Source organism: Puntigrus tetrazona, chromosome 1 (assembly GCF_018831695.1).
Source record: "Puntigrus tetrazona isolate hp1 chromosome 1, ASM1883169v1, whole genome shotgun sequence".
In the NCBI taxonomy this organism is placed as follows: Eukaryota; Metazoa; Chordata; class Actinopteri; order Cypriniformes; family Cyprinidae; genus Puntigrus; species Puntigrus tetrazona.
In genome coordinates, this window is record NC_056699.1 from 18,364,753 (window position 1) to 18,653,110 (window position 288,358).

The window sequence follows — 288,358 nt, forward strand, 5'->3', positions numbered from 1 at the left end:
AATTTCATCCCAAACCTGTATAAAGAAGAGAAATGTGTGCGTTTCTTTTTCTTCCCTTGTTTTTTCTTTTTTTGTCTTTACAAAGGAAATCAATGGAAACTTGAAGTTGATCATGCAGGTTTGGAATAAAAAGAGGGTTAGTAAATGATGACAGAATTTTCATTTTTGGATGAACTATCCCTTGGACAGTTTTTAAGCTTTTTATCTGCTCTTTTGGCTGAGTGACTGACATTCAAAGTGTAATTATTTTTCAACCTAGCTTTTTGTATTACTTAGAACATTTTCATAACTGTACTTGACAGTCCTTGAGATGCTTAAAAGGATAGGTCACCAAAAAATTCTGCATGACTTACTCTCTTCTGTTCATAACGCACAAAAATTCACACTGCTTTTCCTTTCAGTCACAGCATGGCGAAAACGCACAATAAAAGTAGAAAATACAACTTATGCATTATAAAGAACGTCTTCTAAAAACTTACAGTAGCTTTGTGAGCAAAATAGTTAAGCTGTTTTTGTAAGTTTGAATATGGAGATTGTGTGGATTTTCAGCCAGTAATGACATTTTGATCAAAGTGCATTATACTTTTTTTCAGCATGTTTTGTCTTTGAAGGAAAAAAACTATGTTTGCAAATGTTGACAGTGGAGTTGGTAATTTAGATGTAGAAATGACGAGACAAGAGTATAAAATACTGAGCTGGGCACTAAAAAAACCCAAAGCAAAGTTATTTATTGTAGTCATATTCACTTCTATACCCATAATTTTGTTATGTGAAGGTGACATCACCCCATTGTTCCTGCATTGACGTTCTTTCTCTTCATTTTGTCATCCTCTGTCTCCATCTCACCCCCTCTCTCAGTGTCAGTGTAATAGAGCATTTGATTTGAGAGTCTTGGAAAGACTGTGCTGTTATTGATAAGATCGGCCACCTGCCGCAACTGCGGTGATGAACAGACCCAGACTTTCATTACTGAACACCAACACATTTATAAATCTTTCATATGACCAGCGTGGCCACACCAAGCTGTCTTCTCTGAATGTGCTCAGTGCACATCACTCTTTGATTAAGACCAGCCAAGTCCAACGTGAATATGCGGTAAAATAATATTTATGCGAATTAGTCATTTGATCAAAAAGCCAATGGACCTTAAAGAGACACATTGTCTCTGATACATGTCGTTCCTCCAAGAATAAATGTCAGCAGCAAGAGTACAGCTAAAGCAGAGCCCTGTTGAGGCCTTATTCAAAATCAGTCATCTGAAACGCATTTTTCTCCTTTCTGTTGAACATAATGGATTTAAAATGGCATGTTTTAAACTATAGGGCAAACATGATAATGTTTCTTAAATGCTCACTCAAAGCTATTGAAAAATTTTGAATTGTGCACATTATGAAATTACTGTTAATGATGGAGTACTATAGTTATTTATGATTGCATCCGATAATTTCCATACCCCATGATTCCATCTTTCAGGCTATGTTTTTTTGCTCATGCTTTTCAGAACCTTTACAACGATAATTTTCCTCCTCCTGCAGGAGAAGCGCTCTGTAATGACAACTTTCATAACCTCTCTCGGTCTCGCTTCGCATGCCGGTCTGTGATATTGGCTCAGAATAAGTGACAGTGCGATACAATCTGCTTTTTACCCAGCTTTAGATTTTGACAAGTGAAATTAAAGCTCCTTTAGCTGTCGTCTGCTAGGACAATGCACATTCACCTTCTCTTAATGTGCAACATCTCTGTTTCTCGTTTCCCTTTGCCATTCATTTTGTCTGATTTTCTCTTCTTCACTGTCTCAGTCTCACTTTAGTTCAAATGCATATTTCAGCTCAGAAAACTGAGCTGTTGTCAGATGTGTGGCTTTTTGGCCCTTTTTTGTTCAATGATGTGTGATTTTGTTTCTCGCCGTCAGTGAGGTCTGTTGACATTTCATTTTTAGCTTTAACAGATCTTAGTAATATTCTCTGTGATGACAAAAGAAGCAATTCTGGCAAAAACATAGAAAAGCGTTTGTTTATTTTTAGGGCTACAAAATTAGTTTCTTGTAATATACATTTTTTAAATGTCAAAATCGTGCATATTTTTTCGTGCTATATGCAAAAAATATTTAGAATTCACCGCACAAACACAGCTACAAATGATCAAGTGCATCTTGCTAACTTATTAAAGAAATGGTTCACCAAAATATTTAAATTAGCTGAGCATTTACTCACCCTCAGGCCATCCAAAATGTAGATGAGTTTGCTTCTTCATCAGAACAGATTTGGAGAAATTTAGCAATACATCACTTGCTCACCAATGGATCCTCTACAATGAATGGGTGCTGTGAGAATGAGAGTTAAAACCACTTATGAAAAACAACACAATAATCCACAAATCCATATCACTGCAGTCCATTGTTATCTTATGAAGCAAAAAGTTGAGATCTTCGTGAGAAACAAATTCATCAAGGTATTTTAAAGGGGTGGTTGATTGGCTTAATTGTGTTTGTGAGGTGCAGTCTGACATTTTTATGCTTTGTTTTTTTAAAAAATATATATTTACCTTAATTCTACACCTCTCTTTCCCTTCCCCAATAAATGCTCTGATGATTACCAGTTTTTCATAAAGCCCCTCCTTCAGAAATATGCGATATGTTGAGATTGGGTTGCTGTCCCAATGTATTGCGATTCACTAAACTGCCTCATGCAGTTCAGAAACATCAGTGTTGTATATAGCTCCGTAGGTTGACGTTACACAATCTAAACCCAGCCATCAGGAGAATGCTATTAGAGGAGGAGACCGTAGCATTGGTATAACAGTTGTAGAACAATTATTTCAAACCAGACTATTTAGACCTTTCAAACTTTACACCATTGTAACATGGTGTACAGCTGCTGTGTGCCAGGATGCCAGAACAGGCGGTGGAAAGCTAGGGTTACCAGCCGTCCTATATTAGCATTTTATTGTGTTCCTAAGGATCCCGATACATGACTAAAATGGTTCACAGGTAGAACCTGCTAACAAACAGTTGGGATTAAACAGGTAAGATTTCATGACATTTATGATGTCTACTGTACTCACAATGACAAAGCTATGCTCGTTACCTACAAGGACCGCTAGGGTCAATTACGTTCAATAAAGGAGCATTCACACTGTTTTCCCATAATTACGAGATTCCAACTGATTCACGTCCTTGTAGAACTCCTAATTACAACTTGTGAACTGGGAGTTTTCTGAGAGCTACGACTTGTACCATGTGACCACTGTACCACCTGATCACCGCAGACTATGTTTAAGTATTGATATTGTTGCCATAGAAATAACAGAGATAACAGTAGTATGCGAACCCAGCATAACAACACAGTTGACGTAACCTTCTAGTCTATGGTACCCTTACACAGTGTATGGTATTGGCTGGCAGACTCCTGAATATTCATCAAAAAATTAGATTGTGTCCATTTGTACCCCTCCAGGCTTTTGTAGGCTTTTAAAGAGTCTCCGGAGTAACATTAGGAGGGAAGGTTGATGAGGATACTGCAGGTCAGGAAATCCATCCGTTTCTTTATTGATACACGTTAAAAGCACCCCTGGGTATAGAGATCTGTAATGTTTAATCTGTTTTGCTATGTAAAGGTCTATGTCTTTTGAATTAAAGTGCGCAGTGAACTCTGTTGGCTTGAAACTCATGCTGGCACCATTCGTTTCATATTCGCTCCCGGCTGTTCTCGTCTGCCAGCATGGAGGTGTAAACAGAATGGGTCACGTGATGTCCAGAGCTCCATTGTAAACAATGACGTGGTCAATACCGCTTATCAGTTTGTGCCTGAGTGAGACCCAGAGAATATTAGTGAAGTATTGCTCACAACTAATCAAATAATAATAATAATAATAATTCATATATAAAATAATTTCTTTTGTGTATCCCCTAGTTTTGACAGCATGGCAACAACTCTTCCTCTTCTCTAAAGCAGCAAAACATGGCATTGCCAAATTTCAGGGTTTGTTATGTCACCAACCTGGAAAGAATCTATGTATCCCTACCAGCCATAACTGTATAACTGCCACAATCTTAAAAAGTTCAACTTTCAACTCAAATTATTGCTCTGAACATAGCATTACATTCTGAAATGAAACTCAAGCATTTTCATTATTTTATCATGTCATTTAAGTTCAAGACAGTAAATTACACTACAAATACAGCATGATTTTCATCACTCAAAAAGCATTTCATTTTATGGTGCAATTTATAATTATTTGACCATGACCATATTACCCTTTAGATAAATAAATATTTTATGAATGTATAACAGACCAGTGTGAGAAATCATAGACAGTGGAGCTCACCAATGTAACTTTATCAGCCTCAGTGTGATTTGTTTGTAGTTGTGATGTATCACTCAGACCTGAAGGCCAAATGTGCTTTTGTCATCGATCACCTTTTTCTCCTCTTTCCAGACAGTACTTTCTGTATTTTCTGCCTGCATGTACAGAACAATGCAGACACATAGAGATAAGTGACAAACAAGCAAACGAAAAAAAATGTTTTTCAGACAGAGAAAAAGTTATATCGCAGAACTGAATTACTGCTATTGATCTGGAAAAAAAAAGACTTAATCAATTTATTTACTCTACATTTACAACCCCCTCCCCCAGGGTTAAGCAAGAACTGTTCTAAACAACATCCTGAACATACTAATAATTGCGAAGTGGATTCCATAGTTTTTTTGTGTGTGAGCAACTCACCAGGCCAAATTGATTTGTGGTTGCACTCTTTCTAGCTTGCATTGGCTTGTCATGTTCTTTCCCAGAATTTCTTGGTCGCATTGCAATACTGTAGCTTTCACACTTGCAGGTCTGAGAACACAGCACTTGGGAGAAAGATCGTGTGTTACCAGCTCTGAAGAGATCCCCATTTACACATAATTACTCTTAGAAAATTAGCAACCTGAACATGAATGATAATGAATTTCATGTCCATTAAACACGGAGGCTTTTTTTACACTAAAGACAATGAGAGGGTTTATTAATGAAGATATGTGTTTGTGTAAAATAAAATTCGATTTCAGATGGGAGTCTTTGTGGTGGTTTTTGAAGCTGATGCGAAATGAAGTTTCCCATTGTGAGGCTGTGTTCAGTGAATCTGTGCTTGTCTGGATGTCTTCTTAGTCTTTATAGTCAGTAGTATATTCAAAAATATGCAGTGTGCTTTGAAAAATAAATTAGCCTGAGCTCTAAGAACAAAGTATTTTAGTATCAATGAAACGCATTTTTAATATTAGTACAATCCTATTTTTACTCTGCATGCAGTATTTGAGAGTTGTTTCTCTGTGCTTTGTGTGGCTATGAATGTGCAGCCAAGTTTTATGTGCTTGGGCACATGTGCATTTTCTATGTGCCTGCATCCTTTTATGCTGCCATGATGCATCACCAAGCAGTCGTGTTTGTGACAGCAAAGAAGAAAGACATGAAGAAAAATAGGATGAGTTTGATAAAGAGATGTCAGAAAACATCCATCACGTGCTGCAGTTGAGAGATACCGTTTCTGTGAGATATAACAAATGGATATGAACACAGAAATGAAAGGGGCGTTTGTGTGTGTGGAATGCAACAAAGTGACTAAATGGACCTTGTAATTTTAAAATGCTCCCAAAACACTAAATGTCAATAAACACAATTTTGTTAATATGAATTTGCCATTTTTTTTCCTGACGACATGATGTTTTATTTAACCACATTTTTTAGGAACATTTAATTAATAGAAATGAACAAAAGCCCAGATTTAGTTGGAATGTTTTTCTTAATCTCTTCAACTGTAACTTTTGACCAGTTTATCCTAGTTTTTTCAAATTGAAATAAAACATTTTGAATGTGCTGTAATAATTCTGAGCACAACGGGCACGCTGTAAGTCATTAATCAACATTACAGTGTTTTATCTTACAGAGGTATTTTTGGAAACGGCATAATTGCTCCACCAGCTACACTAACTATACTGCTATCGACTGAATTAACAAGGTTTCATGTTTTTAGAGAGTTGAGGACCTTTGTGTCAAAGAAAACTAAAGCTCTTATAATGCAGAGCTGTTCAACGTGTGCTTTTATAGCGAGAAGATGTGCCCTCAAAAGGGGAAATGAAAAAGATCAATGTTAGAGAGTTTAATGAGGATATAAGATGTCTCTGGAGGCAGTTTTTCTCCCTATGAATTTTAAGACCGTTTCAGGCCCAGTCCAATGTCAGGCAGATTTGCATTTGATTTATAGTCACTGTCACTAAGATTTTGACAGATGAGTAAAACCAAAATATTCCCATCTTTTGCTCTATTCACCCGGGAACATAAACACAACCATAAATTTTTAGCTTGTCCTTGCTTTTATTAATACGTTTCAGAGGATAAACCACAGGACAGTATTACATTTGAAAGAAGCATTATTGCACAGCTGATGATGAATCTTCCCTTATGGCGCACTTTGAGACAGGAATAAATTACATGCTTGAGGATTAAACAAGAAGGAAAAAATAAAATAAAATCTGCCCAAATTGCTCTTTATGTTAAATGACCTGTACTACATGCTGACAGAACGAACTTAGTTTTGAACCAATGTGAACCTTTCTTTTTTTTCTTTTCCCGTGGACATATAAATAAGAATGAAGAAATCACTCTCCACATCCAGTGCTCTCCAAGAACAGCTTGAGAAAGCAATAAACTTCAACATCAATACATCAGAGGGAAAGTCATACCTTCATCTCCTCTGAAATGAGCCCAGTGGTCCCCTCCCACACTTCAGGCTCTCATTTCACTGCAGTTCATTCGCCTGAAGGGCTAAATTGTCCCCACTGGAATATTGGCTCCAAATATTCTATTACAAAGCAATTTTGTTGGTAAAATAAGCATGATGTGAGTGCTGTTTTTGAGGCAGCCGTCTTTTTTCATTATTAAGAGAAACGTCAACTCCCCTGAGATGTGCAGTAGTATCACATTTAACACAGTTCACCAATATATACTATTCGTTATATGGATCTGCTCTGGTTGAGAGATATGTAGGCTGCGCTGCTCGAAAATTATTATCCGTGGAACAGTTTTGCTGTTATCAATGTGTACTTCTTCCAAACGGCCTCCTTAGACGTATACAAACATAATACCACAAAACATATTTAAGCCGAACAGTTTTAATTTCCCTTGGATCATATTAAAAAAAGTTAACAAACACCAATTTCTTTGAGCGCTGCTTTTGTTGAATCCGTTCTTAAGCGAGTGGTTAACCCAAAGAAAACAATGCTCGGGGAGTGCGTGTCCACAGGGACTCAATTAAACCTTCTGACTTTCTGTAGCAAAAGCGTTTAATTGTGTCCATGCGTTTTATCTTCCTAAAAGTTTGGGGTGTTTGGTGACTAAATCCCAGCTTAAGTCTTCACATAAGATTTTATTTGCTCCAAAGGAGTTTTGTTGGAGTTGTTTGCCTTTAGAGTGTATACAGATGAGGCTGTATCCTGAGACATGCTGCCTTTTTTGCATTGTAAACATACCAAAAAAAAACTAAAAAAACTTTTTAGCCTGAAATTAACTATATGTGAACATATACCACAAGAACAGTTTTAAGTAGCACTGGTATATTTGTAGCAATAGCCAAATATGCATTGTATGGGTAACATTTATCATTTATCTTTACGGATACCATTTATCTTTTATGCCAAAGATGATTGTGTTATTAAGTAAAGATTATGTTCCTTGAAAATATTTTGTAATTTTCCTAATCGTTTTATTAGTAAATTGTTTGGATAGCTCTGAAGGCAATTTTGTCAATACTTCATTATTAAGACATCATAATAATTAGGCAGTTTTTTAATATAAAACATAAGTGGACCTCAGAAAACGGTAAGAAATAAAAACAGAGATGGCTCATGCAAAAATTTGCAATGCACATTGTGCAGCACAAATAGTTTATTCTGTGCAAAAATACCGTAAACTGTCTAAAAATAAACACACATTATTTAAATTATACACATTTAAATATTTAAATTGACACATATAAATCAAATGTAATTTTGAAAACTGCATTATTTTGAACAAAACAGCATCATGCATGTGCGTAGCTTTATACAAATACAGTAGATGAAGTAGCGATCACACAGAGCACGTTTAAAAACATATGAGATGCAGTGAAATAAACCAACACTTTTGCAGTCTTGACAATCTCCTCCTCACAGGCACATTGTCTGCTTGTCACTGCTTGTCATAACCAGAGTGAAATTATCTAATATATATATATATATATATATATATATATATATATATATATATATATATGTTTATATAAGTGTACCATCAATAAATACTGATAATGTTTTACTTCCCAGGTCTACGCATATAATTTAAAATATAATTTTGCTGTGAAAGGAATTAGTTCAGGTTCGGGAAATAATGTGAGCTGCCCCCTTAATGACAGCATGTTTAGTACTATTAATCTAATGTGCATGCACACGTCCATTTCAACTCAGCTGTTACCTTCACTTTAGACATAACCAACTGTGTTTATATGTAATCCTTTTGTGTTTTTTGATGGTAATTGACCTGTTGCAAAAAACCCGCCCTCCTTGGTTACTGTTGCTATCTCCAACAAACAATGCCACTCTCACAGTACACATCATGTTTTCACGCAGTAAAAAATACATCATTAAGCAAAGAGGAAACTCACAATATGCCATCAGAAAAAACAGAGCAGGTTATGAAACAAGTATGAAACAAGGTCTTAGCTTTCAAATTTTGTCAAGTAAACAAATTCATACTATAAATACCATTTTCGCTCTAAACCTCCTGGTGTTGATGGTGTTAGTGATGACAAAAGCGAAAATTTGTTTTTATCATAAATATAAAAGTAATAGATAATTTAGATCTGTAAAGGGTCTACTTTTATTTGTGCACACACACTGTAAGAAAACAAAACATGCTTTTGTAAAATAAAGAAAATATTACGGGATGTGCTTTCAGTCTCAGGCTTCTCTTTGAAATGCGGCACTAAAATGAACTGAAACTCAATGAATGCTTGACAAAGAGACATGAGTGATATATCTGTAGAAAGCTTGACATGTCTATTTTAAATGAAGTCAAACTCAAAACAAATATTCTCTGATAAAGTAGTCCATATGAAAAGCGATGTCCAGCCTTCATGATTTCTAATTAGATCACGCCCACGATCTGCTTTTGCTTTTGATATTATAATAGTCCACTTGAGGTACATGCACATGTAAACGCCCACATCGTGTCGTGACAGATCACTGTAGCACCTGTCAAGAGAACCGATTGTCTTTAAATGTTTACTTGAATCACAGAATAAACATGAACATGAGAACTTATTTTATTTCAACCACGGAAAGATGTGAATACAAACAATTTAAGTCTACCAAATGTAATCTGCTCTCCCGTCTGATTTGTCCGCTGAACGAGATGATAGATTCAGCATTATGATTTTCAGATCGCCTGTCAGTCAAGCTCTTTGCGAGATGTCAATTGCACATTAGTTTTACGCACAAAGATAACTTAGTCCAGTAATCAGGCACTGTTTGATGGGATTTTTGTTGTACATATGCTACATGTCAGAACAGTGGGCAAATGAAACGATTAACCGACGAGGCTTTAAAACAAAAATAAAAATAATATACATTTATGATTGAGAAGTGCAGCCTCCCATGAGTGTATCTCTACCTCTGAGTTTACATTTGACGTGGATGTATGTTTGTTATACGATCAAAAATATAGACACCCTTTCCAATTTAAAACATCTATCACACAAAAACATGTATTAACATAGATGTTTGCATATATTTTATGTAAAAAAAAGTAGCATGTTGTTGACATATATGGTTGCTAGGTATAACGGCAAATTTTACTATGAGGATTTTATTCGTTACAAACCTAATCTACTTACCTAAAATGATATGGCATATACCGTATGCAGTATTACTCTTGATACGTTTTTGTATGGGTGCTAACAGGGGCTAACAATTTTATGCTAAACATCCAAGCTTTAACCTGGGTGGCAGCCAACAAAATAAAGGGAATTAGAATATTTTGGAGTGTTTGAATAAAATTTACCTCAGATATGTGGCATCTCTCTTCAGGCAATGTTAACAAATTAAAGTTGAGTGCCTAGTAAAGGAGCTAATTTGTGAAAGCTCATTAATTTACAGCTAACATAAATATCCCATTAAATGGCCAAGCTGAATTTAATTTCACACATTTCATAAAAACTTTGCTTTCACCTCCAAAAGGACTTACTGTTGCCCTCTGTTTTGACAGAATAGGCAACAGTTCACATCAGAATTTAGCACATGCATTTCTTAGACCTGAAAGTAATAAATTGTCATCCTATATATCACATTCTTGTCACTAGTAATGGTTTTTTATTTCACCTTCTTCACATCCACCATCGCTGGTCGCCTGATGGATTGTTATTGCACTCTGGAAGTCTGGATTCTATTCTAACTTATTTGCTAAGGGCATAACTCAACCTGATCCAATCTACTCAACACCAGACCTCACAGAAAATAAAAATGGGGAAACGCTAGTCAGCAGTCAGCTTGGGCTATTTTGCATTGCTTAAAAAGAAAACATCCTTCCCGGATCCATATTAAGTATGCTAATCATTCCCTGACTGTAAATGTTTGCTATAATTAGCTGTTTTTGTCTTTCGGTGCATTGAAGAACATGTTTATACCCTACAATGGTGAGAACAAGCCTCTGCGCATCTGAAGCCCAGTGGCTTCACCCCATGAGAGACAATTAGGCATGGCTTTTCATGGCTTCTGTAATGACTGCGTGTACATTGTTCCTCAGCACTCTGCAGATGAGCTAGCCAATCATTTTTCAGCTGTCAAACTGCGCTCTGGGTCAACAAAGCACTGAATGCATGCTAAATGCCAGCGCATTTAAATATAAATGATTTGTCCGACTCAATCAGCATTTTGATGGCAGAAACTCAATTAGCAGTAATTACTATATTCTCTGAATACTTTTCAGCATCAGACCTGAAACTATTATTATACTGTAAGGTATTTTTATTTGAATTGTTGATTGGATCTTAGATAAAAACGATTATAACGTATGTTTTGATCTTAGATTGTCTCTAAGTAATGGATTCAAAATCTTGTGTTTGCAATATAGTTCATATCCTACAGAGCTGATACTGGGTGAAAGGTTTACATGGCAACTATTCCAAAACCTTTTGCCAAAGTGCTTTTTAAAGTTAGTCTGTTTACGTTCAGCTGTACCTGATTAAACTGGACTGAGATTTCATTTAGAGAAAATGATAAATTACCTTGCTTTGCAACCTTGAACTCAAGGGGTTTCTCAATTCAGTTGAGTCCGTGCCACAGGCAGGCCTTGGTAACCATTTGGACACACAATATTTTTTATTTATTTATTTCTCATTTTCAATATTTTTGTCCTCCAGTGATGTTCTCCACTAAATTATTTCAGAATATAAATACAAAGTATGACGATTCACAGTATCAGTACCTACACAGGTTATGAGTCGATGTTCAATCAACAAGTTAGCATATTAGCATATATATTACTAGCATACTGGCTGTTAATGTATTATTAAAGTTCATATGCTCAAATGTTTTATGTTTAAGCTCAAATCTTCATAATGTTATGTTGGATTGCCTAGATGCATTTCTGCCATTTAAAACAAATTACTTTTGCTGCAAAAAAACCAACAAAAAAAACTGACTACTTTCACTTGGATAATAGTCAGAGGTCATGCAGTATCTTCAGTTAGAATTAGTTTTTTCTATAAAGGATAAAGCGTATAAGTTCTAGGACACTTGGGGATGTGTTAGATTATTTTGAAAGTGAAAAGGTGTTGTTTCCACTTTTGTTTTGCTTTTTTAAGAAACTGGGAAGGTTACTCAAATTTTATTTTGTTACGGAAGGTGTGATATGTGAAGTAAATGTAAAAAAAAAAACAATACCCAAGTCTTTTATTTGTATTTATTTAGATAAAATATAGTTTAAATAATAACTTGTGTTGTTTATCAGCCAATAAAATGTATGAAATAATCTTAAACTAAAATGCCTAATTTATGTGAAAGACACTCATGAATTCTTCTAATGATTGTGCTCATTGTGCCATATTTATATTTGTATTATGGGTATGAGCTAATACAAATTTGCTTGCATTTTAAATGTTTTAACATGAGATGTTATATAACATCTTTTTTAAATTAGCCTTAAATTACTCAGCATATATCATAATCATTTTACTTTTGAGTGTGCTATAATGTGCATCAGCGGTCATTGGAAGGTTTCACATGCAAGTGGCCAAACATGAGAGCCAAAAGCCCCCTGTGTGCGAGATGCATGTGAGAGCCAAATATAGTGTCAAAGATCCTCCCATGCTGTTTAAGCCAGAGCCAGAGTTTGTAAGCGCTGCCTGTATTAAAAGCAATAATGTATCGTTCCTGTCTTCAAATAAAAAAGGAGATTACCTTAAAACATTTTTTAAAATGTCTGTGACTTGTGGAATATTTTATGTGAAGCTTGAACTTATTTGGGTTTGGTTGGATTCGTGATCAGTATCAATGAACCCTCATTATACATTCACAGAAAACATACACTGTAAGTATCGACGTTCTTTAATAATTGCATCTGAAAGTCCACACAGTTGCAATGCAGCAGCTGTAGAGGTGAATGACTGGCCGCAGAAGCGAAGAGAAGCCAATAAAGCGCTGCCCTTGAGTGTGCGCCAAGCGCCCTGTGACACACTCAACCCTCCACAGAACAAGGTCTGCCAATACAATTCATTAGGCAGCCAATTACTCACTGCCGAGGCTTTTTTTACAGTAACACTCCCTGACCCACAAAGAGCTCGCTACTGGAAGGGAAGGGAGCTGTTATCTTGCTTGTGCTCTACCTGCTTGGCTTTCCAGACATGGAAATTACTTGACTTTGCCCCTCATTGAGGGCGGGATATTTTGAGATAGGAGGCCTGCTCTTTCTTGGGTTCTTTATTGGTGTCCTTTCAGCCTGAAGCGTGTCGGCCAAATCAATACCATACTGTGAGGGAGATAGATGAAGCAGACAGTGGTTATAGGAGCACTTTTTATGTGTTTGCTGCATTATTAACCAAGAGATTTCATTTTCGAATGCTCCTCTCTTCCCGAAAGGCCTGAGAGCTTAATTACGGAAGAACAGCCTTGACACAGCCTTTGCTAACACTGCACCATTTTGATTGAAAATATGGTTCTGTACACAATAAGAGATGAAATAGATTTTCAAAGAAATAGAGAGCAGCAAATTATTATTATTATTATTTTATTTTTAAGTAGCATTTTTTTTGTAAACATGTACAGTTTATGCTAATGCGGACGTTTTCGATTGTCCTTTTTTTCATTATGCCACAGTTAAGGAGTAGATTTTACAAAATATTTTTTTTTAGATAAATATTACACTTTGTACTGCATTTTTCATCAGAAATCATATGATTAAAAGTTATCTTATTCTATTGATTGTCTTATTTTTAGCTATAAAAATAAATTTGTGTGTAGGGCATAAATGTATAGTATATACTTGAGGAATACTTGACTGCAAAATAAAGTGCTACCACTAACATAACGCAAGATTTTTTTTCCTTTTTTTCTGCAAGTATCTTACCACTGAGGAAAGATCTGTCACTAACTATTTGAAGTTTATTACATTTATTTAAAAAGTACTAGAAAGATTGTATTGAAAAAAAATGATTTCTGATTCTTTTGCCCAATAAAATTTTTTTTAACTGATTTTGTCCCTAATAACACCTTAACTGACTGAAAAAGAAACAGAACATGGCTTTGATATAATTAGCGTTAATTTGGCTTCAAAGGAGATGATACCATTCAAATGTCACTTACTCTTCCTTTTGCGATATTGAAAATACAGAGAGGTGAGAAAATGGCACTTTCCAAACCATTTCATGGGGTCTTTAAAATACCCAATATTTTGTGTTTTTGCCAAAACAACATATTCTACAGTTTTTGTTATTCGAAGAACAGCTGGGCCACCATGCAGGTTTGCATGTAATAAAATAAAATTAAGATTATTTGTGCTGTGATCATGGAAATGATTTAATATTTAATATCCTGTAACAGTTGAAGTGGCTGCTCCCATCTCCCCACGCCGTTGCTATTCTCCATGTGACATTAATCATGTAATTACCGCTATTTTCATGGTGACATCCATTCAGCGTTTTGGTGGCTTTTACATCAGCTTCATTATTCAACACTGAAAAGGTTACATTGATTTGGATTTTCTCTGAGGGGGGGGGGCATTTTGCAGTCTTAGGAAGGAATTTTAATATATCATATCATTTTTGACAGTAGTGGCGAGGGGCTTCAGGAAACGTGGGTATTGGTTTTTTTGGTGTCAGGAGATTGTGTTTGCAATGCAGAGCGGCCGTTGGTATTAAGAGTAATGACCGAGTGACACAGATAATGTCAGGGTGGAATTTTCTGCATGCACGGTGGCAGGTGAAATGACAAGCCTTTATTTATGACACGACAATCTTTGCGCTTTCAATTTGCCCGAGTTGCTGCCTAATGACCTTTTTCAGAATGATATTTCTGTGCAGTGTTGGACAGCATTTCATATACCCCCCTTCTCCCAGGGTCTTGATTAATCTTGTTCTCTATTTTCTATGTGTCGCCTTCCCTTGTTTTGTTTTTGCAAAATTTTCACACGGCTCCAAAATATTTTATGATGTTTATGCAATGTTTTTTCCTGTCTCTGCATTCATTGTGTCCATTACGGTCAATACTGAATAGGCCTGTGTTATTATGTTTCATATAACAGCTTTCGTCGTCGCTTTAAAACAGATGTGAAAGAAGTAATTCTTTTTTTTGAAGGATCGCTGTGGTCCTGAGCTGCAAATGTTGAGACTTAAATGCAAGAGACATTACATCATCTTCTCTCTGATCTGATGAACTGAAACATTGGATCAAAATGTTGCGTGGGGTGGGCACAATGTTATAGCAGATAAAATAACCACTGACTCAGAAGAAAGGTGCATTTCAACATGATCTTATTAGTATTCTTTTTGGTTGGTTTGGTTGGTTCTTTCCCATATTTGCACAGGCACTAAAACATACATTAAATTGTTGAAATCATGTAAAAGGTAGAATGTTATGCATTATCAACATTACTCTTAAAAAGGATGTGTTAAAAATAAACACAACCTGTGTGTAATGATCTGGTTCCTGAGGATCAGCCCATAACCACTAGAGGTCACACTACACCTTGGACTACATTTCCCATGAGCCATTTCACTGTCACACCTGCACCTCATTATCAGTCACACCTGCACCTCATTCACACACATACACATAAAAGCCACACATTTTCACCTTTAGTTGTCTGTGAAGTATTGATTTGCCCTGGCTATCATTTTCGAGTTATTCCCTGCCTAGTTTCCTGTTGACCTTGGATTGTTTTGCATTTAGTGATTGTTATCTTCCTGCCCACTGGATTTTGACTGTGCCTCTGCCTTGTTCCTTGTGTTTTGTATGCTGTTGTTCCAGACTTGTGGCAAGGACATTTATCTATTGAGGATTGTGAACGTTCATTTTGGGTATCCTTTGATGAAATTGTGTTAAAAGACCTCCTTTCATTTTGGATTGAATGAACTGATAAATTCTTGGTTACCCGAATGCAAGTTAATTGTACTCTGCAAGACTTCATGGACTATGATTTAATGAGTGCTTGCTCTTCTTTTATTGTGGCTATCGCAGAGGTAGATTGGGACACTGCAATCGTTACTGAAATGGCCAATGCATCCAAGTAAACACACAAGATGGTGGCGACAGCCTGATCACAAAATGGTGGACATCACCACGCCCCGTTATTTCACAGATGCCAATCATGAGCCAAGCCAAGTCAGAGCTGGTCTGCATGAGTCAAGTCACTGTTGATTTCACCAGTCAGGCCCAGCCATTATTGATTTGTCATATCATCGCTGATCAGCCAGAGTCACATCACATCACCACTGCTCTGCCAGAATCACGTCAGATCATTACTGATCTGCCAGAGTCACGTCAAATCAACCCAGCTGATCTGCTGGAGTTATGTCACGTTGCAGCTGATCAGCCAGAGTCTCGTCACGTCACAGCTGATCTACCAGAGTCTCGTCATGTTGCAGCTGATTATTCACAGTCTCGGCACGACACAGCTGATCATCCAGAGTCTTGTCACACTGTTTGTTGCACCCATATTTTCAAGGTCAGACTTCCAGACTGCCATCCAACGTGGAGGATCCACCGCTGGTGTCAGTAAGAGCAGCTGGTATCCCTAAACCAGCACCTGTCCCTTTGAGTCTCTCTGTTTCTGATTCTTCACATAATGTGGATAGCTTTTTGCTGTGTTTGGGTTCCATTTATCACCACAGAATCTCCTGAGGTGGTGGCTGATGCTGCACAACTTCCAGAGGTAGTGATGCTCATTGTTGTGCTCCCCGAAACGATGGTGCTCACTGCAGTTTCTCCAGAGGTGGTGGCTGATATTGCAGAACCTCCTGAAGATGCACCTTGTAAGTCCCTGTCTGTGTCAGGATTTCCTGATCAGTCTGTTCCGTCATGGTGATTCTCTGCTCAGGTCTGTGGTCTTCTGCTCTGCCGTGGTGGTCCTTTGTTATAGTCTGGCGATCATGTGCTTCACCTTCTCTGCTCAGGAGGTCTACTGTTCTCCCCCTTCTGTCTTCTCCTTGGACACGTATGCTCTGCCGTAGTGGTCCTCTGCTTTTCCTTGGTGGGCTCCTGTTTTGTCTGCTCCACCCCAGTGGGCTCCAATACCATCTGCTCCCCCATGGTGGGCTCCTGCCCTGTCGTCTCCACCCTTGAAGGTTCCTGCTCCGTCCCTTATTCCACCCTGTGACATGCCTAGTTCTGGGGTCTACATCATTGGACCTGGCCCTCCATCCCTCCCACTGTTCTGCCTCTGCTCCACCACCCCACTGAATTGTGTCAAAGCGTCTGAAAGCCTGCCTAGTTTCCTGTTGGCCTTGGATTGTTTTACGTTTAGTGATTGTTCTCTGCCCGCCCCAACCTTTGCTTGGAATTCCCCTCTGCCTTGTTCCTTGTGTTTTGTTTGCTGATGTTCCAGCCTGCCTGCATTACTTTTAATAATAAAAAGCTGCAAATGGATCCACTTGCCTATGACTCACTTGTTAACACTCTGTTGTTTCTTAACACACCTCTGTGTCTAGTTAAGGACAACACATTTTGTGTGTTTAACCAGTGTGTTATTCCTGGTAACACAGTACTATGTGTTATAAATACATGATTTGTGTCAAGTAAGTAAATCAATATGCAATAAAAACACAACAAACTCATAGTTTATACAGCATTAATTAAACCTGCTGCATTTACATTAAAACTCAAAAAAAGAAAACAATCAATCAAAATACAGTAATTTACGTATTTTCATCAGCATGCAAGTGATGGTGAGGGTCGGTGACATTAAGTTTCATTTCACGTGAATAAGTGCCACAGGCGCTTAAGGGGTTACTTCTATTCAAAGCTGCAAATAAAGATATTTTTGTTATTTATAGGATACACATAACCAGGGTAACACAGGTCCCTAAAAATTCTTAGATATTTTTGGTCACGTTACCTCTAAAATATCTTCAGTCTGATGGTCTTAATGACTGTTTATTGGAATCGGACCAATTTTTTTCTCCCCCGCGGTTGTTCATCATCAGACGGAAATGCATGATTTTTTTTTACTTGCCCGACCACTATGGTACACTATGGTAAACATACTCCAATGTTTCCGCTACATTCATTTTAACGTGGCGGGCCGCCACACCAAACACCTTCCCCGCCACGGATGCTGCTTCTTACTGACAACATAGTGATGCCGCTCGCATCATTCACAGTCAGGTTATTAGCAGAGCACTCATTTGAATTTCAGCAGGGGATTGCGGCTATTAATGATAATTCTACTCATTCCTGCACTGTATCATTTGCACGTGTTTGAGTCTTGCTTATTTAAAGAGAAAAAGAACGTACTTTGCGTCCACAGCTCACGATGAACTAAGGAGGGTGAGAGCTTTTAAGGAGAGCTTTAAAAAATTGCTTAGCTAGTTTGCGAATGTAATATTGATTTAATAGACAGCTCAATTTAATAATAGTTCAATAAACAAGTTAGCCTGTTATAATAGCCTATTAAGTGACTTATATTGTCTGACTATAACACTGCTGCATGATTCATCAACGAAAATTGTCCCGTATAAAGAAAGAGCTCAGCCACTGTGCATCTTTAAAGGCAAACACTGCAGCGTTTCATTAATGAAAGAAATTGTGTGTTTAAATGAATGACTCATGATTACCTATTCATAAAAACAGTCACTACATTCAATCATAATTGAATCAGCTGTTCGAACAAATCATTTGAATGAATGATTCAAAGATAAAATCAGCCTTGCCGCCACCTACTGGTGGATTACATTATATCTTTACCCTATAATTTCATATTTCTGTATTCAAAATGTTATATTTAAAACATTAATCTTAGCAATATTTATAACTTTAACTGCACTCATGCCACCTCTGAGCCCTTTAAGCCATTTTTGTGTTCTTCTGTTCCACCATTGCAGTGCAAACAGTTGTTTTATTAATACTAATTTCCTGTGATAATAATTTATTTGTCTGATTCTACTGCTGATTACATTGTTTTAATTAGAATTGGCAAAAATATACATTTTTGAATTTGACTTAAAATTAGAAAATACTATTACAGTGGTAAAAAAATATATTGTTTATGTTTGTGTTATTGATTGTCATTAATTTATTTGTTCTTACTTTATTATTTACTTGTCTTTTTTTCATAATCCTAAAGAAAACTCTGTACTCAGTAACATACCTGCATAAATCACCATAGACATATTCTAAGAGAAGTAGCTCCTCTTAGAGTGTTCTTCCGCGGAATGCATACAGTTATGTTTATTACTATTGTCTTTATCTTACATTTGATTTCATCAGACGATAAATTGAAGTAATGGGAATCTAGTATTTCTATGCTCTTTTTTTATTTGTGTAATAGACATGAAGAAGTTCTCTGAAAAACACTGAAATGTGTCCAGTCATTGTGCTATGTTAACTAAGGTTAAAACATAAATAATAAACATATATTGCATAAAGTATCCATATATGTGCATGCCTATGTCAATTATTAAAAGTATTAAAAACTTAAGCGTTATTTTAAGGTACAGTTAGATATATATAATGTCCAAATAATTGCGAGTTAACTCATGACAGTCATGCTATTAATCGCAATTAATTATTTTAACCGATTAATAAGTAAATAAATAAATTAGAGGAGGTTTCATTAGCAGGGTAGTTTTGCTTAAAATATATTGCAATCCACACACATTATGGGTGACATATCAGAGTTCAAATGAGGACAAATTGTTGGTGCACATCTTGCTGGGGCATCTGTGACCCAGACAGCAAGTCTTTGTGATGTATCAAGAGCCACGGTATCTAGGGAAATGTCAGCATACCACCAAGAAGGACGAACCACATCCAACAGGAGTAACTGTGAATGCAGGAGGAAGCTTTCTGAAAGGGATGTCCAGGTGCTAACCCTAATTGTATCCAAAAAACATAAAACCACAGCTGCCCAACTCACTGCGGAATTAAATGTGAACCTCAACTCTCCTGTTTCCGTCAGGAACACCACAGGGTCAATATACATGGCTGGGCTTCTAAAGCCAAAACTTTGGTCACTCGTGCCAATGCCAAACGTTGGTTTCAAAGGTGCCAGCAGTGAAAATCTTGGGCTGTGGACAATGTGAAACATGTATTGTCCTCTGATGAATCCATCTTCACTGTCTTTCCCACATCAGGGAGAAGCCCGGAGAAGCCTACCACCCAGACTGCTGCATGGGGGTGGATCAGTGATGGTCTGGGCTGCAATATCATGCCATTCTCTAGGCCCAATTCTTCTGCTAGATGGGTGCGTCACTGCCAAGAACCACCGAACCATTCTGGAGGACCATGTGCACCCAGTTCAAACATTGTATTAAGTTATTAATTTTTTCAGATTTGAGCAAAACAATTGCGATTATCAATTGAACCATTATTCAATATGATTCAAATATGACCAAATTGTCAATGACTAAAACCAAATATGTAATATAGCCAAATATGCAAATGGCACATATGAAAATGCCTACAAATTCATTAGACTTCAGGCTTTGTATTAAGAGAGAATTTGATCTTGAGCTATTTATTGTTTTGTTGGTAAATCAAAACTCTAAATCAGAACAGAGAGATAAGTGCATTAAGAATTCTTCTTAAAGTGTTTTAATTTATACGAAGTACAAATATGCGTGTTTAATGAGCAACCTCCATAAAAAAAACTCATCCACCCACACAATATCTCAGACCAGCTACGATACGGTGAGATTATTAGGTAACCGCTGAATAATAGAATAGACTTTTTGAGTAGTATTCTCTACGACTGCCTTCAAGGTATCTCTTCTTTTATAAAAGTGGAATATAGCAATTTCATGCCACTATATTGCCTTTGTGACTATAGCAAATGGATATATGAAATACCTTGGATATTTGTTTGTTATAAACTTCATGAAAGACATTTGGCGAAACTTTATAATAACGTTTGCTTAGATTGTCACATACGGTCTCATATAGACAAATTCTAGGTTCTTATTTGGCGTGTGAAATGATGTTCTCAAAATGTCAGGATGTTCAATTTCATGCAGAAGCAGTTTCATCTTATGTGAAACTTTATAGAAAATAAAGACATACGTTTGTCGGTTCGTGTGTGCGTGTGTGTTTAGGAGACTCAGAAAGGCTGTTAAATTTGGCCATGAAATGGGTTTACAGCCAGTCTCTCAACCATTTCATGAGGGCTGGAGCTGGTTGCCCAAGAACAGGCATTTGGGTCACATCAACCACTCTGCTTTTCCATGCTACATTAATCTAACTATCCACCTCAAATCTGCTGTGAAATTAGCCCTACTAAATACAGATGACTTAGGAGATGTTTGTGCAGAAAAGGACAAGAAATATCAAACAAAGATGCTTGCATGTAAGGGACAAAAGCCTTTTTTATATTCATGGTATTCAGGTATACGTTTTATGACTTATGAATGGTTTCTATTTTTGATTATTTACATAAAAAAAAAAAAAGTGAAAAGTGCATTTAATAGTCATGTTCTAACCTCTTGTTCTTTGTGTTCACATTTATTCATTCAGCAGACACTTTCATCCAAAGTGACTTGCAAATGAGAAACATCCAAAGCAAGTTTAATTTTTGCAGTATTGAGCTGTTTCTGAACTGGATTACCTAACAGTTTGAAAGGTGCCATGAATTTAATCTTACGCGAGTATTGAACGAACAATTCCATATATTTGATTTGATTTATTAGTGTTTTAGTTTAATTAATGTTATTTTTCTGCTTGAGAGGACTGTAGAGAGTTGAGAGGAAACAGTTAGTAGAACGTTCGCTATACTTGCCAGACCATGTCTAAGACCGTTTTACACATTGACAGCATTTGGTGCTCCAGATGAAGGGTTATAAAGCCGAGAAGGACATTTACGGGAGTAAATGGGGCAGTTAGGTTTGTGTCGCGATTGAAGAAGATTGATTATTTCAGAAAAGGATGCTGCAGAATGAGTAAATCTTGGTTCTTTTACTGGTTGAGTGATCACAGTCTAGGTGGAGGTTTACTGCTTTTTTTTTTTTTAAACTAAGCAACAGTCTTTTTTTGTGACCCTGCATTCATCAAAAAGGAAACTGGATGTCTCCAAACACTGGTTGCTAGGCATCAGGACAGAATCTTCCAGAGGGCCACCGCATCTGTCACACCATTTCATAAAACATTTTTGTGTTTTTGTTATTCCAGTTTGCCCTGGTGACATTTAGAGAAGAAAGCATTCTTCTTGGAAAGTAGACAAACCATTTCTAACAATCAAATTCTGTGAATCATGTTGTATCCTATATTTACAAGTATTTATTTTACTTTGCAAAATAATCATTAGATGCATGCAGTTTTTGCTTTAAGCAGCTCTCCTCCTTGCCAGTTGTTTGCCTGCATGAAAATAAGCGAAGGTGGTGACCTTCTGCTGTTATACTAACTGAAAGAGAACTTTTCAGATATCTCTGGGTTTGCTGTACGACTGGTGTTAGATATTCTCTTTGTACAGTGCACAGTAGATGCATTAGTAATGGATAATTCTGGTTTTCTCTCCTGTTTTGCAGAAATATTCATCACAAACTTGTAAGAGCGTTTAAATAGAAGAGTCATTGCTTCAGTACGCTTACTGCTGCCTCATTAATATTCACTGTTTAACAGGTACTTTACCGACTGCAATCAGATGTCACTTTAACTTTTCCTCAAACAACATCCAAGCATCTCTACCGCATAAAAGATATACAAACCACCTGTCTACAAGCAAAGAAATTTTGTATTGAGAAATGGGTTCCGACAGAAGCGCTTGTGCTGAGCAGCATAGCCATGCAAAATGAGGTCATGCTAGTTAAAATGTTAAGCAAGTATCATAAATGGTTTTATTTTCCGCTTTCCGTGCTTTAAAGGAAAAAGTCCAATGTAGAGCTTGTTCATTATCCGCCCAAATGCAGGAAACAGTATCTGATAAAAGCTCAACATGCATTGTTTAATTGGTCGAAATGTAATGCACATGGAGCTGGAGGAGTAAACCAGTGCTTCATTAAGGTTTGACAGCACATTTGGCAAAATTGAACTAAATCCAATCCGTTCAGTGCCTGCACGTCTTTAACTACAGCCTACTGATAAAAATAACCCCACACCTCCACATGGAAAGTTAACACTGAGTAAAATTGATAGGCAATCTGGAGCAATGATTGGGCAGCCTTGCCTGATCTTTAACTGCTCGCTACAGGGGATGATAGAAATTGTCTCTCTCACTAAACCAGCCCAGAAACAATTTTACGACCATGGCCATTGCTTCGTTCAGTGATGCAGTGTTCAACAATCAGGGGCCTTCTGTTCTGTGATATATATTAGCTAACACGAATGACTCGATCACTGTTTAACAGATAAAAATGAGTTCTGTTCTCTCATTTGGGCACATACCAAAATGTGGTCAGTTTTGCAGGTATTTTGTCAATACGAACCTGTTATCAGATAACTTAGCCAGTGAAAACCGTTTATTTCTGGCTTGTACAAAAGTAGATATGACATCTTGTGTCCAAGTCAATGTGAAAGAGTTTTAGGGCAGTTGTGGAAGTGTCAATGCATGCACACACACACACACACACACACACACACACATACATATATAAGCAATATCAGCACCATTGTGATTCGGATGTACTTAATCAAAGAATACTGATATATAGTTACATTGCACAGCTACGGATGGGATATTGCATTTATACAACAGTTTGTTGGCATAAGCGTGTGAATAAAAAAAACAGTTGAGTTTCTTAAAAACTAGACTTCTTAAGAACTATTTCTTTCCACCATAGATTCAAATCTTAGCTAGATAGTTATAAAAGCTGAGCCCAATCCTCTGTTACTAATTTGAAAATGTCACTTCAGTTGTAACGAAGCAATGTTGAGTTGCCTTATTAAAAACTTATTTTATTACTGCATTAAAAACTCACTGTATTATGTAGAGTAGAGTATTATGAGACTAATGTTTTGTGCTGAAGATAAGATTAATGTGCAGAATGAATCTGATACAGAATTCATTCTTCACATTAAACTTATCTTCAGCATAAAACATTAGTTTAAATATAAAACTACATTATGTGATACTAAAACAATATTATTTTTTAAATTATAGTGGATAATGACACAAATACAGCAAGTAGAGTGATAAAAAGGGTAAAACGCTTAGACTTCTGTTATCAATAGAATATTATATAAAGGCTCTCAACCAGTCAATGATTCAAGAACCATACTGCAAGAAATGTTCTAAAAACACAATATAGTTAGAAGTTTACAATTTTAATTTAGATTTTTTTGCAAAAACTCTCTAAATGGAATTGTTTACCGACAAATGAAAATTCTCTCATCATTTACTCATACTGAAGTAGTTCCAAACTTGTATGAATTTCTTTGTTCTGCCGAACTCAAATTAAGATACTTTTTGAAAAACATTTGTAACCAGGTTGTTTTCTATTTCTTTAAGCTTCTCACGAAGGCTGCATTTTGTATGATAAAAAAACTTTACATTTTTTTGTTGTTAAATTGAAAATAATTATTGTAGCATTTGGACCAGAAACTATTTGTTGCACTCAACAAGTGATATCTAACGTCCCTTTACCCAACCAGAGGGCTATAATGAAAGCACAACTATTGGACTGTGGACCCCTTCCCCCAAAGGCAGATCAGGCCTCTGGCTTCCCCGGCAACCAACTGATAACACTAGTTTGTTACCTAAAGGAATGTGCAGAACAGCTCTAACTTCATTCCCCTTTTAAGAAGACATATAATGTCCTCAACCATGGACTTTTCTCTAATTAATTCACACAAAAATCTTTAGTATTGCATATACTGGTTTATGCTTGTTTTTGATAGATCACTAGTTAATAACACCTCACATATCTTTGGACGACACCAGCTGCTGTTCTGTTGGACACTGAGAAGATGAGACTTTGAGCACGTATGCAACCCTTACGTTTTTGTGCTATAGCATTGCGGTCTTAAATTTTCATTCAACTAAAGATCCTTGGACCTCAACAGATCTTTCTCTTAGCTCTTTTTACCTTCTACCTGGGACAAAACTCCCAATCATGATTGTTTACCTTCAAGCCTTTGCACTTTCCCCATGTATGAGTGTATTTAGGCTAGTGTTTTCAGTTATGTGAGTTAGCATTTAGTTAAAAATGACAAATTACATTAGTTTCTGCTTTCTGCTTTTGCCGTGCAAATTAATGTCCCTTTACAATTTTACTACATGCTCTAATGCATTGACACTTTTTGTATTTTCTGTGGCCACAAAAATATCCCTTCTTAGAGTATCCCTTCAAATATGAACTTACACGGGAATGTTCACTGAATGGACAGATTAGTTGATGGCAGTGTAATTTTGCTACATTTGTTACTGGCAGATGATATAAATGATTGTAATTAATCACAATTTGCTGTAATTATTTATTTCGCTTAATGAGCTATTTTGCTTCATTATGTATTCATAATAAATGAGTACCAATAATAAAAGTGAAACTATGTCAGCAGCAAATAAATTATTAAATGGTAAAATATATTTTTAAATGTTTGAATTAAAAAAAAAAAGTTCACATTTTCAAGCAAACAAGCAAAAAAATTGGCTGTGACCTAAAAAATATAATATTACACCTATGTCATGTCTGTGTCCTGGAATAGACACATGGTCTTATTAGCAGGCCCATACTGAATCTGCGCCCACAGAATTCTTCAGAAAGCCCTACAGATTTCCACAGAAGCAGAACGTCTGTCACTCCCTCTTGTGCTGATTTATTAAACGTTTTTGGCTGATTCAATTATGCTTTCAGCTACCAATTAGAGTGTAGTTCTCAGCTCCATTTAAAATATTTCACAATATTTAAAAGCATTATGCTATTTTATTCCCTCAGTCTGTGCAAAAAAATAAAACCATGCTCCGTGCAGGTTTGCTTATTAGTATGCATCCTTCATTGGCATTCAGTATTGGTTAGAACTGAGATGGATCCCCTTAATTCTCTGTAAACATTCAATTAGGGACTCATAGATGGATTTAAGTAGACAAATAGGCTAAATATTAGTAAATTATACTTGGCATATTTGCTCAAGCAAGATGGCTTTTTCATCCATATATCCTCCTTCGCAAATATGTCTTGAGGTCTGCAATCTAGCCTAGTTTGCGACTGCCCTCAGCACATGACTGCAATAGGTCCCTGGTGCAATGCAGTAATAATTAGGTTTGAATCCTCTGTGCTGTTGTGCTCCTTCGAGGCTGAACCCCATCAGAGCCTGGACAGAAGCACAGAGGACACGTCGACTCCTTGTGTCCCTGAGAACCAGAGGCTCAAATGCTGCTTTACAGGAAATCAATACAAGCAGGGACCCTGCCGGCTGTCCTAGGATCTGTGAGAGAGCAGACTGACAAGCTTTTTTGACTGTTCACTCGTTGGAAGCTCGAAGAAGAGGAGGAACTAGCAGAAAATGTTGTATGCTTTTCCACAGAGGTTGGCGTACATTCTGCGGTAATTGACTTAAGAATGTGCAATATAAAGTCGCTACAGAGAATTGACTTGGCAAAGGAGGGAAGTACAAATTATGTATTTAAGGAATGAGCGCAAATGAGTTCTGATTGCTTATTCAGGAGAGAAAAAATTGTGCATAATTCTTGAGTCTTTTGAGGCGTTTAAATAAAAAATTATATTATAATTTACTGACAGTTTTACGTTCAACAACTGGATGGAGACGCTGGAATACCGCCTTCTCTATTTGATGCTTCCCTTTAAAACCCAGCAGCAAAACCTAATATGCACAGATAATTGCCCTTTGCAAAGCCTTGCGTAAAATGTTACTGACCGGCTGCACCTTAGCAACACTGTTGCCATCCAGCTTTTAAATACGGTGTAGTAGGGGGCTCTGTCTATGGAGGCTCTGTGGTTTTAAATACAATTTTATAGAAAATACTGAAAAACCTTGTTGTAGGATTACAGGGTATCTAGAATGGGGATTTTTTTTTATTTTTATTTATTTTTTTAAGATAATATTGTAAGAAATGCATGCCGTTGCCTGCTCATTGATGTGACATCACCAGAAAGCTTTAGGTAAATGAATGGTTCTAACGTAATATCATTGTTCTGTCGATAGAAATAAAAGAGATCATAGTGCCAAGTGAATGCATTGTAGAAGTGTAGGAACAGTTCTGTTAACTTTGTGACTACTAATTTTCACTAATTAAAGTTCCTTTTATTGGGATTTTCTTCAAAACAGAGCTTTGTAAAGGATTTATTGTATTGCAGCAATGGAAATGGAGTAGCAATGGATGCTTTTTGTTCTGTACTGTGACCAGTGTTGGGGAGTGAGATATATATAATATGTAACGTAATTGTGTGATGTAATTACAAAAAATTAATGCAACTGTAATCTGTTACAGTTAATAAGAAAAAAAAATCATGCTGACCTAAAAGGGGGTATAAGTGTTTTCTTGTATTCATGGCTGTAAGAATATTTTTTATTAATATTTTGCAAATGTATGAACAGCTTGCAATGAAACTTCGACTCTCTGGATGTTTTTGCTGGGAAAATCAAAAGGATGTGACATTTACACGTCCCCGAAAGCCTCTTTTCCTTTCTGTGACACCATTTGCACTATGTTCAGGTTAACGCTGAAAGTGATGTGAGTATGTCATGCAAAGAAAAGGTATGCATTCACACTACAGTCTGACATATATAGCCCATAGATATACTTTTATAATTAACCTCTCATTTCAGTCATTTGTCAGCCTGATGACGGTGAATTGTGTCTTTACATCTTCATATAAAAGTCTCTTTCAGCGACGTGGGCGGCGACTGAATGTTCTTTAACATTATATTGCTGCAAAGGTTTTTCTAACTTACTTTCTCTTGCAAACAAAAAATAAAAGAAGTAGTTCAATGCACTGAATCATCAGGTTCAGACTTTTGTGCATTGCGTGTGAATGCAACGCAAACAAATACAGAAATATGCTATCAAATATAAATCCAAAAAAAGGGGGAAGCAAGAAAAAGAAGAATAATTGTTGAATATAAGGCTTCAAGATAAGCCCACACTGTCAGTTACACAAAATAGCTCTCATCATGCAGAGTCTGTGTGCGATCAATAGCTCTTTTCTGCTTCTCTCTCAGTCATTCACATATACAGATTTTTTTTTCTCTGTGAAGATGGGTGGACACCGTCTGTCTGCTTGCATCCAGCATGGATCCATTTTTAATTTGATGTGCTAGGAGCTGCTGACAGTCCCCATATCTTCAGATAAAGTAGGAGGATTATTAATGTATGACTTCAATATAATGATTTTCTCATCTGCCAATCAAGCAGCCTCCTTTTGTGGCAGCCCAACACAAATGGCTGCACTGATGGCATTTACAGAATCCCATTATGTCAGTCTGGAAAATAACGAACATTAGAAAAGACTTTTGAATCAATGGCTGGTAATTATTTTTATCTCGCCAAATAAGTCCATAGAAGTCACCTAGCTGAAGATAACACTGTGGGGGGGTTATTGTAGAAAACATCAAAGAGTGAAAAACTACAATATTGCCTTGATCAGCTACAATCTAGGATGAGCTTTACAGTAATATCAGATTAATTGGCCAAGCTATTTACTTTCATCTTTAACACATGACAAGAAGCTATATTATTTTTTTGATGCAATATGGGACTTTGCTATTTGGAACTATATTTAATTATACTCTTTCCATATCTTCTATAATAATGTGGGAGTAGCACTTCTAGAAGTGTGAGAATTTTTCATTCGTTTAATCCCCTGGTGACTGAAAATGAAATTTATAAAGATGCAATACAATTTCTCTTCACTAACTGAAAGGTTCTCATATATTTCATTGATGAAAGTAATATCCTATTCAACCTACAACTTTAGGTCCTGCATACACAATGTGTCGATGCGGAGTCCGGGCCTCAAAGGCTAGAAGTGGAGTCGAAGGATACTTCATCCCCGGGGATGCTAGAGGAAGGACCGGAGGGACTAACGAATGACATAATCAACATGTGAGGGTGAGGGTCATAGGGAGCACACGGAGAGGACAAACAACAGAAATGCGGGAAAACAGGTGCATAATCATCATTTGAGAAACTGTTTATTTATTTTTACTTCTGTTGTTTTGATGTAATGTGTTCCAGATAAATTCCTCCTTAAACTGCTCATAAAAACAAAACTAACATTGTGGTTAGTTGCTTTATATTTCAGGGGAGAATAAATTGTAAAAAGTCTTGCAGGACACATTTATCAACCCTTTTTTGATGCTTATATTGTGGAAACCTATTTTATTTCTCAGAAAATGTACTAATTTCAGTTTTTTTCTCTTGTTATTGATCATTTTCCTCAATTTCCGCATCCTATGGATCTCACGGTGTATGTCTGATATCTGTATATCCCTCAATAGCAAATTCTTCTATAGTTGTAAGTTGTGACTATTAATGGGCTTCTCACACAAATTACTTTATTTCTCAAAATTGCTATTTTCTTTCAGTTTTCACTTCATACTGTATTTCACAGAGCAAATAACAAAATCATGGCTTTGTTTTGCATAATTGCTATTTTATTCTCAATGTCATCTGACAGTCCATCTTCATATACATCTCTCTATGTCTCATAAAGTCTTTCAGTTGCGAATGACAAATTCCGTAATTGTTTTTGGTAATTGCATCATATTATACTCTCACAGTTGAACTTTTTTTATTTTTAACTTTATCTTAATATCTTACAGAATTACCTGTCTACAGAAGCCTGTAGGAAATCTTTCGGAGGCACCTTTGTGTGCAACCTTTGACATAGTGATATTTACTGGGTTATTTCAATTCATTAAATGCAGTTCTTTTCTTTCTTTGTCCGTTCCACTCAGTGATGTGCGTCACATTCTCATGTCAAGAAGACAAACATGTTATTCACAAAACGCAACTCATCCTTTTAAGACTTCATTCAGCTGACAAAATAAAATTTTGCGATGAAGGCGCACACCTTGTTCTAACAAGACAGAATGGCTCAACATGAAACTCAGCTTTAGATGTGTCAGATATGTAGCTTTATATAGCAATATGTCAAGACGGGAACGTTTTTTTTTTTTTTTTTGTGGAATCATCTACAGCATAGCAATCCTTGAAGAGATGAGCGTTCTTTAAAAGCAGCTAAATTGCATAACTGAATTAGCGTTGTGCGTTTTAGGTCAAGGTGTGTATTACGAGGTTCTTTAATTAGCTAAATTTGCAGCGTTAGCCTCCGGGCTGAGAACAGGTAGCCATATTAATGGTAAATAGAGGTACTCATTAACCCGGGCAGTGACACTGACGCTAACATCATCTAATTACAGCTGCTGCGCGTCCCGTTGGGGCAACCATGTGCGGAGTGCTGAGGAAAAGGTCTAAGTCATTATTAGCTTTTTCATGCTTCTCGCTCAGTGTTCTAGTTTAGTGACGGCTGCAACAAATTGTTTATTGAAAAACCTGGTGTCTTTTTATTTCAGCCGGTTTACATTTAGCACTTCCATTTATAGTGCTAAATAACCGCTAGTTGAAAGTATGCTTTTTGTTGATACTTAGCCATGCTAATAAAATGAGTCAGCTGTGGATGTTGAGAGCCAATCGCATTGCTCAAAGACGACATAAACATCAACAGTGCTATCACGTTGGAGCCCTTATAGATCAATGGGAAAGAGACCTCTGTTCTACAATTGACTGTCTTCTGAGTCCATAGATTAAATCACCCTCTTGTCTTGCAATTGGGCCTTTCTATTACAAAAGACAGTGGGAGGCGGCTTCTTTTACACTGACATGCCAGACTTGTGCTGCACGCTAACATATCAATTTGTTTTGGCTCTGACTGCCATGGAATACTAATGAACCCGCAGTTATCTAAACTCTGGTTATATATAGCCATGCCAGGGAGTGTGAAGCTTTAAAAAAGGTTTGGTCCTGCTTTATATTAGACGGCCTTAACTTCTATGTACCTACATCAAAAAATAAGAGCTTATTGTGTTCGTATTGTAGTTTAAAACTATTTCGCTGCTATTGCGGTGGGATACAGGTAATCTTAGCAACAGGTTTGGGTTTAAGGGTCGGTTGAAGTGTAAGGAGTATAAATTAATGTAATGATGTAATTACATTCAAATTGTAATATTTCTTATCCACCTACCCATCCATCCATCCATTCATTTAATCCACTTAATCCATTTATTCATCCATCTCTGCATCTCTCCACTCATCCATCCATCCATCCATCCATCCATCCATCCATCCATCCATCCATCCATCCCTTTTTCAATCTTTCCAGTCAGGCTTTCACAAGCCAACTTAAAGTTTGTCTTGATTAACATTTTATCAAGTTATTAATTGAGCCTAGTATGGAATCAGTTAACTCAGGATAAATCTTTAAAATAATAACATTAGAGTAGAGTTATAACACCAAGTAGTTCTTGTAATTCACTCTTTTTGTAAAAAATATGACACACATGGCACAATGTTAACTCTTGTCCATGCAAGGCAATTATTTGAAAACTAAATTGTATGAACATCATTTATTCAAATAAAAAGATTCATAATGATTCAAAATGTATACTTGTCTCCATGCAAAACAACTGATTGAACTGATTAGTTGCCTTGCAAGACATTCTTTTGAAAACTGTATCTAAATATTGTTGAAAATTGATTAAAATTACTCAGGGTAATATAATAACTGAAACTATCAACAACAGTTTAATTCTGCCCATTTTTTAAAAAACTTTATTCATTTTGTGAACCTAAAATAAGAAGATTCATAATGCCCAAATATAATCTGGTCTCCATTCATAACAATTGTGGAAAAAGTTTGTTAGGGGCACCTCTATAAACAACATAGTAGACTCAAGACTGCATTAAGTTTACTTCAAACACTGAAGTTTTATATTTCTCTGCATGAGATGCATTTTACAAGCCTTCAGAAATGCCATGCAGAGAACCACATTAAACCATTTTTAACAGAAAGGCTCCCATGAGAGAACGATTTCCCACTAGGCTTTGAAATTTCACAAGCAACTCACTTGTTGAATAGCATCTCACTTGCTTAACCTGTCTCCAAAAATATGTTTGTACAGTACATTGCCTAAAGCCTTTCTCCTCCTCCTTATTCACTTAGTTCAAAGTTAGGTATTCCTACATGATTCTTTTCAGAGCTAGTTTCACACACGCTTTTATGACTTTGAGCTATGGTCCTTCATTTGTAAGCGAATCTATCTAGTCCATTGCACTCTATGACAAAAAAATATCCTGAGAGGCGTGCGTTTTGAATTTTCTGTAGATTGTGTTGTGCTGTTTAAATTCCCCTATTTCTAGCTCTCAGGAGGAGATGGCAATGCTCAGTGTACCATACTACAGCATTTCATTTGTCTTAAGCTAACGAGAGTTTAAGCGAAAATGTAAGCTCAATCGGCAGCAATAAAATTGCTAGTACTTTTTACATAATAATACAAAAAAAATCTGCAAGTAATGTATGACTGAATGTATGAATGTATAGAAAGACTGAAGTTGTATTGTTTTGTAAAACATTCTCCAAAAAATCTTTCTTTTATTTACAACTATTTATTTTGACAAAATCATTTTTAGTCTATTGATCCCAGAAAAACAAAAATTCAACATCACCATTCTCTCACAGATCTCCATCGTATACGCTTACTATGCTTTCCTTGATGTATTGGCGTTAGTGCCCAGGCAATAAGAAGAGACCCTCATAGACCTACATGATTTATTGAGAAAGAAAAACACATCACCTGCAGCTTCAAGTGAAATGATGGCCGCTCACTCTGCCTGCTAAATAGGGCCCCTGGTATTCTGCGGAAATAAGGGAATTCCTCACTTCTAAACAGCTGGCAGGTAATAACACACATTGTATTCTGTGACCACCGCAAGTTATGAGTTTGGCCGCTGTTACAAGAGCAGATGAAGGGTGACTGTGGACTGCACTCTGGCCCTTCTGCTGGAACATGTGAAAGTTAGAGGAAAGTCACATATTCAGTGGACAAGGGTTGTCATCTGGACCCGCCGATTGTCTATTCTACCAGCGTTCTGCATTAACATTCAGAGGCTTGTTCATTTTTAAATGGGTACGTTTTTAGGAGACGCAGAGTTTCACGGATTCCTGGCAAGCAGTGCTTGAACTGCAGTGCCGTCATTGAAGCAGAACACAGAAACAGACAATAACAACATAACACTGCGGTTTCCTTGAGAAGAGCTGCTGGATGTTCTCTGTGCCACTTTTTCGCTTTTATAAAAATGGTTTCTATATATACGGTAACATTTCTCACTGTTATCCAGTTGTTGTTCATTAGAATGCATGTTATTAACATATTGGCTGTTACCTAAACTACCTTACTAAAGTGATCAGCAGCAATTTAGGAGTTTGAGGCAAAAGTTAATAGCGAATTGGGCTTAAAAAAAAACTGTGACCAAACATATAATATAATATATTATAATTTAAATATAATCTCTGTTATGAAGTAATCGTCTTTCTTCATGTGGACCTTTGTATGTTCACTTTATGAAAGTTTCATAAGTGTTTTGTGGAATGGACTTTCAGTGGAGAAACCGAAATCTCTCAGGTTTCATTAAAATATCTCTGCATTTCAAAGATTAACGAATGCCTTATTGATTTGGAACGACATGATGGTGAATTAATGATGACAGAATTTTCATTTTTGGGTTAACTATGCCTTTAAAGACACAAATTATCATCAGTACATTAAGTATTTAAGTCATTAAAGGGATAGTTCACCCGGAAAATGAAAATTTCTCATCATTTGCTCTCCCTCAGTCCTTCTAAGTGTGCATGACTTTCTCTTATTCTGTGGGAAACAAAGGAAACTACTGCATTTTGAGGATTTTTTAGCTCATACAATGAAAGTCAGTCTAAAGCAATACTGGACCACACTGGCTGTCATTGTATGGACCTAAAAACAAAAAAAGACATTGTTCAGAAATCTTCTTTTGTGTTCCATGCAGGTTCTTCATAATCCATTATCAATTGGTAATTAAAATAACTTAATTGAAATCTTCCTCAATTAATTAGCACTTGCTAAATATAATAGTCGTTCTTTTTATTTGTTGGTTTGTGTCTTGCTGAGACGCTCTCACTCTTTGTTTGAGGCTTCATTCTCTCTCATTCTCTCCCCACAGATGCTTGTTTAAAGAGACATGCTGAGTCTCCCACATCAGCATTTTACCTCCTGGAATCAGAGCCAATTTGTTGATTTAAGTCACATAGTGAGTGGAGATTGATGGCTCTGGAACTGCAGGACTCCTTATCGATTGATCACACAGCCTGTGGATATGTGCTCCACCGAATCGTTCGTCATTGTAAAGTGCATCCATAAACACCCAATGAAAGTGTTTTAGCCCATGTAAGAATGCACCGAACGATCTGAGAATTCAGTAGGATACACAAAATGAACGAATCGCTATGCTAATGGGCCATGCAGATATTTGGAGCGATATTTCAGTGATTTGTCACAATAGCTCAAAACTCTTTCTGGAAAAAAAAGGGTTGTTTCTGAAATGTCAGTATTTCATAAGAACAGCATGGAAATCTAAGAGAGCATGACATAACCTTAATTTTTGAATACTATCAGCATGTGTTGGTGTAAATAGATCAGTTGTGTCCATGTGCTGTGTTCCCGTGTATTGGAGGGAGCTGGGTCTGTCACTGAGCCTCTGCGCTTTGCATATGTGTCGTGTGATTACAGTGGTGGAAGCAGCCAGTCATCCATGAAGACAGCAGCGGCTCACAGATTTGCTGCACAGCTCTGGGGCAATGGCATTACACAACACGTTGGCAGGAAAAGCTTTGTGCACACGAGAGACTGTGGCCATGGAAGCTCTTGGATGAGACCAGAAAAACTGTCATACAGCTGGCTCTAGGTAGGAGGCCTGTGGGTGTCTTTTTGTGAGTTTATTTTCGATTTTTGAATTGCCAGCCAAAAATCGTACTGTAAAACCGTGGCAAGCACGAACAAGTGCGTTAGTGACTGCTCACGTTTTCAATGACCCAGGTGAATTTCTCACAAAGAGTTTAAAGCCTTAAATAGAAAAATACCAGCTTCAAGATGAATTTTAGCAAAAAAAGAATAGAAGCAAAATTACAGTTTATGTAATAAAAAAGGTTAAAAAAATATTCTAAAACTAATTGAAGAGGACCTGCAATCAAAAATAAAACAAATTTTCAAAATCTCTAGAGTAAGAGAGTTCACCTTTTCTCCAATTCGGTGTATATATAATTTTACAATTTTAACAGAATGAATGAACGGCTGCATCATTAACAAAGTAATATAGTGTAGGCCTACATGATATATAGTGTAGGCATTCAAATATATGCATAAAGTATTTTATTTTTCAAATATGCACAAATTGGACAGCTCTAAGATTCATAACAATACCATATTATCAAAAAGTAATTTTAAAAGTTGCATATGAATAATTTTGGATGTCATCAGAAGTGATGATGCAAGATATGCAAAACTGTTGGCTCTATAAACAGTTTAAAGTATAAACTACACATACATTTATTACTGAAAAAAGAAAGGAGATAAAAGGAAAAGCAACGGGAGTAAAATAAACAGTGTTTTAAATATTTTAGTTCACCCAAACAAAAAAAAGTAGGCTTTGTTTTACTCACCTTCGAAACATCTTCTTTTAGTCGAATCCAATCGGAGTTATATAAAAAAATTGTAAAATAAAATCGTTAAATAAAGCAAGCAACAAATATAATAAAAAGTGCCTCACATGGCACCGGGGGGTGAATCCATGTGTTCTAAAAGACACATATCCATATTTCAAATGTAAAAAACACTTTTTCTCTCACTTCTGCTGACTGTGGTAAGAGCAAGATGCTCAGATAGATAATGTATGACATATGCGTCCCGTGCATGCCTCTGGGAAATGTAGGAGCAAAGGAAAACCAGTTTTCTCTTGGCTTATATCGAAAACCACCAACATTTTTCTTTACAAATCCTCGTTTTGTGCTTCTAATTTTTGGCTGCAACACAATGCATCTTACGTAATCTGTAGGGACTGCTTCTGAAAAAAGTGTTTATCACGTCTGAAATATGGATATTTATCTTGCAAAAACACATGGATTCACTAGAGGAGGCCTTTATTCACCCTCCCTCCTGAGCCATGTGAGGGACATTTTATTACGGCTGTGCTTTATTTAACTTTATTTACCGTCTTCAAACACCCACTTGGTCCCATGAAAAGGCTTGGAGGGGTCTGGACAGTTTTTAATATAACTCCGAATGGATTGGTCTGAAAGAAGAAAGTCACATACACCTAGGATGCTTTGAAGGCACAGTAAGCATAACCTTATTTCATTTTTGGGTGAACTAACCCTTTAGGTTTTGAAAGTTCAGTGGTTATGGTCTAATGCCTTTTTTAAAAAAGTTTTAAAAAGTTAGATTTTGTTACATTTAACATTGTAAAAATTAGTTAAATTGTATAAAATTTCAGTTTGTTAATTTGGCAAAAAATATATTATTACTTTTAAGCATGAATTAAATAATTGTAACTGTCTATGCGTGTCAGTTCTGGAAAAAAAAGTATCTATTTACTTAAAAATTTCAATCATTAATTAATTAAACAGTTTTAACAGTTTATTTGTGTCAATTAAAATAACGCATCTGCTTCCTTTTTAAATAAATACATGAAGACAATTAATTTGTTACCCCTTTTCTCCGTATAAAGGAGAGATGCATTCAGTTATATTTTTCACAATGATCTTTTGCAAATGGGGTGTTCAGAATAATTTGAGACCAAATCATTTGTGGTTGGGACTAACATTTACTTCTTGGCATCTCATTTTTGCATGTATATATAAATATGTGACTGTATGAATAATTTCAGAATGCATTATCACAACACACGAGCCAGCGCTGTCGGTAATTGAAACGACTCTATCGGATAGCGAGGAGAGTTTATTTTGGTTGCGCTCTAAACCCTCCCTTGTCATAAAAGTCACTTGAGAAATTGTGAGGAGCCATAAATATGCAATTACATGTGCCTTGCTGCATAAGAAGAGCCAGAGTTGCAGATGCTGCGTTTGTGACCATATTAATATGCACCTGTCTGGCTTTCTCAATAGGCAAGCATTGTTTAAGCACAGCGGGGAGACGTCGAAAGAAAACAGCTCCTCATTCATATTCATATCTCTCTCTCTCTCTCTCTCTCTCTCTCTCTCTCTCTCGCGCTCTCCCTGAAACACATTTAGCAGCAGTGACTTGCAGGCAGAGTTGTACTCGTATATTCTGGACAGCTGGCTGCGTTTATTCTCTCTGTCCTCATAAGCAAACAAATCTTCACTCTTCATTTTATTTTCATCAAGCTCCTTTTTTCATCAAGCTACAAAAGTTGTATATATATATATATATAGTTGTATGTATATAATATATAAAAATTATTAACTTATATATATATATATATATATATATATATATATATATATATATATATATATATATATGAGTGAATTTTCTTAATTATACTCAAAATAAATGACACTGACAGGGTCATGTAAAAAGCTATACTTTGTTTATTGTTGTGATATTTCCAAATGAAAATAAGGGAGATATGTTTATTCTAATTACCTTGTTTTCGTTCCGTTTCAAATTAAACAGGCCTACTTGTATTCAACACAGTCATGAAGAATAGAACGTTGCATCAGAGAAGCTGAAAGAAGCTGTCGTCCAAACAAAATGTCATTGTGACTGGCACAAGCTTTCTTTTTTTATTGTTGCTATCTCAAGAATCACACACACACACAGAGAAATGTTCCTAATTAAGTCCTGCTTCATCAGCTTGTTTGCATGACTGTTAGATTGTGTTTTGATGGAGCAGTCGGCAGTGAAAGCTTCTTGAGTGGAGGAGAAAAAAAACAGTTTTGAAAGCTGTGTGAATATTGTCTTTTCCCAGTATAGTCAGAATACTGAATTTGCATCAGCACTGAAGTAAGACATGCCAATTTGAGACAAATTATTTTGTGATTTTTGGCTGAGGAATTTTTGTGCCGTTCTCCGATGTGTTAACACAAAGAAATTCTCTGGTTTGCTCAGACTAATGAGGCTGATTCTCGACCCCAAACTATTTCTTTCTCATCATTTTGTCTTACTGATCTAACTTGAAAGGCTGAAAATTTCACATAAAACTCTCTCAATTGTATCTCTCACAATTTTGCGGTTTGTCTTCCTTCTCATTGTGCTTTGTTTTTTGCCTGGGATTTTATGAAGAGCCTCAAAAAGACAGTGACCTCATTTTTCAGTAGAGCTTGCAGTTTGTAGAAAGTCCTGCCTTAGGGTAAAGGCGGATATACTGTATAGTAAAGCTTTCAGTGACCGTAGAAGCTAAACTGTTTGTCGGGCAATGAAGTTGGCCAAAAAAGTTCACTCTGTTTACTTTCTAAATGCTTATTCAATGTGAACAATCTGTGAATGTACGTTTCACATTTATGTCTCCATTTCTGTGTGCAGCATCATGTGGTGGAACTACAAAAGTAATTTTGCAAATGCCCTTTTTGCATGGCAGGTCTTCTCCAACACAAACACACCAAGCACAACTCTTACAGGTCTGTAAAAGTGAAGACAACAGGTAAGTCTCAACAGGTAAAAATAGACTACTTTCAGTAAAAGGTTCATCGTTGTAGGAATACTTACCTTAGATTTCCTTTCAAGAAATTTGTGGTATGGAATGAAACCCAAGTGTTTTATCAAATTCCTCCGTCATGTAAAAACACTGCTTCTTGATTAAATTTGATGGCTTTCTGACGTTACATAGACAGCAACACAACTGACATATTCAAGGCCCAAAAAGGTAGTAAAGGCATAGTTAAACAGTAATCATATCATTACGGTTGAACATGGACTATTTTAACAATGTCCTTACTACTGTTCTAGGCCTTCAACATGGTAGTTGCTGTTTATGCAGGGCCAGAAAGCTCTCAGGTCAAAAAAAAAAATTAATTCATGTTCTTAAGATGAAGAAGGTTTTCATGGTTTGGAACAACATGAGTAATAAGAGCGAGTATCTATCTATCTATCAATGCATCGTCACACCAGGTGTACAAGTCTTGTGGTTCACTCAGTATATTAATTTATTGTTATTACACCAGAGCTTTGTGAATTGTATGCATACATAATAAATAATGAAAACACTTAGTGTCACTACCATTATCAGGCAAATGTAAGTGTGTGACAGGAAGACGAGTTAAACACATCAGTTTGCTCTCTTCAGCATCCTGTCTGGTGATTAAGCTTAAACAAAGAGCCGTTTCCCCGTCACCTCTGTCATGTGCCGGCCAATCAGAGGCCAGTAAAGAGCAGTGTTTTATTAGCCTGCATCTGCTGTGCAGCTGCTCTCTTCCCATCAGGAGATTCTCTTTTTGGCAGGTGTCAGCGGCCGCCAGATGCATCCGCCACCTCCCAGAGACCTGTCGCATCATTAAGCCATCAGCACATCACTGCGGACAGAGAGAAAACAGGCCATGGCAGGGACTAATCCAGCTGCAAACCCGTCCAGATGAATAATACATCGGCGCGCCAGACAAATGTTCAGCTAAGCAGGATTGGACCACCGTGCCCTGCTTGAGAAGGTCCAGAGATTGACTTCCTCCCATCAGGGTTAGTAAGCAGAAAACACTCTTCTTTTGTGCTGAGCTTCAGCATGTTTGTACAGAGAGGGAGATTCTCATGGGTGACTCCCCCTGTCTGTTTGAGCTGCGCAGATTTTTATCCTCCTCGCTGGGCTGTTTTTCTCTTCTTTTGGTTAGTTGCAGGTTATGTCCTGCAACATCTGATAAGAAATTGCCTTGGGATTGTTGAGACCATAACAGGTTATTATAAAGAAAATTAGACCATTTAAACATCAGGCTTTGTGCACTTTTCTCCCCCTTTTCTCTCGCTGTCTACCTGTCAAACCTGAGAAAAATCTAAGCAGGCAGCTGACAGTGCTGTGAGCGCCGCAGACGGCTCTTCTTCCCTCATTACTGAGAGCTACAGCGGGATTGCTGTCTCAACCGTTTGTCCACCACTAGGGTGAGGTGATCATTTTTACAAACACAAATTCACCGGCAGTACAGGAATGGAAGATCAGCATTTGAGTAAGTATTTGACTCTGTCAGGTTGAGGTCATGCTAAACAAGACATTAGACACACAGTGAGATGATATTAGCCTCTGTGGAGGTTGAGCTGGATTTATATCTTCTTGTTTTTCCCCTCGTCGGCGTATTTGTTTTAAATTGTAAAAAAAAATTGGTTTTTAAAATAATTTTTGCTTTTTTTTTACAATGTGACACTGTCTGGAGACTTTTTCTCCTTTGATGGCCTTTCAAAAATTGCTAGAGAGTGATTAATTACATGACATTTAAAGCTTAATTAATTGGCTTGAAAGAACCTGGATGTGGGACTGGCTGCCGATGAGCACAGCTTGCAGGTTTCAAATCGTTTATCTCTATAAATGCGGTAATAATGTCACATTTTCCCTAAATACAGCATCTGTAATTAAGTCAGTACATAATCAACCAAATTAATGCTAAATATGCCATTGATGACAAACTAACTTGGCAACATTAAGCTTGAGATGATGTTACAAGTGAAGTGATTTTAAATGGGTGTCAGCAGTGTGGGCACTAGATGGTTTAGCCTGTATGTCTGTTATACGTCTGTTTTTCCTTTATTTTATGGAATATTCAAACAGGCTTTGTAATGAAGACCTGGAACCCTTTGCAACAACTGTTTCCAAAAAAGGGAAATGCTGAATTAATAACAGCTTGCAGGTTAAACGACAGAAGGGTAAGTAAATAATTACAGAATTTCAAATTTTGGTTGGTTAGCATGATCCAGTTAGCACTGGTTGATAGATGCCATGAATTCATCAATGTGAAACTTAGTTTCACGAAACGAAGTATTCCTACCCTTTCGTTTTTTCCTATTTTATCCTGCCTAATGTTAAACTGCTTTAAATTACTTTTTTCCCCACATCAGTCTACACTCCATACACCATAATGGTAAAGCAAATTTATTTTGCAAAATGTTATTGCACAAGTATTCATATCTGGGACAGTTGAAATTTAGATTAATGTAGAATAAGGTCATGTAAAATAGGACATTAATATATGCTTAATTAGCACTGATAAATAGATAATATCCTAGTAATATGCATGCTAATAAGCAACTAGTTCAAATAAAGTTTTACCAAAAAAGAAGCATGCAGTCTTTGTTACCCTTACTGGTTAGTGTGACCCAGAAGGCAGTGTGGCAAGACTCTTGTCTTCAGTGAAGACACTTGCAAATGCAATATTCTGTGGTCTTATGAACCTCTATTACAAGCATAATGTTTGAAGGAACACAAAAACATCACCAAAATACCATATCAAAATATGTTGGTAGCAGCCTCATACTGTGGAGCAGATTTGTGGAGCCAAATGGAAACCCAGTCCAGAGCATTCATCTTACAACAGGACAATGACCCTGAGCACGCAGCAAGAGTGGCTATTATATCTGGAAATTTCTGGAGAAACCTGACCATGTGCATCTGCCCCCATCCAACCTGACAGAGCTTGAGACATGAATAGTTGAGGAGAAGAATGGCAGATAATTGTAAAATGTGGATGAGCAAAGCTTGTCGCATCAAAAAAAAAAAAAAAAGACTTAACTGTGTGTGTTGTGACAATTCTGTGTAGGTATGGTGTATTTGTGGTATGATGAGGGGAAAAAAGTAGTGTAAAGAAGCTTAACATAAAAATAAATAAATAAATAAATATATATATATATATATATATATATATATATATATATATATATATATATATATATATATATATATAAAATTGTATAATAATGGACAGAGAAACAATAAAGGCATTAAACTATACATTCTATACTACACTATACCATATACCAAAGAAAATCTAATAATAAATACAAATAAAACAAGTTTGTAATATAGATAAGTGCAATATAAATAAAATTCACTAGATACATATTATGGGAATCTTATATATGTTACAAACTTTCACATTTATCTACCCAGCAATATAAATATCTATAAATTACAAATCTCTTTATAGATAACATACTATGACAATATTACTCTTAATAAAGGACAATATATGCCATACGTCATATCTCTGTGTAGCCTTCTACAAATAAGTGAAAAATGATAAACTTGGTCATTTGTTGTCTTCCTATTTTGCATTTGGTAATACCCTATACTCTTAAATCTTACTGGTTATGCACTGTATTTGTTTTCCATTTTTAGTCCGGCTTATTATTGTCTTCCGCATGAGCAAACCACCTCACTCCGTCAGTTTCCTCATTAGTAATCAGCTGCATGCCGGTGATGTTTAATTGCTGGAATATGTCAGGATGTAATTATTGCAATCATCTCCATTAAAAACGGCTGCCTTTCTGAGTGAAAACGGGCCCAGTGACACAGTGATGATTCCACAGCTGTCAAAGCAGGTTTTAGTTGCCAGATCTCCGATTCCGCTCATCCTCTTTCATTATGTAAGGAATTACGCAGAGGCCACGAGGTTAACCAGATCGGATTTAGCACACTGCCGTAAGTTTCTACAAAACACGCACGCCGCATATTGACCAGCTTTAGACACGGGGCCGCAAGCAATTAATGCTGTTGTCTCGCACAAGCGGGGAAGTTTGAGCTTTTGAGTTATTATCGGGGGATTGGTGGAACAGCGGTGGGACGCTGTATTGAATTCTCCTTTTTTCATCGAGGTCATTTTTAACCAGCACAATCACTGTTATACAGAGTACTCAAAACCGTAGTGGAGGCGGTAGTGACATGGGAAATGCTGTGAGCTGTTGCAATCCATCTCATCCAAGTTGAGCGATGGTTCACCTTTCTCACCCTCATCCATCAGCCAGGCTTTTTGCAAAGGACATAAACAGCGGCAGGACAAGGATTATGCCGCGAAGACACGTAGGAGAATGTTTGCAAATGCGCGAGAGACTCTGTTTTGTAGCGGTCAATATGTCCCAGCTTATGTTTTTTTTTCTCATCGTATGGTTGATAAGTCACTCGAATAATTCTTGCTTTCAGAGTTTTCAGTATCTTGAGGGATGTTTTAATCCTTTTTTTTTAATTCATCCAAAGTCCTCAAAACCTTCACAACAGCCGATAATAGAGATTATTATAATATATCATTATCTTAGAAGCGTTAAAGGCCTTTGGAAGTGTTTAAAGGGACTCCGCTTATATACTGACCTGCTTAATCACAATATTTCACAGAATAACACTGAAAGCTGAGACTTCACTACAGGTTTGAGGCATTTTAGTGGATGCTGAAGAAATGAGATTAATCAGGTTTCTGAAGCACGCCTTTATAAGCCTCCTCAATAAGACCTTTTATTAGTACCTTACTACTGCTTTTATGTGCACGGTTTCACAAAAAAGTAAGAAGCGCAGAGCAGTGTCCTTAAAAATGGAAGTATTAATGTTCCAGACAAAAGTGTTACTTTTGAATGTCTGATCTGAACTTTTCAAAGAAGAAAATTTTAAAGTAGGCTACTTGGAAATGCTGCAAAACAAAAATCTTTTATCAAGTTTAAAATGTGAAAGGTCCTTTGAAATGCAAATATTGTCTTAATCAAAACTGCTGGGTAATAAATTGAAACTTTGTTTTAAATGTCATTTCTAATATAGGAAAAAAAGCAAATGCGGTTCTTTAATTAAAATGCTTCATTAAAAAAAGCCGAATGTCTGTAATCGTCAGATGCATTGCAGGATCTATATAATGTACAAACTGCAGCCAGAGCAGAAGCTCGCAAAACACAGATTTCCTCACTTATTTGAAAATATTCAAAGCTGATTTAAAGATTTCAGCAATCAGTAAGATTGTGTAACTTGCTGTTTAACACATTTTAGGCTGTTTAAATCTGTTCCGTCGTATCCTTCCCCCTAAAGACTCATCATATTCCATCTGGCCCTGCCTATAAGTCAGTCTTAAAGAAGATTCTCAAGTTGGTATTTCCAGAGAGTTGTTTCAAAGCACCATTTACATTTGAGGCATGCTTTAAGAAAATTTGAAACCGTTTTTTTTGTTCAATTATTCAAAACACAGACTTATCCAAGCACTAAATCAAGGCATAGGTGCCCCATGACAACATTTTCAAATACTTTTAAAGTGTTTTTAAACCACAAACCAAATATCCATCCCATGTGCAAGCCTCAAATGATCATAGCTTTTTTTGCTTGCTTTAAAGTTCGTGTGCTATAAATATAGCGTGGAACTATTTTTTTTATATTAAATGATATTTGTATATTTAAATAAGTTTGTGGATGCAAAAAGAGGAGTTGATAAGTAAGAGTTTATTCAGGTTCATCTTGCGTGAAATGTCAGTGTGGCAGTGTTAATCACGGGCCTGTGCTTATAGAGTTAAATGAATCCTATACAGTTTAGCAAATTTGAGAAGCGCTCACAGCCTCTAACAGCGATAGTTTACACACAAGTGTCAGCAATCTAAAAGGCTTGAATAACATGGGAGGATCGTGCACAAGATGAATGATATGAGCGTGCGAGTCGCACGCTGAGCCAGAAATCACAGGGTTTTAGATCTGCCGACAAGCATTCCTGACTCCGTAATGCAGGGTGAGGAGCCAACTTACTTCTGCTTTTAGAACAATATTATACATTAATATTTAAGTATTCACCCCTAAATTTAACGTTTTCGTTCTTAGAGCATGCAAGCTGTAGATGAGTTGAGAACTCATTTTATTTTATTTTTTATATTTGGCATTTTTATCATTTGCTCACCAGTGTGAGTGAATGGGTGCCAGAAGCAGCAGTTTGAAGTTGAAATATTCTAATGATGGGTTTATTTTTATAAAAATGCAGCCGTTCACTTGACAAGATGTTCATTGACAGACTGGAGATGCGCGGTATGGATTAATTGTGAATTATTGTGATGTTTTTATCAGCTGTTGGGACTCTAATTTTGACGGCACCCATACACTGCAGAGGAATCACTGGCAAGCAAGAGATGTAACCCAAATTTTATACTGAAATTTTCTGTAAATTTTCCTTTTTGGTTAAATTATTCCTTTATATATTTTAGATTGTATTTAAAACTCACTTGTATACAAAAAAATGTATTATGGTTCATTTTTTAACGTCATTTTAAATATTTTTGTGCTTGTTTGATCATTATAGCAATAGCATGGAAAAATTAGCATGCTGCCTTGATAGCACCTTTTTAGAGGGTGGTGTAATAAAAGCCTACTTTAATCTAACAGAAAAAAGACATTAAATAGCTTTTATGCATGTATTGTGGACCACAGAAAAGCTAAATAGCACCAGTCTGTGGGAATCATTCTGCCTGACTAGCTCATTAAAATGGCATAAATAGTGCTAACTGGTCAATTTAAAATGTTTACCTTCAAACTTTCAAATAATTGAATTTAATTCCCTAATGCATATTGATTGCTCACTCAACTGTGATAATGTGCATCCAACATGTAACTACCAAACATGAATAATACACAGCAATTCATTTCCATGTTTAGCTGATCTAGAGGTTGTTGTTTGCTACACAGAATAACTTTTCACCTCTCATATATTATTGCTAGGATATATTATTGCTTCTACCTTGTAAAAGTTTCTCCGTCCTGAACTTTTTCAAAATAATTTTCTTGCATGGCACAGATAATATTGTTTTGGACTTCGCATGTTTGCACACCTATTGACGCTTCAGTTCCAATATTTTTTAACTTGAAATATCAATATGTGTTTCAAGTTTAAGTGAGCTTTACTGTCATTCTCCTATTTGTGGAGACATATGAGGAAACAAAATGTCATGCCTCACAGGACCTATAAGCCTTGTTAACGCATTTATTAATACAGATGAATCTCAGTTTCTACATATTTATTTCGAATGTATATGAAAATATGTAAATAGTTGACATTAGCTATATATAGTATGATTCGATATGTATTACTGTAACAATGGACAATAATCATTTCCTATAAGCTTCCTATAAGATATTTTGCCTGAGGAACATTTTATTCTACAGTGTCTACACACACTGCTTATTAAACGATTAGAGTATGACTAATGAAGTGTAAGCTGCTCAAAAATGTGAACTTGCATGGCTTTCATTAAAATTGCTGGTAACACTTTCTATGAAGCCTGTATTTAGAAAACATTATACGGGTATTTCTAAGGCATTATAGTAAATGCATAATGCCTTATAAATCGTGTAATGTGTTATAACATCTCATGAATAATTATTAAAACTATTATAATACATTATAATATTTATGTATTTGTGAGAAATAAAATCCATTGTAACTTTAGTGGATGAATTGTGTTCATGAATGATCATACCATAAGCTATAACCACAAATAAGTAAACATTATAGCACATCAAAACTGTTCTTATGAATATTCATGAGATGATACAACATCGTAAAGGTATTTATATTGCATTATGCATAGAAATGCCCTTGTAATGTATTATAAATGCTGGCTTCGTAGAAAGTGTTACCAAATAGCTCACTAAATACTCATGTAATTCATCATTATTTTGTTCAGATTTCATTTGATAAACCTGTTCAAGTGCACATGCTTTTATTTGTGACGTTTGGTCCAACTTCTTCGTATTTCAAATTTCATTACACTTGAAAATTAATAGACATTAATAAGCAGTTTTATAGAAAGTGTGCAGTTGTGCAGTTTTATTTTTTGCATTAATTTTGTTTTAGTTCTGTATCCATCTGTTTACTTTTTTCTATAGAAAGATAACTGAGCCTTTGAATCTCCTTTGTATTATATATGCTTATAAATCAAGAACATGGCATTTATAACTATTTACAAACTGCTTACTAATGATTATTAATGTTGGGACAAAGCTTTATAAAAGATAGAACCGACAATTTACTAATGCTTACCTAATGATTCATATTGTGGATTTATAATGTGTTACCAAATTTAGTTTTACTCCAATAATCTTTGCGTAGTTTACAACTTTTTTGTGTGTACCGAATACGAAGCTACCCCCAAATTAAAACGATTTATTGAATTTTGCTATTTAAAATGTTCCCATCAGTTTTTTAACATAGTGTCTAAATTCGCCATCTCAAGGCAGATAAGGTTTGAAATAAAAGGTGTAGAGTGAAAGGTAAAAGAGAGTCTTTTCACATACGGCTGGATTTTCATCTTCCCATGATTGATTTCCGGTGGAAATAAAAACAACAAAGCTTCAGGGTGTCATAAGGGCACATCTCTTTCACAAGATAACCGTAATAGATGTGACCATGAACATAGAATTAGAGAGAGTGTGTGTGTGTGTGTGTGTGTGTGTGTGTGGCTGTTCCCTGTCCTCAGAGGCCCTGTCTTTCTCGCTGATTGAGAGGAGCTTTAATTAAGATAAATAGGCTGTGCTTAGTCATCTGTTTAATGCCAGGCCTGGAGAGTGAGCGCTTTATCCTCTTACAGGTTTACAGAGGTAATGGGGAATTATTGTTTTGGAGATGAAAAAGAAAATCCCATCAGCGGCTAACTTTTTGCATTTCATCTAAACTTCATTAAGACAATGGCACCACTGCAATACTTAAATAGATTATAATGATTTGATGAGCACACCTCTAGGTAGGCAGAAGTTTTATTAAAAGGTTTCTTTATTTTCCCCTGGTGTTTCTAAAGCTCTTATTATTGTTCACATTAGAAGTTAATGAGCTTAACGTGATGTAGACAAGAAGGACATGTTGCAGAATTAACATCTTTGTTGGTCCTGGAAGAACGTTTTCATAAACGAATCAGATTCTAGGGTTAGGTTTACGTTTAGGCAGGTTGTGATATAATATCTGCGTCGGATGAGTGTGTCATTGTGTCTCAAAACCTGATTGATTCTTTACCAATCAGTGCAGTGTTTCAGCTCAAGAACACAGACACATCTTTGAAATGCTGAGATTTAATGAACACTATTGTTCAAAATGTCAAAAAAGTTATGTTGTTGTTTTTAATATTTAAAATTAGAATACTAATATATATATATATATATATATATATATATATATATATATATATATATATATATATATTTTTTTTTTTTTTTTTTTTCTTGAGCAACAGCAAAAATCAGGAAATTTGTACTGATTTTTAAAGGATTAAGTGACTGCCCTTATATTAGAAATAAAATTATAAAAATACTAGTGACCATTATTTTAAATTGGGTTGATGATGTTTCTGGTATATCGTTCAAATCCTATTTAGGTTTCAGCATATGTGTGCTGTATGTGTTGCGTTCAATGCGAAATTATTTTGTATGCCGACTGAATTTCTGCATAATGATGTAGCATTAGGGTCATTTATTTTACTATTGCTTTTAAGTTCAACATTTTGTTAATGAATATTCCAAGATAATGTGCTGGTTTAATGCTTTGAGTGTAGGCAGCCTCGAGCTGTTTTGGTGTGACGCTTGATGCTGGATGTTTTCAGTGTGGGTACGGTAATGGATTCCTCTGCTTTGTTAAATCAAACTGTGTGAGTTAATAACACAACTAAAATATGTTGTAATAATGGAGGTCGGATGATTAGCATAGTCCCTTTAGCGATTTAATATTTTTATTTAACCTATAAACTGCCTTTCAAAAGTTTGAGGACATTACTTCAGATTTCAGTGTCACATGATTCTGAATATATTGTATAGATCATATATATAAATATGCAGATTTGCTGCACACATGATATATATATATATATATATATATATATATATATATATATATATATATATATATATATAGTGATGCTTTATGTTGATACATTATTTTCCTGGTCTCACTTGGCACTTTTATGGCACTGGGTGCACTTTTAGCGAGAAACAAAATATGTACCAAGAAGTACATATTACTGCAGTTTCCAAAAGAAATTAACACTAGAAGCTGTAAAATTATGACACAAAGTACAGAGTTGTCCATAAGAGGCGAAGAGCTCCGGGTTCGAATCCCGTGTAACTATTGCTCGACAAAACAGATCAAATCTGTGGAAAAAGAAGTTAAAATGGTACAGTTGTATAAACAAATGTGTTTTTATATCAGTTTTACATTTCTTAACACTATCGGGTAAGTTAAGGGTTGGATTTGGTGTAGGTCATATTTCTAATATGATGATTCTTAATGCATCCTTGATAGATATTTAATTTCCATACTTTTTTTTAAACAATGTTTTGATTGTTTGAAGGTCTTAACCTTTAGTTTTTGTCCTCCACTTTCTGCTGTGTTTCAGCGTTACAGCTTTTTTATGGTCCCCTCGACATTTTCTATGGCTCCAAAATAAGTCACTCGTCACGCAAGGCATCGCTGACTGTGTAACAAAAACATTCTTGGTTACGTACGTTTACCTTTTAACCTGTGAATTTATCAGAGCCAACCATACTCTAAGTGTGAGTGCACAAGTCAGCCGTCCTCTGACCCCTGTATGAAAATGCCCATGGATGTGGATAGAAATCTCACTGGAGCATAAGACAGACACTGAAGATGTCACTTCTGGTATTGAGCACTGCTGTGAACATCATGCGTGCGTCTCTCTCTCCTCAACCTGTCACTGAATCACAGCCGTGGCCTTCACGCACACACACACTGTCTCACCTTGCTGCAGGCTGCTCTTATCCTCACCCTTTTCCATCCTCTCCTGACACGTGGAGAGAGTTCGAGAGGTGTGTGTGCGCGAGTGCGAGTATCCAAGCGTACGTACTCCGTGTACACAAGTCCCCAGGCTCTGCTCTTGTTCTCACCTTACAGTCTGTTGGACTGCAGAGGAGAAATGAATCACACTGTCAGATGCTCTGAAAATAAGTAGCATCAAGCTCAAGCCCTGCTGACTTACAGCCACACCAGCGCAGCGGACGAGACCTCTCCTCTGAATTGCGCTCTTCTCCTCTTACTTCACCTTCACTGGTGGCAGGTGTGAACTGGCCCAGTTTGCTTGCCATTGTGAAGCATGCTGGCAGTGTGACCCGAAAACAAACGGGCGAAATAATTGAATTAGGAAGCAACTGGAGTGTTAGACAGCATCTGTTGCTCAACTGATGTGCTGCTGTGTAGGTGATCAGCGTGGCGGACAGACTCAAATGTGAGAGGCCTTTAATAAGAAAACACACACACACACTCAGGGTTGTACGAAGGAGTTCTTTTTTGGGTACGCATAGAAACTAGGGGTGAAATACATACATAACTTGGTTCTTTTAACCATGCTTTTCTGTTTGGTTCTGAGGGCCTGGCACTTCAGTGTTTTTTTGCTACACATCAACAACAAAAAACTTCTGCACACTGAAAAACTATGGATTGTTATATATCTACTTAAAAAAATCTTTTTTTAGAATTTTTGGCCATTATTGAGTGCTATAAATACATGTGATGTGTGTTTCATTCATACTGGTAGCCAGGGGGTGCCCTCATGCAGCAACTCCATATATGCATCACAGAAATAATACAGAGATCCCTGATATAAATAAAGGCATCTCTATTGCTGTAACGGATTAAAAAGATGGAAACATTTTGAATGATGAAGCATAAAAACAATATATGGTTTATTTGTGTTCTTCAAGCCATTATTTTCCATAATGTTTAAGTATATTTTTAAGCCAGCTATACAAAATGTTAGAAACAGTGTTCTTTTGTGCTGTAGGTGTTTTGGGTGGTTACTTGGCCATTAGTATTGTTTGCTAGGGTGCTTAGGGTGGTTGTTAAGCCATCAGCACTGTAAACAGTTGCAGGTGTTTGTGGTTTTTAGCAGTTGCTTGTGTGTTCTGGGAGGTTACTTGGCCATTGGTATTGGTTGCTAGGGTGGCTGTCGGGGTGCTTTGGTTGGTTGTTAAGCCATTGGCACTGAAAACGGTTGGTAATTTGTTCTAGGTGGTTGCTTGGCCAGTGGTTGTTTGTTGCTAGGGTGTTCTGGGGTTGGCAGGTTATGGATTTTTGTTTGCTAGAAGGACTAGAAGTTAGAAGATTAGAAGTTTACATTGTTGATTGTGGTGTGTTCTGGATGGTTGGTTGATGGTTGCAATGGTGATTTAGGGTTGCTAGGCCATTAGTAGTTGGTTGCTAGGGGCATCTGGTTTGCAATTTAGCTAGGTTATGTGATAATGTCATTACTGTTTGTTAGATTGAGTTAGACCTATCAAACCGCACCATCTAGAGTTTCATGAAAGGATTTCTATTTTTTTAGTTTCTAAGGAGTTCCATGTGGCTTTTAGACCATTGGTATCATTAGGAATAGGTTACAAAGGTTATCTGCTTTTGCGGGTGACTTGGGAGGAAGTTGTTTGTCATCTGGTTGAGTAATTTATTAGGTTTTGCACGCCATTGACTGCTGCTGTATGGACAAAGTTTAGAGTGTAATGTACTGGTTCTACTGTAGTACTTTCGGTGAATGTCTAAGATTTTTCTGCCATATGCAAAACCATAAGTTGGCATTCTAAGAAAAGTCTGTGATTCATGCCTTTGCAGATGACTTATTCACCATTGTTTATTTTCAGGAAAATATAATAAGCACCACTCAGCAAGGATCAACAATAAGAAAATGCTTGTATGCATGCTGCAAGCGTTTCTGGTGCAATAAAACAAATACTCTCTGATAAACACATGTACATCTCATTCTTTTTGTGGTGCAGAAACAAGCACACAAACCACCTGTAGGATTCAAATGCATCGTTGAGGTAAAATGCGTTTTATTGAGGGATGAGTCCTCAGTCATTGCACACTGGCAGGAGAACTCGAGAGATGGGAGATGTTGCCATGTGTGACGGAGCCTGGATGTGCCCAGACATGATGCCAGGGGAAATGAGGTGATGACTGAATGTGAAAATGGTGCCAAAAGAAGAGGAGTGAAAAAACAAAAGGCAGAATAGGAAAGAGGGGAACATGGGGAGTCGAGCTAAAAGGGAAGTGTTGAGAAGACAGATGAGCCACGGGAGAAGAAGCAAAAGCTCTCTGCAGTTCAGCACAGGAATATGAGGTCAAAGTTGAGCATGGAATGGAAAGATGCAGACATGAGAGGGTACAGGAAGAACAGAAGCTGCTAGAGGAGAAAAGGCGAGGAACCTTGTCCGGCCCTCTCGGTCTTGATGAATGTGCCCTGTGTGGGAAAAGCTGTGCCCTGTTCAAGATAACAAGCTTTCCACCTGTGTCTTTGCTTGCAAGGCACACCTCCACAAACAACTGCGCTACATCAGGGTGCCTTGAGAGCACAGAGATACTAAGTAAACAAATAAATAACCTCTGCCAGTCTTAGAAAGTTCACAAAGAGTTCACTTCACTTTTGTTGGGGCTCAGCTTCCTACTTCAGGGTGCAATCAGGGGCTCTATGGACGTGCAGTTGTAAAATACATATTTTCAGATCACTTTTCCATTATGTATGAAGGTGCTTGTGGCTGAGGCACAGAGCGATAAACTCCACTTTCGGGTATTTGTCGGGCATGTGATTTTCAGATGTACGCAGGCTCGTGTGACGGAACACTACGGGTAACGGTAGAGCAGCATTGATTTAATTTCTTCTCCAGCGCAGGTTGCATCTTAATGGGTGAGTGATTTTATGGCTCTGTAGAATGGTAACTTTCTCACAGTCATAATCGTTAAAATTATTGAGCATCAGGGTTGGTCAGCGTTCAGAATTGAACAACTGGTTCAGTTCCCGAGTTTGGATTCGAAAAGAATTATTTGTGCTCAACATGATTTCGAAATGCAATTTGTGTGAGAACGACAGGAAGTGGAACTGCTTTTCACTCAAAAAAAACAAACAAAAAAAAACAATAACAACATGGGTAAGAACAGATGTTCTCTTAGGCTTGCTGTTTAGCTTCATATTGTTTGGCACCATTTAAAAGATTTCTGAGTATATTCAAGTGTTCAGGGAAAAGAATTGGTGTCCTTCTATGGTCCATCATTTTTAATTGTTTTTGAAGGAACTCTTTCACCAAAGCTATACTTATGTAATTAAAAATGACAGTAAAATTGGTCTAATGTTAAAAATGATAGCAATTTATTAATAACTGGTTTCTATTTGAATATATTTTAAATGTATTCCTGTGATGGAAAAGCTGAATTTTCAGCAGCCATTACTTCGGTCTAGCAGGTATAGTGTGTGCTCTAAGATAGAATACATTTCTATGAAATTCAAAGGTATTCTTTAATTGTGTATGCGTTTCATCAGGAATTCAAAAGGCATTCTTGCTTCACTTCTGAAAGGTGCACAGCCCCGCTTATATAATATGTAAACAGAAAAATTGTAAATGCATACAGTAAAAGAACTAAAATTCACCTTAAAATCAGCGTGCTTTCCTTGAAGCATGTTGTACTACGATTTAAACGAATATACACATTTTCATATTTTTCTTTTGAAGCAAAGGAAAACACACAAAACAGACTGACAACAAATGCAAGAAAAATACCGGTTCCATATGACATAAATCTCTTTTATGAGAACATTTGATGTGAACTGAGCAGTGATCCTAAGAGCTCAACATTCTGACTCTTCAGAATCCTTTGCTGAAGAGACAAATTGATGGATTTTCAAAGCGCGAGATATTAGCTGCTTCCCAGAAGCTCTGTTTGATCAGCTGTTATAACCTGCATTTCACAAAACCATCACTACCATCTGTTGTCATTTTGTGGTAAAATAAATATTTGCAGCTCTTAATGTACCTCATTACAAAACCCAATAAACAAAACATGATACCAAGTGTAAAAATGATAGTATATATTTATATTGCTCCATATATACCATGAATCAGTATAACTACAAAAATGGCCCGAATGCCGGAAAGCGAAGGGCAAAGTGAGAGAGGGGAAGGTGGTACATCACAGAGACAGTCTGATGGAACGTGAACGTCCTAGATGCTGACAACCCGAGGGGAGTGTTAATCAGGCTTGTCAAGACCCAACGATGGATAAAGAATAGATTACAATTGCGGTGTCACTTTTTCAAAGGCAATATCACATAAACATTCTGACATGCAAAACAAAGAAGAGAGCAGCTATGAAAACTAGCAGAAAACTAGTGGGGGTGATCACACTCCTGATTTGTTCTGGCGAAAAAAAGTTATTGCTGGATTTTATTTGTGAGTCACATGCACGATTGCATCACTTAAAATAAGTTGGTCATGAGTTGTTGTAAATGACGCTTTGTATTAACCCTCTGTTGCATGATGTTGCCTCAGGGTTACACACATTTTCTTTACTCTGCGAACACATGATGCATACTGGATTGTTAATAATGAAGGGGTGGCTTTGAATAAACCAATAGAATTGTTTTTCTTGGTCACACATCTTGGCAGTCATTTCAAATTATTTTTCTGGCATGGTACACTGCGGAGATGCACATTGGTGCTCTGGTGAACTGCCCTCATACTGCCCTTTTTCAATTTTTCAGCATTTTTTAGGGAGTGAATGCCATTTTATAACATAGAATTCGTAGAAGTTTCTTGTATGTAATGCCAGCTTTCTAAAAGAAATGTTTAGATAATTGTATACATCGCCATCATAATGTATGCAAAAGAGGGTTAAAGCTTTGTTCGCTCCGGTGGTTTCTCATCCTGCAGTTATGCTGTGCACACGACTTCATTCGAAAACGCTAGCTGATGTTTTACATTGATCGTGACTTATGAAGGCGATTCAGCATGACAGTTAACAGGGCAGTGAGTTACAGGAGGGTTGATGTCCAATTAGCGCCGTCTCCTCTGCTTTAATGAGTGGTGGTAAATTTCAGCTCCATCTCCCTGGCACAGTTTAATTAGCTGTAATTACATGTGGCCTGACCTTTGCAGAGCCCTGTCCTGTTGATTTACAGGGCTGCAGGTCTCTTGATTTATTCCTCTGGGAGGCCGAAAGAAGGCCAGATAACGTGAGGGACAAGAGTTCAGTCGAGCCTGAAAGAGTTCTTCAGGTAGCTTTGCTTTCTGTTGATACTGGGTGAGCTTGCTTTTTTGATACTTGGGTGCATTTTTGATGTAATTTGTGATTTTGTAATGTATTACTGTTCTGAATATTCACCCTTTACAGATTAGCACTAAAGGTTTTATATCCACAGTAATGTACAGTATGACTGTCTCATTGACTGCCAAACAATTACTATTGTCAAGGTGCAGAAAAGTATGAAAGCTGAATGCTCCGTCTGCCATCAGTGGTTCAATCATAATATCACAAAGCTGAGAGAATCCTTTTTGTACGGAAAGAAAACACAAATAATTGCTTTATTCATGCTTTATTCAGCATTTTGGATTGCATCCTGTAAATGCATTTCTGTGTTATACGCAATGGAAAGATACGTTGTTCGTACAAATCAAAACGTAAATGCACGTACAAGACGTGCTTTTCAGAAGAACCATTCAGCTTCCTACAATATCATTACAAAACACCACCACCCCTTTCTTTATTTTGCTTATTTTCTCTGTCACATAAAATCAGTTCTGCAATATTATTATCTATTGGCACTGATGATAAAGGTGTAATGTACAGTCAGTCGGTCACTGTCTCAAAATAAATCCTGACAGAGCTATCAGATGGTGCCAATGAGCTATTCAATACAAGTTAAAGGAATAGTTCATCCAAAAATAAACATTTGTTTTATGAAACACAAATGAACATATTTTAAAAATTGTTGATAGACAGATAGGTTTGGTTACTTTTGACTTCCATTGCTTGGACAAAACTATTGAGACATCTCTTAAAACCTTACCTTAGAAGAAGGTAAACATACAGATTTGAAACATGTGAGATGCATTTTCATTTTTGAGTGAAATATCCCTTTAACAAGTTTCCCATGCATCCAGAAAAAAAAAAAACATTGACAGCTTAAAAGAGAAAAAGAAATTAACTAATTTTCCAATCTTAATAAAAAAAAGAAAAAATGTGCAAAAATCTTGTTGATCTGGAATTTTTCATTACATTACATTAGTGTTTACCACTGCCCCAAAACTATTAACATGTTTAGTCTTGTGGTGTTGCTTGCAGCAGCACAGAAATATTAATAACTGTTCCACTATTTTCAGCTAATGTTAACAAGGAAGCAGCTACCTAACTTTTTCAACATTAATTCAATGCTGAGGTAAGGAATACATTACTTCACTGTTCATATTCATTTATTTCTGCCATAATGGATTTCAGAATGTCCTGGAAAATGATCTCTGAAAAAGAGTAGGAACCCTACTTTAAGGTCATTTGACCCCTAATGTTGATGAGCACTAAAATAATTTAATTCATCCCTCATTAGAAAAAAAAGAGGCATTTACAGTGAAAGTGGACTAAGTTCTGGAGGATATTGAAGTCGCGATGGCTTTTAAAAGTTGTGAAATTTTGTGAATTTAAATTATACCAAAATTATGTTAGCATGCATGTTGTTTTATTAGAGCCCATTCACTTGTAAGTGCCTCCCTGCCTCACCTTTGAGACATTTTAAGAAAAGTGAAAATATTTTTTGGTGTGGTAATCAACATTTTCATACAAATGTTGCTGATTGAGCTTAGCTTGTACTGAACCGGCGATAATCCATAATTACCATTAAAGTAATAGTCCTCGAAAGCACCACTGAACAATTGGGTACAGTCCCAGACATCTGAATTGACAAACCACTACTATTATTGGCTAATTAGCATAATTACAGTTTCCTAGGTAGATCAGTGCTCTAGTGCGATTGACTTCTGATTGCACTGAATTTATGTACGTGCTTGATCCCATGACTAAGTGTTGCATTATGTATCTTTGCCAATTTTGCTTGTAACATCTGCTTGCAATCAGCTCTCTCTCCTGTCTCCTCAGGTTCCCCGGCACTAATTTAAAGTCAAAGTGCAGAACTCCTGAGCGGGAGGTGAATGATTATGTCTCATTGGCTCGACTTAGACAAACGACTCCGGCGCGCTAGGCGCCATGAGACGTAAAGAGAAGCTTCGCAGGCAGGAATGTCAAATAGCCGCTGAGACTTAAAGGGCCTCGGGGCTGGAGGAAAGAATGGACAGCACGCGGCGGAGCACAGAGGGACGCCGAGGGAAACAACGTCTGTGACCCCTGAACACAGAGTCTGTGATGGGCTCATTATCACGCAGAGAGCGGCAACGAATAAAATGCAGCCGTTCCCCTGATCACTTCAAAAAGTCCCACCGAGGGATGAAGTCCAGACTAATGAAGAGTAATGAGCGAGGCCAAGCACCTCACCTGGACCGGCGCTCTGTCCCGTGAGTATTGGGGTTGCAGGATAAAGCCGACTCCACAAGTAGACAATATTACACCTGCTCAAAGGGTGTAATTTATTCTACTAATGGGTCAGTGGTTAAATACCACAAATTTTAATTTCTCACATAAAGGAAAGCAAGAGCATACGAAGTATTCGTGTGTGTGTGTCTTCCTTTTTGTACCTCCACCACGTGCCAATTGGCTGATTCCTAATGGCCTTTCCTCTGAATACTCTGTAAGCAAAAGGAAGTTGCTCTCGCTCTTACGTGGCCTCCCTGAGCCTGATATAGATATCATTTTATTCTGGTGATGTGCCTGTGTCAAATATTCTACCTCAGGGGTATTCTTTCCCACAGAAGAAGAAATTGAAATTCAATAGATTTCCCACCTCCAAAAGGTTGAACAGAGCATGTAAGAGAGAGCGAGAAAGAGAGAGAGAGAGAGGGAGATGCCCAGCGGGAGAACTGTCATGCGGAGAAAGATGGTGCCCGACATTTAGTTATTCATTCCTATCTATTTTCACCCACAAAATTAGAGCTATTTGCCAGCCACCGTCCGTCTCATGTTACTGCAAGGGACATTTTTTCCCCACCTTTAGCTTCTGCCCCTTAAATTCAGCCCATATTATCTGCATGCGGTGTTGGTGAAATGAAAAGTATCTTTATGGAAAATACCATCTCACGCAATCTAGTTTATGTTTATTATGCTGAGCCAATAGTACTTTGGGTTCAGCAGAAGTCATAGCTCTGTTGTTTTTACGCTTTGATTGTGTTTCCACAAACAGAGACGGGGAAATACGGAAAGGAAAGTCTAGTTAATGTGCATTTTGATGTACACAATTGAGCATTTAGTTTGATGGATTTAATGTTCGACATTTTTCATGCTATGAAGATGTTTCAGAATCCAATATGTGACAATGCTAACAGCTCATTTACATCTGAGTTCCATAATGTTGCACACTGGACAGTCTAATTTGTCATTTCAGGCATGTTGGGGATAATATAATAGAGTGTATTTCCCTTGGGACAAACTTCACTAATTCAAAACACAAATGAGCAGAGTTAAATCTCTTTCTCGTGAAGCCGTAATGAATCACATTGTATTGCAGCCCTATGTATTAACAGTATTTATAAAGCCGTTTTGTTTTGAAGGACCAGGCATTGTCACATTTTAGCGGCTCTTTAGCACTCTGCCTTTTATGGAGTCATTAAAATAAAACTGCATAAACTAGCTTCTCTCATAATGGTGCCAATCCCAGTTCTAGAAGCACCTACTGTGCAGTAAGAGATGCGTAGTTGTTGGTTAAAAACATTCAGCAACATTAATCGAAACCACATTAATAAGTAAACTGAAGGATTTAAAGTGCCCCTTTTATGGATTTTTGAAAATTACCTTTCATGCAGTGAATAATACGGCTCTAAGTGAAAGAAAACCTCATGCAAAGATTTATATGATGTTATAAAGTGTTTATGTGATGTTGCTAAAAAGAACATTATTTTGTGTATTTTGTGTAATGCAAGGTGTGTATGTGGTTTAAGTTTAAAGAAACACATTAATTTACGCATCATGTACATTATTGTTCCAACAGCATTATTTAATAACTCTGTCCATGCAGAGTTATTAAAATAAACCCACTAAGTGATTTAGAAAAGTGGGGGAATGTTTAAATGTGCCATGTTAGGGGGGGTGTGGACAAGTTATAATTTTTATAAAGAATATCTCTTTGTTTTTGAGACTTTTAGCAAATTCTTATCTTATCTATGTACTAACAGCTTGTAACACTCCAAAGAGAAAGGAAGACTTGAAATCACATAATACGACCCCTTTTAATCTGTTAAAAATGATAAAATCTCAGTAGATTCTGAATCATTGTAACAAGTTTGTTTTTAGAACGAGTCCCAATTCTTTGCCACTCGATGCTGCATTTGGAGTTTTAAAAGCTCACAAAACCACTTTAAATGAAATAAACCAATCACCAGAGGGGTTTGGAAAAATTAATTGTTGAGTAAGTCGTTTTGGAGTCGTTGAACAAAAGAGATTAAAAAAATAATGCATATTATAAGACAGTGAAAGTGTTATTTGACCTTTCATGCATGCGCCCTGTTGATTGGGACTCCCAAAACCAAGCTAAGAACTTTCACAACCCATAAAAGAGACCTTTCAAGTGTAATATAATTGACTGAAACTTATGAAATGCACAGTACTCACAATTAATAGGCAGCCAACAATGCAATTACTTTCCATGTTTCATTTGCACAGGGATTTTCACAATTAGGGTGACATGGCTAACATGCATTTTTCAATTGCATATTCCCATTTACTCACTAGAGACCCACAGAAACCTAACCTCTTGATTTCAGCAGACTGGATCAGAAGGTTGCCAGTGTCCTCAGGCTAAGCCTGAAGCCAGACACTCGCCTAAATGGTAGCACACTCTCCTTGTTTAAAAAAAAAACTTTCATCAGCTAAATGAATGCTAATACAGCACTTCAAAGCATGTTTGGGAACAATGTTCAAGTTTCTGTGTGTTATGTGCTGTTCATGTGCAGAATCAAGTTGTTTGGTCATCCTAGTGTGTAGCATTATTGTATGTTTTTGCTTGAAAAAGTTTGTCTTTAAAAAAAGAATCAATAAAAAATTGGGGTGATTTAATGTAGGACGGTTCCATGGTGTTACCTTATTCTTCACCATTCTATAATTCTAGAACAAGAGCCCATGTCTTGCAAAATCAGCGCATAACAGTGCAACCAATATGGCTGATCTGACCTTCAGAAAAAGCGTTACCTGAATTGTTTCCTACAGAGATAAAAGAGAAAAGTCTGCATTTTTGATGTTATCAATACCCGACCCTGTGTTTTGTCTTTGATTGGGCGGCAGTGTTAAAGTCCCACTAGACATTTCCGATTGTACTCAAGTCCGCTCTTTGACAGCCAAGGACGTATGATCTCTTTTGAAGCCGTCTAATGTATCTTTTTCCTGTGTAGTTTCCTTGCTGAGTGGTGGATGTTTATCGCAGTTATAAATCTTTTGTGAACTGAAGTGGACTTTGGCTGAATTAGACCATCTTTTCCCTCCTCCATTTTCAGGATTGACGTTTCTGGCTGGTTGAATTCATTGTTCCTCCATGTAATTTATAGACCCGGTGTTAAATCGACTCTCCGCTATAGGGGTAATAAGTCTGAAACACCAAAAGTTTCGCTGTTAATTTCAGGCACAACGATTTTGGTGAAAGAATCAAATATATATATTACAATATACACGCTAAACCAGTGAAACTGCCCATCTTTCTGTTATATTCCGCTGATTGGAATAGAGAAACATTTATTTCATTACTTCTCTTATTTGTATTCGATGAGACATTTTAATCAGACCAACATGCGCATGAAAACCTTGATGAATATTTCAATCCATTTTATAGATTTTCTGACTACAGAATACTAAATAAACCAATTATAGAATCCAAAGTTACCCAGAGAAGTATTTTGCAGAGATTGTGATCTGCGGTCACGTGATGTGCACTGTCACTCCGCTCTCCCGCGTCTGAGGACCATTGCTATGCTGTCTAAAACTCAGTCGGGAGATTTATTTTCGATTGAAGCTGAACCTGGGTGTTCTTTTCCAGCGGGCTCTGGAGGGCTCTCACGCTGTCCTTTTCCTTATCGCTGCACATGCAGGCGGCTGCAGCATCCATTTGAACGGCAACTGTCTGGTTTATCCACCGCTTTCATCTCTCGTGGTAGACCTGTGCTCAAAGAACTGCAGCAGCAGCACCGATTCAGCCCACTCGCCTCATCTCGGAGGCACAGACGCTGTGCTGTCAGGAAAATCAAATCTCTGTCATATATTGTTAATGGCGTGTGCACTTAATCTCATGTTGTTGATTGACGCTTTTTTTAATCCGCTTGCCTCAGTGTTCTCCAGCTCCTAAATATCGCCGAAATCTAGATCTGTGGTTTTCGTGATTGAAGAGAAAGCACGAACTAGGCCCAGAAAGCTTTAGAGTTGCGCCTGCAGTATATTTGGTAGATGGGAATTTTAGATATGTTCCGTAAAGCATTGTGTCGAGCGGTGTCCGGTTAACAAGCGTAAGAGGAAATCCTTGTTCCCAGTCAAGAGGGATTAAGTAGGGCTCCATTCTCTCCGCTCTCAGCAGTCATTTTCTCTGTTCGTCGTGGAGAACATGGGGATGTGAATATACTTCAGCCATGTACACTGGAACCGTTACACCTCCTAGAAAAGGTTAAGGAATGAACGGCTGTGCAGAACAGTGATGGAATCGCTCAGCCCTCCAGATTTTGTACGTTTGTGTGAGGTCTTGCATCTATTAACATTTCTTTTTTATTGATGTTAACACTTTAGTAACTACACTGGCTCACTCCCTATTAAATATGACCTTCTTCTATCCAGGCAAATGAATGTTATGAAATCGTTCAGCCCTTTGTAAAATGATTTATGAATTCGTACAGTCTGTCAAGGCCTATTTCCACTTCAAAGGGCCGTCTAATGAACAAAGTTTGTGTCTCGCCTTGGGTCCCCTTGATGATTTTCTGATATATGAATCAAAGTGTTACTGAAATTTGCCATAGTTTAATGCATTGTTTATATTTAAGCCCATTTCTTCGTTTTAGATGTCTATTCTTGCTTAAACTATATTTATTTCTCTGCATTCATTTTATACTGCTTCTGACAGTATTAAATGCGATATTTGGTTACTGTTTTGGTGAAAATGACTTTATTCCTCTTGTTGCACTGCAAAAATATAATATGCGTATGTTAAAGCTTCCATTAAAAACAAATATTGCAACACAAGTAGTGTTCTTATTGTAATATCATTAAGTTATTTATTACAATTGATAAGTGGTGGATGCGGTCACTGCGGTGTGATTTTTCTTTTGCATTATTTTAGACATTTTTAGCATGCATTTGTAATCATATTATTTTATTTTCATAATCGTCGTTTCTTAGCATAACTACTTTTGGAGTTATTTACCTATGGCTCTCACACTCTAAAATAATTAAACTACTGCTAAAAATAATTGAAAAATAAAGTGGATGGAAAGTGCTTTGACACCACGTTGGAATTAACATAATTACAAGATTATAGCTTGTAAAAAATGTGCGCATTCTTGTAAAGCTTAGAATTACAACTTGCAAAGTTGAACCTACCGCAACGGTGTGGCGGATAATAAAGTGGATGGAGTTGACTCCATGTCAGGATTACTGTGATTATGAGAGTCTGACTTGTGAAAAATGTTAACATCCTTGTAAAGCTCATAATGTAACTTGTAAAGTTGTACCATCTGACCACGGAAAATGTCTGTTGGATAGTAAATTAGATGGAAAGTACATTGACATTATGCTGGAATTATCACAGTTATGATATTCTGACTTGTAAAAAGACATTGACATTTTTGTAAAGCTCATAATTGCAATTTGACAGCTGCAACAGTGTGGTTGAAGTGTGGAAAGTATATTGACACCATGTCATAATTACTGTAATTACGAGATTCTTACTTGTAAAAACTGTTCGTGTATTTGTAAAACTAACTTGTACAACCTAGCAATGAAACATCATTTGGAAGCAGTGAAATGTAGATAAAAACACAATTCAAAAAGTGAAAATTCTGTAATTCACCTTCATGTGATTCTAAACCTATAAGACCTATAAGTAATTTTTTTATGAAATCTAAGAGCTTTCTGCCCATACTTAGACAACAATTGAACTGACTCTTTCAAGGACAAGAGAGGCAGGAAGAACATTGTTAAAATAGTCTGTGTGATAACAGTAGTCCAAACTTAATGTATAACATTCAACCTTGCTATTTTTTTTCTTTGCCTTATGTCACATGGATTATTTTAACCCTGTCTTTACTACTTTTCTGGGCCTTGACTGTGCTGTGCTGCTCTCTATGCAGAGTCCAAAAGCTCTTGGATTTAATCTGAAATATCCTAATTAGTCTTCCAAAGGGTTTTGAACAACATTATAGGGTGAGTAATTAATGACAGAACTTTCATATTTGGGTAAACTATCCCTTCAAGCATTTATTTTGTAATGTTTCTGTTCATCAGTTCCTTTAATTTAATATTATTACCTGTTGTCTTAAGGCAAGATTAAGCAAAAACGAAAAGAAAAAACGTGAAATACAATTTAATGTATCAAGCACAAGTTGAATTGCTAGAGTTGTACGTGTAGTATAGATAATTAATAAGGCAATTGGGTAATTACTGCTGCTCGATGTGTTGTGGTATTGTCTATTGATGACTTGAAATTACACAAATTAATTTTGCTGTTAACATTGTTGCCATAGAAACACATTCTTAGTCGGAGGATGTGGACAACTGCAAGTAGAACATCCGGGTTGCCATGTACTGTAGTAATTACAGTAATTACAAATTGCAGTGAACACAGTAAGAGAGATTAAGTAGACAGGGTCCCTATGCAATATGTCAAAGTAGCACCAGTTTTCAGTGATGTTTCAACATGCCCTTATTCCCTACGCAGTGCCAGTGAAACTCCCTGTAGTGTACACTTCTCACCTAGGTTGAAGTTTAATTTGCAGGAAATGCACCTATACTGTACAGTAGTTATTGCACCCTTTATTATTAGACAGATTTCAGTGTGTGTGTGTGTTTATGCACAAAAAACTGTCCTTGTTTTTACTTTTCTTTCCACTAAAATCCTTCAAACGTAGTCTTCCTGAGGCAAACAATTCATCTGTTTCTCCTCAGATGAACACTCATTTGTCACATTTCACAATTAGCTGCAGGCATGGCATTTAGCTCATTGCGTTGTGATTAGAATAACTCATTGTGCTTGTCCTCCACAGCATCTGCACACATGACTGCGGAATATTAGCATGCCCATTATTTGTCACTTCGTCTGTTTAAACTGATGCTGAACGCATTTGATGGAAACTATATTCGTGCGGTGATTTGTGTGTGGCTATCGTGCAGTATTCATCCCAGCCATTTATTTATGTCACTTTCTTTATGGTGCATTAATTTTGTGTGCAAGACAGTTCACTTGGGGATCTTGGGTAGGCTGGTTGATGGGTTGGACTAATTAATACATTTTTGAAGGGACGCACAGCAGACAGCCAAACTCTAGACTTATAGAGTAGAATAAAAACAAAAGCTCATTCCCAAAGGGCTATAAAGTCAAATCCTGTAACATGACAGTTACAGCCTTAACTGAATGTAAGACCTTGGCATTTGACCCCCAATTTTCTCTGGGGGTAATGTGGTAGCGGACCCTTTGGTTTGACCTTAGAGCTAACAGCGCTCCCTGTGAACATGTATTTGAGAGGCTGACTAAACTGGCTTTGAGTTGTCACACATCCAATGTTAATAATTACTCATGAGTAAATGATCGAGTCCAGCTGACGCATATTTCACAGTGTCATATGTTGATCTCTTAGCACCTTTCACTTCAGTTTTAGTTCAGTCTTGCATGAGTCACTGCCTAGAGATTTTTCATTTTTTTTGAACCTGTGAGAGCTGTAATAAGCAAAGCAGGCCCCTGTGCTCTAAGTTAGGACATTTTTATTCATTTCGATATTTGTATCAGTCATTGGTGTCGGCACTCAGAGCAGAGGGATTATTTCTATAATAGTTCATACCAAATACATTGTTTATTGCTGAAATGATATGAAACAGGTAATTGCATTCTTGTTTCTATCAGAATAACAGTATGGTGTTGATATTACATTTCTCACCTTGTGTCATAAAACCTGCTTTCTTTTTCTCTCTTTCAAAGCCATTGGCAGAATTTAATCTATGTGGAAGACTGAGATGGCTCATTCTTCTCTGTCACAGCCAATATGCTGCATCAAATGATTTGACTGATGTGCTGCACCGTAATAATTAAGACAAAGAGCAGACATAGTGCATTTTTGCCTTAAACGGATGATTTTCTTCAGTGTGAGTGCAGTCTGATGCTTTGGCAAGATATGTGGCGTGGTGTGTGTTTTTTGTAAGGTAGATTTGTCATCGCATATACATTTACAATTTGCTTTACGTGTTCAAAGCTAGATTAAGTTTAAGGTTTTAAGTAAGGAAGCAGAAGTGGATATTTTCACATTGTCCCCAGATACCTGCGTTACTGAGCTTGCCATTCGCTGTCCATGGTGCTGAAACAAATAGGCTCTGAATGTAGTGATGCAAATCATGGAAATCGTGGTTTTGTTACAGCAGCATTCATTCATATATATATATATATATATATATATATATATATATATATATATATATATATATATATATAGAGAGAGAGAGAGAGAGAGAGAGAGAGAGAGAGAGAGAGAGAGAGAGAAAGAGATAATAATACACAGCACTATGCAAACAATAATAGAGTAGGCTATGCCTAATGGCCCCCTCTGTTGGTGGTTGGAAATTCAAACCATACCAACACAAAGTTCCTTCTTTTTGTATATTTTATTTACAACAGCAAGGGAAAACATCTTAGTAAGATTGTGTATCAGTGCTTTTAAATATTCAGGAACAGATCCAATCTAGTATTGACAAAATTCATGAAGATCTGCAATTCACTTAGAAACATCAGGTGATCCCTTGTGTATGCTGTCTCCATATGCTGTGCTGCAGTTGCCTTTGGCGTAAGCGTACCCCTACCCCACCCCATCTGTCTCCCTTTCGTTCCCATCAAGTATAGCAGCATTCAATAATAAATAAACAGCTTCAAAGAAATGTGTGCTTCTTCAATGGAGACTCCAATCCAAGTAACAAAGAAAGAAATGATCGTGAGTCGCTCTTGATTGACTTATTCATTCTGAGGAATTGTTGGAGTACAGCCGCAGAATTAATGATGCACACTGAACAAAAGATTCTTATTTAAGCTTTCAAAGCACTGAAATAATGCTAATATGCTAATTTTGAATTATAAAACAAATTGTAAAGGCCAAAATATACCTTAGATTCCAGAGAATTTTGAAGTTAAAAAGCAAAAAGCAAGACAAAATTCTAAGTAAAAAAACTAAACAAAACCATGAACTCATAAGTACAGTATCACAAGCAAAAACCAATAAAAAATATTCAAGCTAAATAAATATAAATAAACAAAAGAAACTTTATTAAACTTATCCCACAATGAAAAATAAAAGATGATGCTGTGCATATTTAATAAATATTATATAAATATATTTTGCTGCATGCCACATGTGATCATATACTTTGATATAATCTATACTGATGTGGGTCATGTACAGAATTTATATATATATTTCTCTAAACGTATTGTACAATATTACCTCGTTATATGTGTCTTATTAAATACTAAAATCATTATTTTAAAAAAATACTCAGATTTATTAACTACTATAACTATAAATTTCCAAAATAACAAACAGAAGTAGCCAAATTAGGTATAAACAAGGTTATTGACTTACGCATGAACACATTTTCGTGTAAAGATCAAGCAAAGCTACGGTTCAGCAGCTCAAAGCAAAGCTAAGAATCGCTCACCTCTTTACTCTGTGAGCTCGTGCTGGTGTAAAGACTGCTGCTTCGCTGTGCTGTCCCACACATCGGAGAGCATCGCCCGACCGCGAGGATGTTTTCATATTAATGCGCAGCACACGTGGTTTATAACCGCAATATCTAAAGCTGAGGGCAATGAGAAGTCGCCCAAGGAGGAAAGAGAAAGAATCCTTAAACCTTCAGTAGGTGGGACGCGCGCTAGGGGTTTAATGAAGAGCACGAGACGGTTTCAAATTGTAGCTCGAGCTCATTGCCACAGATAAAAACGTAGCGCTCGTCGTTGTTCTGCAATTATCGTACTCGGAAACGTTCCCCTTGCGCGTCTTCAACAAAGGAGAGGGGATTACCGAGCAACATATATGTCTCAACATGCAAATAACCCTCTACTGTAAGTCTTTTCACAGTATTGCTTGCGCGCGTTGCGTCTCGCGTGACCGATACAAAACGAGCTCATCCGCTATGTTTTGTCTTAGCCGTACTGGCTGTTACGGAATTGTCTTAATTATTGATAATATATGATTATTCTATAGAGTGTTCGGTTAATGTTTTCTTAATTGCGCATGTCAGTTAAGAGAGCTAGCGTTGCTCTCGAGCCCGAGATTAATGCGCGTAATAAGTCCGCTTCGTTTTTGGACTGTTTGTTTATTGTGTGACGCGGCGACTCTGTCTTCCTTGCAGGTGAAAGTTTGTCGTCTTCTACGAGGGGAGATACGGAGCTCGAGTGCACACACGGCAGACACGCGTCTATCTAGCGCTGGATTGTGTGTTATCCGCGTCTTCAAAATGAAGAGAAGGCAAAAGCGCGTTCTGCAGATGGCATTTCTGTTTATGGTGGCTTTAATTTTTCTGCCAAACGTCGGCCTTTGGTCAATGTACAGAGAGAAGAGCCTTATGAAGTCGCATGAGCCGGGAGAGCAGGTGAGTGCAAACATTTGACAGCTATGTGACTCCAGCATTTATAGGTTAAGTTACTGTCGATCAGATCCGGTGCATGCAGCCTAATCTTAGTAAATAACAAGCTTGGATGAGCTTCAGCACACCTGGACTTGACTACTGCACAGAAAGATATGCATATGTTTTGCATGTATTCTTTTAGAAATCTTTTTTTAAGTCTAGGTCAGGCTTAAAGTGCTGCAAGTCATACTAGTGCTTTCCTCTATTGTACTGTATGGGTGGCAGGCGATGTTGGTCTTTGAAGAAAAGTTGCAAACTGTTGTAAAGAAGAATTTCTGTATTCCACACGGCATCGATGTCTTAAAACGGTTTTCAGAATTGATTCTATCCCGCATTAGTAATTTATTCTACTCATTATTTAAATTGTTAGAAAAAGGTCAGCATTGTTATCTTGCTTATCACCCATCTGTTGTGCCCAGCAAAATGTGGCTTTTGACATCCCATATTCTCTAACTAACCCAACAGTACTCTGATTAAACTTTTAGAAAAGAAAAATGCATCTTTATGCGCCTTCAGTTGTTAATGAATAGTTAACATAACATTATTGTGTGTTTGCCTCCCACAAGATTATGCATTTAGGAGCACTTAGGAAGTCAGCGGTTTTGCCTTGAGGGAAACATAAATCACCAGTCAAAAATGAAAGAACATTTTCTTGCAAGGCGTGCAGAAATGAAAAGCATGAAGCTCTATCTCATGCTAATATTCAATATTTATTGTTGATCTTACGCTAATGCTCTCTGAGAGAAGGAGAGAACAATTCAGCCTCCTGAATGTTTGATCTTCAAGAGATTCGGGATTATAGCATCATTTTCATAGGTTGAATTCCTTAATCACGTTTAGCTCTGAGAGAACAACATGGGTAAGCTCATTTACTTTGCAACTGGCTGCTGCTTGTGATGAGAGTGCAATCAGTGATTCTCTCAGCCAGATGTCATTGTGGCATATTTAGTCCCCTGAAAACATCTTGCATGTGGAAAATCACTTGGGCTGGGTTGACTGCACTCACTTACGTACATCGCTACTAGTTGATGCTTCCTTCTTCTCAACATTACAGAGCTAGCATTCCCATCTTCTAAATTCCCTCTCTTCACGTCCATATGTCTGCACCCCTCACCAGCTGCCGAGGGGTGCTGTTGGTTCATTTGATTCCGCCCTTGGGTACCTGCTTGCTTTTGGTTTCTGCAACTGTGATGTAGTTCTAGCGCTCAAGGGGAAAATGCTGAGTCTGTTTATTGCGTCTCGTAATTGCTCCTCTCTCATTTGTTTTGCCGGAGTTGCATGACTTTAGCCTTGGGCGAGCACAACTGCACAAATCCAGTCTCTTCATTAAAGTCAAATCAGTGAGCAGGCACCACGTTGTTGACAGGACCAAAAATACCAGAGCACCTCATGCAGGGTCCTGTCCTTTTGCTCTCTGCTGACCTCCCTATTTACGATTTCCTCAAAGAGGCGCTGTCCAGGCAAAACAACCTCAGAAATTATGTAGTTAAACCAATGTGACAGGTAGGCCTTCACCTGGAAAAATTCGGCAATGCTTGAGTGGACTGACTCAATATGTAGACTCTGTCGTCTGCATATTTAATGTCATCTAACAAAGTAAATCAGGCTGCTTATTGATTCTCCAGCAGTTTTTAAGAGAATATGATTAGTGGATTGAGGAAAGAAGGATGAGAGCAGTCTGGAATCAGGCTCAATCCCCTCATGTCACACACTTTCCGGACTCAAAAGGAGCTTGAGTTTACCAGCTCAATAGAAAGATCCCAGTGCCTGTTATTGTGCACCTGTCAGAGCGGGAGAGATAATTGACAGCAGAGATATTGTGTCAATAAGCCCCCAAGAATCCTGGTGAATAAGCCCGCCTTGTGTGTCCTCTTTTATTATCCGATAGCAATTACCCATGATTGAATCAGCCCTCGGATCCCAAAAATCCTCCCTCAGCGATGTTAAGCGAGGTTTAACAAAATAGCGACGGGAAGCGTAGACTCCTCGCACTGGGTCCCTTTCTTCTGGGAAGACGTGTGTTGAGTTCTGTCCCTCCTTCCCCGTCAAAATCTCGGCTTTCTGTCCTTTGGGAGACAATCATGTTGAATTAGCTGTGGCGGCCCACTCCTGGCGCGAGTAAACAGCATCTGTGTACTTCGGTGGGTGGTTCGCGCAGCGCCAGTGCTACGAGATGGACGTGTGCTGATAAGCGTGTGTCAGGACTGATAACCTTCCCTCAGCTCCTAACAAGAGCCCACCATTGAGCATGACATTGCCCAGGAGCATTATGAAGAGGCTGTCTATGCAATCCTATCTCGCAGCGACACTGCTCTTCAGTGTGTTGACAACAACGGGGCGTGCAACTCTGTTACCGATAGCACGGTGGATAACGAGAGCTCCGTCGTTGTTAACCACCTGGGGTGGAAGCACGGCAGAGGTCAAGGTGACCTCAGACTCTTTAAGCTCCCCTTTAAGTTTTTCAGCTGACCATGTTTATGTCATTCCAGAGGAAGGAATATTATTGTCGCTTTCCATTTGCCAGCAAACTGACAAGGGAAAGGGAGATGTAGTAATTGCAATTACCCTCAGTGTCATACTAGAGAGATACATTATGGTAATGCACATGTCAAACTGACGGTGAGAGCATGGGTGAAGAGTGCACCAGATGATTTGAACTGAATTGTGGTCCGGATATGCTGAAAGATCGCATAAATGGTATTGTAGAGATGCTTGAATCACCAGAGGATGAACACTGTATAGATCTTGTCAGGAAGCATTGTAAGCATTTCTTGATGAGCAGCACCATTCGGTGTGACACAAGGGCAAGGTTCAATTTGGAATTGGAAGGGGGTTGATGACATACAAGTAAATGGCCACCATTTTGGCTAGAGCAGGAACAAGCGTTTTTCTTCTCATTTCAGTTTTTGCCTGAATATAAATTAAATTGTACTGTCATGAGGAAGGGGGGGTCTTAGTCAGCCAAGTGATCAGTACCAGGAGAGATGATGTAATTGAATATTTCACCTTGCAATGATAGTGTCCAGGTCTTCAAATCGCATAGACTATATATCCTTTCGCCACAATCCCATGGCATTCTGTTATCGAAAGTCATCAGCGCCACATTGTTTCCCTATAATTGCGTTCTTCCCTGAAAAAGGGTAAAGATAATTGGATTTCTTTGTGTACGAAAAAATATATCTTTGATGTCTGGCTATTTTTAACTTTGGTTCATGTGGACTAGCATGCACAACACCGTTGTAGTATTTCAAGTCCAAGTTCATATTTTTCTGAGGATTTAGACTTGGCCTAGACTCGGACTTGAATGACCAGGGCTACTTTTCCCAAATGTAGCGTAAGCCAAAGATCATAGACCCATTGCCACCAGTGGTTTCTACAATCAATTTATCTCATGATGCTTTTGAGAAATTTTGACAAGGTCTCTGCTACTCTTGAAAAAATAGGATTTGAGAAGGACATGTCCGGAATTAAATTCTACAACACCTATGCACAAACCCACCTTCCTTCATACACACACTTTGCTTTCATGTTAAACTTTCTGTTCTCTGCCATTACCCCCTGCAGATGCACTTGATGGCCGTGCCCCTAATATGAACAGCGGCATGACCCTCTCGAGAAAGAGACAATTTTAACTTGATTAGTCTGATGTGCCTCATGAGGTGAGGATGGAGCAATGTCTCGGGCTGTTCACCGTGGCTCCCAAGAGTAATGCGCATTTCATATTGAGCGGTAGCCATATAGCAGAGCAGGGTAATATAAAACCACTTACTCTCAGGCTCACAAAACAAAGGGACATGGACCTTCCCAGTCTTGTGTGTTTGGCACCTCCATTAAGATAATAACACTATTACAAGAGATCGAAAGCCTCTGAAGAGCTCTTATTTTCTCTCTTGGTCTTTAGCCATGAGAGTGACGTGCACACAGACATGCAAGCGGGCACACACACACAAACACACACGCTCATGTTTATAGTAGAAATTGGCCATGTTCATGACTGCTAGGTGTGTGCTGATTAAAATGAATTGAACTAATGTACTAATGCACATACTTGTTTATATTTAATAATTTTGCATTATCTAGTTGACACCATGTTCATGATTACTGCACAAATCTATTGTATTCAGACCTTTTTAATTGTAATATTTTAAAACTATGAAGATCAAAATTCTGTGTCTGTCTTTCAACCAGTATGGGAGTATGGGAGATTCTATGCATAATTACAATATGTAACACACAAATCTGTTTTGCTCACATTATTATTAGTACTGCACGTGTAATCTTCAAAAACCAATTTAATTTATAATTTTCAAATATAAATATAATTTTAAATTCTACCTTTTCACACGGACTTAAATAATTCACAAAAGTAAGCATGCATATTAAACAGTCATCTGGTTGATACTAAGTGAGATTACAGGTAAACATAATAGCTATAAAAGTATTTTATATATCATTATGTATGTCAGTGCTGTTGTACATTATGTAAGCATCTGTATGCAGCAGTGTGTTAATCTTCTCTTTATTTGTCCCGGGGTGATCTAAGAGCTCTTTGTGTTGAATTATGGCCGTATGAATTGGCAGGTTTCACTGACTCCTCCACCCGAGTGATTGTTATCTAAGGAAAGTGAGGTCTGTTATATTTTATGGCTCTTCTCTGAGCGTGTGGAGATTTATGGCATTAAAATCTGTCGTGTAAGGTGATATTTGTCATTGGCAAAAAAATACAGTAAAATTGGGCAGCCAGTTTAATGGTGTAGCCCAGTAAAGGACGTTATCATCAGACCTGGGGGACAGTGGGTGTTTATGCAAAATGTGTGGCTAATGCACAATTTAGAATCCGCTTTTGATGATTTTTCCACCATCAGATGGTTTATTTGAGCCATATTTTGGCTGACCAGAAAATAAATGTTTAGGACTTGCTGGCATGCATTGTAATTTACAATGGTTATGGGAAGCTATGGAGAACTATAGAGACTTTGGAGAAGTTTTGATGAGTTACAGAAATTCAGAGCATAGTTATTCATTAATGCTTTGGCAGGAAAAAGTGGCATTTGGCTGCAGATCTTGTTTAAAACAGGAAACAGTCAGTTACATTTACAGACAGAAAATTAAAGAAGCTTTTCATATCCTTAGCAACTCAAGGTTATGTCATGTTTTAAATGATTTGTGTTTTTGCTGTTTATTCATCATCCATACCCGGCCCTCTCTCAAGGTTAAGGTGGAAAAGGTCATGTGAAGCAATGCAGTTCTTCTATTGTTAGAAGCGATGATTTACAATCAATCTCATCTCTGTGCATTTAATCGACTTACATGCTCTCTTGAGCTTTCATTTTTGTGGAGTAATAATATCACTCCTATGTTTTCTCACCTCATAATCACATTGAGTTCACCTGATTCTCAACTGCAGTGTCTCACACTGTCTCAGTGCTATTATTTTGTGATTCACTAAATAAAATTACAATTAGAATTGCTTGTTATTGTCTATCTGACAGTAAGATTAGAATAGAATAAATAAAATAGAAACCTGTAGAAACCGTTTTTTTTTCTAAGAGTATTTGATGTTTCCTCATCGTATTTTAATAGAGACTATTTTAAAGTCATTTCATGAACTCCAGCTAATGTTTTACCTTCTTACCATTTCAAATGAACTTTATTAGTATCTTTTAATACTGCGAGAAATCCTCCAGGCTTGTTAGAGGGTCTCAAAAATACATTTTCAAATTCATTTATTCTTCTTTAAAAATGAACCGTTTCTCCCCTCTCCCTTTGTCTCTCTCTTTTCCCCCCTTAATTTATTGCGCACGGACCGAAAAAAGTCAGCTGGGCTCACTAACAAGAAAGACCTTGATGCTTATTAGGATATTTTTGAGTCATTTTGAAACATTATCCAATTTAATTAATGCCCCAAAGAACATCTTTGATCTCTTAATGGGGAAAATAGGCACTGACTATGATGAATGTTTGGTAGGTGTTGTCAGTGAATCTTTATTAGAGGCTGGAGGTGTCTTCTATTATGCTAGTCGCTGAATTCATCAAGGATGAACCTATGTTCAACAGCAATACTGCACAGCCAGACAGATGATAGAACTAGCAAGGGAACAGCTTGAGACCAATCACACCACTGTAGGGAAAACTGAGACAGATATTAGTCTGTAAAGTTGGGAGCAACTTGCTGCCCACAGCGCCAATTTATCTTGAGGTAAGGCCAATGTATGTGCAGCAGAGGAATGGATAGGGGGTGCTGAGGGAGGAGAGGTATACAGCATGATGTGTCACAGAAGAGGAAAGAGCAAACAGCTATTAGTGGCATCAGCACCCTCAGAGAGTTCCACTGACCTGAGGTCTTGTACATGTGTGCTTGCTTTTTCGATGTAGTCTGTTTTGTTTTGTTTTCTAATCCAGATATCTAAAGGTCAAAGATGAGATGTCTTTTTTTGGATGTTGTATCAATAGCGATAATTCACTGTAAAATTTCAATTCTGTCATTAATTACTTTACCTCATATCGTTCCAAACCTGTAAGACCTTCGTTCATCTTCGTAACACAAATTAATACACTTTTGATGAAATCCAAGAGCTTTCTGACCCTACGTAGACAACAATGCAACTACCATGTACAAGGCCCAGAAGAATAGTAAGCACATCATTAAGAGTGTCCATGTGACATCAGCGGTTCAACTGTAATGTTATGAAGCTATAAGAATACTGTGCCAAAAGAAAACAAAAATAACAACTTCATCCGGCACTTTCTTTTCTTCCATGTCAATCTTTGGCACACATTCACAAGAGTGCCGTGTGTGGTGCTGATGACAGAGGAGACGACATTCGGATGTAGAACATCCATCTCTCTCAGTCCATCATCTGTTTATTTTGTTTCAAATAAGTAAGGCGAGGCAAAAAATTGCAAGTCATCCTTTCTGTCAAAGTCTTCAGACATGTTTTCTGTGTTATGTTAAGGCAGTGTTATGTACAGCATGCATCCTCTTCTGCTTGTAAACAGAATGTTGGCTCCTGTATCACCAGCACCAAATTGTTGAGTAATGTTATTTGGACTATTATAATAATGTCTTAACTGCCTTACTGGGCCGTAAAATGTTTCAGTTGCATTGCTGTGTATGCAGGGACAGAAAGATCTCAAATTTGATCAATCTTATCAAAACAAAAAGACAGAATTTACATCTTGTGAGGAATTATCCCTTTGAATTTTCCTTTCTTGGTCTTTTAAAAAGTCCTACTTTTGTAAAACCTGCAGAAATACTGTTTCTTAATATTATGATCATCATTGATTTAAATAACCTCCAGATGAAATCCCCTCAACCCCCTCCAAAACAAGTTCATATTTCAACTTTGAATTGTGAATAATAGTGAATAATAGTTGAAATTTTAGTCATATCATATGGCCTTGGAATAGAGGTCATATAAATATCCAAATCCATTTTATCGATTGCTTTAATTTATAATTTATTGATTTATTTATTTATTTTATGAAAGAAACAGCATATGGGTTTAGAATTTTCTGTTCAAACTAGTGAAATTCTAATATTTACTATTCAGTTAAATCTTGAAGGATGAAGTCTAGCCTCACATTATTTCCTGGGGGATATTCCATTTCACTCCAAAGTACACCACAATACCTTGAATGCATTGCTGAGGTTACTTTACCGTAAGTCACACTTGTTTTATCTTAGTTTGCTGTTAACATTCGGAGTGTCTGGTATCAGTGTTGGGTGTGCTGCTGCGTCTTGAAGCCGCATACAGCACCAGCAATTGATCCTTTTGAAAACGTGGCTTTGTGTTACTCAAATTACACTTCAGCTCTCTATCGATCGGAATGCTGGCTGCAGCCTTCGAGTCGCGTAGTGTTGTTATTAAGCTAATTTATCCTTGGAATCACAGAGTAGAAAGTTGAATTAAGTGCGCAGTACAGTTAAATTACCTTTCTCGTACTCAATAGCTTATACATAAATATTTAGCCACAGAATCCCCGTGCAGGTCTACATCTGCCGTGTTGTCAACTGTTCATTATGTAGAAATAAAGCGCAGCAGACACATGCATCAAAGCCCTAGTTGACACCTGGCTGTTCTCACAAGCTCTCCGGGTCATTAGAAGACAAGCTCCTCTCACCTCAGGCTGCTGCTCACTTGCTTTCCTTTTATTTATGACATCACGCCGACTCATAAAGTCCATCCTAATTACACTTCACTCTCAAGATTAATAGCCGATCTCATCCAGTCGCATCTGCCAAGCTTACCTTTTTCCCACACGACTGATGGATGTTTCGGTGGCTCCTCGAGATTCCCTGTAGCCACTGGACGGAGGTTTATTAGTCAAGGAATTGGAACGGGCGCAGACACCCTCATTCGGCCTTCACAACACGTCTGGACCTACTTGAAAACAATTTCTTGGCTGACGCTGAAGTGATTTGTCTCACCTTTTTGTCTCGAATTAATTTCCCTTCACTCTGTTCTCCTGCGATGGTCATTGTCTGTTTCGGTGTTGGTTCAAAGTACTAGTAGTTGCCTTTCTTTTAACTCTGCACTCAGAGGACATTTCTCCTGCCTTTCATGCCACTGCTAATGTAGGATCATTACTTTAAAGAGAGATTTCAATGGCCTTCACCTTAAAGGTTACATCTAAAGGGGGTTGTTATACTCTGCATGGGTGAAAAACTTGATGATGCTTTGAGTGAGTCCCATCTCTCAATCTTAGAAGGCCTCTTATAGCGCTAATGGTGACATGAGCTGATAATTACTTGATAAAAGTCTTTAATGTTCTCCTGACGTAACCTCTCAGTCCATGTATTGCTTTAGAAATGTTGTAGATGTCTTCTTTCCCCCCTCACTTCCAGTCCTTGTACATTGCGCTCAATGCTTTGATGTTGGAGCTTTATTGATATAAATTTTTGTTGTTGCTTTCAGTTCAGCTCCAAGCTAATACAGAATACACTTTTTTGGGCCCTATTTTTTATCCTTGTCTGTAAAATCATTGGATTGTGACCTAACGAATAGTGACTATATGAATAATAAATAAAAGATGATAAAAAACACATTTACAAGGCTGTACACTACTCTTGAGTGGAGAAGAAAAATGTTAAATGTTTATCGAGTTTGTAGTTGTTTTACACGGAGGTAGTGGTTGGCTGGCGCAGGATCCCCCTGAAGTTTGATATTTTATATGTACTATTGTTTCTTGTAACTCTTGGTCACAGTTGAGTCAGTAGGTTAAGCTATAAATGCTATCTGATGCAGATGTTGGCATAAATCCTAACAGTGTTTGCATAAATCCTGAAATTTACATTATAAATGTATATAAGTAATGACATCTACTGTAAAATGTAGGCCTAATGTACAAGTGTCTATCTGTTTTTTTTAGGTTAATCAAATGTTAAATTTATGCAATTAATATGCTTATTTGACTGCATTTAATTATGAGATGATTATTACTACTACTGCTAGTGATTTAGTTTAGGGAAAAATCACATTTTCACTATTAGCTAGTTGCTTATTAGCATGCGTACTAAGGATGCTCCGATCCTCATTTTTTGCTTTCGATACTGATTCTTCGATACTTCAGACTCAGTATTGACCGATAACTTATACAGATCCAATACTTAAAATTTTAAAAAGTGCTGAGTTAGCTAATAAACCTTATGCATCTCTGTGACTAACCATGTTCCACACACAACGATGTTCCGTACAGATGAAGTCTTCAGCGTTGATATGGGAATTTTTAAACACTTTTGACAAAGGGTCAAGTAATTTGAAAATTTTAAATTGTCATTCTTTAACAAATGAAACATGATCTATAACTCAATTAATTGTGTTATTAAAAATAAACCTTTCATTTAAAAGGGAATGTTACATTGTCTGCCCTCGTAAAAACACATTATATACACCCACACACAATGAAAATAGTACACACAGAAAATGAATATGTTATTTCTAGTTATGGTATTTTGTAATCAGTTTAGTGTCAAATGTAAATAGGCTTATCGTAAATGTGTCCTGCCCTTTGTTATGAAGCTGGTTTGAGCCACCACAATCATTTAAATATACAAAATGACACAATTAAAATAACACAATATTTTTGTTTCATGGAAACAGTTATGGTGAATTGAATACAATACTAACACGAACTGTTAATGAAACATGGAAACTGCTCCAGAGTCATCATACCTTCGTGGAAATATTTTCCCAGCTAACAACGCAGTACCATTTAGGTGATTTATTGGTAGGCCCACTGTACTTTTATTTCATTGTATGTGTGCCTTTTTCAAACAATAGTACAACGGGTGCAGTCAGCAGAGGCTTGCACTGCGGAGCCAGGCAAAAAGTACAGTTAAAAGTTAGGTAATAGTGAAAACTGGTCCCCAAACTCAAGTATGATTATAGTATGATATGTGAACAGTTCTGAGCAAATAAACAAGCTAACATGCAGTACATCTATATCTTCCATTCCATATGTAGAAAACTTCGTTCACTATGATTGAATAAAAAATGGAAATAAAGCATAAAAACTGAAAACAACTTATTCCTCAGATGCCATATTCATTATTTACAGCAGTGTCACAAAGAAATTACATTGTGAAGAAAGCTGCATATTAACCAAACTTCAAGCATGCGAGAGTAAAATGCACACCAATTACATACAAATATGCTAAAAATAAAAGCGAACAGATTTGTTTTTCATGTAAACAAGTCATAATAATTTCATTAATTTAGTCTTGAATGAAGAATTAAGCAATTTTGATTCTAGTAATGTATTTCTTTTGTGTGTGTGTATGTATGTGTATATATATATATATATATATATATATATATATATATATATATATATATATATATATTGGTGTGTGTAATTTTTTTTTCTCTTTGATTGGTGTACTGTAGTTATATCGTGTATCTGTAAGGGCTAGTGGGAACAGCCAAGCTTTGCCCAATGTGTTTTTTACCCCAGAAATCCTCCTTAAAGATTTGTTGTTCTTGTCAGATTTATTCAGATGAACATTTGCCCTATAGAAATAAACAGGTTAGCCTATACGCATTTTGCTCATGTTTGCACAATATCAGCTTACTGTGCATCGTGGGAGTTGACAGCAGGGTGCAGGGAGTGCAGTTTGCCCATGATGGGCACTGACGGAGGTGGACAACGTCCTCTCAGAGCATTTCATGTTGTTCTGTAACAACACTGTTTCTACCTACACTGATCAAACCGTATCATTGCTGAAAAGCTTTTGATGCTTGGTGGTTTCTCGTTTAATCTCACGAACGCTCCTGTCCACGAGATCTTGAATCTAAAACCATAATAAAGTCAAACCATGACAGCCTTCTCATCATCCTTCCAAAAAACAAATCAGGACAAATACAGCAGTGATGCGTTCCTGTCATCCTTTCCTCAAATCAGCATGACACCACCAGCACTTGATGCAATCCTCTCTGCCGAGTCTGACAGCCACTTTGCGACTGATTTGTTTACATGTGTTATTATTTTTCTCTTCTCTGTGATGTTATTTGCGTTGCATTGTCTTCTCCAAATTTTCAGGCAGTCTCTGTAAGAGACACCACGGCAAAACACAGGCGAGTCTCCAGTACATTGAACGCCTCGTTCAAGACCGCTGTCGTCTCCCTGATGTCTTGTGTCAGATGACAGATGATCAGTTACAGCAAGCTCGCGTGGGCTTAAACGCAGGAATGTTTGTGGTTGGTTAAGAGTCGACGGACCCCTAATGAGTACCACTGCTGTGTGTGTTTGTTTCGCTTGACTAACCAGTACAGCACATCTCAAGCATACAGTTGGCTTGATGTTACACCGAGCGTGAACGGCTTTATCGAATCCTCGCATGAATAAGATGTTTTAGGTAAGACACTTTTCTTATTTTCGTCTTTGAGAAGTTTTGCGCCCTGAATAAGGCATTTACAGGAGAAGTTGTTCATAACTTCTGCCGCCTCTCGTCACATATCTCTTGTTCTTTCGCCCAGATTCACAAAGCAAGAAACTGAAATTGTGTGGCTGACAATCAGAGACCCAGAGCAGAGCACCTCCTTAGAAGCGCACATCACTGGGAATGACAATCGAGGTAGATTTTGCAGAAAAAGCCTCATTTGGCTGCTCCTTTGTGAGCCTCGAGATTCCAATCACTGACATTCAAAGATGAGATTGGCACAGCTGTCTCTTTGTGGTGACACGGCTCTCTGTGTGTCGCAGGATGATTGACAGCTCCCCAGCTCTGTTGTCTCCAGGTCTGCAGAGAATCGTCCAACACCAGAAGTCAAACTAGAAACTGTACCCACTTTTTAGGGTGTTGAATAATACAACAAGCTTATACTAAACATCAAGGCAATGTTGTGTTTTTAAAAATTTATAATTTTTCTCAGGAAAGCTAAACAAAATGAACGCTCTATTTGTTTAATAATTCTACCAGCTCTCGCTGGCATTTCAAAGCAACAGGACTGTGCCTGGAGTATATCACAGGGTCAATCAGTTAATTAATTTTCCAGAGAAATTTCAGACTTCTCTATATCATAGAATATCATTAAAAAGTTGAACACACATTATAATTTAATTTATATAACAATAATAGGAACAATGTATGGTAAGGCTCTGTTGCTAATGCTAGTTTATATTTTATGCTAATTTATAATATTTCAAATTGTATAATTCAGACCCTCTGCATTTCACTGATGGCAGACCATTCCACCAAGTGTGCAAATGTTCCCAAATTAAGGGTCCCAAAATGCCAGAAGGATTGAAAAAGAATAATAAATATAGCAGGGATAATGGGCCCAGGCCCTGGAGACATTGCCAACCCAGGAGCATCAGAAAAACGGTGCACAGCAAGCACATGCATTTAACTCTCTGGCAGCCGGAGCATATGCGCTGAGCTTAAAGGTGGGATGTTTAGACACACACACTGGACCACCTGACCAGTCACACATTTATAAGGGAGGGGCTTCATAAACCAGGAAATAATGGGAATGTTAATCAGACAATAAAGGTAAAGTATGTGAAAAATAATGATTTTTAAAAAGAAACAAAGCATAAACACATGTTAGACAGCAACCACCCCTTTAAGAAATGTGTTGTGGTACGTATTTGAATGACATTGGACGCAAACCAGCAAAAAAACTGGAATTTAAAGTCACAAGTTTCGTTTTCTTTGCACACAAAAACTATTCCTGTGTCACACTGGCAACCCTAATGATGACCTTTCTAGGCTTTGAATGTTTTAGTTGCATTGCTGTCAGGGTCAGAAAGATCTCGGATTTCACCAAACATATCTGAAATATTTGTGTTCTGAAGATGTCTTACAGAATTGAAACAATATGAGGTTGAGTAATATATGCCACATTTGCACTGCAAGGTCTAATGCAAGTATCTGATGTTTCAGACGATTCACCCAAAAAGGAAACTTTTGTCATCTTTTACTCATCATCTGTATTTTTTCTGTGGAATGTAAGTGTAACAATTCAATGCAACACTTCAAAAGGAATTCATATTTTGAATAACATGAGGTTGAGTAAATACTCCCAATTTTGGGTGTACTATCCATTAAAGACAAACAGATAGTGATACTAAGAAATGCATTCAATTATTCATGTGTGCTGTCACATATTCTTAGAGCTGAATTGGTTGGGAAAATGCCAATACTTTTAACATCTTACTCTGTGATAAGATGCCTCTTACCCAAGAAGCTATAATGCAAAGCAGACTCTCAAATGATGCGCATTTGTTGATGTCACCAAATTACCTTATATTTGCATGTTTGTGTTGTGCTCTTATGGATGACTCCCCCAGTAGCTATATTAATATAGACACAGCACCCGTGTTTATCTTTCCTGCACAGGGTTTAGAAATGTAATTATGGCTCAGGCGGTGACATTTTTGTCATTTCGCCTTTGAGTGGCTGATAGCATAATGAACAAGCTAAGATTATCTTGAGGCTTTTCACCAAATCTGCGGGCCCAGTGTAAACAATGTACATTTTCATATTATATAAACTCGAATATGTTGAGCAAGTGCGCTAGAGTTCTAAAATGTGGAGTTTCTTGTTATATAATATAATGAACAGTAACCCGGATCTCTCGATAGAACAGCATATGACAGTATTAACCTTTCCTTGAACATCATAAAAGGATTTAAACCTTATATAACGTTGTGGAGATTATCTGGCTATGGTTTATTATGGAACAAATGCACATTTCCAGCACCAAAATTACATGCTTGGACAATATTATAATGTGAATCCTTTGAATTACAGTATATAGTAAAGTTGGCCACATTACATGTAGAAAGTAATTAGAAGAAAAACATTTGAAATGTGATTCAGGCGATCAGAACTGTTAACTGAAAAAAAGACCAGTATACCCAAACATGAAAATGCTCATAATTTTCTCACAGACATGTTGAAACCTGTATGACTTTCTTTCTTCCGTGGTTCTTTTGAGGAACTCCTGTATGCCTTTTTGTATTTACTAAAAATGTATTCAGTCATTTATATGTTGATGCATTCATGTGCGTTACTGGAAAGAGGAAGAGCTCTTTAAGGAGACGTATACGCATGAATGTCTGAAAGCAACCAGTTGTCAGTAAGATAGCCTGATGTCAAATTGAATTGGTACCTAATACTGCCGATATTGTACTTTTTTTCTTAATTCCGACATAAGAAACAAGTGATAGTTCTCCCCCCAAAAATTACATTCTCATTGTTTACTCACACTCACAACATTTAAAACCATTGCAAATATTTTTTTTAAGGTTTGGTTCTTTTGTGTTCATTGTTTGACAGCACTCAAAAGAACATATATAAAACTACATAATCAAATTAGCCACATTACATTTGAAGAGTAATTGACAACAAAATTCCTGAAACGATTTTTAGATGAACAGAAATGACATCTCTGTTGTTTTACAGGGGGGATAAAGGCTTTTACACTCGACCCATTCCAGGTTGTACAGCAGAACCTCTTGTTCACTTTGAAAGTATTTAGGTTATGATGAAAGTGTATCCCAAGGAATCGGCTTCCACTTTGACCACCGCTAAAGCTTTTCCCACACAATCCCCTCGAACTTTCTTCCATGCACGTTCGGTTCCAATGTCATTTGAAGAAACATCAAGCCACCCCCTCCGATCCCCTCTTTGAACTAGAGCCCCGTTTCCTGAAAGTGTATGACCTAGATTCATCCCTCTCATTTCCATTTCTCTGATGTTTTTGTAGCGTGCCGAGCCCATGTACAGGCAGTTGTTGTTTCTAATGTTTCAAGGCAACAGAGGAGTCCCTTGAGCATAGAGTCATTTACTTTAAAAATGTATCCTCTAAGCAGAGAGGAACTCAAAGGCAGGGTAATAAATGCGGCGTGCCTCCCTCGCCATGCACCGATATTTAATCAGCATCAACAGGCTGCTGAGAGCACTCCACCGAAGTAAGTGCCCTCGGAATTTATTTGTTTCTTAAATTGGATGAGTCCTAAGTGTCTGTGGTTTAACATCATAACTAATTGGCCCTGGTGGTTTATCGCATGTGCGTGCGTTTCTGATTTAAACGAAGACCCAGATTAGCTACTCTTACGGAGTGGCTGCAGCCCCATTAGAAAACATTGCTTTGTATGATTAGGGTTGAAAATATATGGATGTTAGAACACGTTTGTAAACCCCAGTGCTGTATTTGTATTTGTATTTGTCTGCACTAGCAATTTGCCAGCTTCTCACAAGGCATCAGGGGACATGTAATCTCAGAAGTGGGCATTACTGTCCTTAGGTGTCGACCCTTTTAACCCGCTCTCCTCCACATCTCCGCTGGAAGCTCGCCAACCATTAATTAAAGGCCCTCATTAAAGCTCCGCAAGTCCTCGAACTGGTTGTGTGAGTGATCACCCTCAGCCTTGGGTCACTTTTTTGCCTCTGTGTGGGGGAATATATTTAGAATTGTGCTGAGTCAAGGCCGTCGAGAGGAAGTGGTATAATATGATCAGGAAATGAGCCCTAGAGCGGCTAGAAGCGACTCGGCTCTCCTTATTAACAGAGAAGCGGTTCGGCTCAGGGCTGCGGAACGCCCAACGGCCTCACTCGTGAATGGACATTAGTATGCGTGCGGGATTCAGCACAGACTTTCCTGAAAGCACTCTTCTTCTGTTAATATCGGTAAGACCACAGAAAGCATGGATAATCCAACCTCAAAGAATCCTCTTCTCATATATTTAAACGAAAAACTTCTTAGAATCATTCCTGAGGCGAGGCACAAAAGGATCGTGATTGCTGTAAACTATTTGCAGCTGGAAAGTTGGCGAGAAGTCTTCAGTTTTGTGAACGTAGATCACAAACCACATGGAATGTACTTTGTATTCAATTTCTGCTTCGGAGAAGAAGATTTGTGGTTTATAGTCATTGTAAAGCTTTAGGGGAAATTGAATTACATGGAATAACAACAGTAAAACTGCATGGGTTTTTATCTTCAGCATGATTTTTATCTTTCTACAGAAGATCTGCCACACTTACAAAGCTGCCATTGGCTGTAATTGTTTGCAGACGTATGCTCCTGCATTACTGCAGAAATTCAATCAATTATAACAAGAGCCTTTTAAATGTTCATGCTTTTTTTCATAGAAAAATGTGTTTGAATCTGAACCCATAAATCTGTACACATGACCTCTTTTTTTCAATATGAAATTGTAAGGCAGGTATCTGAAAAAGGCACTGTTCTATAACAAGCGTTATTCGGAATAGGAACAATAACCTTGGAAAAGACTTTAAGGCCTGAAGATGAGATGTCGTTATAGTAAGGCCAAGCATGGTGTCATTAATCACAGGGTCTCAGGCCCTGTGAGCATTGTGCGTTTCTCAGGTTGAGTTATTAAAGAAGATAACAGGGGTGAGTGCTTTCTCTACCTCAGGGTTTTGTCCTATTTCTGGATTTTAAATTCCCACTTTCAGTTTGATACTGTAATATGGATGACTTACATTAAATATTAGAGTATGAATAGGGCAAGTGTCTAGGATTGTGAAATTGTCTTAATCGTACAGTGGTGGTGGTAGCAGTTAAACCAATTACTTCACCTTAAATTTTATTGTTAGTGTATTGGGTTTTTTTTTTTTTTAAATAACTTTTAACTTTTTTAACTTTACGTAAATTTATTCATATAAAATATACCAGCTATTTAGAATAAAATAATGTACTTTTTCAGTGTAAGAATCATTTTATGGTTGGTGTTGATTAACTGAGAAATGTAGTAAATTCTGTTTCACAAAGATGTATTGTTTTAGAATGTATGCCTGTGGCATGAACTGCATAATTATTATGTGACATGATTGAATTGGCATCATTTCTTATACAGTAGGTCTTTGGCCTTCAACCTTCAACAAATTTAGTTTTTTTTTTGTGTAAACGTTAAACGTTAATGCTGCCACCCATGAAAAAGGAATCAATTAGTTTTAAGATGGAGCTTTTGTTTAGAAACTGCAGAGGACCTTTTTTGATTTGTTCAGTATAAATATTCAAGTAATAAGGTACAATATGTGTGATATTGTGAATATAGTCATAGGGGTATGCAACATTGACAAAATATAATATATTCTATTTCTTATTTTTTTTTTTACTGAGTGTGCTGCTACCCTAAGGACTGCTGTGGAAAGCTGACTCCTAAAGTTTTTGATAGTCTTCATATTCTGTGTGGTGGTCAGTTCAAATTAATAGAAATTAGGCTTTTCTGATTTCTACAGATTTTTACATTTTATGGGCATTTTACCTTTATAAAGCCATTTTTTTCTAAAACTGTCCATTGTCTTTTTAATACAGATAGTTTTTTTAATTATTTAAAAATACAAGATACTTTGAATGTGAATTTTAAACCGCTAGTAGGTGGCAGTAAGTCGTTATAAATAAGTGAGTCTTCATGACTGAAGCGAAACACGGATGATTCATTCAAGAACGATGCACCATCATGTTGCTCAGACTCGAAATGCTGTGGTCATTTTTGGATAAAAAATGGCACTCTTTGTGTGAAATTAAACTAGACTTCATGAAGTGATGTAAAAATATACATTTTCTACCCCCATTTCTTGAATTTGTGATCAATTCATCAGACTGAATCATGCAGTGACAAAACACTCTAAATGGGAACAAGCACTAGTCTAGACTTCACATAATGTATGTGTGCACTCTAATGTATGTAGTGGTGTTTTGAATGTTATTTGCAAAATACTCAGTAATGCCAAATTGCACATCATTAAATCAACAATTATGATATTATTGCAGATGATATACAACGCAAAGCCCTATATAATCAAAGCTTTGTATCATAGCTGTTGCTGTTTTTGGATTTCAGAACGAATGCTGAATTAACCCACATTTTTAAATCCATTTGTAATTATGATAAAAATTTGTATTAGAATGTACACAGCATTGTATTGCACCTGATTTCTTTTCCGTTTTTACAGATTTATAGATTTACATTGTAATGTGAATGAGTTTAATGGTCTTAACGCCTTTCATGACGTTGATTTAAAGCTGGGATAGCTGAGTGAAGATCAATGGATTTTTTTTCTCTCTCTCTCATTGTGGCTATATTGGCTAAGCCACGTAATACCACATTTAATAAAAAAACAACAACAAAAAACTAAATATTGATTTAATTTCGACAAGATTATTGTTAATTATACTAAAAGATCATTACTCCATCATCAGTTAGCTATTTATGATGTCATTTAATTTTTACGCACGCGTTTTGTGTGCTTAATGCTAATTTTGACATCCTGGAGTAGATCAGATAGGTTATATATTCCCAGGTGGATTCGATGGTCCCCTTTGACAGCCAGTACAGCTGGTGATCCTGAGTCATAGGCAAGGCATGCTGGAACAGCTATCTAGATGACCTGTATATGCCACTGCTACATCACTCATAGTCTGTCACCTGTGGTGTAAATACCCATTTAGACTATGTATGAGGTTTCACGCTGTCTGATTTTCCTCAGATTTCCTCACACAAACGGGTCTCTTCACTAAAAGGATTTCAAAACCTGACCTGGATATTTTGATGCTGTAATTACAGTATACTTTGCGCCGAAGTCACATGTTTAACGAATGGCATAACAGTGCAGAGATTTTTGTTTTGTGTTGTGATTTAAACTTGTAAGACGCATTTGCATTTGCAACCAAGTTAAGGTAATTAAGATGAATCTCTCTTGTAATTATCTAAATGCGTGTACATATAAAACTATAAGGGGCAGAAATGTATAGAAACTGCAATGCACCTTTTTTGCATGTTTCTTTGAACAAAGTTTGAATAATAGCATTTAATGGAAATATACAAATAAATGCCTTAATGTGATGGGATGTGAAATTTAAGGACACTAAACAAATCAAACATTCTTTGTTGCCAGAGTCGAGCCAGTGACTAATTGGTCAACTTCACACCCTTACTCTTAGTAGCATGGAAATCAATTGTTATTTAAAATGTGATTTAAATTATATAGAGAAAGGAGCAAAGAACACCATTTTTATAATAGCAGGAACTGTCAGTCTCTCCAAGTTCAAAACGCATGGTTCAAAGAGTCTATCAGTGGAAATCTCCAATTATAATCTGCTTCACAATGAGTCTACTATTTACATCGTTTTTGCACTGTGTTAGTTACGATGAAGACATAGTAAAAGTTTTTTGAGTCACAAGTCTTAGAAGTCTAAAGTCAGTGGAGAATGGCATGGTATTTTTAAATTATGACAGTTTTTGACATTGTATTATAACATTTATTTGCACAGCGCAAAATGTTTTAAAATGTTAATGACACCTTTGAAAAACAATAGAATGATCCTATGAACTTTATAGTCTATATATATATATATATATATATATATATATATATATATATATATATATATATATATATATATATATATATATAAAGGAAAAACTACAATACTGAAAGTATTCCTGCAGGAACCTAAATGTTTTTCTTTTTTACCAACAATAACACCTGTGAAACCATGACAGTGTATTTCCTCACTAGTCATTAAAGACACCACTGCTGTAGCCTTGCCATGAGCTTTGGTACCAGTCAACAAGATGTTAAAAAAAAGTGTTTTTACTGTGAGGAGTCAGGAACAGAAACTAGCACCTCACACAGACACTGAAGGTGGGACGGTGTGAAAGAAAAACTGTAAATTGGGTGATATAAAGTACAGAAAATGTTGAATTCAGACTCGCTTTGTGTTCCCGACAAAAGTTTTCTCTACTTTTTAACGCCTCTCAAAGTCATCAAAGACTTCTCATAAGAATATCTGATATCAGAGAGAAAAAGCCGTTTTCAGTTATGGCAATTTTTATTCCCACTTGCGTGAGATGACCCTATATTCCATTTCAATAATGGATAAAACAAACAGACGTACACAAACAAACCTTTCTGCTCACTGTTAGATGATTGTCAAGCCTTTTTTATTTTTTTATTTTATTATTATTTTTCGCACATCCGGTCCTTTGAAGCATCAAAAGCTGATACGACGTGCTTTTGGAGTGTTAGCGAAGTGTCTAAGCAAACAGGAAGCAGCTCAAACTCAGACAAAGTGTCTTGCTGCAAACGCTGCTTTGATCTCCTTTTAATAACCTTCACTTGTCCTCTCGCTGTTCCACTGCTCAGGAACAAAGGCTTTACATCGGCATAAACATATATTTGTGTGTACAGTGAGGCCCAAAAAAGAGACTGAGTCGGATTAAAAATTGTAATTAAACACGGAAATGTGCATTCATTCATTCATACACTCATTCGTTCATTTCTTCAATCATACATAAAGTGACTGTGTTAGTGCTGATACAATCTCAACCTGTTTTTCTCACGACAGCTTGAACAGCACAAACCACATGGAATCTGATCTTTTTTTTAATTCCGGTTTGTGCCACTTCCATATGTGGGGTTTAATCCGATGCAGGTCAGATGTTTTGCAATGTGACCGCCGCAGTCTGAACAATCGTATTGGTATTCACGCAGCATTTGTTTCACTCTAGATCAGATGATAAAGCAACCCCCCTAATGTAATTTTAACACCCTGGAACATGTTTGGGATCGTTTTGGTCTTGTTTTGAGAAACAGTTGGGTGAAGTTTGTTGTGAAAACCTGGGAACCCTGTTCATATTGCTCTTTTGCTCATGCAGGTCTGTTCAGACACATAATGTCTTCACACTGGAAATCTGACAACAATACAACAATGCGAACAGCTATTATACAAAAAAAACAAAAACAACACTTAAGTCTTGCAGTGTGAACATAGCCTTATGCTTCCCAAAGCTAGCCTATATTCATTCCAAAAGTCATTGCTCTGTTTCTTTATTCTCATTCTGTATTATGTAACAGTGTTATTGTAAAGCTTTAAATTGTTTGTTTGAATGTACTCCAGTCTTCAGTGTCATTCTAATGTACTGTTTTGTTCCTCAAGTCATATTTCTTAATATTACCAATGTTCAAGACAGTTGTGCTGCTTAATATTTTTGTGAAATATTAGATGCATGTTTTTAGCATTTACATAACAAAATATAACTCTTATACAGACATCTTGCTGACTAGGTATATATATAGCAGCTTCTTTTAATCTCTGTTTATTGTATTTTGTATTTAGCATTTTTGTATTTTCTAGTGTTCTTGGGTGGCCTTAAAGCCAAAATAGATCGGTAAGTTAATTTGGCTCAAAACTATATCTCAGTTTCAGAGTTCTGATTTTAGAAGAGTTTGACCAAAACTTCTATTAATGATTAACTTGAAGTAAGTGTGCATCCTCTGAAGTAAAATGATGATTTGAGGTGATATGAGGTGCTGCAGTTACATATGGAGACTTCAAAGCCACTAGAGCGTGTGCTCATTACTGAGTGTGCCCTGAGGTGACCCCGCTGGCTCTTCTCACTGTATGCTGTGAATGAGGGTTCCTCTTTTGCTCTGTGCTAGCAGGGAGGCGCTGGACCTCATTGTGCTGTTCCCATGCTGACTTGCTTTGTTCGGCCAAGGCCACGTGTCCCTGAGAGCCGCACACGCATGCACAAGCATGTACATTTGCAAAAAAAACCTATATGTCAGCATCTCTAGATTTCATTAACAGATAAACATACTAAACCGTGGATGGAAAACCCTTTTGTTGTTGTTCGTCACTCAGTTTTAACCCATAGCCCTCTTAATCAGATTAGTTTAGGATTAATCTCCAGAAATCTGCACCACTTTCACTCATTCCTTGATCCGTGTTGAAGGTTGTTGTGCAAGTTAACAGTGTCCTAGAAGGGAAACACTGTGCTGTGTGAGTAGAGCTGGTTGAGAGTCACATGTTGTGGTCTTCAATTCCAGTCATGTGTTTGTATTGCTCTGCAAAGAAGTATGCTTTGTGTCTGTAGGCACATGTACAGGTATGATTCATTTTTTTGAGATCTTAAACATGAATAATGCATTAGAAAGAAAGGCAATTATAAACCAGTTTTATTTTGCACTAAAACACTGTTAAAATATAATGAATGCACTTTCATTTCAGAGTTGCCAAAGGTGCTCCTGCCACAAAGCTGTTTTATTTGTGGGGAAAGGCTTTTTAGAAATAAAAACCAAGCAGCATAAAGTAATAAAGTGCTCTGTAATAACAAGAAAGCACCATATTAGGGCTTTTGCGCTCAGATCGCAGATGCGGTTCAGCTTGAAGCCAAAGGAGTTGGAACAGCGAGACACTTGAACAGGAAAAAAAACAAAACAAAACAGAAAAGTCGAGAAGAGGCTGAGCACAGCGTGTTTAAACGCTCGGGGAAAAAGCTTTTCAGCTGTTGTTGAACTCTACATTCAGTTGGGCTAATTAGATTTTCAAAGCTCACAGTGTGGCATATTTGCCTCTAATCAAAATCATTCAACATATCAGTCTGTGTTGATATTCTATGCAGCAGCCATTACTGTCAGAGGTAATGATGTGATCACAGAGAGTGGAGTCAGGGAAGCCACGCTCGCTATCTTTAGCATGTATCCCTACCTTTATCCAATGATACGACTGTCTTTGCATTAAATTGCTAACCTTAAGCCAGAAGCTTCGCCATGTTCTAGTCCTAATATTTGTAACGATATTTGCAATACCGGTCTCAGATCAGTCTAGCATGTATTGCTTTATTTCTGATCTCATGTTTGACATACTGCACGGTCTGTTTAACATCGCCCTATATTTTTGTCAAGAATTGCCACTTAGACAGCATACTTTTGTTTTTATGCGATAAAATCAATGCTATGTTGTTAACTCAGCAAAGGATGGAAAGTCAACTCCAAAAAAATGAAGAAAAGTTCTAGTCAGTTGGGCTTGTTGTAGCAAACATATACACAATATAAGTAGTGTCGTACAGTATATTTAATCTTCACAATTTATTCAAAAAGATTTTACAGGTGATATAAAATTGTTTAAAAACGTAATTTTGATTTAATCATTTTCTTATTATCTTCACACAGATGTTTTTCTATATAAACATGTATAATTGTTCTTACTACTACTTACAGTACTGTTCAAACCTTCTTTCTTTTAAAGAAATGAAACTTCAGCAAGCACACATTAAAAGACATTTACTGTATGTTGAGTGATTTAAAAAGATTTGATCATCTTACAAGTACAACAGACATAACAATAGTAGAAAACCATAATAGTAATAACACCATTAATAGCAAACATTAGAGTACGGAGGATGAGGAAGGTAATAAGTAACAGTAGTAGTAAAAGTAATAATAACTGCAATAATAATAATAATAATAAAAGACCACACACCCTGGGGGTGTATTACAGAGATTCTTACCCTAGGTCTTACCTTAAGATATGATATGTTAAGTTTCACAAATTTGTGTTACAGAAACAAATCTTAACTTGATTTGCGATTCTTATCCTATTTTACAAAATCGTATCTTATCTCTAGTTAGGCAATCTTAAAGTGAAAGTCAATCGACAATCCACTCTCAGGTCTGTTACCAAGCAACCAACACTGCACTGCTGATGAGATAGGATACTTAACTTTGGGGGGAAAAAAGGCAGTGTGTAAAAGGCAGTATACTTCTCATCCTTGCCGTTCATGGCAAGGATAAGAAGTATAAAGATAGCTATATAGCCTCTACACCAGCAGACAATATTGTCTGTGTATTCTTAGAGCATGTGTGTCTGTTGCTTTAAATTCTCAAGTTTGTGATAACAGGATCTACCTTGGTTGGCTTTTAATGTTTGTATTGTTCATCAGCTAAAAAAATCATCCTGAGAGTGATCCCAACGATATCGTTTCTCTGTGCTTTTTATCAAAGCTGTGGATTTTTAAAATTATATTTTTAGTGACTTTCACGTGCTCCGTGATGCTTTTTTACTCTCTATAATGCTGGTTTCAGGTCCTGTGCTATCTCTTATATGTTGCGCTGCAGTGTGTACTTATAAGTGTTTTGTCATCAAAATGTAACACATCTTTAGGGTCCTACGAGAGTGTTCTTACCATTAAACATCTTCAGTCTTTATTTTTAGTTAATGATAAATGTAATACCAGCCCAAATGTAAGTGTTTTCTCTGTTGACTTTCAGATGATTTTGAAGTTAGGACAGCCGTGGGGTTGTGCTAAAGTTAAGAGTGTTTTTAGGATTTTTTTGTCAAGTTTGGAGGTTTGTAATACCATTTTCCTATCTGTATTCAATATAGGACAATGCACTTAGGAAATGCTGTTCTGTAATAGTATTTGTCCTAAATGTGGTCCTTACTGAAATGACCATGCTTACCAACAGATAAGATAAGATTTACAAGTTATATTCTGTTATATTCCCCCTGGAGCACAAAAACATAAGTAGCACAGGTATATTTGTAGCAGTCACCCAAAATACATTGCATTGGACAAAATTGTTGAATTTCAGTTCATTTTTGTGCTGCGTGTAAGGAAAGCAAAGTAGCAGAAAGCGGCATCTTGTTTTTCTCCATTTACAAAAAAGTGCATTTTACAACAGCACAAAGATTTGTATGCGCATCTTTGAACATAAGCGGTCAGTCACACACAAAAATGTGTAAAAATGTGGCACGCTTAGTGATTAATCATACAAACCCTTGTCAGTTATGTAATAAATGAACATTAAGATTTAAGAATGAAACTACTTGTGTAACAGTAAATTGGATCAGTGTGGCACTTAAATGAACAGCAGGCTATATTCCTGCTGCCGACTGTGTGCTTTATATTAATCAAACAACAAAAGACAAATTCAGAATCACTCACTCTTGACTGCAGGACTTTTGTAGCTTTAATAAGAAACAAAGGAAATTTTATTCTTACAGAGAAGACTATGTTGTTTTATTTTACGCTAGGTTTTTCAATTTCCGCAGGCTGTTAACTAAAAATATTTTCATTAGTATCTTTTTTTATTCTATTGTATTCTTTTGCTTTTTTATTACTGACATTGTATTCCTTTCCTTTTTTTATTACTGGCAGTTCAGTTATTTTCATTAATTTTAAAGACCTAATGGAATGGAAAGCTTCAATTGAAAGCATATTATTCAGATTTCGTGTATAATGTATAAATGTATACATTTCCAAAAATATTCCTTATGATCGGTTTTGTGGTCTAGGGTCACATGCGTTAGAGGATCTCCAAAACAAAAAGTAGTGAAAGAAAGCATTACTGTGAGCTGGCATCAGGATCATACGCGCCCAAGGCTCACTGATGCACGTGGAGAGTAAAGAAAGCCTGTCTGGTCTGAAAATGTAATGCTGCTGGAAAACTTAATGCTGACTTTAATAGAAAGCTGTCAGAACACACAGTGCATCACAGATTTGCTGAGTGTCCACGATGAGCCTTTTCTGCCATCGAAAATGTCTAAAAGTTGACTAGTCTTATGAATCGTTTTATTTTTCTTTTTTTAAGATTTTTTAAGAGGTTGCTTGCAGTGTGCATGTGCGTTGTTTAATTGGGTAAAAAAATGACGGCAGAATGGCAAATGGCAAAACCTGTCATTTTTCTGTATAGGTATTACTGTCTCTAATCTCCCACTTTATAGAGGTTTAGAACAGTATTCGAAAGTAATGTGGAAGCACTTCAAAGAGACAGAGTAACAAAGAAAGTGAGAGAGAACGAGACACCACAGAGGAGAGGGGGGAAAAAAGATATTTAGAGTTTTTAATTTCATGAGGATGATTCTGGGCAAATGAGTCCTGCCTAAATGAATAGAGTCATAAAAAGAAATAAAGTTTAAAAGCCCTGGAATTAATCAAGCTCCAGACACGCCGTGACCATCAGGAATGTTTCAGAAATTGAATAATGTGAGCTAGGTGTGTGTGTGTGTGTGTGTGTGTGAGAGAGATAATCACAGTGGCTGGTTCTGTACTCTCCTGTAATTTCAGCAGATGTTTAATCTCTCTCCAGAGGAGGTAGATGTTGCTCAGGTTGAACAGCATCAGATCTGGAGTCCCTCTCCCTACAGGGCACTGGAGGTTAATGTAAAATCAAACTCAGCAGCATGTGACGTATGGAGCATCGTTGTATTTCATAGCATCTTTTCTCTTACACACAGGGGCCTGAATATCCATTAGATCAGTCGTTCAGTTCTCCTCCTGCCGTTGGAAACATTTAGCTTTCAGTAATATAAGACTAAGTATCTTATGTTCACGAAAGCAGTGAAAACAGAAAACATATATATATATATATATATATATATATATATATATATATATATATATGTATATAAACGCTGAATCAAACTAATTACTGGTTCCCCCATTACAATGCCATTACTGTTACTGACAATAAAATTTATAAATTTATTATGATTTCATTACAATTTTAGTTTTGTTTTGTCTGAATAAGTGCACAGTCTAGATGATGCGCAGGTCGCCGTCGCTTTGTCTCACACACACATATATATAGAGAGTCTTTCACACATGCAGACATGAAGCACTACATGCAAACGATATAGTTTGTTGTATTTTCCTGTCAAAATAACCAAATTTCTTTGGAATTCTTCAGCTTTTAAGAACTGCCAGTTTATCTGGTAGTGGGTGGAGCTAATACTAAACCTTATTGGCTAGCACTCACCTATTATCATCCCTGTTTTGATTTCAGCAAATCAATTCAGTGCTGACTACGTGATTAATATTCATGAACACAGCAGCTCATTAATCCTTAGTCTGTTTTATATTGTTATTAGTAGTAGAATTCGTACTTGTCTTGGTATCCTATCATTTTTTACCCTCTTTTTTTATAGAAACAATTAATAACAAATAAAGCACCACCACCAGTCCTAATTAAGTCAACATGACAAATATGCATTCATACTTGGTAATTCTGATGTTCTATCACCATATAATGCTAAATTATAAGAATATTACATTTTAAGAATATTATAGCTAATACAACTATATAAAATAAAATAAAACTAAATAAAATACTATTTGTAAGAAGTAACTAGCAACTATAAGTGATATGCCCAACACTCTCTCTCTCTCTCTCTCTCTCTCTCTCTCTCTCTCTCTATATATATATATATATATATATATATATATATATATATATATGATCAACATTACTGTTGAAAAATAAAGACTTATTCTAATCCTTACCCCTTAACCTAACCCTACCCAAAATGTATTGGAAATGATAGCTGATTAACACATGGTGTGTAGAAGCACCTAACCCTGATCATAAGCCTAAAAATGATATTTCCAGAAAAATGATCCCTCAAATCTGATTTGTTGATTGGAATCTTATTCCAGGTTTAACAAGAACTTGTTAAATTGTTTAAATAATATATGCATACATAATACAGTCTAGTATGTTGTATACATTAAAAAGACCCATTATCCATCCATCCATTTCCCTATGTTGTAAATCTGACAGAAATTTTCTGAAAACATACTGTATAACACCACATTATTACTAAAACTATGGCTCTTACAGGCTGACATGACCTATTTATGACTGTAAACAGATGTGATGTGAGATTCGACAGGCATTTCCATTTTTCCCATCATCTTTGTCTGTATCATTGTCATGGGGCTTATTTATTTCACAGGTGCACAAGATGGGCTCTCTGATCTCTTGCGCCAGACACGGGGCAAATGATGTGGTTGATCAGAACACAATGGTTCCCGCTCTGCTGGACATGTCTTTTTCCTGCTATCGTTTGAACTCATCACGGGTCGAACGGTCACAGTCGGCGCTATATTCCGTTTGTGATGTGAAGCAATGCTCTGATGTGCAGATGTTCTCATTAGCAGCACCTACTGGAGATGATCCCGTATTCTCAGATAATGATGTATCCTGCAGTGGACATCCAATGTTTTTAGGTCGATAGTTCTTCCTCTTTTGTCACTGTTGTTCTCATTCCTAAGAAACAACCTTGGAGAATCGAAGTTCTCAGTGCATAATAGAATGTGGTACTTTGACGTTGTTGATGATACTTAGACTCTTGTTTTGACTTTGTGTGATGTTTAGATGTGCCGCTTTCTGAAACCAACACAAACGCGCATTCGCTCGCAAATACCAGCCAGCTTGATTGAATAGCTCCTGATAGCAGCTGCCCAAAAGGCTAATTTAAACCGTCATTGTCTTCATCAGCGACCCCTGTTTATGGAACCTTGTTTAGTTCATTCTCACCTCTGCTGACGCCTACTGTAGGCCATTCAGTGAGGAATTGTATTTATCAAACACAGCGCATATAGCACCAGCAATCACAATGCCAGCAGAGAGCGACGGCTGACAGACAGGACTCAGGACATTGAAAACCAGCTCTGAGCAGGAAGCTGTGAAAAAGAGCTCCGGCAATGGGGATTTTGGACAGCGCTGCTAAACGACATAATTAGATAGTGGTGCTTGGCAGTGTATAAAACATCTGCTTGCTTATCTGTAGAAAAAAAGAAAGGGCGGAGAAAAACAGCCGAGAATTGCAGGGAGAACAAGCTTGCCAAATGTGGGGTTGAAAGAAAGGCCTTTACTTTGCACACCTCGTGTAACGCTGCTGAAGGAGTCGAATCATTATGGCTATTATGTTCAGGTTTCAATAGGAAATGTATTCATACTAATTGATTATATAGTCATTTTCCTTTATGCTTCGTTCTTATCTCATTGTTTGTACCATCTTCCATTGAGGAAGTCTCTTTCGGACAGTTGCGTCGATGTTTTATAGGGCCTTAAAAAAATGAAAAACCAAAACATGTGGACATGGCTTTGATTTCATTACAATAAATGTTTTTATTGATTTTAATTTATGATATCTCTTCCAAGTGTCTTTGGTTTGGTTTGGTTTGATTTGTATTTGTACTGGGGAACAGTGACGCTCCTCCTACCTAATTCTGATTTGGAGCAGCCATATGAATTGGATATTGAAAGCACTGACACTTTTGAAGGCGACATCCACCACTGCGCTTTGTTGACCATTTTTAATTAGGCAGCACATTGTGCCGTGAGCCACCCCACTCCAGTCTGGACTGAGTCAGTAATTGCTAAATTTACTGTAATCAATGTGAAGAAAGCAGAGCTTGTTGGCGTGCCAGAAAACTCCTGTGTGACAAAAAAAGGAAAAGAGAAACATTAAGAATTTACTGATTTTACTGTAGTATAGGTAATTTTTAAGGATTATTTATTCAATTGTAACACAAACATTTTAAGATTTTGAACTGTAACTGTATTTTTTTAAATAATAAGTCCATTTTTAAAGTATAAAACACATTTTTTTCAGTGCTCTTTTCAAATTGGTGCTAACCTCAAAAAATTAGAAACACTGGACTGCTGTGCGCTATATGTCTTTCCCCCCCCCTTTTTATAATATGTCTAGTTCCTGAGGACAGACAGCTTCCTTCGTCCCCAGATGTAGGCCATCATAAATGAAGAATGTTGTTTTGTAAGAGTGAGTTATATACAGAACATGAAGAAATAAATAGCGCTGTGGCTTTGCAAAGCAAAATTGAGACCTGTGGGTTTGAGTGTTTCAGCTTTCTTGGGTTTTAGCCATATTCTTATATTGTGCATACATCTGTCAATTGTAACGCTCCTCAAAAGCATCTTTAATAAGTTATTTCAATGACTTCAGTTGATAATGCAGTTGAACATGACATTAATTCAGGTGACAATGCTACATCAGAGACATATTCTTTATAGCCAGTTGTCAGTAATATTTTTTAAGTTTTTTCCACAGTTCTTTTTTTGTGCTGTTTGACTGTGCTTAGTCACCATTTGTCATATTCATACATTTGCTAAAATTGACTAAAATGCCATCTAATTTTAGTACATGAAAATAACAAATGGCTCTCTCAGGTCGATGCCAGACAACTGTTGATTGTATGATTGATTTATCTGAAATCTTTTTCTTAGTCTTAGTGTGTATTGTTAATATAATGAACTGTTGTATAGGATAGAAGACTACAGTCTGATAGCTTATGCTGCATTGATTCTCCATTTACTAGGGAGAAGCGCAAAGGCTGAAGGTGTCATTTGGGACAAGGCCTACATGTAAATTACTCAGCAAACTTAAGTCAACCATTACATTAATAACCCCGGCAAGCTCCACCTGTGCTCTGCCACAAAGTCTTGCCATCAGAAGCTTCTGCATCCCTGTGGGAGAGTGATATCCAACATTGCTGCCAGCAGTTCCCTTTTTGCGATTGTCAAGTCGATGTCATATTCTTCTAGTGAAATTCCCCATTGACAAACGCGGATGTGCTTGCGTTCTTAATTTTTTCCCCCAGAAACTCTCTAAGGCCTTAATAAAGCAATGCTTTTGTTTTTAAATTATTCACAAACACAGTAGAAAAAAGCCGCCCAAATCCTCCGAGCCACTACTGGAATCCAAGCACCTGCCTCCCCATAATCCACTCTGCTAAGTAGCACTCTAAATCATTTCCCTAAAAATCTCTGTGTCTTTTTCGCCGGATTAATTTTGAGTGAATACTCTCTGTCCTTTCCAATTTGCTTACCTGAAGCATTTCCATGGTGAAGCTTGCGCAAAGACAAAGCGCTAAAAGGCATGTAGACTTATTCTGCGTGTATGTCAGAAGCATAACATCTGCGAGCTTTCATCAAAATCATTCGTTCTAGTGCATCCCCAGTGCATTAGCACCCGCCGCCAGTGAAAAGAGCTGTTATCAGGGGTCTATCTGTGAGAATGGGTAAATTGCAGATCAAATGGGGCCTCTTAGACCTTCTAGAGCTCCACTTTTTACATCCTGTAAATGCCTATTGCGCAAATAGAAGAGGCGTTGTACAACAGAGGAGCGCTGCACTTAAACAAGCTCTGTCTACTGCACACCTCTTACTGCTTCACATGATCATTTCAAGATGCTTTTTCATTTCCAAATTAGAAGAATCCACCAGGAAAAAATATGACATGCTGTGCTCACATGATGGAATTGAAGGCTGGCAACAGTTCTGCTCTCCAGAGTTTGAAAAATTCTAGATGGACATCCAACCAGGAAGGCAAAAATGCACCGTGCTCGCACGATTACTCAAAAGATTAAGGTTTGCACCCCGCACAACACAGACCCACAACTAAGCTACGGTTTTCTGTGCAGCTGGTCAAATCTAAAGGAGAAATTTGCCTTTGGCTGGAATGTTCTGTATAATGTTTACGGATCAGATTGGAAAGCTTTCTGGTTATTAAGTTGCTGGCTGAACTGATTTCAGCCAATTGAATGTTTGTTCAAACAACAGCTATGACTGAAGTTTTAATCAGTGCATTATAGGCGTGACAATTTAGGCGTGAACAAGGTACCTCAGGGAGTTCTTGGGGTTTCACACTGAAGATAAACTACCTCTCCTAATAATGCTTTGCTGTTGTATGTTTGAGTTCTAACTTGATTTAGCTTGATAGTATATCTCACTTCAGAAAGTTTCTTTCTCCACAGGGCTTCCCGCTGGGATTAAATGATGGCCACATTTATACCTGGACAGACGGTTTGAGAAGAAGAGACTGGCATGACAACGAGAGCATGAGGAAAGACAGCCAACGTGTTGGTACGTGTTCCAAATCCACTGAATATTTCAGAATAGGCCTTTTCTTTCTTATAATTGATACTTGTTCCTCTCAAAGCATATGAAAACCTCACATTATCACAGCATAAAGGACATCAACCAGACTAAAGAGGAGTGATTTGATGATGATGACGTTTTCTTTATGGCTTTCATTTAGGGTAGGACATTATTTTAGAATCCCTGCCAAGCTGTCCCGGTAAATCAACTGGTTGCCCCTGTGGCTAAAGAGACTTTATTGATCCATCTGAATTTATGGCTGGTTAATAATGTAAGGGTGTCTTTTTGCGGTGTTAAATTTTAGCTGCATTAGGTCCTCGGCAGTTAAGGATATAAATGGCTGTCGAGGTGCTTACTTTGGTGTTTATTTTATTCAGTCATTTCCGTTTTCAAGGATGACCCAAGGTGCTCGACAGGATGTGTTTTTTGGCCAAGAACAAATTGCCCAAATCTTCGACTTGTTTACAATTGAAATTATAGACCAGTCAGTTGCTGGCATGGATGATAGGTATTATGCAAGTAATAATGTATTTATTTATTAGGATGATGTCACAATTCTTCTCGACACACCTCTTAACATGCATCATTGTCATATGTAATCGAGGAGGTGTGTTCTGAACAACGATCTTAAGAACTATTGGATGCTATTGGATAAAGATGTAGAGTTAGTTAAAACTGTTTGTTCTTTACATTTCATAACGGACTGTTTTGTGAAACATGCTGCTGGTTTTTCACTTTTAATGAAAGATATGGCAATACCAAGCATCTTGTCCTTGGAGGCAATGCAGACAAGAACATTTTTTTTAACCTCACTAAGCTTATCAATGTATTTTTCATTAGGTAACCCCCTTTTATTAATCTGTTTTTCACAGTGAAAATGCAATTAAAAAATAATCATCATAATCATTTTTTACAAATATTGCATTTTTTGATGCAAAAGCATAATATAAAAATTTCATGACCCCTTTAATATATAAATGATAGCTCTTGATGTTCCACCTTTATTTTCTGAAGGCCTCTTCAGGGCCTGAATTTCTTTATGGATGAATAGATTTATTGGAGGGCTTTTACATTAGAAATCATTTTTAACTTCAGATACTTGAAAATACTCTTAAATCCCAGATGCTAAATTCAGGCGCTCAGGATAGCAAATAATCATGTACTGCAGATAACTAGGAAAACAGGTACCCAGAAAGAGGCTTGTTTGTGGCCCTTTGGAATAATGAAAAAAGAAGTCACTGTATTAGGCAGGGAGATTTGTCAGATTAGAGGGAGGATGGCTTTCTGGCGCCTGCAGGCAGGACCACGTCCTTCTGCATATGGCCCACTTGGCCCAACTGTTCCGTGTTGACCCGTCACGTTGGAGCATGCTGCATTATTCTATCAGAGGGCTTTCAGAGCACACCATCTGTTGGTGACAAATCTTATGATAGCAGCTTTCATTATAAAAAAAAAACACCCACAAATTTTTCATGAATCTAGTTCATTGGAGATGGTAGAATATGAATGCAAAGTAGGAGTAGCTTCTCTTTCCAGATCAAAGCATAATATTGGGTGCTTATTGTTATATATATATATATATATATATATATATATATATATATATATATATATATATATATATATATATATATATATATATATGTGTGTCTGTGTGTGTGTGTGTGTGTGTGTGTGTGTGTGTAAATGTGCATGTTTTTGAGTATTGACTTTGTGTCTAACATTTAAATATTCATAGAAACACTATGAATGTATTCATGCAGAGACCTTTAAATATAACTGACAGTGACATTGACATATGTTGTATAGACTATATCTCATTAAAATAATTCATGTGTCGACACAGAGCTAAGGTCCAGCTGATCCCATACAGAACCTGTATTTATCAGATTTAATGTTTGTTGTGCAATTACATCAACTAAATTAAATCCTTTGCCTGTGTTATCCACATGCCTGTCAGTGATCAAAACCGCAATGCTTTCTGAAGCTTCGCCCCAAAAGTTCTGATAACAATAATAAACTCTGCATGGAGCTGTTGTTCAATGCTTTTAAGAGGCAAACACGTGTACACAGTTACACTGAGGGCTTGTGCGTAGGAGTATTAAAATCTGTAATTTTGCATTATGATTTAAATGTTCTGTTTAACTCTGTTATCATGCCAGAAAATGCCAGAGGAGTGGGTGTGAAGTTATTGTAATTATGCACATGTCACAGAGAGATGACTTTGTGCTGAAATGCTCTAAGGGATGTATTTAATGAATAAGGCTTACAGACATACACACACACATTATGTACATACGTACAAACTATGTTAATCACACACCACACACACACACACGTTGACTTTCCATGTTTGATGGGGACATTAGCTTTAGCTTTAGCTTTCTCTAATTCTGGTAAGATTGCATCTTTAATAATAACGTGGCAACAACACCTTTATGTGTATGTGTGTGTGTGTGTGTGTGTGTGTGTGTGTGTGTGTGTGCGTGTGTGTAGTTGCCTCTCTTTTTTTCAGGTGAAATCAAAATATGATGAGAATATCAATAGATGCATATAAAATACAAAGACCCCCTTATGTGTTGTTTTGTTTTGAAAACTTTCTATTTTGTGTACATCAAAGAAGATCTCTTGCATTGAATTTGCTGTTCTCAGTCAGAATGTTTTTTGTAGATCAGACAAAAGATCTGTCGGAATGCATTAATTACATTGGTAGGATAGTGGTTTGGTGTTGACTTCAGTCTGTCAAGAGAAAATTCCTCATAGGAGTATGGAAATCAAAGTTGGAATGGCAGAAAATCCGGTACTCTCTGTATAAATATCCTATTTTCAGTGAGGAAGTCAAAACTGCAGCATGAGCAGTAATTAACATTTTGATCAGTTTCAAATCTCTTGTGCAGGTAAATGAGAGAATATTGCTATCAGCACTCCGTAGACTGTTTGGCTTAAATATGAAATATATTAATAATGTCAGGGAGTCCTTTGGTTTCAAGTAATTCAGAAATCCGTTAATAAACCATTTTTTAATCATTTTCGAATAGTGTTCTCTTAAACGTGTACCATATTTAATAGTTTCTTTTGAAAATCGAACCTTTTTTATGGTTGAAGAGAAAAGGCGTGTGTGTATACTTGTGCGAGAGCTGTATTGGGGATGCTAGATTTAAATTTTCAGGTTTAGCATTTAAATATTCAAGAGAGGATAAAATGTTGTTTAATGATTCAGGCAAACAGCTGTTCTCAGGGGGATATTAGTGCCACTGATCGGTCAATTACCTACTCTGGACATAAGGAAACCATTCAAAAAATAATTTCTGATGAAAATTTGCTGTGCAGCCTACATTGCCACCACGGGCAAATTATCACGTTTCATCAAAGAGTGCATGTCTTCTCAAAACTGAAATGCTGTGCACTGCTTCAGACTGCTTGAGACATGTTTTTTAGCACTTTAAAGAGATAGCTCTCGTCTTCTCACCCTTATGGCATTTAAAGTTTATGTGAGTTTTCTTTTCCTGTAGGAATAAAAAAAAAAAAAGTTTAGAAAAAAGTTTTGGAGAATTTAAACTACAAATTTAAAATATAGTGGCTTATTTTAGTGTGAGGTGCGCGCATAAAACATTTCATGCAAACGTAATATATATCTATCAGTTTGAACTTTTGTTTTGGCTGTTTGTATCGAAGACCTGAGTTATCATTTTTATTACTGTGGAATTTTTTTTTTTTTCTGTGCAATAGTAGTGTATTTCTCTTATAATTCCTTCAAGTTAAATGTAACTTTTATTTTGATGGGTTGTCATGAAGACCTTTGGGTTTCTGTGTATATGATATGACCTTGTTTATAGTATTTCTTTAGTATTTATAGTAAAGTGACTCCTTGAGCTTGACACATGCTTCAGAACTCATCATAGTTGGGTAAACAGTGGTAAACAAGGGACTGTATCAAATATATTTGTCAATTTTTTCCCCCTTACATTCCCATTTGGGCAATAAGCAAAAGCCATAGTGTTTACATGGTCTTTTGCACTTTAATATTCACATACATTATATCATTATAATCATATCAACATTTTATTTATTTTACAGCTTTATTCAGTGACATAAAGCAATTCATACTGTAAAACGACTAGATTCTGTGATTCCAATACATGGGCTGCACATGGTTTTTTAAGCTATGTAAAAAAAAATTGTTGTGTGGGTTAAAGGTAAAGATCCCATATTGCCAAATCAGATTTTTTTTCTTCATGCTAAGTGAGGTTTAGGGGCTACGTAACTATCATACAAGCTTTAAAATGAATAAAATAATGAATAAAATATTTCCCAAAAGCGTCGTTAGCCATCTATGATCACAAATTCCGTTGTTAACAATATAGTTCAATGATTTGGTGTATACCGAAGCCATAGTTCAAACAAACATTCACAAACAGCTTTGCAAACCTGCGGTGGAAACTACAGCTCTTGACCTGTGGTTATAATCATAGTAAGACACGTGGGCTTGCTTATAAATTATGCCCTTTTGCATAATAAGCAAGCTAGCATGCAGTACAATCTGTAGCTTCCATTTTATGCAAATATAAATGCATTTATTTTTGCATATGTCATCAATTCGGATCATTTCTGATAAGGGCACATGTGTATAAATGCCTAAAGGAACCCTAACTAAACCCGCTGCCTTGAACCGCTTGTGCATACTACTATACCAGGGCTAATATTTTTTTTAGTTACCGACCATTCGTGACTTCTACTAGCCAAAAATAAATAAATAAAATGATTTTTTAACCAATTTGTACATTTTATTAATCATTTATATAGACAGGGCAGTGATATTGAAGTGAGGCATAAATGGAAATTTTTTTTTAATTATTATCTGTTTTTTTGTAAATATAAAAATGTTGGAAAAAACACAGTAAGCTACTTTTAAACCTGAAAGTAACCCTCCAGTTGGTGGAAGCAAGAGACTTTCGAAATGAGCGAGTCATTGAGTTATTTATTCAAACAAATTTATTATTATTTATTCAGTCTCAGGCTAATTCGCTCCTATCCTTATGCTGTGATCTTTGTTTGGAACTAGTTTTTATAGGCTAACCAAATCGAGCAGAAATGGTCTAAATTGTTGAGCGCTTAACATTAACTACTCGTTTGAACTCTTTCGTAAAATCAATGTCAAATTTATAATCAAACTGGTTTTCAGGGGGGTAAATGAACTCTCTTGTGTTGCTTAACTAGGCATAGGGTTATAAATATTAAAAACGGCCTTTTAACCGCAGTATGTTTCTTCTTTGACGCGGTGTGTTAGGCTACTTTCAATAGATTCTCTCTGTGCTGGAGCTAGCTGTTTGAACACACATTCGTTTACTTTGACTAAAAAGCTAGAGGAGATCACCAGCTTAGTACATTTGCGATCATTAAAACGGCTTTTTTTCGTTTTAAGATGTTATTTTTATTACAGACTACTGTACTGATTCAAATTAGTGAGCAACAATTAGTTATTTTACCGCTCTGCATGCCTACCCTGACATGCTCTCGCACATTAACAGGTTGCAGCATCTCTCTCTGTTGGCATCCTCTCAAAAACAAGGAATTGAAAACCCATTTACATTTGTAATATTTGTAAATGCACACTTTATTGAGCTTTCCGCATGCATTGCCGATATGCAGGCTACTATAGGCTATAGCTGAACAAAGTCAGCACTGTGATTTAATTAGTTTTACAAAAGTAAATTAAAAAAAAAACTAATTGAGTGATGCAAGAGCAAGAGTGGTCATTCATGCTTATTAGCATTTATATTTTGTTTTTCGAATTGACAGCTTAGGATATTTCAATCCCGCATTTCAATCTGCTTAATAAGTAGCTATATGAATGATGTTCCACTATTATGACCAAAAACAACCATGTTCTTATGCTATTACAAGAAAATAATCCAATTGCCAGCACGCTCGTCTAATTTATCATGTCAGAGTATTTTCAGTCAGTCAGGTGTGCTTTAAAATGCCTTTAAATGGCAATATTTCATACCAAATAAATCGTTATTTAAAAAAAAATATATGGCTGTATTATTTTTGCTGCTCTGAATATTTTTTACATTTCTTTTGGTTGAAACAAATTTTGAGTGTTTTTTATTATTATTTTATCCTCTTTAATGGTGTATTTTACTGTTGTATGCTTTTAAGTAAAGCATTTTAGGATGCAGTATTTAAAGATTATTGTTATTTTATTATCGTGAAATTATTACATTGTCTAGCTGTAGGTTTCTTAATAAAATGAAATATATAAATGTGAATGTCATCAAAATCTGTACTGTTGGTGGCCACAGCCTAATGTTGTTGTTTGTAAGTGATTTTTTAAGAAAAATAGCACGTGAAGTTGGCTGTATTCAATATGTGGAGAATATTGAAACATTAACAAGACTGACGATGGCATTTTAGTGCAACTCTAAATAATTAAACAAATAAACAAACAAACAAACATGTAAATAAATAAATGTTGAAATTATGAGAATAAAGTCATTGCCATATTGATAAGAGCGAAGTCATAGTAATATGAGATCAAAGTAATAATAGGCTATTTTGAGAATAAAGACATAGCATGATGTACTACTGCGTTAAAAACAGAAATCTAAGACATTTTCAAGAAAAAATGAGAATAAAGTTATAGCAATATAAAAATAAATTTAAAATATTTTGAGAATAAAATCAAAAGCACACAAAGACGTAGCCAAAACAATATGACCAGGATAGTAGATTAGAGAGCCTATGAATGCCTGTTAAAAATACCCAGAACAAATTGAATCCTTTGTATCCATTGCCTTACAACTTTAACAACCCTTGAAATTGCAGGAACTAACCTCACAATTGTTAATGAGAGGCAGTTGTTTGTGTCGCTTTGTAAACTGGCCAAGCGACCTTTAACCTCCTCCACCATATGAATTAAGTTGAGGAGAGCAGGCTTGGACCCAGGGGGGTTTACAACCAGATACATTTTAAAATAAAATGCTTCTAAAAATAGGTTAAATACCTTTTAATATATATATATATATATATATATATATATATATATATATATATATATATATATATATAATTCAGCATTTTCTATTGATATTATCTATTAGCTACAGTGATGGGCAGGCTCCTCTTAAAGCAGTGGTCAGTTATTATTAAACATCTTAAAAACAAGATGATCACTATAAGTTAATTACATTATTATTTTTATCATTTACTTTTTTGACAACAACAACAATAACAATAATTATAATAATAGGCCTAATAATAATAATAATAATGATGATAGTAAAAGTACAGCGTTTGTCGTGTGCCATGTGTTCTGTGACCTACTTTAGTTAATTGTCTTAGTGTTTTCACCTGTGTCTTATTTTAGTATTTACATTGAGTATTTAAGTCCTGTGATTTCAGTTCTGTTTGTCAGTTCATCTGTCTATCTGCCTGTTTGCCTGCCTGCCCGGGGTACTTGTCCTGTATATGTGTTTGATTAAACTCGTTCATTTGGATATTCTCCTCAAGTGCTCCTTCACCCCTAAACCACATCGTGACAGTTTTCCTATAAAAAAAAAAAAAAATGTAATTAAAAAAAAGTGTATCTCATGGCCAATGGCCAAAATAACTTTTTTTTTTTTTTAAGAAAACAAAAAACTGTTAATGAAAAGTTTTCTTTTTTTTTTTTTCAAGAAATTTTTACTTTTTACTGTTTACTTGAATGGTTAAAAATACTAATTATAGGTCTATAAAACTGGAAAAGGCTTTTATTAATGTTTTAAGAAATGATTTAGGCTAAAATAAGATTATTAATGCAATATTTAAAAAAAAACTATATACAACTATGCTATTTCCGTTCCTTTCTAAAATATAATATAACAGCACAGTGATGTGGTGCTCATGCTGAATGGCACAGACTGCATGGACCATTTAAATAGTTATGTTTCTTTAACTAAATTTTTATTCTGATTAGGTTGTGATGTCAACTTAGTATAATATGTTGCGTTTGCTTGAGTTTCCTACATAATCACTGTTTTTTTTTCATTCTATAAAAGCCATATCACTCGCGTTAAAAGGTAAAGAAAAAGCTGTAGGCTGCTTACTCATTGTGTCACTCTCTCACGGTTGCAAAAATAAAAAATAAACATAGGGTGCTTGTTCTCTTAGGGTAAGCAGCCTTTGTCAGCAAAACAAGATATTTGTACATTTAAATTAAACTGAAGTACCGAATTACTTTTATTGTCTGTAGTTTGTTGCTGTCTTTTTTAGTAGTAATTGTGTATTAAACAAGGGGAGTGTGAACGTATGTTTTAGATCTTTTTTTTGGTATATAAATTTAAAAATAAGTGCAGTAAAATAATGCTTTTTTACAATACTTTATTGAGCCTTTTCTGATAAGAAGTGAGTAAACTCAGGGCTTAATTTGTGCCGGAACAAGCTGGATCCGGATCTGGCACTTCTGAAATCCGATCCGGGACCTCATTTCTGTGGATCCCCCTCCTGACAATAAAAAAAACTTTAATCTTCTATTATAAGCGCACTTGCTGCACATTTACATTTGAAATCTACATTTGAAACGACTCGGCTGCTTTGCTCTCACAAGACCGAACAAGATAATCTTGACTTGCCAGGGGCAATTTTTTTTTAAATAAAACTCTAAAAAGGTGTACAATATGGGACCTTTAAGTTACAGCCACTAGTAAGAAGAGTATACAGTTAATAGTTTCCTTGTTAGTACACTCTATATAGCGCTCTTCTTGGATACTGAATAGCATCGGTATGACAGTACAGTATTGTATTTAAAATACTGCAGCGTTACAATACTTACAATACACTTTTGTTGTATGGAAAAGAACGGCACACACTGCAGAATAACTCAATGGAATAAGGCATAAGGATTAGAATAACATGAGGGTGAATAGATGACAGAATTAGAATTTTTATTTGAATATTCCATTAAGTAATGTTAAGTAGGATTTCCATCAACTGTGACAGACCAGGCACAGTGGGAAGCGGCTGAGACCATAATGTACACTGCAGACCCAGCAACTCAGTCAGCATGTCGAGCATTCATACTGGAGTGTGTCTGGTCAGCATTCATGGAAAAGGCCAGGCTCGTTGGTTAAGTTGCTTCAGCTATTCAGTCATAAAATAATACTAAAATAAATTGTCAGTTTTCACAGCGGTGCACGTTCATTGTTAGTACACACGTGCTCACCTTGTCAACATATCGGCTGTGCTCAGCATGGTTGCTGATGTCTGACCGCATCTGTTTCAGGAAAAGGGGAGCATGGGAAACCGTACCCGCTAGCGGAGGACGAGTGTGATGACTCAGTTTACAAAGAGAATGGCTTCAACATCTACGTCAGCAACAATATCGCCCTGGACCGCTCCCTTCCTGACATCAGACATCCAAAGTGAGTAGAGCCGATTCTCACAGCGCGTTCACAGTAACCAGCCTCTAGAGCTGCACAGCTTGAGCTAGACATCAGCATCGTTTTAATGATCCGTGGCAGGCCATACTTAAACAAAGTGTTTTAATTAATGATTCTGTCCTAAATGAGGAATTAATCTCATTTGGATTAATTAGCTTAGCGATTTCATGGCTGATAGATTTATTGCCTTTGTTTACTACCTTTTTGCTGTCATATAACATCAAAACAAGCAGGGATGATTTTTTTTTTTTTTTAGTTAGTTAGTTTTTGTTAGCTTAAAGATTTGAGATATGAACATAACCAACCCCGGTTATTTTATTATCATGTCATGAGCCTAATAAAATGTATTTTGCTTGTTTATATTGTGCTGGTTTGGCTCATGGGAGACAACATATTGAGATGAGTCAAAAATGACTCACTTTCTTTCTGTATCCCTATTGTTATATTAAATAGAAATTATATACACAAAAATGTTATTTTAAATAAAAATGACTTTTGAAAACACTTGTGAACACAATGTTGTTAAAAAATGAGTTCTGTATATTTAGCAGCCCAACTGTTTTAAACATCTGTAATATAAAAAGAAATGTTTCTTGAGCAGAAAATTGTCATATTAAAATTTCTGAAGGATCGTGTGACCATTGTTAAATTTGACATTTACTTGTGTTGCTTGATTAACATCAGTGATTCGGACAATAGCAACTAAATTAGGTTGCTATCCCTTTAAAACCGAATTCACAAATGCAGCGGATTAAATGTTCTCCCTACCATTTACATTCCCCTGAGATGAAATAGACTCTGTTTAGGTGAATGGTTGACAAAATGGACAATTCGACATGGTTTTGTGTGTAATTCTTCGTTTGCCATTCACGAGTATTCACACGCTGTGCAAGACGCACTCTCTGTGTGTGTATATGCTTCAGTGTATGCCCTCAGAAATCAGACTAAATTGAGTTCTCTCTTGCATCATCAAATTTATCCATATGCCTGCTCTTCTCTTACTTCCACAGAGTGAGATTTTTTAGAAGGTTTTATGAGACGTGCAGCAAGTGTATGTTAGTTTATGTCCTGCAGGATTGATCAATAGGCTATGATCCAACCTCCGAACCCGCACAGCAGATTTGTTCTGAATGAATCAAATCCCAAATCGTTCCTCCTTAACATGTCCATCTTGTTTTTATTCATTGACGAAAATGCTAATAAATAAGAACATTTTCTAGATCAGATGAAAATGAAAGTGCATGATCGTCAATATTAAACAGAGCATGTGTTAAAAGTGGCTTGTTGAAGCACTAGTGTGCAAACTTTCTCCTACTACGTGTCAAGCAAATAACATGTTTTCCAGCATCAAAAAGGTATAATTGCAGCTTTTTGCAGTGCAAATGTTTTTGTGATTAAAAATATCAATACGTTTTTGATCAGTTATTTTACCAACTGATCACTGCTTTTCTTCCAGATTTCAGCTTATTCGAAATTGTTTAGCCTGCAAATGAAGTACCTCTGTAAGATTGCATTTCTTTGAATGCACCGAGAAAGCGATTGCGAATGAGTAAGTGTGGTACCTGTTTAAATCACGCTTTTACCCGAGAATATTCAGTAACAAATTCCTTGAGAGCTATAACTTCCCGCTCACATTGTCAAAGCCTTTACATTTTTTCTGGTTTGAGTGATCTGTGTGTGTCGAGCCAGCTAAATATGTTTATCTTGTAATTCTTACTAACCATGCAGTTCTATTACGGGTCATTGGCATTAATTGTACTCATGATGGAGCGAAAAACATGACGCTCCTACATAAAGAAAAATAATATATCCACTCTTCTATTCATTCAGAATCACATACTTTGGGATTAAAGCGTAACGCCAAAAAAGAGAGAGGCAGCGTGAGTGTGGTTCACAGTCTATCCATTTAACAGGATTTGAAGGAGAAGGTCTGGTTTCACACTCCCATCTAAATGAGCTCCTTGATGGATTGATCGTTAATTGTTCTCAGAAGGCTCTGCACCATTACCTTCCCTTGAATGTCTCCACTGCCATGGATTTTCCCTTGGCAAGAACAAATCTCTCCATAACTCATGCGCCAAAGAGTCAGTGTGTCTGAAGGAGGACCGATTCGTTACAGGGTTGTCGATAAACTAAAATATAATTTATTCTGCCTGAACAGGCTTAAGGTCCATTTAAGCATCTGCTGGCTCACCAAGCTTCCAGGCTTTGATAATGCGAACGAACGCGAAGTCTTTAAGACATGTTTTTGGTGCCGCTGCAAGGTTGGAGAACATTGCCTACGTCTTGGTGAAAAAGTTTGTCTGTTGCTCGCCTGCTGATAGCTGTAAAGTTGTGTAAACCCCTTTCAAGCACTGCAGACAGTGTTCCGGTGAAGAGCCTGGTGTGGGGCTTTTATTTACATCCCCTATAAAAGCCTGTGGAGCTCAGTGTGGAACCTGCCAACAGACAGAATGTGAATAACTGTCTCAGTGCGAGAGCCAGCATGCCCGTGTTTTCACTTTTAATGCAGGTAACAGAGAGATACACAGATGCTGCTGCAGCTTCAGTTTGTGCAAACAACAAGAAGAAAAAAATTGGACAAATTCCATGCTTTCTCAAATGAAAAATGGCCGAGAGTTTTAAAAACACATATAGGGCCAGATTTACTAAACAGGACAAATTAGTGCGAGAGAGCAATTCCAATACAGCGCCGATGGGCGTGTACATTTTTGCTGTTGATAAAAAAGACAGATGCGGCATCTCATTTACATATCGACCAATGGAATATACCAAGAAATTAGAATAGTCACAAATAAGAAGATGCGACGCTCATCAGGTGATCTACTTATGACACAGAAGCATAGTTTAAGATGTTATTTTTTTTGGGCTGTTAAATAATGGAGCAAATTGTGTTACGTAATTCATTATAATACTCCCATAAATATTGAGTTTGAAAGGGAAACTCAAAAAGATGGTTTGCGCAAACTGTAAAACTCGCTCATAGTCTTTTGAATAAAGCGATACATTTTTCACATACATTTTAAAATTATTATATTATACAACTGGTCTGTTGAATGATTGAATCTGATTGGCTGTTGAACATGCTAAGTTCTGCAATTATTTTTAGGCACCCCAACCAAATGGTTTCTATTATTTCAAAGGTCTATTTCAAAAAATATCCAAAACCCACAATGACAATGACATCTCATCAATTCTACTCACATTAGCTTTTTAAGTAATATATTTGATATATTAAATTATATTATCTGATCGATGTCTTGATGTGTGGCAACTGTAGTATAAACGGAATAATTGTCTTCGGGCCGTTGAAAAACATTATTCACACCTAATAAATCAATGGCCCATCATCAGTTATTCTTTACTTATATTATATTATATTGTGATTAGGTGCTGTCAAATTATTAATTGCAATTAATGACATCCAAAATAAGTTTTTGGTTACATAATATAAATATATTTAAGATATAAACATTACATATTTTTTCTTAAATTTATACATGCACATGTTGTACATACATAATAAATATACAAACTTCACACATATAGTGTAATTATAAATAATATAATTAGAACGAATATAATATAAATGTATATACAGATAAATATTTTATTTTTAAAAGAATACTGTATGTGTGTGTATTGATACATACATTAAAAATATACACAGTACACATACACATACAAATTATTTTTATTTTTTTGGATGTTATTAATCACAATGAATAGTTTGACAGCACTTATATTATTAAACTGATTTCTAAAGGATCGTGTGGCACTGGAGACTGGAGTAATGGCGAAATGCAGCTTTGGAATAAATTAATTAAAATGCATTCAAACAGAAAACTAATATGATACGACATGGTGTTACTGTTTTTACTGTATTTTGATCAAATAAATGGCCTTAGTGAGCATAAGACTTATTTTAAAAACTTTAAAAACACAAACAAACTTACAACTTACAAAATATGTTTTTGTTCTTACCCAAAATGCAAAAGTTCTTTTAATCAGTAATAATATGAATTGTTGAAAGCAAAAAAAGTGAAAGATTCTGATTAATGGCCTCAAGGACAGGAATCATAAACAACATCCTAAGAGTGACACATGGAGAAAGAGAGAGAAAAAAAATATCACTGTACAACAACAAGAAAAATGACATTGTTATTTTATACATTTTATTTTTTTGGTTTCTAGATTTTAAAACACAACAAACTTCTCTTTGCACAAAAAACACAGCCCAACTTCTTTTCTTGCAAATAAATATTTTTTAATACCTATTTGGAGCATTTGCCGTGTGTGACAGCTGCATGTTCCAGTAATGCACATGACACTGTCTGCCTATTACTATGCAAATGGGGTGCCTTTTTCTTCTTGAACTGTATTTCATTAGTAGACTGATCTGACAGGTCAGACGGGGCTGTTTTAGATGCTGGCTCCTCTCCAGACTGCATTCGTTCACCGCGGTGGTTCTCTCTACACTGTATTTTTGTTTTCTGACATTTTTTCCACCTCCATGGAAGCAAAATGTTAATAAACCATGCAGCACCCTGAGAATGATTATTATATGGAGGTGTATGAATTAGGGCCGGTTTGTCAAGTTTGTCAGGGTGCTGAATTAGAGAGACCGGTGTGAGCCATAAAGTGCCACTTCATCTGTCAGTGCCGGCTTTGTCTGAGCTCAATTAGCATGCAGATTTCTGAATGCTTTATGAGCACGCTGGGACTGAAGGACCTCTCAAAACATTGATTTATGATCTGAGCTCCGCTGCTGTTGCCCACGGCGTTGGGGCGGCCCATGCGAGTCCTTTTGTTTTCAAATAATGTTTTTACAGTTTGGCAAGATCTAGTGCAATAAGCGACAAGATTTGTATTTCACACATCATTGTTCTGAAGAGGCTTACGCAATGTTGAGAGTGTTTGTTAAGTGTCTCACAATATGTGGATTATACGTTGATGCACAGATCAAGCATTTTATGTAAAGCGTAAGTAGATACAGTAGCATCTCACTCTCTGTGGCATTCTTTCTTTTCTGTAGCTGTATGCAGAAGCTGTATCTTGAAAACCTCCCGAACACCAGTATCATCATCCCGTTCCATAACGAAGGCTGGTCCTCTCTGCTCAGAACCATCCAGAGCATCACAAACCGCACACCTGACCACCTGATCGCAGAGATCATACTGGTGGACGACTACAGTGACAGAGGTAAGAGACAGAGCTGTCTTTCTCTCTCTCAGAGCATCTGCTTGACATCAGAGCCGTTGCTGTTCTTTGTGCATTAGCTGCTCAAAATGAATTTTGAATGGAGCTTCGACAACGCTAGGTTGGTGCTTGAGTGCTACAAAAAGGTTTATTTGGTCTTTTAGAGAGGCAGACTGGTCATATTCGCACAACTGTGCATTTCTTCAACTAGTAGGGCCAATTTTGACTCCCTTAAAACTATTATTGAAACTGGTTTGGTCTGCTAATAGTGTCCAACAGTGTTCACGTTGGTGTTTTTCTTTTTTGGGGTTTTTGTCATCTGCGGTACATGATGAAAAGTTTTTTCGATGTCTTGATGGTAGATGGTGTTTTTTTTTTGTTTTTTTTTAATAAATATTTGTTGGACTTGCTTCGTAATCAAACAAGCCTCCCTCTGACAACTACTGGATTGCTTGTCTACTAAATGATAAATAAGGCAAAAAAGAAAATGTAATTAACTTCAAAGTTATTTATTGCAATTCATGCCACATATGTAATTTTTGTAAAACCTTATATGAAAATGCAATGATTTATTTAATACATTTTATTTTAATTTATATGTAAATGTAACTTGAAAAAAATATAATAAAAATGCATTACTACTGCAAAGCAGAATGCATTTTTTTTAATAATAATGATAATAATATAGTTTTGATTGAAATATGTTACTTTTTCATAATAGAATGTAATAATGATTTTAATCATAGTGATATTGTATCAGTGCATTATTTTTTGAGAATATCACACATTTTTATCTGTGTTTTAATTTATACAGCATAATGTATTATACATTCATATATAATAAAATATACGTTTCATTTTATATTTTATATTTTAAAATGTATGCTTCTCTGTTGTAGATTTAGTTGATTTGTATAATATCTGTCTATTCTATTCTATTCTATTCTATTCTATCAGTCTGTCTGTCTATCGATCTGTGTGTAGGCATTTATATATGTGTAGATAGATAAGCAGACAGATCGAACATGTTATTGTGTAAGCCTTTGCCTACTTAATCTTATTGTTCACGAAAAGTAGAAAGTGCTTTCATGAAAAGTAGAAAAGACTTTTGGTGGTGGAATGCAGTAAGATCCATCAGGATCACATCTTGGCTTGGAAACACATGGATAGCATGCTGGTGAACACTATAGCGCCAAATACTCTGAACAGCATTCCAGCACCTCAAACAATAAATCAGTGAGACCATCCCTGTACACAATACCCCTCTGTACTACAAGACATCTCAGCCAATAGCGTTCCATCTCACAGCTGGGCATGCATCACTCCTGTAGAGGAATAACAGGACAGCACAATAGTGAGCGTGTACTTCGCTCTGGCCTGCTCTGTTCCCATTACAATACTCATGTCCAGCTGAAATGAGCTGCCATTAGACCGAGAGGCATCTTGCATTGTTTGGCTTATGATGATGAACAAGGGTTTTATTTAATAACACAGATTTGTTGTCTGCGTTGGCATGTCCATATATTGTAATGCAGTGTTGTTAATCAATGTAAGGCCAGTTGGAATGGATACTGTACATCTGCAGGATTCAGCGTATGTGTTTGTATAAGAGAAAAACCCTGCTATTCGAATCATCACAAGCTTATTGGTCATTACTTGTTGATGACGAGCTCATACGAGATACAGATTCCCTCTCAGATTTTTGACCTAGAGCAAGAGTAGCAATGAACTCTCAAAACACAGAAAATGTCAGTCTTCTGGCGTTCTGTTGCAGTCTTTGAAAGCAGATCCTTCATTGAAAAAAAAAAGGGCAGAATCTCTTGTGTATCCATCCGGTGCTTGTATGAGTCATTTATGTGGTTTAAAGAGTTTAAAGATTTTTTTTTTTTGCCAAGTCGTGTTGCTTATTTTCTGTAACAAACATTTGTCGGTTTCTTCAGACCTTTAGCAATGAGAGGCAATTTCATTGCCAGTATACAGGGGGAAAAAAAATGAATTAGCTTTCCAGTACTTCAAAAATGATTTGGTAGTTACATTTCACTCAGACTAGAGATTGAACAATAATGTCCGAGTGCATTTCAGAGGAAATAAGCACCTGTCAGTAGTGTCACCGGTCCCTCGGCTGCACTCTCTCTACACAAACACACAGAAGGTTGTGTACAGCTGGTGGCCTTTTTGTCTGGACAGTCGTTTTTGAAAATGTCCAGTACCATCCATCACAAAAGCAGAAAAACAAGTGAGATCTAATTAGCATAGAGCAGAGGACAGTCCAGAATGACTGACAAAGAGCCACACTTCTGCCACTCGTAATCACTGGCTCTAAACAAAACCAGACATGAAGTGGATATGAAGTGGGCGAAAGTTATTGATTCCCCCATCTTGTTGTATTCTCTTTAGCAGCACTCATAATATCCATTAGGGCTGGGCGATATAGAAATCTCAATAATTTTCAGCCTTTTGATAATAGTTTTTTTATTCTCTTTCAAAGAAAAGTATTGCATTTCCAAACAAACAGCCTCTGTAGCCAAGTAGTTTAAACTGTTTTAAATAGAACATATATATTTATGATTAACCATAAAGAACGCTGTCTAGACACTGTTTAAAAAAGCATAAACAGCATGTAGTTATAATAAAATGTTTTTGTGTATCAAAAATGCCACACTGAGATATCTGATTGAACATTTTTGAGTGCTAATAAATTTAATCAGAGTTTTGAAAAGCAATTATTTCATGTCTGTATGCTACAAATACATTTACATATTTATGTGCTTGAAAAATACCATACAATTGTACTTTTATTAGCATACTTAAGTAAACTGGTCTACGTAAAGTCTGCTAAATTGCGTTAAGCACAAAATTTCGTGCTGAAGTAGAGATCAAGTAAATTAAACATATATTAAATGATAATTCATTCTGACAAAGTGGAACTATTGCAAGTGTACTTTAGGTACACTTTAGATATCATGCATTTAAGGACGATAATTTAGTCCTCATAAAAATACAAATTTCAGGATTAATATTAAGAAAAGTGATTTTGCACAAGTAGTAAATGCAGTTATATTAGCAAGTCTCATTGCATATATGTTACCAAAAATATGTTATATGTTAGATTTAAACTATCTTAACTATAAGTATGAATAAATGTGTTTTAAATATGTAACTTTTTTTTTACTAGGGCATATTTTTACCTAATTTTTTATTATTTATTTATTATTATTTTATTATTTATTTATTTATTTTATCATTTATTTATTAAATATAATTCATTTTATTTTATTAATGTAGTAACATAGCAATAGCAATTGCCTTTAAACTTGCATGCTATTGACTTTGTAGTGAATTTAGTGCCAGAATATAAAAAAGTAAATTAAAACCTTTGCAATAGTAACATTAAAAAGGGAAAATAAAAGTTCAACCGTTATCACTGATTTCTTTAGGCAGACAATTTTTATTTTTAATTATTCGTATATCACTCAGCCCTAATTTTCACAGAGTAAATGTAAAAAAAAATCTATGCACAGACCCTCATGAAAAGACAACAGAGGCACTCCTCACATGTACTCTTTGATTAATTTTCATGAATATGTAGAACGTTTGTGTTTCTTCGACTCTGCTTGTGTAAAGTATTTTTAGAGCACAGCTAAAGTGAAAGCTCTGCTGGTGCCTCTCTTGCTGCCAGCCTGGCTCTTCTTGAAGATAAGCATTTCCACCACGTCTCACTCTGTGCAAAAGAGGCCTTGCTGGGCTCTCATTAATTGTGGATACAAATTAAATTCATGCCATGCATTTAATTAATTGAGAAATGTCCTCGTCATGAAAGCTTGCAGTGGCATTCAATAGCGTGAAGGTGCTTCATCATCGCACACATTTGTTGTTCTTTCCTTGGCCTGCATGACTTGTTAAGCCTTCCAGAATGTTTTTTTGCTTGTGCGTTTAGCTAAGCTATAATGTCAACTGCATGATGATTAAATTCATATTCCCTTTAATAGATAATGTTCAATTAGAACATGCAATTAAAGCTCTTTTCTAATGGACCAATTTAAAATGGCTGGCATGAAAGATGACATTTATTTGAATGTAGATACAACACATACAAGTTATCATTCATTTTCTATTAAGGCTAATTAAACCACCACTATCATTGCATAAGCATGTGCATTCATCCATTAAATCAGTATAAGCGACCATTATATTGATAAATTCATTATAATGATAATTATGATCACCATTGTTTCTATTTGAATAGTGTGATAGAAAACAAGTGCATTTAAATCAATATGATGATATATATATATATATATATATATATATATATATATATATATATATATATATATATATATATATATATATATATATATATATATATTTCAAATGTCTTACAATATATACTATATACATGTCTATGCTTAGAACAGCAAAATAACAAAAACCCACAATGACACTAGCCAAACAAATAAATATAGTAATCTATATGATAAAAACGACAACTCATTTTATTATGTATGGCAAGCACATACTATACCTCTCCCTCAAGGTCGCATGCACTAAAATACTTGATAATGTTGCTAGTGCTGTTTGATGACGTTATCTGTAACATCAACTTGAAAAGAACTTGACTTCTCACAAGTAAAGTTTCCCTTTTAGTCGAACACTTTTGAGAGATGCATAGACTCTAAGGTAATTCACACACAAACACACACACACACACACACACACACACACACAAATTAGTTATTATTATCATTGCTAAAAAGAATTGTGCCACTTAGTTTATTCAAGCATTTATTTTATAATAAATTGACATGTATTTTTATTGGGTTATTTTGACAAATAAATAACAAGTTTAAAAGTTCAAAGTTCAAAATTTTTACTGTGAATTTTGATCAATTTAATATGTCCTTGATTAATAAAAGTGTTCATTTAGTCTAGAAACTAAAAAAATCTTGCTGGACTCAATATTTGAAAATCTTGGATCAATTTATTATGTCCTTGATTAATAAAAGTGTTCATTTTTTCCAGAAGCAAAACATCTTGCTGGGCCCAATATTTGAAAGTGTTGATCAATTTAATATGTCCTTAATAAATAATAAAAAAAGCTTTCTTCCTTAGACAAAAGTATTATTTTTGAATTACCATCACTGTAAACTTGTATTGAGTCGGAATTTTCTGTTGAGGTCAACAGTGTTAGAGAAACAAATTTACAGTCCACCTTCTGTGATCACAGTGATTAAAGTGTGAAATATCGCATGGAATTAAGAGAACTCAACATCAACTTCAATAGGCTCTAATTTGTTTTCACCTGCTGGCAGCTACATTTGTGGTAATTACTGACCAGCCTCCATGTGCCCTTTCAAGAGCGTTACAGATGACACAATTAGTATGGCGTGAAGATGTCTGGCTGCTGCTGGACACATGTACATGCGCGCACACACATAAACACGTAGCCTACAGACACAGAGACAAAAACAGGCCTGCAGTTTTGCTGGCACACCTTGACAGTGAATGATTACTATGCTGTGTGTTTTGCGAACGACAACGAACAACTGCTGCAAGCCAAATGGGTTCCCCTCCAAGATAACGTCCTTGAGCTCCTTCCACAAAGTGATGCGAAGAAGTGAATGATAAAAAACTTTGCAGTAACAAGCTGTTCAGATAGCACCCTTTTTTGACATGTGATTTTAGAAGCAGACAGTAGGATACTGGGCACTTTGCTAGCCAAGCCTCTTAAAGTCTTCTGCTTAGACAGCGTAATTATTACAATCACCTCACCTCTTTTTGAGAGCAGACACCTGCACGCCGTGAACCACTTCAGCAAGCAACTTGCGATGTTACTTAAAGAGAGAGAGTGCTCTTATCTCTGATCTGTCAGTGGTTTAGTGAGTACACCCAGCATGCATTGCTCCAAAAACAGCACAAAGTGCAGGTGAATTTTTAAAATATGCAGGTAATTTAGGTGTACATTCACCCATCATGTTATTTGCTTTGAAAAACAATAATAGAGTAAATTGTAGAGGTCTGTCCCCTTTCACATACTTTACCTCTGGACAATTCTATGCCATTTTTGTAGAACAAGGAGAGGTAATGGTTTGAGTAATGTGTTCGCATTGAACAATGCAAGAAGACAGTCTATCCTGATAAAGCACTTGTTCAGGCGACAGAGTTGGCACTTTAGGCACTCATGCACTTCATGTAACAGTAAGGGAGGGATTATCTAGCCTTGATGGTGGCTTGACCAAAAATGGTAAAAATGGTGGATGTAGTGAATGCTGAAATTTCTCAGTGGGTGATAAGGTTGGTCCTCTGGGTGTTGGTGGTCTGCTGATTAATGCGAAGACAGGTCAGGTGACCATGAGAAGAAGAGATAAGACCTGTCCAGATGCCCTTGGATATTTTGCTGTCTTGGTGAGGCTTCTATGAAGGGTAAAATGGTAGAATCTCTCTGGAGTCACTATAGATGTGAATGATTGCAGTAAAAAGAGATGGTGATGTGCTCTTTGTCACTGCCAGACTGCCATGATGTGAACATTTGAAGCAAGAATCAGTCCGCTTGTTGACTGCCTCATGGAGATTGTCGATAGTCACCTATTATAATGCAACTGTGGTGACTGAGAAAAAAAAAATAATAAAGAAATAACAATATTGACAACTTCCAGCAACTTCATTCTGTGGAGAAGACCATGGAAGAGAGTATAAAGCACTCTATATGTAGTACATGATTTAGTGCAATACATATGTAATTTGTTTCTCCAGTAGGGACCGCTTAAGTCACTATTTAATTGCATGTGTTAGCTATTAGCTAAAAGCCATTACAACTAGCAAGTGGTGGGGTAAATCACCCCAAAATACAGGGATTATCTAAGCAATAAATGAATCAAGGTGAAGAGAAAATCCATTGTCTAATAGCTTTTGCTGCACAGGAGGCAACTAATGTACCCTAAGCTGGTTGGGCTCAAGATCAGCCTCAGGGATCAATGTTCTTAAGCCCAATCAAAGCAATTCCATCACATTATTTGGCTAGACTAATTGCTCAGACTAAAAAAGTGCAAAGTTTAGGCCTAATGAGATTGACCCGTAGAATAAATGTGTTCCCTTGCTTTAAAGATTATGCTGACTTCTCTTATCCAGGGGCGCTTGTTAAATGAACACTTCCTGTGCATCCACGTCTAATCGCCATTGCCATAAAATCATTGCTTGTGCATATTTCACAAGAAAACTGGTGTTTCCCCAGTGTCTCTGATTTAAAGGCACAGATCTCTGGATCAGCCAATGTGTTTCACACATTATCTCAGTTTGTCACATACTGTACACGTTTTTGCTACCCATTAGCCCATAGGTCCAGTCTCCTGTCTTGTCAGTGGGTGATCAGTACACTGGTCCTCTGGGTGTTGGTGGTCTGTTGACTTAGTCTCGGCCTTCCTAGATGGGCCAGGAGACCACAAGGAGAACAGATAAGATCTGCGTGGATGCCCTTCGACATTTCACTACCTTGGCAATGTTTCTGCGAAGTGGGAAATGGCAGAATCTCTTTGGAGAAGCTGAAGATGCGATTGATTGGAGCCGGCAAAAGAGACAGTGATGTACTCTTTGTCACTGCCACTCCCCCACGGCGTGAAAGTTTAAAGCAAGAATCAATCCTCTCACTGGCGGCCTCATGGTGGCTGTCGATAGTCATAAGTGGCTGACCTTCCCATCAAAGTTTGTGCCCCTCATCAGGCTCACGGTCTCTGGCAGATATTGCTTGGAAAGCAGCATCTATCAATCCTGTGCCAACACAGCCAGTGCAGAGAGAGGGATTGTCATGGTGACAGTGCTTTGAGGGTTTTTCACAAGAGCTGAAGTGTTAATAAAGCTAATAACACCACCGTCAGTGGCAGATGTTCAACAGGAGTTAGCATTTAAATGCAAAAACATTCTTTTTTAAGCTCCACTATGCGCTGGAAATACACCAAGTTAAAAGTCATAGTCATCCGCATCAGCAATCCCCAGTTTGCACAATGCAGATGTTACTGTAAGTAGCAGATTGTATTGTTTCATATCTCCCCAACAGATATTATGCTCTTCATTTACAATGCTCTGCACTCAGTCGTGCATAAGGACAGTAATTGGTCTTGTAGCTACTTCAGAGGCTTTTCTACTTAAAAGTATGATGCTCAGAAGTGGTCCCTGCTGAGAAAATGGTTATCTCTCATTCCCACTTTGGCACTTCACCACTAAGGGTCTGTCTCCCTTTTCCTCAGGCTCCGCACTACTGATGAGGCCTGTCAACCTTTGTCTTTAAATGTGGTATGTACAACATAAAGCGAAAACATCATGCTTAAAGCTAAATTTCAAGCTGCACTGTAAAAAGTAAAGAATACTGCAGTTGTGGAAGAAATTCAATTTGAATGAGTCATCAAATGATTGCAAACTGAGTTGTTCCTACTCACAGATTCATTCAGGAAACAAACAACTAATCATTCACCTTTTTGGTAGGCAGAGCAAAAATAGACACAGTAGCTGAAAATATTGTATTTAAAATGTACTTTCTTACTATTAACTAGTTGCCTATTAATATCATATTGGCTGTTTATTAGTCCTTGTAAAGCACATATTCTGCATGACCACATTCTAAATCCTTAATCCTACCCAGTACATAAATGTAACTTACCTATAAACTATTAATAAGCTTTAATTGGGAGTTTATTGAGGCAAAATCTTAGTTAATGGTTTGTTATTAGGGATAATTGAACCTTAAAATAAAGTGTGACCATAACTTCTTTCGACACTCTCCCATAAAAGCAATATTACACACCAAACCAGCATCCAAAAAGAACATATGTTATACTCTGGATAGACATTAGTGGCCACTGACTTTAGTGGCCTGATGAAATTTGATTTGGATAAAATGTAACCCAAGTTAATTACGGCCACAAAATCAGTAGAGGTCATGGCAGAATTGGTTGCAACACAGTATGAGCGGGCAATTGCCATAACTTGTCCATAAAATGACTAACTTCAGATATATCAGCTTTATTTTTGGGTCAGCCCACACCTTGCTCATTTTGAACTTTAAAACCTTTATTAAACACGGATTTGTGGGTTGCACTATATTAAAAGATGAACTTTTCTCTGTCTCTTTTCCCACCAAAATCAGCCTGGCTTCTTGACAGGCGAAGCCTTTTTATAATGAGATACATCTACGCCGCACTCTGTTCAATCAGTCTTCTCAGGTAGTCCATTTCCTTGGCTGTGGGAGGTTGTGAAATATTCAGGAGCATGCATCAGTACTCCTATTATTGAAATCAGCAGCTACTCTTTTTAAAAGGTGTAGCCATTAATCAATCATTACCGGAACATTGGCTTTATTATTTGCTTCATTACCAAAGCTCTACCTCTGGCAACCACCATTCTGTGTGCATGAGCGGAATCTAATGCAGCAACTAGTGCCATTTTTCCATCATTATGTGAGCGCTAGAGGTCTATTGTTGCAGATTACTGATAATGTTTTCAGCCTTCAACCTTACAGCCTTCTATTGTATACAGCCTTTCAGGATTAATTAATTGTGCCGCCAAGCTTGAGTCTAAAAAGCATGTGAATGAAAGGCTTAAGACTTCAGGTGAACCTAATGAAAGTTTTTGCAAAGCATCTCCAGCATGTAAGCATTCAAAAAGGTGCTAAGGTTCAATTAAATCTCAAGGCTACTCTACATTTCTAATGACCAGCACTGACGTGATAGAAGTCACAGAGATCTAACAGGCCGATAACCAAGCCACGACTGTCCCAGCATGATGACTTTTTATCAGCCAGATTTAGAGAGACCCCTTAACAAGATTCATTGCTTTTCTTTGCAGAATTAGGAAGGGTTATCTGCAAGAGCGGTCAGCTGGAGGGAGACCGTTGCAATTATCATATCGCTGCCGGATATCGATTTCGCCTCCGTCTTAAAGAAGGGGTATCAAAAGAACATCCAACAGCAAACAAAAAAAGATTTTCTCGTGTCATTCATTGCATCGCGTTGCTTGGCTGAGAAATGGGTGGAAATTATTCTCCATTTAGGGCAATTGTGCTGCTGCTCAATACAAAGCCATTATTGTCCTCAAGAAATAGAGTAACATCTCTGTAGAGGAGCTGCCGCCATCACGTGGGAGTGTAAAAGCAGCTGTGATGGATGTTGTTCAAATGTAATGACTGAACTTGCACTCAGCACAGTAGAGGAGGAGAAGGCAGAGACCATTGTGTGTGGTGCTTATTGGCTTCTGTTTTCACTTGGCATAGTCAACTGAAATTGAGCTGGGAAATAAACTGCCTTGCACACGCCGAGGCCTGAAAGAAACTTGCAAATTGAATATCGCTATGAAAAAATAAGACTCCCTTGACTTGGCCGAATGCAGCTGCGGCCGGCACAGTTATTTATTTGGCCGTAAATCAATGTGCCACGATGCCACCGGCACAATTTTGGTGGTGGATTTGAAAAACGGCAGCTATTATCATTACTATTTGAGCACAATCAGCCTCATGTCTCCAAGCTGATTAGGAGTTGTCCTGAATGGCTCTGATTGTGTAATGATCAGCTAATTACAAAGAGCAAAGTCCCATGCTGTGGTGAATTCAGCCTAGCTGCTAATGCCAGTCTGGCAGAGTGAATAATGCAATACCCCATAAGAGTCTCGCTCACAATAGTGCTACAGTAATGGCATTAGAGCACATAGCAATTGATGTTTGTTTTATTGTTTCTTTTTTTTCATGTGCTCTTTTCTGTGGATGAAATGTTCGCCTTGAATATCTCTTTGTAAATATTGCATCATATATCAGTCACCAATGTGTATTTACACACAGTTGTTAAGCGATCTGTGCAGCTGTGATGCATATTGCAAATGAATAATAGAAAACAGCAAAGCAGAGTGCCATGGCTGTAGCTCCAATCATATTTATTATACATAACTATGAGCTACTGCAATTAACAAGAGTAAAAGCACAATCATCTCCTTAACTAGCATATGAGGAGGACTTTGAGGAGGTATTTGTCTTATGTAATTTATCTCCTTTTAGAAAAACGCTGCCAAACTATCAGTGCAAATATTCTGTAAAGCATGATGTGAAGAATCCTTAGACAGTGTGATCCAAAATTAATAGGAATTAAAAGTTGATTTAAACCTGGTATAAGAAGCAAAGGACAAAACTTGCAAAAATTAAAAAAAGAGGAGGGTTATGATATTATCAGTAACATTTTACAATAAGGTCCGTTGTTTGTCCGTTTGTTTTTCAGTTTAACTAATACATTAACTAGTGTTACCTATAGACACCTTGTTGTAAAGTGTTACCATATTATCATGAAGTTATATATATTTACAATTCCTTGATATTGCTAGGTCACATACCAGTAATGGCGTTGACTGTTTTAACCACTTTTTAACTCCAGTGCTGCTCTGAAAATACTAAAGTTCTAAAATGCATGTAAAAAAAATAATGTAAGTCATTATTTTTAATTCTATAAATGCCTTGACTGACATTTGAAACTGGTATTAATATTATAAAGAATATTTCTTTAGAATTGTTTCTTGTAATGTAGAATATATAAAATATATCCTATATATTATTATAAAGAATTTTTATCTCTTCCAAAAAAATAAATATAATGAATGAATGAATAAATGAAAAAAGAAAGAGTTTTACCAAACGTTTAAACCATGGTGTTTGCATGCATGTTTGTGAAATGGTTAAATTGTTGTAAAATTACATTTTTTAGAAGCATTAGAAACATTTTCAATAATGGTCTCTGATTTTTGGTCCCAACTATAAATCAATAGGACATGGTGTAGTAGTTGCCACATGGTTGTCAGAGTACAGTTCACTGTCCCACTGGCTGTTGTGACAGTGATAAGCACTTTGTTCCAGCATTTGGAGACAAAAATAAGGAAACTCACAGACCAAGACTGACCAGCCTGACTCTTCTAGAGCGAGGGCTTTGCAACCAACCAAATGTAACAGAGCAGAACGGCACTAGAATAGGTGGACACCACATCAGGCAGTTCTATTAGTTGCATCGCACACGAATCAGAGCCTTGAATCTAATTCCATCTGCCACAGAAGAACAGTGTGCATCAAGAAACCATGTGACCCTGCAAATGTCCTCCTGTAACATGCCATAATGTGAACTCCGGGGCAGCAAGTGAGAGCAAGGCTGAGGTATTGTGAGGCCATGGTGTGTAGTGGTTTGAAACAGACAGGCTGGACTAGTGCAGCTTGCGCCTCGGCACTGAGACTGATGAACGTGCCGTTCTGCCGAGATGGGCCCATTTATTACCGTCTGACATGACAAATCATTGCACAAGGATACAGGGCCAGTTTGTGCACTCTGCCACCCCACCACAACAAAGCCATTGGTAATTCTAATGGCCAGTATGTGCAAATGTGACATTTCTTTTATGGTCAAGAAAGTATCTTCTTTTTGCAGACGATTTTGCTCCATTACGTTTAAAAAGGAAGAGTTTTGTTTAAGTATGATATTCAGGAAGGCGTCCTACCATTCCTCAATGACTGGATGTGCATTTGATCCACTTTAGTCAGGCTGCATAATATAGGGAAAAAGGGATGTGAAGAATCACAACTGAATACAAAAAGACATCCTTTGTACTTGAATTAGATCCTTACATGTCACACATATACATTTCAAAAAAGCCTGATTTCTACGAGTAGGAACAAACCTTCAGTACACGACAGTCCTGTTTTTCATCCTCATACTAATACGCCGCTCTTAGAAATATCCTCCCCACGTACGGACATTTGATCTGATGGGTTTTTTTATACTTGTTCCCTGCCGCTTTGAGCTTTGATGTCCGTTTTTATTAAACAGATTGTGTTTCTTTTCTCATAGAGCGAGGTCGTGCTTAACAGGGCGTGCTTGCCGGCAAAGAGTTGGGTCACTGGAGAAGCTTGTCTGTTTTTCCGAGAGATTTAGACAGGGTTTTGTCGTTGAGAAATGGTAGTGTACTTACAAGTACAGCTAATTGTATTTTCAATTAATTCCTTCGGCAAATGATGGTAATGATAAAAGCGGAGGTGACTTTTGGCACTATTCAACTGTGACTTTGTTAATTAGATTTGAGTCATGAGCAAAGCCCAGCAAATCCTCTTGTTTTTTAAGACGCTGTGTAATGAATGCAAATTTCACTTGTTTTCTGTCTCTCATCAGTTTTTTATACACTGCATGGTCGAACGTATGTGGACACCCACTTTTAATTAATGAGTTGTACTATTTCAGCTACTCCCACTGTCAGCAGGTATATAAAATCATGCATACATCCATGCAATCTGCTTAGATAAACAAGTTTCATATAGTGGGTCATATCGTTTCTGTTTCAGCATGACGATGCGCCCGTGTGCAAAGTGCTTTACTGAGTTTGGCAGAGAAGAACTTGACTGTCGTTGGATAAGTTCAATAATTGAGTTTCTGTGAACTGCGTTCAGTAACACTGCTTGAACACTGTAGTCTGATTCAAGAACAAATTCATAAACTCAAATTCATTTCTTTTTAGGGATTAAAAAAAAAGCACAACTGATGTAGTCCTATTTGTAACACTTTATAGCAAATTTTTTTTTTAGTAATAGTAGTTACTACATTAGTTAACTTTAATGGCAACAGTATAGAGACCAATTCTAACTATCTAACTAGCTGCTTATTAGCATGCCTGTTATTATCATACTGGCTATTAATTAGTACTTATAAATATAAACATATTAATAAGTAATATGTTATATATTATAATAATATATAATATAATAATCCTACCCAATACATGATTTTAACGACAGCCTTACTACCTATTAATAAGCAGAAAATTAAACATTTGAGGTAAAGGTAATTAATAATGGTTTGTTAAACTGTAACCACATTAATGAACAATTAAGCATATTTCTAATGCATTCATTAATCTTACTTAAGTATACTTTCATCATTTACTGCTACATTACTAATATATATGTGTGTGTATGTATGTATATATATGTATATGTTTAATTTTTTCTCAGTGATCCAAGACCTTAGGTAAATGGGGTATTTTTACACTACCATTGAGAAATTTTAACCAAAGTATGTTATAGACTTTTCATTAAGACCTGTAAGAATCATGTCAACTTGTGGAAAATGAGCATCCAATGTCCCCTTTAAAATAAGTGTTACATTCTTTGTTCTTTATTTCAGCAAAATGGATATAATTGAAATATCCCCATTTGAGTTAAAGCTGAATCAAATGCCAAATGCCAAATGGCTCAATGCCAAATGTTGCATGAAGAAACATAAAAACTGTTTAATCACAGGAAAAAAAAGTTTTTACAGTAGTATAAACTGACAGCAGTATATACATCAAGGCTGTCCAAACTCTGTCCTCGAGGGCCGGTGTCCTGCAGAGTTTAGGACTGATTTTGGACAGCCCTGATCTATTTACTTTTATGATAATCAGCTAGCCTGCCTAGTTCTTTCATTTGGATGCATTAAATTTTAATATCCAAATGTTAGTGAAAAGAAGAAAAATAACAAACCTTCAGACATCTGCATGTGATGGACAAAGAAAAGTTTCTCACCATCTTACACTGAAAGCTGCAATGTGAAAACCTTGTCCCGCAATGTTTTTGGACCCTTTTGGACACAGAAAGCCACCAAATGGGAATTAAATATTTTCAATGGTCTTATTTATCAAATATTTGAAAATAAATATGGTGGATAACTCGAAGCAAGGGTTTACAGATCACCATGTAAGCGGGAGAAGTCTTATATTTGTACATTTAGCCAGTTTAATATGAAGAGACAGAGAATGTAGAACTCTGTTTGTGTTCTTGACCTGCAATGTAAAAGACGCAAAAAGAGTCTGCTGTTTAGGTTTTGCAGACATTAACATCTCCATTTTTAGGCACAGATAACGTTACCTTGATGAAGCCAAGATGACCTAAGATGACTTTAATGTTCTGCTTGAGCAGGTGAAACTTGTATGACAGCCATAAAATTTATATTTTGTCTTCATTTGGATTGAGGTTGAATGCTTAGGGACATTTTCCTGTTTTGTTCAGATTCAAGAAATGGAATCAAATAAATGATATTGCAATTATATCGAAGTTATTGTTACAACCAGACCCCAGACTAATCGTTTTATGAGCATAACCCCATAAAAATGATGTAAGCTTCAGCTCTTCTAATGTTTCTCTATGGCGCTGAAACGTACAAAAACTCATACTCGACTGCCATTGGCACATCTGCGTTCGAAGGGAGGGGCTTATCGACAGGACAATTATGTCCATCTTTATTAGCTACTTTGAAGGCGTACTGAGTAAAACAGCTATTCAATAAAGACCTGAACCAGAAGTAAAGATACCTGTTTCACAGAATATGCAAGTTTGTTGTGCATAAACCACAGTGCAACTGTATAGTGTATGTTTAGGTGTTAGATCTGCAGCGAGCTGAGAGAAGAGATGTAGAGAGGAGAAAAACTTCTTGTGAGTAAGGATAAAATCTACTCTGCGCAGCTCAAACAGACAGGGGGAGTCACCCATGAGAATCTCCCTCTCTGTACAAACATGCTGAAGCTCAGCACAAAAGAAGAGTGTTTTCTGCTTACTAACCCTGATGGGAGGAAGTCAATCTCTGGACCTTCTCAAGCAGGGCACGGTGGTCCAATCCTGCTTAGCTGAACATTTGTCTGGCGCGCCGATGTATTATTCATCTGGACGGGTTTGCAGCTGGATTAGTCCCTGCCATGGCCTGTTTTCTCTCTGTCCGCAGTGATGTGCTGATGGCTTAATGATGCGACAGGTCTCTGGGAGGTGGCGGATGCATCTGGCGGCCGCTGACACCTGCCAAAAAGAGAATCTCCTGATGGGAAGAGAGCAGCTGCACAGCAGATGCAGGCTAATAAAACACTGCTCTTTACTGGCCTCTGATTGGCCGGCACATGACAGAGGTGACGGGGAAACGGCTCTTTGTTTAAGCTTAATCACCAGACAGGATGCTGAAGAGAGCAAACTGATGTGTTTAACTCGTCTTCCTGTCACACACCTACATTTGCCTGATAATGCCAGCGAATGTGGAAATTGTAATCAGTGGCATGCTTTTATTTACATCATGCATTTTTAATTCAGACGATGCTTAGGGGGAAATTGCACTGCATATGACCCTTTTTCTAAACCCCTAAGACTTTGTCTGCATTTTAAAGATAAAAATATTTGTGCTTATAATCGCTGATGGTCTCTACGGACGTGTCTGCCAAATAATAGTTCATTGAGTCAGTGAACTGCAAGAGCAGCAAATATGCCCACCTGGAGCAGTAAAATATTCATGTCATACCTGGTGTAATGTGGCATCACTAATACAGCGTGATGGCAGATGGAATTTTGCTGGGTTGGGTGGCAGCACTACAGAGAGGCCTGTCATATTTAATGGCAGACGGTCCTTGTGACAGTTCACATTAGCCGCTGCGGATGCTGAAAGTTTTATATGTTTTATATTCCCTTAAGTCAGGCTTTACATAAAATATCATCAGGAAATTATACTGTAAAATGAGGTCAAGGCTACAAAAAAAAACGGACTCGAGTTCAGCTGAACTGCAGCGGAGGCTTTTAACATACAAACACAGATATGTACACAGAAATTAAAGATGAGGCAAAATGATGTGAGATGTCATTAACATTCATTTGAAAATGCGTGTGATTTTCAAGATTCTACAGGCAATTACTTTGGTTCATAATTTAAGACCTCATTAAACTCTTTGGAGTCATGATTTTATGCAGTCGCGTTCTATCATAATCTGTTTTTGGGGCGGAGAATTTGGAAATCGTTTTGGAAATCTAGTGCCATCTTTACCAGTGGTTCTCAGCGTTTTTGATTCAAAGGCCCCTTGTATTAGCTTAAGTATTTCCTCTGATATTTCTGCTTTGATATAACAACACTGCTCGTTTCTCTCTCTCTCTCTCTCTCTCTCTCTCTCTCTCTCTCTCTTTCTCGCTCCTCTTTTTCTCTCTCTGGCTCTCTCTCTGTTTGTTTCTTTCAACAGTAGTTCAGAGTTGTATAAAGTGGGACTGGAACCCTACTTTTTAATAAAAGCAATAGCTAGGGGAAAGTAAAAATTATCTTAGTTTGCATCTTGATTCTGTTTTATATTATTATTATTATTATTATGGAAACCCTTTATTTTAAGGTTTTTATACAAGTTAAGGTTTAAGATAAAGTTTTTATCAGTGGATATTTTTTTCATTATTACATCATATTATCAGCAATGATTTTAACTTCTTTACAAGTTCACATTCAGTTAATTTAATTAATTGTATTCTGTCATTCTGTGAGTCACACCCCTCTTGTTGAGAACCCCTGCTTTATTTTCGACCACACACAGTCTTTATTACACACAGTGATTCACTGTGATTAAAACTCAAATGCTCTGAAAAACTTCTATTCCTCTCTAGTTTTCTCTCTTTTTCTCATTTCGATTCATTCCAGATCTGCCCTTTGCCACTTATAGAAAACCACAGTCAAGGAAACAACCATTTAACTAACCATTAACTATTACTACAAACATTGTGGGAAATGACAGAAATACACCCTGCTCTCTATCATCTTCAGGATGTTTTTTTGTTTTTCATCTTCACTCAAGGAGATTTCATAGCTTGTTCAGCTCAGTAGAAGCAGGACTGAACAGTCCCTGTAATTTTCATTAAGCAAACAAAGGAAAGCAATGGTATAAATCAGTGAAATCTGCAAGACGTTTTCTCCATTTAACACTTTGTTTCACCCAAGCTCTCAATGACCCTCTATTAAATGCTGGATAAAGCTGCCTTTGACTGTCATCAGTTTTGAAGTCCTTTGAGTGGAAATATATGATCTTTTGTCTGCGCTTTCCTTCCCCACTGATTCGTCAACTCAAAGCTTTCTCGCTGCTTTCTGAAGAACTTTCCTCAAATATGCAGAAGAAACTCACTGTTACCATAGTTTCATATTATGATATTCAGAAAGAACAACTAACCATTTGGGATGCTAAAATTAGGCCAAAGTGTGTGCATACAGGCATGTTTTTTTTTTCTTTCTGTGTGTGTGGTTTTTTTTTTTTTTTTTTTTTTTTTGACTCCAGAATGATAATAAGATTCATCGTCTCTAACTAGACAGAGCAATTAAATTAACTGGAGAAGAAAGCCTCTCTACACCCTTATGCTCTGCACAATTGTTTTCCCTCTAATTAGATGGAAAACTTTCCAGACTAGTGAAAATATATTTGTGGTAAGTTTGTTTTATTTTTTCCAAAGTAGTCCATCTCTTTTTTTCTAAACACATATAAAGAATGCACAATTAGCACCCTTAACAAGTACACTAAGCTTTGATCTTATGCAGTCAGTGGCACATAGCAAGACATTGCTCAGTAGGTTAAAAAAAAGTGCTTCAAAACAATTATGTAGTAGTCTATTTTTACATGTTCATTTTAACTGAGAATATAAATTTAGAAGTCATAAGAAAGTCTTCCTTACAGGGATACTTCATGATGTGTCATCATTTCCTCATGAAGTTTCAAACATCTCTGACTACATCTTCTCCAGAAAATAGAAGTTAGTTTGAAGATCTGTAATGAAAGTCTTTTGATTGTCAGACAAACACAATGCATAACTTGCAGTTTTCACTAAAGACTGGCAATAAGAATTTTCTTTTTGATTATATAATAATGACAGTGTATCCACAAAACATGTGAGCCATACCCCATTGTCTCATTACTGGATTTATCTTGGATCAGGTTTTTTTTTTTTAAGATGGTTGAATCAGAACCGCTTTACAGATTTATTACCAATTAAGGTTAAGACCAACACACCAATTATACATATATAAATAAATATATATAAATATAAATAAAACATTTTCACAAGTGGTCTCAAACTTTATAAAAAATATTTCATATTGAAAATTAAGACTTTGTGCATTATAGCGCCGTATATGCAGTACTCACTGCATGTGTATTCTTTGTTCTTGATTAGTCTTTATTCCTATTACTTCATCATAAATATTTAACCATTTCTCTTCATACACTGTAGGCTCTGTCACCAAAGACATGGAAACCGACACTGAAAAAATCAGTTATGCGTGACACTTCCTTTTATTCATTTTGCCAATGCTCCCTGCTGTCTAGATGTCTTGCACTTCCACATGCTCCATTTCCCTGTATTAAAGAGGGCCGGCTTATCACTGTGTCTGTGAGTCTGTTAGCATTGCATATCTTACATGCAAAGTGATTACAGCAGTGGCAGCACCCAGTCATCCATGAAGACAGCAGCGGTTCACAGATTTGGCTGCACAGCTCTCGGGCAATGGCATTACATGACATGTTGGCAGGAAAGGATTTATACACATGAGAGACAGAAAGCATGGAAGCCGTGCATAAGAAGCTACACAAACCCCCAGGGCCACTTCAGATAACCTTCTCACTTCCATGGAGTTAAATATAGCTTGGCGTAGGACTTCCTCTTATACACAACAACTGAATCTTTGCAGTCTACGTTGTTGGGTCAAGAGATCATGCCAAAGGTGCCATATTACTGTATATAGCCACCAGGGATTCTGACAGTGGTGTTCTGATCATATAATCAGCGAAAGCTCTGCATACCCAGGTCATCTGAGAGAAAGAGTTCATAGGCTAATATATATATAAACGTTTATAAGTTTATGAACCTTGTAATTTGAGATGTAACTTAAAGCTTATTAAAATGTTGTGAATAAGTATGTAAAGTTATTTTTAATAATAATTTTAATTATATTCTGTAACTGTCACGTCTTTGGACTTTGTTATTGTTTTTGTCATGTGCCATGTGTTCCGTGTGACCTACTTTAGTTAATTGTCTCTATCGTCTTCAGCTGTGTGTAGTTAATTTAGTGATTTACCTGGTGTATTTAAGTCCTGTGATTTCAGTTCAGTTTGTCTGATCTCGTCTTTATGTGCGTGTGATTTTGTCCGATCTGCCTGCCTGTATTTATATTGTTTATTTTCATCTCTGAGTAGATTAAAGCGTTTTAGTTCCCTTTATGCTCGTTGTGTGCTCTCCTGCTAACCACACCCGTGACAGTAACCCTATGTCAGTTACGGAAGCGTGCTTGTTCTCATTGGTTTGCTGGCATGTGACTGATTGCATGTGTTGTGTTGGATGCAAAACTAACTCAGATCAATTTAAAAAAAGAAAAAAACACAACTGTATATTGTCTCATGGACAATGTTGAAGATATACATTATTGTCAAAGTGGTACATGGAAAAAAAAAGTTTATTAAAATGTGGCTAAAATTTTAAATAATAACAAACATCAGGAAAAAAGAGGAATATGTTTTTTATTTAAATGCTGTTTACAACATTGCTTGGCAATATTTTAAAGATATTATTATTTGGGGGATTTTGCATGGTCTGCGTTTGAACCTGGGTGAGCATTTCAACGATTTGAACTTTAACGATTCACTGGGAATGAAAATAAATAAATTATTCAGTCAATTCCGAGATATAATTCAGAAGGGGGTGTGGGGTTGGGGGATCTTAATCTTACCAGCATACCCGGTCACCACTCACCATCTTCACAGAAGAGCCCTGCTGAATTGCGTTCCTGTATTGTCCCTTTCTCAGACAGACCTTTCACAGGCTCCTTCATTACAGGGAGGCTGCAGTCCTGTTCCACAGGTTTGATTGGACCATGACTGTAAAAAAGGGCACCAGTCTGCACTCCTTCCATCCACTTCCTCTTCAATATACCTTGTGCTGAACTGACCTGATTTCTCTTCACACACAGTCGAGCTGGAGGTCCGGCACCTTGCTATCTCTGATGATGTTTCATGTTAGAAGTTTGACTGAGTGAGTGAGATTTTGCAAGGAGCTAAGTCTTACCTTCCCGGGTGCACTTTTATTTTTTTCACCAAATAACTGGAGTTGAGATAATTGACCTCCATTAGGACAAATATAATGCAGAACTTAAAGTGGTTTGAAGTGTGTAATCACCCCTTTTACCTGAACCTTGTCTATTTTTATCTTGTCTAAGATTGAGACTAAAAGGTTCCACCTCAAACTGGCATAATAATTGGGTGAGTCTCTTTTTTTGGTTCTATATATTTGGGTAAACTACACTTTCAAACGTTGTGCAACACATGTGCAAGTCAAGTGGCTTTTATTGTCATTTCAACTACATGTGGCTGTGCAGTACATACATCTATCGAAAAATGCTTAATGTTGAGAGATTTTACAAGCGAAAACAAGTGAATATATCAGACCTACAGAAAAAAATATGTGTTTATGTGTTGAGGGTAAAAGCTAAAACATAACATTTTGTTGCAGTTTTAAAGCATGGTTTGAAGGTTTGGCAATTTAGCTAAGTTCAGTCCGTAGTAAACCACTTCTGCGTACCCTGAAGGGAATTTGTACAGTTCAAATATACCTAACCTACGATTAAGATAAGTGTCAACGGCTCACATGAAGACTATGAAATGTATCTTCAAGTTCAGCGGAGGGCTACTCTCATGGCATCCGGGGGCCCATGCAAAGGTTAAGCCTTAATGGCTTTGATTTACTCTATTAAAATCCTTAAGGATGACAAATAGACCCGTATAGCACTTCAATGTCATTGTTATCAAGGAAACGTCTGATTTATGCCAGCTCGGTGATGGCTGTCCTAACCCTGACATGTTCTGGAGGTCCAAGAAAATAAATGGCTAAGCTAAGAAACCGGAGGCAAATGACCGCAATAAACGCTTCTCCCAAGTCCCAGCCGCCCGCTGAGGCGATCCATTTGTTAAAGTGGGAAGTGAGGTCAGGCCTGGACGGCCCCAGTGTGCCTGTTGAGGCTCGGCAGATGGCGGCCCAAGTGCAGACCAATTAAAAAGATCTGTATGTGTGCTGGGAGCAAAAGTGGCCATGTTCAGTTTGAGGATATAGACTCTGCAGAGGAAAACGACCCTGGAGTGTAGCACTGGAGCCAGATGAGGCCCACCTGAGAAAATATCTCCCACCCTGGTCCTGTTTGCTCACATTCATATATGTTTTCACTCAACCCTTTTTCAGTCTTATTTTGTTTCCCTGAAATAAAGCGAAAGCAGCACAATTCGTTTTGGACTTCATCTTGTTTTCAGCGAGAGTGAATGGATGAGTCCGTAATGTGGGAGTTGATACAGTACCTTTAGGTCTTCATTAGCCGGAAAGGAATAAGATTGACTGCAGAATTGGGGTGATTTTCTGCGCTAAGGTCTTCTGCTCAGAGATATCCGCTCCTAAGGGTCTGAACTAAACCTCGTTCTCTCGTGAAAGCCTTGAGGGAAATGGCTGAAGCTCTATAGTCTGAGAAGCAGTAAAATGCAAAGCATTGTCCTCATGGGAGAGCCGCTGCCAAACAACAAGGCACTAACTAGATTTACTTGCGTAATTAAATGAAAAAATAGGAGCTAAATGCATGTGTCTCATATAGATCTCGCAAACTGCTTTGGCCTAAAAACTATTTCAGGCTTTTTCAGGGAGGTGGAGGCTGTAAGTGTGATAATTTGCTTTAACAAATGCATTTTTTGAAGGGCATTGAAAGAATTAAACCCCTATTCTAGTTCCTTCCATCGCTGTTCTACTTAAACCCAGTGGGAAATTCTCTTCCCATCTTAAGCAGACAGTAGAGCCAGCAGTTATTATATTACCCAATTTCTTCACTGATAGTGATATTAACAGTCTTCCCACTATAGGTTCTTTTTCACAAACTCCATTTTGCTTTTTAAAGATTTGCATTTGGAGCTTTGAGAACTTGGGGATTTTTTTTTTTTTCATGAGAGCTCGGACACAATTGAAAGTAAGCACAGAAAAGAAGCAAAGGACAAGGGGCATTAATCTCTCTGCGTAGTGTTCATATTGAAAAATTTTAGTGCTCATGATGCCGTGTCCATGGATAAAAGTTTCATAATAACGCATCTTCTTCGCAAACTCACACACACACAGAAACGTTTGAAGTCATATATCATAATTGTTGGAAATGGTGTTCACTCTCGCTCTCTTTTTAAACATATTAGGTCCAATATACAGGGGTCACAGTTCTTCTGCCCGCTCGATGATTTTTTTTTTTTTTTTTTTTTCCAGAGTCTGATATCAGATATCAGGACGTGGTGCGCCCAGTCTCAAATCCATTTTGTTCTCCATGCAAGGCGGCTGCTGGGGTAAATACTGTGATTTGATAGATGGCACTCATTAATAGAAGGTGCCTGCAGCCTTTGAGTAATAGCCCTTTGGTTTCTTTTCCCCATGTTGTTTAATCTGCAGAAACAAAGAGGTATTTGTGTCCCATGCTAGTAGAAGCCAAATTGATATTTTAACACGGTGTTCAAGCGTCTGGGACATTGCTCGTGAGTTTTGCCCCTCTGGCTTTATTGAAAGAGGAAAGATCAAAGGAGGAACGTGTATGTTATTTAATTCATTGACTCAGATGACACTGGTCCGGGTCGTGTAGTTTCCTCCTCAGCAGTTTCTGGATCGCAGCATTTCCGTCGAGGGACATGGGGATTGAGCTGTTGTTATAAAGCATGGCTCCCCCGTTCATGTCCCATTCAGTCCCGTATCTCAGGAGATGTTTGCTTTAATTACGCTGTGTTCTCCTTATCGCTCGAGACGACTGCACCATGCAGCTCCACTTTGTAATGCCTCGAGGGAAAATCTGCTGCTCTTGCTTTTTTATACATTAACTAAACTCGGTTTATTACTCCCACAGCAGCTTAAAGTGATCACAGACTTGGTCGCTACATTATTAAGGTCTAGTTTTCACATTTACTTGATAAAGGAGTTTGTGAAATAGAAATTGATTCTGTTTGCTTACTAAATACACTTTTCTTAATACAGTTGTCTTAATGATTCATTTATTAAATACAATCTTATACAAAATCATTTTATAAGCAGACATTCATTCTAGTAGGAAACACTCACTTTTGACTGTCCAATCAATTAGCATTTTGCTAAAAGAATTTGCCTTAAAAAACACCTTGGCTACCTTGGCTAAATGCTGTTGGTCATTTTCTAAGATGCTTTTGATATTAAGTATATAAAATATATGTGTGTTTGATTAGTTTTAACTACAGTTTTACAGAAATCATTCAAAAGTATATATTTGTTGCTTCAAGGTACTATAAAGTGATGTAACATCTTTTTCCTTTATTTTTTTCCAGATAAATAAATTGATAAGTTTGAATTAATCTTTATGTAATATAAAATATTGTTTGAGGTTTGTAGTTTTAAAATGAACAACAGTATCCCAGTGAGTGTCTTGTACAAATGTTAGAAACTGTTTTGTCTTTCTTCAGTGTTATCATTTGTAATTACTTTCAAATGTTGCTTTTCTTTTTGCAGTTAACTGATAAGTTTTTGCCTCATTGTAATTATCAATCTCTGCGGTTTTTAATCTTGTTACTGCATAATTTAACAAATTCTTGATAAAACTGCTTTGTAATGTCAGAAATCTGTCCAGCCTGTGTGAGAATAATAACCAATCAACTTTTTGCTATTTATGTAAAGCACAACAGTAACCAAGAGGGTGGAGCTTAACAGATAAAATCAAGTCTTTACAGTAGTTTGTGTCCCCAAGTAATAAGCATGCTGCACTGAAAGATATGAGTGGAAAAAATAGCAAAATCGCTGTATAACCTAATGTTGAAAATGTTGTTCGGCCTTTATGACATGAATGGCTTCCTCTGACTCTCAGGCCAGATTTGGTACCTTGGGTTCAATAACATGCATTCAGGTACAACAAAGTCTCCATCTTAGCTTCTGGCCTCTCGTTATAGAGTCTGCAGTGCTCATCTTTTCTGTTCCCTTAAGCAGCAGAATTAAATGTCGGTTGTGCCAGAGTGTAGCGGAAAGGCTCTGACCTCTGCTTTGTTTGCGAATCACGGCTGGAAATAATTACACGTCTCATCTGATAATTGTTCACACTCATCCCGCCAGAGACATCAAAGACCTGAAGGAATACGTATCGTTCGCAATTACTGGACATAAGAATGGGCACTTTTCAAAGGGCAGGTTAATAGCAAGACGGCATTCTCACAGAGTGCAGACAAGCATTCAATATTTCGCCCGACTCTTGCTCTAATTCACCTTATTTCCCAATGTGAATAACTCCCACTGAAAAATTAAATCCTAGACATGCTGTTTCCGCATCCTTGTCTAATCAGGTTAATCCGGTCCAGTCCAACACTGGGTGGGTTTAAATGTAATTCTTCAAGCGTGGCATCTCATAATCAGATTTGATTGGAGGACAAGTGTCATATGAGGATATAAGGTCATAAGTTATGTGCCTGGATCTTTGTATTATGCTAGATAAAAGATGCTAATTTCGGTTAAATGCAATCCAAATGGGATAAGCTTTATTTGCAGGACTTGCCACTCCTATAAACAGCTGGGGCATTTGGTCTGTTCATTACATGTGCAAGTGAGCATTTTTCATTTTTGACATTTTAGCATCTTTCAGAGGAAGCACAAATGGAGCATATTAATCTTTCTTAAAAACACAGATGCTTTCTTAAAACCATTGCTCATGCAGAGCAACCCTCGATTTAAATGTGTGTGTGTGTGTGTGTGTGTGTGTGTGGCCTCGCAGAGCAATAGTGCATTGACTTTACATGACCAGATCTGCATTCTCAACCAGTTCCACTTCTTCCAAAATCTTGATACAGTAGCACAAACAGCAAAAACCCATCAGATCAGTTTTTATTGTGATTCTAAATCCAATACATATCTGACATTTTACCAAAATTTCACAATTGTCTGTCATTAATACCCACAATTACCCACAAATATTTGTTAATGCGTCAACGATCTTATCTTGAAGCAACTATATGTCAAGCATTTGTGAAATGTCTTTTTGCTACATGCTTCATTCTCAGAACAAAATGTGCAAAATTGTACCTTTAGGGATTCAACGGCTTGTCACAGTGGCGGTACCCTTTCAAAAGGTACATATTGTACCATTTATATACTAATATGCACCTCTATGGTACTAGTAGGCACCCTTTAGGAGTAAATTAGGTATGAAAGTATACCAATCGAAAGGGCACCACCCCTGTGACAGCTTTTATTTTTTTAATTTTTTTTTTTTTTACCTGAAATGATATCCTTCAAATCCATATGAACTGGAAGTTGGTACCAACTTCAGTATAGTGATTTAATTATATACATTTTTTTTTTTTAAAGCTTCAAAAATCTAGGGTTAAACGACTAATGTCACATGGATTTTTTTAACAATTTCTCTACATCCCTTTCTGGGCCTTGAACTTGTTAGTTATGTCGCTGTCAGAAATCCGAAATCTGCTGTTCAAAGTTAGAAAACTTTTAGATTTCATCATAAATATCTTTATTTATTTTCTGAAGATGAATGAAGCCCTTACAGATTTGCAACAATCATAAAGGTGAGTAATTTAATGACAGAATTTACATTTTTGTGTAAACCATCTCTTTAGGAGTAAGGATTATTTCTTATTATTAAAGGTACTAATATGTACCTTTTAGGGGGCAAAGTTGTCCCTTTAAGTGTATTGCCCCAGTGATAATTTTATGCACAATAATGAAGGAAACGTCAGAAAAAGGTTGTACGCATGAGTAGTCTTCTGTTCCTTTGAAAAATTGATTGGATACTTGCCTTGTGAAGATTTTTCTAAGAACAAGTACACACAATCATGTAGCGTTCAACCCTGTCATGTTAAACATTGTGTGCACTTATACTAAAAACAAGCCTAGATGTGCTGACAGCATGTGGTCTTGGTGCATGATTGTTGTAATACAGCTGGTTATGATTGGACAAAGAGATCAAATATGTGCATTGCTGTGTTAAAAGAATCCAAAACGTCCGTTCACCCTTAAATGCAGTCTTAGACAGCGATAAAGAGCATTTAGCTGCACTCCCTCCATTCAAATGCAGATTGCACACCCTGGCCAGCTGCCAGCTTTACCAGATGAACACTGAATACTTAGGAATGGAGCTCCACTGTCAGAAGTGATGGACCCAGGAAAGCTGCTGCACAGAGAAGCCTGAATAATGTATAGAGTTCAGAAGGTCTTGCTGACAGGGACAGGAGAGCCACACCGAGGAAACCCACGTAAATTCTTCCACCAGACGCTTAATCCCAAACTGACGGAAAGTTTTAGACCCCTCATGGTTTATTCAGAAAGCTGAGATAGGTTAATTTCAGCTCTGCATGAGGTCTGCTTCAAAGTAAAGGGTAATGTAAATATGCAATAGTCACTGACTTTAAAATATGAATACCCTTTTGCTCTGGAAAAAGTGAAATATAATAATTTTTAAGCCATTTGTATGTATATAGAATATATACATATAGAATATAAAGTATATAGAATTTATACATAATATGTTATTAATGTATGAAATATTTGTCTTTTATTTAAATGCAGCCTTTTGTCCACATAGGCAAGTTTGTATTCACATTAGCTTTGTGTCTCATGCACTGGACACTTTCCCCAGCAGTGGAGGGGTACAGATGGATCGGGTTCGTACAGTCTCATAAAGATTTCACAGGCAAGCTCTAGGGGGATTAGATGAATAAAAAGTTCACTCTCTGCTTGCTAAGTGAGTGTATGAGGTTTTTTTTTTTCTTTTTTGGACATTATTAGCGATGGGGCTAAGGAAGTATAATTAAATACAGCCGCACAATGCAGTCTCAAACTGCATCAAAGACAATCCACTCCAGTCCCTGGTGCCTAAATTTAAAAGTAAATATGGAGAAATCTCAGCTTCCTTTCAGTCTTTCTGGAGATAGATGAAGTTTTATGAGGAGTTAGATGCTTTTTCATCGATTGAGGCGCAAAGAGAGTTACAGTTCAGACGACTAACTTTCTTTTATCTCGCGGTCGGAGCATCTCCTGTCAGCTGTTATCTTCAGAATGTTTCATACAGGATGTTAGAAAAATGTGGAATGCTTGCGAGCTCTGTTTGCATTCAGTGCACATATTCTTTTAGTTTAACACGTACCTACTGTGCTCCTTGTGAAAGGACACAGAAAGAAATGTCTCTTTTTTTTGGTATATTTCTTGCATTGGATTCTCAGAAACCACAGGCCAAGTTCATACCGCATAGATAACTCTTTACTGTAAATCACAGTCCCTTCATTATGTTTTCCATCCAGACTTGCATGCGCCCCAGGCATCCTTCAGTCGTGCAGTAGGCTTTGCTGTGTTTACTTGTTTTCTTCATTTTCCAGCATAAACATCCTAGGGGAAGCATCGCCGAGCATGTCCCGAAAAATAAAAAAAGAGAGAGATTAGACGATGGTGTGGTATGGTAGTATTTTCACAAGCACTCATTTTAATCCGTGTAGCTTTCAAATCAAATATGCACATAGTTATGGCTCTCAGAGACGAGTGAGTAACGTGGAGTGTGGAGTGTTCTGTTCCTTTACCCACTCCTGCTTCCACCTGGATGATTCAGAAATAAATAATTGATGGGTCTTTTAACTGATCCGCTGTACCTTTGACTTCACACCCTTCTCCTTCATCATAAAGAGGGACTACTCCAGTAGGTCACTGAACATCATTAGTTTGGATTTTTCATTCCTTTTTGGTGTATTTTCTGTGTTTTGTATTTGTAGTGCTTTGCTTCTTTCAAGGTCAAGTTGGAAGTGAATACAGACCTGGGTTTCCATCTGAACTTCCCAGATTCGGTTCAGTTCAATTTAGTTGAACAGGAACTATTTAGATTTTTTTAAATACACATTGCAAGCAGATACAATGATAAGTATAATCTATTTATCCATCAGTTTAAAATGTTTTATATTATAAAAGTTTACTAAAGAAAAAATAGTGTAGTCCATCTTTTGTATGGATGGATAATGGGAACGATAAATCTGTTATAACTACTTCAGTTTGAGTTCTGCTTAATATTATCAGTTTTTCAATTACATGCAATGAACTTTCAGTTAATTTTGGAGTGAAGTAACTTTACATTATATATTAAATTTAGTAATAAACAGTTTGTAGTTTGTGTGAGTAATCCACTACTTGATTTGCTTAATGTTTCTAGCGCAATATTGGTTTTTTTAGATCCGCATTAATTTGTTTGTGATGTGTCTGGTAGCTATGACGTCTCATGTGCTTGCTGCTGATCTATAAGTAAAATCATTCAATATGCAGTAACACACAAAGTGAATTTGTAGGTTTACTATAGAAAAGCTTTGAGTGCATCTGATCGGATGAACCCCTCCCCCCGAATCTCAAATGCCAAGTTCATGGATTAAAGGTTGTTCATTGCTGTTTAAGACAGAAAGAGCAGCAATCCACTGTCTGAACCGACATGCAGTCAGCTGTATCTCCAAATGCTTCACTGAGTTTGTGTTTTTATTGATTTCCTATAAAGCGGCATTGAGCTCTCAGGGACAGGAGAAGTGGACGTGTTTTCTGCAGGTGTTGTCCAGGCTCTGATGGGGTTCAGCCTCAGTGGAGCACAATGGGACCTATGAATCAAACCTCATTATTGCATTGCTGTGGGAGTCTTACTGATCGTTCAGTGTAGGAATGCATCACAATAGCAGAAATGTTTTTGGGTGTAGTGTACGGATGAATCCCCTGAATTTTAGTTTGAATTACATCATATGGAACTTTTTGGAACTGTTTCCGTCTTTTCCAATCTATGCTTCCAAAGGAAGGTCTTCCTTGTTGCTTTTGCACACGGTTGCTCGCCAGCATACTGCGATGTGAAACAGCGTGATTCTGTATTTAAGGGTTGGGAAACACGATTCAGTCATTCTTTCTACTTTTAAGAGAAATATTTTTTTTCCTTTTTTTTCCCTAAAGGTTAAACCGTCGATACCTCCACTGTGCTTGAAGGGAAGCATTTGTGAAATTGAAAAGAGAATCATGCTGAGCTTTTGTTGGTGAGCACACTGGAAAAGACAGACGGAAACACTCTTTCCAAAAGAAAATCTGCAGCCATTATTACACATGAGGAGTGCAGATAGCAAGTCCTCTGAGAAAAACCTTTCATGGTGGCTTCTATCCACTCTGTGCTGAAGTGCTGAAAATGGCCTGTTAATCATTACACTGTAGACATTTTTAGAGAGGTGAAAGAGTCCCTTAAGGCCAGTAGAAATTAGAAGTTTTCCACAGATCAGACTGTTCTTTACCAAAAGATTTCCTAGCCTTCATTAGTGCTGGAGCGCATCATTCGTCCCATAAAAAGTGTGAGCACATTTTTTTACTATCTTTTTGCTATGAATATTAACCGTCATTACCTGCAGTACAGAATCATTCAGACGCTGCACATGCAATAAAAAGTTGACTTATTATTGGCAATTTTTTTTGTAGAGTTGATAAATAAAACCAAATCAGTTTTAGACTTTTTTACAAATATAATACTGATATATATATATATATAATATTGCTGGATCTCATGACTTTGTAAATAGTACCTAGTCTTCACTATAGTGTGAGATATGGGTTGAACTATCCTATACTTAAAGGAACACTCCACTTTTTTTGAAAATAGGTTCATTCACGATGTAACTACAGAAGAGTCATGTTTTAAATAGGAAAAATATAGAAACTCTTTGGTCATTTTTAAACGAGATGCTGCTGGTCTAGATTCAATGATCTATGCTAAGATATGCTAAAATTGTTATCGCAAGATCAGCTGAATGGTTTCAAAAACGGTAAAACTGAACTGTCTAACTCTGGGGGAGTTGGAGAATGTGCCTCTTTTCAAAGATCACACAGTTCTCATCAACAGCGAGATTAAAACACACTTCAGGCTTAATATTAAGAAATGTGTGTTGTGCACAGGTGGCACTATAAATAACGTTTAATTATCATTTTTATATCAGTAAGTCTCAAAAAATATGTCAGTAAATATGTTAAAACACTATTAAATTATACTTAGTATGAAATTAATGTATTTTAAATATATTCTTTTTTTTTACTATTTTATGGTAACACGGATACATTTTTCACGCAGTGATGGATGAAGTCAATGTAAAATGTTTCCATGAAAGTTATTTTCATGTTGTTTTCATCCAGTGAGAATTTAGTAGCTCCAGTTTAATTGAATTACTAAGTCAATAAGCCATAAGAAAATATGTCAGCCATTTCACCATAGTTAAGAGGTGTTGCTATGATACAAAGCGAAGTGGCTCAAGTGGCTTAATGCAGTGCAACAGCAATTTAATAAAAGACATCAATGTTCAATAAATAATTGCATTTATATTAATAATACTACAATAAAAAATTCATGCACTAAGTAATATAGATCATTACCATAACTATAGCTGTTTACGGCTGCCAAGCTCTGTAACCGTTTTAATAGCTTGGAGCAATGAGGAACATTAATAACTCTATTTGAGTAAAGTAATGTTTGTAAAAACATTATCCTTTGCCTAATTATCCATCCTGTACCTATTTTCTGAAAATGCACCACATGTTGTGCTAATCTCTTTTCTCTCCAAATTCATCCCAAGATGGAGTTTAGCTATCTTCTCCTCGCACCAATAGGCTATTGATTTTGCCCTGGTCTGACTTCAGGGAGGATTTTCTCGTTGAGATAATATAGTAGTGATATCACCTGAAATCTCCTGCCACTGCTAAAGGGCCAAATCCTTATCTCTTCTGACAGGGAGTCTGACTTTGCCAACTCCGAGGAGGCCTGTCGCTCTCCTGACCTACCAAAGGTCTTCGCTTTTTCTCACAGGAATTGTCACAGCGCTGGGGCTCGCGTAGAGTTCAGATAATAATGCAAGAGCTATGCAGTCTAACGGTTATCTAACCAACACCGTTCGCACCCAAAAATGCAGTTAATAGGGGGAGACAACAGCCACTTAATGTGAAAGTGCTGTCAGCGCAAGCACCCAATCAGAATTCTATTGCAATTCTTGTTTCCTTGGAAACATTTGAGTATGCAGTAATCCCGGGATCCTGGGATGGCGCGTGACGTAGAGTTAAAGTGACATGTCTTGTTGGACTCCATAAAGCACCTTTCAGCTGATGAATATTAATGAAGCTTCCTGTATAATGCTGCAGTGTATCCACCGTGGATATCTCTGTAAAACAGGAGTGGGAACTGGAGTCATCCATTACTAATGCACTCGCTGCGTGCCGGACAAAGAGAATTTCTAACGTGCTCCAGTCCTTCAGCAAACACAGAGGTATCTGGAAGGTTCTCACCACCTTGGCCTGAGGTTTTATTTTAAGGCCAAGTCTGAGATGCGTTCTACATTTCTTGCCATTATTTCGAAATCTAGATGCTTCGCTGTATTTGTTATGAATTCACTGAAGCTGACAGTTGGACAAATATGTGGTAAACAGTTTTCTTTAGAGCTGTTTTGCTGTGTAGATTGCAAGGTAATGTTATTTCTCAAGTGTCCCCCTGCACTCTGAGTTTTTCAGTTTATTTCTAGGTAACCAACCTGCTGCAAAACATCAATAAACATGTTTTATGGCATATATATTTGTATGAATCAGCAAGACCGTGGACATTTTTCTGCATTATGAGAAATAGAGTGAAAAAAGGGAGAGGGAGAGAGGATGTATTTTCTGCCAGACAGAGTTCAATGAATATTCTTCTGAATCTCAGCATGAGGCTAATCTAATGCTGCAGTGTTTTTGTGTGTAGCTATAGTAAGGACCAAAACAGAGCAGGTCAAAGGTTAACAAGAGGTCAAGAGGTTTGATTTAATTTGCATTGCTATGAAATTAAAGGAAATGTCACCAAGAGCATGTTCAGTTTTTAAATACAGATTTTCCTGTACAGCTTTTTTTAATGAATGAATAAGCAGAATGAATTAAGCACAAAGTAAAGAAAAAGGTTAAAAAATGAATAATAATTTTTTTGCAAACCTGTATGACTTTATTTATTCTGTGGAACTTAAAAATAAGATACTTTAAACAGCTGTTACAATATTATATTATGTTTAAATGCTATTTAAACAACACTATTTTGGATGCCATTGACTTTCATTGTATCTAAAAAATCTAAATGCACTCAATCTAATCTAAAAAATCAGATTAAATGTTATTTATGCTGTTCACATTGTTATGAAAAAAGAAGAAGATCTCAGTCATGTCAGAAAAAGACTTTTCCATGCAGTGTAAATGTAACCTAAGATATTTTTCTTAAGAACTTTTTTTTTCCCTACAGTAAGGTTTAGAATGACATGAGGGCAAGAAATGATGACAGAGTTTTCATTTTGGGGTAAATTATCCCTTTTAATCTGTACAATGCACACTGTAAATGTCCATTTTTAGAGCATCATGGGTAGTTTGCTTACATCCATGCTGTGCAGCACAAAGGCAGTTAACTGCGGGCATCTAGCTGAGCTTGCAAGCCCGTACATCAGCAGCTGACATCTACGTTGAGAAGCCATTACAGAAGCCGAGTAGATTTACATCTGTCTGTGTGTGTGTGCGTGTGTGTGTGAATGTGCTTTTTATTGAGCGTCCCGCCTGTCCTGGACACTGCTTGTGAATTGCAGAGGTTTGTCAGTAAACCTGTCAGGGTTTAAATTTTCAGTTGAGGTGCTGGAACGGCTCACTGTGCACTCTATCTGACGATTTCAGCCATTTTATTTCTTCGTCCTATAGAGAGATGCTTCTGATCAGATAGGACATCCATCATGGGAGAACACAGACGGCGGAGTGCCGCCCGACACCACACAAAAGCACTCAGCGGAGTTACGAGGCAAAAACATGGCCGTATTCCCTTTGAGTCTGCTGCCCAGTTTTTTTTTTTGTTTTTTTTTTATGAAACAAATCAAACAGATCCTCACCTGGATAGAGATCAGTCATCGCTGGAGTGTGAACTGAGAGTGTCTCATGGGGAAATCACTGCAGGACTCTCTGCAGAAATAATCAATCTCCCTCAGAGCTTTTCCTGTGCCTTAATGGCCACATTGACTGTGTTAAATGCCCTGCTCTGTGCTGTAACGGCCTAATTCAAACATATAACTGCCCTATTCACTGTACTAACTATACCATGCTGTGTCTTAACAGCCAATAGGGCTTTAAGTTAAACCAGCCAGCTGCTCCCAATTTGTCTTTCTCTTTTGTTTTACTCTTTTCGTCTCTATCTTCCTTCCTTCATTTCTTCCAATCTGTCTTCAGGCACATCTGACTGCTCAAAAGGCCGTTTTTGATTGGAACTCTGCCCATTATGCAGGAAGTCAGTTTATTAGTTGTTGTAGTAGAAGAGAATTGACTAGAAATCTTTGGAGTGGGTAATCAGGTCTCACGTGCTCTTCTATCCAGCCGTGTTGCACAACAGCATTCATTTATCAGGGCTTTTTTTTTTGGCTCTTGGCAGCAGTTCAACCCTATGTGGTCTCTCACAGTCTGCCTGGTTTTATTCTGTCATACAGCAAATTCAGATGACCTTTTCACTTTACTTTGACAGGTTGATGGATGGACTTACAGGCAAATTATGTTGAAAGCTTGGGTGTAGCAGCTATTATAACTTCTATACATTTTTAAAGTTTGGGAAATGGCCAATTCATTTTAAAATATGAATTTTCCTTGGCGGTGTTTGGGGAAAAATTGAGTCTTGAAGTCGTTGTTTTATAAAGTAATATAATAAAGTGACAGAAATTCATTTTTACTATCAATTAAGCACTTATATACACTACGTGCTCAACTATCTAGTGTTTGAGCCCAACATGAAATGCCTAATGTTTCACACTAATAGAAGCTGCTTCAGCAGAATAAACTGAACATTTTAAATAATTCCCTCAAAAACTGGGTGATGATGTTGATATATCATGGTTATGACACGTTAACATTAGGACTTAAAATATTCTACAGCTATAAAACTTACCCGTACCCGTCTGACAGTGATGTTCTCAGAGGAGGAATGTGGCAGCAGGTCCTTTAGAGTGACAGCTGCCCCTGATATTCCCAGATTAAATTTTTTTGACAAAAAGTGGACACACAACTTTGAAATTTTATGAAACATGCTTGTGTCATTGAAAAACAACCGTGCTTTGATACAAGATATTATTAAGTGTCGTCTTTTTCATCGTTAAAATATTTCTATCCGTTTTATAGCATATGAGTGAAACCTGCGTCATAGATTTGAGATAATAATTCTAAAAATAAATCGAATGGGATGTAGTAAATACATTCTATTATTAAGTGAAAATATTTTCAACCTATTTCAAACCTATTAGCAAGTGCTGGACATATTTTGTGCCATTTCTCAGTGTTACATATCACAGTACGGTACTAAAGCTAGCAACAATCGAATTAAACATCTCCCTCGGTTAGCAAACAAATGTAGCCTACTTGCTTAGCATAGCCCTCAATTACCTAAAACAAGGTAGCAAGAGATAAGGTGGTGCTTAAGCTGCGTTCCATTTACCTTTCGAAGATGGATGTCGGAGCCATGAATAATGTCACACCCAAGTTGACGCTTGGAATGGAAGTAGCCATTGATAAAAACGGAAGAAAAAATGGTATTTGCACAGAAAAGCCCTATCATGTGTAAAGATAATGGTGGGATAGTATTGCGCACTCCACTGAGTTTACTGAAACATAGACAAACAGAATTGCTAATAGTTTCCGAATCTGAGAATTTATGGCCTCTGCATACAAATGGAATGCATCATTAAAATTCATCAGTGTTTTTAACCAACAGTAACAAGCTGAATAGACAAATCTTGCATCATGTAATTAATATTCATGAGCCAAGCCTGTTTCTGTTTGTGACAAAAGGACTAGTAGTAATTCTTTAGTAGTAAAATGTTTCCATTCATTTTGCACACTTGATACAACACATAATTATAGTATATCTGTGCCCTTATATGCTGAACACACCTTTATTCACACCGAAGATGTGCTGCGATGATACATGATTATGAATGCGGGTGACCTTTGTAGTGAGAGTATAATGCAGCAGATTCTTGCTCCCCCAGATGACCTCGACTGCTTTCGTAGATATGAAGACAGCTGATTCAGATTACACTAGACAGAAGTCAGCATTTTCCTCCGCCAGAAAATCATAAACAAGCCTGTTCAACTGGTTTGGATGCCAAAGGAAGTAGGGGTAGTAGATTGACTTTCTTCGTTTCCATGTTATGGGCAATTTGCACGTGAGAGTTTCACTCCCAGACACTTCCAGTGTTCCAGCTCTTCTGAAGCCACAGATAAGAGAAAACCTGATGAGAGACTTGCTGCTCTTTCTACAAACTCTAAACTTGATGCTCCAATCTAGTGATAATGTCACTGTTAACTGTGATGTAAAATAAAACTATTTTACGCAATAAATTAATCTAAAAAATTAGGTGAGGTCTATAACAAGTATGCTTTGTAACAAATGATTTTAATGACCAATTAATTGATTAATTGCTTAAATATATCCTGCAGTTACTATACTATACTATACAGTGATCAGTGAATTTTTATAAATAGTCACATCAAAACACATTTTAGGCAGAATATTAACAAATGTACATGAGGTTGTCGTAATTCATCTGATTAAATTGGAATAAATATCTGTATGAATTACTTGATGAATGAGTGAGTTTATATTTTTTAAACAACCAACAATAATCACTCCGTTCACCACGAGACATGGTACAACCGCACCAGTTGCACCACTGCTTTAAATGCTCCCAAAACAATAAACCTAATTGTATTAGATATAATAGTGATTTGGATCTGCTACAGCAAGTAAATAATACGACATGTTGATGCATTCCATGCAAATTGACTTATTTTCGTAATTGACATAATTGATATAGTCTACGCGTCCTTTCAGCCCTGAATCTTTGCAGATTTTATGATGCAGCTATACATGTATACTACAGTCACAGTCTTCAAAAGGAATATCTCATCCTCATATCCTGCCTTGATGTTCATAATAACAGCATTTGAAGTCTTTTGAATATTTGACAGTTGCCCTCTGCCAAGGCAGTGGTTGACAAGTCTATATCCAGAAAAAAAAAATAAAGTAGGTGCTGTATCTTGGTCTGGGAAATAATGAGCTACAGTTCTTCCTATCAGCAAGAATCTGTCAGCCAGCTCAGATCGCTGTCACTCACTCATCAGAGAGAACTTGTGGTTCGTTCATAGGGTCTTGTCCCTGGGGGTTCGCACAGTCTGTCAGTGTTTGTCTGTTGACTGATTTATGTTTCACTTTCTTGGTGCGCGGGTCTCAAGTGAGGGCAGAGGACAGGGTCTGTCCCGTCAGTCACGGCCCATCAGTTTTTAATATTTAACACAAGGCTCTGTTTACTTACACTGTGCTCCCATAAAAGGCCTTTGAAATGCATATGGGAGAGGAGGAATGAGGTGGCACAGCACATTAAAAATTAGCCATGCTTACAGCAGGAGGACGCCTTCTAATACTGCAAGGGCTAATAGAATCGCAACATCTGTGCTTTTTACTGATGTTGTTCTAGGCAAGGATGTGTATGTGTGTGTATTGGCTTCTTGGTTAGCCACCCTGTAGAAAAAAATCTCATTCAGCTTATGATAGCTAAGCACTTGAAGTTATATTTTTGGCATTCTGATAGCAGATAGCAGATGTTCACTACTTATATTTTTGCTTTCTGACAAGTGTGTTATTGTATCATTCATTAAACTGATTCATTCACGGAAAAAACCCTCCTACTGTGCTGCTTTAACATTAATTGGTTTTAGCTTAGTTTAGAATAGCAAAAATAGACAAAGTGACTGGCAATATTGATCAAAAGTATGTTATTTAACTTTGTAATAAAATAAAATAAATCAACAAACTGAATTAAAGGGATAGTTGTTAATATTCCTTACTACCTTTCTGTGCCCTGAACCATTCAGATGTGTTGCAGATTTTAGCAAATATTTCTTAATTTGTATTCCGAAGATGAAGGTTTTACAGGTTTGTAATGACACGAGAGTGGATTAATTAATGGTTAATTAATTAGGTGAAATATCCCTTTAATTTCCAGCCAATTCATTTTACTAAATACAATGTATTTAGATAGATGGACATCTTTTAGTAAATGTATTTAAATGCAGAACATTCTTTTTGTTTAGACAGTAATTTATATCATCATGGAACATAATGTAACTAAGGAACATCTACAACTCCTATTACAGTTCTCATTACAGCACCTGCTTCTGCACAGCAGATATTCCTCAAGACTTTTTATAACTGAAGAACATGCGCTTCTCTAGGACTGCTACAGTTCTTGCTTTGCATTTGATATGCTGGATTAGGCTGTGATCCATTAAATTTCAGCCATGACAGAGCTATGTGAAAAAGGTGAGACACGTCTTCAGCTGAAGGACTCATGATGAAGGACTCTCCGGGTCTCTGAGAGAGTCATGAGAGACAATGATGGGCCAGCTGGAGGAGGGTTTTACGTTTACACTGTATCCAAAGCAACAGACACTCTTTCTCGCTGTGCCTCTGGGAGACATATCCGGTCTAGCATTCAGACATTGCGCGTGTTTGCCTGTATATGTGTGTGTGTGTGTGTGTAGGTGGCTGCGTAGGTGGGATGGTACAAAGTGCAGCGGTCAACTACTATCGAACCAGTAGGTCAGGGAAAAAAACTCCTGACATTCCCACGAGAGCATTTTATAATGTATCCTGCACCTCAATAAGAACATTTGCTTGTATTTTTGAAGCCTAAAGTCACTTCAAAAGGGCAGACAGGGAGTTCACAAGAGAGCAAGAAACAATTTCAGACAGACAGCAGTTCTCCTGTGGCTTTTCTTGCAAATACAGAATGCAATAACTACCCTCAGTATCTAAATCACAGATTTAGATAGATGTTGTAATACAATGTCCCTATACTTTATCTTTATCTTTAAATATATATAATCATGATTAATCAAATTCAAAATCAGCTTTTATTTGCATAAAATGTTTGCCTGTAATGTGTATATTTATTGTGTGCATATATAAGTACACACACACACGCATGTATATATTTAAGAAAAATAGCCTAGGTTAACTGTCATCCATAAAATGATTTGCACAAATTCAAACATCTAGGTTGTGTTCTTCTGTTGAAAGTAATCTTAAGCAGTGTTTCCACGTTGTGATGTAGACATGTGGGGGCATGTTTTCATGAGGCGTTTTAGCCCAATCTGGATTAGCCTTTTCTTTTCATAGATTAAATTTTTTTGTGGGAGAGTTTTTAACTCTGCAGATCTTATACAAACAGCTACATAACACATAACACTCTAAAGAAAGTGAAAAATAGAAGTCACATCATATGACCCCTTTAACAGTTGAATGTGTCATAGATTGGTATTTGAAATTGCCACTTTTTTATATGAAAGTAATAATATGTGAATACAGGAGAGGAAATGCTCCAAAATATGTAATTTATACAACTAAAGGCTTATTATTGTTAATATTGGAATATTGTGGCTTGAAAGCCCAGTGTTGATGCACAGTGAACTTTTCCCCTGCATTGTCCTTTCCATTTCTTTATATAACCATACTCTGCTGGCTCCATGGCAACCAGTGTGAATGGCTGCATGGTGTGAATTAAGTCTGAAGTCATTAAGAAAGTAATTAGCGGGAATGTGTGTGTACGGGTGGAGCTGGAAGCCCTCTGTCTCATTCTGTCTTGTCAACTTCTGAGACTGCTGTCAGATGAGTGCAGATGGGTCCAGGTTTTGCCATCTGTTGAGGGACATAGGAGTACATGGAAAAAAATAAACAAATAAGATTAATTAGAAATAAAAAAGGGGAAATTTCTCGAAAATCACTGATTTAAATAGTGGCTTTAACTTGCTCAGTAACATGCCTGTAGTATTTAACTTGAAATGCTTGTTGTCATAATGACTAGACGATAACAGTTCGTCATGCAGTGAAATTGGCTGTTGTGACATAAAAATGTAAATTTGCTTGCACGATTTGCATTTAGAAAAGTCTATATCTGCAGATGATTCATTTCATCACAACACTTTCTTAGAGAGTGGTGTCTTCTAATAGACAGGTTTCTGAGAGATGTGGCAATGTTTGCTTTTCCAAATGGAAGTCTGATCAGGAATAGCTTATCTCCGGACTATTAGCTTTGTCAATATGTGCTGGGGTAAATAATTAATGGATTGTGATCATTTTCAGTCTTCTCATCTACAAAAAAAAAATCGTCAGGGTTTGGAAGGTTTCTTTCATGAATCTGAACTGAGTTTATACTCCTGTTTTATAAAAATAAACTGTTTGTTGTGTGGCAACCAATCAAGTAAGGATTTTTTTTATCATGCCAAAAAGCTTAGCGCTTTATTTCCCCTTTATTACAATATCAGAAGAGCTTTCAAACACATTTTGGGTCAAAAATCTGTCAAATGAGAAAGTTATGAGAACTTAAAAAGAAGTTGTAATCTGAACAGCCCCAAAGTAGGTGTTCATTTTTGTGCAGGCTGGCATGTTAATTAGCGATGGTTTTTGTTCTGCCTTTGTTTATATGTGATGCTACTCACTGTACAAATGCTGGTGAGAAAATTTGCACCTTTAATGACATTGTAACCAAATACCCACAAATATGCCTCTTTCCTCATGAATATTCCTAGGAAGATTTGTATTTTGATAAGTTCAGTTACGTGATTGACATCTCAGATCACAATATGAACACAGAATATGCAAAAAAGAAGGGAAAAGTCGCCTGATTTATTCCTCTCTCCTGCACACACACAGTGGCTCTTCTGCTGCAAATAGACTTGGCTTATAGTGGAGGGCTGTAAAGGTCAGTCACTGTTAATGAGCTAAGTCTAGCCTATTGTCTCCAAACACCAGGGTATTCGTCTTCCAGATGAATCTGTGTAGCTGAGAGACAAAGATTACATACTTCTCACATTCACCTTTGTGTTTAAATTAAGAGCTACATTCCACAAGTAGATTCCCAAGATGCCTGCTTGTTTCCAAGGCCGGTTGCAGCAGGTGAGTAATTAGCATTAATCAAAAATCTGTAATTTAGTCACTTAAAGCCTGAATGTAGGACTCTGCGGTTGGTGACGCAGTTTTCCTGTATTTTGTTTGTTTTCTTTCTCTAAATGGACGCTGAATATATTCTTGCTGCAAATTATATGCCAAGGCTGAGTAATTTTATGTTTCCCACATTCATCTTTAGAGTACTACAAGTGTTTCCATGCAGAGGTGTAAAGTAATCAGAAAACCTTATGGGCTGACCTATTGCTTTCATTGCACCATGATACTAACCTTTCCTTTGAAAACACTATACTTATTCCATTTCCCTTTGTCTGCTTCACCCACACACAGAACACACTTTCTGTTGCACTGGCTGCTCTTTACCTCGGCATGGTGACACCTCGTGTAAATCCTCTGTTGTTCTTTCTGACTGGCCCTGTTATTCATCACTCAAATTCATTTGCGAGCCCTGAGGTGTGTGTGTGTGTGTGTGTGTGTGTAGGGAAGGTTGATGTGCGTTCGCACATGCGAGGATACGTGTGCACTGATGGAACGAGACAGGGCTTGTTGCTGTCTCTGTCGGCTGTGCTCGCTTCCTCTCATTCCCTAATCCCTCAGTGTTACAGTCATCTCTGAGCACCGAGCCCCTCAGAACTGTCAATATCCAGACCAGAAAATCTCACTTCTTGATCTCTGCTCTCTTACTGCCATAGACAGACTTATAAGCCCTGCCGATGTGCTTAGCATGAAGATACGCTACTTGCCACTCAAACCCCACCTAGCTTGATGCAAGATGCCATTTCAGGTTCTTGGGGAAAAATAACAACATGTAGGGAAAAATGGTAGCCTGTATTCTAAAGATGAACAGAATGGTGGGGTTTTTTGGTATTACTTTGTTATCGACTTCCCTTTGCAGAAATATTTCTGATTTAATTCTCACCAGGGTTGCATTTATTTGATCAAAAATGTACAGTAGAAACTATACTATTCTGAAATACTGCAGATTAAACAGTTTTCTGAGCAAATATAGGCTATTTTAAACTGTCATTTATTCCTGTGGAGGCAAAGCTGAATTTTAAGCAGCCATCTCCAGTCTTCAGTATCACATGATCCTTGAAGTTGAAACTGTGACACACATATTTTTTTCAGGATTCATTGATGAACGGAAAGTTTAAAATAAATAATTTAAAATAGAACTCTTTTATATATATATATATATATATATATATATATATATATATATATATATATATATATATATATATACACACATAGTATTACTTCTCTCTCTCTCTCTTTCTACATATATACATATATAATGTTTTTATTTGCTAAATGCAATGGTTTTTAATTTACTTTTGCATTATCGTTGTGTATCCAAAGCCAAAAGAAATGAATAAAACATCTGGAAAATTATTTACTTTTTATTAAGTTAACAGCATTTTTGTTCTACCCACTACTGGAATAATGTAAGATGTATAAACCTTAAGAGAAACATGTGCAATTCAGATGCACTGATAATTCTCTTCAAAAAGCATGATTAATGAATTTTTACACATTTTTTTCCTCCTTCGCAGTCTCCCGGGGGTTCCAGGACCCCAGTTTTATAAACTACTGATTTGCCAAAGGCTTTTGTCCAAAGCGTCCTGCAGTGCATTGAAAATATCCATCTTTTATAAGTATGTGTGTTCCTTTGGATTGAAGCACACGGTCTTTGATGGCCAGCACAATGTTTTCCGCTAGGAAGTTTGTAATTAGCTTTCATCTGATGGCTATATTTGTTGACAGTATTGATGCATTGCGGTACTCTTGCGTCAGTGCAGTTATGCACCTGTAAACCCATGTGGTCGGCCCTGCCACGCTACAGATAAAGCAATAGTGTGGTGGAAACCAGACCTCTACAGGAGTCTGGATCGAGTCCTGCCACTGCCGGCAGCCGGGGAGCATCATACCTCATCTTTGTTCTCTGTTTGTTCTCCCCCTCTCTCGCTTGCGTGTTTACATCACACTTCTCCTCTGAAGTCTCTCCATCCCAGCAGAAAACCAGTGCAGATTGATGCCAGTGTTGTACGTGGTGTGAATTTGGACAGCGTGAAGCCCAGCAGAGACAAACAGAGATCTCATCCAGCCGTCTTGACAACTCAATGGATCATTCCCCTCAGTTGTCACTGGGTCAGATTTCCATTCAAAACACCTTGACACATTTGATAATGTGACAAATGGGTCTCTTTGTCTGGAAGCAATATCATCAGTATCATCCTCTCTGCGGTTATTTGCGCAATGAGCCAGCAAATGAAATTAACAGAAAGCAAATTAAAATGAGTGAAACTGATTGAAATTGGAAGTAATCCCAAGACAAAGGTCTCAATTTTTACGCTTTCTCAAAGACTCGCTGATCAGATGGTGCACGAATAAACAAACATGTCTGGATGAAATGAATAAATGAATAGACAAATATATGTTTAAAGACTTCATCACAGTCTTGTTTGTTTGCTCTGTGACAGCAAATACCAGCTTCTGGATAATCAACAAAACAAGCACTCAACACACAGTTTGAGCTGGGCAATAACAACCGGGGAACTGAGATGCTGCGCTTTAACGCCATTGCAAATATTTATGGGCCAACACGGAATTGAAATAATGCAATATCATATTTGCCTCCTATCAGTACGATATTTGTTTTAACGGGGAATGTTTAGTGTGTAGAAGAGGACTGATGCTGATGCATTCACTTAGCATTTAGCTATCAGACCCTGGGCAGGACCAGACGTGCCTTTCTCTAAATGTGACTTGCCTCTTTTAATCCTTATTAGTTTACCCAGAAATGAAAATGCTAGCATCACATACTCATGTTGTTCCAAACTTGTAGTGGAGAGCGGGGGAATGTGAGACTGTAAGAAAGTTGAGCCACCCGTTGTTTCTAGGCAACCTTAAATAAAAGTGGTGATGGGACCACAAATATATGAAGAGTTATCCATTGTAACCTGTGGTGTAGAGAAGCCCATAGAGTAATTGGTAACTTAAGTGTTATTTATAATTTTTTTTTTTATTAAGATGAATTACAATTAGTTTTTATTTATGTGTGTATTTATTTGTTTTATTGTATGTATTTATTTTTTTGCTGTTTAAATATGTTTGTGCTTTAGTAAGTTTTAAGGTTAGCATGACGTTAGCTTTAAACTGCTGGATGATACAAGTTTGTTGCAGTTTTTAAGGGGAAAGTTGAGCTATTGGATCACCCTTTCTTATGATTATAAAGTATTTATTTTACAGTATTTATGTTATATTAGACTAAATGTTTAGGTATATGTACAGTGTGAATATATATATATATTTGTGTTATATATAGTTTTTTTCCTCACAATTTTGAAATTCTCTGCGCAAGGCTTCAGTCTATCACAAGACTCACACATAGATTTTAAGTCATTTTCATTGAATTTCTATTCCTTTGATATAGCTTGAGGTAAAAAGGTTCAGTTTTACATCAGCTTATTCAGTGGCTCAGTTTAAACCCATGTGGACCAGCTTGCCCTCGCTGGGGGTAAGTTGAGCCAAGAGAACATTTTAAAAGCTGTTTATTTCTAGATTCTGAGTGATTATTCCCATAGATGCACCACATCCAATAATTTATGTGCATATTTAAGTTGTACTCATTACTGTCATGTGCTTACTTTAAACACACCATAAGTAAAAACTAGCTCAGGTCACCCTGATCTCTCATATTTCTTTTTCTGTAGAACACATGAAATTATGAAACTGTTCATATGATTAAAAAAAGTACTTTCAAACATCTAAAGGTCATACGGATTTGGAATGACACTTTAACATTAATGACTAATTAAGTAGAGCCTATTTATCTTATTCAGCTCATTGAGGGCAATTGTGGGTGGAAAGACACTTCCATGAAAGTCGCAAATTTACACGTTATACCTTTGATTAAGATTTGGTGGTCGCAACAGCTGCTCATACGTCAGCATTAAAGAGTATTTTCAGCCCTGAAGTAAGGAGTTGCCCACTGGCAATAAAAAGCGTTAAGATTGTGTCCTTGACTCTAGCTCTTCAGCAAGGTCCAGCAGAGATCATTACCCAACCCTAGGGACAGGAGTGTGATTAATGGTTATTACGGCCCAAACAACATCCGAGGTCAGCCGTGAAGAGGAGCAATGCAAGAAGTGCCAGACAGATCACTCTTTTGTCTCAAAGAGGTGTGGAGACCGAGAGAGAGCGAGAAGAGCATGTGTGTGTGTGTGTGTGTGTGTGACTCTACACATCTGCTCAGGATTATATGAGTGTCACTGTGTGCTTGTGTGGGTTCCGCCTCAGTCCTTTGATCTCCTTGTGCACCTTAAGTGGATCCATAATGCCTTATTTCTGATTAAGTTACAAACGAAATTGAGTTGCGGTCTTTGTAGTCTGCACTACAAAGCACAGACCATTTATCATAGCTTTCAGTGAAATCAGTGACAGCAATAAGTCTGATAGGGAGTGTGCTCGATCTATTTTCATGCTCATTTGATTAGGCTGCAACATTCCTCTTAGATTAATGAGAGATATATCTTGAATATGGGTGTTGCTCATATGCTGTTATGAAGCTTGTTTCTGACCCAGAATAAAAATTAAAAAAGGTACATGTGAGTTTAAATTGAGAAAGTCACATTGTGATATTTAAAGTTGAAATCTTTGATAGGTTTCATTCATAAAAAAATGAACATTATAAACAGTTGCAATTTGCAATCGCAAAGTTTAAATTGGCATCAGAGATGTAAAATAATAGATTGTGTCACATTTTATGAGATGCAAGCTGCAATTGTGGTGAAATAACATCTCTTTCAATCAGCTTTACGTCATTGATCACGTTGCATTAATGCCCACTTCTGGCACATCCCTTGCAATGGGCTGAACTGAGACATGTTAAGTGGAATTTCCATGTTATAAGATATAAAGATATTTAATTGTCGCAGTTATATGTATCATAATTGCTAGATATTAAATTCACAATTTTGAGAAACACAGTTGCAGTTCTGGGATTATTTTTAAGGCTAAAGCCTTCCGTACAGTACTGTGGCTGAGATATAGAGAAGCGAAAAGAAACAGAATATAAACATGATATTTCCTTGCAGGGACTGTATATGCACCATGTTACTGCTTCACAGAAAGAGAGATAGAGAAATTCAGGAAGAGAGAGGAAGTGGATGCAAAGTCAGCCTGCGAGTCTCCCAGGTTTGAGTCGACAGCTCTGTAGGTGCTGTCTTACACATGTCAACAGAAATCTGCAAGGAGGAGTAGAGGTTCTGGGAGCTGAATGGTAACATGTTTGAATTAGCACATTTCAAATCTTCCATCCAGGCATGAACCGTGGCCTTTGGTGGATGACTGTCCTCAGATAAGTTTTCCCTTTAATTGGACCGGGCAGCAGGTAGAACCTGAGTGCTTTTCGTGTTCTTCTGGCTACAGACATGTCGGCCTCACCGGAGGAGGTGGTTGGATTTCTGAATGGCGGAAAAATTCACTTCTTCAGAATGTCACTTTGGATCTCTCTTTCTCTCGCTCATACTCACTCGCTCTCACACAGTCTCTCTCGCTTTCCCATTTCCCAGTTTCAATCTGATGTGTGAACTTGAAAATTGCTGCTATTTTAGCATCATTACATATGAGCACTTAGTGTAGGAACACTGTCGATCACAAACTCTTTTCCAAGCAGGCAGCCTCTCTTTCTCTCTCTCTCTTTCTCTCTTGCTCTCCCTTCTTCTATTTTTCTTCAGTCTCTCTTTCAGTTTCGTCAATAGCTGCTTTTCTACAGCTCCAACCTGTAATTCAAAAGCCTGTGATGCTAAAGACTCTCTCTTTACTCAGTAACAAACAATCCTACGTTCTGATTAGGTCCAGAATTTAAGATGTACACGTTCAGCGTAATTACCGTCATCCCTTTGTCCGTGTGTGATTAAAGAAAGGCTTCACAGAGAGAGAGCGGCATGACGATAGGTAATTAACCAAAACGAGGAGGACGGAATATGCCTTTGAATGACCTCACCAGCTCCTCCACATTTAATTAGCTGATGCCAGCAAATGATTTTAAGCATGGGGTCTAATCTGGGGGTGTTAATCCCATAAAGCCTCATTGACCTGCAGGCATTTGATGATACAAGATTGCCTTTGATGATAGTGCCATCGCCCACTGACTTGCGAAGGACGTGCGCTCGTTCACACACAAAAAAAAAAAAACACCTGTATATCACTATACACTCTCCCACTCATTTCTTCACAGATATGCTCACACACTTGCTTTTACAACATCGAGGTAAATGTATGCAAACATTCCCGTCGGCGGCGGCCAGTGGAAATGATAAATTTTTTATTGTGTCGTTTTGATCTGCATTTGCTCGATACATGTGCGTGTCTGCAGTCACACCCGACCGAAATGTGAAATGATGCTATCATCTCTAGGTGTATCATCAGCCTGAAAATTGTATTTAAACATCATAAGATGAACAAAAAAAAAAAAAAAAAAAAAAGAGGTGATAATCAGAGCATTCAATCAGTGCTGCAATTTCTGCCTCTCCTCCGATGAAGCGACGGACGCTTCACTCTGTAATGGAGGGCTATAATAAATTAAGATTCATCTCTGGATAAATGGACGCAAATAGTCTACAAAAGGTCTCCGAGATGAGATATAAGCTGTCGTCTCTGGCCACCTGCTAACATTCCCAGCTCGTTAAAAAAGCGGCAGTGATTGCAGGCATTATGGAGGTCCAAACCAATAACTGCTTGGAGTTCACATATTTCTACGAAATGAGCTTATAGATGCAGAGAAATAAGAAGAAAGGAGAGAGATTGTGAAAGAGAGCGAGTATCTGTTTTACTTTTAGCCGACTTGTGCCCACGCAAGCCATGCGGTAATGATCATAAATGCTTGTTTTATGCACACAGTAGTTTATATCGATCCATCCACATAGATCACCTTCACCACTCCAGCTGACTCAACTAAGGAATCTATATTCAAACAAATCCATATTCAGCAGCAAAAGTGACGGTTTTATTGGCTCTGAAGGTCTCTTTTATTTTACTGCTTTGCAAGTGATGTTAAAAGAAAAGGCTGCAAGGAGAAAGTACATCCCTGTGTGAAGTTCAAAGCTGGGAATGGTACATAAAAACAGGATGAAACCGCATAAACCGTGTCCAGTCTGTCTGATACGCCAATGAAAAGCTCAGAGCCGCCTGTCTTCTCTCAGGAGAGTGTTTTGTTTATTCTGATTTCATGTTTGTATGTGGGTGTGAGCCCTGTGAGAAGCAGTATATAGGCGAACAATGTCAAGCTCGCTCGGATGGGAAGCTAAACGGTATTTGTTGCAGCCGACATTGTTAGACACCGTTTTGAAAGGCTGATTGTATTTACGTTGACAGGTGCACAGCTCCAAAACGTATTCATTTCCTGGGGCCATTGTTTCTTTGAGTGATCCGTATGTTGACGTTAGCTTTGTTTGTTGTCTCACTATAAGTCGTCATATTGGGATTCACAAAGTAGTCACAGTGAATTTAATTGTGCTATATAAAGAAGAGCAAGATGTATGATATAAATTATAGCTAAGTGATCATTAGTTCCTATGCTAATAATTAGGTTTAAATGCGACGGGAGCCCCAGAAGGAATTAGACTTATATGTGCTTGGGATGAAGCACTGAGAGGATACGGCTCATAACGGTGATTGTTTCACATATTTAAGTAAGCAAAGATTGGATTTAAATAAGGTCAAATTTCAAAAGGGTTTTTTTGTAGCAATGCCAAAGAATTTTTATTAATTGTTGTGCAGTGGAAATGAAAAACTTGTGTAAAAACAAATGTTTAGTTCCTAATCAGGTTGTCATTATTATTTCATCCATTTGACAGCTTTATTAACATTTTGTGAATGTGTCAAACAGTACCATCTGTGCCACCCACTCTGCCTCTTCATACTTTATATATATATATATATATATATATATATATATATATATATATATATATATATATATATATATATATATACTAAGAATACATGGATCTTTGGGCAATATAAGCTAATAGGTCTTTGTATACAAGGACAAGTATAATTTGAAATAGATGGTCTAAATGGAATGGCTGATATCAAATAATACCATTAAGCTTTCAGCATCATTCTAGTGTTCATGAACACACTGATGAAGGCCTAATGCTCAAGCTATTCATCTTAATTAGACTCTGTAAATGGCATTTACGTGCAGCTCCAGTGTTTTGACACGTTCTATCTTGAACTAACATTTCATCCATTTTACACAGTCAGAAGTAATGAAAAGCTTATTGTCAGAGCTGAAAACACCTGAGAGTTTGTACTAGAGAGTAAGGAAGAGTGTTGTGTATATATTCGATTGCACTCCAGTGGGACGATTTCAAAGAAGGGGTTTATTCAGTTCTTTTTTCTAAAAAGTTGGACAAACAACTATTTGAAAACACTATGGTTGATGCACAGCGATATAAACAACATTCCTTTTGAAAACCTTTTTTATTGACTAGAGAAAGACCTGAAAGTGCTTTGAAGGAATCAAAGGGTTTTCTTCCTGAACAAACTGCAATGTGTGTTACCACATTTATATTGGTCGTTCTCAAAGAGTTGAAACATCCATTAGCTTGTCACCTTCCCCAGCGATATTCTTAATATCGGTCTTATTAATAACAGGGAATTTTTAAACTTTTTTTATTTGTTTGTTTCACAGGATATTAGTGTGTTGTCATGCGTCTCATTACAGGAAGACACAATTCATTGCGTGTCAAATCCTGTAGCAGACAGCTTCCGCAGAATGTTGACTATAATTTAAATAACTGTGTTACCATGAATGTATTGTATTTATTATGAATGCCCTGACAGAACAGAAATTATACAAAAGCTTCCAGAGAGAAAGAAAGTCTTAGAAAACATTTTACAGTACAAATTTAAAACAATAAATATATGATGAAAATGGTTATTTTTAAAATTGCATGTTCTTCTGTACTATTCTGCTCATTGTTAAAATGTACTGAACTACTAAACTCTAGTGGTGTTTAATTTCTGATTATAACTGTCAAACTAAAGTAAACTTGACGTTCCCTCATAAATCTTGAATGACCTGTTCTGGGGATTGCAACCACATTTTTTTTTCAGGTATTATTTTTAATTATTATTCACTGCATAATTGGAATAAACAGTGTTTATATACAGTGTAGAAACATTGCATTGACACAATTCTGGTGAAATCTAGTTCTTAGTTCATAAGACAATTACAAAAAGCACTAGTCATTTAGGATGACATTTTATTGACTCACCTGTAGCCAAGTAGATAAAAACGGCAGGGAATTCTTATGCATCAGTCTCTTTATCTGAGAGAAAGAAATGCCAAAAAAAGTCTTTATATGTTTGCTGCTGATGTTTTCCACAGACACCCACAACCACACATTCTTGCTTGTGTAAGATCTAATCAATTTCAGTTGCTCATTCATAACAGCCGCTTTTACCATGAATGCTTTTGGTGACTAATCGGTATTGGGCTATTGTATGGCAGCTTATTAATATAAATAATATAATAATATAAGCTATCAATTTCCGTTAGAATATTTGTAAAAATAAAATACCTATGTAAAAAAAACGAAACATCTTAGTAGTACTGTTACAGAGCCGATGGGAAAAGAGACGTGTGGTTTCTATTAAGAGACCTGGTTAGAACAAAAGCAGGGTCAAACAATGGCAAACAGGTATGGTACAGGCAAACAAAAAAAGAATTCAAGGCTGGGCACGGTCGATCAAAAACTAGGAAATTATGAATGGCTCCTTAGAGTAGTGATAAGTGCTAAACAATACTCGGGGTTGAACAGATTTTGGAACTTCTGTTGAATGCAGGTGAGCGTGTGATGAGGTGTGTGTGTGTCGTCAGTGCAATGGGTGATGGGAATTGCAGTCAGTGCAACAGTTTCAGTGGTTTGAGAATAACGGGAGAGGGACATCTGGTGGTGAGTGAAGTGAAAGTCCATGGAGTGAGTTCAAGACAAATACAAACAATTAAATCCTTGAAAATACCTTGCCCTTTCGTTGATATAAATTGCTTTTATTGCCTACCTCATTTGTACGTCGTTTTGGATAAAAGCGTCTGCTAAATGTAAAAATGTAAATGTAAATACACACACACACACACAAACTGCTTTTCAAATGTTCACGGTCTGTATACACTTTTTTTGTTTGGTCTCTTTTGTTTAGCAAGGCTATATATATATATATATATATATATATATATATATATATATATATATATATATATATATATATATATATATATATATACAGTATATATAACGTAAATGTAATTTATTCCTTTAGCATTACCATTACTTCAATCTTAAGGGTCACATGATCTTTCAGAAATTAGGCGAATATATTGATTTCCAGCTCAAAAAACATTCCTTATGATTTCCACAGATGAAAAAAGTGGTCCTGCTTAAAACTTCTTTTGAACTGTCTATTCATTTCTTTCAGTTCATATATTTTCTGGCTGCTGTCCCGAAGGGTTTGGAGTTCAGTACGAGTGCTGCTGAGGGGAAATAGAGTGGGGTCACAAATTCCCTCTGTTACTGTGGTGCATTTGAGCAAAGCACTTTGCCTAAAATTGCTCCTGAAGGAACGTCTCTGCAATTGGCTTACTGTCTCTTCGGATAAAACTGCCCACAAAATGACAAATTTAATTTAAGCTGGTACCAGCGTGGGCTGATGGTTGTCTGAGTCTTGGGGCCAAATACAAAGATTAAAGAGGGAAACATTAAGACACTTCTCTTTATTATGTTACAACATGAACTGTAACAGCTTTACATCGGTTTCTAGTTTTCCAAGAACAATAAGTAAAGGCAAACATCCTGAACCCTGAAGTATCTGATTGCATCTAGTTGTAGTCAATAGGATACACTAGTCTTAGTTCACATCACCTGCTTCATTGTTTTGATTTGGCAACAGTGACACTTTATTGTATGGACCAATTATCACAGTTAAGTAGCTGCTTGTTAGCATGCATATTACTAGTATATTGGCTGTTTACTAGTACTAATAAGGATATGTTAATGTTTTATTATGCATTACTATGAAAGTCATAGTTAATAGTGAGAATTGATCCCTAAAAGCACTTAGTTTCAGTCTTTGAATTGAACAAAAGCAAACAATGTAACTTGCAATGTTGTCCAAGTAAGCCACCACTGCTGGTTCTAACATTACATTCAGATTAGTAGTAGAGGTTCTTGTACATTGAATGGATTTCATAAGGTAGATGTAAGCTGATGTTGTTTACACGCTGTTTTACTGACTTCTTTTCACAGCAGAAACAGATTGGGTGATTATATGAGAGATAATTTTAGTCTAGTTTTAACATACACATTTATTTTCTATGTTATAACCAGTTGTAAAAAAAAACAAGATCATCACTTCATTCACTCTCTCTGTCTCTTTTAATAGTTTCAAACAACAATTCATGGTTTGAATACAAAACTGCAATACAATCAACAGAAAGTTCTTGTGTATAATTGTGTTTTTGGAAAAACAACTTGGTTTTGAGTATCTCCATTCTGTTGGTTGGATGAACACTTTCCTAATTTTCACATTTTCAGACAAGCATAGAATTTCTTACCGTTAAAACAGGGCCATTTTCAGTGGTGGAGAACCCATACAATTTTTGTCCTTGGCTCTGTGAATTTAAGCAAAGTCATTTGTTATACTATGGGAATTACAGCGCTGTTGCTTCCAACCAATCCACAAAACAATCTTCTGAAACCATCCTGGTCCAAACCCCAAAGCTAGGATGTCCTTCTCTCTGTGTAATCACAGGATAAATGCTGCTGTTTTCACTACAGGAGGCAGAAAGATAGCTAAAGGAAGAGTGTTCATTTCCAGCATGTTCTGGATATAAAATGTCATTTCAATTCAGCCCTGAAAGAAGCAGCTTTGCCTGGAATATTCACAGTAATTTAGTCTGAGCTCAGAACTGATGAGCTGCGAGGTTTCCTGCCTGCAGACTGACGTATTTTAAAGGGTCCTTCAAGATGTTATTTTTTTTTGTATGTTGACATTGTTCGGTATGATCACGTAGATGCATTCGGTACTTAAACTCCTCATAATTTTATTATAACCATTTCATGGTCTCTTCACAAAAGAAAATAAGATTCCAGATTTCCAAGAGGCTGTTACAAAATCCATTTATTTGATTTTATACGTTTCATCAGGCTGACTTAAGAGGCTTTATGTGTGGACAAGCCCTACGGATATATTTGGCTATTCATTTATGAGCGTTCTCAACAAATATTTACCCAGCTAAATAAACCCTCTATGTGATGCTAGAGATATAAATAATGTAAAATGTTTTGCCCACAGCAGAGCCATCTCTACGCAAATAAACACCGTGGTCATGAAGCAAAAACTGAGCCGGTGATTGCAAGGAAACGACTGAGCTCAACGAAACGCGTTACACACATGTATGAACACACAAGGAGTCTTGGGGAGTCACATTGTCTGGGGTGACTCCCCCATATTTTCCCGTTCATCTGCCGTCCGCCATCCGTCAGTCTTGACATATTCAATTAGGTGCAGTGATTGTACTTAAACAGACCTTGAAAGGTTTGTTTTCCCCCAGCGGATGTCAAGGATAATTGCGCGGGTGCGTGAGGAGCTTCTAGCGAATTGATGAGCATCCCACGTGAGAATCTACAATGTGTGTTTTTTTCTAAAGCTACAGCTGTAGTCCTGTACAGCGCGCAGAGGAAGTTGTGTGCACTGGCTGCACTAACACATAGTGGCTGTAATTGAGTGTGGCAGGTAGATATTTGCTGACAGAGGCGGGAAACTGGAGCGTAGCACAAGTGTCCTGCAGCCGTCACAGCAGACTGTATATTGTCTAGCGCTCCTCTGTGTGTTATCATAACCGTGGTTGTTTTTCCCGCACCGCCGTGGGCCCCTTCACACGGCAAAAGGCCTATCCGGTCTGACCAATAGACCGTGATCAGCATCTCACCCGCTCGCAAAGCCACGCAGCAGGCCTAAATGGTGCGTTTAGGAACACAGCCAACATAGCTGCCCAAGCTGAGGTCGGAGGTGAAACTATTTGAAACTCTCATGATTGCTGATTATCACCTAGCTCGGTTAGTTGTATTTTTTTCCAAAAACTTTCTGTTTGCAGAACACAGAAACACGCAGTATGCATGAATAAGAAACTAAGGAACGCTAGGGAAAAAAACTAAACCGAAAGCTACTGCATGAACGCAGGAAGTACTGGGGTTTAAATACGCACAGGGCAAGGGCTAACAATGCCCAGCTGGGAGTAATAATGAAGTAATTAATAAAAAAAGACTATAAAAGGACTACAAAACCTGACGCAGGAAACACAAACCACAACTTTAAAAGTCTCGACTAGACACAGGGAAAAGAGAACACGTCTTTTTGTCTTAAAACACATTTATTTGTTGTCAAATAGAACAGCTGCATGTTAATTGAGAAATAATTTTAACATCGATGTAGGTCTCGAAATATGACACTCATTTGCAAGATGCTGCAAAAGACATGAGCTGCAAGTGCACCTGTCATGTGTGCCCGTCTAGTGCATTTTTACATTAAAAAAAGCAATGCAGCAAACGCATTCTGTGTGAATGGCCCCTGACACTGTTAGAAGGTTTCCACAGTATAACAGAAAAAACGCATTTGTAGATTTGATATTTGGTGTCAAAAGGTTTGAAAATCCCTAATTACCTAAATTACCTAATTGTTCAGGTAACCTACCATAATCTCAATTACTGTTTTTTTTTTAAAAACTATAATCTCCTGATGCAAAAGGAGCTCCTGATGCATCATGTGTACCACTTTGCAGTCTTTACAAGATATATTGCGAAATACTCTGCACAACTTTCCTATATGCTCTATATTCATCTGCACTATATTCTACCCTTTGAGGTAATATGTCATCAGATTTCCTGTCATCCTGTCCCACCGCACTTTATAGAGAATATGTTTTTCACGCCACTCTTATCTGTCTCTTGCCATTGAGGATTATTTTTTAATTATGTCATAATCCCCCCTATAAAGGAGATTTGATTGGGGCGTAACAGGCAGATGTGACCTCATTACTTACAGGACGCAAGCCCTGCAGTCTCTCGCTGTTATCATGGAGACGTCGCAACAGTGACGTGATTATGGCACGAGCACTTTTCTGAGATGCTGACAGAGTTTTATACCCCGGGGGCTTTATTTGGCAGCCTCTCGCCTCACATCTAACTGTCTCTTGTGTGCGCAGTGCCAAATGTTGCTTTTTGACAGCACCACATGTAATATTTCACGCCTGCTTTGGATTCGTGCCTGCTTGTCGTGTGGGTCAGGGTTTGTTCTCAAATGTAAAAAAAAAAAAAAAAAGATAAATTAGACAAGCATGTGTTTGAAATTCTTTTCTTTTTTCTTTTCCAAAAATTAATTCAGTTTCAACAGATGTTTATGAGACTTGGCACTGAGCAGGATCTTCACAGGCTGTTGGCAGTGATTAAGACAAATTTCAGTTTTCAGCTGCCGTTAATTTTATATGGACATCGCTGGCATGTACAGTAGATGATCTTTTGGATATTCAGGGGTGTTTCTTTGGGGTTAAATTGTGCCTTAATTTCAGCAGGGAGTAAGAAGGTAATTAGTAGCTTGTTTGTCAGTCCGTTCCGTTTTAAATAATCCAGTCCACAATAATTTTGTTTTATTGGTCAGACATTACTTCTTCCATTAAGCAAGTGTAACCACTATGAACCTTTAAAGTTCGTTACATATGAGTACTGTATTGGTCGATAATAGATTCTTTCATTCATTAGTAATGGTCAGTATTGGATATTTAATTTTGTCTGCTAGTTTCCCATTTTCCTTAAATTTACACAATCTTTAAGTGAGTATTGGTTGATGGTAAAGGTAATCTTTTAAAGCACTAAAAAATGAATAAGAAAATCTGAAGATTAATATCTTACATACTGTTTAATACATCTTATGATATAAAGAAGCATTTCAAATGACTAAAATGATTTTGTCTAGAACTGTATTGTTGTTTAAAGCAGTCAACTGTAGCATTCATTCTGTGTTTTTAACCTTGTGAATGTAGACGTGTGTATTTGTAATGGCCTATTACACAAGGGTGTAAACAAAGGTAATTATTCTTTATGAATGGGTAAAGATGGTCACGGCATATCTTGTGCCAGAAATACAAATATATCAGCATTTGAGGGAAAAATGTATGTGAACCTTAAAATATAGCTGTATTTCACGTTTTGTATGTCATTATTGTTGGCACGGATCAGTCTAAACAGCGTGAGTGGGTCTTCAAGTGTCTGACAATTTTATGCCCTAAGAGAAAATATAAGCATTTTGCCTCAGTGACTGTGCACTGAGCACTCCACGAATGTGAAATTGGATATAAATGTAAATGTGAACGCAAACCATATTATCAAAACATGCTTCGTTAGAAACCTTCTCTAGGTGTAAACATCTTTCCAAATGAGAAATGATAATTAAGAATTGTGAAGCCAAATTCCCACGTTGTTCCAGGTTTGAATGTGGTGATAATAACTGTGGTTATTTAATTTTAGATGTTTTATTTTTTGGGGCTTTTCACAGTGCTTTGTTTAAGGAAAGTAAAAATGAATTGCAAGATGATAGGTGTAAAATAAATTCACATTGCATTGTGGTGTGAAAGAGGTTGCGTTTTTCCTGTCTAATGAATCTGGCTGGTCGCCATCCCATTTAAATGGGATTTAAATCCACGGCAAGGGTAAGAGTGAATGTTCTGCCTTCCCATCCTCTACAACAAATAATAAAATAATTACAATTTACACTGGCAAAGGATTGCTTTGTGCGTCAGAAATGAATGCTGAGCTACGTGAGGGCACTACAAACCTGTCTGGCAACCTAAAAATATGTATTACTACTGTACGCTCTCTGTTTTCTTTCTCATTTCTCTGTCCTTCCTCCCCCTCATGCTCTCGCTTATCTTCTCTCTTATCTCTAAAGAAGCATATTCAGCTGCCGCTTCATTCATTAATCATCATATTTTTACTCTTAAGCCCTCAGAGACCAAAACATCAATATTGATTATGTATTTCCTTTTTTACCCCTTAAAACTGTGTTTATGAAGCCACTGGTTATAAAAATATGTTATATATATTTTATACTTTTTATATATTTTCTTGCATATTTATTTTTAGAGGTGAATTTCGGAAACAAAAAGCGTAAAATTGCAAAAAAGTATTTTAAAAGTATTTGAATGCGCTTGTCTTAAAGGAGCTCTAAATAACATGCTCTAAACTTTCATGATCCTGGAATATTTCTACACCTTATTGACCTGGTTGACCTGCCTATAAAGTACCTTAATATGAATATTTATAGGTTCAGTTGCTTTGACCTTTAAAAAAAGTCTTCAGAAAGCTAGAAGACCAAAACTTTGTCTCAGAGCAACCCTCTGACACTCTAAAATTTCACTACAGCAGAAATAGCCTTTTTATGACTTTTAAAACTTTTTATGACCCTTTTTTAAATTCTCCTCTAAAGATATATATAAAAGGAAATGCTTATATATATATATATATATATATATATATATATATATATATATATGTGTGTGTGTGTGTGTGTGTGTGTGTGTGTGTGTGTGTGTGTGTGTGTGTGTGTGTGTGTAATAAAAATATAGGTTGTATACTTACTTTGAACTCAAGTTGGTGGTTGTGTCAGCGATCATTTTGTTTGACATGCTGCATGCTGTGAGATTAAAATCATAAATGTTTCCCTGCCAAATGTGTTGCTATGGTACATTTTAGAGTTGCTGTTATATATAGGTTTAATGTTTAGGTACCTTAAATTGCTTTGATTTAAATGTATTAAATTTGTACTGAAAATAAAGCACAAAGGTTTTCATATTACGTATCATCATTGCTAAACCATGCCATGCTTTCAACAGTCAACGTAAATGCTAATGTCGCTGATTGAATAGCATTATGGTTTTTCAGAATATGAAACCCTCAAATAGTCGATATAATGACTGTTTCAATGCTTTTATCATATTATGCTCTAATGTGATGTGAATGAATGTACCTGCTTCAGCTGTCATCGACTACGCTATCATTAGCACAGTACATTCATTTACTATTTTAATGATGTGTTTTGTTTTCATTTTGGGTTGTTTGTTTAAAAGGGAGGTCTTGCTTTGAAGCATAAATTGGAGTTAGTTATGTTTTCTCAGGTCTATTGTTGCCGTCTCCATTTTGTTGCATTATGCATAGTCACCCAGGCACCATTTATACATTTATGATAATGCTGTAATTAGTGAAAGATGAATGCAGCTGTTAATGATTTAACAAACGTTCAGGCTTCCAACCCCTCATCAGAGCGATGACGATAGCTTGTGGAAGTTTTTCACAAATAGACTGATCCTCTCTCGCACGTCCATCACACCCCCTTGATCCTCTCTGTGTTCAGGGAAGGGGAAGCGGTCGGCCGCTGGAACACAGCATCCCTCTCTATGGGAATATTTGGCTAGTTTTAAAAGGTCAGGCACTCTGGCACTAACCCCAGCCGTGGCAACTCTCTGCTGACCCGGCCTCCTCCTCCAAATCACTTGACTTTCCGCTTAGTGCCTCGTGCTCTGAATGTTCTTCTCGCCTGAAGAACAAAGGTTTGTTCTGCTTTCTTGGAGGTGCTGATTGTAGCCTTCTATATTCTGCTTTCCAGATGACTTCTATTTGTCCTGTTTCAGCTCCATCTGTTGGCTTGGCTGTAGAGCAACTTGCTAATTAAGTCATTATTTAGAGAGACAGTCCGTTATTGGACTTCTTTTTAATAGCCTTTTTTAAAATATAACCTGTTCGGTTGTAGATAAGTAAGGCCTGTTGCTCAGAATTTGGACTTTATGTCTTGTTTTCCATTGTTGTTGTTTTTTATATCAACAGTGTTGTTCTCAGGGTCTATTTGAGTCTTTTATGTAATCCTCAGTCTCCAGGACTCGAAAGCCCAAAATTAATGTTTGCGCTCATCCCGCGCTTGTTTATCAGCAGAGCGGAACAATAGGATTTCAAGGTGCTCTGTCAGTGGAATTCTTATTGCTGCTTTATTTTCTGTTTGTTTTGCGTCTGTCTTGAAGACAAGGGACTTTATTGGATGTGCAATGCTGCATCCAGTGCTGGTTATTGTCTCGTGGAGTGGAGCTGCTCTCGTTCACTGTACACTGGATTTCTCCGCTGAGAGTTCACAGAGGACGTTTTTGTGCAGGCTGTTGTAGTAACATGTTGTGAAGGAACATTAACTTCTGCTGTGAAGCGTGCCAGGTCTGGAGTTTGAGCCGCTGCCTTCAGCCTCTGCTGGTGGAGTGAATCAGTAGTGCTGAGCTGACAAACGTAGATCAATAGTTCTACTGAAGTTTGAAGTTGTTTTGAGATGGATGGCGCTCACCAAAAATGACTCTCTTTTTCAGCATTCCAAGTTATTAGTGGTCAGGGAACTAGCAGATTCCAAAACAAATAGACAAGACCAACCTTTTCTAAACAATTAAGACTATGCAAACTCATATATGGCACCAAGTTGCGTATCAGTGAAACTTGAAAAGTGTCAGATTTCAGTGTCGGGTTTCAAATTTGAAAACATAATCAGTATGAGTAATGCACAACAATATAATCAGTAAAATATGAACCAGAATAGATGAAAGCTTAAATATGGGTTTATTTGCAAGAAGAACATGGTTTATGCCAATCACAATGTGATTTGTGCAGTGAATTATTGGCTCATAACATTCCAAATTCAAAAGACATTTAGAGACCAAATATTATAATAATAATGTACATATAACAATAGATTTTAAGGACATGTTTACTTATAAAAACAATTTTGAATCTGTATTGAGAAGCCTTTGGTTGTGGGTTTTTAAAAGCGAAATCATTTGAGAGCCTCTGCTCTGAATAACCTAAAAAAAATATCCCATCAAGTGACTGTCCTTGTAAAATGGTGTTGAGCTAATCTGTGATTTGCACTACAAGGCATGTAATTCGGTTTTATTGCCCTGTCAGTGCACATTACTGTGTCTCACCGCCACAACAATGCCTAAACTGTGCAAATTGCTGTTTGCCTGAGACATCACCTTTTCAAACAAACAGAATCTCACCAAATGAAAAATTGATTCTAAAGCAGATTGTTTTTAATGGACAGATAATGGGGTTCCACTCAAGCTGTCTGCTTGATGCTTTGAGGCTTCAAATACATGAAATGACTTATAATTTCAAATGAATTATCATTAAAATACCATGGCTTGTTTATGTGTCTGTTTCCATTGTACCTTCCTCATCTTTGACATCGCTAGTGTTCAGTTTTGGCTGTCTTATAATTATAATGGAAGTAAAAGCTTTCAATATTGAATTTAGCACAGAAGTATTCATCCAACACAATGTGGTACACTAAAGTGCAGTGGAGGGTACCTGGAGTGTGTAAGTGCCTGAAAGCTGCCATTAGGGGCGTAAGTGTAACGTTTTTCTTCTTTCTTTTAAATGAGGGTTTCGGGGTGTTTTTTTTAACATGGTACCAGATTGGCAGATAAAAGAAAATGAGCGTAAGTTTCTCTGATTTAGTGGTTCTCAGTTGGTAGGTTGAGATACAAACATAGATCCTCAGATTGCAAGGAAAACTTTTTTTTCAAAGAAAGCAATAAATGCTTCTGACATCTGCTGTGCTTGAGGTTGGATATTGTGTGTCCAATCAAATTCTTCAGAATTTTATTCATCCTGAAATTTTTACAGTAAATTAATCTGTCACTGATCACGTGTACAGTATAGGCTTTTCATTGATTGAATGTTTCTCTGTGTTTAATAACTACCCATGTATTTATAAGTGTTCATCAAACAGCACACACTGCCATCTAACAAATGCCATTATAGAGCTCTGCTGACATTAAGAGGCCTTTATATGGCTAAAGAAATCCAATGTTGTAACATGATGTGCAAATCAAAAGACTAGTAAAGGGTAAGATTCACAAGGTCATTATACTCTAGACGATCATATAGGTTTTTAAACATGTCCTCCGATTGCTAGTGAGATGCACTTTCGTCATATATATTCTAGTGGCAGCTGTTCTTCTCTGCTTTCAAACCAATCTATTGTACTCTCTCTCTCTCTCTCTCTCTCTCTCTCTCTCTATATATATATATATATGTATATATATATATATATATATATATATATAGATAGATAGATAGATAGATAGTTGACGTATTAATATGTCAAAAATAAAAAAAGGCTCTAACATTGAAGATGAACCTGAATTTGTTTTTTTTTTTCAGCAAATCAATTTTTTTTTTTTTTTTTTTGTCTCACATTTATGTATGCCACAGATGGTCCATGTTTAAAAGTCTGTTCAGAGGTGAAGAATGTTCAGGTTAGTCTGTTATATCTGGAGCGATTAATTGCTTTTGTGGCAGTTAACAAAAGGGGAGAAAATCTTTTTTGAGGATATGAATAAATTATCTTTGCTTCACACTTTTATCGGCAGGCACAAGGCTTTACAAACACTGGACCTCAAAAATATTTCAGCACTTAAGTCAAACTTAAAAATGTCATTAAAATAATAGCTGTTTTCTTATAAATAAAACTTCTGTTGAACACTTTGATGGAGCTTGTGTTCTGTTCAGAAGAAATGCCACTTTGTTTGATATTTTGTTATCTAATGCAATAACATTCATACAATTTTAAAGGAACAGTTCATCCAAAGAATGAAAATACTCTCATTATTTATTAAACTGATGTCATTCCAAACCCTTTTGACTTTTTTCTGTTAAACATAAAAGGGCATAATTTATTGAATATCTGTTTGTGAGAATTGCAATACAATTGCAATGCATTGCAATGCATTCTTAATTCAAACGTATTTTATTAATAATGCAAGACTGTCATTCCGACTGTCAAAAAAATTTGCTAAACATTTAACATGTATTCCCAATATTTAATCAAATAGTATATGGTTAAATTGCATCGTCTGTTAGATGGAGGAAATACTTTTTTTTGTTGTCGTTGTTGCTTGGCCAAAATAGGTAGGTTTAGTAGAATAAGTTGACATGGAGTTGCAAAATTACTGTTAGTAGAATGTGTAGGGGACTATAGAAATAAGTGCAACCATACATATAAACTCTTCTTATCAAGAGAGTTCAGAACTACATTCTGTTTACATCGTAAGGGCCACAGCTTTTCACAGCTTTGAAAAATTCTGAACTCAGAGCATTAAATGAGTGAATGCCCCCTGCTGGCCCCACTAACACCATTTCCATCAGCATGCAGGGGGTCTCCCATCCAAGAACAGGCCAGGCCCAAACCTGTTCTGCTTCATTCGAGTGCCAGCACTTGGATACTTGGCAGTACATGCAATGTTGTATTAGGTTTGAGTCCATTTCAGGTTAAACTATCTCTCTTTTTTTCCTTATTAATGCCATGTGAATGTTAGTTGCAAAGTATTATGGTGAAAAAAACAAAACAAAACTTGCACAAACATGCAGGAGGGTGCTTTCCTGCAAATAGTATCATAGAGAGGACCCTCATGTGTTAAAATGTCTATCATAGGATTAATTTAAGGTTAATTTAAGTCGTGACTTGCCATGTGGTCTGGAACTTTGTATTTCTGAATAATTAATGGTTAAATAAATAAAAGAGCTTTTTTTTATTTGTGCGAGAACTTCTTAGACCTTTTCTTATCTTAAAAAGATTTTCAAAACTTAAAGACATTTTCAAATATGTTTTCAGCTAGTCTTTAGAAAAAGTTCAGTACAAACTTTATTGTTACAAACAACATCGTCACAAAAATATTTTGTAGAAAAGCTACTGCCTGTCCTTGATGTTACAAAAAAAACCTGAAAAATTAATGTCATTGTCTGTTTTTCTTTCAAACATGCACAGTACTAATAGGCAGAGTGACATTAATTCTGGTTTACCTGTGTCTCGCTCTCCGTGTATCCACCTCAGAGAATGGGGAGCGGGTTGTTTGGCTAGTAATCAGTGTGTGTAGTGCTTCATTGTTGCTTGACGTGCTTTCCGCTCCACGCTGAGATGAATGACCTTGTCTCTTTTAATAGAGCCGCATTGAGCAACCGTTGAATCTTTCAAACAAAACCTGCCTCGTGTGGAGGCGGCCTCTCCATTAATGAGGGACCGTTGCAGGCTCGCTCTTTCCTGCCGCGTCCAGAGCGAGGCCGTATTTCCCCCTCAGCGATCAACAAACGGGCGCTGTGATGTGGGCTCTATGAGAGGACTGGAGGGAGGCTAATGGAGGGGCTTCACCTCTCGGCTCGCCTCCGCTGTCTAGTCTCACCAACAATAGCCTGGCCAATTATCCACCTGGCCTTTGATTGGACGGCTGCAGCAGAGAGGGTGCTGGTCATCACAATGGAGAAGTCACACCTCTCTTTGCCTTGACAGTTATTCCTGCTAGGCAAACAAAGTTGGCAGATCAATAGGATCCAGGCCTGGTCTTTGTTCTAAGGCTATAGCAACTGTTGTCGGAAACACAAGCCGAAAGAATTACCATATACCCTACGCAGCAAACTTTGTCAGAGGAATATCAATTGCTGTCTTCGCACAACAGTACCTCGTCTTGAACTCCGATCGCCCACACAATTCTTCCGCTTCCGCTGAGAATTTGTGGTCAGTTCACTTGTAGTTTTAGTCCTCTGACCTTTGAATAGGTTAATATATCTCAGCGTTAAAGTTTGAGAAGTGTTTGACTTTGAAATTCATCGAAAATGAAAGGAGAAGAAAACAGCCTATTCTGAAACAGTAGGCATGCACCTAAGCAGAATATGCCGCCTACTCAAGCCAGAGTCCTGTAATCTTGTGTTGAATCCTCTAGACAGCAGACTGTTGTGAATGTCTCTCTTTAACCTTAAAACCTGACATAAGCCCTTCACCTCAGAGGTCTTCTGTTTCCCGGGGTCTCTGACTCGTGTTCAGCAGGCAGAGGAATACAGAAAAATAATAAAACTTCTTTTTATTTCCCTCCTCCTCCGTTTGAGATGTTTAATGTTGCATGAAAGACCTTTAGCGACTGATAATATTCTTGCTACCGAGTAGAGGTTTGCTTGTAATTATACCCTCAAAAACCTCGACCTAGAATTGATTGCATTGAAAGTTCAATAGAAAATTGAAAATGTATGTTCATTGTTGGCGAATGTGTATTGTATTATTTGGTAATGTTACCAGCACAACCGAAAAATTACATTCCTCATCATTCAAAATGACTCCCGTTGTTTTGCGCTGCAGAAAGAAAGGTTTGGATTACCAGGACTGTGATTTTTCATTTGTGGGTGAACTATCGCTTTAGTCTTATCAATGAAATTACTGACAAAAGTGCTTGTTAATGAAGTCTTTAGATTTTTTTCTGCGATAATGAAGACGAGACAAAAATGCACATCATGATGGTAATTAAACCGTTTCATTAAAACATAATGCTGATGAAACAATGACAAGAAAACTTAGACTAAAAGATATTAATCGCACACTAACAATGTTATTTGAAGAAGTCAGGAATTGCTCTGAATGGGACACAATCATTCTGACATTTTTCTTAAATGTTATGTTTGATGTACAAAATGTATGTTTGATGGCCTGGAACGAATTACGTTGTGAATTTTGTTTACTTTGTATTCAACAGCAATTTTGATTTTAACTGAGGTTATAGTCACATTTTAATTAGCTAGCAGCATCTTAAAGGCAATCTAAAGAGGTTTATGCCAAGGGCTGCAGAGAGGAAAGTTGTCTTGAAGTACTTTTTTTGTTGCCGTTTGTCTGTTAGCTTGTTGAATTATGAAAGCTTCAGTTTGTTTGTTTTTTGTGCTTTGATGACCACACTCTGAACGAAACATGCGTCTCCCAACATTTGAGACATGCTTATTGCTTCAGCAAAATCATTTGCCACATTGTCAAGCATTGTTAGACATTTCCCTTGTTCTGCGTTCAGGATCCCTTTGGGTTTCCTGCGCAGGCCTCATTTTCTGCTCCTCTTTACAGCGGCAATGTAATAAATTGGGATTGAGTCTGAACATTGATCTCGCTGCAGAGACGGATTTATGAACGGTTCAAGGGAGTGCATATCTCCCCCCTGAGGAAAACGGCGGTTGAGTAAATTGGAGCCAACAAGCAGGGCAATAAGGGGGGCGGGTGCCTTTCTTTTATTCACACACTGGCCAACGGCAGGCTTCAAAAACACACAGTATATTATAAATAAAGGCAGTGGCAACAGTGCTCAAGGTGCCTGTGCTTAGCGGATGTTTTATTCTCTGCGCCTGTTCTCTGGGGGCCACTGGCGAATCCTGGCTACAACGTCAGCAGCATTATTGGAGCCCAACGACACACGTGCCGAGACAAAACAGCTAATTTATTCACTTTAATGAGTCCATTACAGCAAGCTTGCACTAGCTAAATCTTGTGCAGAAGAAATACTTGGTGAGTGATGTAACATGCCAAGATAGATAACCTAGTGATGTATCATGTCGGAAATAGGGCACTTGTTTATCTTAGAGTAGCTGATTGATTTGCAGGCCTTGGTTAAGTACAATGTAAATTAATTAAATCTCAAGTGAAGGAAATTACATATACTAACATTTTATTAAAGGGCCATAAAAATTTGAAAAAAAACTGTGTCATTGTAAAATACTTTACTCACCATAAATTTATTCTAAACCTTATTCTCATAGAAGATTCTTTGAAGAGTGTGGGTAACCAAACATTTTATCGCCTTTGATCATACGTTTTTAAACGTATACAGGGTTGAAACATTTTTTCATGTTTTTTATAAGTGTCTTTTTTATTTTTAAACATTTGAAGAAAAAGAAACTTGCTTCACTGTACAATAAATGTGTGATTAATTCCAATAAATCTTATATTAGTTTTTTAGCAGCATTTCTACAGTGTCTATAATTGCACATAACACACAAACATCCACAGACACACAAAATGTCTTTTTGCATCCAGCTGTTTTTGTTGTACATATTTACGTATTTATGTTCCTAATTAACTTCCGAATTTGAACTCTTGCAAGGTCTTTGAAAAAAAAGCTACATTTCCACATTGTTCTTTGTGTGTATTTATTTGTGTCCTGACCCTATTAGATATTCTGTGTGTACAACAATTTTTTCTTTTTTTTATATGCCACCCCCCTCACCCACAAATAACCTTAAAAGTCACTTTAAAGATAAGTGTCCTTTGATAGTTTGCAAAAAAAGCATACCAAAGGGCACCATATGGTCAGAGCTGCAATTATTATCTTTTATGCCCCTCAGCGAATAATAGGAGATATTCTTTTGTCTGCCTATTACCAACCGCACCAGGAAAACAATGTGGTTCTAAGCGAGTTCATGCTGTAATGCAGTAACAATTAATGCAAGTGACTCATTGGTGTGAATCTCTGGCTCGTTAAGTTTGAATTGCAGAGACAGTGGTAATTTTAGCCCCTCCGTAGCTCTCGTATCAAAGAAACAAGCTCTAATGAAGCACTGTTCAGAGAGTCTCACATCTCACCAGTGTTGATTTGAATGCGATTTGAAGGGTACAGTTCGGAAAGACGTGCTTCTGTCTCAAAAACTATCAGAACCTTGAGCGGGGCAAGTGGTTCTCGACCATCTGTCTTAATGACAGACCACCAGGGAAAGAGAAAAATGAAATTTTCCACCCAGGTTGGGAAGGTAGTGGCCCAGAGAGGTCCGTCTGCAAACCATCAAAGCAGAGAATGCGCCTGCCCTTCATCATGGCTTGTCAGCCATATGCCAGCGGGATACGAAACTTTGCCTTTTCCTCATAACTGTTTATTTGTCACTTCCTTCCCCGCCGCTCGGCCTGCCACGCATCAGCACCAATGATTTATGACCTCGTTTAATCAAGCGCTCGTAGGACATGGAAAAAGAGAGAGAGAGAAAACCCACCCGACACTTTCGCTGCTGTGAGCCACTTCCACTAACAACGGCAGGCTGCAAAAGTTTCGCGAGTCTCCTCCCCACCTCAGCTCAGTGGGATCAGAGTGCAGTGGCAACTCATATTGAGGCTGTCACTTTTATTGGGGCCATTTGTTTGAAGGCCAGACACCCTGGGAGTTGAGAAGAACAGAGAGAGCGAGAGGGAAAGCAACAAAAAGAAAGGGTTGAATGCAACTTTTGCGTTGGCAGGTGACTTTGTCGGAGTTTAGTAGACAGTGAAGATGCAGCTGGAGGTTCCCTGAAGTGAGTTTGGCCTCTGGCCTGGAAGAACTGAACAAGAGAAACAAGCGCACACAAACACACGCACACATTGCTGTCGTCCACCAGATGAACGCTCCACATACTGCCTCCCCATCGGCTAATATACTCTTTTATTTTTCATCACAGATGTCCTGCTCTGTTTGGGTTGTTTATAATTGCATTGGGGGCCTGCAGTGAGCTCTCTGAACACAAACCAGAAACTCTCTGAGGACCTGAAATGCTACTATCATTAAGTTGCCAATCTTTTCAGTGCCATATTAAAAATAAATATGTCAGTGCTGCATTTCTGACACAATAGGTCTTCTCTGGAGTTTACCGGAGGTGTGGAGACAGCATATGTGCAAATATTGTGTCACAGGGGTTTATTGCTAAATAAACTCTCCTTTAAAAACAAAGGAGAAAACTGCAGATTGTTGTGCTACTTATTTTCAAAATGTATAGATTAGTATTTTCAGTAAAATAAAAATAATGATTGTTGTCGTACAGGTTTCCTGAAAACTTCCCAAGACTCACGTAATTGGTTGAGCCATAAATTAACAAATTAATCATGTGAGTGGATTTTTTGTAAAGTGAATTTCAAAGACACCAATAGATGCAAATTCACGTTGGGTGACATGAATGTCTCAAATGAATGTCCTCTAGACTTCACTTATCGTGAAAAATGGAAATTTCAGATTTGACAACACAGGACAACACAAGTCCAGTTTTACACATGGTTATATCGGAAAATGGAGAACGGCATTATTATGTTTATATTCATGCAAATGGCATGTAAAAGAATAAGTAACATAATACAAATGTTTGCTTCTTGTTTGGTGTGCTCACACTGTTAGGTTTCAGTGGAAAACGATGGCTTACATACATTTGTTTCTGCATGTTTTTAAGCTTACAATCATTTACATAATTATTTGGCAATCTTTTTCTAATCTTTCGTTTTACCAGTTAAAAGCCACATCAGTTTTAATTGTTACTATTAAGATTTATGCAATCATTTATAGGTGGTTCGTAATTGTTCATGATGAAAGGTCATGCATTTCTTACATTCAAATTCACATAATTAAAAAAAAGAGACACAGAGAGAAAGACTTAACTGATACTAGCTAAGCTTCCATCCAAAGATTCATATGCGTAAAACTAGAATATCACATAAAACATTTGCGAATAAAGCACCGTATTCATCCAAAAAGTTATAAAGAACAAAATTGTCACTTTCTGATAAAGTGACACTAAAATGGCCCTTTGATTTCCGCGATGCAGAAAACACAGGCGGAATCACAGAATCCACTCACGTCGCTGCATCTCTTCTCTAAATGCTTCATGAGCATTTAATCGTTTGATTTGAGTAAAACTAGTGTCATATCACGTACACAGAACTGTAAAGGTATTCATGGCAGCCTGTCATAATAAAAGTCCGGTTTAATTTTAAATCATTATGCCTACTGTTTTTCAGTTCACAGTCCAGTACTACTACTACTAGCCTACTAATATGAAACAAACGTGTTTTACGCATTCAAATAATCAGACATATTAAAACACAGAATTTGGTAACAATAAAACAACATGTTGAAAAATAGTTTTTTATTAAAACATAACATAAACATTTCATAGGCGCTTAAGCATATCATTTTTGTTAAACATAATAAATCGATGTGAAAATTGATGTTTCATGATTTTAATTAATTAGACATTCTTGTATTAAAAAGTATTAAAAAGTAGTTTAGAAAAATAAAAATGGAAAAAAATGCTATCCAGAAAAATGAATTAGCAAAAAAATATAGAATTTGGGAAAAAATTAAACGACAGACATGACCATGACAATGAATGCTCATTGGTTTAAAATTTCTGCATGCATTTTGAGTTCCTGAAACTATTAAACAGAAAACTATTTTTGAAATGTTTGTATATAATTGAAAGAAAAAATAATTTTTGCAGGTACAGATCATTACTGTACTCTAGTTCTCAAGTGCTCACGCTCATCCCTATTAGGGACACCACAGCTGTTGAGGATGTATATCAGCTGTCAAACATTGTGTGCCTTGAAAAAAATGTAACGTTTTTGAAGACATCTCTTTCAGGATTTATGAAGCAGGAAGAACCATTATAGCATCTTTAAAGTGAAAACTTTAGAGGTTTTTAAATGTATGAACGATTCCTTCTTGAAGTCAAACATAGTGCACAAACCTTTCAGTCAAAGCGTGACTCTTTTCATGTGCGTAACTTTAATGATGTCTGCTTCACGGCTTTCATATGTAATGAAGAAATTCACCGGTCCTTCCAGTTCAAACATTCCATCAACACATGGCTGCTGTACCTAATGGATTTATGTTATTGGTGGTAATCCAAAACCCATGTATTTGGTACCTCCAAAGCATCTAATCACACAAAGTCACATGGACACACACACACTCATGCACAGACACAGCAGCTGGGAAGCGGTGATTGAGTTTGTGTAGGTATTAATGCTTTGTATTTGAATAATATGCAAACGGTCGACAAGCTGCAGCAAACTCCTGCTGCTTCTGAAAATGAACAAACAGTAATGTGTGGAAAGATAAGACTTGCCTCCATTTTTTTTTTCTTTTGAAATGACTGCCTTTGCTGTTTCTTTGTGCTGTCACTGAAAGGGGTCAAATACATTACCCACTCCCTGACTAACACTGAGTAAATCTACTTTTTCCATCTGTTTCGCTTTCCGCTTGTGTTTACCTCATGTTCACATAATTAAAGATGTTTGCACGCTCATATTGGCTGAAAAACACTGCGGTGAAAGCTGATTTCCAAATGTACTGTAGCAGTGTATAAACGATATATAAATTTAATGAGCTAATACAGCAGTTCTTGAGCATTTTGTCATCACTGCGTGCAATGTTGTCAAATGGAAATGTACTTAATCCGTTTGTGTGACTACATGAATCATTTTCATTGCGTTGACTGAAACAAGGCAATGAAGCTCTCTGCTTCTGACTGGAGCAGAAGAATAACTTAAATATTATTTATGGTTTTTATATAAAAGATTAAAAAAAACTAACCTAAAAAAAGTTAGAATTATTCACACCTATGATTATCAGTATAACAATCACTTATTCAATCAACTAGGTTTTTGTATGTGCATTGCGCAAAGTGTTTGAATCAAGCACTCGTGCTCATTTTTGGTGCAAAAAACTTCCGAAAAGTAGCACCACTGCAACTGATTCGAGTTTAGCCAGCGAATTAACATTGGGTCTGTTTGTTCTGATTAATATTCTAGAAACGAAGACATTCAACAATTCATTTAAGTGTTAACAACGCTGGAATCTTATGGGGTGTTAAACATTAATGCCCTTGAATGGGGCCACGAGAATGGAGAAACAATTCCGAGATTAAATTACCGCACCACTGCACCGCAACACACAATCAATTTCCCTCCTTTTTCCTTTAACAGAACACAAACCTAGACTTATGTCATTTCCCTTTTTCCCCAGTGATTTCTTTCGAGTAATTTCTGTCTTTTTTTCTCTGATGCTTTTTCAGAGCACCTGAAGGCACATCTGGAGGAGTACATGTCCAGATTTCCTAAGGTCCGTATCGTGCGCACCAAGAAGAGAGAGGGACTGATCCGCACGCGTCTGCTGGGAGCGTCGGTGGCTAGAGGAGAAGTCCTTACTTTCCTGGATTCTCACTGTGAAGCCAACATCAACTGGCTGCCGCCCCTGCTCGGTGAGTCCAGATAAAAAAACTGCCTACCCTGGCGGCGGCACGTAGCCACAGATTTCTCTGGTTTTTTTATGCCTATCACTGTGAGAAAACACAAGCCATTGAAAATCCCACAGAATGTTCTTTGTGCTTATCTTTCTCTTTTGAATCTAGCAATTTCAAAATTCAATTGCTTTTTCCCGTCCAAAGTCTTTCCCCCTGCAGTCGGTTGATTAAAAAAAAATAAAAAATCCTCCATCTCCTTGTTTCTTGTCTGTGGCTTGTTCGTTTTATCACTCAAAAAAACCTTTCTTGTTTTCAGACTCATTGAGGATAGAATCTATAGCGTTTCCCTCTGCGCCACATGAGCATTGCAAATCCAGACGGCTTTTGATGAGCATGACCCTGTTATAAGATGTTTTAAAATGCCTACTTCAGCAAATGTTTTGCACATATCGATGCTTATTGATCTGATGCAAGTTTGGTTTTTACTTAGTAGGCTTGATCTGTCTGGTTTTTTTTTTCTTTTTGCTGGGCCGAACATCAGGCGGTCGTCCCAGAGACATGGGCACAGCACGCGAGTTCTAATTGGTTATAGTGAGCTGTGTATGGCCTTTGAGAGGCATGCTGGGATGCGGCCTGGCATGTATGATTAGAGCGGAGCTGATGCACAAGCGCTCGGCAGGTACTGTGTCGCAGGCTGTTTGAAACAGAGCTCTGATCTGTAATGTGAAGAACTGGGCTTCTCCAGTCTTCTCATCAGACCATTGCTTGTTATATAGGATGCAACCAGGCTATGTATAAATGATTTTTGGCCAATGTTTCATGCCTTTAAAATGGGGAAGACCAAAGGAAACAAACTTTTGCACTAGCACCAATGGTACTTTATGTTTTATCAAGAACTGTCTAGCAATTATGGCATTCAGTAGCTTGGTACTGGGAATATTTTTTATAACTCTCATGAACTCTCGCTCTAAGAGTCTGCATGAGATCTGAGAGTGTTACTCGATAATATGTGGCTGTGTGAGTTCACTGGCATTAAAGATAAAATTAGTTTAAGAACTTCTGGTAGAAAAACTACATTGCCCATAGCTGTACAGTGAAATCATCCTTGATTCTGACAATAACAAAAGTCACGTTACAATGCGTTTAAAAAAAGGCAGAAAACTCACACTTCCATGAAACTCTGTGAGATGTAATCAATAAAAGACTTTGGGCTTTATAATATTTTATGTAATTTGAAAAAAATATTGCTTTAATATACACAGTGTGTGAATGCACCCTAATTAAAATTGAATATATATTTAAAAATGAATAAATTATTTTTTTCCTGCTATGGAAGTCAAAAATAGCCTGGTTACAACTTTCTTCAAAATATCTTCCTTTGTGTTCAAAGGAGGATGGTTTGGAGGATGAGTAAACGGGTTCCTTTAAGTGGCTAAAATGTTCGTTACACTACTAATTTGCTGTTTTTTATAGAAAGATAGTTGTTATGTTTAGGTCAAATATGGACATGCAAAATAGCGCTTTAATATGTGCTTTATAAGGACAAATAATAATATGCTAGTAATGTGCATGCTAATAACCAGCTTGTTAATAGTGAGAATTGATCCTTAAAATAAAGTATTCCTTGAATGTGTGTGTGTGTTTTAATTAATAATATTAAGAAATGTATCTTGAGCAGCAAACACCACTTTGCAACACCACTAAATGTTTAACATTTTAAAACATATAATAAAGAAACAGTACATTTAAATCGTAATGATAATTCTAAATATTATTTTGGATCAAATAAATGAAGCCTTTCAGTAAAATAAATGTTGAGCACATTTTAAAACGAATACTGAGCATAACAGATTAAAATGAGAATCGTTTCTGATGCTGACTCTGGCAGTGGCAGTTTTCCCTGATCTCCTTATTAATTTAATTAACGTTTTATGTCAGATGGCATGCCAACAGCACTTGTGCCACCAACTGTTATCTAGAAAGTTGTAATGAAGGTGCACCAGACAGCACAACGTGAAATTTAGCTTTAGTTACAGTTACAGTTATTCAGTCAAAATAAACCACCAGTGACATTCCTATCCAGACAGTATTGCATTTTATCAGAAGCATTTTATCATTTTCTTTTTAGTTTTTAACTAAGGTTGTGTGAAAATGCACAAGCATGAGTCATAATCATAAACTGTGTCTGAGAAATACAAATTTAGTTGACCTTCTCTTTGAATAGGGCTTATGTGTTCTATAGAAAAAAATCCAGCAGCTGAAATGTCTTAGTCCCATAATTGCGTTCTCCTTTGTGTCCTTTGTCTTCAAATTGTTTTAGAAATGCACTGAAATGTTGTGCAGTCGGGTCTGTCTGGTTGGATGCTGTTTTGCTACTCTTACAGAAATCAGTCCCATCTAATTCAGAAATCTCTCCTTAGTCTTCCTCTAAATTCTTCTTCATTTGCTTTCGTCAGCTGGGCAGACGGCAGATGGAGTCCTTGGTTTTCAGATTAGACTACTTAAATACATCTGCAACAGGATAAAGAATCAAACAAAGGATTCAGCTCCAGTAAGCGCCGCAGCAGAGCGGTTCTTATGGTAGGAAAGTGGATGCTCAGTGCCAGAAAGAAAACAAAGGCATGATATGTGAGTGTTGGCAGCAGAACGCAGGTGGTTGTTTGTGTGGTAGCTTTTTAGGAAAGCCTGTTCTTGAACTGACACACACACACACACACACATAAACAAATGCAAAGCCAACAGCTCTCGACAGAAAACGTCCTGTATCCTAACTAATGACACAAAGCCGACAGTAAATTCTTCATGTAATCATAACAGCTATTTGTAGCATTGCACTGCAATACATGCATATTCTTGTAATTTGTGCTTAGTTGTAGTTAAGCTACTGGTACGCTACCAGAATTGCTTGTATTCACTATACAACAATTGAAAAAGCACAGAAAAATGAAGAAAGGCAACAGATTATAGCTGCGCAGCTCTTGACTGGTATCCGCTAATACTAAGCACAGTTAAGCCTGACTAGTATCCTGGATGGGAGACCTCATGAGAACTGGCTAAATTGCTCTGACCACAAACCGGTTATCAGTGGAGAGGACAGTGTTTTAGATGGATGCTGGATGTTTGTGGAGGTCGATGACTGGCATCCGAAAAACATACAACCTACACTAGTGATATCAAACAGATTATTATAAATTTGTTTTATGTGAAGATCACTTTAAAAGGAAAAAGAAACGTTTTACCATACTGTCAACAATTCTATTGCTATTCAATTTCCTTTTTGCATATCGATTTTACTATAACCCTTCTCCCGCACCAATAGATTAAAACTATTATAATACAAGCGATAGAGAAATAAACGGTTTTGATATTTATTGTGTTAAAATATCAAATATCCTTTTTGTTTAAGAAATTTGACTGAAGTGTCAGGAAAGAGCTTGAGATGAAACTAGTTATGATGTGTGGAAATATGGAAAATATAAAGTTAAGTAAAAAGTTTTCCATTCAAGCTGCATAATTCTGTCGAATTCAAATTGTATGAAAATATTATTTTAGGTATTTAAGGCACTTTTTAAATATGCTATTAGCAAGACAAAAATGTTCAAAAATGCAATTTCCATCACTGTCATTACCATCAAAGAATGTTAATTAACGCATAATTTGAGATGCGGTGGAAATTATCCTTTGTGGGAATTTCCATTACTTCCATGGGAGGAAATATGATTTATTTTCCTTTTTTTCCAGAAATCATTCTAATATGTTTAATTGGTGCTCACAAACATTTCAGCTGAGCTATTTAAGGATTCTTTGATGAACAGAAAATGTTTTGTTTGATAGAGAAAGTTTAGTAGCTTTACAAACGTCCTTACAGTCGTTTTCGATTAAATCATCCTTGCTGATTAAAATCAATCAATAAATGGTATAGGTCAAACAGCAGAGGATGGTGCTATAGCAGTGCCAGAGTCAGGGGTTTTATTCCCAAATTAATTAATTTAATTAAGTGCATACAATCTAGTAAAGTATGTTTTAAGAGACTTTATTTACCTAAATGATCATTCATCAGGAATTATCGGCGTGAGTATGACTAAGTCATTGCTATGATCATTGCATCCTCAGTTTCACATACTGTGGGTCTGAGTTTAATCTTTATCATGTATTTGTTTAAGGTGTGTGGTGTTGTGTGTTTAAGCCCATGTTCCAGGTCTGTTCCCTCTCTTCTGGATCTCCATGGTCCAGTAGTGCAGTGGTGTTGAGGGAGAGTGTGGGTGACAGATCTGGGACGGCTTAGCGGCTGCTGACTGACAGAGATAGAGTTAAGGGCCGAGGGTCCTTTCTGCTCGGCCCTCCGTGGAGCAAACCTACTTTGAAGCGCTGTAATTGTTTCTAATCGCCGGGCGGCTGTGGCGGCTTTAAATTTCACAGGGTCACCACACTCAGCCAAGCAGAGCGAAGGAGAGCAAGTGATCCAGGAGAGGAGGGAGACTCCTGAGAGGCGCTGCCTTCCCTTTCTTTTCTTTCCTCCTCTTCTCCACGCAGTGTTTGTGGAGAGACGCAAATGGAAGATTTCTAGCTGTTCTCAAATTCTCCTCCTTTTCTGTTCTTGACTACAGACCAGATCGCCCAGAACCCCAAAACCATTGTGTGTCCCATGATAGACGTGATTGACCATAACCACTTTGGATATGAAGCACAAGCGGGAGATGCCATGAGGGGAGCCTTTGACTGGGAGATGTACTATAAACGCATTCCTATCCCGTCTGAACTGCAAGGACCAGACCCCAGCGACCCATATGAGTGAGTGAAATCAGTCCTACAACGTTACATGCCAATGTTTTAAAGTCTCAAACTGTTCTTTCTAGTGTGCCGGCATAGATAAATAATGGAAAAGTAGTGAAGTGGAATGGAAAATATTAATTTGTTAATATGTATATTCATACGTATCTATTTTTAAATGCTATTTATTGCTGTGATGTCAAAGCTGAGGACATTACTTCAGTCTTCGGAATCACATGATCCTTCAGGATTTTTTTCAGGATTACTTGATGAATTGTTGGTAATATTATATTATTTTATTTGTTGATCAGTTTTCAAAATTCAAGTAAAGATTTCAAACATTATATACTGTACATTTTTACATATATACACATTTTCTACTCTTTATAGTGCCATTGTCTGCAGTTTGCACAAGATATAGAAACACAAACATACCATATATTCTTCCAAATCATAAACTCATGCGATAAATGGTCCTAAGTCTGGAAAATTATGCAGTGGAGAGGTTTTTTTGTTGAATAAAAAAAAGGCATAATCCAAAATCTTTCCATAATATTCTATTGTATTTCAATATTCTTGTAAACATTTTTTTAGCAGCTTTTCCACCACAGCTCACGTCAATCCATGATTCAGAGTTTCGTATTAGTTCTGCTCTCTAACCTTCAGCGTCACAAGCAGTAAAGCAGCTTTTCCCTACATTTCCCCTGATGTACCCTCACAGCCCCATCAGAAGGCTTCAAGTCTCCTACAGTTAATCAGAAATGTGTTTTTTCTAATGCTGATTATACTAGATATAGCCATTATTTTAATATTTCACTCTAAATTAAATTAAAAAGAGTGGGTGAAATCTCACACACCAAGTAGCTTCCTCTCAAGCTGAGACAATTTGAATAAATCGAAGCAATATGAGAAATATTGAATCTGTTATATTATAACTAGATTTTGTTTGATTTGAAACATTTGATGCAGTCAAATGGCTAAAAAATGAGTTGTTTTCTCAGGAAGTGCAAGTGATATGAGCGGAGAAAGAAATCTATTTCTCTCTGGAGTCTTTATATATGCAAATATGTTCTGCTGTAAGCGTCATCCACATAAATTGACACATACTCACACATACTATTTTGACTTTTTTTCTTTAAAATTATTTAGCAATTAATTGCCAGAAAAAAATACAACATTATTTTTTTCAAGATTATTTTACTTTTTTATGAATTTTTTAATTTACATTTAATTTTTAAGGCCATGATTTGAGTTTTATATTTTTAACCAAACAAAATCAAAATCTTTTCACCCTTGGATGGGAATCACTGCAGTGTTGCTTTTTTGGTCCCCTATCACATCACAGCACGTTGCGCCCCAGACTAGCCATACCAGGCATTAAGCTGTGGATTAATTTTTGGGGTGGATATGAGGTCTTGAGAAAATCAGCTTTCCTGACTGTGGCGGAGTGTGTGTTTGTGTTTATATGTGCAGGCGCACTGCGTCTCCTCTGCAGAAGTCTGAGTGAAGACTCTCTCTCACTCGCTTATGTACACCAACACAAAAACACACTCTTACACAGTCTTACAACCAGCCTTTCATGACTGTTGCTGCACACATGTGGATTAGAATGTTAACATTAGTGGGATGCTGCAGGGCTTTATCCACAGACCTCTGAAACTTTCTGTGGACTCCAGACCTCTCCCTCCCCTCGGGTTGCTGGTTCTTCTATATGCTGTGCCCAGTAGAGCCCACTGTAGTTCATCCAGCATCCCACTCCTCCTCCAAAGCCTGAGGGCAAGTCATATTTTCTGCAGTCACTGGCTCAACTTATGCCCACCTGTCAGGGATCAAACACACCTCTGTATATCTTTTCCACTCTGCCGGACTCTCAGCATTACTGACTACATGCGACTAGCGTGTGCCTACAACATTTAGAGAGCCATGCAGAAAAATTCCCTATTTGTCCATTTTTAGTTTTACATTTGAAAGGTTGACCAAAACAATACCCATACTTACACCCCTGAACATTATTCTTAATATTAATTACAAGTACAGACACAAAGGGGTTAGACAAAATAATGTGAACACCTGGGAAATAGTAGCAGTATTTCCTAAAGAAGTTGTTTTACCATCATTTGCCTTTAATATAGCTTCCAGTCATCTTAGAATCGATCTTTTTTGACTAGTCTCCTGTTGAACGCTTTCTATAAAAACATCTGCCAATTGCTTCAGAGATGTTAAAGGAGGAAACCTATTTCTCACTCTTCTCTCTAACACTGCCTACAGTAGTTTGATAATAGTTGAGTCTGGGTAGGGCAGATGGTGAATTTTGGTTCTCCAGCCATCCAGGTTTTATGATTGTGACTCGTTTTTGGATTTTAGCTGTGATTAAAATTTTAGTAGTGGAGAAGTTCTCCATTTGTTCTTGTTTGTTCTTTTGAAAACAGGGTCTTCAGAGTGGATACTGAGGTTGATTGGACACAATCTTTCTTTGACAGTCCTTGTCGTTGATATTTAGTTTTTGCCCACTATTCTTCTTCTTCTTGCCTTCATTGATCTTGCCATGCTTATGCATGCAGCTTTATGTATAAATGCATTACTTTTGTACTATAAATACTTGGCAACCCCGTCATCTGTTATTTATTCACAATACAGCAAGACCTTGAGTACCTTATAGTTTTTGTGAAACAGTTACCACAGTACAAAATATGAAAACCAAACGTTTAGGCTATGTATTGGTAGGTTACTTCTTTATAGCAAATTTGTTAAATGGTGTCCTGATACTGATAACTGATAATCCTAATAGTGATTTTGTTTAGGATATGTAAAAATGATACTACTTAAAATACATGCCGACGCTTCAAACGTATTTAAGGTGTTTTATATTTTTGATCTGAAGTAAAAGTTATGAAAAGCAAATCTGAGCATAGGAGCTATGGATTTGATTTCTCTAGTGACTGAAGTTTTATTCATTTTGTGATTTGGCGAAAATGCTTATGAAAAATCAAAGCAGGGGAAATGCATACAAAAAATCAATGCAGAAAGTAATATTCTTCATATCTTCAGTAATACAGTCTGAGTACTAGGAGACATTTCTCATTACATGCCAGTCTCTGAGGGGAATTAAGAGGGATAGTTGGACAGCAGGATGCAAAGACAGTGCAATACTAGAGTTCAGTTCTGAGAGAGAAATGCATGTAGTTCTAGTGTTTTTATTTCACACCATGCCACCAATAAAACTCAACTCCCACCAGCTCACATTTTACTCTGACCTGCATATCTGTGCTCTCATTCTCACTCTCTTTGTCTCTCTCACAGGAAGGGTGGCTGAAATGTTTGCTACGAAACATTACTCATGAATGTGACACTAAACCCTCAAACATTTCAGTGGGTTTTTATAAATTCGATCTATTATGCAGACCCAGGCCTGTTTGATGCATAGTGCCAAACCACAACAGAGATTTGTTGCCTTCCATTCCACGAGTGTACTGTCACAAACAGTTCTGTTTAACTCTGTCTGGTGTACCAGGCAGTCCTAAGTCCCCCGTATGCTGTTTATCTTCCCCTTCAATTCTCTGCGAGAAGTCCCCCTACAGTACATAACATCTGCCTAAAGCAGTTAACAAGCCAAAGTTAAGCTGACGTGTCTCTCCTCGCGCACTCGAGCCTCTCGCGTGGGCTAAGACTCTTCCGTCAGAGCCGTGTTGCTAGAGGGGTGACGTCTCCTCTGCCAATTTGCTAACTTTACTTCTGAAGGAGCAGGCTGAGGCATTTTTATGAGGGTGAAAAAGAAGCATAGGAGGGGAAGACAAAATGCATCCGTTCAGTCTCCACGCACCCTTTTTGCTCTCTCCGTGAGACATCTGCGCTGAAAGAGAGATGCGGAAACTTTGCGACGTGACGGGTACGTAATGAGCCTCTCCTGCGAGCCGCCCTCGACCGTGGAACCGAATCCTTCTGGCTTTCGAAATCCCCCATCCTTTTATTTTAATACTTTATTACCTCTCGCCTCGACTGCTGGCTGAGCAACCTAGACTGGCGCATTCGCATGTGTGAAGCGTACGCAGCTAAGAAGCCTTAATATAGATCTTACCGCCTGTTACAAGATGAAAGCGGGCCCTCTATCTGGATCACAGCTCATTTGTGCAACGACTGATCCGCTGAGAAGTCAGAGCTTTCTTCCCTGACTTCTCTCTGATTGATTGAGAGAAGAAGAAAGAGTAGTAAACCCAACGTATTGGCGTTAATGGAAGCGTAGCGAATGATTCACCTCGCTACCTTGCGACATGCGTTAGCTGTTGGGTTAAATTACATTACAACCCCAGTCTGTGAATCTATCCCAACCTACAGGGAACTCGGAGCTGAACTTGAATCCTTGTCCTCACATCGCCCCCTTCTGGCCAGGATGAGAAGTCTCAGTCAATTGCAGGGGATGATAACAGCAGGATCCTATTTCCATATATTACAGACCTTATTGGGCCTTTATTCATTAGAGATGGCTTTCTATAATGGGGTCGCATTGTCCCCTATCTTCCGCCTTTCTCTAAGGAGGAAATGAATAATGGATTCATGGTGTACATATGCTTTAATAGTGATTCACAGCCTTGCCTTTCACACGTATGCCCTTGCTTGCCGTGTTCAACACCTTGAACTCACAAAAATGTGCAAATGTATGAAGTTTTCTCTCCAGGTGTAATGGGATTCCTGTGAAGTATGATAGATGACAATGGACTCAATCCTTTCTCCGCCTTGCCGTCTCTGTCTCTTTCTGTGTCTTTCTCACTTTATGCATACTCTGACCTTGGCTTCAAGGAAGTACATTGGAAATGATTTCCCACTACAAATCTCTTCTAAGTCCCACACAGTTTCACGTGACTTTAACCATTTAATACGCAGCTGCACAATAGGACTCAGAAAGAGATGATTATGCCGGTATTCGCTCCCCTCCCACCCACCATTCAAGCAAGATTGGACATTTCCAAATGGAGGTCTTTTCTACTGAGAATGGAAATCTTCCTGCTGAATTTGCCAGGGACGGGAGTAAATAGTGGATTTATATTTATGGAAATCACAGGGACAGCGGGGACGATGGGAGGGAGAGAGAGAGAGAGAAAAAGAAAAGAAAAGAAAAGCTGATGAGCTCCTCAGCCTGTGTCCTCCTTGCTCCACAAAGACATTTAAGCTTCATAAATGTTGTATTTGGGGAGAACTTAATTGGATTTATGTTGCTCAGGTCTTGAATGCAAATTGTGATTGGCATCTGCGTGGCTGGCACTTTTTCTATGATTGAAAGGGAAAGGGGTCCAGCATGAAGGTAATGCAAAAACATTTTTGTTTTCTTCTTTTTCTGTCACAAAAACTTTGTGACACCTTATTGTAAATCGGTAGCACTTTACACTTTAACACTTTAGGTGTCATTTGTTAAAATGAGTCATTATGTATTAACTGCCATGCACAAACAATGAACAATACCTTTACTACAGTATTCATTCATCTTTGTTAACATTAGTTAATAAATATACCACCCTTCATTGTTAGTTCATGTTAGTTCACATTGCATTAACTAATGTTAACAAACAGAACTTGTGATTTTAATGATGCTTTAAATTAACTTTAATAAGTGCTAAAATTAACATTAAGATAAAAAGTATTGTTCATTCTTAGGTCATGTTGTAAACTAATTTTAGCAAATAAAACTTATTGTAAAGTGTTACTATAGTGCTATAGCCATACACATTCGAACAAATGTTTTAGGAAGCTTGTTTTAGTTTCTTGAGCTTTGCCTTTTTTAAGATGCTTTGTGGGGTTAATGCATCTTGAGTATTAAAGGCTCATCGCGGCTGCATTTGTTTAATCAATAATACAATAAGAACAAAGCAAAATATAAAACATTTTATCTGTTTTCTGTGTGAATATATTTTATCATGTAATTTATTCCTGTGGTGGCAAACTGAGTGTCGTGATCATTCTAATATGATTTCCTGCTTAAGAAACTTTTCTTATTATAATCAATGTTACAAACTGCTGTTGTTTAATTTATCTAGGCCAAATACCATCATCTCTAGAAACAGACCAATTTTTTTCAGGGTTTTTTGATGAATGGAAAGCTTAAAAAGCAGAGTTTGTTTGTTGTAACTTTGTAGACTTTTAAGTCTTTAATACTTTTTTTAAATATAATCTATGTTTTTAAATAAAATTGAAATAAAAGTATAATCTTGTAATAAATGTACCCACATCCAGTTGAGTGATAAATGTCTTCAAAATAGGATGTGTTATCTTATGTAAGGGCCAAAAACAACCTTCATTAACCTCCTGAGACCCAGTTATGGAGTTTTTGCCTCTGTAGTGGACATTATATGAGCTCACATGTCACAGTTTTAAGTCTGGATGTCATTCAGGGCTTTTTATAGATATCAAATGATTGGTATCACCATGACTGCTCCCTCTTCTAGGTCTTCAAAAATTAATTTAGTCAAAATTGCAGATCTTTGTGGAAATATGAGTATATTTTGTAAATTTCTAGTGATTTGAAAAAAATTACGTTGTTTTTGTCTTTTTGATATCTATTCATGCCATTTATTTCTACCGAAGACATAGAATAAAATATTAAAAAAAACTTAATTCACAAAGCTTTTTTTCTGGGTCTTGAACTAAGCATTGAGTTGATCAATTATAAACTGTAATTAATTAATAATTTAAAGCATTTATTCATTTTAACTTGTATATGTGCTATTACGTTTTAACATATAAAGTGTAAATGAGTGTTAATGCATTATATACAAAAACCAATAAACATTAAACATTATGTATGTAGAAATTAGTACTATAATTGATTAAATAACCTATTATTAAATGCTGTAAACATTGTTGTTCATTATTGGTCCATGATACCAAATACTCCAATGATAAAGCAAATATTAACAAACCAAAGCTTATAGTAAAGCGTTTCCAAAAATATGTTTCTTTCACATGTCCTTACTCTGAATGTATGTCAGGAGAGACAGAGATCGATGGCAGCTGCTCTTAGGGACTTTCTCTGAAGGGCCGTCTCCAAACAGCATGAACAAATGATTATTTATATTAGAATGAGCACAAAGCAAACAGACCCTTTAACTTGGAGCCCATCCACAGAGGACAGAAACATGGAGCCACACAGACTGACAGCACATTCAACTAGAATACAATGCACAAACTATGTCTCTCTAGTTCTTGCAGAATAATTACCATAAGTCAAGGGAGCGAGCATCATTGTGACTCTATATGTAAATACTTCTCTCTCCCCTGAGGCCTGTTTCCAGAGATTATGGTATTTAATTGGGGAATAACACAAATTAATAGTCTAAAAAGAGTCTAGTCACAAGACACTCGCTCTAAAAATGGCAATTGTTGCAGAGTTTACAGAATCACCTGCACCAATTACCCCTTAGTGTTGCATTTTATTAGCCCCAGTGGAATCAGCAGACCACCAAGAGGGCTTGTCAACACAGGGCATGCATGTCCTCAGGGAGTCGTTCTGTGTGTGTGTGTGTGTGTGTGTGTGTGTGCATGTGCTTGTGTATTTAGGTCACTGTGCTGAATGGTAATAGAAATGAGAGCAGTATTAGAGTGGCCAGTGTGTGAGAAGGTGATGAATGCTAATGAGTGTGAAACAGGGCTGAGAGGTCGAGACCCCACTGAGTCCCTCAAGACCCTGAGAGAAAGTTGCCCCAGAGATTGTCCTACATACAGACGGAAAGAAGAGAGTGTGTGCTTGTTTCGCACCTACTGTTTAGAGAATGGAGCATCAGTTCCCCATCTTCACTCAAAGCGTTCTATAATTACGCTCTAACTCCACTGTCTCATTTCTTGTTTGTGTTTGTTTGTTTGAATATCTGGATGCAAGATTCTTGATTTTTGATATTTGTATAATTTTGTTAGTGTTTTCTGTTAGTATTATGTTTGTTTTAAACAGTAAAAGTTATCGTTGTTTTGGTCGGTTTGACAAGCATTGAGTTACAATTACATTTTGTTGATCACACGGTTTACATTTATGCATTGGTTAGCCCAGCCCAAATGGAATTCTCATTTGATTGAAGTAGTATATGTGATATTTAGGTCATGAAGGTCATATATATGTGTGTGTGTGTGTGTGTGTGTTGTTTGTTTGCGAAAACAGATAACTTATTTTTTATTATTATTATAATGTTTTTATAGTTTTATTGTGTTAGCTGTGTTTTTTCACCTAATAAAAAAAGAAGTAGTTTGATTGAGGTTAATTGGAAGGCATAGTAAAAAAAAAAATTGGAAAAGTGTGATATGTGAAAATCAGATGATATACATATGTACTTTTAAAGCACAAGGCATTTTTAGCAGTACTGTTTAATTAGTGAGCTGACCCTTTTAATCTTTAACTATTAGAAGTGCAGATACTTCCATTATTTTTTCACTGGTTTCCATTTTCCTTGCTACTTTCTTAAGAAAAATCAGAAAAAGCATCTCAGAAGTCATGAAAACCCAATGTGTTCTCATGCACAAGGTGTTCTTAGTTTTATGCTGTGTGCACAAAAAGAGAGGCCGTGTTTTGTGATTGATTCTTTTCCACCCTCTTTTTGCTTTCAACGTGAACAGACAAATGGAAACTTGTCACTTCCTGACTGAATAGTCTTTTATTTCCATTATAGTACACCAAAATATAAAAAAAAAAATGTCATCATTCACTTACCTTTGTGTTGGACCAAACCTGTATGACTACCTTTCTTATGTGAGAACATAAAATAAAATAGTTTGAGAAATATTTCAGCGTTTTGTTAAAGGAACATTCTAGAATTTCTTGATGCCTCTTTTTACTGTTTTATCTTCTACGAAAAAAGAATACGTTTTTGTTTTTGTTTTTTTTATCTCTCTGATTATGAGTGTCATTTCTTAATAAAGTTTGATTTGTTATATGTTTCTTATTAAATCGTTCCCATCTTTCTTCCACACTTCTAATAGTCTTAAAAAACTGCTTCCTTGCAGTCTGTTAACACATGTGCCTGTGTAGCAGAGTGAGAATACCCAACATCCTGACTTTCCGTATTAAAATCCCTCCTCGCTCCGGGCAAAATCACACAGATCCCCTCCATGTTCGTTTTCACTTCACATCGTCTCGCAGGAAGGGCTCATCTTGTTAGATTTATACTTAGCTAGGGGGTCTACATCCAGAAGGACCCCCTATTTCTCTCCCTCTTTTATCTTCCTCCCTCTTCTTCTGTAGTAAGGTATTTGACCTGGTGGTATGCTCCAGTGGTGCAGAACACTCCTGATGAGAGGGTTTCTATGCTTCCTTCACCTGCCTTTTCGTCACACGCACTGACACTAGGCCACATCGACCCACACTCTCCCCTCAGACCGAGGCCTAAATAGCCAATCAATACGACCACCGCCGCTGTTCCTACATCCTTATATTTACCTCACCACGCAACCGGGCCCCTGAAGTAATCAGCTCCCTGCTCTGTGTCTGAATAAGAGCCCGAACGTTGAAAACAGACACATCCTAAATGGACCGTGTCATTGTGCATGCATGAACGCACTGGGAGACGAGAGCGTGCAAATACAATCAAGAGCCCTAGCTGTGGCTAGAGCCGTCAAAGAAACTTGTCAAGTCGTCAAAGCTCCCCGGAGCCTGTTGATCGGTCGCTCCAATCATCCCCATCGCTGATTCTTGCCTCTCCTGATGTCTAAGTGATTCTATTTCATTCTTTCGGAGTCTCCTCGCTGGGTGCCCAGCTGATCAAATAAACCATCGGCGAACCCTACAGCCAGTGAGCTGGCGAAGCACCCGCACAGTCCATCGTCTGCTAGAGCCAAAACACAAACGTCCATTCCAGGATGGCATGTTCCACAGCGTCACAAAATCTGCTGGAGCTGCTGTTACCGCTGGCGGTGGAAGGGAAAAAAGCAACATGGTCATTTCTCCAGTGGAGTGCTTGTTCCTCCATTAGCTGCCTTAATTGAGTAGACTGTTATATTTCAGCACCTTATTAAATCGGAAGGAAGCAGGCCAGAGAGTATTACGTGAGAGTAAATTGATTTTGGCGCCATGCTGCTCATCTACTTTGGCCGTCTGTACACAAACCCATTCCTTCAATTATTGTTTATGGCTTGCCTCTTTGTCTTTGCTCTCTTGCTCATTCTCGTTCATTCCCCTCTCGCTTGCTGCTTTTAGCCATCCATAATATTTTGGCTCTGCTTAGTTTAGATCACACAGAACCCAGCACTTTGCACTTTTCATCCTTGTTAAATGCTGACCATGAGGTTTCCACCAGATACTCTGCACTCGGTGGTCACATAATTAGCTCATTTTAATTGGAGAAAAATCTGCCTGATATAACAGTATGTATTTGTAGGTCGATCCATCTGTTTCAGCCTGGCCTGATGGCATAAATGTACCTTGGTGCACTTTTTAGTGAGACCTGCGTACCAACAAGTACATATCGCTGCAGTTTCCAAAAGAAATGAACACTAGAGGCAGTAAAACCTTTTATTCCTTTTCACACAACTATGGCTTTGATTAGTAATTATTTGAAGAATATCATGTTATGACTTTAAAACAGTATTAATATGCTGGGAAATTCGAAAGTTGATGCTTTCGAACTTTAGCAACATTTCCAGCTTCATATCAATGTGCTTTCATAAACGGTAGTTTTGTTCGGTAGCTCAGGGAGTACAGAGATGTACTTGAGAGGCGAGGAACTAAAATCCTGTGAAACTACGGTTCGACAAAACAGTTCAAATCTGTGTAAAAGAAAGTTTTTTCTTTGAAACTGTGGCGAAATCTGCATTAAGTCACTTAAATCTGTGTACGTAATTTTACGAGACCAGGTTGATCTGTTTTGTTGTTCTGCCTTTGATGAAAGATCATATAAAGTCTTCATAACAAATCCTTCCTTTTATTTTTTTTTTCTTTACTTACACAGATTCAATACATTCTTATTTAAAAGCTCTAAAAAGTATAACTTTTTTAACATTTAAACAGGTTCCTTAAAATATTAAGCTTTCAACATAACAGTTAATATTTCTTCAGCAGCAATATTACATTTATTTCTGAAGGATCATTTTCATGGCACTGAAAACTGGAGCAATGGCTATTGAAAATGCTTTTCCGTAATGATAATAGATAACATTTTAATATATGTTAATATAGAAAAGAGTTCACTAAAATTGTAATCAAATTGTACTGCTGTATTTTAAATTAAATAAATATAGCCTTGCAGAAGAGACTTATGACATATAAAAACTCCCAATGTGTTTATTTTTGGTAATAATTTTTTGATTTCTTGGTACACGTTGATTCAGATGTTACCCGTTATTCTCAGTCTCAATTAGGCTTGTCTATGCTTTTTTAGTTTATACAAACAGTTTAAAGAGGACAATTGGAGAGTAACACCTCTTAGTAAACACAGCTGTCAATTTCACTGACTGTGTAAAGGCCACCCATGATGAATAAATGAGGCCTGCCACCCGCACCACTCTCACCAACGATGGATGAAATGTCCGCCCATAGATCATCTCAGCTTTATCCCCAATGCTCAAAATACTGAATAAATAAATCCAGCACAAATCCTCTCTCAACCCAGGGCTCTCTTTCGTCTGTGCAGTGTGCAAGTGCAGTATATGCATAACCATAATCCCAAAACATGCTGTCATTCCAGCCCTTGCATTACCATATTTCATCCCACATGCTCTATTAAAAGATTGCACTACTTACACCAACAGACACTTTGTACCGCTTCATGTCTGCTTTAGCCAAGTCTCTGGATACAAATGCCACTGAACAACTGGAGAGATCCATTAAATCCATCAGTATCCCCTCTCAAACCCCATTGGCAGGCATAAGCCCCGTAAGTACATGTGATATAACGACTGAATGCAAGTTTCGGAAGCACAGTCTGCATTAATGAAAATAGCACAATGAGGATAACAGCAACTCATCTGCATGTTTGGTTGACATCTGCTTAACTGCAATCCTCTCTCACTTTGAACTGCCTTGAATTGGCCTCTAAATCTTGCTTTTCGCATAAGTGATTTTGACTGGACTGTGAGCCCGATCGTGTCAGTGAGCAGAATTCAGCTTCCAGCTTGTGTCTGATTCTACCATCAGGGACTGTTTGCAGATGTAGATTATGATTCACCTTTCAAAACACAGAAGCCTGGGGAGATGCATGAAAGTAAAATGAGCTTATTAATTCATGCTATGATGGTTCCATGTGTTATATTCTCTGCTTCTGTACAGTGATGTGCAGAAGTGATGCCCACTGGATCCTGTCAAAATACACACAGACGGTCTGACAACTGGCATATTGTAACATTAGCACAATTGTGTGGTTCAAATACTCTATTTATATATGGATCTATCTATCTGCATATCTATCTATCTGTCTGTTAAAATAACTGTTAGTCTTTTTAAATATATTTTAAAATGCCATTTTTTTCTATGGTGGCAAAGCTGTCTGTCGGTCATCTCTGTAAGCTCTATAAACCTTCAAACTAGTATTATGCAAATCTTTCAAGGTTTGACATATTTGGCTAAACAATTATATGAGTTGCTTTGAATTCTCTTTATTGTAATTCTACTCATTTACATTTAAATGGCAATTCTGCAACCTGTTTGCTACTTCAAATGCAGCTGAATTATGGTTTTAACTGGAAATTAATTATGTTGAATATGGAGTTTTACACTATACGTGATAGTGCAAGCAGCAAAGAGTTTCTCTCAATGCATTGTTGGATTTGCATTCGAAGTTGCACAACTTTACGTGAGTCATACACATATAATAAACCCGCTGACTGTCGAACTACTTTCCTGTACCAGTTTGCTGATAATATAGACATGCAAGCCCTAGTGTATCCACCTACGCATCAATATAGATTTTATTGTCTTATATTTACATTTATTGATTTATTCAGTATAACCCAAAGCCATTTGCAAGTGAGAAATAATATAACACATGTGATTCATCATAAGAATTTTATTAAATGCATTTATATTAAGTGACTGTTCCTTCGAGGGGTTGTTTGACCTTAATTTGTAGTCCTTTTTGCACACTGTCCTTCAGGTTCTATTAAGACTTTGTCTAAAAAATGCAGTATGAATTCTAGGAAATGGCTGAGCATGTTGGTCTTTCTGCTTCCCGCAGGTCTCCTGTCATGGCTGGAGGCTTGTTTGCTGTAAACCGACAGTGGTTCTGGGAACTGGGAGGATACGACACAGGCCTTGAGATCTGGGGCGGTGAGCAGTTCGAAATATCTTTCAAGGTGAGTTAAAGCATCTGGGTTGATCCAGCTACGCAATTCGCAAATAATACATCAATTCTCACAGACCTTAGAAAGACTGTTTCCGGTTGTTGGCCTTTCAGACCAAAATAGTCAAACAGAGCACAAGAAGACCCATTAAAATGGATCCCTAGGCACCCCCTCCAAAACCACATCCAATAGCTCCTGATCCATTGCCAACTGCTAACTCTAACTATACCAGATTCCTTTTCTCACACTTAATGTGAAGGGCTCTGTCTGTCTGTCTAGACAATCTTTTCTCATTCTTTTCAACAATAAAGCCCGAATGAGATTGGACGGCAGAGGTTATTTTCTTCACTGTGTTACTAAGCGAAGCCTCAAAGCCAAAAGCACACCAGTCAGCCAAAATAAGGCGGTGAAGATAGCGGAGCAGTGAGTCTGTGCGTGTGTGTTTTTGTGTTTAGACTGGCTAGACTGCTGAAACTAATTAGATTGTGTGATCCGGTGATTGGCTGTGGCTCTGAAGTGATTCGGTTTTGATTAGCGGGGCCAAAACTGGCGCCGATGGATGTGAGGAAGTGTTCTATTTATCAGTTCTGACATACCTGCCACCCCACTCTTTTTCATTAGACTCTCACTTGTGCTGGCACTGAACTTTGTTATTGGAACACCATCCTCTGCGCCTCTCTAGTAACTATGGCAACCCCAAAAATAGTTTAGAGTCTAAAACGTCTGTTTGACAGGATTTTTTATTGTTATTTCTTTTTATGCGTGATATTTGCCTGTTACTATTTGTCGTGAAGTTGTACCGTTCACATTTGACCTTGAAATATGGCCGTAAAATACTCTATTTGAAAACTTTGGTACTGTAACACTGTGTCTCCATTCAGATTCCAACATGCAACTACAAACTGAAATAAAAGCCGTGGCTGATTAGGCCTGGCGTCGTCCCACTGATTGGTTGCCTGCCACACTCCATCCAAGTTTCATCCATCTGTTCGATGTAGGCAGCTTTCTAAATGCAATTCAAGTCATCTTAATATCTAAAGTCCTGCCATGGCTGCCTCCCTTCATGCTTTATGATAAAAGAGGCTGTGAAAAAAAATGTGAAAATGATTTCTAAAACTTCATTTGTTACATGGCTTCCTCGTTTATCCTCAAATGAGGGATCGGCAGGGGCTTTTTCTCGCTCGCTTTGTAGCGCTGATGTTTCGAGCGATTCTCTCCCCATAACGATGGGGTCTGTGAAGTTAGCTTGACCGCTAACCCGCCGCCTGGCAGGAGAGATAGGTCTGTGCGGTTTGATATCTGCAGACAGCTCTCTCGAGCCCAGCGGGTGACCGAGGAAGAGAGAAACCATCAGACTCAACTTGTCCAAGTAAAATCCCCTTCCCCCCGCCTTCTCACCTCCCTCTGTGTGTCAGTGGCCCTGGCCGAGTCCACACTCCAGCATGCCTGAGCCAATACTCGATACGGACAGGCACATCAAAGCCTTGGCCTTAGTAGAACGGAAAGAGAGAGATGGGAAGGAAAGCATATTGAACGCACTGCTTTCTTTCTTTATCTCTCGCTTCTTTTGGTTTAAAGAGGAAAAGTAGAGGCACAGGCGTGAGGCAGTAGAAAAACTCTAGTTCTTTCCTTCAGCGGATGCCAGTCGATCTGTAATTGGAGCCCACGGCGAGGACATTGCTTGTTGCTGGTATGATGTGGAAGAGTAGCAATATTTCTAGCTAGTCTGTCCACATATTCCCACCGAGACCTTCTCAGACTGAATGTGCAGGAGCTCGCAAGGATGTGATGCATGAGGCTTTTTGAGCTTTTTCAACTGTCTGAGAAAATGAAGCATGGAGACAACTCCGTATGTACTACGATGTAGTATAAATGTTTGAGAGTGTGTGTGCGTATGTGGTTTTAGGTATGGATGTGCGGAGGCAGTATGTATGATGTGCCTTGTTCGAGGGTGGGCCACATCTACAGGAAGTACGTCCCCTACAAGGTGCCTTCAGGGACCAGCCTGGCAAGAGTGAGTAGAACTTCCACTATACTTCCAAATGAGAAAGGATAGAGTGTTTCTCTACAGTGGCCCAATTCTGCTAGTTTATAGTGCTCTAGATTCACAATGTTCCTGAGATCTTATTCATATTTTTGTACGCATGATAAGTAAAAAGTACAGAGAGTACGGGTAAAACTCAGTTCTTGACAATGTGCATATGGACCTATATATACACCCTTTACAGTTTTCTATATTTCTGCATAAATGTGACCCAAAACATCAAGTACTCAAAGTAGACTAAGAGAACCCAAAAAATATGCAAAAATATTTCTTTGTCGTTTTTTTATTGAAAAAATCTATCCATTGTTATTTATCTGTAAGTGGCAGAAGAATGTGAATCTTTGATTTCGGTATTTGGTGTGGCCCTATTTTGCAGCAATAACTGCAGCCAAATGTTTCTTTATAACTGCTGATCAGTCAATGATGTCTGTGGGTTTCCTTCTATGGTGTGGACTTTGACTTGGCCATTCAAAAACGTTTTTTTTACACTTGATGTCATTGCCTTGCATGACCCATTTTCTCTTGATACTCATGGACAGATGAACTGTCATTTTCCTGGTATAATTCAGATTTGATTGTTCCAACAATGATAACACGTCATCCTTGCCCAGATACAACAAAACAGGTCCAAACCATGATACCACCATGTTTCATAGATAAGATATGTGTTCTTTTTTCCAAACATAACAATTCTCATTTAAAGCAAACAGTTCTATTTTGGATTCATCTGTCCACAATACCTTTCTCTACTAGCCCTCTGGCTTACCCACATGATCTTAGCAAACTGCAGAAGGGCAACTATTTTTTTTTGTTGTTGTTGTTGATGTTTTGGAAAGCAGTAGCTTTCTTTTTACAACTCTGCCATACACACACATAGATTTGTAAAAATTTTCCAGCCTAATGAGCAGCAACAACTCTTTTTCCTAAGGAGGTCCTAAGACATCTCCTTTGTTTGTGCCATGATTCACTTCCACAAACATGATCAGACTTTGAAAGGTTCTTTAAATAAAACAGGGCAGGCACAGACACCTAACAGTCATTCCACTAAATGAAACAGACTACTTTCACCTTCAAATTAACAGCTAATCCTAGAGATACACATACTATTGCAATGCACAGATATGTAATACTGTTCAAATGAAAATCATATATTTCCCTTTAATTCGTCTCACAGAACCTGAAGCGGGTCGCAGAGACATGGATGGATGAGTACACAGAGTATATCTATCAGCGCCGGCCTGAGTACCGCCACCTCTCCACCGGTGACCTGACCACTCAAAAAGAGCTCCGCAAACACCTCAAATGTAAAGACTTCAAATGGTATATGAACACTGTGGCCTGGGACCTGCCCAAATATTACCCACCTGTGGAGCCACTGCCAGCCGCCTGGGGAGAGGTGGGTGATCAAAGACCCTGTTAAAAATGTGCACATGCCTGTAATGAGCAAAATGCAGAATTTAAAAACTGGCTTTCATTCAACCTATTCATGATTTAAGATCTAAATAGCTACATAAAGATGCTTAAACGGAACTTGAAAGGGAATGAATGTAAGTGGCTGTGAATTTGCAAGAAATCAGTACACTTACACGACACAGCAATATGAATAAAATGCATTATTGTGTATACAGTAACAGTGGTGTATGATGGATGGATGGATAGATGGATGGATAGATAGAGCAATAAATCTTCTGGTCAGATCTGTACAGTTTTGACACTCTGGTGCCTTTTTTGTTCTACCTCGTTTCTCTTTGTTCATCCATTAGTGGGTGCATAACTTTCCCCCGCTTGCTTGGTTTGAGATACGCACTAAAAACGACACAGTCGTGAATACATCATGCCAGTACAGGTATAGGCGCGCGCATGTGTGTGTGCGCATATGACATAAAGTTTATGTGGAAATGTTCATTGATTTATGAGAAGCACTGCCTGGTGAGATATAACATATTTTTCACCAAAGACAAGCAGGCAGCCGATCCTCACCTAAACCCGCGCCGTCTAATATACAGCGACATCACATCGTAACCATTGTTTGCATCACTGCTTCCTAATCCATAAATAAACAGAAGATGCGTAATACATTTATTCCTCAAGCTGATACAGGAAAACAGGCTATTCAGGTCATTCATTATCATCCGGGCTTCCTGTGCCAGAACAGCGGTTCTCTGGAACATGTTTGGAGCCATTTCTCTCCATCTGCAATTCTGCCATGTCTGTTATAGTGGGGGGTATTTAATATGCATGGACTGATTCCCATCTTGTGCATTTTGATGGGCCTTTTTAATCACTGCTGAATGATGTACCTCACAGACATCATGCCTTAATGATTCCCCCCGGGGAACACCATCTCCTCTTTTTTTTTCAATCCCCTGCTGTGATGTGTCAGAAATGGCAAGTAATAATTTACAAATGTAATTAATTTCCCATCCGAATTAATTGGAGGACTGACGCTTACCGTAAAGCGTATTCACCCAACTGAACTGCACATACAGACTCGAGGTAGTAATGGAAACGGTTTGAAATGTTTCAGTGGAGGCGGTCCAAAAAAGTCCATTAAGCCAACAACATGCCGTCCGTTTCACTTATTGGCTCTCTCTGCATTAACGACGTAAATTGATAGTAAAAAGCAAAGGCTGTGTGCCGTGCGGATGTGGAACCTGCTCGGGGGAAATTTATGCATGGTAAATATCTCCTTTCCTGAGGCGAAATGATAGTAATTTGACTGTCAGGCTGATAGCTTCATACGCCACGCTCTCTAGCTGGTCTGCCCGCACAGCCACCTGTCACCCCGCCTGATGTATTGCACAATAAAAGAGCCTCATTGGACTTTCGAAGCCACCCCCACGGGCCGTGACAGATAGAGAGAGAGAGGAAGGGAGAGAGGTAGCTAAGGAATGAAGCAAGCACTTGTCGGCATTTTCAGCAAAGGACAGGGGTCACCGACTGCATGACCCCTAGCTGACAGGGCAGTGAAATGGGTAAGCAGGCTGTCAACCATATGCCACTCGCCCACCTGCACGCGTATATACTCTCTCTCTTTTCCACAGCTGTTTCATTGCATCTTCAATACACTCACGTAATTTAAATAATGCAATCAGCAGACTTTTCAGTCACTTATATGCTCATAGCCATTGCTGCCAAAGGCTGTTATAGCGTAAATGCAGTTGTTAGGTTTCCTGTGGCTTGAAAAGGAAGAAGAGAGGAGAGACCCATGCTGATTTGGTCTGATTCTGCTGCATTTACTTCTAAAGAGCTTGTGATTACATGCACTCTTGTAGTGCAACCTCCTATGCTTTAATTTATATTCTTGTTTTATTTCGTGGTATAAATATTATAAATCAAAATTTATTTCCTTTGTGTACCCCAAAAAAGAAATGCTACACTGTGAACAGGTAGTAAGCACTGATGATTTGACTTGAGCAGCACTTAAAATGACTCGAGAGGAAATGTTCTTGCTGTTTCTTTCTAATCAGCACAACCTCCTGCTGAATTCTAGAAAAACTTTTAAAAATGACAAGAACAGAGGCTTTCGAAAAGCCACAACACTGGCTTTGAGCTTCTTAAAACATACTGGAACACATTTATAGCTGCTCTGACTTCACGGAAATGGGGTTGGATAGTAAATTGCTTGCATCCAGTAGTAAATTAGATTCTAATGCATGTCTTTGTTACCGTGTTGAAAAAGTCAAATAATTCATCCTGAAAACATCACTCGGCGGCAGGCGCAAGGCAGGTCCAAAAGAGAGCGCTAGGCTGCTAATAGACAAGAAAATGAATTAAACATGTTTTCTTTTTATAACCTCTGGAACAAAAATAAGCTTTTAAGAATAAACTGGCAAGGCAGAGCTTGGTGTGACCTTGCTTTTCGCTTTCATTTTGTTCCATTTGTCAGACTCGTCCTCGCTCGATTCTCCAATCCAGCTTATTTGAAAAGAAATCACAGCTCAAATCAGGTGCACCGTTTCCTTTCCAGTGAATAATAAGCAGTAAAGTGTTGACCTGAACTGTAATAAAGACCAAAGTAAGGGTTAGGACTTTTCATTCTGATGTCACGCATTGTCCTCACCCGCCTCAGAAAGCTTGTAGCGTCCGTCTGTTGTAGAAACCGGTTTGATTGCATTAGGTTTCAGCTGTGGCTTAAACTCATTCAAACATTTCGAGTGAATTTTAGTCTCTCTGACAGCGAGCAATAGCAAATGCATCAAGTCACCAACAAGAAAAATCAGCTTTAAGTCATGCATTCACAGAGCAGAACGCACAGAGCAGAACTTCATGTTGATTTGTGCTGCCTACTAACTGATTTCCAATTACTTTCAACAGTCATGCCTTGCCAAGAGCTCAAAAACCCTAAATCCCTCACCTCAATCGTTCAGGATTCATGAGCGTGAGAAAAACATATTTGAGGAAGCGGGCTCCAACAAACACTCTGTAATCTGTTTCCTCTTATGGCCTTGGTATGCAGTGCACAATTTTAGCAGTGGAAGCTTATGCATTGTGCATGCACTACACTGCACAGCATAATATGTTCCACCACAGTTCATCCTCTTTGTTAGGTCTCTTTCTGTGTGTGTGTGTGTGCGTGTGTATGTGAGTGTGTGCGTGTGTGACCTTGCCCCAAGCCCTGGTCCCCTCATGTCTCCCTAGTGAGGTGAATAAGTGAGCAGAATTGGCCCAGAACTGCTGCCCGCACTTCTGTGTCTGCTCAGGAGGCAGTGGCTCCAGCCGCTCATGCATTATTGAGCTGCACTCTGACAACAGTCGGTACACCTGAATGCCTTAAAGAAAATTAGGCGACCTGGACAGCCAATCAAAAGATGAAAAAAAGAGACCAGTATAAGGACAAGGGGCAGTGGAACTCTATGGAGTTCATGCAGTGGGGAAATTGCACACGTCTTTGTGAACAGGTGTATTTTGAATGAATCATTCATTAAATAGGCCGATTTAGCACTTGAACAGATTGGAGACCAGGGGTCGCATTGAAGCTCACGGCACAGTTGTGCAAGAAGTGAAACTTTTGGCTGTTTCCTTGAATCCACATCTGAGAGCATTTTAGAAGCAATCGTTATTGTCAGGAAGGTTTTTACTATTATGACTATTATTCATTTATTATTTATCAGGTTTTGTCGAAATTATAATAAAGACCAAATGTTGTAAACATGAGTAACCGGAATACAAAGGAGTCATTTTTGTTTCGTTGTTTTTAGCAAAAGCATATTGTGGGCATGAATCATATACAGATAAATCAGTATTTCTGACACATTTTAAAACATTATAAATGCATATATATTTTTGTTGTGGGCTGCTTAGTTAAAAATGCTGGCAGAGCAGAACATTCCTTATTGTCGAACCGTGTATAATTTATTCAGTACTGATAAATTATATAATAAACATACAATATTTAACAACTGAAAAAGTATTCGTTTTGTGTATTTCATGCTTATTAGAGTACTCTTCTCACATCGCCTATACTGTGAAATATTGTGTGTGGAGCGTTGTTTGTATGTGTGGAGTTTCTGGCTGTGTCCAAATCCACGTTTTCCATGATTGTTAAGATGCTACCTTATAACACGAGTATAGGCAGAGGGATAGCTCACTAGCTGAAATAGTGCTTTTGCGTGTTTTAAAGTGCAGATTTGTCCTACAAACGTTTTGATCTCCAATTCCTTGTTTTCCAACCTCGTTAGATACAATGACGATGCTAAGGCTAACCTTGTTATATCCTTCAACAAATCTATTTCTTTGTCCGTAGATCCGTAATGCGGCCTCTGGTCTGTGCATCGACTCCAAACATGGCTCCACGGGAACCGAGCTGCGTCTGGACACTTGTCTGAAAGAGGGTGCAGAGCGAACATGGGCACACGAGCAGGTATAAAGCTCCGAACTGATGATAGCGTGACATGAAGCTCATTCTGTGATAGTCTCCTTGAAATTGAGAGAATCGCTGTTCCCTGTGGTGGTTAGATTTTCACGTTTGGCTGGAGAGAGGACATCAGGCCCGGGGATCCCCTGCACACCAGAAAATTCTGCTTCGATGCTATTAGTCAGAATAGCCCCATCACCTTGTATGACTGCCATGGTATGAAAGGCAACCAGCACTGGAGCTACAGAAAGGTAATAGTCAAAAATGTGGGCTTATCAAAACTCTCTTTATTTTAAATTCTTTTAGCTTCCTCAAAACTTGCTTTTTCGTATAAATGTACATATACCTTTAAATATAAATAATTTTTGACGTTATGGGGATAAAATCTATTACAGTCTACATGAGTAATGTTTTACACCCAGGTGTTACGTTTTCATATAGCTTCATACATTTTCATATACCATCTCTAAGGAAAAGCTGCCCCTGTCTTCCTCCATATTCCCTCTCCACCTCTTCTTTAGGAGGTCAATAAAGTATATCTACAGCAACAGAGCAGCATACACCTTGTTACAGAAGCCCCTGTGGACTAACGCCTTGCGCTCTGGGCCCGTCACTGACGACGGAGCCTAATATTGAAGCTCAGTTTTTCTAGCCCTCTAGCAAGGCAGAACGAGCCTAAACAGATATTCTCTGTCACATAAGAGCGTTAAGGTGCCAAGCAAAGAAATCACTGTCATTGCAGGATAGGTCATTGACGGAGCTATAGAGAGAGAGGAAATATACAGTTGAAAGGAAGAGGTGGTACCTGGCAGTGGAGCTGCCTGAGGCGCAGAGAACAGTAAATCAACCCATGGGAGAGCGGCACAGAACTGGAGCCGAAAGCCCGAAGGCATGTCCCTCCTCTGCTCAGCCTGATCACTCCCTCAGGGACACATCCTCTATTTTTTCACCGGCTCTGTTTGGCATACTCAGTAGTTTCTAGCGCAAAAAATATACATGCCCTGTGTACCGTGGAGAACGCTTTCAAGTGGAAAGTTTCTTTGTCGTCTTCTACTTTTTGATAGGAGATTGACGTTGAAGCGTTCTTTCACTTTAATTTACCTTTCACCTTCCTCTACCTCCCACCCCTCTCATCCATCATTCATCAAATTCTCACATTTCCCCTCCATATTCAAACCATGAAATGAAGTCAGCTTTTCTGATTAGTGTATTCCGTGTTTGGTTCTTCAGTTCCACCCTGTAATCTGACTGAAGGCTAGTTGGAGATAAAGCAGGATTAGACCTCCAGCAGAGTCACAGTGACGGTGTTTCTTGTTTATTTATTTTTTTGTCTCTCTCTCTTTCCGTCCCGTCTTCTTTTTGCTCCAGGATAAGTCTTTGTACCACCTGGTGAGCAACGGTTGCATGGACTGTAGCCCCGGCGATAAGCGGATTTTCATGAACAAGTGCGACCCCGAGTCTGAAACACAACAGTGGATCTTCCAGAAAGTCAACGCTACCGTTCTGGACAAATTCAACAGCGGCGCCAGCTCATAGGACCTGGGGTTGTGGTCAAGCCAATCAGCTGGCTTCCACACATACACACACCTCCCACAATCCTTAGCGTGGGCCTGGATGTTCTTACTGTCTGGCTCTGGGTTCCTCTCAAGGTTCTGCCGCAGACTGAGCAAGTGCAGGATCTTGAAAGAGGGGACTGGAAACACAGAGAGACACGAGGCTGGTGGAAACGCATCCACAATGAGCACCTTGCTGGTCGAGGAGAATACAAACAGCCTGGACTCTCTAGCAGGGGTCTAATTTGAGCCCCCAGATGCTCCCTATACATTAAAAAAAAGTGCAGCTTTAGGACTTTGGAAGTGGAGTCCAGTGAAAGAATGTTCTGTATCAGTCCTTAAAGATTGCATGGGGGATTTGTACAAAACCAGAAAGTTTGCTCTATGATTTTTTTTTTTTTCTTTTTTTCTTTTTCTTTTCTTTTTTCGTAACACTATTTATTTTTCTCTGGGATTGTTTCGACTGTATATTTATTTGTATTTATTTGGTGCCTTTTCCAGATTTAAGTTATGTGTATTAACTCTGTTTTATCATCTCTTGTACCTGTTAGAGTCAAACTTGGGTCGAGGTGTTGGGTTGACCTAATTAAATGAGATCTTTGACTTTTTCAATGGAATCTATCTTGTTACAGAGTTTCTCGTCTATAAATAAAGCAGAAAATGAGTGGATGTGTGCCTCTTTGCCTGTGTGGTCTGTATTTGTCGTGCTCATAAAGGATCTCAAAAGTGGTGCTTTGGCTCCCTCTGGTGTTGGGCCATTTTTTGTGTTCGATATCATTCTTGCTTTTAAAACTATAATATGTTATTTCACAATAAATTCACTAAAACTGGAGTCACTCCTCCATTTGTAATATTCCACTACTTGATAACAAAATGTGGTGTGCATCGCTTTAGTTAATGGCTTTTCAGCGACACCAGCAATTAATATTATAAATGTCCTTGCTGCAAGGTAGAAATGTGTCATTTAGGACATTCGGGACAATTTAATATAGGTTTTGTTGCTTGTGTGGTGTTTGACAGCCTGTCTTACCCACTCAGTATGAATACAGACTAAATACATAGCAGATAGTTTTTAAATATTTAATTGGTACGTTTTAATCGAAACTGCTAAGTTGTCACAAGTGCTATTAAGTCATTTCATGGTTCAAACTAATGACATGTGGATATCATCAAATAACCAGTTCATTTAATAATTTAAAATACATGCATCATATTTGTTTATTTTTATAGGGTAATCATGATGAAACCACAATTACTTGCATAAAGACTAGAGCCAGCTACATAATGGTATTCGAAAGGAAAGGTGAACTGTGTTTTAGGGCAAGGTCGTTTTTCATGAATGTAAAGTAAGGGCAAGTTGTGAAATGTTTTAGAAGTTTTATACAGAGTATTAATTAACATCACTGTTGGCTGTTTAAAATATTGGATAATTAAAATGATTGTAGTGAATGTTTCATTTATTTAATATCTGCTGACTGACAAAGCATCTTACTGGCTTGCTGGATCGAGTTCTGATATCAGGAGTAAGTGAAAACTTTTTGAAAATACATGCTCAAAAAAAGTCAAAAAATACATGGTCGCTATCTCTATCCTGAAAATCTAGTCTGTAAATCAGAGGTGCGTGCTTCCGTTCTTAAACACTAGGGGGCGCTTATCTCCTACAAATGTATTATCTTTCTGCGAGTGCTTTATCACTGATACAATCAAGTTTAACGTTACAAGCCGAGTGAAATATATCATAAACATATGCTCTTTGTATGTATATATATATTTCAGTGTTTTTCATTCTCATTTTCATTTATTTTGTTACATTGCGCGCTACGGATCTCGTGTTGTCGTGGCCGAGTGGTTAAGGCGATGGACTAGAAATCCATTGGGGTCTCCCCGCGCAGGTTCGAATCCTGCCGACAACGAACCTTTTATTTGCTTCTGACTGAGTTCGCTTCAGCGGCTTTAGTGCACTGCGCAAACTCCGAGCATGGGTCGCCGTACTTAACAACACGGTGCGCACATGGACGTCGAGCTTCCCGTCAAGACATTCTGGTGTGTTTTTAACTGAAAATGCATGTGTTGCATGAATTTATCTTATGGCTTACCATGCCATGAACTGTTACACAGTTCGAAAATGAATCTCGCTCACGTTACTTTTCTGAAGTTAATGAGGACATACACGTTTACATGAAACAACTTCATATAGGCCTACATAAATTACATTACAGTGACTACAGAATAATCAAACTTAAATGACATTTCATTTTCATTGCAATGTTTAATATTTGTGTTAGAAAAGCATGTTAATGCTCTTATGTTAACAAGGGTGCTGCTAGCAAACATTAACGTGCAATTTTTTTGTAAAAACTAACCAAAACCTATGTAGTGCACGCATACGTGTAGTGCACGTGCGCATTTGGAGAGTTTCTTTCCCTGTGTGATTCAGTTTATTGCATTAAGAAAGATATGGGGACGAAAATATATTAGTACATATATTATTTCGTATCGTTAAAATCACAGGAAGAGTGATTCTGTTTGCTTCGTGATTACAAACAAGAAGTTAATAGTAAGTTTTACGTCTTAGACAAAATTTTCCAAATTATTCCAAAAAGGCCCCGTGCTGTTTTGAGTCTCTGAGCACGATGACTATGTTTTTTTTTTTTAATAAATCAACAATTTAAATGATTCGGTTGAATTGCGATTAAACAGCGACTTGCTGCCACCTACTGGCAATTTTTAATTTCACATTTAAATAACTGCAAACCTGTAACCGCAGCTTAAAGCCCTCCATGTCCCTCTCATTGACATTAAACAGTGTATAAATACATCTAAATGCTTCAGATGCAGCTTCTGGAAAGATTTTCATTGATTCTGGTTTCATTTGTTTGGTAATTATTTGATCATTGTCTTATTATTCAAATTTACAGATTAAATGTGTAAAATGACTCAAAAGATGCACACTTTTGGGAAAAATGGCTTTATTAAAGGTAAAAATGTTCTTAGATCAATTGAAACGTATGTGAAAAGATTCATTCCTGTTCAGTGAACTGACCACACAGAATAAAGACTATCAAAAACCTCATCTGTCTATAGTCAGATATCACCACAGTATATATATACACACACTCAGCAGAATATTGTCTAATTATCTTTAGCTTAAGGTGTCATAGTGAATGTGGAAAACACCCTAAGAATCTAACAAAAAAGTAGGGCAACCAGACGTCCCGGTTTCAAGAGGTGTGTCTCAGGTTTCTATAACATGAAATAATAAGTAACTCGGCAGTTTTATGAGAGAGAATTGCTCTTAAGAAATTTCTTTGTTCACATGTAACTGTGTATTCGACATTAGGAATGACAGGCCATATCATTATTTTAAGCATGCATGATCATAACCAGGCTGTGCTTCAAAATGCCAACAGAAGAAAGAGTATCAAGAGACAAAAAATTTAAAATAGGGAATTAAAAACAAAACAAAACTGCATTTAAACTCAAACAAGGCTGTTCCTGCCCTGCTCACAAGTTTAAAATCTGCACAAAAATATGGTTTTCATGTCATTGTTTTTCAGGCAGTAACAGGTTTTCTACACGACACAGTGGAGGAGCCTCTATCAGTCTCTGATCTGTGTGCTTTTACCTTCAGTGGGGTAATAGATCTTCAGGCTGTGCAGGGCATGAAACGTCGGTGGAGTATGTGGATATGTTGCAGGGGCATCCCTCTCGTCTGAGGACCTTGTCTGAGCGGTAATGACTGGATCGTTCAACATGACAACACTGTAGATCTCAACAACCAACTGATGAAGGACTTTTTCCAGGAGAATAAGGTTGCTTTCGGACCATCCTGCGTTCTCACCTGATCTTTTTTGGCTCTACAACTTGAATTTTTTTGCCCCATCACTGTCAGGATCTTTTAGGAATTGTTCAATTTGAGAGCACTTACTTGTGTGCCTCAACAATCCCACCACACTCAAAAGACAGAAAAACTCTTTGTCTTTGCCATCAGGAAATTATGGCAATGTTACTGCCTGAAGAACAATGACATGAAAGCCTTTTAAGGCTTAAACTTTTGATAAGCCGATCAACTGCCTGTTTGAGTATAAAATGCAGTTTTCCATAAATTGTCTATTTTCTAGTTTGTCTCTTGGTCCTGCTTCTTCTATGAACATTTTGAAGCAGTACTTGTATCCTGGTTGCGATCCACCAGCGTGAAATATGAATACTTGTTATGTTTCCCCTCGTCTTAAGATTTTGTTGAGGATTGTATTTCTCTAGTTTAATGCTAATTCATTCAAGCTAATCTGGCGCCATCTTGTGACTGAAAACGCTTACTTCGACTAGCCATTGTTATAAAACATGGCTTCAACTCAACTTTCAAAAGCCACCACGGTCACCAAAGTACTGTACAAGGAGAGACTAAAAGCAACCCAAGTACATGATTTACAACACATTAAACCTAAGGAGAAGAAATGTTCTTTTACATCCTCTGAGATTGGATAGGAGATGTTTTTAAGAACAGCAGATGCTCATTCCATAATCTAAAAGCTGCCACGGGGTGGAAAAAAAAACATCTACATTTCAAGCACAACGGAGGAACCATCAGACACAGCTGATCCTAGGAGAGAAGAGATCTCAAAGGTAAACTAATTAAACCAGAAACATACTCTGGTGCCAAGCCACAGAGAAATTTGAAAACAATACTTTATGCTGGATTCTGTATCGAATGGGTAACCAATGAAAGCAATACAGAAGTAATATGGTCTCTTTTTTTGGTACCAGTTAAAAGCCTAGAGTTCTGAACCAGCTGCAGACGAGAAGTTGAGGCTTGGCTCATGCCCGGATACAAAGCATTGCAACAACCCAAACGAGAAGACAAAGACACGAACAGCCTTTAAACTTTTTAAAAGCAGCATTTAATTGGCAATTGATTTAAAGTTTTTTTCCACATGAAGCAATAGCAGATTGTCTTTTTAAGCAGTCAGCTTGAAAACATTTACATGTTTAAAGACAGACGTTAGACGCACTTTAAATATAGAACATAACAAAGTGACACCTGGGGAACCCAGCTGGGGGCAAATCAAACAATCAAGGGCAGAAACTGGGTCACAAGAGGGCGGGACACGGGGCAAACTGTCACAGTATTATTCTTTCCTTCACATTTTGGGCACAATACGTTAAATGCAGTCGATTGTACCCTATATAGTCTCGTTTTCCGTATACTTTTATTTTTGGGCTCATAATAAAGTCATCTAATAGTACGCGAGAGAGTCAGTGGTAATATCGATGCTATTGGTAAGTGTTAGAAGAGCCCAGATTAGCCGGACACTTAGCCTGCTCCAGACCACGTTAGTTTTGAAGCATAAGTTGATACAGTTGGCTTGAACTATGGTAAATTTGCTTTATGAAACCATATCAAGTGAAAATACGTCTAAATTGGATACGCCTGGCTTATTCGATCAACTTGTTTTATTATACAGACCCCCGACTTAAAACTATGGAAAATATTATTACTAACTAAATGATAATTAAAATAATAATTTCAAACTAGAATGAAAACTCTTCAATATTAGACATTATTTAATATTAATCAATATTAAGAGCCATATTAAGAACAGATAGCACACTTGGATCAAATAAAACCATCACGTAGAACTGAATGCTTTGCGTCAGCTGCGCCAAACAGATACGTCTTCTATGTATATTTAGATTTTGATTTGAATGAAAACAGCACATCTTTTCATTGCAGCTGACACAGAAAAGCGTACGCTATTTGCATTCAGCTGATACTCTCTAAAATTATCCTATAGTGCTGAAACGTTGAATAAACTCATTATTTTTGTTCTCTTTAAATGGTTGAATCGCTGATGGCATGGTCTCCCGGTTTTCATTTAAAATATCTTAAATTTTGTTCCAAAGACAAGCTAAGGTTTTACAGGTTTGGAACAACATGTAGTAAGCCTTTAAGGCAGCCAGTATAACAGTTATTTATTTGCAGAACTGTAATTTGTGTTTTGCTTGTATTCGATTCTGTTTACAGTTTTATTAAATCGGTAGAAGATGTACTAAAAAAAGAGGAAGAGTTTTTGGTCACACTTGAATAGGCTGAAAGTGACATGGGAAAGAACAACTTTGGATGTACAATCTGCAAATCAAAAATGATTAGGTAGTATTCGATAATGTCTAAATAATATAAAAATGCTACATTTAATAAAAGCAAGAGTGTAAAACACAGTTACAGCATGATGTTACAAATATGGTTTTATTTTCTTTGCCTTTTTTTAAATGTAAAGTATACTTTATGTATATGATTGTGTTTACATATACAATATTGCAAAAAACATTATGCACAAAATCAGTCATAACAAGAAAGAAAATTACAATATACCATAAACAACCTAACATTTATTACTATTATTATTTATCTCAGCAGATAATACCCGGTTTCATGTATTGGATTTTTATACTCTATTTTTAACACTTTTAAAATAATATTATTTTATGTTTTGAATAAATAAACATCACATAATTTAGAGCTTATTGTTGTCTAATGCCGGGAAATCAATCTGGGTGTAATTTACAAATTGTAATGATTCCAAATTACGTGATATAAACTGTAGTTAGTAGCATTGTGTAAAATTTGTGCACAATAATATGTTTGAAAGACAAGCACCTTCCAATTTATAATTCCAATATATAACGTCCGAGTTATTCAAATAAAAATATATGTGTTCATCGGCTGATGCAAAGTTGAAACACTCCCTAATCCTAAAATGATTTTTGTAAATCCAGTGGTCAAATGATGTGTAGTTACCTGACTAATGACTGATCCACATAATGAATGTCCACAGAACTGTTGATAGCCAATAACTATATTTCAGGAATTAGGGGTAACAATTAATTATGAATAAATTATTACTATTGAATAAATAATATGCAATGATGCAATTTTGGAGTGTGATTAGGTAATCCAGATAGCATGTAGTTACTACCCAGCTCAGGCTATAACCTATACCAGAGGGTTACCAGGTATCTAAGGTCACCCAGAACAACTAATCGGCGACCCTTGTTTATCTCTGTCTCTTCGAGAACGAGAGAGAATGCATGCGTGGCGCAAACTCGAACAAAGCCTTGTAATAGTTGTGCATAGACGCCTATCCAGCAACATTTGTGGAAGTCTTCGCTGCACGTCACCGCCCCGCACACCTCGAAGGGCCTTTTATTTCTTATCAATCATGCCGCATGTCCGTGTGTTCAATCACACATCCGTGTGTGTTCAGAGAGCTGCGTGGCGCGCGCACGCACGCACGCGACTGCTGGCTTTTTTTTGTATCGCTGTCTTTTCGTTACTGAATCATAAAGAGGACAGTGGGGGTTTAATTGAATAAAGGAGCAAGGAGAGCGAGAGAGAGAGAGAGAGAAAGAAGGAAACAGGGAGTGAGAGGGAGGGACTCGATGTGGCCATACAGGCTGCGGAGAGTTTATTTATTTGCGCTGGCTCCTCTTTTTCTTTCTTTCTTATTATTTGTCAACTGATTTTCCAAAATGAGGTTAAAAGTTGGATTCATCCTTCGAAGTTTACTGGTCATCGGCACGTTTTTGGGGCTGGTTTTGCTTTGGTCTTCGCTAACACCGAAGGCGGTCGACGATAACCCGTTTGCTGGCGTGCTGGTAAAGTATCCCTTTAATTTTCCTCGAGTTATCTTTACACGCGAGTGTTTTTTCGTTGCGCTGTTATTTTCACCGTGCGTTAGTATTCAGCAGGCTCGGCTAGCATGATGATTAGCATGCTAACTGCTGCGGTTGTCATGGAGATGAGCAGCGAGAACTGACCGATGAATTGTAACAGACACAGGCGTTTGTATACGTACCCCGCGATGTAACTAAATATACGTTTCCATTCAGAGGAAACCAAAAGACGCGGGTACGACCGTAAGCCGCTAGCACAGAGAGCTAAACGTCGCTCTCTACATCTTCACAAGTGTCAAATTCAGTCAAAACCCGGAAGGTCGTTATTGTGGTTACTGATTCTTCATTTCACACTAGCGCCGTTTATGCAAAAATCGCGTAAAAGTAAACAAGTAAAATGTGATTATTTCCGGTTATCTTTCTAGGTGGTGTGTTGTTTCAGTACTATGTGGACTAAAGGGGTCTTCGAGATTGAATAGAGGGGTCGATATGCATGCCGACTGAATTAAAGGCCGAATATCAGCTCGACATAAACGTTTATAGCCTAAAGCGACACACACACACACACACACTACTCTCCTTCCCGAAACTGTATGGAAATGCAGGCGTGAGCACACTGACACGTGGCACACTTGACAGCTTTCAGTCAATGGCTGTAACAGCTGTCTGGTTTACCTTGACTTGTCATTCTGGCATTGTAGTTAACGTTGGATTTATTTGCACATTACTTTCGAACAGCGTATATAATTTGTACGGAGTGTCTTCTTTGTTTACTCTATTCCCTTTAGATTATGTTTTGCTTAATAGGTCCTTATGTAAATGTTTGTTTGAAATCAAATGTATATGGATCATTGCATATGGCCTTTTAGCCCTGTAACGCCGTCTGAAATCTTGTCAGAATCTATATTTTGTGAATAAATGTTTGTTGAACCTTTGTACAACATTTAAAAGCAAGATATGCACATGTTTCTTATTTAGTATTGTTTGATACATCAGACCGATGAAGTAGGATATTGTAAAAATACTCGAGGGGGGTCATTTTTGAGGCCCGACTGAGCAAAAATATGCATATTGTTGCAGTTGCATTATATGGTCAACATTCATGATATTCTGCTTTTAATGTAATGCGATGAAATCTCTACAATATAGCAGATATCTTACGTAGATAGTTGATATGCATGCACATTTTATCTGTATTGCCCAATAATGCAGTGAGGATTGAGAAATGGACAAATAATCATTGATTTAAAAACCTGATGTGGGATAATTGATCACATTTTAACATGATTTCTCAAAGTATAGATAACCAAGTAAATCAAAGTTGCTTCTGTTCTATAAATGTTCATTCAAGAATATTAATAACGTTATTCTTAACATAAAAAAGACATGTCTCACAACTTATAAATATGAAAAAACTATTTTCTAGAATTTTCTCACCGCCGCTTTGTCTCATTTATAGGCAGGACGAGATGCAGGTAAACTCTTGCAGCCCAACCTTCCTAGTAATGACATGGCTGACCAGTTCAAGCCAGTTGTTCCTTGGCCCCACGTTGAAGGAGTTGAGGTCGATCTGGAGTCCATCCGCCAGAAAAACGGTGACAAGCCAAACCCCGCTTTCAAAGCCCAGAACCAGCAGAACGTCATCCAGAAGCAATATATCACCTTCAAGCCTCACACCAACGTGTACAGTGAACCTGTGTTGAAGAAAGGAATTCTGGGCAACTTTGAGCCTAAGGAACCTGAACCTCAGGGGGTCCAGGGCGGACCGGGAGAGGGCAGTAAAGCATTCGTACTGGGACCGGAGTACAAAGATTCTGTTCAGGCCAGCATTAAGGAATTCGGTTTTAATATGGTAGCCAGCGACATGATCTCTCTGGATCGAACCGTCGGCGACTTACGGCACGAAGAGTGAGTATGAGCACGCAAGCCATTCTGATTTGTAAATGTATTTGGGTGTGTGTGAGGGGGGGAAAATGTGTGTGTGGGGTTTTGCACATTTTGCGTAATGTTTTTAAAGGCTTTTTCCTCCGATAGATATTACCCAGATGATATCTTCTTATTTTAGCATGCGTTGACTACAGTTTTCATTAATAAAAAATATTTACCCAAGTTTTTTTTAAGATGCCCAGGCTACACACACTATAGACAGTCAGGTCTAGCTTGTTGGTTTTCCAAGTTATTTTTCTGATCACACCCAGAAAGATGAAAACGATACAGACACACCTTTTTTAAACAAGTTATTTCACAGACATTGTAGATGACGAACAACCTGCTTCTATAGCCACGTCATTTCTCTCTCTCTCTTTTTTAAGTTCCCACTAACAAAAAAATACCTATTATTTTATCACTGTAGCATCATAATATTCATGACGTAACACTATATAAAGAGGAAGTAGCTTGGCGAATATCTAAGTATCTTCTGATAGAAAAAGGGAACTGTGTCGCCGTATACACTTTTTTTCACTCAAGAGGACAGTCAGTACTCAAAAGATAATGTGCTGCACTCTGTTACTAATGTTCCAGACGTTAAATAGGATCGGCATTATGCCCATAATTCACCCACCAAAATGTTGTTTGGCCACGTCACAGCTGAATGATAAGCTGTAGTCGCTCTCATTAACTCCCCTCAAGCTGGAAAGCTGGATTATCTGCCTGAGACTGCTTTATACATTTATACAGCTTCAGAAGGGACTGTAGAGGTTTTGAGAACAGGTCTAACTTCGTATCGGTCCCCTGTAGGTCGTCCAGTTTGGACACAAACTCGTTTTATCGTTTAAAATAGGACGTATTTTCTGACATAATTATAAAATGGTCGGTCCTCACGTTTGTTGTACAATTAATACAAGTTGAGTTGATAGTCAAAGAAACATGCTGCATCAGCAGTTTAATCATTACTGCAGTTATATGGCATTGTAGTCAGTGCCACTCCTTTTACAGAGAGCTTGAAAGGTGGGTTTTAAAGAGAGGGTTCACCTGGACAACACATGGTCATATTTTACTTACAGCATTCTTCAAAACGTCTTACACTATCATACAGGTTTGAGTAAACGATGACAGAATATTCTTTTTTTTCGTGAACTATACTTTTGTAATGAAAATTTTATTGAAATTGCCCGGCATACTTTCTTGAATTTATATAAATCCTGAATGTTCAAGCAAATAAATAAATAAATCAGGGTCATTCAGTTCAGCTCACCTCAGTCATGCTCATTCATTCAGCTGTGTTATCACTGCTATGTGTTTTGAATCAGTGCCAGGATGTCTTTGAAAAATGCACACGCATGCTTGCTACATCTCACTTCCTCGTGGGGAAATCAAAACCAAGCTGCATAGCGTCTGCGTCCAAGTCAGGGCTGAAACAATGTACACTGCTGTTCTTTGGTACAGGTAGGGTGTAAAGGTAAATTTGACTGGGAATAGAATAACTGAGTTTTGCTGGCATTGTCATTATTGATTTGTAAATGGCCTTTTCAAAATGATGACGTGTTAAATGTGCACTACCAGTCAAAAGTTTGGAAACGGTACGATTTTTTTCTATTTTTTAAAGATGTTTCTTATGTTCATCAAGGCTGCATTTATTTGATCATGTAAATGTTTTAAGTAGAAATCGGTACACTTTTATTATTTTTTCATTTGAGAAAGATGTTTCAAATTGATAAGAAATTATGGCAAAGATTTATATTGTTAGAAAATGTTTAATAAGTGCTGTTCTTTTGAACTTTTTAGTCTTCAAAGAATCCTGAGAACAAACAACGCGGTTACCCAATAAATATTTGCCTTCACAACTTTGTCAACATTGATCATGCTAATAATAAAACGGCACATTAGCATATTTCCATCAGTCTAAAGTGTCACATGGTTCTTCAGAAATCATTTGTTGCATCACAGAAATAAATAATATTTTAAACTGTATTTAAAATAGAAACCTATTATTTTAAATGGTAAAAATATATCACCGTATCACTTTTGTCTTCTATTTTTGATCAAATAAATTCTGCCTTGATGAACATAAGAAACATCTTTAAAAAAAACAGTCTTACTGTTACCAAATCTCTCTCAGATGTAGTTACGCTGATTTAGACCCTAACATGATTACATTAGGGCATTTGTATTGGTTGTAATTGTTGATGAGTGTGCACAGTGATACCAACTTTTGTCTGAAGATGTCAGTGTTTTCTCTGAAGTGAGGTTTTGCTACAGTTTATAATTTACTCATGCCTTCCTCATGAGACAAACACGCTAAAGCATGTTAACAGCTAACCATTTTGTTATTTTAAATATGATATCTTTATTTGTTGGCGCACACAGGTTTCTTGAGACAGTCACTTCAGCCTCATGAAAACGACATTGCTCATTTCAATTCAATTATTCTTCCATTTGTTTCATGCATTTAAAGCCCTCCAAATAAGCACACATATAACATGTTCTCACATATATAACATATTCTAGCCTTTAAAGAATACACATTGTAAGAATACACTGCTACCTTTTAAATGGACATCAAATTGAGGTTTTTTTATTATTATTTGAGTAAAATGAGGTCAGTACAGTTAACATTACCTGAACAAAGACTTCATCCGCCACAAGGATGTGGGATTATTTATAGTAACTCATTAACCGCTTAAGTATTTAAAACTCACGTTTGTAATTTATATTCTAGAACAAAACATGAAAGTCCGTGAAAGTGTTCATGTAATGCATATATATGGTATGCATATAACCCAATAGAAAATCTCTAGGGAGCACATGATGAATTAGCCCTCTGAGCTGGCCTACGAATTGACGTCACGAACGAACATTACCTCAGAGATTCAGTGCTAAAGTTAGCTAAAACATGTAACTAAATGGAATCCGTCTCTGTAGTTTCAAAGAACTATTAGTATTAGCATTTAATGGTGACAGCTTGTTCCTGATGTGTGCAGCACACCCTGATATCCACTGAGACTGAATGTCATGGGAGTGAGTTGCTCTTCCAGTTAAGTGGCTTTACTGTGCTATGTAAGACAAGTTAGGCCTTATGACTTGTAACATGGCACTTAAATCTGATGTTAAAAAGGTTAAACTGCCATATGAAATAAGTATTGCTTGCAGTATGTTTAATGGGTTTTGGTAAGGAAATGTAGTGTTTACTACATCTGATGAGCTTAATCAAGCCCTATGCTTAGGCTTGGCTCAGGCAGATCTATGTCCTATTTATCCATGTCATATCCTATATATATGAGCTGCTCAAACTTTTACTCTGAAACTTGAGTTTGCGCTGTTTTTACATAAACCCTTGTGCAAATAACCCACCTGGAGTCTACAAACAAAGCCGAAATAGGTTTCATTATTATGCTTTTTTTCTATGTACACTTCAATTTCATAGCCCAAGTAAGCATAAAATGTCATGTTTTTCCAAATACTTCTATATTTCTACTATAACTCTTTGAAGAAAAAAAAAATATTTGTGCAATTCAAACTCTAGTTTAAACAGCACCTCCAGTCCCACATAGAATTGTCAGTAATCTACTGAAATGAATAAAACAGGACAAAGAAACTTAAAGTTCGAGCTTAGAAAGAGATTGAGGAAGTGTGTTTGGACATTGCTCTCCCTTTATACAGAGGAAACGGTGTGCAAAGTTGCTGTTTCCTGTTTCACAAATTGCTTCCACAGGATGGAGGTGGATGAAGTGTGTAATGCGTGCTACTTTAATACTACATGTTGTACAAGCGGACACCATGAGATCAACTCCGCAACGACATTCACTTCCAAAATAGCATGCTTTATTAAATATTGTATATCTTTTTGTCTGCAGGTGTAAATACTGGCACTATGATGAAAACCTCCTCACGTCCAGCGTGATCATTGTCTTCCATAATGAGGGCTGGTCCACCCTGATGAGGACGGTGCACAGCGTCATCAAAAGAACCCCAAGGAAATACCTGGCTGAGATCGTCATGATTGATGACTTCAGTAACAAAGGTAGTGTAAAGAGAGTTTTCATTTCTTCATCAAACACTTTACAAGCATGTGTCTACTGTACTCTGTGCTTGGCACTTTTTTAAAGACGGCACACATTCTGCTTTCAAATCAGTACAGATATTTCCGTAACTAGAAGTAGTTGCTAAAGCCAAGTAAACAGGCAACAATCAAACACAATATCCTGTCGTCCTTATCAAAAACCATTAAGAAATCTGAATCTGAGAAAAGATTAAAATCTGTTTACCAGTTTGTAAGTGAACTGTTCATCATTGTTTGATTTCACATTAGAAAGTTTTTAGATTTGATTGTTTTTAGTGTGAATTCATCTGTAAATTAGATGCAAAGAAAATGAGAAAATCGTATGAAATGTAAGACCGATGTTTTCTTCCACATTGCAATGTACATCTAAGTGAAACGGATTATTTAGAAAAAAATGTAGGGCAAGAACTTGGTTCTATCCGTCAGTTGTTGATTGGATGGATGCAGATCCACTGAATATGAGCTTAGGGTTTGCTTGTAAGAAAGGGGTGGATTTAAAGCAAACAAAATAGTCAAAATCAGGCCGACACTGCCATAGAGAAGTCTGTTGTTTTACCGGAAGACTGAATATTGACATTTTTATTTAGAATTATAGGGTTTAAAAAAAGGAGAAAAAAAACACAGATCAGTTGGTCACAATAAAATAAAAAAACATGCATTTAGAACATTTAAAATTATAATTATTAATATTGATTTTATTGAATTACTAGCCTATACCTTAACGTCCATCAGCATATTCTTTCTTCTTGGTGTGTTCTGGCTGTTTTGTCTTTGAGCAGTTGCTGGTTTTCAGGTTTAGGAAAGTGAAGAATGTTTTAGTTTTTGAAACCCCTCTCTGGAGAGAGTATTCTGCACTCCTAAGTGAAAGAGACATATGGTTGCCTCAACCTGTAAACGGTATGCCTAAAGACTAATGCTGGGCACTTGTTCATTAATATGGGGCAAGCAGACTGTTACTGAATGGAGATCATTACTCTTTAAGAGATCGCTCACAGGGGAACTATGAATGAATGCAGCGCTGCAGACTTAGTCGATAAGAATCAATAAAGGGCGTATAGGCTCAGAATGTTTCATGCATTTATTTAGTAAGGTCAGATCTTTGTTGTTGCCTCACACAGTTTTGATTTGTTTTTAAAATGCAATCTTTAGGGCTGACTGTCTGCATTTTTTTGCAAGTGGTCAAATGAAATCCACTTGCTCTGGTATAATTAATGTCTTGTGTCTACACTGGTTGCTATAGTAATGATGTAGGTGTGAGCAGTATGCCAATAACATGTGTCAGACAGAAAGCTAGAAGTTGCGCCTCTGTATGTTATATCACTCATACCATTTTGCCATGGTGCTCATGAGGTACGTTAGACAATATAGGGAAAAAGTTTTTGTGATTTGTTTGTATGCGTTCTCTCATCAGTTCATCTTAAAGAGAGGCTTGAGGAGTACATAAAACAATGGAATGGGTTGGTCAAACTGTTCCGCAATGAGAAGAGAGAGGGTCTGATCCAGGCCAGGAGCATAGGAGCCCGCAAAGCCACTCTGGGACAGGTTTGGGCCTCATTATCAACATACGTTTAATGGATCTACATAGATGTGATTTGTTTGTGTCACACTGTGGTTCTGTCTTAGGTGCTGATCTACCTCGATGCTCATTGTGAAGTCGGGGTGAACTGGTATTCCCCATTGGTGGCCCCCATTTCAAAAGACCGGTATGATTTAAGCTCTAAGATGATTTGTCCCTGCTGAAAGAGAGGATTTTTTTTTTTTTTTTTTTTTGACTTGTGCTGGGTTCTAGAAGTGTACCTTTCCTGCTGATTTAATATTTCTAAACGTTTTAAACCATTGTTAAGAGAAACGGTCATGTGGCGTAGCCTAAGAAAAAAAGTTGAATATTTTCATTTCACTTTTGAATACAGGTGAGTGTGCACATCGAGCAATTTATATATAGTTGCACCACATGACATACCGTCTGAACTTTTGTATTGTAATAAAATGTCAAATAATTTGATACTTATCTACACTGCAGTGATCTCCTCTATGAAATAATCCTGTTTTGCTTTTTTTTTTTTTGTATTGGTTAGACCACGTGATTTTTCATTTTCTTTTTAAATCTTAACCTAAATGTATGTTGTGTTAATGTTGCAGAACGGTCTGCACAGTACCGTTGATAGATTACATAGACGGCAATGATTATACCATAGAGCCACAACAGGGTGGGGATGAGGATGGTCTGGCGCGAGGCGCCTGGGACTGGAGCCTCCTGTGGAAAAGGGTCCCTCTGAGCAGCAGGGAGAAGGCTAAGAGAAAGCATAAGACAGAGCCTTATCGGTAAACTTCCACCCTCGCATAAGCATGATCATTAAACCCATTCTGTCTCTCTCTTGTTTTGTCTCCCCCGTCCCCTTGTCTCTGTGTGTATGTATGTCCATGCTTGCTCGCATGGACATCCCTCTTGCCTCTCCTCCATCCTTTGTGGCCATGTTCAGAACGGTGTGCACAGTGCCTCTCATAGACTCTATTAACGGCAAGACTTTCACCATCGAGCCCCAGGGGGGCGGAGACGAGGATGGCTTTGCCAGAGGAGCATGGGACTGGAGCATGCTTTGGAAACGCGTGCCTCTGAATAGCAAGGAGAAGCAGAAGAGACTAACTAGAACTGAGCCCTATCGGTAATTTGGAGCCATAATCCTGAGCTGATTAGGGCTGACCACAATACACATAAGTGGAGAGATCTTACCTCTCACTTATAAAGAATGGTGGTGGTCTGCTTATCTCTGCTTCTTTAACAGCTTGGCGCCTATGACACTCATAAAAAAAAAAAACTTCCTGCAAAGTGCTAAAGCTGTATACTAACTGCTATGAAATGGTCATAACACAAGAAGTGATTTTAACAAAATACTTCATATATTATGACTCCACCGTGGTTGTTCTGGTAAAGTCGTTTCTGCTAGAAGTACTAAACTAACGACACGTAGACCTTCTTTCTGCTTCTCTTTGCATGCAATCTCCATTCTGTCATGTCTACAAACTTATCTCTTCTGTGGTAGTGACTTGGCGTAAGCATACCCAAGTAGGGGACCCATACGTGACATTTTTCCCTAACGCATCCTTGCCAGGATTTCTGTATTGCTTCGATTCAGAGTACCTCAAGAGCCTTTTGAAATCATAAGGAACCGATGTCATACACTGATTGGTCTGAACGCGAACAAAGCCAAAATCTAGATATTATAGACAATAAAGAAATCCTGGCCTGGCCAGGGGATCGCTAATGGCTCTTATGGTCACCCTATACCCAAGTGCATGTGCCTAGTCACCAAAAGGAAAATTGTGTATGCTGCTTGAATTTTTACTTAAACTTCTTTACAGAGTTGTTTTTTTTTGTCCACTTCACTGCAAACGTTTCCTTTGCTTTGTTTACGCCACAGGATTTATACATTTTTGGGCAGTTTTATTTTGGCTAAATTTTAAATCCAAATATTTTGTTACTGTACTGTATGCGTGTGAAATGTAAGGGGGAAACATTCCTGACAGGTAAATATGTGTCAGGTCTCCTGCGATGGCTGGAGGACTCTTCGCAATAGAGAGAGAGTTCTTCTTCGAGCTGGGCCTCTATGATCCAGGCCTTCAGATTTGGGGAGGAGAAAACTTTGAGATCTCCTACAAGGTAAATTTTCCTTTAAATTGTTAGTGCTCTCTCAGTTTAAAATTTGACTAGATCTTTCAAAGTGTGCATACGAGGGTTTCTATCATCCAGATTTCTTCCCGAAGACATGTTTTGTTTGCTTGCTTGCTTTTACTTTAATTTGTCTTATATTACACTGAAATCCCGACACTTGTCTCACTTGTCAATTCCGCTTAGTCTCCTTACATAGCTGTGCTCGTGCTCTTACCAAATGTCTCTACAAAGAGGATAATAAAAAGATATTCACTCAAATCAATACTCAATGTCCATATATTGAAGTAAAAATTAGTATGAATAAAAAATAAAAAAAAAACATTATCTACAGTGACAAGGTCTTTATCACAAAATAAACTTCAGGGCGTTTTATCCTCTGTTAATTGCACAAAGAAACGTATGTATCCCACTTCAACAGTTTGTGCGTGAACACTTTCTGAATCTCTGCCATGTGTGTGTCCCGTGTAGATATGGCAGTGTGGTGGGCAGCTTCTGTTCGTGCCATGTTCACGGGTGGGGCACATCTACCGTCTGCAGGGCTGGCAGGGAAACCCACCTCCTGCTCATGTAGGCTCGTCCCCCACACTTAAGGTCAGCTCAATTTCCCCTCTCTTTTTATTTTTATTTTTTTATATATTCTTTTAATGAAAATGCTTCTCTGAATCTGAACCCTAACCCCCACTCTCCTCTTTGGCTGTTTGCAGAACTATGTGCGGGTGGTGGAGGTGTGGTGGGATGAGTATAAAGACTATTTCTACGCAAGTCGACCTGAGACCCTCACGCTGGCCTATGGAGACATCAGCAGCTTGAAAAAGTTCAGAGAGGAACATCGCTGCAAGAGCTTTAAGTGGTTCATGGAGGAGATCGCTTATGACATCCCTCAACATTACCCACTGCCTCCAAAGAATGTGGAGTGGGGAGAGGTGCTTGTATAAATCCCACAGAGACACACGGTTGAAACTGCTTTAAAGATACTGCCATTTGTCATCATTCGGTCTTTGTCTTTTTCAAAAGATCCGTGGGTTTGAGACCAGCTACTGCATAGACAGCATGGGCCATACCAACGGCGGTAATGTCGAAATCGGGCCCTGTCATAGAATGGGTGGAAATCAGGTAAAGGAAAGCGATTTAGCAGCACTACTTTATTTTCACAGTTGGGATAGTAAGTTGTTTTCCCCTCTCTCGCTCTCGTTCGATTTTGTTTATGTCCTTCTCTAGCTCTTTAGAATTAATGAAGCGAACCAGCTCATGCAGTATGACCAGTGCCTGACGAAGGGGGGAGACGGGACTGCCGTCATCATAACACACTGCAACTTAAACGAGCACACGGAGTGGAGATATTTTAAGGTATGTCAGAAGAAAGTGTGTCAATAACTCAATAACACTGCAACGTTTACAACAAAAGAATAATTGTAATTACATAAAGTTTTGGAATAAAATTTTTTAGTCAAATCGTTCGCACAAATGAAGCTTTACAGCGCGTTTCAGTAGTCTAACAATAAATAACAATAAAATGCTTCTGTTAATCTTAGCTAAAGTATTACTATATGCAGAATTTCAAGTTAAAATATACACCATAGTTCAGACGTTTGTTGTAATTTATATAACATTTTTGAAAGAGCATTTTATTCTCAGCGAGGCTTTATTTATTTGTTGGAAAATGTATTAAAAACAACAATATTGTAAAATTGAACAAATTTGAATAGATTTATTTCTATGATGAGATGATGGAGAGCTCTTTTTCTTTCTTTCTTTTTCTTTTTCTAAAGCTGATATACATATATACATCTTGATTTCAGAAATTTTTTGTGAATGCAATGTTCAAAATAACAGCATTCATTTGAAAAAAAAAAAAAGTGTTTTTTTTATAATGCAAAAATCTTTACATTTATTTCAGTATTATTTCATTTAAAAGTTCTGAAAGCTACACTTTGTAACTTTTGGCACTCCAGCGGTTAATAAAGAAAACTGCTTGATTCTTGCGGAAGAACATTGTAGACTGGGAAATTTCTCTCCTTTTGTCATGTAGCTACTGTGCTTTTCTGGAGCGATTGTTGTCCTGACAGGTCTAAAGTCATCCTAATATTATATTACAGGCATACCGTAGTGATAAAGGATAAGACAAAAACATGGTTTGGAACATGGATTCATAATGTACTTGCTCATTATATACATCTGTATATTTTTAACAAGAAAGCTTAGCGTACCTTAATGAATTATGGTACGCTAAAAAGTATCTTAAACTAAAAACCTTTGAATAACAATGAACAGTGAACAATAGTATATGTACACTAGATTAAAACTTAGTAATAAATACGGTACAAATAGTTCTTTTGTTAGGTTGTTGGCAAGCTTTACTCTTGTACTTTGCTGTTACCTTTCTTGATTGACCTTTTTTTTCCCAATGTGTCTGATTTCTCATAGGATCTACATCGATTCACACATATACCTACGGGGAAATGCTTGGATCGCTCTGACGTCTTGCACAAAGTTTATATAGCCGACTGTGACAACAGCAAGAGCTCACAGAAGTGGGAGATGAACAACATTGTAGCCGTTTGAGAGCCAGTCTCAAATGTGCTTCAAGGATAAACACTGACTACAGCAACAGGTTTTACCAGTATACACGTGACTAATTAAGTTTTAGTCATCACCCGAATAACTCTGAACTCTGATCATAAACAAACTTTTTTCCTCCATTGAAGACAATGTTTACATCGGTTCATCCCCAGTGTCCATCGCATGGGTTTTTCTTTGGAATCTGTGGATTGGAGGGGTCTACCTAATAGAATGTTTTTTCCCTTTCACAGAATGTGCACAATGTGTGCTGAGATGAATTGATACCACTTTTGTTGCTGCTCCATTATCAAATACAGGTTGTCCATCAAGTACTGGGATGCATATATTTTTTTAACACTGGACCTTCATTATGTTTGAGATGACAACCTGCCACTTGAACGTCTTTGGCACAATGGCACATTTTTTGCCATATATTATGGGTAAAGAACGGGAGTGGAGAGAGAAAAGGAAAATGGGGATATAGGGTTAATGGAAAAAAAAAAAAAAAAAAAAAGTGATGCATTTATTTTTGTCTACTGCATTAAAACATTTGCTTGGTTGGGGGAATAGATATTTGTTTGTATGTGAAAATTAACGTTTGATTATAATACTATTGGCCAAAAATCATCTTGAGCAAAGTTATGTTTTATGGGCAAGAATGATTGCAGTGTATACATTTTTTGTTTGTTTTGTACAATGTAAATACGATTATTTCTAAATTAACATTTTGAAATACGATGGGCTTCCCAATGAAGGTGTAAATATCTAACTTATAAATGGTTGTTTTCAAGAAAATAAATGGAACATTTTTACCAGTCTGCTGCTGTATGAAAGTGCGGTTTCTAGCAGGTAAATATTTCAACCCTTTTTTTGCCTTTTAGAATTATTGTCGGCCCTTTCTATATATTGGCTTTTTTTTTGTTTTGTTTTTTAAAGGCATAAATTTAAAATTTAGCAATATTATTGTTAGATTGAGTATAATATGGACAGATGCAAAGTAGGCCATTTAAGCATTTAACATTACAGCCATGCCATTGTTAAGTACAGAGTTGTTCCAAAGAGTAGCATGGATTACATTTTAAGACGCTAAACAGATTATAATTAGGTCAATGTTATTTTTTTTGAGTTTCTGTAAAAGGACTACCTCCCTTTCAGAAAGTTTTTTTTTTTTCAAACTCCATTCTTAAAAAGTGGCTACTAAAATGGAAGTTATCCCAGTTAATTAGTAAAAACATACTCTGTGCTGTTTAGGTTAAGTAGACTGAAAAGCATCAGCTGTGCAGCAGTCTCCTGGACGCAGGTAAGCAGATGTCGTGTGTGTGATAAAAAGGGACACCTTATTGTGATGGTATAAAATATACCCAACCTGTACACAGGACCACTTATCACGTGGCCAAACCAGATATGAATCATTAATGTACTTAAAATGTAACTCTGGTTACAGAAGGGGTATTTTTCCAAGATCAAGTCAGCCACCTGAGAAAGCAGTAAGTTCCCTCTTCAACAAAGTCAACCAAATGGATAAAAATAACTGAACGCAAACTAAAAGGTTTTTATTTTTTTAAACACTAAAACTTGTTAAATACAGTTTGCCTAGTCTATTAATCATTATATTTCAATAATCTTACTCAACTAAGCAGCACTAGCTGCTAGGAACTTAAACGTGGTCTGACGATACAGAAATTCTGCAAAATTCTTTTAATAAGTCAAAATTGCACACAGTGAAAAGGGGTATTGGTCGTAATATACAAAAAAATTTAAAAAAAAAAAAAAATTCAGTCTACACAACTTTAAAGCTCGTTTTAAAAAATTGAGACACTACACAAATCCAAACTGTTACTTTTGTCTTAAAATGGCAGTAGAAATAATATCGAACAGGGAAAAGAAACCAAAGCAACCACAGCTATCAAGACAAAAAGCAGTGCTTAAAAAAAAAGCTGTTACATTTACAAAACAGCACATGACCTCAATATGTATTCGATTATACACATTTCTGTACATGTATTGAAAAAATTTAAATGCTAAAAAATGCATTCACATTGTTTTGCAAACAACTCAGCTCAAGTTTTCCTGATTAATCGTCATCATCATCATCATCATCCTCATCCTCTTCTTCTACATCTTCCTCTTCGTCATCATCATCGTCGTCATCGTCATCGTCAGCTTCTGCCTTCTTTCCTGCTGGCCGGCCAGGTCCACCCTTCTTGCCGCCATCTGCTTTTCCTCCTTTGGCGCGATATGCAGCAACATCCTGGTTGGAAATTACATGTCAATACGAGCTAAAAAGGCAAATAGTTATCGGAAGGGCCAAAAATTGTGCCGACCCTTACCTTTTCATACTTCTCCTTGAGCTTCATGGCCTTCTGCTCATAAGGAGACTTTTCCTTTGGTGAAAGCTTGGACCACATGTCCCCAAGCTTCTTTGCAATGTCACCAATAGAGATGCCAGGGTTGTCATTTTTCACCTTTGGGCGATGGTCAGAGCAGAAGACAAAGAAAGCGGATCTGATGGGGGGAAAAAAAATAAAAATTATACTCGAGTCAAAACATCAGAAATCTCCCGGGGCCATTTGAACACTACTCACGGTGGTCTCTTGGGAGCATTTGGATCCTTCTTCTTTTTCCCTCCCTTTGCACCTTTAGGAGGCACGTAGTTTTTCATCTCTCGGTCATAGCGAACCTTGTCGTTTTTGGCCATTTCCTCAAACTTGCCCTTCTCCTTTGAGGACATGGTCTGAAAAACATGAGACTATGATTAGGTTCTGCCAGGCGCAGTGTGTGGCTCTTTATCCTCCCGCCCTACATTTGCCTCAGTCACTTGAGTAACAGATGCATCGTGTAATTCTGCCCCACCCCCCCTAACAACAACAACCACCCCCCGGAAAAACATTGCAGCCCTTCTGTTCAACTCACCTTCCATCTTTCGGAGCACTTCTTGGAGAACTCTGCAAAGTTCACAGAGGTCCCTGGGTTTTTCTTTTTGTGTTCCTCCCGGCAGGTTTGCACGAAAAACGCGTAAGAGGACGTCTTTCCTCTGGGCTTATTAGGATCTTTACCCATGGCTGTGATATGCTAAAAGTGATAAAAACACCAAAAACATTTAAAAAAAAACCCATTAATAAGCAGCATGTATTGTTAGTAAAAACACCCGTTCGAGTTTCGCTTTGTACTCCGGTAAAGCAACAGAAATGGTCGCTCACTAAACGCTAGTTAATCCGATCAAGTTCCTGCTTCGTTTCCACCAGATCACTCAACTAGAACAATAAGCGTCCCTCCATTTTGTTTTCCCGCCTAAACTGCAGGAAATATGCTTTAGATTGTCTGTCGGGGGCTAATGGGTTCAGATTCTATGCGTTAAAACGAAAATAAACCCACAAAGTAGCAAGGCGTACTACTTCGGGGGACTTTTAGCTGCTTCGGGCTCAGTACACAGGCGCCGCGCTCCATTACGACCTCAAACTCCCAGCCAGTCATGGCTGCTTACGCTCTTAACTTCACAAAATCACTAAGCTGCTAAAACCCCGGGCGATCTAACGCTGACTGTTCACAGAATTAGCAAAGCTACAGCTAAGACGCAAACAAATTTTCCTCATAAACAACACCTTACTTATTTTAAACTAAAATTATAGTAACGTCTTAAGTTTCGTATAAAATGTTTAATTCGCTCAATAAATAATCACGACAGTGTACATCATCTTTCTTACACTCGCTCGACAAAAGCTCCATTAAAAAAAAAATAAAACAAAATTGCTAGATGAACCGAGACATGCTTACCTATAATCAGCCTCAACTGCTCGACAAAACGTACGTAGTCTTCTTGTAAACTGTTTTGTCGCTGTACTGCACGGCGCACAAACTTGATTAAATGCCCATAGACTCCACCCTCGGAGCTCTCATTTGATTGGTTGGGACACGTTCAAATTTGAATCGGCAACGTTCTAGGAGCGGTATTTAATTCTCATTGGCTGTCTGTGACCGCAGTCAAGTTTCTTTGTGAAAATTAGATCCAGATGACGACGCCACTGATCCCGTCAGCTATTGGTTAAACTGGGGATTTAAAATAATGAGCGGTAAGTCTTTGAATCAGGAAAATGCACCTCAGTTTTATTCTTTTTTTAAACCAATATCTGAATCAAATGTGAATAAGTTGGACACGCTGAGTGAAAGTGTTTGAGGGATGATCGAACAAAAGCGCGTTCAGGTTTTGCGGTAAAGTTTGTAGCGATTTAAACAGCGCCGCGCCATATGGACAAAAGCTGACTTCTGTGTTGCTGCTTGTTTGAAGACGGCATGCCTTGCACCTCACACCTCCTCATGCATTAAAGTATATGTTAAAACCATCCCACGGCTATATTTCGATTACTTTTAACCCACTTTTCCCGATGTGCAATTTTTTAGTATTTTCTCATTTCTAGTCAGGTATAGATTTTCGTATTAGTGTTCTTCGTGTTAAGATTTGTCGCTTAAATAAAAAAAACTGAAAACCTATATTTTTAAAGTCACCCCGTTTTCGTATTTTTGACGTGTTTCGCAGGTACTGCTGCTCTCTATAATATACACGTTTAGTGACGTTGTTGTTGCGTTGGTAAACATACATGATCACGTGATACTTTGACCCTTTGTGAGGGGAAAGGGCGTTTTTGTTCACTCTGAATATTATAAAATATTTAAAACAGTACAACAGAAAATAGTGCACTGCATAGTTCACAAACGCATTCTTAAAACCGGTGTATATCAACAAGCATTCATTTTAACCCTTAATATGTAAACAAAGTCCGTTGTTCATTATTATAGCACAATAAAAAGCAGAACCTGTAGATTGTTATTGTTAGCTGCCGTTGTCTCAGCAGACTTTGTGTCGGTTTTAATATCACAAACACGCACACATACGTGTAAATGTGCCAATGCAATTTGTAATAAATTAAGGACAGGCTAGTATATTTAGCTGAAGTCTCAGTATGGGCACTTGGGCAGTTTCAACCAGTTCCATGCAACGTGTGGCCATAAAGATTCATTGTAGAAAACACCCTCAGCTGTTCTGTTCAGACAACTGAAAGGCCAACGGGGGGATGGACAACTGGAACTGAAATGTGTTTGAAAAATAAGGGCAGTAGATGTATAGCGTTTAACAAAAAGATATATATATATAGTATATATATATGAACCAAAAATATATTTGTATGCAAACTTTCTAAATATAACTACATGTACACAAACATTTTATATCTTTTTACAAAGTCACGGATTATGGATGTAACCGTGATGGGGGACTAAATGAGGACATTAGCATGACACTGTTACCACCTACGTTTTAACATTTAAACAGTACCTGAATCACTTCTCTCCACCTTTTGCCATTGGATTTGAATAGGCTGAGACAATTGAAGTGTTAAAACAGTTAACCAAATGGCTCTGTAAGTACCCTGAGCACAAAAGGCGTGATTGAAAGGCTGATTCTAGTCTGAATTGTGGTCAAATAAGAGGACTGGTATGGCAAGTAAAGCATTAATTAAATTTGAAATTCATGCCAGTCCTCTCTCTCTCTCTCTGTGTATGTATGTATGTATGTATGTATGTATGTATATGTATATGTATATGTGTATATATGTATATATATTTGTGTGTGTGTGTGTATATATATATACACACACAGACACGAACACATGCATACATATTTGACTTTTGTATGTTATAGCTTTAAATATATGCATTCATTCATTTATTCTGTTAACTAATTATTTTTTAAAGTATATTGAGTATTGATGGCTGTGCTTCCATACCAAATGTCTAGCAACTAAAGCTGTTTGATTTCCTGTCTTTTTGTTGTGGACTGTTTTCGTGAATTTTGAAAATGTGTATTCGCACAAATCGTATAGAAAACATGCCTGTCCTTTTACATTTACACATAAAGCACATCCTGTTTGTATCTGTGGCGCGGTGCTGTTAGAATGCTCCAAGATCTGGCAAGAGCAGACATGCTGATACAAACCAAAACGATACTCTTATCGGAAATATGAAGAGTGCTATAATTAGTTTTGGTTGACTGTACGGCAAGCTCAGTAGCAGTGTCTCTCTGCAGGAACGTGTAGCATATATATGCTGTAATGAATCATGGGTCTCGTCATTTTCATTTAAAAAAATTAAGATTATGATTAAAAATAGTGCGTATATTTTGTTGAAGAAATTGTGGTTCGGTGTTGTGTAGAAAATACTGAGATATGTTTTCCTTTTTTTTCTATGAAAACTAAGTTTTAAGGCTTGATTAAACTGAAAACAAAGTTACAGCAACAAGACTACCTGTTTATTTTAATAGAATTAGCTTAATTTAGCTTTTTTTTTGGTGCTGATTGTTAGTTCTCAGCATGCTTTGCATATGGCTGGGTAAGAAGTAAATATTGTAATTAAGTGCTTCTATGGGTGTTTTTGTCATCTGTCTGTCTTTAATTTTCAGCTGTGTTTAACATTTTTAAAAGAGCTTGTTATGTTGAAGTTTGTCATTACCATTGTGCAGAAGAGTGGAGCTTAAGGATAACCGTTATGAGGCACGATTCTTTGTTCAATCAGCAATAACTTTTCTAATGCTAGCTAGTAAGTACATGAATGTTTTTTTTCCTGCTGGAGGAGTCTGGTCATATGCAGTCTTTTTCTTTTACAAAATAACTTTAATCAATAAATATAAATAGGCCTTCTTTAAAAGACTTTTGGAAAACAGTTTAAAATAAATTAGCTCCTTTCACTAATATTAAATTCAGGTAGATTCCATAAAAAAATCAACTACTTAAAAAAATATGTGTAATATTGTTAATATAACATTTCTGGGTTTTTTTGGTTTTTTTAATGGCAGTAACGCTTGAGCCGCATTAACATTAACAAAACCTGATTAATAGTGTAATTTAAAGTGCTCCAATAGACAAAACATTTAATGGTAACATTATTTACAAAAGTAAATATTTATTTTTGCTTAATTTTTAGCAATATATATATATATATATAATTTTTTTTTAATGTTAATAAATAAAAAAAAAAAAGAATTGTTTACTATAACTCTTGTGAAGAATAACTTGTTTGTTTGCTGGTGTTTATTGTATTTGTTGTTATAATGTTCATAATAACTGAAAAGCATCTTACGTACACTAATGAAACGAAAAACATTGATCAGCCTTGCTGAAATTCATTCATATGCATTACTGAAATGCCTCTTGCAAACAAGTGAAACGAAAAGATTAACCTTGCTGAAATTCATTCATTCACAAAACTAAAAAAAGAAACATCTTACAAACTAGTGAAAACATTCATCAATCTTAGTGAACTTTTAATTATACTGAAAAAGCCTCTGGCTCAGTTAAGCACAAACCCCTCCCCACAGCCAATTCTAAAAATGTAATCGTTGTACTTTGGCTGAATGCGTTGTAGCATCTAGCATTTAAAAAAGATAAGTGTGGTTGATAGGATGTTGCTATTTGGTTGCTAGGGTAAACGGAATGGTTTCTAGAGCCATTGCTAGGAGACTTAGGTGGTTGCTAGGGTGTTGCTGTGCGGTTGCTAGGGTACTCTGGGTGGATTTTGGGGCAGTTACTATAGTACCCAGGATAGTTGTGAGAGCTGTTGATAGGCAGTTGCTAGTTAATGGATCCATACTATGAAGTTTTATAGAGCTCTTAGCACAAATTAGCACTTTGCTAATCGCTGTTACCATGTAGCTATTCACTGCTAGCATGGCTAACAAGTTTGATGTCCTGTTTGCTAGCACGATTCAAAAGAAACAACTGATTCAAAGATATAGGTCTTGCTAAATGGTTGTTAGGGTACATTGTTCGGTTGCTAGAGAGCAGCTTGGCAGCTGACAGTGATGATGCACCAAAGACTGACTCTCAGGATAAATGATATAAACAAACCCACACGTATCACTGTCTATTTGGGATTAGGTTCCTTGGGTGATTACCCTAGCAACCACCCTAACTCCCTAAGCAATGGCCCTAGCAACCATTCTGGTTAACCTAGCAAACACCTAGACACACCCTAGCAACCGGAGGACAGGTTTTGAAACGGCAAGCACTACTCACATTTTCTTCAGAAAATGTACATATCTACTTATGCAAATGAGTGCGTAAATGAACGCATGAGTGAATTTCAGTAAGGCTGATAATTGTTTTTCATTTCACTAGTGTACACAAGAGGTTTTTCAATAACTATGGCCTATATGGTCCCTAATAATGCTGACATGCATTACTATACTATTTCTTTATTTATAGATTTGCATCTATCTATCTATCATTCTGTCTATATATCGCACTAAATTGCTTTGTATATTTTATTTTCCTATTACTGACTTCTATCAAACCATTTCTTCAGGATTCCTCAAGACTCAGGATTTCAGCTTCTCTCTCTCTCTGTCTCTCTCTCTGTCTCTCTCTCTGTCTCTCTCTCTCTCTCTCTCTGTCTCTCTCTATCTATCTCTCTCTGTCTCTCTCTATCTCTCTCTCTCTGTCTCTCCCTCTGTGTCTCTGTCTCTCTCTCTCTGTCTCTCTCTCTCTCTCTCTCTCTCTCTCTCTCTCTCTCTCTCTCTCTCTCTCTCTCTCTCTCTCTCTCTCTCTCTCTCTCTCTCTCTCTCTCTCTCTCTCCAAACGATTACTCACAACAGTATATCACTGCATTTTTGTATAAATATCGGTTTTCCGCACTGACTGTGAAAATGCAACAAAACAAGCAAAAAAAAAAAAAACCTCCTGTAGATCATGTGCATATTAATAGACGGTTCAAAATAGCTACAAAGACGCCTGTGTTCGCCGGCCGCCGCTGACAGGATCCGGTGTGTCTCTAAACTAAAGATTGGCGCCATCTTGCGGATTGACCGATATTCAGACGATAAGGGCGAGGGGGTTTTCATTAGTATTTTATTAAAGATCAAAATTTAACAGTAGAACAAAAAATACATTTAACAGCATTAAAAACGGATAGTAACAAATAATAAAGTATAGTCAAAAAAAAAAAAAAAAAGAAAAGGAGGGGGATAATACATTTCAAAGTGAAAAAAAAAAATTAAAAGTTGAGGCTTAACATGGCAATAAAAATAGTAAAATATTTTTTTAGACAACTGGATTAATGAGAGGTATTATTCAAATGATATAAAAACAAGAAAAGAGGTCCTGAATTTGAATATTTACATCCGTGGATGCGAAATTTATCAAGAAGCAAAATCAGATTCACCGCATTTCCTTTTAGACTGTTCATACTCAACAAAACCCAATACAACATTCTTCCTAAACTGAATACACACATTATGAATGTTTCTCCTAATGAAGATCAAAACACCTTGCCAAAATTTCTTCATAAATGAACAGTGCCAAAATAGATGAACGGCAGTTTCATCGGTCATCACAAAAAGAGCAGTTGGAGGAAATCTCACTTTGTGTGTAGATAAGTATGAGGAAGCATCCACACTGTTTTCCAGAAGATATTTTCCCCCACTGCATTATTCCAATACGCAGTCACAGCTGGCAGAGTAATAATATTCTGCTGCAATAATGAACAAATTATCCTATTATTATATTTGCAAGGGGAGGAAAAACATAATAAAAGTAAAGAAACCGGTTTCAAAGAACGGGTACCTCTCGGTAAAGCAATAACAGCTGATGGGATAGCACTCAAGATTATTTTGCAGAGATAGGACATTGAAAGTAATCTAAAAATTCTTCAGTTATTCAGAATAAAACATCTATGAGGTAGTGCTTCAATATTAGCAGCCAAGAGAACCTGTGCATGGAAAAAAAAAAAAAACCAAAAAGTATCATATGTGTTCATATGCAACAATGAAGACGAGGTCCTGAATATTAATAAGGCATTTCAACAGCCCTCCCTACCAGATCTCTAGCATACTGCGCTCTGGCGGTCAGTGAAGAGCACAGCAAACCGTTAGAGAGGACTCAACCAATGCGCTTTTTCATTAAGATTGCATTAACGTGTTCACACATACAAGACAAACACTAAGATAGCGAATTGGCACCCTATTACGGTTTGAAATAAGTGGTTTTTATTGTAGCCTCATGCAGAGCCAGCGGCCTTCGGTGTCACGTGATCCTTCAGAAATTTGAGAAAACACTGGTTTGCTTCTCAAGAAATATTTATTAGGCTATTAACAGTTGCGGAAGGCCATTTAATTTATGCAGAAATCACAAGCTACCACTTAAATGTTCGGTGTGCATGCTTTTATATAGCAAGTATGCATTAAATTGATCAAAAATGTCACGGTGATGTTTCAAAAAATTAATTTTATGTCATTTTTGTCACTTTAAAAACAAATGCGTCGATGAGCCCTCAAAAAATCCACAAAATACTAAAAGGTGATGTGTGTGTGTGTGTGTGTGTATTTGTGTTTGTGTTTGTGTGTGTGTGCAGCAAATCTCTGACGGGTCATAGTGATGGAATAGTGATGCTGAAAAATTATCTTAATTCTCAATAATTTACTAAACGATTTTACAAAATCGTAGGCTATATGACATTGCAGAAAATGAAATGTTATTCCTTTTCATGTTATGATTATTATTAGACTGTCTGATATTTGCGGATGCTGAAAAGAAGAGCCAAAAAAATAGCCAAATATGACAACATTCTTTTTTTTATTTTTCCGTATGGCTTTGGCATATAGCCTAACGCGTGCAGGTTTGGTTTACGAGGACATGAGACGAATGTTTAATGCCATGTAGCCTATTACAACGTGAAGATGTCCTCCTGCTTTTGATTCAACGTCTTTGTTGACCCTGGAGCGCCATCGTGATTAACCAATCAGATTTGAAGATCCAGATTATAGTTTTTGTGAAGTTTATTCTTCCAATCAGTGTCCTTCATCTATCGTTTCCTCTGATTTCAAGCGATTTCAAGCGATATCAGGACGCGCGTGTCCTCATAAACCAAATCGCTTGATATGCTGGGCCACATTTTGAAACTCCAGAAAGTACAGAAAGTTCAGGTTGAGGGGTAGGTTAGGGTAAGAGAAAAGAAAACGCCGGTTTTAAGTCAAGGAGAGTCGTTGTTTTGGGATTACTTTTACTTACGTTAGCTATATTTTCTTTATATCTTATTGAAAAAGTGTCCACCAAAAATAGACATGAGCCTAGTTCATAGGCTAACTTAAAGATGGTTTAAATGTTCGTCTTGTATATAGTAAAAATATCATACTGTAATCCGTAATTTATTCGTCTAGTATCACGCGGCATTTGTAGACCGAATATCTTTTTATTGCTTGATCCAGAGGGGCTACCAATGCGAGGATATCGTTATGTTGCTTTGTCTACTTAAATTTGATTCATTTCTAGGCTACTTATGGATGGTCCAAAGATCCCGTTGACTTAAGATACTTGTGTATTTTCTTGCCACTGCGCTTATGAAAACTCACTGGATTTAGTTTAGTTTCTTGTCGAGGCGACTGTAACACGCCACGGCCACAAGGTGGGGCGCACACACTTAATTTTCTATTTTCTTAAAACTCCGGACCATTAACAGCCATGGAGATTATGCGATTTTATTTATTTTGCGCAGGCAGTCATCGGGGGTTTAGAAATAGTCATCGATATGTTAGGCCTAAACACAAATATAATTAGTTATTTATATACTAAAAACACTTGTTTTACTACTGGAGGCCGTATTGCCTAATAGCTAAACACATTAAGTACAGACATGTCTTGTTACACCTTGTGCAGTTTTCAGCAGTATATTTTGAGACAGCTGTACGTTTATTTTTTTAAGGATGAGCTGCATACACAACAAAGGCTGCTTTAGGAGGTTACTTCCGTTTCCTCCATAAAGTGTTAAACAAGGAATAATTTCCTGGGGAACAGAAAAGCTATTTTTACCTCGTTATTCGTTATGGAAAGAAAATGTAGGGTGCAGTTCACTGCTAATGATTGTTTCAGTAGTGTCTGTTTGACAGCTCTAATCACCCGAGGGCTGAGATCAGTGTCAGAACAGCAATCCTTTCTAAAGCTCAATCACACAAAATCTAATTAGACCGCAGCTCTTTGAGAACTATCCCAATTCTAGCTCCATTTAAGTAGACAAATGCAGTTTTTATTTTTTAAATCTATCTATCTATCTATCTATCTATCTATCTATCTATCTATCTATCTATCTATCTATCTATCTATCTATCTATGCATTAATAGCTATCGTTCTTCTAGTTAATATTTTATTAATTTTTAACAATTTGCGCAAACCTGCCTGTCATCCAGCTTTTGAATAGTAGGCAATATCATATATTTTCCCAAAATATAGGTAGGCTGTAAATACCATCGTAGATACGAATCATCGAAGTGTATGGAAAGGAGAGTCACGCAGGACAATAATAAACTTTATTTGTTATATATTATACCTTTTCAAGCTGAACAAGGCAATTCAGAGTGCTTTACATTATCAGATTTGAATAAATGCACATCAACAGGGAAGACAACTTAAATTGGAAAAATAAAAACATCCAGCGAAATTACACCGAAACTTTATACAGCTGTAAGGATAAAGATATTTACATTTTATTATTCGGTTTAATGAATAAATAGCACTATAATGTAATGCAAATAATATTAAATAAGCTAATAAACAGTAATAAAAAACGTAATAATCATTTAAATAAGACTTCTTCGCCGGGGTCAGCCACAAGCGTTCGTCTTGGATACGACTCCAGTGACCCTGCAGGAGAAAATGAAGATCTGATTAAATCAGATGAGGGATGAACGGGCTATGTACAAGCAATACGTTCTTCTGCGCTGACAATCTCACAAACATTTGTGTAGAAATCGAATCTTTGAAGAAAAAAAAGAAAGATGTCATTTTAACCAGTAATGAACAGACAGCGCTATTCGGCCGTTCACCTTATTTTTACTGCGCTTTTATCGCAAATGCTATCACGACTTCACGGCATTTCCTTACATTTATTTCGAAGGCTATAGACTAATCCGATTCGGTCGGCATATTATCACGCAATCTTCACAGAAAACATTTGAACCGTTGTTGCAGTGTTAAATCCGCGCCATGGAGGAATCAAGGTGTTGCGTTTTCCTTTGACCGTGATCAAAACCATTCTGCGGCGAGCAATGAAAGCAGTGGGGTGTGGTGTATCACAGTGGCCCGGCCACCCGTGAGAGGTCCTAATACCAGCAGACCCGGGGACTTGCGTGCCCAATAAACATGGGGCCACTCGGTCCCGGATCAATCTGCCACCCACTTCCTAAATCAATGAGCAAAGCAACGACGGCAAACTCTTCAGTGCAGTGGGGTTCTGTTTACATCTCGCTCACCCGTAACAACAAAATCATTTCTTGAGCAAATTGTAAGAAACAATCGAGTGTGCCTCACCGCTACTGTTTTAACTTCTATAATGTCATATTATTCAACTTGTCTTACGCTTTCATAGCTCTATGAAAAACAATAATGTCTGGGCCGTTTGACTGTATGACATAAAACGTCTTACACAAGGACAAAGCTGAAGTAGATATCTTCTCCTGATCAGATCTCCATCTGAAGTCAGCCAGCTCGGTTCTCTGTCTTCAAAGTGTTACAAATCTTGGTGTCATTTTTAATTTCAATTTATGTTTTGACAAGCAGATTAGTGTTATTGTAAAAACGTTTATCAACGCGTTTATTACTTCAAAACTGGACTACTGTAATTCTTTATACCTAGGTTTGCTTAATTCAACTTGTAAAGCAGCCAGGCTACCGAGGGCCACCAAAAAATATCAACACATTTCTGCTCTACTTGCCTCTCTCCTCTGCTCCCGATCAAGTTCCGGATTGATTTTTTTAAAAAAATCATTTTGTTTTTAAAGCTTTACATGGACTTGCCCTCAGTGTGTCGATGTTTTATTGTCCGTCAAGATCGTTACGTTCATCCAATCGATATATTATTTCTGTTTCTTTCTCACGTTATAAAACTGAAAGTGACCGGGCTTTCAAGTGTGTTCGTTCTGTTTTTTAATTTTGTTCTTCGGTTATATCTTCTGTTGTTTGAAATGTTCTTTAATTAAACTTTTCTAAAAGTTTCTATGATGATATGAACGTTTGGATCAAGCTCGGGAAAAAACAGGAAAAAAAATATACACACATAGGCTACACATGAGATTACGTGCATACACATAAAAAGGGTTTTTGACCCCAGATTATTTTCGATACATTTTCTCTTTCTTTCGTTATTGTGAGAGACGTCCTTGACATTCTCTGTAAATCATGTATTGTTCACTAACGAAAATGAACTGGATTACATGGTTTATTAATGTCATTATAATTTTTAATATTCGCCCATTGTGTCACCTGCAGAACAAAAGCAAAATTGCACTTAATCAGATTTAAGTGTATTTAGTTTTTTTTTTTTTTTTTTTTTTTGAGACCGAAGCAGTTTCCAGTGTACAAAACAACAGCAGGTCAGAGAGAGATAAGCAAATAAAGAAACATAATATAACAATATAAATTACGTTTGCACAATAAAATGTAAATCATGTAAATTGCCTTATACAAAAATATAAAATGCTAATATTTGTAATATGTAGATGCAATGTATTATTGTGACTTTAACATCAATAGCCTACAATTTTTATTTCGCAAGGGATCACAGTTTTGATAACCGCAACAATTCACAGATATTAAAAAGTAATAAATACCTACATAAGTGAAAGACAATCAAATATTGTGATTGTAGTAGACTGTATGAGTTAAATTCAGAGGGAGAGTGTACCGGGGAATGGTCTAACGAGCTTTGCAGGCTGATGAATAGGGGATTGGCGAATGTCCCAAAAGCGCAGCTTCCCGAGATGAACTCCTCGTTACTGGCAGCAAGGTGGATGTCGTGCTTAATATCCTTCTGATCGTGAGCTTCAGCCACCGGGCCGCTGTCTCCATGTCTCCGCTGACCCCTGGAGCTTGCACCCCGAATCGAAAAAGTAAGGAAGTGTGTGTGATTTAAAAAATAGATCGCTCTGCACCGATTCACTCGTATGTGCTTCACTCGATATTTAGGTCAAAGAAGAAAAAAAAACTATTCGGTTCACACAAGAAACTTCGCGTAATGTAGGTTAGCATATATATATATATATATATATATATATATATATATATATATATATATATATATATATATATATATATATATATATATATATATATATATATATATATAAAAAACTGAAAAGCATTCCCGTGTCAATCCCAATTTATAGATATTATAGGAGCTCGTTTTTTTAACGCAAGCTGGAGGTTTGTCCTTTTTACGCTGAATTTTTTTAAAACCATACCGTGTTCGTCGGGCTCCTATAATAATAGAGAGGACTTAATTTTTCAGGCCGCTGTCTTTTCAACATAGTCATTAATCATTCACCAGTCACATGTCGTACTCTGGACATCTTCTGTTTAGGTCTGTGATACTAACCGGAGCAAACTTTGAATGTGAATGAGAACACAAGCTGAAAATGCGTATCCGATCTGATCGTGTCGGGAAGTCTTTGTTTCTAGAGGGCACACCTGATGTAAGAGAGAGTAACACAAATGAGATGGTAAATGTACAGAGAAAGAATGGTAGCTCAGAGGAGAACAGATAGCTGTCATCGCTGTGGTTTAACACAGTCAGCCACAGACTGCTCCAGAAACTCTCCATTACTGCCCATGATGGATGGGAGAGGAACCTATCCCCGGATGTACTGGCCTGAGGGGCCCCTGAGTGACAGGAGAACCCGGGCTTGCTATTGTATCACCGTTTCCATGGTCACGCCCGGGTCTGATCTTCGTTATTGCTTCACGAGCTAGCTGTCCTTCGAAGTCACGCACTCTTCCAAAAGTTGGGCACCGGCACCGCGCTCCCAACTCATACTTCACTGTATCAGCCACAAGCGGTGACTGAACGTTTGGATTCTACCACATGCCATATGAGGTTATTTTTACAGTCTGTTGTTGCACATTCAAGGTCTGTGGTGCGCGCAGTAACAGATGTTTTCGTGATTGGAAAACTGACCGGCCATATGTGTACTGCAGATACATAAAGCCGTCTGAGGATTGGTTCACCGCTGTTAATGCTACAATGCTAGTTTTAGCTCTTGGCCCGTCCTTGAATATTCATGAATGAATTCTCAGACTCCGCAAAGACTGGAGACTGATTTCTGCAATTAGCTGTACCGCGCTTTCGTGATGAAGTTAGTAAAAGAAAATCCATTCATCAACGATTTCGTATCCTTTCGTATCATTGCACGGTGATGAATATCATGGCTGACCGGGGACGCGTATAAATAGCCTGCTTACGCGCAGTTCATAGGCCTACATTTTGCACGTTTTAATAACTCCCAATGGCTGTAGAGATGCAACACCAATAGCTATTTACAAAATTTGCATTTTGCACAGCGCATAGCGAATTTAATAGGCACATGCATTTTGATTGATTTCATTTGTAAATTAAAAAAGGTTCAATTTTTCATTGATTTGTGTGATTAAGGTTTCTCTGAACGTGGCTTTACCAGGCTATTTCCTCCTTCTATAGTCAGATGTTTAGAACCACAGGAGTATCAGAGGTAGCTTAAGATAGCCTATAGACCATCGGCTATCAGCCAGTATCCTAATGACAGCCTGGGCCCCCTGGCAATAATGAAGGTGTCTTCTGACTGGCGTCTACCTGAATTTTTCCCTTTGTTCTCAACTGTGGATTTCTTTTTTCTGAATACACGTTGCAGGCTTCTGAAAAAAAGACGCTTCCGTCTGTTGTAACTAAAAGCAACATTTGCTACTCTCTATATTATCCAGAAAACTGTGTGTATTACACCTCGAATGAATTAATACAGCACAATATGGTATTATTGTTATTATTATTATGCCTATAAAAACACAAGTTCATCGGTGCAACGATTTGAAAACCACAATAAGCCACTTGCTGTAAGTTAACTGTTTGTTTTAACGCAAAAAAAAGCCAAGTTCAAGCCGATCGTTTCGTAATATCTCCTTCGCTTCATTCACATTTGTATACAGCCCACAGTCACAAATAATTCACAATCGCTTCGTAAAAAAATCTCTTTGTTATTTACACTGATTTCGCTTTTCTTCACGAAACAAGCCGGTGTTACGAGCAGTGAAGGTCTTGAGTGGGCTATTAAGCGAAAGGCGATCTATTTCGGCTACCAGCTATATACCGCTGGCTCGACTAGACCTGCGTTCATTTTGTTTAATTGGTCAGTTTCAAAGGTTAACACTGTGAATAATTTGTGTCCGCGATGAACAAAGTCTGTTTATTATTCACTGAAGATGTATTGCCCCGCCGCTTCCTATGGGTTCCGTTCAAACCAAAGGGATAAAAAAAAAAAAAAAAAAAAAAAAAAGCTCGTATTTGGCGAGGGTCAGGCAATGTCAATCCTGGACGCTTAGTTAAAAAAACATTACTATTAGGCTTAATAGATGGTAATACGAGGCCTACCGTTAATGATTTGATCGCCATCTCCCCACACAACCAACAGCGGACATGTGAGAAGATACGTATCAACATGCAAAAGAGAAAGATATAAAAGAGAAAGCGATCCGGCGGACATATAAAGTCTTCACCGACGGGCACTATATGAACTTCACAACCACGATGTCCATACGCTGTAAATGCACCTTTGAAACATTTATCATTACATATCTTATATTTTATACATACACGCAGCCTACTACAGGCTCGCTCGAATAGCATGCATACATACAGTTATATATGCTCAACAATAACCGCGTTGTATAGCCTATTAAAACAAGTTATTTACCGGAATTATCCTACACTTGTAGCGGCATTGTGAACCGAACACTAAAGTAAACCGTGACCTTTCGACAATTAGCATTTTTACCGGCGCTGCTCCCTTGCAGTCGACCGTACACTCTCCAATACCGCTTCCGGATTTATTAGCATTTTTATTTAGATTTTCGCAGTTGTAAAGTGAGCGCGAAGATAGCCCGTTAAGGTATCTTTTCAAAGCGCTCGGTCCCGTTATTTCTGACAGGTCGGTTTTTGAAAATGCAGCCGTTTTCATGTGTTTTTCCCCCCACTCTGGATTTATGCTCTCGTTTAAAGGTTTTAAATGTTTATCACCGACAAAACAGAGCGGTCGCCTCATGCTCGCGGGGATAAATGGAGTGTTAGAGGACTCGCTTGAAATGACACGCATGCCCTGACCACTTGGGAGGTCTTCCTTTCCTCTCGCGGGCTCAATACGCGACGGTTTTTATGCAGTATAGGCTGAGCTTTTTTTTTCTGAAACGTACGTGAAGGGGTCCTTGTGCCGAGCAGCGAGGGCAGCCGGCGCACGCGAAGCAGCCTAAATTAGCTTGGAATTTTTTTTTTGGATGTTTTTGTTGCGTGAGATGTTCTGGCGGCAAAATAGCGTATGACATTCGCAATCAAATGAAATGTCGTTTTACGAATTTGCTTTTGCGTATAGAATCTAATAAGGCGTAAAAAGATGCCGAGAGCAGACTAGCGCTGTCCGTTTGACTAATCGCACACAACGTTTAAAAATATTTATCAGCGATGAAGGACCATCTCTGTAGAGGCATTTTGATCAGCAGCTTCAGGGTTGCTAGGGGGATTCGTAAATGTATAAACAAACGATTTTTTTTAGTACAAGCATAGACTACGATTCAAAACGACAACGCCAAAAACAGCACAGCAGAGAAAGTGATTTCAACTTGCTATATCACCACGGTTTTGATAAAAGAGAGGAAGCAAGCAAGCTCTTAGTAACTTATATGTAGTTTAGTTACGCTTATTATAAGCCAACAAATCCCTTTGCAGGAGGTGAAACTAGTTTACCGTAGTGCTCGTCGGGGATCCTGCCACTAGCTCGTCACGAGGATGTACAGCCGTCTCTTCTCGTCAACCGTAACCTGACGGAGCAACGCGTCTTTATTCCTTCAAAAGCTCATTCTTTCCGCGTTACCGTTGTTTGAGAAGTCTGGGCGCGAGAGTGCCTGAAGAACTTTTGGAGGACGGTTTGGAAGAAGAGGGAGTTGTTTCTGTGAGAAACTCAATCTCGCATACAGTAGCGGCCTCCATCTGGGAACTGTCACGACTGACAGCACCACGGGCACTGGCCTGATCCTCGCGCAGCATTCAGCACAACACACTGCACTCTCTCAGAATGGCACATTGTCTGCTCCCTTCAATAAGATGAACTCCACTGGAACTTTATAACCTCGTGCAACGCCGCCGCAGTATTTGAGAAGTGTATTAGATCGATATTTCTATCCTGTCGATGATTCCAACGTAAACGGGAAACGTTTTTGGGGCCGTGACTAAGAATTTGCTCATCTACAATGAATGCGATTTACTAATAATGAATTAAATAAATAATAGAAAAAAGATATATATAAAATGTATGTGTGTGTATGTTGCGTCCAAATCTTAAATTCATGAACAAAAGTGGTTCGTCAGTTGGAATATTGTAGGCTAATGTAGAATATTGTAAGCTTAATAACTATTCTTGTTGAAAATATGATGTAATAATTAAATTCCACTTAATAGCAATATGTTTCGTTGCAAAACTTCGTTCAAAATGGCTCCAAATGTCTGCGAAACGCAACCAAATGTATCGTTTAACTCGCATATCCTAAATTAAATTAGATTTCTGTCTGCTATATTGGGACACAATGACGAATAATGCATTTATTTGTCACAAAATTGGGGGAAACACGTGTAATTGCACTGAGGCGAATTAGTGATCTATTTGATATGGCGTACGGAAAAAGTAAAAAATTGATGTATGACTTTAAGAACACATGACATTGCTTTAAAAGGCATGTATATTTGTCTTAATTAAAAATTAGATAAAGGCTGTGGCATTCAATATTTTTTTTTTTTTTTTGAGCGGTTGTTTAAAATCGAAATGTCGAATCTGAGGTCGTGGCACTTTTAGGCTATACAACGCAGACCTTTTTCCGAGTTTGACTTGCTTTAGGCTATAGCCTATATAAGGGATTTCTGCAGAACGGTTCTGATGCTCGGATTTAGGTTTAGGTAGGATCACAGGCCTTGTATGTGATTACGTTTACCATATAGGCACAGGATGGCTCTGTTCTGACGTCAACATGTCTACTAGCCACTGCTGTAGACAGAAAAAAATGGAGGAGGGTCTTATGAGCTAATGGTTTACAGATGTCTGTAATACCAAGAAAAAGATGCTGTTTGGTCCATACTCTAAAATATAATACGACCCTATAAGTTCGAACTTTAAGAGCGAGTTTTGGACGATTAAACAAGAGACCTAGTAAATGTGTTATTGTGCTGGTAAGTGGCTAGTGCTATTAGCAAAGCTAGGTGATAAAAGCTAAAGAAAACTAAACGTAGACTGCTTTTTTTTTTTTTTTTTGGATGGTCAAGATTAGTAAGCTTTCGAATTAGAGATATTTAATGGCATGAGACACTAGGCGACGGGAAGTAAGAGATAAAAGAGCTATATACCAACGAAATTGTATATTCCTGGATTAGACGACTTCGTTTGCTTTAGTGCCAGAGGAAATAAGGGCTCTTTACTACTTTGGGCCTTCAGGAATCACAGTGTCGAATGCAAGATATGCGTTCTCTTCCATTTGGAGAGAGTCATTCCTGTTACAGCAGCGGCAGCAGGTCACGATGGGGTCACGGTATTATCTGTATTCTTAATCAAGGGAGTACGGACCGTTCGTTTTATCTGAGACGCCATCTTGACACTCTCAACAAATTATCCACAATTATTAGCGCGCAGGACCTGTGGAATCAGACAATACAGTGTAACGTGAGCGGTAATTTACTGCGACTGGATGGGTCTTAAATTGTCTGCGGGTCTTCCTTTCTAAGCAGATTTACTCCGGCGGAGATGTCGGTTTAATCGCACGCTTTAAGAACCGAAGGTGAAAACTGCGAGGCTTGCTCCGAGAGAAAAGCATTTAGCAATTAGCACGTTAGCCCACATGAGTTCACCAAAAAAAAAAAAAGCTACTATGCGTCACTGAATGTATTCAAAAAAAGACTCGTCTTTCTAAATGTGCATCGAAGGCATCGTTTTAAAAATGAAGAAACGCGAAGAAGCTATAATAAATAACTGACGTCACTGTTATCGCTGTCATTACAATCATTTCATATTTCCAGTGGATACTGGTGTTACGACCAATGCTGTGAATAGTGTTGAAGATTCGGCTGCATATTCTGATCGGCACGTTATCAATCATTGGCACATCTGAGCAGGCCTCGGTTGCTCCGGCAAAGTCCGGCCCTCCTCCGTATTTTGTTGTTAACGTCATTTGGGCATTTTCCACAGGCTCCAGCGAGTCTACTCAATCATTTATTTTAGCAGTTGTAGAATTAAACGTCTTGCAGTTTCCCCCCTTTATAGCGATTAAACGGCGCGCGATTGTATTTTGTACGGCCTACAGCCCGTGCAGTTTCACTGTTAGAATCTCGTTTATTAAAAAAAAAATTATATATATATATATATATATATATATATATATATATATATATATATATATATATATATATATATATATATATATATATATATATATATACCAAGGATAACCAAATTAAGATTACACGAATAGCCATCTTGAGATTTTTCCTTACCTAATAATATAGGCTGCTGTTGTGATATTGTTTAGGCTATTATCTGACCAGTGTATAAAATACCATGCACAGTCATTTACCTATCATTTTATCTTTTTGCCACCTGCTGCAGAACCCATAGACTAACCCCTGTCCAACACATACACACACACACATATATATATTATACATTTGAAAGCTGTTAATTAACGTCATGCATACTTCAAATTACAATATATATATATATATATATATATATATATATATATATATATATATATATATATATATATATATATATATATATTTAGCAGTTATTTTTAAATAATAACTTGACGCTGAGGCTGAATGGTGGGCCTAAATATTAGTCTGGGCGATAGCTACTACTTTAACAGTTTATTTGGAATTAATTGTAACTATTTTTAGTATCCTATTTAGTGTCGCAAGCGTAAATTGGTCACAACAGCCACGTCGCTGACCCTTAGAGCAGTTTTAGCAATCGTAAACATCTGTGTTCGAAACTTTAGGTTACTTTTTAAAAGGCAATGCATCTCAAAGCAGGGCACAGATCGAATCATCCCGTTGCTCGAGGAGCTGCTGGGTATGCATCGCCTGAGTGCTGTTTGATTCGACTGTCAGGTCCATGTAAGTAACCGAAAATATATCCAACAGTCTCTCTAGACCCCGAAACGTATCGTCAATTTCTGCGGTGTGGTCTACGCTCTGCTTACAAACAGCACTTAGCCTGTCTTCTGGGAATTATCATTTAGCGTGCAATTTTGCCAAGCGGCATCTTTATGTTAAATTACATCTCAGTACAACAAAAAGGTTTAGGGTTGTTAAAAACACAGTGGTTTATTGAATTAATTACATTGTTTACATCTCCAATATTATTTAGATTTTGTGTCTCTGGACGGAAGTGCACTGGGTGGACTCGACAGTTGTTTCAGACACCGGCATTGTACGACCACAAAATAACATTATAACACTTCATGACATTTTCAAATAAAACATTTACTATATTGTAACATCGACTAACCTTCCTCGTAATTAAAGAAGAGAGAGAGACAGGGATAGATACTGGAAGTGATAGAGAGACAGAACGAGACAGAACTTCACGTGTAACTCCTTAGTGGCAGGCATCTCATTTCGATTCACAATGGGACAAGAAAACAAACAATAATAAACCAATATCAGACAGCAACACGCAATCTCTTACCAAGAGAGTATCCTCCTTCTAAAATGGAATGGTTTTTCCTCAAATATCCACTGTCCGTAGCGGGAAATTGCACATAAATATTCCATTAAATAAAGTGAGAGAACAACTAAAAATGAGTTCAGAGGGCCTCATTTCGTGTCTTTTGAATTAGTCTCATTGTTTCAGTTCCAGTGCCCACACATGCTGCGGCCAACCAGTTCTCCCTTTAGTTTTCTTGTCATTGCTGCTCCCTGAATTTTTCAAAACGTCGTTCTGTAAAAGAAAAACAATAACACGAGAGGTTATTTGTATAGCCATCACGCACTATAACAATTTTCGACCAACTACTGCCCACGGTGAAGACGGCTAGTGTAATAAACTAACAAATACGGCGAAGATGCAGCGTGCAAAAAACACAACACGTTTTACACACCGAAAGCCAAACCGCTCATAGATACCGAAGTCAAAACACGTTTCGGTTAGGTTATGTGTAATTATAATATACGGCGATACTTTTTGACGTTTACGAAGATCTATTCACTTTGAGACCTTACCATTTCTTTCTTTCGCCTTTCTTCTTTGGCGTCTGTCTTTTTGAATTCCGCTTTGAAGGCCTCTGCTTCCCCGTTCTGTTCGTCTTTGTCCAGAATGTCCATAAGGTAAGCAATGTAACTGGTAGCCAAACGAAGGGTTTTTATTTTGGACAGCTTCGTGTCCGCGGGCACGTTGGGAATGCATTCCCTGAGTTCTGCAAAGGCGCTGTTGATGCTCTGAGTCCTGCGCCTCTCCTTTCGGTTTGCCGTGGGTCTACGTTTCACCGGTCGGGGTCCCATTCCAACGGCGCCGGCCCCCGGTACTCCTCCGTAGTGCGAGTGATCGAGCCCCGGGGCTCCCGCCGAGTATTCGGGGCTGTAGGAGGGTGCCATGCTATAGTCTGGAGGAGACATCTCCGGGTGGCTGATAAGCCACCCGTGAAAATAGGGGGGTTCTTCGTGACAGCGACTGGCAGCGGCTGCGGCAGCGAAGGAATAGCCGTCATGATGCATCACCGGGTGGTGGGGAAAGCCTCCGACTAAACTCATGGCGACAGACTTGTATACCCTAAGGCGAACCACAGGCTGGGTAAGCTCTGGCTCTCAGATCGCTCGTAATTTGACTTGTCGATTTACACACTGATTGCCTCCCCATAAAAAGCATTCATTTCTTGCTTTCTGACAGAACGTAAAAATGCAGTTCTGCTTATTTGTCCATAAGAAAGATATACCGCCGAATTTCTAGCAGATCATCAGCAGACGAGCAAAACAGGTTTCGGCTGTAACCGCACCGCAACGGCTGTTAGTGAAAAATAATTTACTTACACTTATATTCTCCCCTGCAAATATCCATCACGAGAAAGTCCCATTGCTAATAGTTGTTAAAGGCTTTAGCGGCGTTCAGAGGCTTTTTTTTTGAATCTCAGACCCGTTGTGGGATCGGTGAGGTGGAGCGTTGGATGGAAAAATTTCCAATCCCAGTCGATGTTGTGCACGCAATTCGCAGCCCGGTTCACTCTGTGGAAGCAGGCGAATTCCGCCGTTTGATCTCCATGTCAGCTACATCTTTTGAGCTGCTTGGGTTCATATATGTCGTCAAAACTGTTCTCAGCCAATAACGTTGAAGAGGAGGAGGGACATGAACTGCATCGTTAGGGTGTTTACGCTCCCAAATTGCACGAACCCTTGCAAAGATAGCCCACGTATATATACAGCATGTATAAAATAAATGTAAAATACATGCAAAAAACTGGTAACGTATGCTGCCATTCCATGTTTATTTGATATTTTGTGCTTGTGTGTGTGTGTGTGTGTGTGTGTATGTGCGCGCGCGTGCGCTTGCGCGTTCGTGTGTGCTAATGTCATTTATATTTTTTATTAATTTTAAATGCATGCTATGTGTGTGTGTGCCACAATACATCCAGCCTTTCACGCATTTAATTTTATGCATTTAATGCAACAGTGAAACTGGCTGAATAAAAATAGCTTTTTTATAACATATGTTATAAGTTGGTACATTTTAAAAAGCAAAATAGAGAAGGGTCGTGTGCAAAATAGAAACCTGCATGAGATTGATTTTATTCATTTTTTTTATTTCGTTGGTTATTATTTTTAGGTTATACCACCGCTTTTTGAGGGGGAAACAAAGAATAACAAAGTGCAGATCAGGATTTGACGTTTAAAATGTTCTAACTTTTTTCAGCGTGCTGTGCATTTGTATCTGGTGTATATATATATATATAATAAGAACGATGTGTATATATATATATCTGTATGATAATTTGAACTAGCTACAGTCGGCTGTAAAACTTCTTAGGCCTAATTATTTAAACGTTCATTAAGTGTGATAGATAGATAGATAGATAGATAGATAGATAGATAGATAGATAGATAGATAGATAACGCTTTTGATACATTTAGGGAATATAATTATACTTTTTGCGTCAAAACGATTGCAAAAAAAAAGCACAAAGCATAAATCTAGTGTGCATTAGTAAATGTTTAATATACATACGCATTGAGTGCATGAAACAAAAATGTTTAAAATGGCAGTAGTAAGATAAATGATCTATTTTCCTTTCCGTGGTAGACCTATAACTTGGTGTTTTTAATGAACCAATAGAAACGCATTATAAACACAAAAAATATAATTATGTAAAAAATAAATTTAACTAAAATAGGCTAATATCGCAAAAGCATTAGTCTTTTAGACTGGATTTTAAAATTTCGACCGACACGATCACGCCATGGACAGACGAATGAGTTTTTATTTTATTTGATAAGTAAACGACGATAAGTCCAAATACGCGCGCAGTTAAACACAAATTATTAATGCCCTTAAAGTTTAGACATCGTCAAGAGCAGGACAGCGATTTTGACTGTAATATATGTTTATATTGTATGTTTGTGTACGAAACACTTTACAAGAATTATGTTTCCTGGATCTGTTAATCCTCAATCGGCCGTTTATTTTTCACGACGTCTGTGTCCGAGCACGCGTTTCGAGCGTAGAGCAGAAAAGCGCGCAAAAGACACGCTAATTCTGAGCAGCGTTGCTTATAATTCCTTTTCTCGTTTTCTTTTTTATTTTTATTTTTCTTTGCGGGCATCAGCGCTGATCTCGAGCCCTTTCGGAGGACTCCGAGCTGACTTTTGAGTCTTTCGATTTTGACAGTTCACAGTGTATTGCTCCGGGTGCCAAATATAACAGCGATGTTAAACAATGTGTGAATATCTATGGGCATAGCGGTGTGTGTCAGTGTATGAGAGAGAGAGAGAGAGATGAGGGGAGAGGCAGAAGAAGGAGAGAAAGAGGGAGTGGTGTGTGTGTGTGTGTGTGTGCGTGTGTGTAAAATTTCACAAATTTCACAAAAGAAGGTTCATGATTTATTCGTGTTTAAGTGTTGTGTGTGGGGTTCAGGCGTAATTCATCTGTCTGAATGGAAGTTCTCGAGTAATTTTAAATAGGCCGAGTCTCCAGTTAATGACATATAATCAGCCTGCAGGTCACTTGGTCAGACTCCTGGTATAGACCCCTCCTCCTCCTTCTGATCTCCTTTCAAACTGAATTTTGTAAAAATAAATAAAGTTATGCAGAACCAATATATCCGAGAACGGGAGGGGTGTTTAATAATCGTTGCGCGAATGAATCAAAGCTAACGCACTTCTGATCAGAACGTATGAACAGGCCTAAGTATTGACAGAAACACGGCAGACGGAGAGGAAGTAAAGTAGCCTAATATTAATAAAAACAAACGACTATGAAAATCTGCGTGGTTGTAATTATATTTAACTGAAACTACGTAATTCAATGTTGTTGTTTTTTTGCCAACAAATAATCTACAATGACAGTATTTTACAATGAAGAACTGATAGGCTGCATATTCATCAATATTTTAAAGCCGTTTATATTTAATGATTATATCCCACCTCTGCTTTCAGTTTTCCTTCTCGGTCCTGAATGCTCATGTTTCGTGATTTTAAAGAATCCCGCTCAACTATCATACGAGGCGGTGTTTTATTTTTTGACCTACCTGATCCTGCAGAAGTTTGAAGCCCAGCGTCCCATCCCCCAGTCAGCCCTTCTTTCCTCTGTAGGTCTCATTAAGAGAGTCGTGTGCTATTTTCAACGTTTCCTCAATCCAGTGACTTAAAATAAAGCCGCTCAGTCACACCGGCGGAAAATCCACCCAAATCACTTCACCCAACTTCTTTGCCAGACGTTTGTTCTGTTCGCCGATGTAGCTGTGATAATTGACCGTCTCTGAAACCCGACGTGCTTTCCCACCTTGCCTCTCCGCTAATATGCCGGCAGGTAAGCCGTAACAAGCGCCCCAGCTTAATTTATATCAGCATTAAGCCCATCTGATATGTCAACTGATACGGACCAGGCAAAGGGCCAGATTTAGGGGACATTTACGAGATTTTAATACAATTCATCTGCCCTCATGAATCACAGTCATTATAAACAGGTTATTCCAATCATGTGGCGAACTTATTTGCTATGGCACACACCTTTCTTTCTTTCTTTCTTTCTTTCAAAATTGTCGTTAATTGAGTAATTTAATTATTTCAAAGAATAGCATTAATTTCCCTTGATTTAATAATTCCCATGATTTATTTATTTATTTAGCGCGTATGTACAAATGGCGGGAAAGTTTTGTCGTTTGACGCAACCCAGTTTCATTTTAAAACATTAGTTTTCATTCAATTACTCATAGACTAGTTTACTATTCTGTATATTTATTTATTGACTTTTATTTGATTCTTTGACTATTATAAAATATTAAGCAACGTTTATTTGACCTAAATATCTAGACATGAACGAACGAGCGTGTGTGTATAAATGTTTACCTATCGCTATATGTATCGTTTAAATGTTGTTTACAGAATTAATCATAAAACACATCAAGGCATAAAATAGAGCAATACAATTGATTCCTAAAATAAAACTTAAGTATTAAGCATAATAAATACGTAAGTTAGTTTATGCTAATGCATGGTAAGCAGATAATAGAACCGATAGTAACTGTGTATAATAAATAATTATAATATAATTAATTGTAACACCATATAGAGCAGTGTCTGATATCAGTGTGTGTGTATGTGTATATGTGTGTATATGTGTGTGTGTATATATATATATATATATATATATATATATATATATATATATATATATATATATATATATATATATATATATATATATATATATATATAGGCTGTGTTCACCTGCATGTAATAATATGCATGCATGTGAATCATAAATGCCTAAACACTTCACATTTGTCAGTAGCTGTAGCTCTTGTGAATTCTTGCAATCAATTTTCAAATATTCATTCTTGAGAACCCTCCTCTCTCTTTTCTGTCACTCATTTCCTTCTCTCCAACCCATCAATAATTCTTATCTATACTAATCATCACTCAGAAGCCCGTGTCTTCTAACACCTGTTCACCCCCTAACACATAATATCTCATCCTCACGTTCAGAGCCAGCCTGAATGATGTGCTCCGGTGCTTCCAGAACGCCCAGATTCTGAAGCAATTTGTGGATAGGCTGGTTCTGCCGCTTTCCAAAGATGGTTAACTCTCCGTCCGATCAGAACCACCGCCACTATCTGCACTCGTCTCCAAGTTATCTTCATTCCCTCCGTATGTTTTTGCAGACTTCCCCACTGGACCGCAGACTGTTTCCCTCCTCCTCTTCATCTTTCCATCACCACCCACTTCTGTTTTCATCCCCCCCCTTTCTTCTTGCACTGTTTTTGATGGTTCAAAGTCTCCTCACCTCTCCTTCACCAACGCTCACTTCCTTTCACCGCACACACATACACGAGATCAACCTTCCCATTGTTTCTTGCCCTCCTGAGTTACTCTCTGATTACGTAAAGCAGAAACGTGTGAGAAAAAGGGCCGAACTGAATAGAGGGTTAATCTCCATGTGTCTCTTGAGCAGGCTGCTGTCCGTTTCTCGCCATTGAGATCAATTTCGAAGCCCTACAGACAGTAATACGAGCAGTACACCTGACACGACGGACAAACAGGCCTCAGAGCCGGTGCGGTCAGACAAGGCCCTGTGTAACAGACACGGCCGACTCATCCTTTCACACACCAGACTCACGTTCATATTGGCTCACCATGCGGCCATTTCCTCCTGGGGTCCATTTGCAACCACATTAAGTATTATCACCAATCAATCTCTACCCAAATAAAATGAGAGCGAAAAATCATTACACTAACGAGGACAGCTTGTTTTCAGTCAAGCTCACTTTTCCAATCACCATGATCATCATCATCATCAGTGTTTCTGCTGTATGGTGCACTAATGCATCTACAAGCACCTAAAGTAATTTCACCTCCCAGAGTCTCTGCATTTACTGACCAGACTTAGAGTAATTTGAGAGACAAATGAGATTCATAATTCACATTCTTTGGCCCTAACACAATACTACTAACCAGTTTATGCAATACATCCCAAATCCAATAGAAAAACAGGGAATCTGGGCTTTAATTAGAGCCATATGTGCACATGTTTGCAGTGCACGTCGTATGAACAACAACATGACATCTTACACCATGTATATTGGTAGATAGTATGCAGTGAATGACCTGTTTTGTAGTATATTCCGCAGTTTCTGTATTGCAATAAGCTTTTTCTGAAGAGATGGTGTATAATCCTCGAAATGTAATGTAGTGCCAGTCCTATAAGACTTTCTTTATTCTTTTGAACACAAGGAGATATTCTGAGAAAAGAAAAAGGAAAAAAAAATTGTGTCAAGTGTAATGTTAAGCAAGCTAAATTATTATTACTTATTGTCATAGATATTTGAGGTTGAACATCATCAGGGAATCTCCTTTCTCGGTTTCCCATAATATTGTCTCTGTTAACAAGCTTTGGTTTAATGTGTCCCTCAATCAATCACACACTTGTGGATCACTCTGCTTTGCATCAATCACATCCTCCTGGACTGTGAGCCACACATGTCCGAAAGCCCTTCTTATCCAATCATGCCACATGGATGAGAGAATCTGTTTGATGATCAGCTCACTTCTTGAGTGTTACTACAGCTGGCGTATTCCCTAGAAGATTATGGACTGCTGCACGTCTGATTATTAACAAAACATTCAAAAAATGAATCGTGAGGCAATGAATCACTTTATCTCTTGCAGCTGTATATATCCTTTCAAAAATCTGACACTCTATTTGTGGAGCCGAGTTGCTGTAATTTTCAATTGAATCATTCTATACGAATGCCAATAAACCAGCTCCTTCGTTTTGGTAAGATGATGGATGGCAATTGCCAAGCAAAAGCGTGGACTTTTCCCAGCTTACTCCATCTTTTTGCAACGGCTCTGATGTGCCAAGGAAAACAAGGCCTTTACCTTACTTGTCATTGGCTGTTCTCTTCACAGGTGCTTATGTGGCTTGCTGTGTTTTGGCTGCTGAGGCCAAGCCAGCTTTTGTTTTCCTTACGTCTTGGACTTGTCTATTTGTACGACTTTGCACTAGGGTTTCTTCACTGAGTCGCATTTGGCAATGCTTTGTTTGTGCGACGCTGAAAAAAAATCTCAGAATGGAATATATTACGCTTGGTGTCTAGACTGAGTCTTCTGCATGTAGGGTCATCGCTAATAAGTCTTTTGGAAAACATTGTGAAAACCACTTTTAGCGCAGTTCCTGTTACTTTGTTCTCAGAATGGTCTTGTTTAAGGTCTTTACATTCCATTTCCTCTTTCTCTTTTTTCACGGGGGAATAAAAACAAACAAGGATTAGTCTGTTATTATACACTTTCACAGCTCATTAATAGATGTCTATTTTTATGGCAGTTATTGCAAGACAACAGCAGCTTATTTCCACTATTTATTTGACTAAACAATGGACGCGTGTCAGTGACTGCATTTTCCTTCCCTCTGAGTGGAGCCATTAGGCTTCGTGAGACTTCTACGGTGGGTCATCATATCAAACCGTAGTGGACAGACACCAGGCGCACCAAACATCCAGTCCATTATTAATGCGCTGAGGGTGGACTGTCACAGCGGCTATGATGGAGAGATTTTCTTGACTCTGCAGTATTTCACCTTAGTTCATCCAAGCCTCCACCAATCATGAAGTGTGTCTAGGTCTACACGGCATGGTCTTTATTTGTTAGGGAAAGTGGGTGGGTTTTTCTGTTTGTATGTGTAAGAAAAAAGACAAAGAGAGCTGCTGTGGAATTCCGAAGAGATAAATACCTAGAAGAGTCAAATCCCAGGCATCCACCTACATCTTTACCAGACTGTTTGGGCATTACTTGGCCAGAGTTTGTGGTCCAGGCCGATTTATAGTAGTGCCGTTCGCGTCAAAACCGGCATATATCATGGCAAGGCTCTCTTGGCGGCCATTATCCCCCCCAACAATGTAATCCATGCACCCAAGTGTGCCTAGCGCTAATTTATGGCATACTGATGGATTTACACCACTCTCCCCATTAGTGTGTACATTACCTTGGGCATGTTATGTAATGGTGTTAGGGAGATTTGAGGAAAGGATAACAAGTAATAAATTTGAGCTCTTCTGCAGTGAAAAAGAAGAGTCTGGGTTCAGGCTGGTCAGAGTCACAGTCTCGCTGGACCTTGGCTCACTGACCGTGTTGATCTTATTTGTGAATCATCGTGAATTCTGCATCATTGAGGTGGTTGTGCTAGAAGTAAGTTCAGAGGTCTTGTGTTGAAAGTGCTGAAACGTATATCATCACAATGTTAGCTCAATTAAAAGCAGTTGGCATAATCACAACAAAATGATTATTTAAACAACTTTACAGCTTAACGCAAGAACATTTTTTTTTTCTATTTATACATTTTCCAATAATTATTTCTAATTTTTTTATTTTTGGTGGTGTGTTATTTAACATAATTTTACAATAAAATCAAGGTTAATTTCTGCTGAACCCAGCATATTTATTTAATTACTATTGGACATTTTTAAAAGGGCACGGAAATAAGAAATAAAACACATTTATAGATTGTTCAAAAATTATTTCGTAATAATTTTCTATAATGAAAATTAGGCGAATTGTAATATTTAATTATTCTACAATAAAATTGATTAAGGTTAATTTCTGTCAAACCCAGAATTGTTATTTAATTTCTATTGAGTGTTTTTGAAATTATAAGGCTTTATATTTCTGTTTATAGGCTGTCCAAATTAATCTTCCCAAAATCCTTTACATCCATTTGTGTCTCACTGTAACATTTTTCTTTTCTTTCTTTCTTTCTTTCTTTATGAAAATGGGGTGCTTTTTTAAATGTAATAAAACACATGAAACTAATTAAGCATAATTTATGTTGAACCCATCTTTAAAGCTATGGTGTTATTTTGATGCACTTAAAAAAAAAAGGGTTTGCACACTTTCATTATAATTTATACAACATAGTGCGTGAGTGAAAAAATATTGTGAATACCAACTTAGCTCATTTTTCTTACTCAAGCCCTTTAATTACCACGAATCACCAAATTTCTCTAATTTAGAGGGTGCACCTTCTAGACCGTTTAATTCTAAGCCATTCTTTTTCACTCCTGTCACTGATGGCTCAGAGCTCTTGTGGAAATTCTCAATGACATTCTTTCCTGCACCTTAGTGAGTCATTATGACTGAAAAAGGAAAGACACAAGAGAAGAGATGTCTGATTCACCCATCCATAAGAGCATATCTGAGAAAACAAACACTAAAACAATTTACCAAAAGTGTACACAGTAGAAGTGCCAACATTAACACTTCTCTGCTGAAGCACAGTCAGGTCTCTCTTTTTTTTTTTTTTTTTTTTTTTTTTCTGGGCAATATTTAATGTGAACTAAGATGTCCTTTCCAATTGAAGAATAATTTTTCTATATTTGGCCGGGGACATCAAGACCTGGATGTTTCTCATGTATATGATGAATTGTCTTCATTAATTTGTGGACACCTGGCAGTTTTAGTGTTTTTCTGACAAATGTTGCCTCTTATTGGCATACTTTGCGATGCCGAACAGAAATAAATTATACATACTCATTGATTTGTATTTTATATTTGGCCAAAAATGTCAGAAACGTAACGGCAAGAGTGAGCGCCCCGACAAGTCCAGTAATGGGAGTGATGGCAACAATCCAGGTTGAATTAATTAGTTCTAAACGCGAACCTCAGACACCCTGCCCAGAGACCCCGTTAGACAAGACGGAGATCTCTGTCGATAAAACAAAAGTAACAAATGGCATGAACTTTACAGCTAATTTGGCAGAGATAATCTAAAAGAATGGCAAAAAAGTGATAAATGAAGCCGAGGGAAACTCTTTGGCCCTGCGTCGACGGCTCAAATTAGCACAACTCTTTGAAACCAGTGGATGGCATCGGCTTCTGGAGCGAGGAGCGGTGAATAATGCTTATTAAAGGGAGTGTTTTCATTTGTGAAGATGAACAAGATAAATAATTTACGATTCAATCCTACGCATTTTCGAGAACACAAATCTAGCTCCAGTGATTTACAGCCACGGCCATAACTTTAACCAATGTGCTAAAATCTTCTGCGGTGAGGAAGTGTGCATATTTATGTCGACATCTCCCCAAAGATATGGTGACAGAAAATAATCCGTTCCGGTATTAGGAGACATATTTTCTCAGGATATAGAACTCAGCCGAAGGTCATGTGGATGCTAAAATATTGTTAACAGGAACACATACATCAGCGCAGTGGAGCAACACCCAAGAAAGTGTTTTTGGGCATGCTGCACATTCTTTCTCAGGGCTTTATACCAAGATCTTTTTAGTGAGGGCCTTAAAAGCAGCACTTTTAGGAGTATGAGCATATCACGGAGTGTCAGGAAAAAAGGAGGGAGAGGATAGATATAACCGCTGGGATTGAAGAGGAGTAACTGTGGGAATTATTACCAGCTCACGGTGATGGTGTTTTCATGAACCACACTGACACGGTGTTGCCTAAGCTGGAGATGCCCGACCCCTGTGATCACACCACATGTACTTTTGTAATATTTAGAAGATGCTTGCATCCGCTTCTACCCCTTCTGTGTTGGACATTGGTGCTAATTAGTGTGTTCTTGTGTTCTTGCAAAATTAAATATAATTCATACCTTTGTTGGTGTATCATTGGGGGGAAAGTTTCGGTAACATTTTATTTTACCTGTTACATCATTAGTTGCTTATTAGCATGCATACTACTAGTATATTAATGCATATTAATGCCTTTTTCTTGGACCTTATTCTACATCCCTAATCCTACCCAATATCCAAACTCCAAATAACAATCCAAACAACAATTACCTACATAAGCAGCAAATGAAGAATTGATTATAGGTAAAAGTAATAATTAGTAGTTACCTATTCTAAGGTGTTACCAAAGTTTCATATTAACAATTACAGTTATGTAGTTGTTCACGTCTCTGTACGTGTACAAAGGCAAGGTCGCATGGCTCTTTTTGAGATGACATAATTAGTCATCGTGAATTATTTGAAATCGTTGCACTCGTGATTTTGAAAATGCGCTTGATGTTTAGGTTTTATGAATCCCACTTATCTTTCGGACCACTTCAGTGTCCCAAACGTTTGCCGTGTTTACATCTGAATCCCTTTTTCCAGGATTTGATCCAACTGCATGTACAGGAACTGCTTGCTCAAAGCCGAAAAGGGGAAAGATATATTTTTTGTTTTGCCACAAATCATAAAAGTTTGAGAAGGCTCAGGATGTGGAACTGTTAAGACGAGCTCCAGACTCTGATTATTTTAGTGTTGTCACCACAGTAAAGGAATGTGCTGCTGATCTCTTAAAATAACAATAGATGTATCATAAATAAGTGTTTTAACAGGGAAGCAGAATGTGAAATCATTCTCAGTTGAGAAATAAATCCTCCATACATAAAAATCTATTTATTGTACAAATTCACAGAGAAACAGGTCTAAAATTTTAATGTTTAAAATTTCAGATGTTGCATACTGCCCCTATTATTGCAACTGTATATATATTTATTATAGTCCACAATGCTCACAGTGTATGTAAATTATAGGTGTAACAGACTTCACAAGCAATTGAACGGGCTTTTTTTGCTCCGTAATTATAACAGACACACTATGGAGGCCTATGTCAATGGCACATGTGGTAATCATTGATTTAGGACTTTGTGTTCCTCAAACACAATTTGGTTTTATTTCCTTCTTTTTGTCAGGAATTTAAGAGCGTTTAAGATCTGAAGTTCTGGAGAATCAAAAAACATGACTGGGCTTTTAAGAATGTAGTAAAGTTTTATCACAGCAGAAACCTCTCCCAGTTGAAACAATGCCTGAAATGTTGTCAAACCAATATCCCAAGAGTTGTTGCACATTGCTGACTATGCATTTTTAAGAGCATTATTTTCCTCATTTATCATTAGATGGTAAATGGACCAGTTTTATTTAATATATTTTACTTATTTTATTATTTCAGTGGATGTTTTTCAGGCAAAAAATGAATACAAATTAATTTATTTTATAACCACATTGGTTGGTATTTTAGTAGTACTGCTGGGATATACTATTTGTACAGCCATATTTGAAAATTATTTTACAACTTCACTTTTTTTTTTTTAGCTTTTATTTCATTTATTTATTAACCTATCCTATTTGACTACATTATAAATACCAAACAATGACTTTTGGAAAGCTTGATTATGTTTAATAACGGTAATAGCCTACACTGACTTTTCTGCCATCTGTAATTGTCAGCATAAATGTACTGGCTCTTGTTACGCAGAAATGTCTTGCATGAACCTCTCGTATGAGAATTCTCCCTTCCCCTTTTTGGCGATGAGCAGATAATTCCTTTAGCTGATGATGCCTTAGGATGTTCGTATCAAGGATGTTCGTAGTTCAATTACCAGGGCCTCTACTCTGTACATGTTTACGTTCACATGGAAGTTCACAGAGCCATTTGAAGAATGTCAGACAGATAAACCAGTATGCTACATTCTGGCATAGTACGAGAGCCGTAGCCAACATGTCCAATTTGTAAACAAGGCGGCCCATCTTTTGAGGATGAAGAGGGAGTACATTTCCCTCTCTCTTTGTCTCGCTCTCTGCATGAACTTTTCTCCTTTCCCCGGAGGGCTGGAGTCATCTCCAACAACCCTCTGGATGTAGAGTTCCTTCCATCCGGGAGATGGATGGTCATGTTCTAATTCATGATAACTGATAAGCTCTTATTTCTTTGGAAATTTTTGAGTTTAGGGAGGAAAACGGGACCTCTTGAATCACACAAAAAAAGTTAGGAGTACTTGAAATTACAAGTTCTGCGTAGAGATCCACATGTAGGGGTATCAAAGATAATATGGTAAATGTCGGCCCTATGTGATTTGATGTGTGATGCCACACACTGGTGTGCTCCTCTCACATTTACATTTAATCTTTTTGCAGATGCTGTTATCCAAAGAGACATGAAAATGAGGACATTTTATTTTATAATAAATAAAAACAAAACAAGTAGATTGAATAAAAAAAAAAGTGAATGTTAGCGTTTGAGGGTCAAGATTTATAGGTTATAGATGAAAAAACAAAACAAAAAACATTTAGATAAAATAGTAGACAGAATATAAATAGAATAGAGAGTTCTAATGTTAGAGGGTCAGGTGTATATGAAAGCAATCTGCCCTATAGCTGTTTCTTGAAGATGGCTAAGCTGCTCAGATCACGCTGGGCATGTAATTCCAACAGCAGAGAACAGTTAAGGTAAAAGTCTGTGAAAGCAGTTTCATCCCTTTTTGTGTTAGCACTATATTGTGCTGTTCACTTGCAGAACTCAAGCTTCTGAAGGACACACTATAGTGTGAAGTACGTACATTTAGGCAACGGTGGTTGTTTTGTAGGCAAACACAAATACCGTAAATTTTATGCAATGTCTTATTGGTATATGCGCTTTTTTTCTGCTTGTTAAAGAATTTTGCAGCCACATACTGTATTAGTTGTAGAATCTTGAACTGTCTGGAAAATCTTGGATGGAACAAAAGCTAAGCTAAACTAAGAGTTGTATTATTTTTTTATTATTTTAGTTGACCGTCTAGGTCTTCCCGTAGACATGAGGAAAGCAGTAGCAGATTTGTCCTCTGGCAGGGGTCTGTCTGTCCCCTCCACAAGAAATTGTAGCATGTTTCAATATAAGGGTCTAAGGTAGTATAAGGCAAATGTATAGGTTTGGGCAGTTCTGACAACATAGCCTCTCGTGTTGTCACCGCTGGGTCTTTTTTATTTGTCTGCCAAAAGATGAAATGAAGATTTTCGCATCCCTAGGCAAGATGTATTGCTCATCTGCAGCTAGAGCAAGAAATAGACTCAGGCACTTTCCTAATGCTGCTTTAAACCTCGGCGCCCCTTGATTTATTAAAACTTCTGTTCTTAGAACACTGTCCAATATGAGCCAAGAGGCCCGTATAGATACATATATAACGTGCTGGTTGTATACAGCAGTGATTCATATCACAGTATATGCAGACCTCTAGATGAATGTATGTCAACCTCATTGGGTGAATGGCGAAAAATGACACCGAGAGTTCCAAGCCCCAAATATCAAAGACTTATTCAAGGCACAGGCCTACTGCCATCATGGCATCTCTCTTTCTCTGGCGCCGGTCAATCTCTATGAGTGCAGGGATCCAATGATGTTTAAGTGTTGTTGTTCACCCAGGCCGAGAGGCAGTCATGTTCGTCTTGCAGGAGCAGTTTTATGATGACTTTATTTCTAATGACTTATTTGGTGGGGGTTTATAGAGGAGCGGTCGGCAGAAAGAGGAAATGAATTAGCCTCTGCACAGATGGCTTTTAAGGCAAAAGACTGCATGACAAATGTTCCCTGCCCTCCAGACCCCTAGCCTCAGTATAACAAATTGAAAACGACGATGAAAAAACAGTAACAAGACACTGACTTCACAGTGCCATTGTATCTCGCTTCTCTCTACACAACATAAATATATATAGTAAAAACAGGAGCCTTTAATCTTTTAATACCCCAGCCCTCCACCCCCTGCTGACTTAGCGTAGTTGTGTCTATATGTGTCAAGTCTTCCTCATGCTGAGGGAAATAGAGAGCAAGCTCAGGAAGTTACTTACATGATTCTTCTATGGTGCTTCGACAGTTTTGTAATGAATAAGTTCTTATCCAGTTTCATGAGTTTAATGATAATGTTTAATGTGATGCTGATGTGGCCACTAGGTGCTTGGAGATAAAATTCATGTATTTGTATGGAGCCTCCCTTTGGAGGAGAGGTTTTAGCCTGGAGCTGTGTCTGCCGGCTGGTTCTCATTTAGAATAATGATGGAATATTCAAACCTAACAGGTTCGGCAGAATTAGAAAGGTTTGTGTTCTAGCGATGTCAAACCATCCCCTATAAGGTGCAGTCACCATTTACATGGACTTAATGTGTCCATGTTTGAGTTCTCTAACACAGTATTTCATATTTTTTAAAACGGTGATGTCCTATTCTTAGAGAGCTAACGCCCTGCAGAGTTGAACTCCAACCAACCCCAAAACAGTCTGAAAATTTCTAGAAATCCTGAAAACCTTGGTTATCTGGTTCAAGTTTGTTTGATTAGGGTTCTAGCTAAAGTCTTCAGGATAGTGGCCTTCCAGAAGCAGGATTTGACACCCTTGCTTTAAAGTGTCATGCGAATGCTTTTGTATGAACTCACAGGCCACTTCACAGAAGCATCTAAACATTGCGAATCAGTTAGATGCCTAAATATTGTGTCAACTTTAATGAATCTGGTCCTTCATTCAGTAGTCTCTTGAGGAATGTTCATCAGCTCTGAAATGTTGAGGTTCATTTCCCTCCTGCTGGTCTCTGGCGGTGGTCCCAACAGGGTTGAGAGAGTGCTGGATCTGTTCGGGACTTTAATGCTCCACTGCCCAGGAAGAGTCTCTGATAATGGCTCTTGATCTGTGAGTCTGTCTCTGCCTTGTTATCTGGATGAGAGGCCGACTAGAGGCCGTAGACTTATCCTAACGACCCAGTCGCTCCGGAGGGGCCACCCCCTCGCTTTCTCTCTCCCTCTCCCTTTGAGGACCCTCAAATTCAGACTTAGGCTATTTCCACTTCCAAATTTAATGTTGCCAAGCAAATGACGGCAATATGTCAGACATGGCTTGTTGTTCTTTCTTTAACCCACAAGATTAATCTTTGTCTTCTGTGGTCATTTTAGTGTGTCGATCACCATTTGAGAGTGAAGGAAGAAACGCAGGTCAAAGACTCGCCATATCTTAAAGGCTCTGCACGAGATTTGACGGCTATTATTATTGAATCACTGGGCTATCCTCTGGGCTCAGGAGGGCTACATTGGGGTCTCTAACTCCTGCTGGGACTGTTAGCAGAGTCCTGCTGATCTGCCACATGCCAGGAAAGCACCGTAAACCCATAAACAGACTTTCAAAGACATTTCTATGCCCATGACACAGGCCCAACTTCAAAAAGAGGACAATGATGGGCGAGAAGAGCCTAGAGAGGGGTTGGGGAGGGAGAGGGAGGAATGAGGTATTAATTTTGACACATTGTGATGGGTTAAATAGGCTCCAGTGCTCCTGCTAACTGCTACATAAACACAAGGTGTAATTTTTAACACAGATGCTGTCAAATTAGCCACTTGTCCATATTAGCACTAAAGCTAGATAGCATTGTTTAGGCAATGCTGATTGGGAGCTGTCTAAAGCATGAGTGGGCTCGTTTACACCTGCTATTAACATTCATTTGGTCAGTCAAGTGGACAGAAATACAGATGTAAACAGAATCAAAAGTATATTGCAAAACTTTCCTGGTTATGTGGGGTCTTAACCTGTATATCGAAATATTTTGAAAGGTTCAGATTTCAATCTGTGTGCCACTGGCATAAAAAATGCCTTTGTTGCTGTTGCATGTTGAAAATGAATAAATGTAGACATTATATTTAAAATTATTTTTATATATATATATATATATATATATATATATATATATATATATATATATAAAAAATGTGTGTGTATATATATAATATATATATATGTGTGTGTGTGTATATATATATATATATCTTTTTTTTTTTTTTTTTTTTTTTTTTTTTTTTTTTTTTTTTTTTTTTTTAAATCAACGACACTTTCTATTTTTGGATATTCAGATTTAGCTTAAATGCTGAATGGCAGTTTGTTTAAACAAAAACTGTACATAAATATATATAAGTAACAGAAAAGCATTCCTGGACACATGTAATCTATAACTCACAGGGGATATTTCAGCAGGATTCTAACACCGAAGGCCTGGATTAAATGACCCTCTGACTCCACAGGGTTCCATGTTCAGGCTTGTAGCTCATACTGTTTTCCAACGAACCGTAGAGTTTATTATAATTATAACCTACTCTTATTTTTAAATGTGTTCTCTGTTAAGTTGGTTTATTGAACTGCACAATTTAATTGTGTTGTATAATATTAATTATTTTTAAAAAAATGCATAGTTGTCATATGATATCATAATCATGCAATCCCAATATTAGATGTATGTTATGTTAAGTATATTTTATTATATATAATTAAAAAAGTATTCATTTTATTTCAGATAGCTAAAAGAATCAGATGTATTAAGGTTAAAACTCTTCAGTATTATTAATATGTGCTATCAACACTTTTTTTAGGTGAATTCTTATGTGAAACACCGTTGGTTAATGAAATTTTAATTTTTTTTTTTTCAACCACTGTTCCACCTCAGGAACAGTAACACTTGGGAATTCTCTGTTATATTTTATATATTGAACAAGTCGTTCTCATTTTAGGTCTGTTAACGGTACACTTACTTTTGCCACTTTTCTTTTTCAGTTCTGTGATTTATAGGTTAAGTTTGATAGCTCTGCAAGCAGATTCCTGCAAAATACAACATCGCAGATGCATTGTACATAAAGAATACTTCAGTTACAACTTGATTTATGCTCCACTGAACAAATGGCAAGTCAGCAAAAACACATTAAAGTCACCATATGAGATATGTCAGATTCAATAGGGCCTGGAGCCAAAAATGTCTAAAGAATCTTAAGAGCAAAGTTAGATTATTAATTTGAAATTCAAAAGATTGTTTATCTAAATGTCTGGCTAAGTATACAAACCATAAATGATTGTAAATTTGTCTTAAAGTAAATTGTCAGCAAAGATCTTTAACTACGTTTATGATGTAGTTGTATGTTTGCCACTATAGTAAATCTATCATAACTGTGAATGGGGGGGGTAACTTTTTTTTTTAATTGTTCATTACTTTGCAGAGTATTGAGAGGAATCACACTCGTTTACATTCTCCTTTAAAGTTGATGCTCAGACCTTGGTTCTCACCTTTGACTAGTCTGGAACGTGTGAAATGTTTCCAGATGTGTATCTTTGCCAACAATCCTGGACCCGGAAGGTTCTATTGCTGACATACTGTGAATGTTAGTCCTTGTTATTTTAGGGTACAAAACAAGTTTCATAACTAAATATGGGTAAAGGAAAATGCTGGAGCGTCACTGTAGTGTCACTCGAGGGAACTGAGCAATTTTAGTGTTTAATATATAGGGCTTCAATAAGCATTACCTTATGTATCCATTCTATAGGATTCAATGTTATATTTCCAAGTATATCCCAGCATTCACAAAGGCTGTCTTTAGATGATACCTAGTTACTGTGCAGTCTTCTTATGAGCTTTTCTTGTGGACAAATACAGCTAGAAGAATATTCTCACTGTGAAACATTATTTTACAAAATCAAACTCATACATAAATCGTTTACTCGTAGATTCGCAGTATTACGTAGCCCTAAATTATTTTTCACACATTGCTGTTCATCCCTTTGCTTAAATAGACTTCAGCAAGAGTGAGGAAGTCTTTCAGCGAGGTGCAACATCAACAACATTCCTATAAGTTGGCCTGCTCCACATAGTTCAACATCTCTCGATAAATCACAGGCAAGACAGTTCAAGTTAAACTGAGGTGAAAGTTTGGGGTAAATAATCCAACCGAGACACCCTCAAACCCTCCCTTTTTAACTCTCTGTGGACTTGGCGGCAGATGATTCTGGGCAAAAACATAACTGAGCTGAAAAGTTTTCACCTTTTTCTTCACCATGACTCCTGTTGATTTTACTGAAAAGCATTGCTTTGCAATCAAGACATCCTTCCAGAGTGAATACCTTGGACTGTTTGAGACATGCAGTAAGATAGCATTATGATGATAAAAGAAAATAGCCATTGCAAACATGATAAGGTACAAGGACGTCTTCTCTTAAATGCTCTGTCCCTTTGAGGGCCCCCTGAGGGTGGATAGTTAGTCTAAAACTCATACATAGTCTTTCATAAACACTACACCAATACCTGTCATGCTCGCCCATCATTTTTCCCCCGGCTGCTCCATTGTTTATACTACACAATTCTTACATCTATTCAAACATTTGCTTTTCAATAAACACACATGAATAGGCAGAGACCTGAGGCAGATTCATTTATAATTTGTCACCTGATATATATGAGTCCATTCAAGTTTTACTTTTCTCTCCTTCTCCTTCTTTCTTTTTTCTCTCTCTGTGCTTTATGCTTCATTTTTAAACTCACGGCCCCGTGAGGGCCCTGTATGCTTCAGTTCACCGGTCACATTCAGCCATGCAGTCAGTGAATCAGTGAATGCTGCCATTTGTGGGATTGCACCCAAAACCAAAATTAGCTTTAAAAGCAGTTCAACAAGAAGTAACTACTTATCTGTGTTTAACATGCGTTCAGTTTAATCTATTGGGGGCATAAACATCCCATTGATAAAAAGTGCTCAGCGGACAGATTGCAAAATAATTAAAGGGAGAGTTTGGTACGGAATGTAAACTTTACAAGGGTCTCCATTTCTGTTTATTTTGAAACAGCTGCGAAGAGCCAGCCCGCCTGCCAAGTGTAAGCAGCTGTTTGTCACTTTCATTTTACCAAAGAGCCACTAGAAACAGAAAATCCACTTCAGCTGTCTGCCGCTCTTTCTCGTTGCTCTCGTCTCGCTCCAGCGCTTTCTTTCCGTCGCTCTCTCCGCCTTCCGATACAATGGACAGCTTCTTGCTTGGCACCGCTAATTGATTCGCTTTTGTCCGTAACTTCTTTTTCCACCCTAGCTTAAAGAAAAAGATAGCAGCATTATTGCGCCACAGAGCGTGCGGCAGCAATGGAAGATTTGTTAGCTCTTGGCTCAAGGTCTCAATAAGAAATGAAAATGGATTGCAAGAGAAGTCGAAAGAGAGCAAGAGAGGGAAAAAAAGGGTTGCGGACCATATTGTTTCCCTTTCGTTTGTAGATGTATTTGGTGCTGGGTGATTCCACAAACTCTTTCTCCCTCTAATCCCCTAAATTTACTTCTCCACTTGCAGTTTTCAGCTCAAACGGACTGTGCCAACAGGCAATAAATCAGCCCTGCCAAGGCAACACGGAACATCGGGGCTCAAATCTGCCGTAACGAGTTAGAACTACAGTAAACTAGATAAATCTTGTGGGTGATACAATCTAATCGCTGAGTGTCAGAGGAAACAACCTGGTCCAAAGGGAAGTCAGTCTATAATCTGCAAACCTCAGCGTGGAACAAAACCGTCTGAGACTGTTTACATACCTGCCCGCTGATTTATTTTTGTATATGACGAGCGGTCCTGTGACTATCACCCGCACATTTTATTACAGCTCTGGAATGTTCAATCTCGGAGGGAACAAGGTTACCGTTTTATCTATTTGTCTCCAAATATGGTGTTCGCTTTCTTTCAACCCTGTAATCCATCATAACCTTCTTCTAATGGCTTTAGGCACAGCTTTTACAAGACAGCGCTCTACAACTCTCAGTGCAGTCAAGAGCCACTTGGAAATAATTATTTTTTTGTGTTTATAAATTTGTAGCAAATTGGAAAAATGTGAAAAAAATAAGTAAGCTCACCAAAGTTACATTTATTTGACTATAAATAAAAATAAGAGTATTGTTTATATTATCCATCAGCATATTAGAATAAGTTCTGAGTGATTACGTGATGCTGAAGACTGGAGTAATGAGGAATAAATTAGATTTAAAACATTTATTTAAACATAAATTAGTTATTTTTATTGTTGTTATTGTTGTAGCTATTTCTTCTTCTTCTTATGCAATATTACTGTTGTTACTGTATCGTTGATCAAACAAAACCTTGGTAAGCTTTAAAGACTTCTTTCATAAACAGTGTATATAAATATATACATGTGTGTGTGTGTGTGTGTGTGTGTGTGTGTGTGTGTGTGTATCGTTAATCGCAATGAATCACGTCCAAAATAAACATTTTTGTGCATCTAACATGTGTGTGTGAACTATGTATATTTATAATTATACACACATGTATGTATATATTTAAGAAAAATGTTATGATAACACTTTATTTTATGGTTACACTTATTAGCATGGATATTACTGGAATATTAGCCATTTATTAGCGCTAATTAAGCACATATTAATGCCTTATTCTACATCCCTTATCATACACTATACCCAGACTTTATTGCAAATTAAGAATTTATTGAGGGAAATGTTGTAGTTAATAGTTAACAAGTGTTTCCTATTCTAAATGTTGTTTATACATTTAATATACCTATATATAATATCAATTATATTAATATAAAAATATACATGTAAATGCTTTCTAAATCTATACTGTATGTGTGTGTCTTTATGTATAAATAATAACACGGTGCACACACATATATAAGCAAAAACGTTTATTTTGTATGTGGTTAATCATTAGCCAGCAGTAATTATTAGCACTTATAGCATCTCATTAAACAGTTTTACCTATTTCTGTTTGTGCATGCATTTGTAGTGCCATTCTTCAGAGCGTTAACATTCTTATCTGCTTCAGTTCTCCTCGTTTCCCAAAAATGCCAATGTTAGCGCTAACTTCCAAACACAAGGCATGCGTACTGTATATGCGGTACGTCTCAGAGGTCAATCTGTGGTCCTCTAGCTCGCTGGAGCCTTTTAGCCCTCTGCCCTGTCTGAGCACTGAACCCTCCGCTGGGCTGGGTCACAGCGGAGCCAGAGCGCTAGCCATCGATCAGCTCTTATCAGTTCACCACTGACAGTTCAGAAGCGCAGCGGAGGGGCTGAGTGAAAGAGCCCTGAGAGAGAGAGGAAGAGGGAAAGAGAGAAGAGAAAGAAAGATTATGCCCTGCGCTGTCTGCGCTGTCAGCTGCCGGCCTGAGCTGTACTGTCAGGCCAGGGCCTAAGTTATGTGTGCCTCGGGGCTCCCTGATAAGTCTGTAGGGGTCTGAGTAAGACAGAAAGAGGGGGAGATAAGCGCTGAGGTATAGCTCTTTCAGAGCAGATGACAGGCTCTAGTTTATGATTTTATGTACTTCATTTCAATAAATTAGAGTTTGAGAGCCTTGCAGAATCATCAGTAGTAAAGGATTGTACCTGTAATATCGTACATAAAACACATTTCCCGCATGGTGTTATTTTTGTTTGTTCTTCTATATGCTGGCCATAGTGTATATAATTAGCATGTAATGTATTTATTTACCGTGTATAATTTATAAGTGCTGAAACCATGACCGTGACACTATTATATTCTCACAACAAATAACAGAAAAGAAGCCTATTCTTAAGGATTTTTTGTATTAAAAAAATATACATTACTGTTGAAATGTCTGGTAATTTTTTTTTTTTTTTTTTTTTATGTTTTGGAATCTATAATACACAAATATTGTAAAATGTTATTACAAATAAAAAAAAATAGCTATTGTATTCCAAATGATTTATTTTGTATTAATTTTATTTATGGATAATACATATAAAGGCCAAAAGAACTGCATTTATTTATACATAAATCAAAATCTTTTATTGAATTGTCAGTGTCTTTATTTTTACTCCTTCAATGTCCATATATAAAAAAGGAAAATGAAAATTGTTAAAGATTAGATTAGATAATTGTTTGAACTTCATATGAAGATTAATCCGCCGTTATCACTTAACCAATGAAAACTAGAATGTCTTCGCATTCTTTTCCTCAACACTGCATGCATACCAAATAAATGTAATAATAAAATGTTAGCAGAATATTTCAAAAATGATTGAGAGTCATTGCAGCATTTAAAGAATAGATTATGAATGCCCTCGAGTAGCATGAGTCTTCTGTATACTATTTTTGGGGTGCTTTTCCAGCGGTGTTACCCTTGGTGGTCCTGTCCATCCCCGCCAGCGATATACAGTTCAGTAACAAATCCAATTATTCTCTGACCCTGTCTCAGCAGCAGGCCTGTGCCAGCAGAGCTAATTAGGACCCAGTGTCCACAATGGGCAGTTCAGTGGCCTTGCAAGAGAGAATAAGTGATTTGTTTAAAATCTGCAGGCTTTTTTGTGTCTCTTTGAATGAGAAGCGATGGAAATGGTTATGGAGGGTAGTGAGCTGGGTCAGAGCCGTTGTGATGAGGGTTTGCCCACTTGACTCTATGAGTAGATAAGTTATGTGTGGACTGATGGATAGACTTATCACAGGTCTGGTGAGGAGGGACTGATAGGCTGAACATCCAACCATCTACTAAAAGACAAATAAGAAGAAATGTCAAGTAACGCATTGAATTAAACAGAATTAAATAACATTTTGAAGTAGAAACCTTGAAATTTATTTTATAATATCAGGTATAGAACACACATTACTGAGTACTGTTAGATTAGAAACAATAATGTGCTAAAACACAAAATTTAATGCATATATATATATATATATATATATATATATATATATATATATATATATATATATATATATACTAAATCTCCTGTAAACATGTTAATAATAAGTAGATACAACAAATATACATTTATTACAAAAACAAAACAGTTGCATCTTTAAAAAAAATACATATTTACATTTTATTGCTGCATATAAGACCATAAACACATATATATTATTAACATATTACATACAAATTTTACTGTGGCGATTGTTGAATGTATATCTTTACGTTAACAGAGACTATATATATAAATATCTGACAATATATGTCATATTTCACATTTCTAAGGTAGCTACAGTATACAAAGGAACAGAATTGAAACAAAATCATATATTGTTGGAACAAACTAAAACCTTTCCAAAGGCAAGTCGAATATAGATCTCATCAAAGCTGTTTGTCCTTAATGGATAACGCTGGATTCTACTGTTTATAGAGACCCACAACAACAAGTGGGATGAAGACATTAAAGCAAAACATTAAAAAAGATCCATCGAGAGTCCATTGCGAATCCAAGTACCTCATTATTCTCTGCCATTCTCAGCCTAGCTTGCTGCTTTGTAGCCCAAGGCTAACTGTAAATCCTAGTTTGTGTACAGACAAGTACATGTGTCAGTAGACAGATGAGAGAGCTAATCTGCGCTTGAACCTCTTTCCTGGCAGACAGACAGACAGAAACTAGAAAGGATGGCTCCCCTTTGTGAGCTTTGCTGTGATGTGTCAAGTGAAATTTGACCTTTATTCCTTAAACGAGAGCCTCCACCCTTTATGATGCAGCAGCCCACATAAGACTCTTCATAATGAAAATGAGACTTCAAACGCTAGCGCACTTATTCACAACTCAATTACTGCATATCCTTGGTTGTCTCCAATGTCATCGTTTTGTGTCCGGTTTATGGTAGCAAAGCATTTGTTTTTTTTAACCGTTTGGCAAGATACAGCTCATTATTGACTGTGAACTACTCTAGATTATCAGAGTGTCTGTGGTTCCCACAGTCGCGACTTTGCAAACCCCTGCGTCTCTCTCGCTCTATTCCTAGACGCCTTAGAGCCAAACAATGCTGAGACAAAGTCCTCAGTGGAGCCAGACTGATAAAGCTATCCACAACTGTCAATCAAATCACTAACAGAGTGATAATGAACACTTTAGCCCTGCCACACCAGCTCCAGTAAACCGCTGTCATTCTCCCACCGACACTCTCTTGTGAGTGTCACTCCTTCTCTTACCTCATTTTCCTCTTGTCATCCTTCCCATTCATTGCGTCATGATAGCACGCTGGTATCAGACAACAAAAGCAACGATGACTTGTGGATCGTTTTTGGGAATTAGGAATGCCATTCTTAAGAGGCATTATAGACTTAAAGACCACTTCGGTTGCTAGAGACCCTGAATGTGTACCGTACATAACTGGTGCTTCGGTATTTGCAAATGATCCATTGTGTAATCCATGTGATGAAACTTCTTGTAAACACGGTCTTGAGAGAGGTTTACTAGCTCGCAAGGGGCTCAGCAATAATGATGGGGCCTGTGTGTGAGTCGATGAATTTCTTTTGGTTCACCTGCCTTTTCAAATGAAACCTTTTACTTCCAAATGTTTGCATTGACTTTAACGTTCTGCAGATTTTTCACTATAATATTTTTTTCTTAATTTGCAGGAATTATTTGTCATAGTCTTAAAAGAATCCATCATAATGTGACAAACAGCGATCAGTAATATTTGAGTTGTTTGACACTCTTTTGCAGAAAAAAAGGAAACACTTTATTTTAAGGTGTACATGATACAGAGTAATTAGCTAGTAAGTAGCCATTATGCTTACATAAAACAAAATGTACTTACCATGTAACTAAGTTGTGGAACAGTTTGTACTTACAGTTTGTAATTATGTAGATGTAATAGGCTGCTACTGGTATATGTGCTTAAAAACATGTAATACCTTTCTAATTACATTACAATTACAGAATATTACACAGGCATAAACTACTTTGAATAAAGTGCATCAAGATTGTACTTAAGTGTGAGTAGCTGTGTAAGAGTAAAACTCTGTCTGTACATCTACATAATTACAAATTGTAATTACAGGCTGCTCTATAAGATAAGTTGTTACATGGTAAGTACATATTTTTCATGCAAGTACAATGTCTACGACTAAGTACCTAAATAGGTAATTACTCTGTATTAAGACACCTTAAAATAAAGTGTTACCAAAAAATTTGTCAGTTTATAGTTAATAATGTATATACTTTTTTTGTGTACACAATTTATATTATGTTCCAAACGGTGAGAAATATTTAGTAAAATATATTGAACATAAATGTCATATTTATGAACATAATTAATGTAATGTGAAAATTAAAAAAATGTCATCATGTAATTAATTACTGTAATGGCAAAGCTAAAATGATTAATCAAGATTAATAAGATCCAAACTGTTTGGTTACATAACATATTCACATATACTGTGTATATTTATTTATATTGTGTATATATAAAGACAAAACATACATTATATAAATAATATAATATATAATATTAAATATATTATATATATATATATATATATATATATATATATATATATATATATATATATATATATATATATATATAATTTTTTTTTTTTTTTAATACATGCATTTTTGTGTATTTATATATGTGCATCAAAAATAAAATTTTTGGAGTGCTGCCAAATCAGTTTATTACTTTTTAAAATTTTATTTTATCATTGCTATTGCTATTTTTGGTGACCAAAAGCATTTCTTATAATTATCAATGTAGAGGCAGCTGGGAGAATAGAACGCATGATCGAACTTCATATGAAAATGTTCTCCTTTGTTTCATAGAATATCTTATTAATGCTTTCCTTTTACACAGGAAACGAACCCTGCTAATTTAAACAGTACTATAACAACTGTCCAGTTTCGTTGTGCAGAAATAATGAGCTAGGCAGGAGTTCCCAAGCTTGCACTGAGTCAGGTCATGGCCTAAGTTGGCTAACAAAGATCCAGGTCTAATCCAGGTTTGAAAAAGACTAGTCTAATAGCTGAAAGCTGCACTACTTTGACTTCAGACGAAAGGGACACGCATTCTTCAGAACAGGTCCGGAAGGTCCCTTGTTACCATTAGGGATAATTGCACCCGCACAATCACTGGAGCTGCCATCTTCTTTACATATCACCATCAGACACCTCGCACAATCTCCACAGACAAGAGCATATTTTGAAAGCAATTAAATACTGTGGTTTGCCTTTGCTGATTTGACACTTGGTGGCTGAGTTTGTGCAAGACACACCTGGTGGTCTTTGGTCTCAGACGAGCTAGGAAAAATATAAATCTATTTTTCTTTTTGTCTGTGTGTGTGTGTGTGTGTGTGTGTGTGTGTGTTTGTAATTCTCCATACAGTGAATATTAACTACGAAAAAAACGGCAGTCTGGACTTTCTGCTATAAATAACTTCTTTTCCAAAAAAATGGGTTTTAGTGTCATCATGGTAAGTAAGTGATTTTTGGGTGAACTATCACGTAAAATGTGTTGTTTTAGCTCTCGAGATTGATCTCATTGTCATGCACCTTGTGAGAAACATACTTTTTTTGTTTGCTTTATGAAGAGACGTTTAAAGGGTTTAGGTTTTGAGATTTTGGTTTCGGTTGATAGACATCTTTGCAGATAGCAGAAGAATGTTTCTCTAGTCCTCCTATCTAACCGCAAGCACACTCATTCGCAGCTGTTGTGATACTTAATGCCTCCCAAATGAGAAATATAAAATATAATTCTTGGGAGTCTCTTATGAGTTCATGTAAGAAGTATTGCTCTTGAAGACTAGCACATTTACATTGGTTGAAAGCCCACTGATAACGCTTGGAGGAGGTTAACGAAAGGATTAGCCATCATTTAAACCTTGTGACCGCGCAGTCATTAGCAGAGGACTCAAATCTTAATTATCATAAAATATTACTGGTAACAGAACACAGACCCAATTGAGACACTAATTGAGAAACATCAATACCTTGGCTCCAAAAATAATGAGAACATATGTTCATTCCCAATATCTCTGTTCAGTCAAACATCATATCCTGTCTTACTCCCCCAGAGGAACTCACAGAGGATGACTACATGGGCTAATCTGCCTATTATACAGAATTTGTTCCTGAGCATTTATACTAATTTTATAGGAAAATTAGATTCGCTTTTAGATTTATAGACGGGTTATTGAGAGATCGAGTTCAAAATAAGACGTACTGTCAGTGAATGAAGATTTAGAGATTTAAAATCACATTTTTAGATATTCAGACACAATTTTGGAGATATAAAGTCAATCGAGCAGGTATAACCATCATTTAGCCATTCATTCAAAGCAGAAATGGGCTATATGGTAAAACAGTAAGTGCCATATGCATTAGAACTTTTATTTCAACAACTAAAAGATTAACTTGTTATAGAAACATTTTGATCTTAGAGTATCCTTGAGATGGCGACGATCATAGATGACAGAGATGAGTGTTTTACCGAGTAATGGGCTAAGTGCCAGTCATTGGGTCCATTTTAAGGCTACGTTTCACTATTTCCTGTCTTTTCTGTCTCTTTTTCTGTGGAAGGTGGCTGATCAGACTTCAGTGAGAGCCTTAAAGAAACCTCATAAAACTGTTTTTATGGATACTTCCCGACCTCATTCCTTCATCTCTCTATTAGAGGAGACAGTGCACCGATTCAAGGCCACAGTTTTCATTTTAAACAGCAGTCTGCCTAATGGACCCAACAGCAGCAATAACTGTGCTGTGAAAACAAGACCATGTAGCTTGTAAGACATATCACACTTGTTGTAAAAACACATATGTAACCAGATACCATTGTGTTATTTAACCACAAAGTGAAATGAGCATAAACTGTTCATAAAACATTACTTTACAGTATAGTTGCATTAATTAAAACTAACGGAGCAACTAATGGCTGAGATTAAGTCATGCATTTGTTACAAAACTTTTGATATATTTTTTAATACATGGCAGCTTTTTGATTTGAATAATAACATTGCTAGTTAATAATGGTACCAAGAAGAGCCTTATTTTAAAGAGTTAGCAAATGGGTAATAGAAATCACAACGTAATTATTTTAGGCATGGCATGCTTTTAAAATGAACTAATGAATTACAAATCGGCTCTTATCTCGATATGTACCTCTGCCAGCCGTACTAATGTTGTCAGCAGCATGAAATCATTTATTTGTTTGGGCATGTGAGGGAAATCTCTGAACCCTTCAACGTGGCACAATATCATTATCATTAAACATTATTCCAGGCAGAACATTATTTTTGATGTGCGTTATCAAAAATCGAAATAAGCGTTTGATAGAGAGTTCAGACGTTACCTCAATGGCGGCGTTGTATTTTTTTTGCCGTTCATTGATTGGTTTATTTAGCCATTTATTCAGCTCTCTCGCTTTCTCCCGCTCGCTTCCCCGAACCCCACCCCTCTCCAAAACCCTACACTCCCACAAAAAATGTTCTATTCATTGTTTCCAGTCCTTGGGAAACAAGGGCGATCTTTAGAGCAAATTATATGGATGCATTCCACCTCATATATTTGTCAGGCATTTCAGCAGTGGAACACTCATTAGGAGAGGCAATAAGGAGCTCTGACAGGCAGCTTCAGTCCACCTCAAAGCACAGTCCATTTACGCAGGCCCTCAGGAGTGCACGTACACGCTGCTCCTTAAAAAACACACTCCCGTTACACTCTCCTCGCTCCGGAGTGTGTGTATTGTGACACATTCGACACAGATGTGTGATTTAGATGAGGTGAGTTTAGGGAAGTGATTGGTATAGTTTGACAAAGGTCAGCAGAGTTGTCTCCGGTGTGTGTTGGTGATTTATTTCGGGAGTACTGTGGTTTGGGTGAGCCGTACTGAGTAGTGTGACAAAGACATATTTTTGTGGATAGGAAACTGGTTTTATTGGTTGACGAAACCTCAGAGTTCCAGCTGTTTCCGAGCTATGAGTAAAGGCGGACAATGTTACTTCAACTCCAGACAGATTTAGGAGAGATGGAGAAAAGCTGGGAAATGGAAAATGATTTGGCAAATCTACTTTGAGATGAATGCTTTCAGATCCTGTAGGTGTATCTTTCTTAAGTCGTTCGCTCTCCACGCTAGCACGATTTATCTAATCACCTGATTTATAAATAACAGCCGCAATATTTCCGTCAGAATGGCAGCTTCGGCTATTTATTTAATACCTCTGATGTAAACATTTCATGCACTATTGCGTCTGTAACTGCATATTGAAGCCAAAACAAAGACAAAACGGGCCTTTTTACAGTGCATTCTCCCGATGAGCCATCAAGCTGCGTTACAATTCAAAGGTTTAGACATTATCACTGAGTAAATAAGTCTGAAACAACAGATAAAGGATTGATAGAATAGGGGCGCTCAGTATTTCCACTGGTAAACATGATCACGTCACCAGTCTTAGCTCAACTTTTCATCATATCATGGGAAAAGTTGAGTCGAGCATTGTTTAAGCTTGCTCTGCTATCTCTGTCTTGTTGGTATACAGCAGTCATGTCTATATTCAGTTGAGCTGTCACACTGTTGCCACAGAGGAATATTGTCTGCTTATGTGATTACAACATATCAAAAGGTATGTTATCAGGTCGCTCACCATGACTTCTGGAAGGAAAAACACTGTTATCTAATTTATCTGACATAATTGCAAATTATATATATAGGATATGTATATAAATATACACACACACCATGGGACATATATTTATTTATTTATTTTCTGTCACAGCATAGGACACTGTACAATTTTTGTCAACTACCCATATATGTGTATGTGTATGTGTACAGAAAACAGATAACTCTTTTTTTTCATTATGCATTCCAATTAATCTCAATCAAACTGCTGTTGGGCAATTTTGACTAGGTTTATAAATATGTGTGTGTGTGTGTGTGTGTGTGTGTGTGTGTGTGTGTGTGTGTTTGAATTGTAAATAATTTCAACCTTTGCAATGCCAACAATAAAACGCTAATAGAAAGAATAGCATAAGTGACCTAAATAAAAATGACAAATCCATCCATCCATCCGAGGTGATAAATATTAAAACTTCACTTCTGATATACTCAGCCTAATATATTGCACATTGTATAAAATGTAAGTTGTAATAATTTATTTAGATTGATTACACAATCAATTTAAATATAATCAAATTCAATCTGCCTTTGGGTCACAGAGACACTGGTGACTAACCCAGACACAACAGCATATCATTTTGTAAAGAATTCATAATTCTTTTAAAATTTTTAATAAATATTTTCTCTTAATGTATTATCATTTTAAATTATGTAAAATTATAAATGCATGTCAGCATCCCTCTCCACCTTCTTTCTCAACACACACACACACACACACACACATATATATATAACTTGTTGTATGAAGTTGTTAGCAAGAGTAGTCTTTAGGTTGTAAGAAGTGCAACATACTGTGAAAAAGTGCTGATGTTTACAAAACACTTCTAAATTTGTCTAAGCAAACAGATAAAGTGACCCCTTTCTTTGTGTTCTATTCTCTGAGATCAACCTGCTCTCCAGGTGTTTCGGTGCTACTAATAGGACATGTACATGAAGTGCGTGTTTGTTTGCATCTACAAGAGTCTGAGATCTCTCTCCTCCTCAGGCAGTGTGTCAGGGAGAAAGTGCTGCTGGTCATCAGCTAATGCTGACATCTGCCCCCTGCCAGCTGACTGCCCTCTGGGACAGAGATCTTAACATGCACCAGCCACACACATACAACCTCTCTCTCTCTCTCTCTCTCTCTCTCTCTCTCTCTCTCTCTCTCTCTCTCTCTCTCTCTATGTCTTGCACTGTGGCTTAGAGCAACAGGTGGTACTGCAACTCTTATTAAATTTAATGGGATTATCTGCTAACCTGTCCTCCTAGTTTTTTTTCTCTGTGATCTTATCTTTGTATCTTCTACTGAAAACAAAGAAATAAAAAGCTGCAGACAAAGGCTAGTTACCTAGATCTGCATGCAAGTATGGTAACAGAGTTTGAGGCAGCGCCGTCTGTAGGCGCGTGCCGAATCAGAGCGTAAAGAGTCCTGGAGCCGACCTTTTCTTGAGCGTCCCACGGCCCCCGAGGGCTCCAAGGAGGGGTGGCCTCTGAGCCAAATTAACTTATCTTGTCCATTTGTTTCTCCTAAAACAGATTACAGCGAGGGAGCCCACACTAGATGCACTTGGGCCCCTCACTCACTCACTGACTCCCTGACTGAAGCCCATGGGCGCTTGACCAGCTTTTGTTCATGGTGCATTAACTCTGTCACACATTAGCTCTGACCACAGCTAATTGACTGCACTTGAGTCAATTGCTGTATAGAGTCCATATTATCAGCTTTTAAAGAGTCTTTAGCTTCACCTCCCTTTTGACTAACCCTGCTCCCTAAAGTCGCTAGGAAAGCTCTGTGGTAGTAAATATCTTAATGCACACTTCCAGATTTTGGTCACTATATCAATTTAGTACAGAAACACAGAAGTGTGGTTTATTTCAGGCAGCTTCCAGAAGTTTTCTTGGATAGCGCTGTCAGGAGAGCAAACAGTTTGGAAGACCGCTGGCAGGGAATCAGACGTGGGCCTAGGAAAATTGATGAGTGTCATGGATCCTGAGCTCCAGCACGCAGACTAAATGGCCATATTTATTAGACGTTACAACAACAAATGGATGCTTATTGCTCTAATGGCCCTGATTTCCTTCTTGTCTCAAGGAAATCCACAAAGAGCAGATGCACAGTGCCATTAGCAATCAGTCCTCTGACCTTAGCTTTAAAACATTTAAGTCTCTTAGACAAAAACAAACAGCAAACGAACTCTCACTTAAAGAGTTTTGTCCTGTTAAAGTGTGCATATTTCTAATTATCTCTTCGTATATCTATTATATTATATTAAAGCTGCAAAGTCTTTTTTGTGTTCAAAATGTAAAAAACTATTTTTAATAAGGAAGCACACCATGAATCAATTTTCTAAACTACGTTTTAGGCTTGTCCTGAATCACTACAGTACACCTATAGTAAGTGTTTATAAACTGGTTCGGGTAGGTACCATGCGGAATAAGCCCAGTACCTGCGTGATTCGTCATAGACATAAACAGACAGAAATAGCTTCGGCTACAATCTTCTTCCACAAAATGCACACAGTTATGTTTGTTAACCACTAGAGCTCCAAAAGTTACGGACTGCAGCTTTAAGCTGTCGACATTAGTGCAAAAAATGTACAGTGTTTTAAAATACAGACAAACAAGATGCACAAGCCATACATATCTGTCTGCACGTGTAGACCATTTCTAAAACTCCACAGATGGAATGCGAAAATGTCTTCGGTGTTAGTGACTAAAAACGTTTCTAAAAATCGAGTGCAAACCAACTGGACTGTTGTGGACTGCAGGCTAGTGATGGAGTTTTATATGGGAAAAAATTTCAGGTTTCTGCTTTTTAAAGTTATGTCTGCACACACACAATATTTAGCACATATAATTAACAGTTTAAAAAACTGTGCAAACAAAATATATATATTGTCATATAATAGTATAATATTAGTTTTTTTTAAATATTTCACGCATCTATTTATGCATTTGTTTGTGTTTGCTTCGAATGAATGCTCTAATTCACACCCATTTAAACAGACCTATAACCAAAGCATCATACAAACAACATAAGGATTCTTTGAAAGGAGAGCGTGCGTGTTTACATACGTGTTCGCAGA

At 37.4% G+C, this 288,358-nt stretch overlaps 4 protein-coding genes and 1 non-coding gene across 7 annotated transcripts; 3 read left to right on the forward strand and 2 right to left on the reverse strand.

The window, feature by feature from the left end:
- The first annotated feature begins 66,385 nt into the window (after positions 1-66,385).
- galntl6 (polypeptide N-acetylgalactosaminyltransferase like 6) lies at positions 66,386-212,835 on the forward strand. Of its 2 annotated transcripts, XM_043241715.1 has the most exons (13): positions 66,388-66,782; positions 67,073-67,312; positions 99,173-99,281; positions 108,559-108,697; positions 113,751-113,917; positions 184,533-184,718; positions 189,308-189,491; positions 202,607-202,724; positions 204,619-204,726; positions 205,931-206,152; positions 210,503-210,619; positions 210,715-210,864; positions 211,982-212,835. In XM_043241715.1, exons 2-13 carry the CDS (start codon positions 67,178-67,180, stop codon positions 212,147-212,149), a joined length of 1,803 nt encoding a protein of 600 aa, XP_043097650.1. In that variant the 5' UTR covers positions 66,388-66,782; positions 67,073-67,177; the 3' UTR covers positions 212,150-212,835. The 2 variants fall into 2 exon arrangements, with proteins under 2 accessions (XP_043097722.1, XP_043097650.1); XM_043241787.1 differs by lacking the exon at positions 204,619-204,726 and having other exon boundaries at positions 66,386-66,782.
- A 1,162-nt stretch (positions 212,836-213,997) lies between these two features.
- On the forward strand, positions 213,998-214,079 carry trnas-aga. Its single transcript has one exon. It is a non-coding gene; the product is annotated as a tRNA-Ser (tRNA).
- A 5,324-nt stretch (positions 214,080-219,403) lies between these two features.
- On the forward strand, positions 219,404-232,885 carry galnt7 (UDP-N-acetyl-alpha-D-galactosamine: polypeptide N-acetylgalactosaminyltransferase 7). 2 transcript variants are annotated; one of them, XM_043233850.1, is made up of 12 exons: positions 219,404-219,819; positions 221,297-221,745; positions 225,633-225,799; positions 227,250-227,380; positions 227,462-227,541; positions 227,978-228,160; positions 229,379-229,496; positions 229,977-230,099; positions 230,213-230,431; positions 230,523-230,621; positions 230,727-230,855; positions 231,933-232,885. In XM_043233850.1, the coding sequence occupies exons 1-12, from the start codon at positions 219,694-219,696 to the stop codon at positions 232,068-232,070; spliced, it is 1,962 nt and encodes a 653-aa protein (XP_043089785.1). In that variant the 5' UTR covers positions 219,404-219,693; the 3' UTR covers positions 232,071-232,885. The 2 variants fall into 2 exon arrangements, with proteins under 2 accessions (XP_043089785.1, XP_043089775.1); XM_043233840.1 differs by lacking the exon at positions 227,978-228,160 and adding an exon at positions 228,319-228,501 and having other exon boundaries at positions 219,406-219,819.
- A 714-nt stretch (positions 232,886-233,599) lies between these two features.
- Positions 233,600-235,945, reverse strand: hmgb2a (high mobility group box 2a). Its single transcript, XM_043234009.1, has 5 exons — positions 235,842-235,945; positions 234,981-235,139; positions 234,653-234,801; positions 234,398-234,572; positions 233,600-234,318 (listed from the first exon to the last, which is right to left on the reverse strand). Exons 2-5 carry the CDS (start codon positions 235,125-235,127, stop codon positions 234,142-234,144), a joined length of 648 nt encoding a protein of 215 aa, XP_043089944.1. The 5' UTR covers positions 235,128-235,139; positions 235,842-235,945; the 3' UTR covers positions 233,600-234,141.
- An 18,515-nt stretch (positions 235,946-254,460) lies between these two features.
- Positions 254,461-256,410, reverse strand: hand2 (heart and neural crest derivatives expressed 2). Its single transcript, XM_043234022.1, has 3 exons — positions 256,183-256,410; positions 255,379-255,925; positions 254,461-255,097 (listed from the first exon to the last, which is right to left on the reverse strand). Exons 2-3 carry the CDS (start codon positions 255,904-255,906, stop codon positions 254,999-255,001), a joined length of 627 nt encoding a protein of 208 aa, XP_043089957.1. The 5' UTR covers positions 255,907-255,925; positions 256,183-256,410; the 3' UTR covers positions 254,461-254,998.
- Positions 256,411-288,358: the final 31,948 nt, after the last annotated feature.

Excerpts from the sequence above, each read along its gene's own strand:
- galnt7 (XM_043233850.1), top strand. The coding sequence starts at position 219,694 with ATGAGGTTAAAAGTTGGATTCATCCTTCGAAGTTTACTGGTCATCGGC. Across the intron at positions 227,381-227,461 it reads GCAAAGCCACTCTGGGACAG|GTGCTGATCTACCTCGATGC; the intron begins GTTTGGGCCTCA and ends GTTCTGTCTTAG. Across the intron at positions 230,856-231,932 it reads CGGAGTGGAGATATTTTAAG|GATCTACATCGATTCACACA; the intron begins GTATGTCAGAAG and ends GATTTCTCATAG.
- hmgb2a (XM_043234009.1), bottom strand. The coding sequence starts at position 235,127 with ATGGGTAAAGATCCTAATAAGCCCAGAGGAAAGACGTCCTCTTACGCG. Across the intron at positions 234,802-234,980 it reads AGTGCTCCGAAAGATGGAAG|ACCATGTCCTCAAAGGAGAA; the intron begins GTGAGTTGAACA and ends CATGTTTTTCAG. Across the intron at positions 234,573-234,652 it reads AATGCTCCCAAGAGACCACC|ATCCGCTTTCTTTGTCTTCT; the intron begins GTGAGTAGTGTT and ends TCCCCCCATCAG.
- hand2 (XM_043234022.1), bottom strand. The coding sequence starts at position 255,906 with ATGAGTTTAGTCGGAGGCTTTCCCCACCACCCGGTGATGCATCATGAC. Across the intron at positions 255,098-255,378 it reads AAAGGCGAAAGAAAGAAATG|AACGACGTTTTGAAAAATTC; the intron begins GTAAGGTCTCAA and ends TTTCTTTTACAG.
- galntl6 (XM_043241715.1), top strand. The coding sequence starts at position 67,178 with ATGAAGAGAAGGCAAAAGCGCGTTCTGCAGATGGCATTTCTGTTTATG. Across the intron at positions 189,492-202,606 it reads GACCCCAGCGACCCATATGA|GTCTCCTGTCATGGCTGGAG; the intron begins GTGAGTGAAATC and ends TGCTTCCCGCAG. Across the intron at positions 204,727-205,930 it reads CAGGGACCAGCCTGGCAAGA|AACCTGAAGCGGGTCGCAGA; the intron begins GTGAGTAGAACT and ends TTCGTCTCACAG.